Raw genomic sequence first — 240,212 nt, forward strand, 5'->3', positions numbered from 1 at the left:
GCCTTGCTTCAACTCTCGGAATTCCCTTTTCTTAAGGGCCACGACTCCGGCGGGCACATGGGTTCTTCGGAAAGCGGCGGTGAAGCGAGCCCATGTAATAGGCTGTCCCTCTGGCTGCGTAGCCTGGAAATGGTCCCACCATAGAGATGCGGGTCCCTGCAGCTGGTGGGCGGTGAAGATGACCTTCTCCTCATCGCTGCACTGCACAGTGTCTAGCTTTTTTCCCACGGCATGCAACCAATCCAACGCATCCACGGGGTTGTTGGAGCTAGAGAAGGTAGGTGGGCGGATGCGGAGAAACTCGGCGAGTTTAGAGTGTTGTGGGGGTGGTGGTGGAGCATTAAGTTGTGGCGGATTTTGGAGGTGGTGGAGGAAAGCAGTCATCATGTTGGCCTGCTGGGCGAGGATTTGGGTGAGAATGGCGTTGGTATCTGGTGGTGGGGGTGGAGGCGGAGGAGGAGGTGGAGGTGGGTTGCCCTGATGGTTGTGGTTGCTGCCTTCAGGTTGGTTGCCATCACCGGTGTTAGCATTTCTCCTGGTCATCACCATCTGAAAACCCCACACAGAACCAGCAAACAGAGAGAGCTGACAATTAAAGCTAACCACCCACGACTACCATAATTCTTAAATTTATTTCTGCTATTAAATTGGTTCATTAAAGTTCAAGTTGCTTAGGCGAATAAAATAAAGACAGGCTCCGACACAGTTATACCACACACCGGCATAACCATGCCCCACACAACCCAACAAGAAGACAAACGAGAAAGAACACACGCGCAAACCTACTAACTGCTCGTCTACCGCTGCGACGGGCCAGGACGGAAGGTGAGCAACAGCGCATCCTCCGTGCTACCAATGCCGGAGGCTTCCCCCTCCTGGGGAACCACGGGCGCAGGCTCGGCACGAGGGGTCTCGACGAAGCAGGTCCACGCCAGGGACTGACGAACAAGCTCAGGCCTGGAGGTGCTCTTGCGGGCGGTGATCTTCAGGCTGCGGCAGACGCGGCGACGCTTGGGGCGGCAGACCTCTCCCTGGGCGATCTTGAGCTGATGCAGCTGCGCCTCCACCGCGTCTAGGTCCTTCTTGAGCTGCAGGTTCTCTTGACGCAGCTCCAGGATCTTCAAGTTGTTCTCGACCATCCCACGGCGCACCATCTGATGGAAGTCGATACGAGCCGCGTCGTATGCCTCCACCATGCGCGCCAAGTGCACGATGGTAGCGTCATCCTCCGAGCTAGCATCCCGGAAGGTGGCGTGGTCGCGGGCTCCTCCGCGACGAGGGTGGTAGCGGTAGGGCGAGTGCTGCAACTCGTCCGGGTAGCGCTGGTGAAGAGTGCCGATGGCGAGGAGAGCGGCGCTCTGGCAAGCGGCGGGGAAGGAGTCTCCACCCGCGGTGACTGTTAGCGAAGTCCGCTCGGGAGAGCCAGCGAGGATCACTGCAGTGACCTCCCAAGCAGCGTGGGGCTCCGCATCGTCACCCTCCTGCTCCGGAAGCGGCCTGGCCTGGTAGTCCACTCCGTGTGGATACCCCAGGACCACGCACATGCCCCGCAGCTCCAAGACGAAACCAGTCATGTCCAAACCACGACGGGTGACGCTGCCGGCCATCTACAAACAAAACAAAAAGAAAAGCAACATTTTGAAGGTCGGATTTTGGCGATAAATGAAGCAGCAAGACAGAGAGAGACTAGAGGATTTTCACAAATACAAAGGATTTTTATTTCGAAAATATTGCTAAGGCTTGGGATCTACGGCTCGTCCTAGGGTCAAGGGGGCTCTGATACCAACTTGTCACGACCGGAAATAACCCAACGGGCGTTCCTTACGTGCGTGTATTAATCCTTGTCCCAGGAGGCAAGGTACACCAAAAGTTGATACAAATCAGAGTTTAACAAGCGGAAGCGTAAATAGTTAATTTATTACATGGGCAACGAAGGCCCAGCACACACAAAGACAAACGAGAAACAGCGGAAGACTAGGGCGACGACCACAGGCGCTTGACGGCAGGCACGAGCTAGACACCGAAGCCTTCATCTTCAAGGGGCTCCTCTTCTGGGCTTGGGAAAAATTGAGCAAGACTGAGTACAACCACCGTACTCAACAAGACACACCCACAAGTGCAGAATAAATGCAGGGGAGTACAAAGGAGTTATACTGTAAAGAGTTAGGGTTGCAGAAAACAGCATTTAAAGATATTTAGTTGCTCAGGGCTATTTTGTAAACACGATTCTAGAACTAAACAATATTATTTATCAAGGCCGTGAACCCACACGAACCTGCCTTAACCCAAGGCCTACGATGATTCAGACCGAACTGGCAACCCGACCCTGGGTCCCAGCTCATCCCAAGCCAACCCAGGCCAACCATTCCACATTTTAGTTGTTAAGCAGGTTTTAAGAATTAAAACACTAACTTGGGTACATTGCTCGGCTTGCCCATAACCGAGGGCGCGGCTATTCGAATAGATTATACTCTGATCAGAGGTGTACATCTTTACCCACAAGACACATCTTCCTCACGTGTAACCACGTGCCACATACCACCACGGTATACAGACGGAAGACGTGACATAGTTTCCAACCCATCCTAGCCATAGACAAGAGTACCGACCCAACCCCACCTACGGCCGGAACACCCGGGACGGGCAGGCAGGACTGAGCCCCTAGCAGCAGGACACCGGCCCTGTGCCATGACATCTCGACTACCGGGCCGCAGCTCGTGTAGCCTTCATTTGCCCTGGAGAATGTCCATCGACCCCCGACTTCATCCACCTCCATCCGTGTACTTTTGTTTATAACTAGACTGAGCCACAAACTAAGCCTTACCCACTAGACATGTGGAAGTACGGTAGTGCTTTGCAACAGAGGCCCGAAGACCGGTCCTTATATGGCCGAGGTGCTACTATCAAAACCATGCACCCCGAGCCCAGCCTAAAACCATTTTTGGGGATTTTGAATAGAGGGGGAGGTGTGAAGCCAATTCCACAATACTCCAACAATTCCACAGTGTCCAGGTGATATGAAAATTCCCAAAGTCTAGAGTTGTAAAACCGCCTAATGTTACCTAATTAAAAGCGAAGCATCTACCTATAATCATACTAGTGGTACCAGGAGTAGAGTGTCCACTAGTTGGGGTTTTGTTTAATCTAGGGTGAACAAAGAAATAATAACAATAACAATAATAAGGTCATAACAAAGGTAAATAGGTATGGCTAAATAAAACAGTGATAACGCGGGAATTTAAATAAAGCGATAATGCAATAATTTAAATCAACATAATTTTACAAACGGGGAATCAATATGTTCAAAGATGATGTGACTTGCCTTGCTCGCTTTCCCAAACGCCGGCTTCAACTTCCACGAAGAGCGGATCTTCCGAAGCTGCAGCGTCTACACGACCAACGGAAAAGAAAAGGCTTTTACTCTACTAAACTCCATATAACAAGCAGAAACAAAGCACAAAAATGGGTTCTTGACTTCTTAAGGAAAAATTAGAGACTTGAACGGTCCAATTCCGAGTTCAAATGGCCAAGATATGGCCATTTGAAGTTTATATGCTCTTTAAATGGATATTTGCGAATTTCGTCATTTAAATTTTAATTTAAAATCGGATTTATTGCGTCAGCCGAGGGGAGGGGCGCGCGGACCGGGTCCACGGGAGTGGGGCCCACGCGGCAGCCTCACGGTCCACGGTGGACCGGGCGCACGCGGCTGACGCCGGCCGGCGCCGTGGGTCCCACGCGTCAGCCGCACCCGAGGGCGCGGGCGGCTGACGGCCAGGCCCCACATGGCAGCCGCGGGGCGCGCCCGAAGGCGGCCTCGCCGGCACGGCCGACGGGAGGCGGCGCGCCCGAGCCCTGATGGTCGCCGGCGGCGACCTCCGGCGCGACGGAGCGGCGGCCGAGAGAGGGGAGGGAAGGGGGAAACGAAATGGCGGTCCTCGGCTCACCCCGGGTCGACGGCGACGGCGGGAACGGCGACCGAAGCGGAGAGAGGCGGCGGCGCGGCTCGGGTCGACGAGGACGGCGGTGCTCCGGCGGTCGGCGGGCGAAACGGAGGAGTGGACGAGGTCGACGAGAACGCGGCGAAGCCGAGGGAGGCGATGCCGAAGCGGGAGGAGGTCCGGGGCGACGACGGCGGCGAACCGGAGCTTGGCGGCGACGGCGGAGAGAGAGGACGACGGCGCGGGCTCGAATCCGATGGGGAGAGAGTGCGGCGAGTGGCGGAAACGGAGGAGGGAGGCACGGGGAGCGTTTAAATAGGGTTGGGAGTGAGAGAGGGCGGCCGGAGAGGAAGGAAACCGGCGCGGCGATCTCGGGCTCCATTGATGCGCCGGCGAATTTCGCGGGAGTAAATCCGAACGAATCCGAGGGAGAGAGAGAGGGAAAAGTGGGGGGAAAGAGGGAGGGAATCACGGGGAGTGATTTCCCCCTCTTTATTGCGCGCGGGGGCGGCGGGATGTGGCGGAATCCGCGGCGGCGGCGGCGCTAGGGCACGGGCGAGGCGGCGGGCGCGGCGCGAGGTAGGGGATGACGGGTGGGCCCCACCCGTCAGCGAGGGTGGCGGGCGGGCCCGCCCGTCAGCGGCGCGCGCGCGGGGAGGAGGCCGATGGGCCGCGGGGGAGAGGAGAGAGAGGGAGGGAGGTGGGCCGAGCCGGCCCAAGAGAGGAAGGGGGGGGGGAAAAGGACTTTTAGGGATTTTTCTTTTTATAAAACCCTTTTAACTTTGTTTATTTCTTCTTAATTATTATTTGTGCTCTGAAAATTCCACTAAAATTTATTTACGCATTTTAGGCTTTTAGGAAATATACAAAAATCCTCCAAGCCTTATTCGACTTTTAACTTTGCACATTTTAATTGTTGGAGGCTTTCACATGGATTTTACTTATTCTATGCACAATTTTGAGGATGTATTTTAGAGTCGTTTTGGGACGCGACACCAGCCTCCAGCGCAGGCCTCCAACTGGCGGGCGCCGGTAGATCTGGGAGATGGCTACGACGCCGTTCTCGACCGCCTGGCGGGCCTGCGATCCCAGGGGCTCACAGGGGCCATGGTGTTCGGCGACTATCTTCGTCGCCGGATCGCGCCACTCCAGCGGCGCGCCCGGGGCGCCTGGGAGTACACCGGGTCCGAGGACTGTATGAGGACCCACCAGGGGGTCAGATGGGACTGGGCTCCTGAGGACTTCAAGATAGTGGTCCAACGGGTGCTGAATCTCAGCTCCGTGGAGGCATCCCTCATCCCTCAAGGTGTCCTCCCCCTCTGCAGCGATCCAGACCGCGCCTCCATCCTGACCATCATGCAGGCGGTCGGGGCGTCGGAGGAGCGGGCTCCTCGAGGCCACGATGGCGCGGGCGGGAGCCGCAGGGGGGAACAATCTACCCCGGGAGGGGGTCGTGCTTCTGGGCCCCGCGTCGGGGGCCCGGGGAGCGGCCGCCCTACCGACGCCCGGGGGAAGAGGAAGCAGGAAGGAACCCCTCCCCCATCTCCTCCCCGAGGGGGCGGGGCGGCGCGTGCCAGCAGCAGGCGCCCGGAGGGGGCCACGCCGACGTCGCAGCCCGAGGGGGAGCGGAAGAAGAAACGGCCCCGCAAGATGGGGGGGACAGAACCATCCCGGGGAAACCTTATTTCCCCTCCAAGGTGGTCGTTTAACCGACCCCCTCGCAGGTTCGTCCCACGCCCATCATGGCCGTATTCATTCCTTCAACGCGAGTTTTCACTCATCCATCTTGCTTGTCTTCTGGTCTTTCTTCTGTTTCAGCGAGATCCCGTCGCGTCCCTCCCGCCATTCCAAGTCCGGCCAGTCTGAGGCCGAGGACCCGGCGACCACAGAGGCCCGGAGGCGGGAATCTGACCGGCGAGAAGCCGCGGATCGCCTTCGGGAAGCCGAGGAGGCCGCTCGGGAGGCCGCCCGGGCTCGCCAGACCGAGGAAACCGTTCGGGAGGAGGCCGGACTCCGCCAGGCCGAGGCGACGACATCCTCCGAGGCGACCCGTGAAACTGACCGGCAAGAGGCCGCGGATCGCCTTCGAGAAGCCGAGGAAGCTGCCCAGGTGGCCATCCGAGCTCGCCAAGCTGAAGAAGCCGCTCGGGAGGAGGCCAGACTTCGCCAGGCCGAGGCGACGACGACTTCCGAGGCAACTCGTGACGAGACCGCGGGCGCATCGCTTGGGCCCACTTCCTCGTGCGACGCTCAGGACAAACCAGGTCCGGGGGACATCCCCGAGTCCGGTACGTCCATCGGCGGGCCAAGCCGCACGGCATCCTCTTCGAGGCGGCTCTTCCCCACGCCTTCCGTTGCTCCACTGAGCGCAGAACCCCTTCTGCAGGCCTTAGCCGTCGCAAACACCACGGTGTTGGACGGGTTAAGTGCCCAGGTGGAGGCCCTGCAAGCAGAGCGGGCGGAGCTCGACGCCGCATGGGCGCGTGTCGAAGAGGGGCGACGCTCGGTGGAGGCCATGGTGGAGGTGGGCCGCAAGGCACACCGCCGGCACGTCTCAGAGCTCGAAGCCCGTCGGAAGGTGCTGGGGGAGATCGCCAAGGAGGTGGAGGAGGAGCGGGGGGCTGCCCTCATCGCCACCACCGTGATGAACGAGGCGCAGGACACCCTCCGCCTTCAATACGGGAGCTGGGAGGCGGAGCTAGGGAAAAAGCTCGACGCCGCCCGGGGGGTCCTTGACGCTGCCGCTGCCCGAGAACGGCGGGCGGCGGAGACCGAGGTGGCATCCCGGCGGCGCGAAGAAGCCCTTGAGGCCCGTGCCATGGCGCTGGAAGAGCGTGCCTGCGCCGTGGAGAGGGACCTGGCGGATCGCGAGGCCGCCGTTGCTATTCGGGAGGTCACACTGGCGGTGCACGAAGCCGCCTGTGCCGAAGAAGAGTCCGCGCTCCGCCTCCGCGAGGACGCGCTCACCGAGCGGGAGCGAGCTCTCGAGGAGGCCGAGGCCGCGGCGCAACGGCTGGCGGACAGCCTGTCCCTCCGCGAGGCTGCGCAAGAGGAAGAAGCGCGCCGTAATCTGGAAGGTGCCCGCGCCGAGAGGGCCGCGCTGAACCATCGGGCCGCTGAGCTCGAGGCGCGGGAGAAGGAGCTGGACGCGAAGGCGCGCAGCGGCGGGGCGGCCGCGGGCGAAAGCGACTTAACCGCCCGCCTCGCAGCTGCCGAACACACCATCGCCGATTTGCAGGGCGCGCTAGACTCGTCCGCCGGGGAGGTCGAGGCCCTCCGCTTGGCAGGCGAGGTAGGGCCCGGCATGCTTCGGGACGCCGTCTCCCGTCTAGACCGCGCCGGCCGGCAGGTGGGCCTCTGGGGCGGGCGGACTGCGAAGTACGCCGCCAACCAGGGGGGCCTCACCCAGCGCCTCTCGGAGATAGCCGGGACTCTCCAACGGCTCCCCGAGGAGCTTGAGAGGACGATTAAGTCATCCTCGAGGGACCTCGCCCGAGGAGCGGTGGAGCTCGTACTGGCGAGTTACCAAGCCAGGGATCCCGACTTCTCCCCATGGACGGCGCTGGACGAGTTCCCTCCCGGGACCGAGGATGGCGCGCGCGCGCAGGTCCGGGACGCCGCCGACCATATCGTCCACAGCTTCGAGGGTTCGGCCCCTCGGCTCGCGTTCGCCCTCAACTCCGACGAGGAGGACGATGACGGCGGAGTGGGCGACAGTGGCGACGAGGCTAGCGACCCGGGTGCATCGGAGTGAGCCCCCAGGCCCCCGCCAATCTTTAAATAGTTTCTTCTTTTCTTCTTCCGAGGCCTTCGGGCCCCCTTCTTGTATAGACTAATTTAATCTGCAATCAAATAAAGAGGAAATTTTTTGTGTCAATTCTATTTGTTGTGTGTATAAGACGAGGATGTCTGTGCCGCGGTCCTTTTGTGCCTTGGCTTGAACAAGGGCTCGTGCCCAGGTCCTAGTCCTCAAATGGCTCGGGTCGGGGCTAGTGCCTGGGGAGATCCACATGTCGAGACTGGCCAGGCCGGGAGCGTGGTGACCGAGGGTTATGGGTGACCCGATTGTGGGTTTTTGCCGATTCCCCCCCCCCCCGGAGTTCACCACGCCCCGGGGCACGGCTCGGTTCTGGGCCCCGTTTGGCGATTTTAGCCGACCCGAGCCCCCGAGGGCAGGATTGAACACGAGTGACCTATTTCAAGTCAAGATCCTTCAAAAGGGAAACAACAGCACAGATACAGCCTTTAGGAAATCGAAAATACTTTTATTGAAATACAGATATAAGAATATGCATATGTGGTAGCCCCCGGCCAACCCTGCACACCCGAGGGGGGTGCGGGGTTGGCCCGAGCCGAAAACCTGACATCCGATCCCCCTTTAGGGGTAGAAGCGACGAAGGTGTTCGATGTTCCACGGGTTAGGCAGCTCTGTGCCGTCGCCCGTGGCCAGCCGAACGGAGCCCGGCCGGGGGACGCCGATCACTCGATACGGACCCTCCCACATTGGTGAGAGCTTGCTCAATCCAGCACGCGTTTGGACGCGGCATAGGACGAGGTCGTCGACGCAGAGTGATCGGGCCCGGACGTGGCGCTGGTGGTAGCGCCGCAGGCTCTGCTGGTAGCGTGCGGCTCGAAGGGCCGCGCGTCGCCTTCGCTCTTCCAAGTAATCGAGGTCATCTCTGCGAAGCTGATCTTGATCAGCCTCGCAGTACATGGTGGCTCGAGGGGACTTCAGGGTGAGCTCGGATGGGAGAACCGCTTCCGCGCCGTAGACGAGGAAGAAAGGCGTTTCCCCGGTTGCTCGGCTTGGCGTGGTTCGGTTCGCCCAGAGTACCGCTGGCAACTCCTCGATCCACGAATCGCCGTGCTTCTTGAGGATGTTGAAGGTCTTGGTTTTAAGGCCTCTGAGGATTTCCGCATTGGCGCGCTCCACTTGGCCGTTGCTTCTGGGGTGGGCAGGTGAGGCGAAGCAGAGCTTGATGCCCATGTCTTCGCTGTAATCGCCGAAAAGTTCACTAGTGAATTGGGTGCCGTTATCCGTAATAATACGGTTAGGCACTCCAAACCGGGCTGTGATGCCCTTAATGAATTTAAGTGCGGAGTGCTTATCGATCTTGACGACCGGATAAGCCTTGGGCCACTTAGTGAACTTGTCGATCGCGACATACAGATACTCAAACCCGCCCGGGGCCCGCCTAAACGGTCCCAGGATATCGAGCCCCCAGACAGCAAATGGCCATGAAAGTGGTATGATCTGCAGGGCCTGGGCCGGCTGACGGATTTCCTTGGCGTGGAATTGACACGCTCTGCATCGCCGGACCAGGTCGACTGCATCATTGAGAGCTGTCGGCCAATAGAAACCTTGTCGAAAGGCTTTGCCAACCAAGGTGCGCGAGGCGGAGTGGGCTCCGCATTCGCCTTCATGGATATCGGCAAGAAGCTCGACGCCTTGTTCTCGAGGAATGCACTTCAGGAGGATTCCGTTAGCCGCGCGCCGATAGAGGGTCCCTTCTACCAGCACGTAGCGTTTGGAGATGCGCTGGACGCGTTCACTCCCTTCGCGGTCCTCGGGTAGAGTCTTATCTGTGAGGTATGCTTGGATCTCAGCGATCCAAGCAATCAATCTAAGGGAGCTGGGAGCGCTCCCCTCGGGTCCCGAGGCCTGGACTCCGACGGGCATCGGGGGCCTGTCAGGCGCGTCCGTCTCCCCTAAGGGGTCGGGTCGCGCCGACGGCTGGGCAAGCCTTTCTTCAAAGGCGCCCGGTGGGGTCTGGGCTCGCGAGGAAGCGAGCCGTGAGAGTTCGTCGGCAACCGTGTTATCCCGTCTGGGCACGTGCCGAAGCTCTATCCCGTCAAAATGGCGCTCCATACGCCATACTTGGCGCACGTAAGCGTCCATCTGCGGGTCAGAGCACCGGTACTCCTTACAGACCTGGTTAACGACCAGCTGGGAGTCGCCTAACACCAGGAGGCAGCGGATCCCCATTCCAGCTGCCACCCTGAGTCCCGCAAGGAGTCCCTCGTACTCTGCCATATTATTGGTCGCCCGAAAGTCAAGGCGAACCAAATATCTGAGGACGTCTCCGCTCGGCGAGGTCAACGTGACCCCTGCACCGGCGCCCTGAAGAGACAGGGAGCCGTCGAACTGCATCACCTAGTGGGCGGTGTGAGGCAGCTGCGAGGGGCCCGAGCTGGCCTCGGGGACTGAGACGGGCTCGGGAGCTGGGGTCCACTCTGCCACAAAATCGGCGAGGGCCTGGCTCTTGATAGCGTGGCGTGGTTCAAAGTGCAAATCAAACTCAGAAAGTTCGATTGCCCATTTCACCACCCGTCCAGTACCCTCTCGATTATGCAAGATTTGGTCGAGGGGGTAAGACGTAACCACCGTGACCCGATGCGCCTGGAAATAATGGCGCAGTTTCCTCGAAGCCATCAGAATAGCGTAAAGCATCTTCCGGGCCTGAGGGTATCGGGTCTTGGCGTCCCGGAGGGCCTCACTAACAAAGTAGACGGGCCGCTGCACTTTTCGGTGGGGCCGATCCTCTTCGCTAGGGGCCACATCCCTGGGGCGCTCTTTGTCCAAGCGGCCTCGCAGGGTGCACTCATCTTCTGTGCCGACGACCTCGGGGTCGGAGGACGACAGGGGCGGCCTTCCCACAGTGGCCTCGGGGCCGTCCTGGGGGTCGGGGGCCCCTGGCGTCGTCGGACAAGCGGGCAAAGGGCCAACTCCGGTCGTCAGGGGCCTTAGGCCACCGTTCGGCTCGGGGGCCTCTTCTCCCTGCTTTCTCCCGGGTCGAGTCGGCACAGGGTTAGCCTCGGGGTCAGAGGGCGATAGGTGCGGCCTTCCCGCAGTGGCCCTCGGGCCATCCTGGGGGTCGGGGGCACCTGGCACCGTCTGACAAGCGGGCAGAGGGTCTGCTCCGGTCGTCGGGGGCCTTGGGCCACCGTTCGGCTCGGGGGCCTCTCCTCCCTGCTCTCTCCCGGGCCAAGTCAGCACAGGGTGGGGGTGCGCGGAATGAGGATTGTCCTCATCGCGCTCCACAACCAACGCCGCACTAACCACTTGCGGGGTCGCCGCTAAGTAGAGTAGCAAGGGTTCATTTGGCTCCGGGGCGACCAGAACTGGGGGAGAGCTGAGATACGCCTTCAACTGAGTGAGGGCACGTTCAGCTTCCTCCGTCCAAGTAAACGGCCCGGAACGTTTGAGGAGCTTAAATAAGGGTAGAGCCTTCTCTCCCAGCCTCGATATGAACCGACTTAGGGCGGCCATGCAACCGGTGACGCATTGCACATCCCTAAGCTTGCTGGGGGGGCGCATCCGCTCTATAGCTCGTATCTTCTCGGGGTTGGCCTCGATGCCTCGGGCAGAGACCAAGAACCCGAGAAGCTTGCCCGCAGGTACACCGAACACGCACTTATCGGGGTTCAGTTTTATGCGGGCGGAGCGGAGACTCTCAAAAGTTTCCGCTAGATCCGAGAGTAAGGTCTCTTGGTTGCGCGTCTTTACCACCAAGTCATCAACATAAGCCTCAACATTACGTCCTATTTGGCTACCCAAAGAAATTCGAGTAGTACGTTGAAAAGTAGGACCTGCATTCTTTAACCCGAAGGGCATTGTCGTATAACAATAAGTTCCTATGGGGGTAATGAATGCAGTTTTTTCCTCATCCTCCCTAGCCATGCGAATCTGATGGTAACCAGAGTATGCATCTAGAAAACACAAAAGGTCGCACCCCGCTGTGGAGTCGACAATCTGATCTATGCGAGGCAGGGGGTAAGGGTCCTTAGGACATGCCTTGTTAAGGTCGGTGTAGTCGATGCACATCCGAAGCTTGCCGTTCGCCTTGGGAACGACCACCGGGTTCGCCAGCCACTCCGGATGGATGACCTCGCGGATGAATCCGGCCTCCAGAAGTCGCGCCACCTCCTCGCGGATGAAGGCTTGACGTTCCGGGGCCTGCCGCCGTACTTTCTGCCGGACCGGCCTTGCGCCCGACCGCACGGCGAGACGGTGCTCAATCACCTCCCTGGGGACCCCGGGCATATCCGCCGGTCTCCATGCGAAGACGTCAGCGTTTGCCCGCAGGAAAGAGACGAGCGCGTCTTCCTATTTGCCGTCCAGAAGACCACCGATCCGTGTGGTCTTGGACGGGCCGTCGCCCAGGGCAACCTCCTTGACCAGGACCTCGTCGCATGTGACTATCCGCTGCCTCGGGGCGGCGGGGGCGGATGTGCCAAGCCTCTCGTCGCCACCCTCGGGCTTGGACACGGCGGCGAGGTGGTCCGCGCGCTGCTCCATACAAGCAAGCGCGACTTTGAGGTAGCCATGGACAGAGATGGGGCCACCGGGGCCCGGCATCTTCATCTGGAGGTAGGCGTAGTGGACCGCCGCCATGAACTTCACCAACGCGGGCCTCCCCAAGACCGCGTTGTAGGGCAGACTGAGGTCCGCCACATCAAAGTTCACCCGCTCCGTGCGGAAGTTGGCGGATCCACCGAAGGTGACCGGGAGGTCGATATGACCTAGCGGCCAAGTGTGCCCCGGCGTCACACCGATAATCGGCTAGGACGGCCGGAGCACCATCCCCGGGGCCTTGATGGCGTCAAAGGCTGCGGGGGAAAGGATGTTGAGGGCTGCTCCTCCATCAATGAGGACACGCCCCAGCTTCACGTTGCAAACAGTGGGGGAAACCACCATTGCGATCTGTCCTCCCCGGGCAACGCACGGTGGGTGGTCGGTCTGGTTGAAGGTGAGGGCAACCTCCGACCACCGCGCCCGGCGCGTCGCCTCATGAGTAGGGGCCACGGCTAGAAGCTCTCGCTTCATGGCCTTGAGGCTCCGGCGAGAAACGTGAGCACACGCTCCCCCATCGACAGTGGCAATGGTGGCCCCAGGCTCTTGGAAACCTAGGTCATCATCGCCGTCACCGATGTCCTCGGCGGGGGCCTTCTGCTTGGCCTCACTTCGCCGATTGCCGGAAGGAACCGCCGGGGACTTGCCCTCTCGGCGCTCCTGCCTCCTCTCCTCCCCCCACTTCCTCGTCCACTCAGCCAAACTTTTGACTGCGCGGCAGTCCGCAAGGTCGTGAAGGGAAGTGTTGTGGACGATGCACCACTTGCCGGTTGGGCGCTCCCTGCTGGGAGCACCGACCTCCATCTTTTTGTCGCCCGCAGGCCTCCCCTTTCGGGTGGCCCGCGAAGCGCCCTCGACGGCGAGGACATGACCCTCGTCGTCGGTATGGGCTGACCTCTTCTTCCTCCTCCTGTCACGCCGCCCTGTCTGAGCAGCGGATCCGGGGGCGGCCGAAGCTGCCACACCGGAACCGGAGGGGTTCCAGGTCCATGCCTCCTCCTTACGAGCCACTCGGTCCGCGAGCTGAAAAAGCTCCGCGGTAGTCTGGGGCTCTTTGGAGGCGATCTTTTCGAGCATGCGGTTGTGCCGTACACCCCCCCTGAACGCGTAGATCACCGCGTGTGCAGGGATGCATGGTATGGTGTTGCGGACTTGACAGAACCGCTGAATGTATGAGCGAAGTGACTCATCATCCCTTCGCTGGACTGCATGCAGGTCCGCTTCTTCACCTGGGCGCGGATATGTGCCTTGAAAGTTCATGGTGAACTGTTGGCACAAATCCTCCCAGGAGTGGACCGACGCGGGTGGCAAGTTCATTAGCCAACCCCGCGCCTGTCCCTTCAGGGCCATGGGAAAGAAATTCGCCATGACCCTGTCATCACCCCCGGCGGCTTCGATCCCGGTCGTGTAGACCTGGAGAAACTCGGCGGGGTTGACGCTCCCATCATATTTTTCGGCGATGGTGGGCCGGAACCTTGGGGGCCAACGGACGTTCCGAAGGCTCGCCACAAAGGCTCTACAGCCGACACCACCAACCGGGGGCACGGAGGGCTGATCCCCGCGTCCGTGTTGAGGTGACACTCCGGACGAGGAGGCGCCCTCCGTTGCGTGGGGAGCATGCCGACCATTACGCCGGCGCTCGATATCGATGCGGGCATCTGGCCCCCCACGCTGATCTTCCTGGGTCGGAGGCGCTGACGAAGGAGTGGCGGCCGAATGGCGAGCAACAGCCGCCGCTCGCCGCGCCCTCCGCCTTGACGACACGGAGCCGGTGGTAGCAGCGCCAGAGGTCTTGGTGGCGGAGGACCGCCCACCAGCACCTAGGCGCTGCCGTGCCGTCATGACCAAGTTGGCCACGTCGTCCAGCCAACGTTGGGCTGGAGACTCCGGGTCAGGGACAATGGGCGGGTGACGTAGGAGCGCGCCCGTAGCTTGGAGCGCGCCCTGGGGCGTGCTGCCGTCGCCGTAGACGAGGAGGCGACGCTCCCCATCTCGCCGCCCTTCCCCATCACCCGTGGATGTCGAAGTCGCGGATCCTTCGACCCTCTCGAGCGCCTCCTTCCGCCTAGGACTTTGGCGTGGTGGGGGCGGTGGAGTACGAGCTCGACGGCGTGGGTTTGGCTCCCCATCGTCACCGCTAACGCTCGGAGAGAGGTTGTGCGCCTTTGCTTGTTCGGCCATTGGGCTGAACAGGAAAAGCTTGGCGCACACGAAAGAGTGCGAGAGCTCAGAAGATCACTCGCAGAGCCCCCTACCTGGCGCGCCAAATGACGGAGCGTGGGGCTCCTCACCGGGAGACCGCGCAGGCCCCCCTTTGCCGGTTCGGCCGGGGGCCCTGGGTGAGGTTCTAAGCTCCTGGTCTGTGTGTGGAAGGTTCGCGAGAATGGAAAAAGCACAAGACACGGGCGATGTATACAGGTTCGGGCCGCTGAGAAGCGTAATACCCTACTCCTGTGTTTTGGTGGATCTGTGTATGAAGAAGCTACAAAGTGCCAGCCAGCCCCTGATCGTTCTCTTCTTTTTCTTCCTAAAAATCCTCCCTCTCCTTTTCTAAGTGGGCAAGGTCCTCCTTTTATATCTCAAGGGGATACCACATGCACCATCTCTCCCTCTCTTTCTTTTGTGTGGGGACTCATCCTTTCTTCCCTCCAACTTGACTTCTCTTCATTAATGGACGGAGATCTGTATGGTTGCCGTCCGAATGACCTTCTGATGGGACGGCCCATACCTACCTCCACTTCCACCGGAAGCAGGCGCGACGTGGGAACATGGCTGTCTGCTGACGACATGACCATTGTCAGACCGGTCACAAATCGGTCATTCTTGTCCACCACGTGTCAGTTTAACAATCTGCATGTTCGCCCTTCTTCATACAATATCTTGCCTGTAATGGTTAGGATGAAGCCTGGCGTATATCTGACCGGAACCAACGTGCCATCTCCAGGAGCTAACACGCCGGCTCCGGCTAGGGACGAGTGCTTGGAGGCTCTCGTCCTGACGGGATGGGGCGAGGCGTGCGTCAGACCGCCTGTCGCCACCTAACCCACGATTTGACCGGTCTGTGACTGATCACAGACCGGATGAACGAGCGCGCTGCACTGCGTTACATGCGGCGTGACGCGCTCGTCCAAACCGCAATAAATGCGGTTAGGTGAGCGCCGCTGCGCTCACCTAACCCATACACGCGGCGCAAAATCCACAAGGGGTCGGGGCACCCCAGCCCTCGGGGCCGAAACGGGAGCGGTCCGACCCCTCGGGGAGACAAAGAGAAGGGCGGCCGTATCACCCTCGGGCCCGACCCCCCGAGGGGGTTAGGCCACGTGGGTGATCGTGTCTGCCTCAAGTCTCTAAGTCATGATACTCCCGGTCCCATGTCACCGACATGCTTAATAGAAAGATATGTTGATAGGGAATTGTTATAGTTCACCGATTCTCGTCGTCTAAGATGAGGCGATCGGTTAATTACATTTGCAGGACAAGTCTACGGAAGATTAAGCTGCTTTTGTAGTAATTGTTTTCAAAAATATTTTTCTCACTAAAGATTGAGGTTGGTGTAGTAATTGTGGAACAAATGACTTTGTTTCACTAAAATCCAATCGCAATACACTACCATCACATTGGTGTGCGGAGGGAATTTGGTAAGGGGATGACTTTTACCTTGTTGAATTACATTGATTGCATAAGGTCCTGGTAAAATGCAAACCAGTCAAAATCAAACTATTCCTGAAACTCGTTCTCGTGCAAGGATTTTTTTTCCCCAAAATATTTCTTGAAACACTTTATTAAGGCTGGCTTTTGACCAGTGATGACGAAGCGATCGATCGATCTACAATTATGTACTGTATATATATGCAACCCATGTATGTGTAGGTGTGTATTTATGTATATATAGACGTACATGACAGCACACGTTACGTACATAGTAAAGTCTTGTGCTATGAATGCATAAGAAGGTAAAGAGTACATATGTTGAGCTACTAAGGAAGTAATAATCCCTAAAGAAGCTAGAGCAAGACCTAATTGAAAATGAATCGAATTATTGATTGTGTCGTAAAGGCCCTTATGCCCACGCCCTAATCGACCCCCCGGAGGAGTATGTGCTTCTAAAAGATCTTTGATACTGTGCCCAATTCCGAAGTTAGTTCGATACATATGACCGGCAATGAGAAAAATAAATGCAATAGCTAAATGATGATGAGCAATATCGGTCAGCCACAAACTTTGTGTTTGTGGATGGAATCCCCCAAGAAGAGTTAGAATAGCAGTTCCCGCTCCTTGAGTGGTACCAAATAAATGATTACTCGAATCGGGGTTTTGGGCATAAAGATTCCACTGACCCGTCAGAAGGGGTCCCAACCCCTGTGGATAGGGTAATACATCTAAGAAATTATTCCATCGAACGTACTCTCCCCTGGATGCTGGAATAGCGACATGAACTAAATGTCCTGTCCAAGCCAAAGAACTTACCCCGAAAAGTCCTGACAAATGATGATTGAGACGAGATTCCGCGTTTTTGAACCACGAAAGGCTTGGTTTCCATTTGGGTTGTAGATGTAACCAACCCCCTATTAAGGATAGGGTAGAAAGAAATAATAGAAAAAGAGCTCCTGTATAAAGATCTTCATTGGTCCGTAATCCAATTGTATACCACCACTGATAAACCCCAGAATAGGCGATATTCACTGGACCGGCGGCGCCTCCTCGAGTAAAGGCTTCCACAGCGGGTTGACCAAAATGAGGATCCCAAATCGCATGAGCAATAGGTCTTACGTGTAAAGGATCCTGTATCCATGATTCAAAATTTCCTTGCCAAGCGACATGAAACAGATTTCCGGACGTCCATAGAAAGATTATTGCTAATTGCCCAAAGTGAGAAGCAAAAATGTTCTGATAAAGACGTTCCTCAGTAATATCATCATGACTTTCGAAATCATGTGCGGTAGCAATACCAAACCAAATACGACGAGTAGTGGGGTCCTGAGCTAAGCCTTGGCTAAACCTGGGAAATCTTAATTCCATAATGCCTTTCAAATCCTCCTAGCCACTATCCTACTGCAATAATTCTCGCTAAGAAGAATGCCCATGTTGTGGCAATTCCACCCAGAAGGTAATGGGTTACTCCTACAGCACGTCCTTGTATAATGCTCAAGGCTCTAGGCTGAGTAGCAGGAGCAACTTTTAATTTGTTATGAGCCCAAACGATAGATTCAATCAGTTCTTGCCAATAACCACGGCCGCTGAATAAAAACATTAAACTGAAGGCCCAGACAAAATGAGCACCTAAGAAAAAAAGACCATATGCGGATAATGAAGAACCATAAGACTGAATTACTTGGGATGCCTGTGCCCACAAGAAATCTCGGAGCCACCCATTAATCGTAATGGAACTCTGTGCAAAGTTTCCCCCTGTGATATGAGTTACCACCCCTTGATCACTTATAGTACCCCAAACATCCGACTGCATTTTCCAACTGAAATGGAAAATGACTACCGAAATGGAATTGTACATCCAGAATAGACCTAAGAAAACATGATCCCAGGCGGATACTTGACATGTTCCCCCTCGCCCAGGCCCATCGCAAGGGAAGCGAAAACCAAGATTTGCTTTATCGGGTATCAAACGGGAACTGCGAGCAAATAAAACACCTTTCAAAAGTATTAATACAGTCACATGGATTGTAAATGCGTGAATGTGATGGACTAAAAAATCTGCGGTTCCTAATGGAATAGGTAACAAAGCAACTTTGCCGCCTACTGCTACTAACTCGCCACCTCCCCACGTTAAGCTGGTACTTGTTGTTGCACCAGGAGCTGTTACGCTAGGCGCGCCAGCATGGAGATTTTGTACCCATTGAGCAAAGATCGGTTGTAATTGTATGGCGGTATCCGAAAACATATCTTGGGGACGACCTAAAGCACTCATGGTATCATTATGAATGTATAAACCAAAACTGTGAAAACCTAGAAATATACATACCCAGTTAAGGTGGGATATGATTGCATCACGGTGTCTAAGGACACGATCTAATAGATCGTTGTATCGAGTCGTTGGATCATAGTCTCTTACCATAAAAATGGCTGCATGTGCAGCAGCACCAACTATTAGAAATCCGCCAATCCACATGTGGTGTGTGAACAAGGAAAGTTGTGTACCATAGTCAGTAGCTAGGTATGGATAGGGGGGCATAGAGTACATATGATGAGCTACAACAATGGTTGTAGAGCCTAGCATAGCTAGGTTAAGAGATAATTGAGCATGCCATGACGTTGTTAGGATTTCATAGAGACCTTTATGGCCCTGTCCTGTAAATGGGCCTTTATGAGCCTCCAAAATATCTTTCAGGCCATGACCAATACCCCAGTTGGTCCTATACATATGACCTGCGATCAGGAAAAGAATAGCAATAGCTAAATGATGGTGCGCAATATCGCTCAACCATAGACCGCCGGTTATTGGATCTAGCCCTCCGCGAAAACTAAGAAATTCTGCGTATTTGGACCAATTCAAGGTGAAAAAAGGGGTTGCTCCTTCGGCAAAACTAGGATAAAGTTGAGCCAAAAGGTCGCGATTCAAGATAAATTCATGAGGAAGTGGTATCTCCTTAGGATCAACCCCAGCGTCAAGAAATTGGTTAATCGGTAAAGATACATGGATTTGGTGCCCCGCCCAAGAAAGAGACCCAAGTCCTAATAACCCTGCTAAGTGATGATTCAACATGGATTCTACGTCTTGGAACCAGGCTAATTTGGGAGCGGCTTTGTGATAATGGAACCACCCAGCAAAAAGCATTAACGATGCAAAAATCAATGCACCGATTGCGGTACAATAGAGTTGTAATTCACTAGTTATTCCGGATGCTCGCCAAATCTGAAAAAACCCGGAGGTTATTTGGATTCCTCGGAAACCCCCGCCTACATCACCATTCAATATTTCTTGCCCTACGATTGGCCAAACTACCTGAGCACTGGGTCCAATGTGAGTAGGATCACTTAGCCATGCTTCATAATTGGAAAAACGGGCACCATGGAAGTACATGCCACTCAACCAAAGAAAGATAATGGAGAGTTGACCGAAATGAGCACTAAAGACTTTTCGAGAGATCTCCTCCAAATCACCTGTATGACTATCGAAATCGTGAGCATCAGCATGTAGGTTCCAGATCCAAGTGGTAGTATCAGGGCCCTTAGCTATTGTTCTTGAGAAATGGCCGGGTCTGGCCCATTCCTCAAAAGATGTTTTTACAGGATCCCTATCCACAACAATTTTTACTTCTGGTTCCGGCGAACGAATCATCATTAAGTCCTCCTCTTTCCGGACAAGACATACAAAGAGACCCGCCAACTTTTTAGTGAACCTTTGAAAGATAGATATTATGATTAGTCCTTTTCTTTACTATCTACCGTCCTTCTATTTTTTTTTAGTTATTCACTGGAGCAATTATATATTGAAGTCAATCTGAGGCAAGTGTTCGGATCTATTATGACATAAGGATTGGGTGCCTAACGGACTTTTTTTATCTTGGATTTCTCCACGTAACAAAAAAACCTTTTTTTAATTTAAAAAGCTAGTCTATTTTTTTTAAGAGTATAAGTCCCTATCTATATCTACATATGCGAGCTGGCAGTTGACCTGACCATGCAGATGGCCTACGGCGTACGTGTTTGTTCATGCAATGCAACACGTACGTAATGAGCTAGTTAATAACGTCGACGTCGTCGTAGACTCGAAAGTGTGGGTGGTAATTAACAAATTAAATTAGTGTGAGCAACGTAGTAAGTAAGATTACCTGCACATGACATGATGAGACAACACGCGGTTTCTATATATCATATTCTGTTTTACTCCCAAAGCAATGCAAAAAAATAATTATAAGTGCTAATTAAGCTAGGGAAATTAAGGCGTTCAACCGATCGAGAGCAGAGCACTACACTATATACTCCTACTCCACATAGTTAGCTTAGCTATACCTGCAAGTGTACTGCATTACTAATTATAATTACTTTCACTGCCTTAGGTAGACGACCGAAAGAAAGGAAGGCGTAGTCAACTGCGTTGCTGACCCATCACGAACGCATTAATTTCATGGTCAACGCCCCCCAGCAATTTGTTCCTTATAGCTAAGCTAGCTAGCCACTTAATTAAGAAGACACAGCTGCTGCATTCGTCGTATATATATATCGATAGATCACTAGCTAGCTAATTGAGCATAACCAACCATATATAGTGTTGTTAGTATACTTGATCAAATTAATTAAGCTTTTTTCCCCTTGATTGATCGATCGAAAGAGTACCGCGAATCGATCAATAATCAGATTCAATGGCAGCGCCGCGGTGGGCGGCGTTCATGGCGGCGGCGGCGGCGGTGCTGGTGGTGTGCGCGGCGGCGTTGGCGTCCGCCGCGACTCCGCCGAAGCCGAGCAGCATGGTGGTGATCACTCCGACGAAGCAGGGAGGAGTGGGGAAGCGAAACAGCGCGTTCACGTGCGAGGACACCCGGCGGCGGCGGCCCAAGTGCATGGCGACGTGCCCCGACCGGTGCCGGACCAAGTGCCTGGTCCTCTGCCCCACCTGCAAGACCTTCTGCCTCTGCGACTTCTACCCGGGCGTCTCCTGCGGCGACCCCCGCTTCACCGGCGGCGACGGCAACAACTTCTACTTCCACGGCAAGAAGGACCGCGACTTCTGCCTCCTCTCCGACGCCGCCCTCCACGTCAACGCCCACTTCATCGGCAAGCGCAACGCCGCCATGTCCCGCGACTTCACCTGGATCCAGGCGCTCGGCGTCCTCTTCGGCGCCCGCCACCACCGCCTCGCCCTCGCCGCCGCCCGCGCCGCGCGCTGGGACCCCGCCGCCGACCACCTCGAGCTCACCTTCGACGACGACCGCGTCGACCTGCCTCGCCACGACGGCGCGCGCTGGTCGCCGCCGGGAGCCCCGGCGCTGTCCGTGACGCGCACCGCGCCGGCCAATGGCGTGGTGGTGGAGCTCCGGGGCGTGTTCCGCATCGTGGCCAGCGCGGTGCCCATCACGCGGGAGGAGTCGCGCGCCCACAACTACGGCGTCGCCGACGACGACTGCCTCGTCCACCTCGACCTCGGCTTCAAGTTCGAGGCGCTCACCGACGACGTCCATGGCGTGCTCGGCCAGACCTACCGCTCCGACTACGTCAACACCCTCAACGTCACCTCCAACATGCCCGTCATGGGCGGCGCCGCCAACTTCCTCACCACCGGGCTCTTCGCCACCGACTGCGCCGTCGCTCGCTTTGCCAAACCTGCCACGGCCGCCGCCGCCGGCGCCGGCATCTCCTTGGTCACCGACGCCAAGTACGTGTAGACACACGAGGAGACGGTCGCTCGCTCGCGACAATTAATGTATAATACGTAATTACGTATACGTACGTACGTACACAAAATTAACTGTCTTGCTGTCGCCAGTATACGAATAATTAACACATCTACTACTACTACCAAGGTATTTGTTGTATTGACAATTATATTTAATTGAAATATCGAGGAATAATAATTTTGATTTGTTTGCAAGTACTACCAGCTAGCACTACTCCCTTTCGTACGAAAACAATACAGTTTTACAGTTTGACGTTTGACAATTCGTCTTATTTAAAATTTTTTTATAATTAGTATTTTTGTTGTTATTAGATGATAAAATGTGACTATCATTTTTTATTTTTTCATAATTTTTTAACAAAACAGATGGTGTTGAATACGAATACTCACTGCTGTACTTATTGTATAATGGAGATGTATTTACGTACATGTTTAAAAAATAGCTTGTAAGAATTCCCTCTTTCTGCTAATCTGATTTCGTTAAGAATTCATTCATTCATTTTTAAAAAGCAATTTACTACTACTACCACCTCTCAGAAAAAGAAAAAGGAAAAAACAAAAAAAAAGCTGTAATAATTCGCAAGCTACCGTCATTGACCGAGGAGGCGCCGAAAGTTGACTCTGTGCGATTTCTTCTTCTTCGTGTTGTTGCATTGCAATTGCACCCCACCCCCATCTCCCCCTCTCGCCTCGCGCGAGATCAATCGAGACCCCGCCGGCGAATCCCTCGCCGGAGCGGCGCAGCGCCTCCGCCTCCGCCTCCGCGCGATTAATTCCGGCAACCGCGGAGTCCTTCGCCCGCGCTCGCCGCATTTCATGCCCTAGGAGGCTGCCGTCTCGGCCCCCCATGGCCGGAACCCTCCGCGACCCCAGCGCCGGGTCGGGCGGCGAAGCGGCGCCCACTCCTCCTCCTCCTCCCGTGGCCGCGCCCTTCGCCCAGTACCTCTCGCTGGAACCTCTTGGCTGGGTGGAGCCCAAGCACTCGCGCCACGGCGAGCTCAGGAGGGCGCTCCAGCACCAGGCGGACGACAAGCCCCAAGAGCTCAGGCGGATCCGCTCCAGCGTAGCCGACTCCTCCTCCAAGGCCAGGTACTCCAAACCCTCCTCCACATTGCAATCCCCTCTCAATTCCTCAATTTTGCCAGACACAGTGTACACAGTGTCAGTTAATTCGACTCGATTTTAATTTGTGGTGGTGTTGCATCGAGTCGAGTAGGGAGAAGGTGAGGTCAATGCAGGAGGCGGTGCAGAAGGTGGACAGGTGCAGGAACGTGCTCAATCGGAAGCGCCAGAGGAGTGAGCCTGCTGCTGCTGCTGCTGCTGGGGCTGAAAAGCCCTCTGGTTCCGGTGCACTCAGGATTGGAGCCCAGAACAGCAACTCTTCTGCGGTCATGAGCAAGCGTGTCCGCTCCTCGCTGGCGGATGGACGGGTTCGTGTGCTTTCTCCATTGCTCGCGTCGCCATCTCTGTTTAACTCTACTATACATTAATTGTGCTTGCTCCAATCAAAATCATGTATTACATTGGGGTAGTCGTAGTCACTGTGTGAGTTTGGGGGTATTCAAAACCACCGTAAGCTCATCAACTACTTGCATGTCTGGCGAGCGCGATTCCGTGACCTGAGCGTCGCATGTTAGCAGTTGGTGCAAATGGGTTGGATGGAAACCAGAACCAACAGCCCTATCTTGTATTGATTCCCCTTGGAGTTTGAAATGTGGGGTGTCAACATTGGTTTGGTTTGATAATCCTGAATGTCTTTACTCACTTATGGCCTCAACGTATTGTTTTCAATTTGCAACAATATTAGATGTAATGTATAGGTTGAGTTCACTATGGTAGTCTTTACAGTCCTGATCTTCCTTATAATGTGTAGCTTAAACATGTAGTACCTTTTGTTCTGCTAAAGTGCTGAACTGCTAGTCCCTGGCTTCGTGCCATCTGCACTGCCCTACCATTATTCTTGGTTATTTAGTGGTGGAAATCATTTAAATTCCAGTTAACTTTATTAGTTGAGATATTGAATGATGGGATGATTGCATAATAAACCACACAGTTATCCCAGAAGACCATACAGTACAAGGGTGTGCAGGCGGTGATTGTGCTTTAATTCACCACTGAATAACCTATATTTGCTATCAGACCTTGAATCTCTCTGACTAATTTAATCATTACATAATTCACACACAGTCCTCAAACTTGAACCAAACCGCAAACTTGCTAGTTTCCTAAGGGTAGGCTTGGTCTGTGAATAATGGGTTCCTGGCACTGACTGAACAAATATATCTGATATTTTTAATTACTGTGGCCCAGCACATTTCAGTGCCAGAAGACATCTAAAACCTCAAGTTCTAAAAGACACTTGTTGTCTTCTGCATTTTATACAACTTCTATAATAGATTATTTCCATGTATCCATATTCCCTGTGACACGATTTGCCATTTTTCAGAACTTATTTCATTATATGTGCATATTTCAGTTGGAAGGACGCAGTAATATTTCTACAAGGCAAAGCCCTTTAGTTAATAATGAGAAAAGCTCACTTGTGGAGAAGGAAAAAAGTTGTGGACGAACATCTGGGCTGTCCGAAGACAAATTACAGGGTTTATCTACTGGAGGTGAAGGTTGGGAGAAAAAATTGAAACGCAAGCGCTCCATTGGAACAGTGCTTAACAGAGGCAATGATGCTGATCGAGATGTTAAATCCGGGGGTCAACACAGACCAGCCAATGAAGCAAACCCACGACCTAGTGATGGTCCTTCACATAGGTAATCATGTCAGTGTGCTTACCATTATTCTTGTTCCTTCAATATGGACATAAGTTTTTTTTTTTGTGACAGACCAGCCATGTTCAACTTTCTCTCAGGCGATTAGTCTAATTGAATACCAAACTTAAGCTCAATAGTCTGGAAATTACTCACAAATAATTAGGTGAATGAGTTCTCTACTAATTGAGCGGTAGTACACTGAATTGAATAGGGAACGGGGCTGACATGCACTACATTGTTAAGTCAAACATTGGTTCTATTACTATATATATGCCCCTCATCAGAAGACTGGTTTTGAGATTTTATTTTTGACCTCTACCTTGGGCTGATCTGCTGTTTATTTTGTTTGGCCCATGTAGATTGTATTAAGCTGCAATTGAATATATGCTGTTTATGTTTCCACTTTTAATCCTCTTCCAGAACTATATGTGGTTATTTGATCTGTTCCAGCTTATTGTCTCTACTCACCCTTCTTTATCCTTACATTGCAGACATGGAGCATCTGCCGTAGAATATGCAGGTAGCAGGATGGATGGAAGTTCTCAGCAGAATAGCAACTCATCCCGTATTCTATGCAAGACAGATATGGATCATGCCACTCTGCCAAATGAAAGAAGAGAGCGGTATGTTGGAATTGAAAAGGAGCGGGGTATGGTAAAAGGAAACAGGTAAGCACAGTTCATTACTTCATTCTGGCGTATACCCATAGAATTCCTCTCCTCATAGTTTACAATTATTGTTTTTTATATATGTGTGAATGAGCAGTACAATGCTATCATTGTTCTAATGATCTGCTAACTCTACATGTATAGAGCACAAGCTTCTGAAGATATGCAAACTGGAAGCATCAGTCCTTTGCCCAAGGCTAAAGCATGCAGGGCACCGAGAACCGGTTCACACGGCATGGGTTCAGCTTCTAGTTTCCAACGTTCAACTGGAGGAAGCGACGAATGGGAAGAAATACCATACTCAAATAAAGCATCACTTTTGGGAGGCATGACAAACCGCAAACGTTCCATACATTCAAATGCTTCTTCACCTCCTATTGCTTGGGTCGGTCAACGTCCACAGAAAATGTCACGGACAAGACGAGCAAACGTTGTTTCTCCGGTCTCAAATTTTGATGAAGTCCTATCTGAAGGATCACCACTTGATACAGCTATTGCTGCTAAACCAACATCTACAGAGTCCTGCGGTGTTGTGCTTACAAAAAAGGGAACTAGTAGCAATACACAAATGGCAAACACAATGAATGATATCCCTTCTCCTGTTGGATTGTCAGAAAGTGAGGGATCAGCTGTTAAAGAACGCAAGGTCAAGGAGAAAGCTACAAACAATGGTGAGGTGGAGAACGAGGCTGCAAATCTAGTCCGTAATTCAGCAGGATCAATAGTTTCATCAAACAAAAATACGATTCCTTTGAAAGAAGAGCTTCAAGATGGTGGTGTCCGTCGTCAAGGGAGGAGTGGCAGAGGTACTATGCATGTTAAAGAGTACTCTTCCTCTTCCATATCGAAAGAAAAATTAGATGCTGCAGAGACAAGAAAGCCAAACAAAGGTGGGCGACCTGGATCTGAAAAGAATGAAAGGTACTCATGCTTCCTTTTGGTAAGGGTTGGCAACTTGCTGCATTTTACTTTCGATGTAGAACTGATTTGATTCTTTAAACGTCTGTACAGTAAGGTGGGGCGTCCCACAATGAAGAAAGGTTCTGATCAAAACAATTTGTCATGTTTCCCTCAGGCTCTTAATTGTGAGTCTAGACATCTAAAGATTTTCTGAAACGCTTATCTATGTACTTTGGCCGTTTACATTAAATTTTGGCATTAGCTTATATATCTTACTAACTAGTGGTGCAATGCAGGTGAACACACAGATGACCGAGAAGAACTTTTAGCTGCTGTAAATGCTGCTCGCGGCGCTATTGGTGTGTATACAGTCTTATCTGATTTTTGCCTGATGAACTTTGTCAGCATCTCTTTGGATTGACACTTTATACCTTTCTTATTCCCTTTTTTTTGTGCAGTTGGTGCATATTGTGGCCCATTTTGGAAGAAAATGGAACCCATGCTAACTTTCATAAGCTCTGAAAATTTGTCTTTCTTAAAAAAACAGGTTGGTACCCAGTATGCTTCTGATGTGTCATGATGATTGACTACTTATTTCCTTGTTGGATTGGGATGGATTCTCACTTATTGAGAGTTTGTGGACAGATTGACATTGTTGAAGAGCTTGATTTGGGCATGTCTTGCGTGCCTGATGGTGAATATGTTTTAGCACCCACCAATTACAGCAGGCAGCAAACGACGGTATGTTACTTTTTGTGCCATTAGCTATTTGAAGAGAGGGAAATCTTTCCCTCCTTTCATGCAATTCATCTCTCATGGAGTGTGTATCCTTACATCGCATGTCCCAAAAATCTGCAGGAGTTTTCATGTCAGGAGCTAGTTCCATCTAATTCGTCTATCTTACCTGAGCAAAGCGAAACCAATGGAGTTGGATTAAAAGGAACTATTGACTGTTTTTCTCCTAGTGAGGAAAACCAACACCATGTACCACAAAAGATAGAAGCTGACAAATGGTTTCATGAGATGGTCCCAATGGAACACAGACTCCTTTCAGCTATAGTTATGGAAGAGGACATCTCGGAACCCAATGTTGTACAAAGGGATATACTTTTTGAATTTTCTAATAGCCATGTTCCTTGCGCTGCAAGCAGATTCTTAGGAAATGAACTTCAGGCTAGTGCCATATCATCTAATTTTGGATTGAGTGTTGATTTCATGAACTCAAACAATTCTTCGGTTGTACATCAAAGCCTGAGCAATGGGTTCACATCTTCCAGCAGTTTCATCAGTTCAAGTAGTCAAAGTTCAGTCCATAATGATAATTTGTCTGATGAAGTCAATTTCGTATACCCTGAAAATGGCCCTTTTGATAACTTGATACCGCAGACTTCTTCACTACGTCAAAAGCCAGGAAAAAACTTCTCTTCATCTCCACATGAATACCAATATGGACAGATGTCTGTGAATGATAAGATTTTCATCGAGCTTCAAAGTATTGGCATTTTCCCGGAGGCAGTGGTATGGTTACTTAAAACTCTGCATTTCTGGGGAAAGTATCTGCATCGCAATACTTCAGTTCTGCTTTCTGCAGTTCTTTTAAGTCTGTATGCCAAAATTTCAGGAAACTTGTTAAAATTTAAAAGTAGCAACTTTGTAATTGACAAAATTTTAGCAACTTTGATGGTGATTATAGTTTTTCTCTTTCTTTAATGTTGCATCTATTTACCCTGCCATCCTTCCTTATGTGGTTTATGCATAGAATTATTTTTTGTCGGACAGTGTGAATCTCATCATGAGCAAGATAAAGGTTAAAGTGGGAAGCTGTGCTATATGGTTGTTATTTGTCATAGTTTAAGGAATCTTGTAAAGTAGCCATCAACACTGATGATTTCTGAATGATATTCAGTTCTTTATCAGTTAAGCCTAAACATTGGTAGTCACAGTATGCAGTCACTATACTCTGTTAGTTATCCATGAAAAAGAATCTATAGGATTGTATTTAGTGCACAAGTGTTATTTATTTCTGGTGACTAATGTCATTTTCTGTTGCATTCTTTGTAAAATCTTTTCACAGGATGTTGAAGTTTATGTAATTACCTAGTAAATTCCTATTGTGATTCTTGTCTTATCTTGCAAATACTACCCTTTTCAGCCAAAGCTAGATGATGGAGAGGACAATAACATCAATAAAATGATTTCAGAGTTGAGGAAAAGGCTGCATGATCAGGTTACATCAACAACCACTCCTAGTATTATGTCCTCAACTCTAATTATATCTGGATGCTTACCTTATTACTCTTATACTCATCTATTATTTTACAATGATTGCGTTAGATCCTTGTAAAATGTAAACCATCAAAATATTTGTCATATTACTGAAACTTGTTTTGTTCTAAGGACTTCTTTTCCAAAATATTTCTTGAAACACGTGGACAATTTGTGAAGTTGGCTTGCCCATCTTGTATCAACATGTGCTAGAAGTATAGGAGCCATGAAAATTATGCATTAAGTGACATCAATTGGCATGGGAAAATATAGATTGAGAATGTGCCATCGATTATTTTCTGGGATAACTATCAGATGTTATTTGAATGCCATCGTACTTTGATTAATTCCTGCTTGTAATGCTGGTAGCGTCACAGCCGCTTGACCAGATTGGAATAGTATATATCAAGGTGACAAGGTAGGCTGCCAGATCACTATAAGATGAAAGGGTATATATGCAAAGTGGAATAATTCAAATAAGTCATTTAAAAAATTCCAATGACTGGCTCTAAGCCAGTAAACCTTCTAGATTTAAGCCAGTAAACCTTCTAGATTCAACCTACTGGCTAAGGCCGATGATCCTTGTTATCCTGTTTTGAGATCAGTTCATGTATTACTATATTCTGGAAGATTAAAATACTTTTATGATTTTCACTTTACCTCTTATTTATGTATATCAAAATGGTACCATTGCAGGTGAAGCAAAAGAAATGTAAATTAAGTAAGTTAGAGAAAGCAATTCAAGATACAAAAAGTATCGAGGAGAGGTATGGATTTTATGTTCTTGGATTAGATCTTAGAGGCTTAGTGCATTGAGTTGCTTCACTGGCTAACATTAAGATTTTCTGTCAGGAGCTTGGAGCAACATGCAATGAATAAATTGGTTGAAAGGGCATACCGAAAACTTAAGGTAGTATAAACTTATCTCTACATGATTGGTTTTTCAATGTTATGTTGGACTACTTGTTCTTCTAAAATCCAAGTTCCCTTAATAGTTATGCAAAGTTAATCAGTTGAGTCATAGATATTTTTTTATTTCTTTATTAATCCTTGTGAGGTCAACCCATGTTGATGATGCCTTCTAATTGCAATATTTTTGTTCCAGCAAAAAGAAAGGGTAATGCAGATGAAAACTGTTTGACTTGGACACTGACTGTATCTTTATGAATTGTAGGGTGGGCGAACTGGTTCTAGTCACAAGGCTGGTGCTAGTAAGTCTGCCAGCAAGGCTGCAAAACAGCTTGCTTTGGATTTTGCCAAGCGTACTCTCTTGCGGTGCCAAAAATTTGAGGAAACAAAGAAAAGCTGCTTCAGTGAGCCTTCCCTTTGGAGTGTTCTATCTGCGCCCTTGCCAAGCAGCGGCACAAAATCTACAGAAGGTAATACATGTGCAACTTTGATAAGAGAGATTAGTATGCATTTTTTTCTGCCCAATCAAATATAATTTCATGCCTTCTTTCGTTCTGGTATTAAGGCGTAGAGAGACTGAAGCATCAAAAGCAAGACAGAAGTACTTTAAATCATGGTAATTCTTACGCTCCTTGTTAGGGCCCTAGGGGAATCATGAGGGAAAATTTACAAGGTGCTATTTGCAGTACTAGAAGTCCACTCGTGCTTCATAAACTAATCAATTTGTCCTTTATCCGTTTTTAGGTGGCACAAAATGGAACAAGTGTGATAGGGAAAGGGAACACAGCAGAGATGCATCTGCCAAGGGTTCTGGTACGAAGTCAGGGCGTCATTCATCAGGCAGTGGGAGGAGTGGTGAACGTAAAAACAAGACAAAGCCGAAGCAAAAGATAGTACAGCTATTATCGACTTCTGGAAATGTTCTTGATAGAGCTGTGGAGTCGGTTCCAACACCGGCAATGCAGGAGCCCCCTCGACCGTCAGTTCCTCTGGGTGCAAAAATTACCCAGCAACCAAGGAACCATCCTGAGAATGCTGCTTCACGATTGCCGGAGGCTCCCCTGACCAATTTGCCTGGATTATTTGATATATTTGCTGGAACAGAAGGGCTTGGCGAACAGGGCAACGATATCAGTTCTTGGCTTACTGATGATCTTGATGTACCACAAGACTTTGATCTTTCAGGCGCCTTAGAAATCCCACTGGACGACATTGCTGAGCTGGGTTTTATGTAAGTAAGGAAACGAACCAATTGTTCTTTATCCTGCGCCGTGAATATGTGGGGAGTTTGGACATGATGTTAGTAGGTTTACCCTACCTAATGGGTATAAGTAGAGTTAACCGATTGTTTTCTCTGCCTCAATCTGGCAAGAGCTTTAAGTGTTTAACTAGGTTGGTCGGTCGTTTTTTATCTCATTGAACTGTTGATAGCCGCTAGGTAAACTTATTGGCAGAAGAAGACGAGGTATTCTATTGATTCCTCGTGATTGTGCTGAGTTTATCAACTTGTGAATATGAATGAGCTTGGTTCGTTGCCAATTGGAAAGAAGAATCGTTCTTGTAATCAATGTGACTTATGTGCATAACAATTTTCCTTCTATCTAAGTTGTCTCGGTAGCACGCAAGTTTGGTAGGAAAATAAAAATAAGCTGCGTACACACGTAAAGGTACCGCAAAGTTATTTGCAATTAAAGCAACAACGCCTTCCTTTTCTTTTGTCATTAGCTTTGCTGGACACGCAAATAGTTCTAAGCACCACACCATTATCTAATCTAATTTATAAAATAAAAAAAGTGAACTGGGTCCATAGCTCAGTAGCACTATACAGTATAAATAAAATACAATCAGTACTAACAGCAATTGGGTCCATAGCTCAGTGGTAGAGCAATTGACTGCAGATCAATAGGTCTCCGGTTCGAACCCGGATGGGCCCTTATATAGTTGTCTTTTTTAAAATTTTCCAAATTCAACATTGATGTTTAGATATATCAATTTTTTAGTTATCTAATTATTTGGTTTTAAGTAAACTTCAAACATTCCTCTTTTTTGAACTTCAAACACTTCTAACATTCAATTTTTGGTCCAAAATAACACCCAAAATTTGTACCAGAATATGACAACTTCTTTAATTACCTTTATTTTTGCTTTTTTGAACTTCAAACATCTAATTATTTTTTAGCTAAATAGGAAACTCCATTTACCTTAAAATACAACTTACAGCATATAGAATTTGTCTAGCAACTTCTCCACGGACTTTCTCATCTAATCATCTTGAAAATCACAAAAATCTCACATTTAATTTATTCTTTTACTTTATCATCACAACCATAAATTTTAGTTCTCTTTTAATCTCCATCAAAAACTTCAAAAATGCTTACATTGTAGGGCAGATGGAGTAGGAAACAAACAACATGTAAAATTAATTTAGAAATACACAAATATATGCGCTCACAATATACGCATATTCACCCCTATGAATACACACCTTACTCCTACGGGCACTTTCAAAAGACTAGACCAACATATGTCAAGATTAACGAAGTCACTAAAGATACCTCACTGTTTGTGGGTATATCACCTAACACTAAAAGAAACAGCAATAAATACAAGCATTCTTTTCAAGGACTTAAATCCCGGTGGACAGGTTCCATTATAAGTAAGCTAATCAGTTGAATTATACTCACTTCGTATGAAAACTCAATTAGAACTTCAAATTCAAAGGCTGCACAATACGAGTAGGAGTATGGCTATAAAACACTCAAGTTTCTAACGTGTTTTAACAGTAAAAATCATCTTTTGTTGTTCTTCTGTCATGCAGAAACTTTAGTCAATCCAGTTTTTTATAAACCATTTAAAATAATTCTTATATGCAGTAAGCCAGCAAAGACAGTTTGGCCGAGTGGTCTAAGGCGCCAGATTTAGGCTCTGGTCCGAAAGGGCGTGGGTTCAAATCCCACAGCTGTCATTTTTTTTCCTTTTTTGCTATTATTCTTGCTTTAATTTTCTTTTTCACAAATGTTATGAATCTCCCAGAACAGTAATTCCTCCTTTCGCAACTATTCTTGCTTTTATTTTATTTTTCACAAATGTTATGAATCTCCCATAACAATAATCAATTACAAACATTTTTCAAAAATATTACGGATCTCCAAGAGCAATAATTTATTACACAGGCATTCATGAGGAACCAGCATTGTAAAGACAAACAAACCCAAAGCTTGAAGAATCGATAACGCAGTTGCAAGAAGGGGACAAGAAGCAGCAGTCTGATACTCTGATACAACTTCAAACCCAATATTCAAGAATCACTAGGCATTTACATGCAATATTTTCATACATTATATGCCATAACTTGATGGCAGCAAGAAGGAAGCCACATTATTACTTATCGAATTAATATTAACAATGCCGGAAGATCTGTACTGTACTATCACCTTATCATTTATTATCTACTTAAAAACAAATACCACATCTCTCTATGCTCATCCCTGCAACTCCCATCACCTACCTCCGTATGAACTAAACTACAAATGCCATGTTCTACGCCAAATTGTCGACAAGGTCTTTTTTTTTTCTTTCTTCAAAGACAATGAGACTGAAAACCTGTACTTTTCACTCACAACAGCTGCTTTGCAATTGTACACACTTCTAGACAGCCTGACATCAACAAGCAGCAGCAGGCCAGCAGCTGGGACTGGGAAGCCGAATGCCGAGAAATGCGAACCGGTCAGACAAATCATTGGTGGATCTCGCATAGCTCCCAGTTTCCTTCTCCGTCGATGAGTTTCAGCTCCAAGGAATGGAAGGGGATCAAAGCTGGCCTCTGCAAACAACAGGGTAAGGATTCAGCAACACTAAAAGCTAAGGTGTCTGGTAGCTAGCATAGATTCAGCCATTCATTCAGGATGGACAAGCTTCAGTGCTACAGTGGACTAATGTTTGCTACCAACAATCATGATGATCACAGCAGGTCATTATCACAAGAATCATGTCAATACTTACTTGCGAGGAAGTAATCACAGTGATGCCCATGCTAGTTGCTAGCTTGTACAAATGCTCTTCAACATCAACGCTTGTAGCACTGCAATGAAGTATCTTTTAGGAACCGCACTAATTTATCAGCAAATAAAGAGAAGAAATGTCAATCAAAGTCATGGCTCAGCACATACTTCGTGCATTCGTCAAGAATACCAAATTTAGGATGGTGGAAAAACAAACGGGCCTGCAAGAAAACAGCAGCTCCAACTTCAATAAAAAGGGATTTAAGCGGCAACTGGTCATCGCAATTAACAGACTGAAACAGAGTTTACACTGACCATCCCAAGCCTCTGCTGTTCTCCCAACGATAAAACATCTTCCCAGTTTGAAGTTGAGTCCCATCCTTCTCTTTCTAGAAGATAGACCAACCGAACATTCACTAGAATTGTCTTCAGGTGATCATCCAGCAGATTAGAAGCACTAGACCCGTTACCTGGATTGCCGTTGAGTTTCCGTATCATTGTAAATAGAACAATACAAGGTTGAAATATACAGTTGTTATTTATTCAACACCAGATATTCCAATAGGTAAGTGACACCTACCATCATTGTATAACGAACAAATCTTCATCTCTGCTTCCTCCCTTGAGAGAGGGTATATGATCTGATCTCTCAGAGTACCCAAGCTGGTATATGGACGCTGAGGAACATGAAACATCCCATCTGAAGGTTTGGTAACTCTCCCAGAACACACTGGCCATAAATCTCTCAGAACTCTGAAAATAGAGCTCTTTCCACTACCGTTGGGGCCTGCAGGAACCAAGGTAAAAAGAAAAAAAAATGTCAGCATACCGTTACTACTCAATTAAAGGTATTCAAAGGTTGCCAGAAGAAAGGCCACATACCAGTCAGAAGAAGGCTTTTCCCTTGTACCACATTGCACGACAGCTTGCTAGCCAACAGTTTCTGCGATGGTGTTACAATATCCACTTCGTGAAATGAAATGGTTTCTTCTGCACTAGTGGCATCGGAAGGCACAAAAGTATCTAGGGAAACAACAGTTCGAAAGTCAATACTTAGCTACCATGAATAGATATAATGAAAGCTCAAAAAGTGAGCATATCATCAGTTGATTGATAACGTTATGAACATGAAATTGTCATTCAACCGAATCAGACAGGTTGTTTCACAGCACTTATAGACTCCTCAAGAAAAGCCATGTCATAGGATAATGTAATAGATCTTTAAGGAAAACAGGGGCATACCATAGAATAGCCTCACTAGAAGATTATCTATTGCCCTGTAAGGTTGTAATGCTACTATTGAAATGCATGATCACTGTACCCTACTATGTATGAAGTACTGGAAAAGAATGCTTTCACCAAGAAATTAAAGAAAAAATTAATGAAGTCATAGCCATCTGAAATATACCCCTTTGAGATACACGAAGAAGCTCCTCAAGCTCAAAAATCCGGTTAATCCCACCAGAAAGTTCAAGGAACTTTTTGTGTAAGTCAAGAATGTCACCAAAGGCTATGAAACTTTGTGACACAACAGATGCCAAGAACCGCAGAGCATGTGCCAACTCTCCTGTTGTACAAAATAAAAGTAGAATATTTAGTGTAGTTCAAGATGAAATAATGTGGTTGTGCCAACTCCCCTCGAGTTTTGATGATTATTAACCTTGAGTTGAAGTCAAAGCTCTGTCACCCTTGTGCTCTAGAGCATATAACAAACTAAGACCCCATGTTACATTGTGAGGGAGTTGCTTTGTTACAAAATCATCAACAATACCATAAAGCCACTGCTTTCTCAACAGAATCTTTGAGTGGTCAAGCAATTTCATGAATTTAGCCTCAACAATCTGATATATGAGAATAAATCATTAGCAGAAAAACTATAGTTCATCATATCTAACAAAATAGTGCAGAAAACACTATTGAAAAGAAAAATAAAAAACCAAAAAGTCTAGCTAAGTAAAAACTTGAAAGAACAAAAGGTAACGTACACCATTGTATCATATTATGGAGTCAGCAAGTCAATTGATACTTTATGGAACACAGCATGTAAAATAACAAAGCATAAAGCATACAAACAACAAAGGATGCCTTATGAATGTTCTTGTCTTAGGGTGCAATAGCTATGTGTTAGCTTCTCCTAAAAGCTAACTTCTGAAGATTTGTTTTGATAAAAAGGATTCAATAAATGCAAGAACAATGGGTCATAACAGGGAAGCTGCATTAAAAAACAGAAACAGGAATCATAGTTTATTTCATTACCTAGAATATAAACAAGTCAAACAGAACAGCACAAACTTAATAACTGGATATATCTAAAGAAGCCAACTATTAAAATATAAACAAGACATCATGGTTAATATATATCGTTGTTAAGTATGAAATACGGAACTGGCATTGAATTACCCATTGTTATTCATGATTCACAATAAAATAATATAACCAGAAGACAGATAACAAATACAATGGCAAGCAGGCATAAACAAATTTTAAGTATTATGTATCTAGTGTGAAGGAACTCACAGCTTTCTCTCTTGATCCACCACCAAAGAAAGCAATTGATTCAGCATGCGTTCGCAGTCTCGAGTGCATGAACCTTGTAACATAGTTCACCAGGTTAAAACTAGGAAACTAGAAAAATCAGCAAAGCAGTCAGGTCTGCAAAGACGAAAGAAAGTATGCAGTATTAACCTGAAAGTTCCTTCAAGCTCTTGTTCTTGCCCAGCAAGATGACCAAAGTCTGGGGATACAGCTCTCAGGAAGCCCAAACCTAGCAGCATGTAAGCATACAAGATAGCAACTCCTCTTCGCCCAGACAAAAGCTTCATTCTCCATGTAAACCTAGTAAATTTGTTTTGATTTTTATATTACAGTGAGTTTTTAGATATGATAGATATGTACCAAGTGAAACAAAGTATAGATATGAATGCTTGATACCAAAGATAACTCACCAAAGAATGTCGACAAGTGGTTTTACCATTCCAGTAACTAAGCCAGCAAGGTCGGTGGTCAATTTATCCACATCAAGTGTTAATCTTTGGTCTGCATCAATACTTTTACCTGACATGTTGAATACCTAAAAGCATATAATAGAATAACTTAGCCTGAGTCAAAAATCCCTTAGTATTACATCTGTTGCAATATGCATTTTCATTCTTAAACTCTAAAACCCAGGTCCACTGCACACCAAACTAAAACAAGGTGCGAACATAGCAAGTGTTGAGACATCAAGTGACAAACGCACTGTCTAAACCTCATAAAAGGGGCCAAGTCCGGCGGACAACCCTTCCTAATGTTTAAAGACCGTCCCTTCTGAGTGTCACTGAGCATCAACTAAAAAGAAGACTATTACTATGCAGTCCGCTAGAGGATGTACCTTGTAGAATGCATTTCTTTTCAAATAATATTGAAGCAAATGATTGGTCAGGCGAATCCGCCATCCAAGGGCAAGTCTTCCAGTAAGGGTTCTGTGAAAATACAGATTATTAAAACCATGAATTCAGTTGTATGGAGAAATAGTCATAAATCTACCAGCATCTAAACATTCACCCAAAGAGCATTTCAATTTTACAACAGGTCAATAGCTCTCAACTAGAGAAGATGATAATATTTTAGACAAAGAGTTGACCAGAAAGCATCAGGTGCTTTATTCATACTGGAACATAAAGTGATTATTCAAGATACCATGATAAAAGTGCAAAATAATTTCTGAAATGAAGGTACTCCCAGATTACCTCAAAGATGGGGCCACAAAAGAATTTGCAGAACTTTGCAGGACACTGATACCAATCAGACGAATAAATGCAGCTTTGTCCTGCTCCAAGACAAACTTAACAGTTGTCCCTGACAAAATGAGATGTATCAGACAAGAAATTCATTTGCAGCTCTTCTGAGTTCTGACATTAGTAAGATATTGAACAAAGCCAACCATTCAGTGAAGCAATTCGGTCTGAGATCCAAGTTCGAGAGAAAACAAGTAGTGCAACAGCAAGCAACTGCCCTCCTTGTTTGTCAAGTAGCTTAGGAACCTGGAGAGCAAGGAAATCAGAACAGCATTAGAATTAAGTAATATATTAACATCTGAGACAAGCTTCCATGAGATAAATCCATATGCTTGGTTAGATATATGTCCAGGTTTACCCAGATAAATTCCTTATTTGCCCCTGAAAGTTTACCCATTCCCTTATTTGCCCCTTGTTCTTTCAATGACATGTGGGTCCAGGGACAGATATCAGTGAGACATCAGGGGCACATAAGAGATTGCATGGAAATTCCAGTGGCAAATAAGGATTAAGGAATTGTCAAGTTCCATAAGTATATACTTACATTAGTATACTAAGAAACAAAAATTTCTAGCATCTGCAGATATACATTAACTTGCAGACAGGAGCAACCAAGTATTACCTAGCAATAATATCTGCAGTAACTAGGGTACCGTATTATCTGAATATTGACTTGTTGAGGAATAACAACGAGAGAAAACTAGCGAAGTACCAAACAGAACATAGCATACCAATATTTTGACCATTGCAGCTACTCTGGCAGGCAGAGGCCTTGGGAAGCACCGTAAATGCGGGACTCTATGTGTTTGTATTGTTTGTTCTATTTCCAACTTGGGAGAAGTTGCTATAACCTTTGTAGTGTAGCAATGTTCTTTGGACCTTGATGAAGCATTGCTCTAGTATGGAAAAAAACACATAAAACAGCGGCACAGACAATATTAGTTATTAACAAAAGAATATGAAGTAAGAAATGTTCAGAAATCATATACCTTTGCCCTGCCCATAAATGCCCTTTGAACAGTAAGCGCATCAGATTTACGATCAGTTTCCAATAATGTATAGTCAGACTCTTCAGTAGAAAAGGATGAGTCATCCCTGCAAAATCATGAGCAAAATTAAATTTCTACCGAATTAACTTTAGAGTGTAAACATTCAGTGAGTTATTTCAGGGTTACAACCTTCTGTGCTGGACATCCCACCCTCCTTCACCATCCAAAGACAAAACAATGTCATGAAACGCAACTAAAGCTGGGCGATGAGATATCGTTATGCATGATGTTCCCATTGCTCGAACCTTTTTGCAAAAGCGTTCTTCCATATCAATTGTCACAGCGCTAGTACACTCATCAAGGATGGCGAACTTTGGTTTATGGTAGAATAACCTTGCCATTCCTAATCTTTGTTGCTCACCAAGGGACAATTCATCACCCCAGTTAACTTCCTTATCAAGAGGATAGCGTTCTAGCAAGTATTCCAAGTCAACCTGCATAAGGAGCAAGGTTACAATCCAGCAGGTCCCTGTACTCAGTAGTAGATCAATAAAGCATAATATAAATGGCAATTGAGTATCAATATGAATCCTATTACTTACATTCTTTAGAAGGTCCACCATGCCATCGTAGCTAAGGGGTTCAATCTCCTGATCTGCTGTAAGAGGATAAATTAGCTGTTCACGAAGTGTACCAACAGCTGTGTATGGTCTTTGCGGGACATAGAAAATTTCCTTATTAAGATCAGAGCCAACACCCGGTTTGACAATATGACCAGAAACTAATGGCCATAAGCCTCCAAGGACCCGAAAAAGAGAACTTTTTCCGCTACCATTCGGACCTGAAATAAGAGAAGTCAATGGACGATTAAGTTTGTTATCATATCATGCAAAGATGTATCAAACTTGAAATATCTGTAACACAACATGCAAAATAAGATAATCCAACAATTTTAAGCGGTAAATTTGGAGCATGCCATTCAAAAGCAGTAATGGTTTCAACTTGGTAGTAGCACCTCTGGTAACTAATATGACTAGCAAATGAGTGCCTTTCGAGACAGCAGCAATTTTTTGTTAATGTAATCACAGAACTTGCAATATGATGCTGTAGTTAACCTTGGGCCAGTATTTTTTTATTGGTTTTCTTTTAGAAAATTTCTGACATCAACAAGACTTTTCAATTACTACTGTAGAACCTACGATTTTGAAACTATTGTTTATGCCCTAAGAGCACAGATAGTGAATTGAAAATAGAATAGATAAATACAAAGTAAGAATGGAAATAATAACAGAATCACTTTACATATTTGATGTGTTGGGAGGGAAGGCACAGGCAATCATGGGAACAGTTCACAATTGCATAGTGGTATCAACAGAGGCTAGAGTAGACGTGGATATAGCAACTACCATCTCATGACACATACTATTTCATAACCACGTAATCAAATAACAGCAGATGATTTAGGATGATATACAAAATATAAAGGAAATATACATGCACAGATGCACTGGTACATATATTCCCAATCTTCTCCTGTTTAGAAGGTCAAATTTCAATCAATTTAATGTTAAGTGCAGCTTACATCACAAAAGTTAAAAGTTGCTAAACCAAATTCATTTGATAGGGGAGGATTACCAGTGATCAAAAGATTAGAACCCCTTTCTACTCGGAGAGTTAAATCATCAACCAAGACATTGCTAGCAGGCGTCACCACCTGCAAGGACCTGATATGAGAACTTTGGAAGTAGATAGCGACTATGACCCTCCTTCAGTTTATGCAGTTATTACCTTAACACCCGAGAATTCGATATGGTTTGCTTCACTGATATAATTTCCAGCAGAGGAATTATGATTTAACGATTTATCACGAACCCCAGACAGTTCACGTGAAACATCCAGTAACTCACGAATGCGGTCTGCATAGCCACTGAAAAAAAATAGTGGAAGTTCATTTGCGTCACAATCATGTTGGAAGAAAATGAGTAATTCAAAGATAGCAAATGCAACCCATGGTGGTAAAGGTCACCATTAAGTTTGCCCCATGAACAGCATACAATGTCATAAATTGTGTGATTTCAACAGAACAATGAAATATTAAAAAGGGCAAAGATATGTAAAATATATTAGGAACAGGAAACATGTATACTTATATTCCACCGAAACAATACACACAGACAAATATATGAGTTATACTTGGAATAGCAACCAAGAAGTGAAATGCTCTTCATGAGAAATGGCGACTGGTTTATGATCTTTATGGTTTGTGACAAAATCTCTCCTGCCTAAAGAACCTAGTCATGGTGGTGACTCTGTCATCCCACCACCACCTCTTTAGTTGGTAGAATCTTCACTGGACAACTAGTTCATTTGTGCATGCAGCTTGTAATAAGATTGGGCTTGTTCACTTTATGTCTATATCGCCACTTTCAACCCTACAAAATTTTGGTGTTACCAAATTTTGGTAGGGGAACAAACTAAACATGCGCTTACCAATGTCATCCTACCAAAATTTGGTAGTTCCGAAAGCTTCCTCTCACAAAAACACCATCCAAATTTGAAAAGGCATCAAACCAAACACATCCAATGCTAAAATTTGGCATTACCAGATTTTGGTAATGTTGATTTTGGCAACAAAGTGAACAAGCCCATTATTTCTGCATTGATGTGCAGTTGCAAATTATCAAGTTTGGAACTAACATGTTTATCTGAAATCATTGCAACAAATAGGTATTTAGTTAGCAGCATAAGACTTGCCAATTGATAAAATGCATTTACAGAAAACATTAAAACAGATTCAGATAATTAGATTGGTAGGCCGCACACAGCACCCACTAATTTCTGCATGCAAAATGCCGCCTGCAATGACAAAACTGGACCTATATGTTATCAGTAGTGTGCAGAAGATATGGCTTTACCTTAGAATATTTAAACGTCTTGTGCTTATAGATAGGATCCCAAGAGACTGAAACAGTGATATGATTACGCTTGTGTGGTATCGAAGATTACTTAACATTTCAGCCCTTCCAAGTGTGGATGAATCAGGTCTGAGGTGGCCAGAGAAGAAAGGTTCAATAATGAGGACAACTGCTACAGTTGCACCAAAATACTTCAGAAAGAAATCTTGAATCATGCCGAACCACCAGTTTTCATGGAGTACACAATTCAGGTGCCCAATAAGAGCCTGGAAACGCTGCATGATATAATATGCTTCTCTGTTCTCACCACCATAAAATGCCACACTCTCAGCATGAGTTCTTAATCGTGAATGAAGCTGACGATAATCTCCTTCGAGTTGCTGTTCTGTGGATTTCAGCTTTCCGAAAGCAGGGGAGAAATTTCTAATTGCTCCACCCGCAACTAGTATATATCCCTGAAAAGCATTTATTTTTAATAATATCTAATATTCTAATAAGATAACAAGGTGAGAAAGCAGTGGCCATCTACATTACAGAATCAGTGAAAAGAAGAGGAATGTAGCATAATTTGATCACTAATCCTAATTGTTAAAGGGTATCATTACTAGATGAAATGGCAATCAAGCTTTTCAATTAGAAAATTACCACAATCCAGAGCATGTATTTTGGACTTGCATAAGAACAGAGACGCCAGGTGTATATTAATCCTTCTGCAACTGCAGCTAGATCATCCTGTACAAGTTCACTTAGTTCAGAACAGAACTTTGGAATATCACTAGCAATCCTTTGCTCTGGGTTTGATATTCGATGATCCACATGTGAAATTTTGTAGTAAACCATATTCTGCAATTGTCCATACAGCAAAAAAGAAGCAGTGATATACCTTATTAAGGTTGTATATCATAATGGAAGGCGTTAAGTAAATTATCAAAAGATGGGCTAATTTCTATCCTAAAAGATGCACACACAAGTTAGTCTACTGTAATTCCACAATAATTAACAAAAAAAATAAATTAATCTGATCTGGAACTACATAAATATAAAAATGAAGAAACCTCGCAATCTTAATTATGACAAGACAATGTAATTAGTAACATATCTATAATTTGTTGCAAAATCCAATAGCATAGGAAAATCACTGACAAATGAGAAATATGATAATTCAATACCGAAACCAGCTAGAACAAATAGAAAGTTATTTCTTAACCAATCCAGGGAAGATAACCTCAGGCAGAAACTGGTAAAATCAATTTTCTCGATGGGGTATGAGAAACATATGAATCAACAATTTCAGTTTCAGGAGTCAGTACTTTAAAATATGAAGTCAAATTCAACAGGATCATTTAAAAGTTTTCCGGTTCTTTGGATTTCTCAGTGAGGAAAAGACATCTCTTTTTGACATATCAGGAAGTTGTGAGCATCATGTTTGTACATTATTTCCATACCAAGATTAGCACGGTTGATGATATCCGCCGAGTATTAATAATACACCCTTGGCTATCAACTACGGAATGATTGAAATTGTTGAATGAAATTACACATTCTTATAAATAAGGGTTGGCACATAAATATAGCATGGTGAACCCCCAGTTCACTACACTTTTAGGATATTTTTTAAATTTATGTTCTATAGCAAAGCTATGCTTTGCATGAAAAACTCTAGTTTTATCAGCTATTATCTTGGCTGCAGTGGTCACTAGTTTAGTTCTTCAACCATTATAACAATGTACGACACAGTCCTCCCAGGCATACCAGCTGGAATAATTCCATTGATAGACAGAAGCTAGGAAGGTACTCTTAGGATATTACAGGGGATGAATGCAAGTGAGGTATGTGTGCAATGGGAAGTAACAAATAATTCAACCAATAAAAAATCAACATTGATCCAAAATGTACCTGAAAATAATCAGCATGGACAAGATCTGTCAAAATTTTCTTGAAGCGCAGACTCAAAGACCCTGTTAAGTATTTTGAGGTCTGGTATACGGCGGATTGAAGAAAGCATAAGATTAGGTTTTCGATGATTAGGCGTGTAAAGGTTGGAACACGCCGAAGAAATGCTGCCCTAAACAAATAGCCTTGGACTCTTGCTAATCTATGTCCCACAGCAGTACGTAACACCTGCAAAAGAAATTGTTATAATGCTGACAATAATATTTTATATTATTGTTTAGTTAATAAGGTTATGTATAGCTTTTGAAAATCCAGTGTTAGGTACTATTACATATCATAGAATGTTTTCTCTATGCACTACAAATTGTTCGATGCTTGAAATTATTTCGTGGGAACTACTGATAAGAACTTATCATGATCTTCTTTTTTTCTATAAAAAAAAGAATGTACATAGAGAAATGAGTGCAGCAGCAGCAGCATAGAATGGCAGAAATTACCGCAGTTAACGTCAAGCCAAGAAGGTAGCGGGTGCCATTTGGTCCAATCTTCTTCAGTAGGATGGCAGCAAGGAAATGAAGAGATCTGAGGCCACCTTTTCTTCGCTTTGTTCCGGCCAATCTACCATCCACACCATTTTGGCCCATCCTGTCCCCATTCCTGGCCAATGCAGTGGTGGCATCGTCACCCTCTGAACGCCTTCTCCGTTGGCCTTGGCTTGAGCGTGCATACGCCAAAGCTCCTCCGGCAAGCAGCGCGCCAGAAACAACCGCAAGAGTTTTCCTGTTCCCACACAAACAAGAATGTGTTTCTTTTCCTTGTTCTTCTTATAAAATTCCAGGTTGGAGCAAAAGGATGATGAAGAAGAAGAAGAAAGTATTTTGGGCGAAGCACTTTTGTTACCTCCTTGAGGCCAAGAGTCCCCGGCCACGCTCCGTCAACTGCAGCAGCTGCAGGGATGGCATCTCGCTCACTGAAGATCTTATCTATAAAAACAGTAGATTGTCGAGCGCGGAATCAAGGCGCCGCCGCAAAGCATCATCGCCGCTGCATCCACCGAATTGGAATTGGAATTGGAAAGATTAAACGGAGGGAGTTTGCCCCAACCAGGCCGCCACCTCCACGAAACGCCGGCGAATTTGGGCGAGTTGAGAGGGGTGCGAGGAGATCGAGAGAAAAAAAAACGAATCTTTATAGCCGGGAAAGGGAAGAGGAGGGTTCAAGTAAGTACCTGGATGTCGATCTCGGCGGAGGCAGGGCGGCGAGATAGATCGCCGGCGACGAGGAGGAGCATGCAGCAGCAGAAGCAGTAGATGCCGCGAAATTGGCACTGTCGCGCTAGTAAATAAATATACTCCGAAAGTAACAAATTTTGGGGGGGTTGATGAGATTTAAGGGAGGGAGATGTATGATAGCGACTGATTTGGAAGCCTCCTCGCCACAAACTCTTCCTCCTCCTCCTCCTTCTTCTCTCTCTGCATTTTGCAAACCCATCCAAAACTTTTCTTCCTTTTTCTCAAATCTGCAGATTGTTGTACTAGCAACTTCTCTCTCAAAAAAAAAAGAATCTTATTTTCATTCTTAATTTTCTTTGTTAAGTTCCTATTGGCTCCTGCAGTCGTTCGAGACCATTTCTGCAAATGGTATATTCTACAGAGAACTAATCAACCTTATTATAATAAATCTACAACTATCCTCTAATTGTCAGAATTACAATACAACTCCTGAAAATGATGCAGTACTCTCTCCGTTTCAAAATGTTTGACACCATTGACTTTTTAGCACGTGTTTGACCATTCGTCCTATTCAAAAAATTTAAGTAATTATTTATTCTTTTTATATCATTTGATCCATTGTTAAATATACTTTCATGTACACATACAGTTTTACATATTTCACAAAATTTTTTAATAAGATGAACGGTCAAACATGTCCTAAAAAGTCAACGGTGTCAAACATTTTGAAATGGAGGGAGTACAAGAATCTTGAGAGGGTCTGGATGGAAGTAGTCCATTGTTGGTTTTGGTTGGTTGCAATGTCATTTTTAATGGATGGATTTCCCTTTCTTTGCTGTTGCTGGCTCCAAGCATTATTAAAGCTTCTGCTGCTGCTGCTGCATCATCATCGTCAAGTCTGAAGAACTTAAACGGCAAGTCTACTGAACTGAACCCAGGAAGAAAGGCCCCCCAACCCTTTTCTCCCCGCGACAAACTCTTTGCATTTCTAGAAGATAAGGCGGTTATTTGCGAAATTACCAGGAAACAAATTGATTAACCCATCTGTAGCTGTCGAATGGTAAGTTGTTTTATTTTCCTGTCTCGACTATAACGCATTGGACATTGTAAGAAATCGAGGCATATGGTACTATATTTTCGATGAAAGCTCATCTCTTGAGTTGAGTGTTTGACAAATTTGATAGAGTCATAAGTTCTGTTTTGAGATATAAGCTGACATCACAAGGTTTATTTTTTAAATAGTTGAATTTAACCTAAAATTTGTACTGCAACCCTTTCCCACACTCCAGGGAGGACCCATCATCTGAAAAACAAGGGATTAGATTTCCCCATCCTATACTGTAGTCTGACAATGCCCATCCGTTTTCTGAAGAAGAAATAAAACAAGTTCTCGATAGCTGCTACTAGCTGTTTTCTCATTTCTTAAAAATTAAAACAATAGAAGTTCGAAATTACCACTAAATAAGTAATTAACCGATTTGTAACTGCCGAATTGGATTTTTTTTCCATCAAAAGTGAAAGCTTCCTATCTCGACTATAACGCTTTGGATTTGTTAAAAAAAACTTGAATCGTGGGATACGCTATTTTTAAATGAGAACTGGAACATCTGAGTTGAATGCTTGACAAATTGAGTTGTAAGTTTTCTTGAGTTATAAGATGACATCTAAAGGTTTAGTTTTTTTTTCTTTTAATTTGAATTTCCTCGCTAAAAATAAGGTTGAATTTAATCTCAAATTTTAGCTGAACATTGCACCGCTACCCATTCATTGTATCAAATTAGACTGCTACATACAGCTACTGTAGTGTGACAATGCCCATCTGTTTTCTGAAGAAGAAACAAAAGAATGCTTAGCTGTCTGTCGTTTCTTAATCACCCTCTTCGTTTATCCAGCTTTATCTTTCTCCAAATTCTCATCACCTGATAAAATCCGTATGTTGGATTTCATGCATGAGCCTGCAAATTACAGGCGTATGTTTTCCTTGAAAACACTCAATTCCTTTCTGATTAGAATTTCACAGAATTCTATAAAACCCTGCAGAATTCATATTAAATCGATGGCTTAAACTGCTGACCGCTAATTAATGCTTCATAATTGGAAGTGCTTATTGTATGACAAAAATGACAATAGCGATGGCTGGTACTGGAGCTTCCAACTACAATCCTTGAACATGGTTAGTTGCCTAATACCTCCCCTGATGTGCCTCTGCGATCTAATTGCTTGCCTGCAGTGACCATCTAATTATTCAAGTGTATATACACCTTGTCGGTCGGCTATATCTCTATTTAGTTTATATTTTGCAACCTTAATTACACGTAACACATATACGAACACGCAACCATATCATCAAGCACAGGGCGGCACGCATCTACAGCCTGCAGTTCATGCTGTGTTGTTTAAGAAGGAAAATGATTTTTTTTTAAAAAAAAAGAAGAGGAAGAAGATATGATTATCTATCTACTGTAGTGAAAGTGTCAACATGACGACGTGCAGCGGAATAGTACATCAAACATAAAGTAGTACACCTAATTATATTGGTACCAAAAGATAACCCGTAGCAGTAACAAGTTGTTAATTGTTGATTCTAAATTTTGAGGACATATGCCGTGAAAACGAGTTAAGTATTGAAAACTCGTGAAAAATCATGAAAAAAATTACATTCTCACCGAATCTTATGTTCAAACTTAGCTTTATTCGAGAGTAAAAATAAATATTTTTTAGGTGAATAGTAACTATTTTCAGGTGAATGGTAAAAAAGACAAATAAACTCAACTTTATTTGGGAATGAAAATCCACTTGAAATTTGTCATTTTTATTACTCTCAAATGAAGCTGAGTTTGGACTTGACATTTGGTGAGAATGTACTTCAAATCTACACATATCTCTAGCAAATGTTTCATGAATTTACTAAACTTTTAGGTATGATTTCACGAGTTTTCAACACTTAGCTCGTTTTCACAGAGTATTTCCCTAGTCGTCGCTATGCCCGCGTATACTTCGTCCCCCCTGGATGTCAAGGTCTCCATGGATGTGCACAGATGATAAACTGTAGTGTGCTTAGCATATCGCGAGACTATCGGGTAATGGACAACTCATATTTAATTGTGCTAGAGAAAAAAAAAAGATAAATTGCAGTTTGTACTATATATTCTTGAAAGTGTTCATATTATATCATCGTTTAACCATTTTTTTCATATACACAACATCTAACTTTACATTTCATTTTGGACTACCCCATTCTATCCATCTTCAAGGCCGGTGACTCTACAACCATTCCACGCACTAACTCTTTCTGCCTTTTCCTTTTTCCTTTTGAAAGCTAGGGAATCGTCAGATCCAGCAAGGAGGAGTCCGATCTAGCTTCCCTGCTCTTTGTCGGGCCAGCTCCTGCCACTCCAAGTCCCTGCAAACCCGACAGCCCCTAACCTCAACGGTGACCATAACAATAGTGTGCATGATGACGGGGGAGGGGAAAAGACATCTCGATGACTAGAGGGTGTGGCTATGCATGTAAAGGCGGAGAGGAGGAACAATGGTGGTAGCTAATGGAAAAAAGAGCGGTGGTGGCGGTGTGTGTGGAGCGGCAACTAGTGGTTATTGGTGGTCTAAGGAGTTTGCCGTTGATACAATCCCCAACCTTGTTTGTTGCATTTTTTTTCTCTGAGTACTATCAATATATTTGTCCATCAATAATCATAAAGAAATAGCTAGTTTTAAAGTAGTAAAAAAATTGAGATAAAGGTGGAGTACTCGAGTAGGGATGAAAACGCTTTGGAAAAAGACGAAAAACTCTTTTATCGTTTCCATTTCCATATTTTGTTCGAAATCGAAAACCACGGATACAAAAATGGAATCAAATATTATCGAATACGAAAATGGAGCGAATACGGTAACAGATATTTATCGGAATATAAAAGCCCCTTAAGCTGAACTTCTAAAATCCATGAAGAGATATAGCTCAATATCTCTCTGAAACAATAAATCGATATTTATAATTTTTATCAATTAATAATAATATAACTAGGTGTATAATTTATTTTCTTGGAGAAAAAGAGCTATATTTATCTATAATTGCAATTATAAATACTAAATATTTCCGATTCCGAGAAAAAGAAAATCTGAATTCGTTTCCTGAAATTTTCCAAAATTGGTTTTGGGCGGATAGCAGCATTTCCAAGAGTGGCAAATATTCCCTGTAAAATAACTCGAGTAATGGTTCTCTTTGGCGTAAAATAAAGAGAAATCTGGCGTCTCGTCGTCTCCTCCGCTCCTCCTCTCCTTGCGCCAACAAGCCGACTCGCGATCTCCATCGGGCAAGAAGAGCAGAGCAGAGCAGGGGAGGGGATCCTGCAGGTGACCATCCTCTTTCTTTCTTTCTTTCTTTCTCTGAATTCATCTCTCTCTCTCCCACCGGGACTCTCTACTTTTGTCTGGAATTTGCTCGCGTTCGTTCGTTAACCCTAGCTTCTCTTCTCTTCTCTTCTAGATCTGGAAGAAGCTCTTAATTTCAGAGCCTTAACCTCTCTTAATACTACAAGTAACAACAGTTTTGTTGTTTGTTCCCCCCACCCCAAAAAGTTTAGGCGCACGCATCGCCCATGGCCACCTTCGAGCTCTACCGGAGGTCCACCATTGGCATGTGCCTCACTGAGACGCTCGACGAGATGGTCTCCAGCGGCACCCTCAGCCCGGAGCTCGCCATTCAAGTTCTTGTCCAGTTTGATAAGGTATCTACTTTACCATATCTCCTTCCACCTATTACTATCTATACTATTGAAAAATTCGACTCCTCATTTTGTTTGTTATCATCTATGTGATTAGTCTATGACGGAAGCCTTGGAGAACCAAGTCAAGAGCAAGGTTTCTATCAAGGTATCTGCTCTTATCACGGAGTTGCCATGTTGCTGTTCCTACCCCCCCAAAAAAAACCAAGCCTTACTTGTGCTGTGCATAACTTTAATCTCTATCTGTTTCGAGCCTACTCATTATTTATGCTTGAGAACTCATATGCGCTTGTGATGTAATTTCTCCAGTGCTAGAATTGATACACTTGGTTGTGGATTCAGCGTTGCCATTCGATTTTCTTTTCCGTACACACCTTGCTAAAGGAATCAAGTCTAAAATTTGTTTCTTGCATATATTATATTATTATTATTATTCATAAAGGAATCCATTCACGTTCGACACGTACCTGTCCTGTGTACGCTGCTCTGAGTTCTGAGGGATATTGCACAAACTTTATAGTAATGAGTAAGCGAGTAACAGAATTAAGACCTATCAGCAACATAATACACGGGCATAACCAGACAAATCTTGCACTTATCACATATATGCTTTTATTTTTTCGGCTGTACAAGCATATTTCCACTTATCTTATTTTGCAACACATCAAGTACTCCTTGAGTTGCTCAGATTCCAAGCTGCTCATCTGTGTTTGGCCCCAAAAAAAAAGAAAAGAAAGAAAAACCTTTTATTGGATAAACAAGCCTGAGAAATGTCAAGATCTTTTCTTGCCAGCATAATCCTCACCAAAATGAAATTATGAATAAAGATTAGTGTCATTCTTTCTGATACCCATGTAGTTTGTTATTCTATGGCATGATAGAGATTCTTTTTTGTTTGTGAATTGGGGGTAATCACAGAAATGGACTGATATTTTTGCCCAACAATGGGTGACTTGTTTACGTATCTTACTGTAATCCGCTTTACTCCTGGCCCCTTGCCCCTTTTTTATAAATGGAAGTCAAAAGTATGCAAAATATAGGCAACTCGCACATTACAATAGCCTCAGACCCTAACTACCACATCGCAACCATGTGCGAGTTAGGAATGCCACACCCGGATGTGTGTCCTCTATGCGATCAGGAGGAGACTATACAGCATATTTTGGTGACTTGTGTTTTTTCCTGGCAAGTATGGTTTTTAATCTTCCAAATGGTTGGATGGGCGCTGCAGCACTGCAACCATCAATGAATCGCTTGTCTAGCTGGTGGTTCAAAACAGTTAAGGATACTCCTAAAGAGGTAAAGAAAGGGCTGAACTCTTTGATTATCCTAGTGGCATGGGAAATATGGAAGCATCGCAATGATTGTGTCTTCAATGGTGCCTCCCCGAGAATCTCGGCTGTTTTGCATGCAGTGGCTAGAGAGAGTTCTCTTTGGTGTACTGCTGGAGCAAAGGCACTCCTCGAAATTCTGTGTGGGTTGCTCCCCCTGGACGGCTAGTTTCTCCTAGGGGGTGTTTCGGTTGCACGTCGCGTTCCGTGATGTTTTTTTGTGTTTCTGTAGGGGTCCTTTGGGTCACTCGGTTGTACAATTTCTCTTCTTAATGAAATGAATCGCAGTCCTCCTGTGGTTTCGAGAAAAAAAAACTCACACATTGCAATATTGCCCATATTAAAACACTGATTTTTCCCCATAAACCAAAACAAGAAATAAAGTAACTAAGTGACCCTGGTGTGTACATGTTTATTAGAACTTCTTTATCTGCAATATTGTGCAAGAGAAACAAGCCGCAAACAGCGTTGGAGCTCAATAACAAACCAGTAATGATGCTAGAAACCGTACCAAACATAAGACGGTACTCTGCTAGAAACCTTTTTTTTTTGTGCCAAGAAGCGACTTGACCACTCAACATCTCAATTTCCCTTCTGATCACAAGCAATCTAGGGCTCATCGCTGGGTTCGTACGATAATCACACTTCCCTGTTCTCCATTCTTGTCATAGTTCAGTGCTCTGCTCCTCTAACTGTGCTTGTAGTATCAATCAGTCCTCTGGGCCATTCGTAGACGCAACAGGCAGCTCACCAAGTTCGGGTGAATCGTTTTGTCGTGTTTATTCTTGTCCCATTAGTCACTAGATAGTTCAGCACTGTTCTTGTTATTCTATTGATGCATTTGTATATGACTCATTTTCACGAAAGGTGCATCAAGAGCATTATATTACTGTAGCTATGTAGTTGTTATCGGTGAGCTTTGCTCCATGCTAAAAGAGTTGGGCTAAATCTATAGCATTTAAGAATTAGTTATAGCTGGAAAGATCATGTTTGTCTTGTAGATTCGACTACCTGATAGCAGCTATCCACCTGGATGATGAACAGATCTGTCCATGACAACCTGCTGGGCTATGGTGCATGCATGCACCCATGTGATAAGTATGTAAAACGCTATCCTAGATATAGTTTTGCAAGAATTGATCTCTATTGCTACCGGAGACTAGAAAGGTGTTATGGATTGGCTAGGGCAAGGGTCCGAAGACCGGGGGATATAGCACTCGCCCTCTAATAGCAGAGGCAGGGCTTCTCCCTGCTGAGCTAAAAGAGGCTATGAGGCTTAGGGCTAACTTTAGAGATTCATTGATTGATTGATAAGAGTACATGGGGTCACTTTATATATAGGGAGGACAGGCTTGACATCCAAGGAACTAATCTCTAGTACTACAGAAACCAGTCCAATCTCTATCTCTAACTTTCTAATAAACCTCATCTCTTTCCTAATTAGATAATCTCCTACCTATATATGAGTAATTCGTAATTTATGATGCCTAAACTGCTGCATGGGCCTGGTCCATGCCCATAACACTACACCCCTCGCGGACAGATAGTCTTCGAGCACTAGCAGATATCTTCTTGGAAAGAACTTCAATGGTAGCAGTCGGCAAATCATCAAAGCGAAGTTTGATATTTTTCTTGAGTTCTGGCCAAGTTTGAATTCCGTAGGCTCGCTCAATCAACTCATACCACATTGCGGCAAACCTGGTCCGGTGGCTTGATGCAATCCACCACTTCTCTTCCTCCATAAATTCGCTGCTCAACAAAGAACTGCTCAATACTCTCCAACCAAATTTGCGGATCATCCTCACCATTGAACGTTGGGAGAGGTTCAAGGTGGCGAAATCTCCACATCCAATTGAAATCCCCGCTGCACGCCATCGAGGGTGGAGCATCAGTTGGCTCTGATACCAAATGTTATGGATTGGCTAGGGTAAGGGTGCAAAGACTGGGGGATAGGGCACTCGCCCTCTAATAGCAGAGGCAGGGCTTCTTCCTGCTGAGCTAAGAGGCTCTGAGGCCTAGGGCTAGCTTTAGAGATTCATTGATTGATTGATTGATAATGCAGTACGTGGGACCCCTTTATATATAGGGAGGACAGGCTTGATATCCAAGGAACTAATATCTAGTACCATAGAAACCAGTGCAATCTCTATCTCTAACTTTCTAATAGACCTCATCTCTTTCCTAACTAGATAATCTCCTACCTTTATATGAGTAATTCCTAATTTATAATGCCTAAACTGCTGCATGGGCCTGGTCCATGCCCATAACAAAAGGAGGTAAACGCTATCTTATAGCTTCTAAATACGGCACACCTTTATCATCCATTTCTAGTTTTGGCTTATGGAAAAATCTTCAGTTAAAGCATTTATGATATTACAAAATTGCAGATGACGTTTTGTCGGCATCTGAACTCTCGTGAATCTGCTGCTTGCCCCTTCTTAGTTGTTCCTTAAGTTGTTTCGGCCTTTCCAATTTAGCAGTACACTTAATCCTCATGATCCAACCATGGCCATCAATTTTCAATTTTCAACTCTGAGCACTCTCGACCAATCTCCCATCAGCTGGGACCTATTCAGCTGTCTAAGACATACATTCACAAAGGAGATTGCATGTTCTGATTTTCATTTTTACTTGTAAAATGTAATGTTTGCATAGCCATTTTGTATGTTTAGCCTGAAAATGGTTGAAGCATAGTTACCAGTTCATTTGTTTTGGTGTTTTACCTGATAATGTCCAGTGTATGAAGACATGCGATAATTGATAAATTCATATATCCGGCCACTCTTTTACAACTGTCACTGTGTGGGTTTAAGAAATCCCTCTTTTGACAAACCGCAGTTCTCTTTTTCTTTTCCAAAGAATTGTTAATCCCACACTGAATTGCTGTATTAGGAAGGGATCACCTCTACAATATGTCATTTATGATATGTGGTGTTGAGATGTTACGTGTTCTGTTTTATTTTTGACGAAAATGCAGGAGAACTGGCATTCCATTAACCATTAGCTAAGAAATGTACATGGTTTTATCAGTCATAAACTGGACTTACTATTTTAGAATCATGAACTAGAGTTTTGCTAATGGAAATTTTACCATTTTAAAAATCATGAACTGGAGTTTGAATTAATCTCTGTTTTATTTATTTTTGAGTAAATTTCATAAAACTACATATACTTTGCATGATCTATCACAAAACTATAGATTTAAGAACTTATTTCACAAAACTACAAATTTAATGTCTTCGTTTATCACAAAACTACAGGTATTTTACACAATATATCACAAAACTACAGATTTAAGAACTTGTTTCACAAAACTACAGATTTAATATCTTCATTTATCATAAAACTACAGGTTTAGTGTCTTCATTATCACAAAACTACAGGTTTTAGCATTGTCAAAACCTGTAGTTTTGTGATAATGGAGACACTAAATTTGTAGTTTTGTGATAAATGAAGACACTAAATGTGTAGTCCTATGATAAACGAATACACTAATTCTATAGTTTTGTGAAACAAGTTCTTAAATCTGTAGTTTTGTGATAGATTGTACAAAGTACCTGTAGTTTTGTGATAAACGGGCATACTAAATCTGTAGTTTTGTGAAACAAGCTCTTAAATCTGTAGTTTTGTGATAAATTGTGCAAAATACATGTAGTTTTGTGAAATTTACTCTTTATTTTTCTAACTTGCTATCCTGCTCCAGAAATTTTCCATTCTAGTTACATGAGTTTAAGCCTCTTGTCATTTTGGACGCAATGTCGAACAGACCTGTATTTGATGGATTTTTTTTGTTTATTTAAGAATAAGTTCTCTGGTACAGCTTAGATACGATGGATGATTGACTAACTTTTTGAGCCTGTATTTCAGATATTTTGTAGCTGGGCTGTTTACTGATGCATGTTCTTTTCTCAGGGCCACCTGCACACTTACAGGTTCTGTGACAATGTATGGACATTCATCTTGACTGAAGCATCATTCAAGAACGAGGAGACTACAGAACAAGTTGGCAAGGTGAAGATTGTGGCCTGTGATTCCAAACTACTCAGCCAATAAATTGATAACTGCGAGGTCAGGGTTTGCCTGGTATTTGTTAGTCTCTTCTGCTAGACCTGGCTCCGCCTGAAGTGTACTGTACCACCACATTGTTTGTTTCATAATCAATGTGTGTCAATACAATCGTATGTGCTACCAGAGTATATCACAGCAGCAACTGTTTTAATTTGTATGCTTATGTAATTGTTATGCTACTGCTGTGTTGATAATGTGATATAAATGACTAAACGATGAGTAGTAGAAATTGTGCGGAGTCACCCTCCCCCTTCCTCATTTCTGAACCCTTTGGTTCTGTGTGACTCTTTGTATGTAACATGAACAAATACCTCCTTTCCCGTCTTTTTTTTGGATCCTATGTTAATGGTACCTTTACATTATGATGTGCTCTTTGGGCATGTTTCATTTCTTGCCAAAATCAACCCTAGCAACATTTGGCATTACCGAAATGCCAAAAAAATTGCTATGGTTGGAAGTGGTAACAAATCAAACGTGCTGGATCTTCAGAAATGTTTGGTGCTTTGTGTTTACCTGCTTTTTTAATATCAAGATTCAGAGTATTGTTTGGATTATAACTTGATTAATGTTCTAAATGATACTGTCCTGCTACCCAGTTGAGGTGTTCTCATAATCTTGCAGAACTTGGATGGATTTTTGTTCCCCAGTTGCATTATTAGAGATGAAATGAGTCAGACCTTGGTCATAAGCATGCATGTGTGGCAGAATTCTCTAAGGACAAAAGTTTAATCCTTGTCAGTACAAAGTAAGTACTATAATTATCTGCGACAGTTTGATGGCCAATTGCAAGGTGATCATCAGGACGCAGATTAATTAAGGGTGTAGAACTAGAAGAGCCACCGGTCGAAACGTGTCTGAGAAAGTTGGAAATATCTTGCCAACTCTTTGCTAGTACAACTAGTACCAAGGTACTCTTCCTACCAGTAACAACAATCCTAGAGGGCATGAGCATGACAGGCCAGCACTGCAGGGAATCAATCAGCTCAGCACAGCACTGCACAGCTGAGGCTGATCAGCATTCAGCAATGGCATGCACAAGCCAACATGGAAAAAGACAAGCAAGCAGATGGATCTGCCTTCAAGAAAGGACGATGAGAGAAAAAAAACATGATTTTTTACTCTAGTTGTTTTCCTTAATCTCTTTTTCCCCTAAACCCCAGGACAGAGAGAAAAAGGTGGCCTCTAACTCCAAGTTAAGCTCCAGTCGAAAGGTCTTCACATAGTAATGTTTTTTCTTAATTAAACGCAGATTTTACATTAGTTTCCGTTAGCATGTCTTTAAGCTACTAAACAATATGTTTCATAAAAAACTTTCTATATAGAAGTCGCTATAAAATACAGATATAATAATTAAAACTTAACTAATCATGTGTATTAATAGCTTTCTTGTTTACGTAATTTCCGTCTTTATTTCTCTTTAGATAATGGAAACTTCCATCTTCATATTTGGTGCTAGAAACAAACACCACCATAATATTGCGGTGCAACACAACACTGCAAGACTCTACTACTCCAACACACAAAGCTGGGCACACGCACATCACAACCTCACTGCCATTGAGGGAGTGACTGCTGAGTGGACACACACACACACATATTCACAGAGAGAGAGAGAGAGAGAGAGTGAGTGAGAGAATCAGAGAACCCTGACAATGGCTGTCTCTATCTGTCTGCTTTTTGAGGATGTAAGGTGTGTGGCAAGAGAGGCCAGAGAGAGAGAGAGAGAGAGGAATGGCGATGGCAATGGCAATGGTGAGATGGCTTCCACAACTCCACAAGACGCCTTTCAGCTTTCATTGCTGCTGCAGTCCTGCCCCAGGCTAGCTGCTGCCGTGCTGTGCTGTGCTGTGCTGACCACCAAAGATACTGTCACACACTTCACGGAGAACGGGGTGGTGGTGGTGGTGTTCAGTGCACTCCCTCCGTCAAAAATAAACCAAACTCGTACGATGAATCTGATATGAACTGAGGTGTTACATCTCATATGAAATTGGTTTATTTTGATACAGAAAGAAAGAGTAACTGCGAGTCTGCAACTTCTTTTTCCGGCCTTCCGGGTTCACCGGAAACCGTCTCGAGCGACGAGTGTTGCAATGGGAAACAATCCTCCTATACTGAAGTTCTCAACATTCCAGGATTTTGTGATTGTTTATTACATTAATTAACAGAAAATTCATCCCCCTATAAAGGAGTATTTACTTACAAATGCAGAGCTCTGTGTGACAATTGGCATATACTACCTCTCTGTTTCCAAATGTATGGCATTTTTTTCAATAATAAAATGTATGACATTGATTAATTCAACATCAAACAAAAAAGAGATGAAGGGAGTAGAAGAAAAATGTATGTGTAAATTAGTGAAAGGGACATACATAAAAGTGTTCTGTTTTAGCTTTCCTCCTGCTGATGCTTTTCCATTAGACTTGGCTTCCAAGTTTCCAAAAAGGTTTATCTAAACGCGATAAAAGGCAACCATAAAAGGAGAAAAATGAAACATTTAAAGTAAGACACGAGCAAGACTGGTCACAAAGAACACTAGGCTAATCAGCAACGACCCTCTGCTAGCTTGACTGTTCCTTTTTTCCTTTCACTAATTAGCAGCACAAGTTGCAATGTTAGTTTATCTACATGCCACATGCCCCCAATGATCTCTACACCATTTTTTCTTGTTTTCTGATGGAGTTCCGTACAATGCAGTGTGTTTTGTTAGTGATAGCTGACAAAAGATGAAAGTGCCTTGATCAGGCTTCAGCATGTTTGTGTAATCCAAAGTACTAACTCCGTCCAGAAACACCGTAGTTTTGCACCGTTTATGTCTAACATTTAGTCATCCGTCTTATTTGAAAGATTTCTATGATTAGTATTTTTTTTATTTAGATGATAAAACATGAATAATGCTTTATGTGTGACTTTTTTTTTAAAAAAATTAAATAAGGCTGACGGTGAATATTGAACACGGAAATCCATAACTGCATTTAAAATAAGACGGAAGTAAATTAAGCCTCTATATTGACCCCACATGTTTGTGTAATCTAAAGTTGGACACTCTGGATAAGAGCAAGATGCATGAGAGTAACCTATCTTAATACGTAGTACTAATTTCTAGCTGACTCTTCAAATTGCTGGCAAATGCAGATGATTACTGCATTACACTATTATATTACTTTCATTAACACATGGAGATATTTCTCTACATATATTTAAGACAGCTTCCATGTGATGTTGGCTCATGAGAATGTGCAGTGGTGTCTGGTGTGTCTTGTTTAATAATTTCTGAGGAAAAGTAGAAAGTAATATCTCATTATTTTGCCTTTTTACCAGCCTTTTATTTCCACTTTGCCTTTTGAGATGCACACTGAAATATTCCTGCAGCTAAAAGGGCTAGGCTTCTTGAAGTCCTGACAGCCACATATAAATACACAGGAAGAGCCAGGAGCAACAAAGGCTTTTCCAACTCCTCTCTTTGCATGTGTTGTTGTTGTGGAGGTAAACAAGAGGAGGATAGTGAAGACTGAAGAGAGGAGTAGTACTAGTGAATAGTGAGTGGTGAGAGGGGAGAGAGATGGAAGTGGAGGCTCACCATGGCTTCCTACCACCAGCAGCAGGGAGGCAGCACCTTTATGGCCATCCCCACTATCAACTTTCAGGTATCTACATGTTGGTCACTTTGATCTCTTCTTGGTTGGTTGTTGAATGTTCTTTGGCCTGCCTGTATGTCTTGTTAGGTGATCTTTGTTTTGTGCTGTGCCAAGGAAATTTTGGTTCTTGGTGGATCCTTTGAGCTCCTCGAGTGGTTCTTATGGTTGGGTATTCAGTTCAGTTCAGTTCTCGGAGTGTTTTCTCTTGTCTGTGTTTCCTCTTTTTTTTTCCATGTTTACTGATTTCTTGACAATGGCCTCCTGTCTTGCATATGTTTGATCTCTTATCATCAAAAGAATCAGCAATTTTTGGGAGGTTTTTGTGGCGAGAATTTCTCCTGGTGTTTGACATCTGTTCCATTGGAACTAATTCAGGATTCCTTTCAGAGAAAAGGAGAATTAATTCAGGATCATTATATGCATTTTCATGTGGTGTTTACCGGTTTAATCTCTTTTGTGAATGTAAATCGAAAGGTTCGCAGTGCGGATCACATGAGAGTGTGTGTGAGAGAGGTATTGTTGGTGTTTAGTGTGAACTTACTACCATTGTCAAATAACCAACACAATGTCACACAAAAAGTTCAGAAAAGGAACCTTCACTGTTGCTTGGAATTTATATGCATTGTGAGCTTCATTTTTTTTTCCTAAAAAAACATATTGCCCCCCTTTTCTTTTGTTTGTTTCAGATGTACTCTGAAATTGCAGGTGTGGGAGAAAGAACTGCAATTGTGAATTTACCGGTTAAAAGTTTTCTCCTTTTTTTTTTCAGGAGATGATGAGTGGTGGGAGTACATCCCTTGCCCCTTCTGCTACATTGAGGTGGAGGTTCATTTCCTTTGTGACCATCTCCAGGAGGAGCATTGCTTTGACATGAAAAATGCTGTAAGAAGAACGCACCGCACCTGCTATCTATTCCTTTTCTTCTCTTCTTGCTGCAAATGCATTCTCATGTGCCTGTCGATGCATCTCTGAATTTTGATGAATCAAGCTTCAGTGTTAACTTCAGTAAAAATTCACAAGGAAAAACTTTAACCTTGTGCCAGTCTGTACCATAATCCATTGATGAGACTGCACAGTGTAGTAGGAGTAGTAAACTACACACAAGTTGTTCACTGTAGTTGTGAACTTGTAAATAGTCCTCACCTCTGTTCAGTCTAATGGTGATTGGTGAACAGTTCACTAAGCAAAATATTCTCCAAAGATTTACTGTAGATTGTGATTCTTCTCAGATTGGTGATACTGTTGGGATCAGTTCCTCTATGATGATGATCTGATCGAATGACTTTCCTCCAGGTGTGTCCAATCTGCGCCGACAACCTTGACAAGGACACTGATGAACATTTCAGGGTTCAGCACTCACATCTACTCAAGGTAGAGTACTCAATTTCTCATTGCTTTCACAGTGATTTCACTGCTACTAGTGCCATGATCAGGCATTGCAATTTGCAAACCACATTGGAGCTCCTGTAGATTAAATCTACTACTGGTAGTAGCTCATTGCCATTTGGTATTTTGATCATGATCCACAGAGGAGGAAGTCTTCTTCTTTTTCTTGCAAGCCAAGCTCAGCAGCAGCTGACAAGGGATCATATGAAGAGGACTCCTACTTTGAAGCACCCTCACACTGCATGGGCAGGCCGGCTCCTGATTCCTCTCCTGACCCTCTTCTCTCCCAGTTCATCTGCTGCAGCCTCGCTCCTCCGGTCGATTCGCCGCGCCGCAGCGAAGCCGATGCCGAGGGCCATGGTTCATCTTCCTCAGATGATCAAAAAAGGTAAGAATTGTGCAGTTGGTGCTGTTGGAGCAGCCTGAAATTTGGTAACAATTGTGCTGAATCTGAACAATGCTGACTGATCCAAATGCAATCTTTGATGCTTGCAGGAGAGAGCAGGGTGTGATGGATGATGCATCAAAGGAGGAGCTTGAGGAGAGGTTGCAGAGAATCGAGTTCGTGAAGCAGATGCTGATGACAACAATTGCTTATTAGAAGACTGTTTCTCTAGGGTTCATTTCGGCAGTTTGGGTAGGCTTTTCAGGATTTGGGACAAGTGCAGAATGATGTGCCATTTAATTTATGCTGACCTTCGGCACATGTATACCTACAATGTTTGGATATCTATATAATCATCAATCGTAATCCTATCAATTTAACCTTAGTTATTATGATGAGAGACAACCAAGTTATACCTTTGTTGGACATCACCTTTACCAGTAATAAACATTTTGGCGCATAAAAAATATACACGACGCTGGAACTGGCTCGACAAAGAAGAGATGCTACTACTACATTCTATTTCATCATAAATTCATAATCAAGTATAACCACATTCTATTTCATCGTAATGTTGACAATGTTCCACATCAAAATTTAGGATGCATGCTACATCAGGTATGCATCATTGCAATATATAAAGCTGCTACATCCGTAGTGTCCAGGGACACCAGAATGAATTCCTTTCCCCCAAGGTCTGAAACGTCAGATTAAGTGCTGATCTCTGGGTTGAGCGTTACTGTTGGTTAATAGCTTCTCAGTACTCAACGACCAATTGCCTACCAGGGAAGATTGGAAGAAAGCAATTGTTCGCTAAGCGCTGAAACTCAAACTGAACCCAACGATGGCTGCAATTTTGCCAAATGGCATGGTGAGTAATCATAAATATCCCTTTGTGATTTGTTCCTCCAGCTCAGCAAAACTCCAAGCATCATTGACTGAAAAGTCGCCTGCGAAGTAAAACTAAAATATGATGGCTGATCTGGACCAAAGGAACTTATGTCCCTTAAAAATATGTATGAATAATTTTGATATACAATTCACTGTTGAGGAACGAGACGTTCAAATTACAGTAAAATTAATTGATCATCATGCATAACCAGTCAAAATTCACAAGACGAAAACTTACCAATTGAGTCTCTCCGCAAGGCAGTTAAATGAGCACAGCTGCAGGCAAACATGGATATCTGATTTAGTCACCACGATGTAAAGGAGATGTAAAGTTGGAAACGTCCAACAACAGCAACTCAAATGGAAAGAAAGGACAAGTCTCGGACGTCAACTGAAAGATAAGTGGATCTTTAACTACATGCCCTAAAAATAAGAAAAGAAGGCGGCATTTGGTTATTAGATCATGATGGAACCAACACCAGAAACTAGCCGACCACAATGCAATAGATAAATTCAAAATATCTTCCCCTGGTTCAATGTCATGCAAATACTTGTAGCAAATGAAATTCTATTATCTTCAGAGTGGATAAAGTGATTTTCTAGCCTAATATGATGATATCACAATCTTAGAAACCTAAAAAGGAGATGGGTTATTCTGCACTTTTAAACAATTGAACTACTATGCATAGATCAACTCATTCAATGCAGAACCGCCTGAAGCAGAAAGACCAAAAAAAAAAAAACAATGAAAACAAAGGCTGTGTACACGAATATCCGAATAATAAGCAGACCTTCCGAGCGCTTTCCCCAAATCTGCACAGAGGGATCGAATATATGTTCCTTTTGAGCAAATAACTCGAAATATCAGATTTTGTCTGGAAATACACAAACAAAAATCATGTCAGGTGGAGTCTCGAACAGTATGAACCAAGCGTATGTAGATCTGTGCTCAAGGAAGTCAAAGGTAAAAAAGGGGGAAACTAGGAAGAATACCTGTCTTCTAAACTGCGCTCAATATCAAACTGGTGTATTGATATTCGCCTTGGTGAAAGCTCTACTGTTTCACCCCTCCTTGCTTTGTCATACATTTTTTCACCACCAACCTGATATCTATTTAGTTAATTGCAGTTCTGTGGTTGATCAACACAAGTTGGAGGATTTTTTTTTCCTCCCAATAGATTGATAACGATTAAAGACACTATGTATTCTTTAAGCTACACAGTTAACTACCATTCTACCAACTACTACGCAGCATCTTCTTGTGAGACCTAAAGTATAACTATTAACAAATTCTGCATTTTGCATAAGATAATAACTAATGTACAAATGGCCAACCAGGGACAGTCAAACCTGACTGCACCTATGCCATTAACAAGTTGAATAACAACAGCAATCACAAATTCACAGTACAGCAACAGATGTTGAGAACTTGAGATAGTGCAACCGGCATATAATTCAAATGGTTTGTAGTCTGTGTTATCAAGCATAACTGTATAGGAGATACTGCGAGGTTAGCAAATCCCACAGAAGAATTCTAGCAACAACTTCTCTTTATCTACAAGGAAACAATAACAGGTTTAGTGTAATATAGGAGATAGTGTACCTTAATGGCAGAAAACATTGGAGGAACTTGCCATATCTCGCCCCTGAATGATGCTGCTACCTTTCTAATATCTTCATCTTTAATGTGTTCCCATGGTTCTCTCTGGATAACCTGATGATACATAGATGGTTAGGCATAACCATCATGTAAACAGAAAAAAAGCATAATTTGAACCAAAGTCAATATAGATGTAGAAAGTTTAACAAGGATTAAATGTAGCAAAAAAACCAGATTTAACTTAATTGTTCCCCAATAAAAATCTTCCACACTTCAAGTTCTATTAATCAAGATTGGCCAAACCAACACAATTGTATTAATTGTGTACTTAATAAGTTGTCTTACTGTATTAATTTCTCACGTGTCATACAAGTTAAAAGTAAACCCGATTTGAAGTTCCTAATAGAAATATATGCAGTAGGTCATTTTATCAGAATACAAGATACATACTGGTGAATCTGCATCCCAGGTTGATGTAGCTTCTCCAAGTCGAAAAACACCACTATAGCCTTTAACCATTCCTTGATATCTTTAAAAGCATATGGACATTCACTCAGGAAAGTTTTCAAGAATGCTAGAACAGGAGGTTTACTGCAGGTCAAATTCTAACATAGCAGCGCTTGAAATCCTCACAAATAAGAACTTGAAATAAGATAAGCCACAGGAAATTGTCCCAGGCAATCTGACAAAATAGCTTTCACTGAGAATATTAGAGTACCTATCAACAACTTTGGTTGCTTTACCCACACAAACAATCAACAGTCCAGTTGCCATTGGATCCAGAGTACCAGCATGCCCGACCTGACATCATATATTCAATAAACATGTCTGTAGAGCAAAGATCTAAAACCACAGTATTCTACCATAAAAATCCCAAAATTACCTTTTGCACATTCACTAATCGCCGCAGCTTTCCACAAACAGTAAATGAAGTCCAGCCTGGTTTACAAGAAAGGCATATGTTGAGCTCCATAAACTGGAGTGGAAGACAAGAAGGTTATAAGTTTCTAGCAATATCCCCAAGTCTCTTTTAGACATTTACTAATCACCTTTGTTGTGCACAAATTAACAAAAACGGCTGCTAGTAGGAACTAATCTAAAAGTCCACATATGTACTGCTCATACTCAGATAAATGAATTGTCAGCTCAAAAATGTCCACCCTAACATACATAAAATCAACAACTCTAGTTCTCAAGGTAAGATTCTCATCATGAAACCATGACATAAACTATATTTGTAAACATACAGCAAATTCAAATGTACGAATGTATTATATCCATCCAGTCACCATTTTAAACAAAGGCTGTCGGCAAGCATTAGTGTTGGCACACGATGTACTATATCTACCTATTTGCTAATAATTTGGCACGAATAACTGCAATGTTGCACACAAGCTCGCAATTGTGTAAATAGTGGTAACATTCTAATTTCTTACACCAGAACCAAATTCTGATGCAATCTCTTGAAACGTGCATTAGACCGTTCATCAAGAGAGGATAAAGAGGCATCACCTTTGGGCTTGTCGATGAGCACGACTGTCCCGGTCGGGCCGTTCCACCTCGGCGGCAGCTCCGTTCTCCTGCTCGCGAGATGCGGCTGCGGCCATTCATCCGCCTCGTGCCTCACCTGCGGAGGCTCCTTCTTCTTCGCCTTCATCACGTTAGCCTCGCCATGGCCAGGGCCTTTCTTCAATGACCTGAAGAAATCCTCCACCTTCCTCTCCAACACCTCCCCTCGATCCTCGCCATCCTTCTTCTTCTTCACCTCCGCCTCCTTGTTGTTATCGTCGTCGTCGAAGAAGACGAGGCCCTTGTCGGCGGCGTCGGAGGAAGGCGGCGAGGCGTCGGCGGGGACGAAGGCGTTGTCGAGGGATTGGTCCGGGAAGTACTTCTTCTCGAGGCGGTAGAGCATGCGGTAGTGCTTGTCCTTCTCCCAGGGTAGCGCGAACGCGTCGTGGAAGTAGAGCGCCTCCTCCCGCGCGTGCAGCCGCGGGAAGTCCACCACCTCCGGCTTCAGCTCCACGAACTCCGACGAGGAGGAGGAGGAGGGCTTGGCGGTGGTGGCGTCGGGGTCGGGGAGGAGGCGGCTGCGGCGCTTCCGGAGGTACCGGCGCTTGGCGCGGTCGAGGTGGTCGTCGGTGGGCCGGGTGTGGCGGTCATCGGCGGCGGAGGATTTGGGCGGATTGGGGTAGGAGGGGCGGTAGAGGAGGAGGTCGTAGTAGAGCGGGTAGGGGGTGGCCGTCAGCGAGAGGAAGCGTCGGGGGAGGCGGAGCGGCGGCGGCGAGGAGGAGGAGGAGAGCAGCTGCGCCGCCGCCGTGGCTCGCGCTCCGCCGCCGGTGCGAAGCATTGGTTCCTTATCCGGCAGCGAGTGACGGCGAGGAGGGGAGATCCAACGGCGATCAGGGTGGACACGCACACGCACGCGGCCAATCTATTTTGCAGGATAGCCCCTGATTAAGATCCGAAATTGTTTGCAGAATAGTCCCTGTTTCGGATCAAATAGCATTTGAAATTTCCCAACACTGATATTAGGGCCTCATTTTTTTACGCTTATGTTTATACTTATCGGACAAAATTTCAATTTCCACCCTTAAAGTTAAATTTGATTTTTTAGGGTTTTTTCACCGAAGTTTATTTTTTAGCATTTGTTTTTAGATCGCTAAGAACACACACACACATATATATATATATATATATATATATATATATATATATATAAGTTTCATTCACAAATTATTATTCGTTTGCAAATATGTACGATAGGGCCGTCGAATTTGAATGACATAATGGGCCTATTTGGTTTGGTTCCAATTTATTACCCTACCAAAATTTTGGTAACTTTAATAGTAGCAAATGTACGTTTAGTTTGCTACCAAATTCTACCCACAATAGTTCAAATTGAATACTACTCAATTTGATAGTGTCAAAATTTACCAATGTTTTGGCACTACCAAGATTTTGGTAGGGCAAAAATTGGCTCCAAACCAAACAAGCCCGATACCACCTCATTTGGAATGGATATCACAAATTCCAGGTAATTTACACCATTTTATGTTTGTTTCTCAGAGTTCTTATGCTCCAGATATCATATTGCACTCTCTCTAAAGCGTGCATGCATTCCTTTCATTCCTCAGTAACAATCAGAACTCAAAAACAATATTACCACCACAAAAACACAAAATAATCGATTTTATAGATGGTATGTATAACACCCTCCTCATGATCGATGGCCCTCCCTCCCTCATGTGTAAATGTATGCTCTACAATCATCACCATCCAATCCACACTCTATCTGACCACCTACCTACACACTCATCAGTTCATCAGAACTGTCTGTACAGCAGGTAAAACACATCAGAATCCTCGTCATTCAGACAGAGGCAGAGATGGGAGTGAAGATGAAGATGAAGAATCAGCCTAGCTTAGATCTACACCAGTGTGGAGTTCGGAGGGGTGATGCCCATCATCTTGTAGTACGCCTTCTCCGCCTCCGCCATTCTCGTCTGAAACATCCCCCATTCCTTCCTGCACCGCGCCCTCACCTGAACGAACAAACATTATGGTTACAAACAAGGGGACTCGCAGTTCTAGTGTGTTCATGTCTGCGGAAAATTTCAAAGACTCTTACCCCTTCCCATGCTGGTCTTCCATTCTCTGACTTGCCCTGTTAATCGTTTGGATGCAAAAACGTATCAAATGAGCATACTTTAGTTATGCAAACACTTGGTTGGAAAAATAAATAAAAAGGAAGATGTCTCATTTACCTGGTTCCCGAGAGATGGAACCACTTGGTGAACAATCCACTGTGAATCAACAACCCCAATCTTTTCGTGAGCAGGCTGAAATGCACAAAGCATTTGGTGAGCATATTCATAATGAAGTTCTACCAGGCCGGTGAAATTTAACAGCCAAAAGGTAACCTATACCTCCACGCATTTCCTGAGAGCAAAATCAAGGCCCCATCCATGAACCAAGTCATTCTGCAGAGGAAATTAACACAATCAAATAAATGAAGAAAAAAAATGAATGGCCCGAAGATACTAATTGAGCTTACTATGAAATACAAACCTGAATCATATGCCATACACATCTCCATGCATCTCTAGAGAAGACTGGAGCCATTATTTCAACAAAGCTGAACAACAGCAATATAGATTAGTTAGCCTAACTCAAGTGGATAGCACTTTCACGCCATACATATTGGGATGTACTGTAGACAAAACTCAGGACAGAGAAATAATCACATACGCAGCACAAGGCGGAAGATGAGGGTCAGAACACCAGCCCGGCCTCTCCTCTGTAACCCTATGACAAGAAAAGATTGCATCTTGAGTTGCTAGGTTCCAAAAAGGTAGTAGTATTAACAGAATAGCGGGTTTCTGCTAACTGAAAAATGTCTATTGCAGAGCAGAACATGTTTACTCACTTGTGGACCTCGCGGTCACCTCTTCTTTTTGTCATCTGCCATGTCAATCCCCGATCAGGCTCTAAACCAGGTTGAGAGATCTCCAGATGGTATTTCTTGACAAGTTTGATGTATCTATCATATACATCGACAGACATATGTTAGTGCGGCATGATGGCATATCAACAAGTGGTCAACTGAAACATCAAGAGCAAAAGCGTACTCCTCCGCATTGAAATGCTCCACCCCAAGGTCCTCATCCCAGATGAATATGTACTCATAAGCTGCCACAATATCAGGATGCAGGAATCTTTTGGCATACCACCTACATGTATGTGCATAAATAAATCTTTAGAAGATATCCTTCAAAATTGAGCACCTGAGAGAATGACAATAGCATCAGAGCAAAGTAGCAGACCACTTAGTTTGTTTCCTGGCACTTATATGGATGGCTCGTTTCGACCACTCAAACTCGTCCCACTCACTCACCCGACCATCATAATGGAACAACAGAATAGCAAAATTGTCAGAGAACTGCAGAACGGAACAACAAAATGATCAGACCCTGTGAGTTTAATGAAATGGGATATAGACTGAAAAGCAAATTAAACAAACTGGGGATGGCAGCATTTTAGTTGTTAAGCAAACTAAAGTTACAACAACGTTACCTTCTTCACTGCTCTGTTGATATTTTCTTTCTGTGCATATCCAACAGTGAAAGTAACAAGGTACTTTGGTTTGAAGGGCAGGTCCTACATATGCAAAATCATAATATCAGCATGCCAACCAACACAGTCTTGGAAAGCTACAGAGTTTAGGTCTTCTATTTTGAACTACTTGAAAACCAGGACATATAAGGTTAACGTTTCTTAGTTTTTACTTAATCAGAACATGATGAACAAGAAGAGACACATGGTAATAATATATAACAACAATTTCTCAATAGCAGGACATATTAGGCACAGTAAAATAAAACCTTTGAAAAAGGATTAAGGAGTATATGCTTGATAAAAGTAAGAACAAATAACAAACAAAGATAAGATTCCAGAATTCCAAATATTTTTGGCAATAAAATGATACGAGTATGTTGAGCAAGAAAATATACCTCACTTGGTTCTCCCCATAACCTGCGCAAATGGAAGTCAGTTTCTGGCACAACAATAGCTGGTGCTAGTCTCTCTGCACCCTTGGGGTTCGTTGGGACATAAATCTGTGAAAGCAAAATCTTTGTTACAATGGACCTTATACTTTTGGGATGAACAGCGGCAAGGAATACAAGCTATTACTTGCAAACCATCATTTACTCAAGCAGAGGATTTTGTGACAACTATCAAATGAATATACATAATTCTAATGGTTCATGGTACTCTACAGCTAAACTAATAGTGCAGAAAAGTAATATAAAGTACCTTCAAAGTAGTGTTTGAACTTGGTTCAGAACTGTTTTCCCTTGCATTTCGGGCGGAAGTCCAGGCGTGATTAAGCAAAGCTTGTGTTGTGAGCCCAGAGTTTCTGTCTTCTATGTATGATACAAAGCTAGAAGGAAAGTGAAGCTGGCATAATTCAAACAGAGATAATTAAGTTATTCTCTTACGGTCAATTGACATGATGCAGTTCTGTTGACAAAACCATTGTTATACTTACCTTTGTTATGCTGACTGATGGGAATGAAATTCCAATGAAGAAGCCCAAGAGCACTCCAATAATTGTTACCATAACAATCCTCATGCTTTCATTTGTTAATCTAAGTACACTGCAAATATCAACATGTCAGTTGAACAAGGAGATGATATTAGTTCTGGTGCTGAGGGTGTAGGGGGTCAAAATAAAAAGAGAAGTATACAAACCTGCGAACAACAGCTGCAAGTTTTCCCATGCTGTCGTGTACGAATGTAACCGCAGGAGATGGAAATCAGCAATGTGCAATTGCTACTCATTGTCCAGCGAGTTCATAATGAGGGCAGCTTTAGCAGGAGTGGTGGTGTGGCATTAGCATCAAATGGCTCCGAAAAATTGAAATCCTAGAGTGCATGCATTCAGAGGGTCAGAAGTCTTTGAAGAAGTTGTCTTATGTGCATAACTTGTGCATGACATGATGATAAAGTAAAGATCAAACAGAACCCTTTTCAACTGCTTCTAAAAACAGTGACGTCTAATTTAATACTACTAGCAAAACAAGAGACAAGGCGTTTTCCTCAATTTGCAAGTGAAACTCAAGTGCTCTAAGAAATGGCATCCTGTAGAATGAAGAGAGAACAGCTGGATGAAAACTCTAAATTTCTTTGATGTTAAGTGAAGACACCTGCCTGCATCTATTTATGGGAATAAATTACTTACTATTACTCCTCCTAAGAGATGCCAGGTAATACAATGATGTAAGAGTGCAAACAAGTTGAACACTAATTATGCTTACGGCTGCAGAAGGTAGGCAGCTCCAGATTCAATTCCCAACATTAAAAAAATACAATCTATTATTATAGAAAAATAATATTGAACATAAAGAGCAAAGGGCCCATATGAAATTCCAATTCCAAATCCAAACAAACCATCTACCTACTACTACTACCCACAGGGTGAGCTTAAGTTAATTTTATTTTTGCCTCCAGAAAAGAAAAGGGAGAAAGGAAAGATCTTTTCTTTTGCGGGCGGGGCGCAGAAGAAGGAAAGAAGAGCATAAAGAATGAAGATTGATGATTTAATCTCACCTCCGGCGACAGCTCCTGGCCTCTGGGCCCCCCCGGGATGGTAAGAGGGGGGCGGCAGCGCCGGAAACCGGGCGGAAAGGAATGGGAATTCCGCTCGATCGCCGGCTGTGCGGCGGCGGCGGCGGGCAGGAGGGGGCAATAGAACGTGATGCGCCCGCCGCCTACCTAAATACGGAGGTGGGGGAGAGAGAGAGATCTCAGGAGGGTGGGAGGGGCGGAATTCGTGGGATGGGAGGCGGCAATTCAAGGACGGCGACGATGAGATGAGCCAACTCAACTCATCAACACAATGGAATGGAAGAAGAAGGAACCAAAGTGGACAAGGGAAAGTTGGCGAGGCGAGAAGAAACGGCAGGCAGCCAAACCAACCACAGGATTCCAACCAACCAACGCCGACGTGGACCCGCCCGCCGGTTACAGGCCACCACGCACCCGATGCACTGCACGGCCCAGATCATCCACTCCCTCCACCATGGAAATCGTGTATGCAACGAACAACGTGCATGTGCATCCTTGTAGACTTGTAGCTCATGCTCAGCAGCAGGAGCTTCTCCAAAAATTATGTTTCTTTGCTTGTTTCTTTGTTTTTCTAGCTGGAAGTAGCCAACCACCTAACAATATAACATGTTCTTGTCTAATTTGGGGACCTACTGCCACCGCTTCTTCTTCTTCTTCTTTGGATAATTTTGAAGTAATACCATGTAAAACTTAATGTGGATAATTTTCATTAAATTTAAATTTGTGCTATCTTATTGCCGGTCAATTAGACAAGCCCATCGTCAGGAAACAGTAGCCGTTTGCAGTTCGGCTTTGCGGCTGGAAAAATGAAATGAATCAATAACGCACAGCAGCTCATCCAAATTTAATCCTCTAGATGCCTATATGGATGGCCATCCAAAAAAAATTTCTCCTTTATATCCCTTCCCACTCCAATGGATCATCCATATTACATTCTCCATATCACACATTCCTATATTTTAGTAATATTTTTTAACTACCATACATTTATATTATATTTGAAGCACTATTTTTCAGCCTTTTCTCCATTCTTCTCTACCCTTCTCAAACCTTCTTTTTTCTCTCTTCTTCTCTGTCCGTCAACGCGGGCGACGACTGACGTAGCGCAGTCAGTCGTGATGGCTGGCGGGCGCGGTTAGGCGCCGGGCGATGGAGTGGCGACACGGCGGCGAGGTGGCGAGCAGAGGAGCGGCGCGGGCGGAGGAGCGGCGGCACGGCGGCGGGGTTGCTGACAGTCGCCGGGCGGAGGAGCGGCGGCGCGGGTTGCGGGAGGCGGCGGTGCTTCTTCTCCAATAACCTCCCCAGCCCAGATCTGGTTGGTGCCACCTCTCTACCTCCCTTCTTCCTTCTCCGATAGCCAATCTAGCCGGAGATGCCCCTGATCCTCCCTGTTTCTCATCCTCTGCTGCCGCTGTGAATTCCAGATGGGGGCGGGAGCTCGACCCAGATGCAGAGGTTGTGATTTGGCGTGAGGAGAGAGAATCGCCAAATTTGGCATTCCTCTCTCCGGAATGGCGGATGCGCGAAAATTAGAGGATGTGATGGCGTGTTTGCTGGAGCCCGTTTTTCTTCCCTCATCCGCTATTTTCGGGATGGCGTACGTGATAGAGTAGCTGCTGGGGATGCTCTTAAGTAGATGAAACCTTGTGTGTTGTTGCAGGAATTCTATATGATAAATAGTATAGATAACATATAAAGTGTAAAATAGTTAGATGACATAATTATATATATACTTTACTAGCAAAAGTACCAGTGCATTGCGATGGGTGAAAAATAATTTTGATTATATATACATAGCAAGATGCGGTGTTTCATTTCTTCTGTGGCATGGGAGCTCGAGATGCGGTCAATGTGAGAGGTGGGAGGTTAGGACTGATTCATTAAGCAGTCCCATCCAATGGCATCCCATGGTCTAGTATCCCTCAAAAGCATTCTAAAGTACTGGATATAGCGAATAAGAGAAGCGGCAACCGACATCAGCGATAGCGAGAAGAAGAGGATGAAGATGTCAAGATGATGGCGGAGGCAATGACGAAGTCTCGAGCCGGTTATCGTCCTATAGCCTTGCTCGGCCTCTTCCTCCCTCCCTATTCTCTCTAGAATCTGTAGAGCCCAGGCTTGTGGTCGCTACTACTGTTAGTAGGGGTGGAAACGAGCTGAGCCGAGCCAGGCTCACAACAAACTAGGCTTGGCTTGGCTCGGCTCAATTAGGGAAACAAGCTAAAACTTGAGCTCGGCTCGGCTCGAGCCAGCTCGAGCTGGCTTGCAAGCCTTCCTGTTGAAACACCTCTTCATATATATTTTATAATTATTAAAAAAAGCAAGAACAAATCATCAACTTGTAAAATTTAAATAAGTTTTGTCGACAGGGGGATACCCGTAGACCGGATATAGGGGGTATTGGGGTCCGTTGGTACGAGGATCTACGTAGTACGACATCAAGCAAACAAAAGACAAGGATTATACTGGTTCAGGTCCCTTGGTAGGTAATAGTCCTAATCCAGTTGGTATGAGATTATATGATGGAAACCACAGATTACAAAGGGAATAGCAGAACTTGATGATACCAACGAGACCGTAGTCGAGTTGATCTGACTAGATCTCCCGGCGACTTGGCTCTTGCGCGCTCCGGTTCCATAGGCTGTGGTGGGTGTGTTGGCGGTGAGATTCAATGCCTTAGGTCCTGCCCAGGGGGTCCCTTTTATACCACGGGTCAGTTGATCTCCAAGTAGGACTCGGAGATATCGGACCCCTCACAATATGGTAAAGACCCAGTCTTGTCCGAGTAGAACTCCTTCCATCCGTAAATACCATCCCTATCACATGATAGATTTCCTTAATGTATACGGAAACTATCCGCATACGCGCGGGTATACCGTATCAGTATACAACGTACATCTAAGGATAGAGGGTATACCTTATCCGTAACCCTGACAAGTTTATATATTCAATTCTTCAAAATCTTAATGAAAAATTTCAAGTTGACAAATAATAACTCCATAAAAAATAAATAATCGATATAAACATATGATGGCCTAGGCTCCAGCTCGGGCTCGTCTCGTTTCACCAACGAGCTGAAAAGGAGGCTTGGGCTTGGCTCGTTTGGCTTACGAGCTGAGCCAAGCCAACCAAGCTCGAGCCAAGCCTGAGCTGAGCTCACGAGCCCGAGCTTTTTTTCCACCCCTAGCTGTTAGTCACCGCGTGCATTGCATGCATGTGCTCAATTTCGACGCACTTGCAACTGGTCAGTTTGTCGGTTTCTTTTTCTATTTTTTTTATCCCAATCTACAAATCAGTTCGTTTATGTTCATATTTTACAACTTCGTTTCTTCTTCTCATCTTTCCGATAGAGAGTTCTTTGGAAGTCCATGGATCTCCTTTTCTTTTTATTTGTACTGGAGTATCATTTGGACCAAATCATCTTGCAGTTTATTTGAGAAATATTGATGATTGATATGGTAGGAGTAAATTTCATAAAACTCCAGGCATTTCGCACAATTTATCACAAAACTACATTTTAAGAGCTTGTTTAGCAAAACTACAGATTTAGTATGTCCGTTTATCACAAAACTACCGGTACTTTGCACGATCTATCACAAAATTACAGATTTAAGAAAGTTTTGTGAAACAAGTTCTTAAATCTGTAGTTTTGTGATAGATCATGCAAAGTATATGTAGTTTTATAAAATTTACTCATATGGTATATAAACTTCTAAAATATGAGCAGATAGGTGGTTATGGGCAAATATTAAGCCTTAATCCAAACTAACACATATATTATTCACTTTGCCAATAAAATGGCAGGGCATGTTTTGGTATGAAATAAATGGACCTATATTTTGGACAGAGGGAGTTGTTCCCATAAAGTTCCCTTGATTTGTGGTGGAGATGATCTCATATCTGTTTTCTAGTCGGAGTCAGGGCATATGCCACATACATGAGTAACTTGCTTCCAACGAGTCATCGGCTCCCTCCAAATCTCTGCCGCGATCACAAAATAAATCCCACCCTGAGACATCATGGCGTCGTATAGAGATTGAGAGATGAAGGCCAAAGCAGTGGCGGCGACGTCATGGAGGATGAACAGCAGTGATTCGACGTATAGAGATAGAGAGATGAAGGCCCAAAGCAGTTACGGCAGCGTTATAGAGGATGAGCAGCAGTAATTCGACAACACCAGGCTACATTTGGGAATCCTTACCTTGATGTTAAGTTCACTGATTTCGAGTTGGAGAAATTGCTTTCTTGGATTTAACAAAATGTGGACATGCAAATCTCCTCCGTCACTTACCATCATCAAATTCCCAGTTGGTAATTTTTTTTCAATTTTTTTATTTATTTATGGATTAAAGCTCGAATCCGTCTATCCATGATCCAGTTGAGGGTTTTTTCTTTCTTTATTTAATTTATTTATGTTAATTGCGTTGGAGAATATGTGAGGATGGGACAGGCTCATTCCTTTTGAGCACTATGCGGATTCATTTGATGACATGCCCTTGTATCAGACCTATCTTGATTAGTTTTTTCATGTCAATGCCAATGAAATTGTTACTGCTGCTTATCATCTTTATTTTAATAATGTTGCCTTGCATGTATCTATACCTCCCTCTCTCAATCTGTCTAAAAATTTTCTTCTTCTTACACTAAACTCTGTACTTCAAATAAGGATAAATCTTCTCGCTGGCAACAAACAGTTTCTCCCATAGTGATGTTCTATGCCTCCCTCTCTCAATCTGTCTAAAAATTTTCTTCTTCTTACACTAAACACTGTATTGCAAATAAGGATAAATCGTCTCGCTGGCAACAACAAACAGTTTCTCCTATAGTGATGGGATAGTCAAATTATATATCTAATAACTTATCTTAAGAGTTTAACTGGTGGCCAATACAAAATCGTGCTGCATTGCATTCTTATAAGTATGCAAAGGCTAATAAATTCAAGTTTAAAGATTAGGTAGTACTATTATATATCAAATAAGATATTGTTACATTTGTATTTATTTTTATTTCAAAAGTCTTTCCATCCTTATTTTAAACAATTTACATATTTAATCATTTATTGTTTCTTTCTCGTGTTTAAGGAATAAGAAAACCTTAATCTCCGAGTGAACAAAGATGGTTAAATGGGTTAAAGTCATTTCTTTTTTACGTTTAGATAGCAGCGGCATCCAATAATGCATGATACACTCCAGGATAACACATCACCAAGACGTCCCTTTGTCACCTATGCTATTGCAGTATGCTATTCCAATAATGCTATTGCAGTATGGATAGATCGTGTTCTTTTATGCATGTGTTTTATCTCTAACAATTAGAATAAATAAGTAATGTATCCAATCACTTTCACTATTTCAACTTTATAAATCATTGTCATTTATGCTTGTGTTTTAGTAGATGATTGAGTGGTTAAGGCAACAGAAGCGTATTCCCATCCATATATACGAAACTAATTTGAAAATTTGGAACTTGTCCTTACATCTTGCAATATTACCGTAATTCTTGTTGTATGTGTATTTCTTTTGAAGAGATCTTTGGTTTATACATGACTTTACTTGATGATAATTTTAGTTTTTTTATCAACTGCAAATTAAACTAATTATCTCAAGGATATAACAATAAAGGTTGTGTTGTTGCTGCAGAATACGTAAATATTCCAATAAAACATGTGTGTCATAAATTTTCTACTACGTAAAGTGGGTGAAATTAGATGGAATGAAATACATACCTAGGTTAGCGATGAAATGGTTTCTGAGATTGATAATATGCTATTGATCAAGTAAACCGACCTACAAGGTATATATGTAACAATTATGCTTCTTTTATTTTTCTACAACATACATATATTTTTATGTGATAAGTGAGATTTATGTATGGTTATTTTAATAAGATGCATATTATTATTATTATCATTATTATTATTACTACTACTACCACTATTATTATTATTATTATTATTATTATTATTATTATTATTATTATTATTATTATTTACTTACTTATGTTGGGATAGCACCGAGAATTGTGGCTTCAGAAAAAAAAAAGGTGTAGAAAGTTTTTGTAGACACAAAGAGGAATATGAGGTAGAATATTGAAAGGAAAATGTCTTGTAGGAGACCTGATTTCTTTAGGTGAAATTATTAGGGTTTGAGTCCCGATTTTTTACCGTTATCTGTTGGGTGGGTATCGGCTCACCGTTACTATGTCTGAACCTAAACAATAGAATCTTGCTTTGTGTCATTTTGTTGGTTAAAATACACTGTAATATACTAATATTATTAGGCCAAATCTAATTTTAGAGTATGTGTGAATAGTTATAATATATGATGAGTCTAGCATGGGTTTCCTGTTTCACAAGTGTTCGCGTGGACACTTTATCGATACTTATCCCTTTCCATCAGCATTTACTTATCCTTTCCATCATAACCACATCTACTCTTGCACAATTCTGAATCTAAATTTTTTTGGAGATAGGGATTATTAGCTCTATAAATCCACGGATTTAGATCCACGATTACATTGATAACATTTGGATAAATTATTTTGTCTCTATTTTAGATAAAACTTAAAACTTTAATAAACACTATAATTTAACATATTGTTGTCGATTGACAAATACGTTGTTGAAAGGAAAACTACACTCTATTATGTGGAAATGTAAAGTGGAATATATATCGATTTCTTAAAAAATTTAATGTCCTATTACGTATCTCTTGGAGTCTATTTATAGTTTTACAACCCTTGGTTTGCAACCCTAGGGTTTGTTTACTCGGGAATTTACTTAACCATCCTTATAACAAGGATATTTACAAGGGTAACAATAGTCTTTTTGCCCAACTAGCGGGCCCATGGGCTTTAAAGATCCCGTCCTAAGTTTCTTGTTGGGCCTTCTTGAGTGGTAGGCTTGTTTCAAGCCAAATTTTTTTATTTTTTATTTTTTTATTAAAATATTTACAAAACTAATTTTGTGTTTCAAAAATTTACAAAACTAGTTGCCCGCCGCCTTTTGGGAGGGTGATTTTCGTGACGTGGCAGACGGTCGTTGGCTCATGCCTAACGGCTGGCTATAGGGGCCTGCATTTTGTAGGCGGCCCCTTGCCGCCCTTAGGGATGGCGGTTTAACACTGTTCAGGGGGCTGCCTGCAAAAGAGTGGCGAGGGCTCCTGGAATTTTGCGGGCGGCCCCCTTGCCGCCCTCGGCAAGGGTGATTTTCAACTGTGCGGGGGCCGTCTGCAAAAGGGCGGCGAGGGCCCCTAGAATTTTGCAGGCGGCCCCCTTGCCGCCCTTAGGGAGGGTGATTTTGTACTGTGCTGGGGGCCGCCAACTTTAAGGGCAGCCCCTGGCGATTAGCTCCGTTCATTTAGAAAATGTAGTAAATTGTCACTTTAAAAATTGTGAAAACAAGAAAAATATTATTAGAATTGAATGGTACCTTGTTTAGGCTGTTTGGAGCCCAACGAAGGGTGTTTTTACATCGAAATATTTAATTGTTACTTTAAAAACTACGTAAATCATCGTTTCGAAATCGAAGGAGGAATGGTTCCAAATTATTCAGTACATAAACCTAACTATTTTGCACTTAAAATTTTACGAAATAGGTATTTTACATAAACCTGATTTTTTAGCACTTAAAATTAGGTAAAATATCGTTTTGAAACGAACAAAGTACGTACATTTTTATAAAATTTGAATAATCTAATTTTTCAAATAGATTGGAGGGTGATGAGGGGGTTTGTTACCTATAAATTGTCAGTTATGTATAATTCTCACGTATGTTGAATCATGTACACATTTGAAGGTAGAAGTTATAAAAATATAAGCATGTACTTATAAATTATAAGGATACAACGTATCGTGGCGTCAAAGAAACTTTGGAAATTGGAACGATACAATCACATTAATTTATAATTCGTGACGCATACAACAACACACCATAATAATGAAACATTATAATGACAAGATAGTTAAGAAGTGCCATGGATAAAAGATACAAATTTGTCGGTCCTGTCAAATCGAGCCTGAGTTTATCTACCGACCCCTTCTGCGTCGTTCAACATGTATTGCATTTTGATGGTCCTTCTCTCGCTGGTACTCTACCTATGTTTCAGACTCAGCTATCTTTTGGCCATCATATGTTGGATTGACATCGTCGATCCATAAAGTGAATCCGCACCTCCTTGGATTGCCCTAAGAAACATAGTTAGTCATATAGAATAGTAATAATAAGCAGATGCTAGTTAAATTTGGAATTTGTTAGACGTACAACGAAATTGTCGTCTACATTGGGGCAGGCAAAATATCTCCTGCCAATTGTTTGTTCTGCAAATGAGGTAGCCACTTGGCAGCGATCTCTACAACCGCACTTTGGACGCTCCGACCATTTAGGTAAACCTAATGGATTGTTCCTCCAGTCTAAGCTTGCAATTTGTACCTGATGTTCGTACTCCATCCATGCCTAAATGAATTGCGTGGTCGTCTCAGGTTGCGTTATCGTTTGACCAATGGAAGTAACTCTGACCGTATTGATCCATTGTACGAATTGACATTTCCTAACCTCCTCCTATTTGAAAAATTGCGTAAGGAGAGGTAAGTGCATGAAAGTAGTGATTAGTGGTACCCAAAAAAAAGATACTTACGACGAAATCGTCGTCGTCAATGTTAGGACACACGAAGCATCTTTGTCCTCGAGTTCGTTATCTTACGGACCTTATCACCTGACAACGGTCACCACAACGACACTCTGGACGTTCCCGCCATGTGGGGAGTCCTAGGGGGTTTACCTGCCATTCTAGAGCTTGTTCTTGAATTGCTTATAGAAATTAGCACCCATGTGACGCATGCACCACCGACTCCGAAGGTCGGGCCACTTAGCTGGAATTCCCTTCTCATCCTAACCGTTCTGCAAGTAGTCAATAGCCCGCAACATGCCCGCATGATGATCATGTATAAGGCAGACATTGGGCCTCATATGCACGACTTCCCTTCGCACTCTATCCAAGAACCAGTACCAGCTTTCAGTGTTCTCACTCTCTACAAATGCAAAAGCCATTGGTAACACCTGATTGTTCCCATCAACTCCAATCGCTGTCAATATCTGACCTTTGTGTTTAACGGTCAAAAAAGTTCCATCTATGCATAATACTGGCCGGCAGTGCACAAATGCGTTGATGCAAGCACCCAATGAGAAAAATGCTCTTTGCAGCACACTCTTGGTAGGATCAACAGTAAAATGGAAATGTATGCACATCATAGTATGTATTGCTATTCCTCTAGGCAATGGTGGCTAACAGACGCTGCAAATTATCATATGATGCTTCAAAAGTGCCATACCTCATCTCTAAAACCTTATGTTTTGCTCTCCAAGCCTTGGCATAGGTTATGGTGTACTTGAATTTGTCTTCAATGTGGCTAATAATTGCTCTTGGTTCAAAGCCAGAGTTACCGACAACACTGTTGTACATCTCACTTGCAACAAAAGCTGATGTGATGTTGCGGTGATACTTCTCCACCCCTTGTAAGTGGCACTGGTGCTCGGTCACAATGCTAACTTTCCAATAATCTTTCCATTTACCCTTATATGCATGAACCCGCCACGGACAATCTTCTTTCACGCAACTTACTTCATACACATAATTGGTTGACTTGACCACCCTAAACTCTCTCATCAATGAGACTGCCCAATGCTTCACTGCTGTCGACGTTTGATGTCGCGATTCCGGTATTTATATAGTATGGGGATCATTGGTACTAGGATATATGCGAGATTGTAGTAAAAAAGATGGAGATGAGGATTTTTATACAGGTTCGGGCCCTTGAATTGTCAGGTAATAACCCTACTCCTGTTGGCCGAAGCCGGTCATTGCTCTTATTTACCATAATCACACCAGTACAATATTTGGGGTAGCCTATCTATCTGTTGTCGACATGGCGGTCTGAAGTGCTGACACGTAGTCGACAACAGGGTAGCCTTCCTCCTCTAATCCTTGTCCGGTGAGATCAGAGACAACGCTATGTCTCTCCTATCAGTATCCGTAGACACCATAGGGGACTAGCCATGCTTACCTCTGAAGTCCATATCCGACATCTTGTCTTAGCGCATGTTGGCTTGTATGTTGATCTTGTATCTTGATCTATTGTTCCATGTCCCCTCTCCTCCTAGGGGGCCTTGTATTTATACCCATAGGTGTCCCCCTGTCCAAATAGAACTAGGGAAACCAATATGGATACAATCCGAGTAGTCCTTGTTGTTTCCATGTAGAACTCTAGTTGTCTTTCCTTATCCGGAACTCCTCCTATATCCGAAGGTTGTTTCCGTATAAGACATGGTATGTGGTGGGTCCTGCCGAGATTTAGTCAACTATTATTAGGTATGTGGTATCCATAACCTTGACAACTGCCTTCTTCATATCCTCCTTATGAGCATATGTAGCACCCTGAATTACCTCGTTGTCCTTGTATTCCCAGGGTACATGATGCCCCTCTGAGATAACAAGTCCTGAGAAGTCCTCGTTTGTCTAATCAGTGGGCATTACATCACCTTTCTCGTCGGATGATGCATCGCTCTTCGCTTGCTCGTTATCCGAATCTTCCCTCTCCATTTCATCAACGATTGTACTGATTCTCTCCTCCTCATCCACTACACCCATGGCCTGCATCACCCCGTGTCATTTCCCTCATTTTCCCCCGATGGTTCAATATAATCCCCAACATGGCTTGGACCCTCGACATCTTTGGTTTCCATTGCAAGATTTCTATCATTTTCATGCACTGACACAAAAATAACCAAGGGCCATGACCTTTCAAAAGCCATCTCCAGATACCGTTTCCAAGCAACAGTGATATGCATCGGCATGAGTTCCCAAAAATAACCTTCCGTTGCACGACTCACTACAAACAGATACTGACATTGTGTGGACTTTTAAGTCTATTCTAAATCCTCGCTTCAACCAATTATAAATTGACTTAAATGATCTCTCAATAGGCCTATCGATGCCCTTTAATGTCATTACAAAATCTGACAGATCAACACATACATGACCAAATCTAAGGTTGCCTTCACCGTGAACTATCTGAAACATGACCTTACTTGACATTGTGCCTGATGAAAAACTAACTAGGTTAACTAAGTTCATATCATACTAACCAGATCTAACGCCGCATTCATCAATACATACTACGCCCTATCTCTTCAAAAAACATACTACGCCTTAAGTTAAAGACCCTACACATAAGTTGTTTGCCCTATGTCTCAAATTCTAAAAATAGGGTGTGTGTGCTCCAGATCTACTAAAGTATATGGTAATAAAACTAAAATGCAAAAAAAACCTGGAAACACATTTCGAAGGAATATATTACCTGTGATAGAGTCAACAAACCAGCAGGGCTTCGCTGCTCCCCTTCTCCTCCCCCCTCACCCCTCCCTCTTTCTCTTTTTTCGGATTTTGAGCGAATAGAATGAAAAATCAGAGAGGGGGAAGGGGTTTTATACTTGGAGGGGCTAAAATCGCCCTCCCTAAGGGCGGCAAGGGGGCCGCTTGCAAAATGCCAGGCTGCCTCGCCGCCCTTTTGCAAGGGCCTCCGCACAGTGTTAAACCGCCCTCCCTAAGGGTGGCAAGGGGGCCGCCTGTAAAAAAAGCCAGGCCGCCCTCGCCACCCTTTTGCAGGCGGCCTCCGCACAGTGTTAAACCGCCCTCCCTAAGGGCGCAAGGGGGCCGCCTGCAAAATGGCAGGCCCTTTTGCTGTCCGTTACTTATGAGGCAACAGCCATCTGCCATGTCATTAAAATCGCCCTCCCAAAGGGCGCTGGGCGACTAGTTTTGTAAATTTTTGAAACACAAAATTAGTTTTGTAAATATTTTAATAAAAAATTAAAAATAAAAAAAATTGTTTCAAGTCTAACTGGCTTCGCCACATGCTGGTGAAGGGACTTTGCTTCGCCGCTTGGTAGATGCTTCGCCGCCTGGTATTCACCTTCACCACTGGCAGGTGCTTCGCCCTTTGGTACTTTGCCTCACAACTTATTGATTGTTTTGGAAGGTTCGGTTGAAGGCACTTGTGATATGCCTATAACACATATAAAGTTTAAATCTACCATGGATTTGAGATGTGGAGTTGTGCCAAATAGTACCACATACACTTTTCCCGTTGTCTCTTCCTCTCACGCTGCAATGCGCTCACGACACAGCACCCCTACCTAGTACCTTTCTCAAATGTCAGCGAGTCTCTCCCTAACACAATATGATACGGAGTCAACAATCTTTAACCATACCGTTATTACCTCTAGTCAACAGTATATGATTCAAACAAGCCACAAGGAGAAACAATATCGTAAGACAATGTGAGTTTTTAAACTAAGAATTTGAGAAATTATTGATGGTAGAAATTTCAAAAGTATAGTTAAATCTAGTCCTAAACGTCAAATATTTTAGAAGCATACATACTGTTGCCTAATGTGACATGAAGTTACGCATTAACATATGACATGAAGTTAAGCATTAACATACTGTTGCCTAATGTGACATGAAGTTACGCATTAACATATGAAGGTGATATCGTATATCATAAATTGCTACAATGATATAGTTATCGCCTACAAACTTGCTATGTAAAAACTCATTTCTTTAATACTATCAATAAGAATCTCTTGATTTTTCAAAAGAGAAAATTTATCTCATCTCTGACATTTGGCGAAGAGTGTCTCATCATTTTGTTAGTTGGCTTAGGAAGAGGATCCTCTAACTTACTTCCCTCTGACTTTGAGTCACTGAGGGAAGTAAGTTAGAGGATCTCAATCCGTTGGGTTATCAACCATGCACAACCATGATCTAAATTTTAAAAACTTAATTCAAGTTTATTTTCTGTTTTTTTTCACCATAATTTTTTCCATCATTTAATTTTAAGTCCCTAAAAATATAGTTATAAAAGTTTACTCATAATTAATACTTTTTTATTGACTCATTTATTATTTTCATGGTTTATCATTCGTAGAGTAAACGACCGAAAGTGAGAAGCATACGACACACAAGATTTATCCATGTAACAAAAGAGTTTATCATTTATTTGATCGATGATTCTATGCCCTTGTTTAGTCCTCAACTTTTTTTTTCAAACTTCCAACTTTTCCATCACATCAAAACTTTTGTTTAGTTCCCAACTTTTTTTTCAAACTTCCAACTTTTCCATCACATCAAAACTTTTCTACACATATAAACTTCTAACTTTTCCGTTATATCGTTCCAATTTCAATCAAACTTTCAATTTTAATGTGAAGTAAACACACCCTATATATCAATGTGTTGGATTAAAGCTGGACGAAGGATTGAATTGTGAAATATACAAAACAAACAACTTAGCTGCAGTCAAGAGTGTGGGGGTAAAATCGAGAGAAGCCAAATTTGGAAGAGGAGGAATCATCAAAGGAGTGTCCATCTCCTTTGCAAGAAGCAGTGATGTGATGATGGTGAAATGGAAGAAGTTGGCGTTTGGGAAAAAAGGTCGCTTTCGAGGTCGAGCAGAGAAAAAAGGGAGGCCTTTGCGAGGCGAGGAGAGCGAGACCCCTGTGATCCCAATTAACCACCCGCCACCGCCACGCCGCCGGCGACCCCCTCCTCGGCGAGATCGAGATCGAGATGCCGCCCACGCCGCCGCCTGAGCTGGACCTCCTCGACACCGAGCCGGAGTTCGCCGAGGTTGACCCCACCGCCCGCTACGGAAGGGTAATAATGCCTTCTTCTTCTTCTTCTTCTTCTTCTTCTTCTTCTTCTTCCTCGATTCGCTTCTCCTCCCATCCTTTCGACTCATTCGGTGATGCATGCCGCCTCTTGCAGTACACGGAGGTCCTCGGCAAGGGCGCCTTCAAGACGGTGTATCCTTCTTCCCACGCTCGATTTCTGGGCTTTGACGTGCGATTCCGTATGGTTCCCGGGCCGTTGTGCTGCGTCTAAGATTCGATTTTGGTGCAGCTCATGGTGTTTGTTTCGGTTCTGGATGCATTTTTTTCTTGGGGAGGATAAATAATCTTCAGAGCTTTTTGATGCGCTGAATTCACATTCCTTCGACTTTTTTTACCTCTCCTCTTTTGGGATTTGAATACTAGTATTTTGTTTTGTTGATTTCAATGTGTGTTTGGCATTGCCTGCTATGATTACTTGAATCAACATTGCCAATTTGTCATGTCAAGCTCCCATTACCTCTTTCTAGACTGAATGGATCTCTTTCATTTCTCTCTTCTTATCGGGTGCATTTGATTGGTTGGCTAGTGTTCCAATCAATTTACATCCTCCTATGATCTATCTCACATTTGTTCTAATTCAACAACTGATTTGAGAAATGCACAGGGAAGCTGCTGTGAATCTTTGGTTGGTTGTTTTGTCATAGTGTGTTTTAGTATGTCACTCAGAACTGTCCACGTCCATTAAGGCATTAACTACCGTCAGGATTCCAACTGCTCTTATATGTAAAACTAAACTATGTTGCTACTTTACACTATATATGCAGAAGGGTAATCTTCATGATGACTACCAGCTTGATAGAATAATTTCATATTATCATCATGTATTTGTAGTGTTATCAAGGTTATGTACTTATGTCGTTTTCATGTGCACAGTTCATTTACTTATGAATGTCAAACCTGATACGATAGCAAAACAAACTTCTTCCTAGGTGTTTGCAGTATTAGTTCTTTTTTTTTTAAAAGATGTTTGCAGTATGCTCAAAACAAAGCATGTATCTTTGTGAACTTCTCCTGTTATTTTCTCCAATTTCGACATGGACTTGAGATCCTTAATTCAAATTTTACTGGCATAGCTATAAGGCTTTTGATCAACTGGAAGGTCTGGAAGTTGCTTGGAACCAGATCAAAGTGGGTGATATACTTCGGAATAATGATGACTTGGAGAGACTTAGATCAGAAGTCCGGTTGCTGAAGACCCTCAAGCATAAGAATATAATCAAGTTCTACAATTCTTGGCTCGACAAGAAAAACAACAACATAAATTTCATCACAGAAGTCTTCACATCAGGGACACTGCGCCAGTTTGTTCTCTTGCTCCCATCTGATTATAACTATGCTCTTTGAATAATATGAACAAACTGCACTCTGTCGCTGACACGTCTTATTTAACATTAGTTAGCTGTGTATGTCAGTATTAAGTCAAAGAAAATGATACATTATCAATGAAAGTTTGTACTGGTTCTCAAGTTCACTCTTCGGGTCCTAGCATGGCTTCAATAACCAAAACAGGCAAATTTTGTAGAGCCAACCGGCATGCTAGACACATGCAGGTCTATAGGATGCCCAAATTTTCTCACTGAGAATTTTCCTATTTCTCTGTCATTGTTTAGGTACCGTATTAAGCACAAGAAGGTAGATGTTAGAGCATTAAAGAAATGGTCAAGGCAAATCTTGAGTGGCCTTGTCTACCTCCACAGTCATGATCCACCAGTAATTCATAGAGATCTTAAATGTGACAACATATTTGTGAACGGAAACCAGGGTGAAGTAAAGATTGGAGACCTTGGATTAGCAACCATCCTAGATAATGCACGCTCAGCTCACAGTATCATTGGTATGCATTTTATTTTCTTTTTATTTTACTAGGAATTGAATTTATTTTTCATATAACCTCTGTTTTCTTGTAGGCACACCGGAATTTATGGCTCCAGAACTCTATGATGAAGAATACAATGAGCTTGTAGACATCTATGCATTTGGGATGTGTTTATTGGAGCTTGTTACATTTGAGTACCCATATTGTGAATGTTCCAATGCAGCGCAGATATACAAGAAAGTATCTGATGTTAGTCTACTTATCCTCTCCATTGCTTTTACCATTTCTTTTCTGAAAATTGGATTTGATTAGGTAATGATCCTGTAGGCTTATATTGAAGGTGTATTTTATATATATTTCTTTTATCAAAAAGGTTTATTCATTGCTTACCCTATACCATCCTGGTGTAGGCAGAAGATGAATTTCCATTTTGAGAATTAAAAGCATGGTTTAAAGACAGTATCTAGGATTCTTTTTCTCAACGAGGATTGTGTTGAAATCATGGTTTATTGCCATACAAATTGCAGAAGTAGCTTCAGGGTTTTTCAGGTTTTTATTGTGTACCAGAAGTTGACTTAACTGTAGGTTTTAATTGTATTACTTTGGGCTGTCATAGTGGGTCCATTGATAAATTACACCATCATATGGGTGGTGTTTGAATAGTTTTTCTTTGTGACAGTTACTACCTTGGTCACAGTCTCACAGATACAAATTAACTATAACTTTCAGTAGCTATTCCTTGGAACACCATTGTACTAAATCCATTGGCAACTTAAAGTTTTTGATGAAATTACTTTGTTTTGTATGTGTCGCATATGCCCAAGGCAATTGATTTCCTATTTGATCAATCATCATTGTAGAAAATCATGTTACATTCTTTTTTTAAAACTTGAATCATGTTACACCCTATTACTGTCTCAATCTCTTGATGCTGGTACAACAGGGTGAAAAGCCTAGTTCTCTGGCTAAGATTGAAGATCCTGAGGTTAGATTTTTTATCGAGAAGTGCATCGCTAAAGCTTCACAAAGACTATCAGCACAAGAGCTATTGATGGACCCATTTCTCCGAGATGATGGTGAAAAAATATTCTATCCATTGCAGTCAAATACGAAGGCATCAGGTAATGACTGAATTGGCAACACTATAAAATTGTTCCCTTCCCCATCTGACCTTAGATAAACATGGCAGATGGTGCTGGCAGTTCAAACTCAAGCATGGGTTACAAATATGACAGAGATGCATCATCTATGGCAATTCGGGAGCACACAGGTAGAAGTTCAATGACGTGACAGTGATGTGAACACTATTGCATTGTTCTGAAGCTTCTCTCCTTTTTACATATCAATCTTATGATGAAATGCAGGTAGTTTTGCAGAAGAACACCCAAGTGATAGGTACATACACAGCACCATGGATCCACAAGCAGCCGCTGGTCGAATAATTACAGTCGAGAGTCAGATGAAAGATCTGAATACGATATTTTTGAAACTGAGAATTGCTGATTCAACAGGTTTTTTTTATTGTGGATTCCCATTTTACTTCTCATTATGTTGTTCGGTGTTTGTCCTCTATTACACTTTTTTGAAATGCAATATGCAGGTCATGCTCAAAACATCCATTTCCCATTTGACATTGAAGCAGACACTTCCATTAGTGTTGCAACTGAGATGGTCGTGCAGCTAGATCTCACTGACCAGGATGTTACAGCGATTGCAGAAATGATAGATGCAGAAATACGGGCTCATATTCCTGATTGGGCATTAGAAGAATCGGTTGAAAACCAAGGAGATGAAAGAGCTCATTCTGAGACCGACAGTTCAGAAGCAGATGATGAAACTTCTGAGTTGCGTAATGAGCCTAATGCTACACATAATGGTTTTGTCCAAGAACACCTTCCCTCCGGACATAAGTATTGGTCGGACTCGCCCAGAAGAAACATTGAAATGTCTCACTCCGCAGTCGAACCACATATTGGTGGTAATATGCCTAATGGGATATTGAAGAAGAATGACACTGATGACACAGTCAGCAATCTTGGCACTTCTGTGGACTTGCCAAACCCATCTATGATTGACAGGAAATCTGGAGTAGCTTCTGTCAGCACCAGTCCTCAGTCTTTTGATGATGAGCATATTGAAGCAGATGTTAGCGAGAGGTTAGTGAATTTGCTAGCTCAGCAGCAAGAGGAGCTCAACGTGCTGCGAAGGAAGCACAAGGCTGACATAGAAGTCATCTTGAAAGGTGTGCCTGAAGAGCATCGCGAAGAAACCTTAACTAGGTGCCGGCTGAAGGCAGATGAGAGAAACAGATCAGACAAACCTTAGCTGCAACACATTATCTTCACCGTGTGATTTTTTTGTACCGGTGCCATGGAGCTGTTTAGAACTATTGTTGTGCAAAAGGTGGTCTCAGCTGTTCACTGTTCTTTTTTTTTTCATGGAATGGAGGAGCTGCAAGTGTTTGTGGAATCTGTGACCAAGCGGTGCAATACATATACGATACTGATGTAGCTGTCTGGATTTTTGTTTTTGTTTTTTGTTTCTTGAAGGCAAGACAAAAGGTTTCTGCTCACCAAACAAAATCTGCAGATACCATTGTGTTACTGTATTCCTGAATTGTTCATGAGAAGTGCACCTCCTTGTTTTTCTCCCTCTCTTTTTTTCCTTGTAATTTGATGATTTTTGGAACTAAGAATTAATGTTAATGATGTAATACATCAGTGTTTGAGCTGTTTCATACTACTACTTGCAATGAAAAAACATAAGTTCCAATTACTTCCATTATGTTTGTGCCACATGCTTGCCCAAGTCCATAGAGCTGTACTATGCACTGATATCTATGATTGTTTGTACACATACCTGCATTTCTTATTGCAAGTGTGCCATGCATGGAGGATGGATGGAGCTGTGGAAGTCTCCACTCCATCTCCAGCTTCATCCACTGATGAGCAGCAGATCTGAAGTGGCCAATGGCATAAACAACAAACAATATATATGTGCAACACATGCTCCAGTAGCATCTCTCACATGCCCCAGATTTGTGTGTCCCCTTGCATCACATTTGCTGCTGCTCTTTTGTGTGCATCTATCTATATCTATCCCATTTTGTGTGCATCTGAATCTGTGTACCTGAAAACCTGAGGCTCCCCAACCCAGGGAAGGTTTGGGGATCCTAGCTGCTGCACACAGAATTTGGATCTGTGTTGATGTACAAAAAGTGGCATGAGCCATCCCTCCGATGCAATATTTTGGGATCTATTGTATATCAATGAATGATGATCAGTTCCTCCATACAAGGCAGGGAGATGTGGAAACTTGTGGACCATGAAAGCTGTTCATATATATTTTTTGCTCATCTGTCTCTCTCCATGATATTTGGACATGTAGTGTGTACATCACATATACTATTGATCCTGTTACATGTTGGTGTCAAAGGGCTATAGCTACATCAATTCATGGTAGCCTGGCTTTCAAATATGCATAATTGGCTAATTGCATTTATATTTAGGCATCATCTGATCAACGTAATGTTATCCATTTCAGGATCATGTGTATGGCAATTAGAATTAGTTCAGTCCATGATAGCATATGGATCCAGTGCATCAAACTGAGAAACATGTCCAAGTGCAGTTGAAAGCAAAATGACAACACCCCAATCCATGCACGTCGCTCTTAATCAGTAGTCTACTGTTTCATTTTTCACACAGATAGAAACCCAAACCAATTAAGGAGTAAAAGGCACATCATCAAGAACCCAATAAGGCAATAACCAAAACCACATCTTTGTGCAGAAAGACCAGGTTTTTACCCAAATACACATGCAACTTGGGTTCTATATATAAAAACTATACTCCATGAATGAATGAATCCATTCATGGTACTACTACAGTTGCTAACAAGGAAAATACTAGCTAGTATAGTACCCAAGTTGCAACTTGCAAGCAAGTCCAGGCCAAGCCATGAACAAATACTCTATCTATTTTTTAATATACGACGTTATTGATTTTTGACGTGACGTTTAACCATCCATTTTTTTTAATTATATAAATGCCATTTATTTAATTGTGACTTGTTTTATCATCAAAGTAATTATAATACTAACTTATACTTTTACATATTTTATACTAACATTTTTAATAAAAACAATTAGTCAAAACTTATGAAAAAAATCAACAACATCATACATCAAAAGACGCAAGTAGTACAAGCTAGCATGTCAATTTGAGTGAATGAAGAGATAAGCAATACTAATAATTATATTTATATGCATAATCTCTCTGTCTCGGTCATTGCTAGCTCAAGTCGATTGTTCTTGACAAGTTGAGAGCTCATCTCATCACCCACCCTATCATTGTTTCCCATCAACCTCTGCAATATAATGCAACCACCTCTCTCTCTCTCTCTCTCTTCTCCGTGCATTGGAGTATATATCCCCCTCTCCTCTCCCCGCCGCCCCCCCCCCTCTCTCTCTCCTCTCTCTTCTTCGCCTCCGATCATCTAAGCTCATCGTCGTCACCAGCTAGCGCATGACGTCATCCTCGTCGTCGTCGTCGTTGCTCCTTTTGTAGTACGTAGCCATCGATCGATCACAGCTAGCTAGCCATGCAGGACCACGTCGTCGTGCAGCAGAGGAGCGGCGACCAGCCGGCGCCGTCGTGCGACATCGCCGCCGACGAGATCCCGGTCAACGGCCACAAGCCGGGGAGGGCCGTCACGGCGTCGGTCTACCGCGCCAAGATCGCCGGCCACTCGCGCGTCCTCACCGTGTCGTGGTCGCGGGACATGCTGTCGCACTCCTTCGCCGTGTCCGTCACCGGCGTCGACGGCGCCTCCGCGGAGTGCAGGGTGGACCTCCGCCCCTGGCAGTTCTGGCGGCGCGCGGGTTCACGCCGCGTCGAGCTCGCCGGCACGGCGCCGGCCACGGTGCGCGTCATGTGGGACCTCCGCCGCGCGCGGTTCGGCGCGGGGCTCCCCGAGCCGAGGTCGGGCTACTACGTCGCCGTGGAGGCCGCGGGCGAGGTGGTGCTGGTGGTCGGCGACATGCGGAAGGACGCGCTCCGGCGCGCGTCGCCGCGCGCGGCGCCCGCGGCGTGCGACGCCGTCCCCGTGGCGCGGCGGGAGCACGTGTTCGGGAAGCGGCGGTTCGCGGCCAAGGCGCGGTTCCACGACCAGGGCACCGTGCACGACATCGCGATCGAGTGCGGCGGCGGCGGCGAGGGCGGCGACGCGGACATGGAGATGACGATCGCGATCGACGGCGAGGAGGCGGTGCAGGTGAAGCACCTGCAATGGAAGTTCAGAGGCAACCAGTCCGTCACCTTCAGCCGAGCAAAGGTGGAGATCTACTGGGACGTCCATGACTGGCTCTTCAGCGCCGGCATGCGCCCCGCCCTCTTCATCTTCCGCCCCATCGTCCTCTCCAGCGCCTCGGCGCCCGCCGCCGCCATGCTCCTCGACGGCTCGCCGCCGCCGCCGCCGGCCACCGGCTTCTGTCTCTACCTCTACGCCTGGAAGCTCGACTGATCCATTATTGAGCTAGCTAGCTTCTTTCATTGGCGGCTGGCTCTGATACCATGTTGATTAGATCGGGGATTCTTGATCGAAACGAAAATGCGAAGTTGTGAGCCAAAGGGGAGGAGGAGTAAGAATTTTTTTCGATTTTGTATAATTTTTTTGAGGAAGGAAGGAAACATATATAATTGGATATAATTAATTAATTCTTCTAATTAAGAGCCCTTGCATATACATACATTATTGCTCCATTCTCTTGATCAGCTCAATGACAATAACAAGAGACATGATAAAATAGTAATGCCATTGCCAAGAGGAGAGCAACCTAGTGATCTCCTGTTGATTCATTTGAGATCTCTTGTAGTAGATCACAGTACTGGGCTACTGTCTAGTCAAAACTCTGTTTCACCTCTCTCTGATCAGTTAGTTCCTGCCAGACAAGAAGTTGATGTTTTAGTTATGAGATAACCACACCACATATTCAGTGATCAGTAATGTACATGCTAGCTGTGCGTATAACACTTTATAACTAAGCTGTCTTACAGTTAATTGCATATGCAAGAGAGAGAGAGAAATCAAGGTTTGCATTGCAAATGTGCAATGTGTTTGTTGGGTGGGCAGCACATGGGATGATGAGGGAGAGTGGGTTCCAGTGATGAGCAGCAGCAGCTGTGGACTGACTCATCAGACTGATGACTACTGATCCAAGAAAAAATATATATATTGGCCACCGCAAAAGGTGACAGATTGGATCCACCATCCTAATCTTCTTCTTCTTGGCCCCTCCCAATTGATTAATTCTTCCCTATAATCTGCCAAATATTCACATTATTAATCCAGGGTATCCTAAGTGATCGATTGATGCCTCTCACCTCTTAGTTCCTGATGATGATCACCTTCTGAATGTGGAGATCTCTATGCATATTATCCTTAATTAAACACAGTTTATGCATAATTTGTTTACGAATGGTAAAGGAGTTTCATAGAAAAAAAAAGAGATTTTTATTGGATTCTAATATTAAAATTCCTGTTTGCTCACCTGACATGTGGGCTCTACCGAAAATACCTACTGTACTGTAGTTTAGTTGCGCAAAATGAAAAGTTTGAATATATAATAATTCCACATGAGATTGTACCTAGACAGTTTGTCATGAGAAATTGATTTGCAAGGTTGTATCCTATTTATTATCTTACATATGAGACGTGTGTGTGTTGGTGAGATGCCAAAAGGCTGTAAAGATTCCATCAAGGGAAAACAATGGAGGAAAATGGGGATAAACAAACTACATCCAATTTGTTCCCTTGCTAGCAGCTTGCATCTGTTGGAAGATATAGCTGGTGCCAATCAACACTTTGATTGATAGAATTAACAAGATTATATTCTGATTGCTGCCATTTGTCTCCAAGGCATTTGTTCAATCCCCATTAGTTAATATACAACAAAAGGATATCATTAGTCCACTGGTTTAATGTAGACAAGAGGAAATGTTAATCTTTATCCTTCCATTTCTGTTTCCAGAGCAGTGACTGTTTGACTGACCTAGAGGGTGAGTTCAATTTGTATTTTTAATTTGCAGATCAACATCCAACTAAATCTATGTCTTGTTCAGGAATGTGACTTGATAGGAGGGTACAAATTGTATCTAAACTCCTAAATGTACATTTATAAAATGAAAATATTCACAATAGCTACATGTAACAAATCAAATGGAAACAGCACCTAATCTGAACCATCCCCTTTGTTTTGAACCTGCAAAACAGTTTTCTGACACTCCACTGGACTCCTGCATTTGTTTGATCCCTTTTCCTCTGCACAAGCTAGTTTGGTCAAACCAGAGCTGGTTGCCTGTTTAGTAAGGTTCGGCCTCTGTAATCACAATTGACTTGTACAAAAAAAGCTACTAAGATAATTAAATAATTACTTACTGTTACTATTGTCTTTCTCAAGAAAGTATTCTATGGAGAAACTACTGACTTGTAGCAGAATGGGATCGAGCAAAATCAACACACATTGCAGCCGAATGTATTAGAAGAAAAAAAAGAGAAGAAGCTAATTAAGAATCAAAGACAAATGTAGTAGTAGCTAAGAAAGCTATGCTTGTGATCCAAGATATTATTGTAGCTAGCTGCAAGATCTTAAATTTGGTGTATGTTTGTGGACTAAGTAAGCAGCTAGTACTACTAAAATGGTGGGTAGCTAAGCTAGCTATAGCTTGGAATTGTGTGAAACTGATTTATGGGCTAGCATGCAGCTGGAGTACTAATTTAGTTTAGAGTCCATGCGTCTGTGTTTTGTTGTGTGCCCGGGATCAGCGGACAGGGGTCTTGCATTTGAGGTGGCCTGAAGAACTGAAATGTTTTTAATCCAACAACCCATTTGCACATGCATTTGCTAGCTGGTTTGCAATTGCTACATGTTCATCATATCAATTGAATTTGATAACAAGCTCACAGGTATGACTGAATGCATTGTAGTGATGTAGCAGCCATGTATGACAACAAGCTCACAGGTATGACTGAATGATTCAACATGAAATTAATTATTGAATTTAAAGAAACCTTTTCTTTCGTTACAATACATTCTCTGAATGACTATGCATACATATGGCCATGCATGTATATCGATAGATCTTGCGTAGGCACATTAGCAATTTGACATGTGTGGTTTCAACTATCTCCAGCTCCAAATGCTCAAGTTTACGCAACCAACGATAACTGAATAAATACAGCTTGTGTAGCTTGTAGCTTATGCAATCTAGCATGCTTGTTGCCATTCAAATGGAATTAGGTCGTCGATGAAATGCAGCCAGACTTCAGTTTTAATCTTTCCCCTTGTTCTAGTACTTTAAATATTAATTCATATGTGGCTGATACAGTGATATGGAGGAGGTATTAATTTGATGATAAAAAAAAGAAAAGAAAAGAAAGATGTGGAAGTGAAGAACTGAAGTAACTGAAGAAGGGAGAACTGAGGTAGCTCTACATGTGCTTTTTTCTTGGGATGCCTTTGTATAAACAAAGCAAAATGAAATGATCCAGTTATTGGTTATGGGGTGGACCATGAGTGACACGTCGCCCTGCCTCCCCTTTTGCAAGCTTTCAGCAGAAAGTGTCCATTTTTTGTTGGCCATCACCCATCTTTCTTTAATTCTTTTTTACTTGCCATTGTCAATCCACAGCAGGCAGGTAGGCACCACCATATGCATTTTTTTTGTTATTTTTTTCTTCTCAAAAAAATAAATGAATTTGAGATTGGGTAGCATTGAGTTATGTCGTTCGAGAAAGATACTACTGGTCATTTCGTGTGCCAAATTTTTTTTTAAAATACACGGACACACATTTAAAGTATTAAACGTAGACTAATAACAAAACAAATTACATATTCTGTCTGTAAACTGCGAGACGAATTTATTAAGCTAATTAATCCGTCATTAGCAAATGTTTACTGTAGCATCACATTGTCAAATCATGGCGTAATTAGGCTCAAAAGATCCGTCTCGCATTTACATGCAAACTGTGCAAATGGGGAATCGCTAGATCCGGATCCAGCAAGAAGGAGTCTGGATCTAGCGTCTCCACTCTTCATCAGGTCGACTCCTGCCTCCGTGAGTCCCTACAATACTGTGCATGGCGAGAGGGAGAGGAAAAAAAAGGTGGCTCATGGAGTGTAACTAGAGGGTGCGGTTGCGCGTGCAAAGACGGAGAGGAGGAACGATGGTGGCTCGTGAAGAAAGAGCGGTGGTGACGGTGCGTGGAGTAACAGTTGGTGGTTGTTGGCAGTATGAGGAGTTTGTTGTCGACACAAATCGCTAACCAAATTTGTTACTCCCTCCATTCCAAATTGATCTATATATTTCATAGGTACACCAAGACCAATAAATACTAATAACTCTCTCATACTATATTTACTCTAGCAACAAACTCAATGCATGCATAATCCCCACTATTTCCTAGCCAATAGTAAATCAAGATATTACATGTAGGTTATAAATACTTGTCTGCATAGATGCATGCATCAATGTCCATTTACTCCAATACATAAATAACGAATAGACTTAATAAATGAACACAAATATATAGATCATTTAGGAATAACCTCAAAAAAACTATAGGTAGATCAATTTGAAATGGAGGGAGTAATATTTAGAATGTGGGCCACTAGTCATTATAAAGCAACAGCTAGTCTTAAAGTAGTAAAATATTGAGATAAAGGTGAGAGTACTTGTATAGGGCTTTTAACTTTTTGCTATTTTTAAAATATGGTAATTAAAAATTTACTACTCACAGTCCATGATACGTGAGTCCTCATGTGTATATGACATGTGGGACCTAATAGCAAATTCTTAATTCCCAACCATAATGTCTTCCCCTTCCCTTTGTGTGGCGTAAAAGAAAGAAGAAAATCTCCCGTCTCTTTGTCTCCTCCGCTCCTTGCGCCGCCGCCAAGACACAGGGGAGGGGCGGCGATCTCCATTTGGCGAGGAGAGCAGAGCAGGGGAGGGGAGGGGAGGGGATCCTGGTGAGCCTCTTTCTTTCTTTCTGATTCATCTCTCTCTCCCCCATCGGGACTGGAATTTGCTTGCGTTCGTTCGTTCGTTAACCCTAGCTTCTCTTCCCTTAATTTCAGAGCCTTAACCTTAATACAAGTAATAGTTTGTTTGTTCCCCGAAAAGTCCCAAGTTGGATCCGCCCCTGATTACTCCAGTGATCTGGCACACATTCTATTTGCCCAAAAGATTTATAACTTCCCTAGCTACCAATAAGAAACCCTGTTCAGTTTGTGTTACAAGGAGCAAACTTGTGAGTGTTTGTTTGGCTCATTGTTCTTGCCAAACTCCCTTTTCCCGCTTTTTAGTAACCCCATCACATTATTACGATTTTTACAATACAACTGTGCTAGTTGGGTACATTGCCAGTTTTGTTGCTACTCCACTGATATGGTTTTTCTGTGTGCCAACCAGGTCATATTTTACTGCCCAGAGCACAGAAAATAAAAGATGGTTAATGCAATCAAGGGATTGTTCATCTCCTGGTAATTAAGCTCCTAACACAGGTTAATTCGATCGATTTTTGTTTCCTTTGCATAAGCAGCTTGCAATCCCTTCTGCAGTGATGTGCCAATGGCACAGTTCATCGAATGCTTCAATGCCCGCATCAGACAAGTTCATCTTGCACATGCTTGATCCAACGCACATGTTCGTCCAGCCTCACGTGGCGGATATGATCAGAAGTAAGATATCAGAGTTCAGGGACCAGAACAGCTACGAGAAACCATCATGAACTATCAAGGATCATCCTGTCCTCAGACTCCCATATAAACATACCACCGTTTGTTGTTAAGCCTGTAATGTGGAGTAGTGATAAGTTCTGAGCATCACATCTCACTCATGATAATCAAGAATGATTGACATTCGGTATCAGAATGCCACTTTTAGAGTGATAGATAATGCAACTGTGAGATTGTAATGGAATAACTGTATTTTAATATCAGAAACAAGTCGAGTTGTGATGGTGGAATTCGGCCGAATAAATCTTCCTGACTGACTGTCTGTCTGTCCATCCAGTTCTTGTGGAATTTTCAGCTGATATTAAATCTTGATGTCCTTTTCTCTTCTCTCTCGACATTATATTATATCATCTGAACTCCGAAGGATGGGATTTTGAGCATAATTGGAGAAGAGAGTCTGATGGCAATGCTGGTCTGTTGGCAGCTGAGAAATGCCCAGGGGTCTTCCGGCTAGCTCCACAAGGTGGTGGGCTAGACGACCTGGGTTCAAAGCCTCACCCCTCCTAATTATTTGATATTAGGTCCTTCCCTAATATTCTAGTTTTTTTGGTCTGTTGGCAGCTGAATGCCTGAATTTCTTCAATTCGCCGGAGCAGATTGGGGGGGAAGGCGACGGTTATTGGGCCGGGATCAAAGGCGGCCCATATTACGTGGAGCTGAACGGGGATTGCGGCCCATATTAATTAGTTGGGCCAAAAGGGGGATATAGATTCCTCGCGGCCCAACAATGGGATGGGGGGTCACGTGCGGCCCATATTAGTTGCATTAAGTTCTGCGTACAATTAACATACTATTTCCCCAGTTTCAAAAAAAAAAAAACTATTTCCCCTCTTCTCCTGCCTACTATTTCCATTGTCTGTCGGAATATTTTTATTAGTGACGAATGGTAAAAGATAGGAGTATATGGCATTTCACGCTCAGTTAGCATTCACATTGTTGATGTACAGTTGTACACTAGTAATTTCAAGTGAAAATTCAGAAGAAAGAAAAGGACTCTCTGTTTTTTACTAGTAAATTGTATATCAACCTTAACAGTGAGCATACAGGTCGTGAACAAGCTCAAAACAAGAACATATTTGCATTGCTCCAATTCTTCAGCCAGCGAGTTTATATTGACTTTTGCATCTTGTGCAGAAGAAAAATAGTATGTCAGAGAATGATGTATGCACGCAGATGACATGGTATGATGAACTTGATGCCCCTGTTTTACTCCAAGTAGAAACCATGGTCCAACAGACAACATCCTCTTTACGAAAGAGATGGCATTAACTTAACAATGGCACAGAGATAGAAATCGGTCCTCACTGTCTACTATCTTCAGCAGATGCAGGAACCACTATCTTGAAAAGCACTTACTGATGCAGATCGTTCATCCATCAGGTTGCAGTTGGTTCCATGTACAATCTTTCTTTAGTTGAGACTTCGCATGCTTGCATCCATTCTCGATTGCTTTCTTTCAGCCATGTTGATGCGCACTCAGATAGATCTATCTATCTATCTTCTCTCAAGTTGCAGCTATGTAACCAAGAAAAGAAAAGAAAAGAAAGCCATCTTTTCTGCAGCTCGATCTGCACCCAGCATTCATGCTTGAAAGCAAAGTCTCGGCCTGACATTCAGAGCAAAGCTTAAAGCCTTGGCATGATTCGGCAAACACTCAAACTGTTCTCACTTTCGGAGCCTTTGCTTCCAAGCAAATTAAATTGCCCGGATCAATGGCTACAAATACCCCATGCATTGCATGCATCCTCTCTTCAATTCAGAAACAGTTTCTTTCGTCTTCAGTTAAAAAAAGAAGAAGGAGAAGAGGAAAAATTCAGACAGAGATCGACATGGAGACGAAGGTGACCGTGGGCGTCGTCCTCCTGCTGCTGTGCCTGTGCGGCGGCGCCGCGTGCGCCGCCGGCCGCAGCGGCGGCGAGTTCTCCATTGTCGGGTACTCGGAGGAGGACCTGGCGTCGCACGACCGGCTGATCGAGCTGTTCGAGAAGTGGGTGGCAAAGTACCGGAAGGCGTACGCGAGCTTCGAGGAGAAGGTGAGGAGGTTCGAGGTGTTCAAGGACAACCTCAACCACATCGACGACATCAACAAGAAGGTCACCAGCTACTGGCTGGGGCTCAACGAGTTCGCCGACCTCACCCACGACGAGTTCAAGGCGACCTACCTCGGCCTCACGCCGCCGCCGACGAGGTCGAACAGCAAGCACTACTCGTCGGAGGAGTTCAGGTACGGGAAGATGAGCAACGGCGAGGTGCCGAAGGAGATGGACTGGAGGAAGAAGAACGCGGTGACGGAGGTGAAGAACCAGGGGCAGTGCGGCAGCTGCTGGGCGTTCTCGACGGTGGCGGCGGTGGAGGGGATCAACGCGATCGTGACGGGGAACCTGACGTCGCTGTCGGAGCAGGAGCTGATCGACTGCAGCACGGACGGGAACAACGGGTGCAATGGCGGCCTCATGGACTACGCCTTCTCCTACATCGCCTCCACCGGCGGGCTGCGCACGGAGGAGGCGTACCCGTACGCCATGGAGGAGGGCGACTGCGACGAGGGGAAGGGCGCGGCGGTGGTGACCATCTCCGGGTACGAGGACGTGCCGGCCAACGACGAGCAGGCGCTGGTGAAGGCGTTGGCGCATCAGCCTGTCAGCGTCGCCATTGAAGCATCCGGTCGCCACTTCCAGTTCTACAGCGGGGTCAGTATTAGTCCTGGCTTAGTTCTCCAACACTTTTTTCCAAAAACATCTCATCGAATCTTTATACACATACATAGAACATTAAATATAGATTAAAAAACTAATTGCACAGTTAAGGGAAAATCGTGAGATGAATCTTTTGAGCCTAATTAATCCGTCATAGGCTCAAAAGATTCGTCTCGCGGTTTTCAGGCGAGTTATGAAATTAGTTTTTTCATTTGTATCCAAAAACCCTTTCCGACATCCGGTCAAATATCCGATGCGACACCAAAAATTTTCTTTTTGCAAACTAAACATGCCCTTAGTATATATTATTCCTATCTTACTCTCTCTCTCTCTCTGTAATAAATATATTTAAAACGTTTAACATAAGTAAATATTCTGTCAAAAATTTAAAATTCTAACTATCAATTTTATATTAAAGTAAATTCCCATTTAACAATGCCTAAAATATGTTATGAACATAGAAAAGAAAACATACCAAGCCGCACGAGGAACATGACGAACAAACAATCACATGAGCTGTCTAAATCCGCTTCGTTCGCTATGGGCATCTTGAATTTTGCATTTACAAAATACAATAAGTTTATAATATTATGGTAGTACATTTGAACACAAATGTGCGTTTACCGTTTGTTTTGTCTATCACACTAAGCATTTGGAAAACTGTTAATGACCAGAATTTTAAACTCAGACTAAATTTTGTTATAAACGTCAAATAATTATGTTTAGGCGGACTTCTTTTTTACTATTTATCATATAAAAAAATATTTATAGCATCTTTAGAACCACATATTTGTATACCATTGTATGAGCCAAATGGATGATGAGCAAGTGATATTTATTAGTAGAATTATATGATGATCATGGATGGTGATATATAAATGCAGGGTGTGTTTGATGGTCCATGCGGTGAGCAACTGGATCACGGTGTGACGGCCGTTGGATATGGTACAAGCAAGGGCCAAGATTACATCATCGTGAAGAACTCATGGGGCCCACATTGGGGCGAGAAGGGGTACATCCGCATGAAGAGGGGCACTGGCAAGGGTGAAGGTCTATGTGGCATCAACAAGATGGCCTCTTACCCCACCAAGGACAACTAAACTCCTACTACTAAATAACTCAATTGAATCAACACATGAGGATCATACATATGATGGTCCTTCAAAGTTTCTCTCTTCTCCTCTTGTTTTATTAGCCTTTAATTCCACTGTTTTTTCTTCTTTCCAAAGATTTGGAGGAGAGAGAGAGAGAGAGAGAGAGAGAGAGAGAGAGAGAAGCACAAGCTGTTTGTTTGTATTCGATTTTCTTTTGCGCGCTTTGAAATCATCGATGAAATAATAAATGTCAGAAGCTTCTTTTTAAGATACTGTCTGTTCCAAAGTCATTCATAAGGGTGCTTGTTTGGTCAAGTTTTGTGTGCATTTGATTTTTGCTCCTGATGGTTTGGTTTTGTATGCAATAACGACTGAAATGTGTAGGACTTAGTCCAAGTCACTTAGAGGTACATAAGTACGAAAACTGAAAACACATGGGAGACAATATAGGATCACGCGGGAGAAAAATGTCATGAAATCGACATTTTGTACAAAGATGCGTGTAAATCTTTTACGTATTTCTAAACAATGAAATCGACATTTTGTAATTTGCTGCATACAAGCTATACTCTTACTCCATTCGTTAAAAAAAAAAAGTTCAATTATGTGTTCAGATTCATGTCTAAAATTAAATCTTATTTTGACGGAGGAAGTAGAGTCAGCATCTTGTTTTGAAGACTTGGTGTCAGCATCTGAGCCCATCATGGTCAATAATCCATGAAAAAAAATGCAAGAATTATTGGAGGACAAGTGCCCATGAATGCAAGTAGAGACACTGTAGCACACTGCACGCACTCAACTTATCAATTAGTAGTACTGTTTCAACATTTTTCATGTTTAGGCCAAGTGTGAATCATTTTAACTTGTTCATATTAAGGGTAAAGGTGATACCGTGAACCGACGCCCACGGTCGTCCACGCGCGGGCGACCAGGGGCGAACCCTACTCCTCGGCCGCCGCCACCCTCCCCTCCTCTCCCCCACCTCACCGCCGCCGGAGCGCGCCGCTGGAAACTGCGCGGCTCGCCGGGATGGCGGCGGCGGGGCTAAAACCCGGCGGTGGCCCGTCTCCAACGCGAGGAGATGGCGCGGCGTGCCGGGAAACCGCGCGGTGGCGCCGCGCGTGGCTGGGAGCCGGTGCCGCCGCCGCCGGTCCCGACTCCACGCGGCTGGATCCGGCCCACCGCCGCTGGATCTGGCGGCCGACGAGGATGGCGGCGCGGGCGTTGGCAGTGGCCGGCCGTCGGGAGACGTGAGGAGGCGGCACGGCGTGCAGGGCGACGCGGAATGTCGGCGGCTGGTCGGCGCGGGCACGCGCTTGCGGATGCCGGGGAGCCGGCGGTGGCGGCAACTTCCCCGACCAGATCCGGGCTGGCTCCGGCCGGATCTGGCGGGGCGCCCGGAGACCGGCGACAGGCAGGGGCGGCGTCGCGGTGGGCGGGCGTCGGTTTCGCGGCTGGCAACGGCGGCTCGCTCGCGCCGAGCTCGCGTTGTCGGCGTCGGCGTCCGTCCGCGGCGGCGCGTGACGACGGATGTTGCGGCGGCGCGGACGTCACCGGCTTGCGAGGGGCAGTGTCGCGGTGCGGGTGATGGAGCCAGGGCAGCCGGTTGCGCGGGGTGGCTGCGTGTGGTGGCGTTGCACGGCTCGGGTGGGCTCCGGTGAGCTCGGCGGCTGCGCGACGTCGCCTACGTGAGCTCCGGCGGGGTTGCTTGCTGGCGGTGAGCCTCCTGCTCGGTAGGGGGTTTCTTCTGCCGGTGGCGAGTCTCGTGCTCATGTGCGGCGATGTGCGGATGTGGAGTTGGTATGGCTGCTTGTGAGACGTCTTGGACTAATCTATGGTCATCGATGTGGGGGTGCTTGTGTGGGTGATGTGAAGATGCTAGTGAAAGCCTTGCCGTGCCTTTGGCCAGTTCGACGACCACGGCGCCCGCGGGCGCCGTTTCCCTTTTTGGAGGCGTTGTCATGGCGTTCTTTCATATCCCCGCAATCTCCAGGTGTAAACCTAGTTCCGAATTCGGACAAGCGGCGGCGGCACTACGCGTCGTGTCCTCCTTGGGGGCGTCGCTTCGGAGAAGTTCCAACGCATCGACGACTATTGATAGTCTTTTTCGGTTCAAAAGCTTTCATACCTTAGTTCGGCGAGGCCTTCGCCTTCTTGGGTCCGTTTCTTTCTTGTGGTCGGTGACAAGCTCTTCGGTTGTTTTTGCTGATGAAGTCGAAGCTGCTCGCTGATAGGGTGCGGCGATGCTTGGCAACGATGACATGTTGCAGTATCTTCCAAGGAGTTCTGGTGTTGGCTGTGTGAAGGAAGTGGCTCCTCGGTGGCTTCGCTGATGTCCATTGTTGGAGGTCGGAGCTGCTTTTCGCTTTGGCAACCTTCGTGCCTTCAATGTCGCTGCGGTTGTGAAGTCGGCGCTGCTGGGTCGCTTGGGCGGCTAGCTCGGCAACGATAACACGTCTTCTACGATTTGGGAGCTGTTGTGTCGCTTTTGTGTTTAGCCTAGCAGCGACGTCTTGCGTTTGGGCTCCGCTGTCGTTGTTAGATCTGTAGCGGTGGGTTTTAGCCGGTTTTCCTTTAATTAACCGTGCAATTGTACGGTTTTTGGGTCCGGTTTTTCTTATAAACTGGGTCAATTCTCTTCTTCTAATTAGAAACGTGGAACAAAGTTCCGTCCTAGGTTTCAAAAAAAAATATTAAGGGTAAAAGCCATGTGAAATGTTAGAAATATTAGCTGAAAACGTCGACCATATACTCCTAATTGACTGAGGCAGTAGAGGCTAGACATAAACAATTTGCAGAGGTTGGTTTGCCTTTGACCACAGCACTCAAATCCGGGGGCGCCACCGGGAAAATAAAATTCAGCCACAAATTTCTTCTAATTTTTATTTTGAAATTGTTTCAGTTATCCTCTCCCTGTCAAGATTGTCCAGCTAACCTTCCAAATTATGATCTACTCACTCCAGAAGCTTCTGTTGTCCTGTTAACTGATAGCATCTTCTCTTCTAATGTTCTGTGGACTGTGTTTAATTTAGCACTAGCATTTAATTTGGGGCCTACTTGAATATCATTATATTATATTGCTAAAATTTGATGGTTTGCCATTTAATTTGTTTGTAAGTTCACTGAATCATGTGTAATCTAGATAGTACTAAGTTAGTGGTAGGTGTGTTAGCTCCCTCCAACTGAAGAAGATGAGACATGCAAAGCACCCTGCGTCATGTACAACCCACAAAGTTCTAATTAACGTTCTTAACTATATATAAAATATCATAACAATAACTCCTTAATGTGAAAGGTAAATAGCCTCTTTGAGTAATCCACATGAAGATGTGGATCTGAAAGACAAATGAGGATGTAGATCTGAAAACAATTGTAAATAAATTCATAGGATAAGAAAAAGACAATGCTTGATTTGATACTGCTATGGTCACTAGTCATAAGAGAAAATGACTTCAAAGTTGGAATATGTTTTGGATTGTCAATAGGTGCTTCAATTGGACTCTCAGCTGAGCCACCAACCTTACAACTTTTGAGCGGCTAACATAATATTCCTTTCTCCAAATAAGCAAGAATAAAAACCAGAGTTCAAATACAATTAGAAAAGATTAACATTTACTTGCTCGGTTTTACGATTCCAAAAAGAAAAAAAATTCTACTATGTTTTCTCGCATGGTTATTACGACAACGTCTACCACATCATGCATGCTTTTTTTTCATTAACGGTTTGGGTGGGACAAATATACTCCTTCCGTCCTCAAATATAAGAGATTTTGATATTTTCCTTGTACTGTTTCACCATTCGTCTTATTTAAAATTTTTTAAAATTATTATTTATTTTATTTGTGACTTACTTTATTATCCAAAATACTTAAACCACAACTTTTCGTTTTATATTTGTACAATTTTTTTAGAATAAGATGAGTGGTCAAACGTTATAAGAAAATAGTGAATATTCCTTATATTAGGGGACGGAGCTAGTAGCATATATTCGATTAAGGATTTTAAGCAGTGACAGTGATTATAGACCAATCCCTTTGGAATTATGATAATAGAAATTGAATTGAAAAGGGAAAAGGTGAAGGAAAAGAGGTGTGGGTTTAGCCGTTTATTGAAAGGTGAGATGGGGGTAGGTAAGCTAATATAAGCTCTCCACTCCTACACCAACACAACACAAACTCCGATCTTGTTTCTCTCTCTCTCTCTCCCTTGTTTCAGTGGCTCAGAAATTTTCCTCTTTTCTTATTATTGCTTTCCTTTATTTAAGGAAGGAGTTGGGCTCTCTCTCTTTCTCTGAGTCTGAATCCCCACGAGACGAGAAACCTAGCAAAAATCTCGTCTTTCGCCGCGCTCTCCCTCCTCTGATTCCTGCTGTTCTTGATCTTGGATCTCAATTCCCAACCAAGAACACACAGACAGAGAAAGGAAGGAGAAGAAGATGTCGAACGACAACAAGAAGGTGTATACCCTGGAGGAGGTCGCCAAGCACAACTCCAAGGACGACTGCTGGCTCATCATCGGCGGAAAGGTCTCATCTTTTGTTTTTCTTTTCTTTTCACGCTTTTACTTACTTGTACTATTCGATTTCATGTTTCGATTCGTTTCGTTGGTTCTTGGTTCCCTATCCTCCAACAACGTCCTGAGACCTCGATCTGGTCGGAGTCCACGACCAGATCTTGGCCGCGGCGCAGATCTGGCCCTCCAGCCGCCGGCGTGGGGACCTTGCCAGATCTGGTCTTCTCCGACGGTGGCCAACTTCTCTTGTCCCTTGGTTGCAGCCACCAAACCTCTTCCTCCCCTCCTCGATCCAACCTTGGTCTTGTTCATCGACTGGCCACTAAACCCCAAATAAGCGAGATAGAATTTGGATTCGTTTCGTTGGTTATTGTTTCTCTGATGCTGTGATGGTGGCTAGATCATGGCAGATCTGCCCAGTAAAGTCGAATTTTGTTTGATTCCACCGCACCTCCTGAGGAATCGGTCCAATCCTGTGAATTCTTCTCTTCTTTCCTGCTGATTGGATTGTCTACATGGGCTTTACCTGGAAACAGGGGTGAGTGCTAGCAGATTCAAACATCATGGACTGACTGCTCCTAAACAAGTTCCATATGAAAACCTGTTCTACATGCTTTTTTTCTTTTACTCTTCACTCGTTGTCAGTCAAACACTGCAAAATTTGTCCCTGCGCCTATTCTGCAAGAGCTTCTTGTTAGTACAACTGAAGAATCAATCCTCTGTTCCAACTTGGCATCTGGACAGAATAATGAATGTTTCATAGGAAAGGCTCAGCTCAACTAAGTAAATCATGTTGATTGGCCTTAAAACACACTTCATTAAGAGTCTGTTTTTTTTATATTGGACATGATAAGAATAATATGGCTGTTTTTTATTATTAATGTTTTTTCTTGGTAACAGTGCTTCTATTGATGAACCTACCCTGTTTACCTGATCTCACCAGTGTTCTGCAATACTATCCAGGTATACAATGTGTCGAAATTCCTTGAGGACCATCCAGGAGGTGATGATGTCTTGCTATCTTCAACTGGTACGCCTTCTCAATTCTCATGTTCTGGCCTTCTGAGTAGTGACCACTACTGATGAATTAACTGAGTTTGCAATGGATGGTTTAGCTTACACTTTGAAATATACATGGACCTTCTGCAGGCAAGGACGCGACTGACGATTTTGAGGATGTCGGGCACAGCACGACTGCTCGTGCGATGATGGATGAGTATTACGTTGGCGACATCGACACATCCACAATACCCGCGAGGACGAAGTACGTTCCCCCAAAGCAACCACACTACAACCAGGACAAGACCCCGGAGTTCATCATCAAGATCCTCCAGTTCTTGGTTCCCCTCGCCATATTGGGCCTGGCTGTTGCAATTAGGATCTACACCAAGTCGGAGTCCGCTTAGTGCTGTTCTCTTAGTGTTATAAGAGTGGAAGGTACCGAATAAGTTAGCAAGAGTTTTGTGTGATTCATACCAGTGTAACATGTCATGAATTCGTCGAATGTTCTGAAGATGCTGTGGGTTTTGTGGTCCTGGGATGTCCACTTCGGTAAAGATCGATAAGATTCAAAGTACTCGTTAATCGTTATACATTCTGATGATGGATCTGCTCATTGTTATTAATTGTTAGAAACCTATACATACACAAGGTGGTGATTTTATTGGCGGGTGTTTCTATTGAATTTCTGTTTGTTAGGAATGCAGATTTAACAGGTGTTGCATTTGCTTGTTTTTTGTGTCGCTAGCTTTTCTATAACTGATCGATAATGTGGCTTGTGTAGTGGATGTTTACTCCCTCCGTCCCATAAAAAACCAATCGATGTTGGCTAGGCTAGTTTGTTTGGGACGATTCATTGTACTAGAATGTTGGCTAGACTGGTTTGTTTGGGACGGATGGAGTACGTAATGGCTAGACTATCCATCCGTAATACTGGCTAGACTAGATAATATAGTGGAGTTTCACCAGATGAAGAGGGGAAACCTAACCAAGTCAAGACTCAAGACTGGCTGAGTTGTTAACCATATAGTCACGCCACATGAATTGATTTTGCCACAACAGAGATTACATGTCCAGCTTTATACGTAACCATTTCCATTATCTATAAAAAAATATCCAGCTTTATCAGACCAAGTAACCTTCACAAGCATATTTGGAGTAATAAAACAATGGTTTCCGTAACACAGCCAGTTGGAACTACATATCATCCTGATTAACAACGGTCAACAGAAGTTTCTCCTTACATTGGACAGCCATGACACGTCGAGATAACTGGACATCACCATTGTCATCCATCACACAGCATGTTATTGTGCTATCAAGAAGAACTACTCCATCTTGGATGTTGGTGGTGCAGGCTGCGATTTCTCCACTGAAACATCCCTCGACAGCCTTGATTTCAACAGTAGCCTCCACTGCCTCTTTAACCACTGCATATCTCAACTCCACGGTGCCTAAATCCAACTTACTCTTGTCAAAATATATCCCATAACAGGAGATGTTATGCTAATCATATTAGAGACAATTTCAGTCTCTCGAACTTTGCTATCCAGTATGTGAGTTGAATAAAGAGTTCATGATTTTTTTTTTAAAAAAAAACCTAAACCCTAAACTTAAAAAAAAAAAACCTCCACAGTGCCCAGCTTACCAACAAAAGTGTTGTTTTTTCACCTTAATTTCGACAATTTATATTACTCTGAATGCCATCAATCATAAGCAATCCTTTGCTGTGCCCTTTTCTCTTCCCTCTTAATCGGTCATCCTTAATACTGAGATCAACCTCAAAATACACAGCGTCTTGTACCAAGAGTCCTCGAGTTGGTCCAGTCATGAATCGTCCTGTGAATCAAGTAACATGCATGATAATGTTGTGTTACTTTGAATGCAACTGTAATAATAAATATAACAACAATTTCAAGTAGAAACGTCATATAAATTATAAAAGCTATCACCGAAGATGATACAAGCATGCGTGTGTTCGCATATGCTGATTCCCAACCCGGCGGAACAGTAACACGGAAAACGGAACAGTCCATTAGCACGTGATTAATTAAGTATTTGCTATTTTTTTTACAAAAATGGATTAATATGATTTTTTAAGCAACTTTTGTGTAGAAACTTTTTTTTTTAAAAAATACACCGTTTAATAGTTTAAAAAGCGTGCACGCGAAAAACGAAGGAGATGGGTTGGGAAAAAGAGGTGCCGAACTCACCCCTAGGTCTACATCTACATCTTACTAATGCCACGACATGGTCAACGGCTGACATGTAGAACTCTAACTTGTTTACCATATAACTTTTCGACACCGACCTCAACATCCTCTCCAACCTCCCTTGCCGGCCGCCGGCTGCGCCCAACGGCCCCAGCTCCTCCCCCACCGCCGCCACCCAGTTCTTCCCTATCGCCCGCCGGCCGCACCAAGCTCCTCCCCCGCCGGCCGAGCCCGCTACATCGTGCCCAGCCTCTCCATCACGCCCATCGCCCGTGGAAAGGGGAGGGGAAAGGGGAGGAGAGAGAAGTAGAAAGAACATGCTGATATGTGGGACCCACATAGGTCCCATGCTAAGTCAGCTGCCACGTAGGATAAAACCGGATGCAATACTGCCCTAGGAGCTATTGTGACCGGTTTTGATTAGTTAAGAGACGTCGGATATCTGGTTTTACGGTTTGAGAACATTTTTATAACTCGATGACGAGTTCAGGACCTGCGGTGTACTTTTTCCGACTTTAGAAGGGAACAAGAAAAACAATTTGGGTTACGTGATGGGAGATAAAGAGAAATGAGGTTAAAATATTTAGTGTAAATTTCACAAAATCTACTACAGATTTTAAGATATTATATCACAGAACTATAAATGTAGCGCTAATTTTATAAAAAAAAACTATGGATTTTAGACCAAGTATCATACAACTACAAATTTAATATTTAGGTTATCATAAACCTATGTATTTTAGAGTTTAAATCTCTAACACTACCGTTATATTGAAGCTATGAACATTATACTTTTATGATTAAATTAGCACTAAACATGTTGTGATAAATTTATTAGTTAATCTGTAGTTTTGTGAAACTCCATCTTAAATAGTAGTTCCACGATAAATTTGATGCTGAATTTGTAATTTTGTGATTCAACATTTTAAATCTGCTGTTTGTTTTAGTTTGAACAAAATATTTTTAGTTCTGTGAAATTTACTCAAATATTTATTATTTACACCAACCAAATATTTTACAGATCATTTAATTAACTATTATACTACCAGTACTTATTATTCTAAGGTTGACCAAACAACTTTCACACGCATCTTGCAAAGACCACAGCTAATCTCCTCCTCATCAGAGCCTCTAGTGAATGGACTCAACTCCAAACTGCAACCCGAGAAGACATTGTCATTCTGAGCATGAATATTCAGTATCAACATTTCATTCACTGATACTACCACGACACGTCGCAGTAGTTGAATAACTCTGTCGTCACCAACTGTGGTTGAACAACCAACAACATCGCTGTCATACAACAATACAGCATGATTTGGGACATTTGTTGTGCAAGCAGTAATTTTCCCATGAAAAACTTGAGCATCTGACAGGATCTTGATCTCAACTGTACCTTCCAGTGCTTTCTTAACACAGTTAAATACAAGTTCCACCTCACTGAGCCTACTCTCCAAGGTTTCACTCACAATCTTAGGCTGAGACTCAATAAAATAGATCTTCATATCAACAAGTCCTTTACTAAATTCCCTGTCTATGCACTCTTCATCTTCCCTGATCTTCAGATTTATCTCAAAAAATATTTCACCCCAAAAAACAATTCCTCTACTTGGGCCCGTCAGAATTAGATCTTCATTCTACAAGGGGATTACACAACGTCAGCAATGTCACGCTAATTTTACGTACAAAAGCAGATGCCAGTTATTCATAGAATATAATCCTGTTACTATATTGACCACCTTAACATCTAGACTCAGATCAGGAACTTTCTTCAGATTAAATTGAATTGCTATGGCTGAGCTCATCAAATGCAGTAATTTGGCTGCAACAATTATAATATAATGACAAGACTAATGAAATTATGATACCAAAACATGACTTATAATGATGATATCCACAAAAATGTAGTAGTCACACAAGACATGAATATAGACAACTTAAATATGATAACGTCATAATCATATCTAGCTTTAGAGTGCTTTCAACCATACAGGACTGTAAAGAAATAAGTTCGATCATCAAATAAAATAGGGAGAAATTTGTAGTGCTAAGACATATTCTATGAAATACCTCTGACCGAATAACTTGGCAATTGTCCCTATTGCGCGGGAAGATGGTGATGCAATTAAAATCTAATATGTCTCTGACTATCACAGTCCCATACAAATTGATAGGATAGCCAACATCTGAGGACAATATCTTCACAGAGAGTACATTTAAGGAGCTAGTGAATTGATGGTCCTCTTTGATGATGGAATCTGCAAAGCGCATTGGACCATGTTGTGCTGAGAGAAATGAAAATATAGTAAGTATGCGCAAGGGGAAGAATAGTACGTTAACGGAAGCAAGTACTGAAATTTACTGATAATGCACAAAAATGAGAGAAGTTTGCAAAGGCTCCAAGTGTGGGTTCGGTCAAAACAGTAGGTTTCTATATACTCCTTTAAAAGACCTCAATGGGGGTGGTGGAGAATCTGCCACCATCACCTATCCACTGATGTAGGTTCATGCTGTCAGTGTAACCACGGTTGTGCTTGAAATTCACATGAGTGAATCCATCATCTACCACTCTACATCAAAAGGTGAGCCATATGAACCAGCATCATCCATTCACATCGAATTCCAAAGAAAATATGTTTTTTTTCAATTAACATTGGAAAAAGTAATGACATAATTTATTTTTAATTTCGTTGCAATGCAGGGCATTTAGCTAGTAGTATTTAATTTTGTTAAGCCTTTGTAAAATTTAATCACAAGATGCAGAAAACTGATGAAACAATCATCACAAAACAAAGGAAAACAGAATAATAATAAGAGTAAATTTCACTTTGGGCCAGTTTTAATAGCCAAAGTTTCACTATGGACCAGGCCTAGGCCCATATTTTTACATAACACCAGGTAATATGACCTTCCATTGCACTTTGGACCAGGCTGCATTGATTTGGGCCGCCACGTCGTCTTCAGCCCAATCCACGTGAGCAGCAGCTGGTGGACTCAGTTCACGGAAGAATCATACGGAGCAGCCGAGACACGACGCGTATAAAACTAGCGCCAGCCTCATCCGCTCGAGAGAAAACTAGCGCAGCAGAAAGGCTGGGCGCCCCACCGCCGCCGCAGCTGCCACCGCCACGAGCCCCGCCGCCGTCGTCGCCGCGGCCGTCGCGTCCGCCACCATCGCCATCGCCGCCGTCGTCGTCGCGTCCGCCACCATCGCCGTCTTTGCCGCGGCCGCCACCGTCTCCATCACCACCGCCGAGGGGACTACACAAGCTCGCACGATGGGAGCACTACTCAGCAGCCACCAGGTGATCCAATTTACCACCCTTGATCCATCTCTAATGTCAACTTTAGTGATTCCCGGTGAATTGACACCTCAAGCAGGTTACAGTAGCAGTGGAATCGAGCAACTCGAATTGGTCGAATCGAGGGGTGAATGTTGAATCGCCGATAATCTCGTGTGCATCAAGCATGTCCTTGTCTGTTTCGTGTACAGACAATGTGCCAATCGATTCTATGATTAGGAAGATGCAGGATACAAGGGTAAGTTAGGGTTAGGGATTTAATTGGGGGTTGTTTAATTAGGATAAACTTGAGTACGTTTTGGTTGAAATAGATTGATTTGTGTGTATTTGGACGGCTAAGCAATGGAATTTTGTCCATATTGAGTGCAGGAGTATGAAGTCGACCAGTTGCCAAAGTACAAACATGACCCCAATTATCATGGCAAAGAACATGATACAGATTTAAGATGCTTGTGTCAAAGAAGGCCAGCCCGTCGAGTTGCGAGTTCAAGAGTTAACACAGAGAGACGATTTCTAGGCTGCCCCCAAAAGGTAGTACTGTGCCATTCGAAGCATGTGCCTTTATTTTCCATAGCTTGTCATATTGACGCAAAAGTCAATTAATGCATATCATAGAGGAAGCTTTCAGTAATGTCCTTCATTTATCTATTATTTGAACAAAACAGGTGAAATAATCTTTACTTATGCCAAAATGTTGATCCATTTGTACTTTATTTAAGTCATCTACCTAGATATCTAAATATTGTGTGCAAAACTGATTTTATCAGCATGTGTTTTATGCAGTGGGTTAAGTGCCATTTTGTTAAATGGGTGGATCCTGAATAGGATGAGCTGGCCGCAAAAACAATTTTATCACTTAGTGAGAGAAACATTGTGCTTGAGAAGTCGCTCGATGATGTGAACAAAAGCTGGATGTCTTTGTACGCGAGGAAGCTGTGCGAGGATGACATCTGGAGACGCAAGTTAGCCGATGCAAGGATCAATCATGTCGATGACCTAGATAAGATCAAGTCAATTGGTGATGACCTAGTCAAGATCAAGTTAATTGGTCTTGTTGTGATGGTGACCCTTTTTGTAAGTGCTGTTGCTAAGTTGTTTGTGACTCTGTAGTCTGAAGGACATCACGTAGAGTAGTTGTTTGTGATATGGTCCTTTGGTAATGTGGTTCTTTTATAGTACGATCAGTATGCTGGTGAACTTTTAGTTTGTAAGTATGAAGGGATGGTGACCTTGTAGTTTGTAAGTATCAAGGACATCCCATGGCCAGTTGTGATCTGATCGTTTTGGTAATGTGTTCTTTTGTAGCCCAGCCTTGATAGATAGGAGCTGCTTGGAAATGTAATGATAATACTATGGTCAGGATATTATTATCTCTTGAATATAATGTGAACAGTATGAAGTTGACTGTGTTGTCCTCAGACTAAACCATCTTTTTTTTTAGAACTTAACAACTTTATTAAGCTAGAAGCAAAGTACATGGTTTAGGTAACATCTCCAAAGGGATTGGAGAATAACATCTCCATTGTAGGACAAGACGTTGAAATTTTCTGAAGATTATGATCTACATGAGTTACTGACAGAAGGTGAGACAAAATGTCTTGAATAGCTGAAAAGGAACTGATTGATCCATAGTCAAAATTAAGATCTGAAAGAAACCAGGTTAGTTTGGCAAATTGACATTGAAAGAACAGATGGATATCATTCTCTGGTAGACTACAATTGGAGCATTTATTCTCAATCCCTGTAATACGAAAGTTAAGAGCAGCTGCAGTTACTGAACCGTGAAGGAAAAAAAATCAACCACTGAGAACCTTTAATATATGAGCAACTTAACATGTACACAATAGTAGCATCCAAATTTGTAGGTGCAAGGGTGTGCCTCTAATGGTTTAGATGACACAGGGAGTACTCAAATTGACATCAAGGATTCATGACTAAAGCTATATAACTACAAGTCCACAAAAGTGTACTGCATTACAGATGTTGAGCAAAATAGAAGGAGCAAACCCGCATGAAGCACTCCATCCTATTTTAACAGTTTAAGGTTGACAATACAATATAGCAGAGTACTATTACAATATATTAGAAGTCTATAGTTATATAACTACTAGGATTTTAGTTTATCATTGTAACTATAAACCAAAAGGCCTATACAAGTACTACAGCCTGCACTATCTTATGTACTCCAAAACAAAGGCCACTTTCTTTGCTCCTAGACTTCTGTTGAGACAAAATAAATTGCGACATCACTGTGTTGAGAACCAGGTGTTCAATCTGCCTCTGCCCCTCCCTCTTGCACTTGGTCGGCCCCTTGCACTACCCCTACCACCAATCATGCCAAGAGAAGGAGCCTCGTTTGAGTTTTCATGGGACGAAGATGCAACCCCACGTTTTCTTGCCTATACAACAGAAAAGATTAGTTGTTTATATAAAAATTGGCCGTAAAATTGATAAAGTCAAACTAACCTTAATGTTTGAGCATGTGTGTCCATCCCTTCTACAGTTTGAGCATGTACTTGTAGTCTTCCTCGCTGGTCCTTGCACCCTAGGACCCTCATCTGGTCCTCTACGTCGACTTTTCTTTGGCCTTCCAACATGTTTGTCAAACTTTGGTGGATCAATATAAGGTGAATCTGTTTTTGTCCATCTATGCTCATCAGGGACTGGATAGATAACTGCAGTATATGTTCTCATATAAGCATCCTTCCTAAAATAATCAGCGACATAATCTTCAGGTGTATGCCCTGCCTTGTATAAAGCACAAACATCATGTTTGCAAGGAATTCCTGTTAGTTGCCATTTGTGACATGCACATGTCCTTGCACTTATGTCCACTGCGAAAGATCTATCTAAGCAATGAACTTCCCAAGTAGTTAAGTTAGACTGATAACACCAGCAATATCTTGCATGATTCTTCTCCATCTCTAGTTTTCCTGCCACAATTGGTGTAATCTCCCACTGTGCAGCATCCCCTCCTTGCCTCTTTAAAGATAACCTTACCATTACTTTTCTCCTTATGTGTTCGACCATAGTGACAATGGGTTTGTCCCTTGCATCTAGAATATATTTATTGAACACCTCACTCAAATTATTGACAACTAGGTCTGACTTTGCTTTAGGTGAGAAAGCATGCCTACTGAAGTGTTCCTTGCCAATTGCAATAAGCCATTCCCAAGCTTTCAAGTTCAATTTTTTTAAGTCTTCCATAGCTTTATCATAGTCCCACACGGTTGTGGCATAAATTGCAGCATCAACAAAACCCTTGTATTTCTCACCTCTCCAACCTTTGTTGCCCATATTTTGCAACAAATGCATTTTACAATATCTATGCTCGCTGTCAGGAAAAACAATTGGGATTGCATTCATAAGACCCTACAAAGTAATAAGATCATTTTTATTGAAAGAATATCATTACTTAACGAGAAATGATTTTAATCTAGACATGTAATGTACCTTCTGCCTATCTGACATGAAGGTCCAACCACCATGTTCTTCTCCAGATCCAATTGCACACTTCAACATTTCTAAGAACCATGTCCAGTTGTCTGTGTCCTCTTTTCCGACAACTGCAAATGCAATTGGGAACATGTTGTTATTCTCATCCCTTGCTGAAGCTGCCAACACCTGTGCACCATTTGTTAGCTTCACAAAACAACCATCAATACCTGAAATTTACAGTCATATATATATTAGTACAGAAAGACATCATACAAAGGTAGGTCATCAATTACTTACAAATACTATTAACTCACTTATGAAAGGCCTGCAACCATTTATAAAGCCTTCTTTCTGAGCACTGAAACATATGAATAGTCCACTAAATCTTGGTGCTAATCCTAAAACATCTCTATTGATGGTTGTCACCACTGCTGTAGTGCCTGGGTTGGTATCAATTAATGTTTGCAAATAGTCTCTAATCCTCTTGTATTGCTTTTCTTTATTGCCCAGGACCTTCTCTGTAGCCTTTCTCCTTGCTCTATAAGCCTTACTTTTTGATATGTATGTGCCTGTTTCCCTCAGACATCTGGCCATAAAAGCTTCAACCTTCCAATTTGGATCACTCCAAAAGTCATCCTCATATCTTTCGCTTAGCCATGTGCTGTCAACTCGGGTGCAGTTTCTATGACTTGGACATGTGTGGGGAGCAATCATCTCTCTAACCATGAAGGTTTTCTCGCTCCCAACTTGTGATGCTCTAATGAAGAAATCACACTTAACCTTATCTTGACTACACTTCACTTTTATCCTATCAGCTTTATTCCTGGTGTACTTATAATCCCTCCCTTTTACAATGTGGTACGACTTCAAAGCCTTTCTAAATTGTCCTGCGTCGGTGAAACACATGCCCTTGCACAATTGGCTTGTGTCCATCATATTGCTCTCGTCAAAATAAATCCTCTGAACTTGAATTCCTTTTCCTCTCCTCCTTTTCCCTGGTGGTGGTTTGTTCTCTTCGTCTGTCTCACATTCAAGTGTGCTCAATCCACCATCCTCACTAGGTGGATCAGACAGCTCACATGACATATCGTCTATGTCTGCAACACCCAAATCTACATCAGCGTCCTCAGGGGTATACAAATCATCAATATCAGTGTCACCTTCACAATGGGTCATTGGATCTTCCCTCTGCCTCTTCATCTCATTTAGTTTCTCAACATAATCGACCTTTTCTTGTTCATGATCCGTGTCACCACTTGAAATGCTATGTTGGTCGTCTGCCACGCCTATCAGTTCAGGGTTGTAATCAATGTTATCTTCCTGCTGAGATGACCCTGCAATGACCTCAACATTATCAATTTTTAGAGGAGAAAAGGGTGTTCTCTGTATTGCCTTGAACAAGTGTAAATCAGCCATCTTGCTCTTGTCATTCTCCATGATCATGTCCTTCACATGTGTTTCACCTTCAATCTTGGTCAAAGTGCCACAATAGTATGTATCGCTACTTGTGAAAAATAACTCATCACTTGCTTCATAACCCTCTGTTTCCAATAGCCTGATCAAGTTGGAGTAGCATATATTATTTCTCTCTATCTTTTTCTCCAAAATATCAGTGTTTGGTCCACGATCATGTTTGAAAACCCTGAGTGTCCAATACTCACCAGCCATCCTATATCAGCAACATATGTATATATATAAATGTTATTTGCAATAATTGTTTAAATAAATCATAGGAGAAGCTAACATATATAATACAACTTCATTTAAACCAATATAACATCGGAAACTATGTTATAGGAAAAAATGTTTAAATGATTAGTTATTTTAATTTATAAGTAGTTTACTAGCCAATTAAGATACCAGTCACTTAAGTTGTTTTATTTTGTAGGTAAGTACCACTAAAGACAAGAAGTCAATGCAAGGGGAAATTGTCCCAAGTACAATCTTTGCTATGTTGTGGCAATAATTCAGTGTACAAGGCCTCATCTCATCTCTCCATCAGGTATATGCACATATACCTTCCCTCCTTTGTTTGTTTTCAGTGGCAAAACTGACAGCTACATCTTACTACATAGTTGGTTGCAACCTTACTTGTGCAAATGCACACACATTCAGAAACTAAACTAATTCATTCAGTACACAATTGCAGAACCTCTGTTATTAGTGCATCTATATAGTGTGTGCAATTTATGTAATAATCCTAATTAGTATTGCATCGCATACAAAGTGCACTGATTGAACTTTGAAAGATGCTCCTTCTGGGACCAACACACAGGAGAGAAGAAGATTAAAGTAGATTACCTTTACAATCCGTGCAAGAATCAAGAATGATGGAGCCACTGCTGCTTGATGGCTACAACAGATGACCAAATCCTGATTAGAGGAGAGCAGCCGAGCGGCCACAGCACACTGAGCAGCGCTGGCGAAATCCTGATTAGGCCGACCAAATCCAAATCAGGGCAGTACTGCAGCCTGGGGGAGGGAGGGCTGCCGTATGCTGAGTGGGTGGCGACGCTGCCGGCGGTGCGGCGCTGGAACCCTCGCTGCGTCGGTGGCGCGGCGCTGGAACCCTCGCGGCTTCAGCTTCGCGCCCTACCGCGTGACTTCCCGCGCGGTTCCTTTCGCCATAACCAGAGTTTTTCAGGCCATCTGTTTTACAGAGTTTTCCACGCATCGTGTCTCGGCGGCTCCGCATAATTCTTCCGTGAATCGAGTCCACCACCCGCTGCTCATGTGGATTGGGTTGAAGACGACGTGGCGGCCCAAATCAGTGTAACCCGGTCCAAAGTGCAATGGAAGGTAATATTACCCGGTGTTATGTGAAAACATGGGCCTAGGCCTGGTCCATATTGAAACTTTGGCTATTAAACCTGGCCCAAAGTGAAATTTACTCTAATAATAATAATACTTCAGATGTCACGCACATTTACTGTATATCGCTATGGGTGAAATATTGGATATAGTTAAGTTCAGTTCATAACTATGCTTTTTTTTGTGTGTGCTTATTTTCTAGGTGACGTATATTTTGCCCCTATCAACTATAGCCAAGTCGAAATCAACCCTTCACTATGAAATCAGATATTCTACAACCCTCAGCTAACTGCAATCCCACCTGTTTAATGGTGATTTTCATGATTTCGACAAATAAGTGCTAATCCGATGTACCTTGTACCTCATGCTAATCTGGTCGAGCAAACTCACTCTCTTTGTCGAGGTCGAAGGTGGTGAGGTCGAGGAACCATGCGCGGGTGTAGAAGCTGGTTCCTGTCTTGGGATCATACTCGAACAACTTGGACGACAATTCTTTTCTCCTCGCCCACCTCTCCTTCGCCTCCGTCGACGTCATTTGCCTCTCCCGCTGGGGCTTTAGGCTTTCCTCCCGCCGCTTCTGCTTCGCCGCTTCCACCTCCGCCTCCTCCTCCTCCATGAAAAACGGAAGATCAAAGCCTTCCTCCTCCACCTGCTGCTGCTCAGGCTTCGCCATGGAGATTCCTTCGCGGACACCCTAATCCATAAATAAAATTAAAATTGAAACCCTAATCCATAAAATTGAAACAGATCGGACTGAACCAGGTTGGAAGCTAGAAAGGGCAAAATCCTCCTACCTCCTCTTCTCCGCCGCCGCCGCCGCACTCGCCCTCGTGGAGAAGAGGGAGGTTGGATTGGGCTTTTAGTTTTAGGATTGGGAGGTAGAGGTAAAATGGCCTTTACGAACCAGGCCCAATTTATCGTTTCCGTAAGGAATAAGTTCACTTTGGCTCCCTTAAAAAGTCTAATATGTGAACCTGAACCGCAACCCTATCTTGACCCCTACTCTGTTAAAACCAGTGGTTTTGGAGAGCAGTTTCACTGACGTGCGTCTACGTGAAAGTGTTGACCTGATCTGCCATTGACGTGGCGCATAGGTGGCATTTGAATTGAAAACATACACGTGGGACCCATTCGTCATTCACACGAAAGAAAATATATATATGGGGCCCACTGACATGTGGGGCCAACATGTCAATCTATCCCGTCTTTCTCCTCCCTCTCTCTTCCTTATCTCACTCCCCCTTCGGTGAGCAGGGGCCAGTGATGGCGGCGCGGGGGCCGGAGTGGCGGCGGCGGAGACATGGGACCTACGCGTTGGCCCGCCTAACGAGTGCGAGGCCAGCACCTTCGCCTCCTCCGACCAAATCCACCGACGAGCCCACCTGTTACGTATGTCGCCGCCTTATCCTCCTCCTTCGGTTGGCTCATCCCCTCCTGTGAGCCGCGGCAACGGAGACAGCAGTGCGGTGCTGGCCTGGATGTGAGCCGCCAGCCCGCCAATGCCGCTATTATCGATTGGGGTGGGGACAAGATTGGGAATCAGCGGGAAGAGATGGAGGGGTGGTGAGAGAGAGAGGCGGTGGCGGGACGGAGCTCGGTGCCGGAGCTCGAGGGTGGTGGGGACGATGGTGACGGGAGCAAATAATCTCACGGACACGGATATGGGTAGGCACTACCCGTGCCCGTCGCGCCCGATTGCCATCCCTAGGGACAGCGGTGACGGGAGCAGGCTGGGGCACCTACTGCTCACCAAGGCGGCGTCGGCGTCAACCTCTCCGCGACATCGCTGTCTCAGGCTCCTCTCTCATCGACCGAAGTGGGGCGGAGCGGCGAACAAGGAGGATGCCGCCTCCTGCTCCGGGCTCTCCTTCCTCCTCCCAACTCACCAGCCACGAAGCTTGCCGCCCGCGGCCTCCTCAACGCCGCTCCCCCATCATCATCCCGCTGGTGCCACAGCAGGATGGCGCAACTCCGCGCTCGTGTAATATGTTTATCAAGGAAATAAAAATTCCTAGATTTCTCAAATATAGATATCAGAAATACCATCGCCAATTACCGTCACTTGATTCATTTTTATTCCAACTCGTAGATACTTAAAAAGTACTCCCTCGGTCCCATAATTTAAGGGATTTTGAGTTTTTGCTTGCACTGTTTGACCACTCGTCTTATTCAAAAAAATTTGGAATTATTATTTATTTTTTTGTGACTTACTTTATTATTCAAAGTACTTTAAGCACAACTTTTCATTTTTTTTTAATATTTGCACAAATTTTTTAAATAAGACGAGTGGTCAAACAATACAAACAAAAACTCAAAATCCCTTATATTATGGGACATATAATATTTATGAGGGCTGCTATATACCGGTATACCGTTCGGACAGTATAGGCCTACAAGCAGTTTAGCCGGACGATTCCTTCCGTTCAATTAGTATGTCATGTGTATTGTCATCGTGTCTCAAAAGGTGTGTCGTGTCACCCCATCAACCCATCATTTGTCATTTTGTCCACGCGCATACGCAAAAAAATTTTTCATGTGATAGCTAAGCTAGTTCGGTATAGCAAGTAGTAGCCTACCTAGCTACCAGGTGTCAAATCTGATACTAGGTAGGTATCACATCTGATACCGTCGGATGAGCATCAAGTCTATTATCAGGTATCATGTCTGGTACCGAGTGGGTGCCATGCCTCATAACAGGCATCGTGTGTGATACCGGTTGGTATCAAGTACCAGATAACCGGATGGCCAGGTATCATATTTGATACATGGTGGGTATCGGTCTTGATAAACGATACCTGCTGGTTATCAATCCCAGTATCATAGCTGCTATATACCGGAATTCCATTCAAAAACGATATGATACCGGTTAGTATCATGCGTTTTTGCCACATATCAGGTGATACTTACGAGGTATCAGATGATGCCTATCAGGTATCAAGCGATTCTTACCACGTGGTGAGTGATGCTTGCGATGTATCAGGTCCTGATACCTAGCCGGTATCGGGTGATAGCTATCAGGTATCATGCGATTCTACCACGTATCAGGTGATACTTGTGACGTATCAGATGATACCTATCAGGTATCATGCGATTCTTACCACATGGTGGGTGATGCTTGCGATGTATCAGGTCCTGATACCTATCAGGTATCATGCGATTCTACCACGTATCAGGTGATACTTGCGAAGTATTAGATGATACCTCATGCGATTCTTACCACGTGGTGGGTGATGCTTGCGATGTATCAGGTCCTGATACCTAACCGGTATCGAGTGATACCTATCAGGTATCGAGATGATACTTATCAGGTATCATACGATTCTTACAACATAGAAGAGGTATCATGCAATTCTTACAACGTAGAAGATAATTCTACCACACTCCATAGCCAACCATGACCAGGTCAACAAGCTCTTTGCACCCCGTCTTGTCTCTTTGCTCCCCTGAAGCAGCAGATAGATAGGATGAAGGCCCGGACTCGCAGCGGGATCGACGGCCGGCGACGAAGGCGGCGACTGGAGAGGGCTCGCGACGGAGTTGGGGCGCTGGCGGAGGGTGCATCGGCCGGCCACGCAGATGGAGCTGGAGGTGAGTGTTAACAGCGGCGCCGTGGATGGTGGGCGGCGGTGCTGGAGCTGCAGGCAGCAATCCGACGACCACGTCACTGTCGGCCGCATCCTCCGCCGTCGCTCCCCACGCCGGGCTCGTCGCCGCGGCCACGTCCTCCGCCGTCCGTGCCTAACGCCATGCTGAAGCTCGTCACCGGAGTCCGCGATGCCGGGGGCTCATGGGGGCGGCCGCGTCGGAGCTCATCGCCAGCGACCGCGTCCTCCGTCATGCACACCCATGCCACGCGGCTCGTCGCCGCGGCCACGTCCTCCGCCGCCCGTGCCTCACACCACGCTGAAGCTCGTTGCCGGTGTCCGTGATGCCGGGGGCTCGTCGGGGGCGGTCGCGTCGGAGCTCATCGCTGGCGACCGCGTCCTCCGTCATCCACACCCATGCCACGCCGGAGCTCATCGTTGACTTAGTTGCAGCAGCACGCGTGAGAGAGATGTTGTAGAAAGAATAGCTAGGTAGAAGAAGAGTGGATTGGTTGGTGTATATGCTATCCCGTCGGGACGGTATACCGGTATTTAGCATTTCCGAATATTTATATATACATTCTGAATAAATAAATTATAATATCACGCCAACCATTTTCTAGTTGGGGGGATCCAAAGTGAACTTATTCCTTCTCCTGTGCTAGAATTGGGTCTACTTCGTGAAGGGCTCAACCCATCTACAGCCCATACATCCAGCCTCTCCCTCTCGTTTCCTCTCTGGATCGGTCGATCTCCACGGTGGAGATGGTGAGGGCTTCGGCGGCGGCGGAGGAGGAGAGGAGGTGGGAGGCTCTTGCTATTTGCCACCATGGCGGACGTGTTTGATCTTCCATTGTTCGTGGAGGACGACGACGAGGATGCGGCAGCGGCGGCGAAGCAGAGGCGGCGGGAGGAGAGCCAGAAGCCCCGGCGGCCGCGGCCTCGGGAGCCGTGGTTTCTGGACACGCCGGAGATGAGGGAGAAGTCGGCGAGGCATAGTGCTTTGGCGGCCAAGTATTGGGAGCACGACCCCAAGATGGGAATCAGCTACTACACCCGCGCCGTTTTCTGCAACCTCACCACCTTCGACCTTGACAAGGAGAGTATGTACTCTACACCTCAACTAGTATGTTGTTATTATCATCGCATCACACTGCAAGATTACTGGGATGATGTTGTTCCTATAATTATTCGAATTGTATCTATCTATCTATTATATTATTAAAACAGTTTTGAAAGGAGACACCACGTTCGCTCTGTGGAGGCTAGAAATTCCCACATTAATCGTAGAAAAAGAAAAATATTTAAACCGTTAGATCATAGTAGATCTAGATTACAACGGTTGAGATTGATTGTATATATATGTAAGTCCTATTCAGATTTTAGAAAGATATAGCACGAACAATATAAATCATGTTTGGACTCCTGTTCATAGTCGGATTCCCAGCCGGACAAAGCAGAAAGGTTCTTTTGAGCTGATTACAACAAGCTCTTAATGACTAGCACATGCTAATTTTAAAAATATACTTGCAAGTTATATGGGTTCTCTTTTGCTTTCAAGTTTCTAATCTTAAATTCTACCAAGCACCTTTTAGATATTCAAACAAATAAGAACTAAGATGTACACGACAAATTAAATTTCTACAGACAAATCATCCCTGCATTTTTATATGAGCATCATTAAAAAAATACTCCCTTCGTTTCATATGATAAATCATTTTGACTTTGGTCAAAATCAAACTGCTTAAAGTTTGACCAAGTTTGTAGAAATAATAATAACATTTTCAACCAAAGACAAATATATTATGAAAATATACTCAATTATCAATTTAATGAAACTAATTTGGTGTTTTAAATATTATTATATTTGTCTACAAACATAGTAAAACTTAAATTAGTTTGACTTTGACCAAAGTCACAACAACCTATAAGCTGAAACGGAGGAAGTACATTATTAAGATAAGTTTAAAATTAGACATCACGTTCGCCCTATAGGTCTATAAATTATTTTCACGAAAATAAGAGAGAAATACAAAGTCTACATCATTAGATTATAATAGATCTAGACTGTAAGAGTTGAGATTTAATCGAAATATGTGTAAAGGCTTGACTATGTATTTATGAAAGAGCGTGGAAATAGAATTTGACGTGTGCTCTACGCAATACCCTTTGAAATCAAAATCAGATTAGCAAACTTAATTTACTGACACGAGACAATCACGTCCTGTACGCATAAATAAATTAGAAATTGTATATACGCACAATTGACACGTCATGTACAAAATCATGTGCATGGAAGGCAAACCAGCTGGACAGCCAAACTCCTTCAACCATATTCAAGTTTTGCACTATCCCGTGATCTCTAGAGAGTAGAGACATTATGTTTTCTTCTTTAAATTTTCTTAGTAACGAGCTTCCCTAATAGTTTTCTCTATATTTAGGATCCATATGGCAAAGTTCTTACTCTGAGGATGGGGCAGAGCTGAAAAGCGGTAAAAATTACCATATTAATAGTAAAAGAGTGAAATATTTACAGGATCTAGATTTTAATATGATGCATATTGATCGATATAGTTTTATACAGATAAATTATATCTATCTATTATATTATTAAAACAGTTTTAAAAGAAGACATCACGTTCGCTGTAGGGCTAGAAATTTCCACATTAATCAAAAAAAAGAAAAATAGAGTCCATGTAGAAATACAATTCAGAAATATCTAAAATTCGGAATTAAAAATAATCAACATTGATATAATAACCAAATACAAGATTAATTAAAATTTGAAATAAAAAATAAAATAAAATCCAAAATTAAAAAAAAGAAAATAAGATTTCAAGTGGAAATACAACTTAAAAATAACTTCGGAATTAAAATAAGAAATATTAAAAGAATAGTCCATAGAGAACACAATACGAGATTAATTAAAATTTAGAATAAAAAAATAAAATAAAATCCGAAATTAGAAAAATAAAAATAAGAGTTCAACTAGGAATACAATTTATAAATAACTTAAATTCGTAATAAAAAAATAAAGACTATTGAAAGAGGAGACAATGTAGAACACATGAAGAGATTAATTAAAATTCCGAATAAAAATAAAAGAAATTCCGAAAATAGAAAAATAATTATAAGATTTCACGTAGGAATATGATTTATAAAAAAATATTGGAATGAAAAGTATGAAATTTTCAAACAAAAATTTCATCTAGAACACGGATGACAAATGACAATAAATATTAGAGAAGCAACATATCTGTAAATGAGTAGAGTTGTGATGGTTGATGGGACATCCAAAAACTATTAACAAAACCCCAAATACAATCCCAATAATGATTAAAAGGAGAGATGACAGATATGTCGTTAAGCAATACAGTCACAGTGGTTGGCAAGACTTCTAAAAAGTAAAAAGTAAACCTCAATAATAATTATGTTTGATTAAATCTCAATGACATTAAAGATGGGAGGTAGCGAGCGAGCCGTAGATGTGTCCAGTAGCAAAACCGTTGATGGTTTGGTGGGACTTCTAGAAAGTAAAAAATGAACCCAAATGATAATTATGTTTGATTTTTAAAATATCAGTGAGGAAGCAGCCGAGCCGTACATGACTATAGTGGCGCGTTTGACGAGACTTCTAAAAATTATAAAAATGAAACCCAACGAGGCAATAAACTCTAAAAACTATAAGGTCCAATTTTTAAAGGTTCGGGACTTCTAAAAAGTAATAAAAATAAACCCCAACGATAATCATGTTCGATTTTAAAATCTGAATGACAATAAAGAGGGGAGGCAGCGGGTGAGCTGTAGAAGAGTACAGGCAGTGGGCGAGCCGTAGAAGAGTACAGTGGCAAAGCCGTTAACGGTTTGGCGAGACTTTTAGAAAATAAAAAATGAACCCTAACAATAATTATGTTCAATTTTTAAAATCGCAATGACAATAAAGAGAGGAGGCAGCAGGTGGGCTATAGAGGAGTATAGTGGCAGCATTTGACGAGACTTCTAAAAATTATAAAAATAAAACCCATCGAGACAATAAACTATAAAAACTATAAGGTCCATTTTAAAAGGTTTGATACTTCTAAAAATTAAAAATAAATAAACCCCAATGTTAATCATGTTCGATTTTAAAATCTCATTGATAATAAAGAGAGGAGGTAGCGGGTGAGCCGCAGAAGAGTACAATGGCAAGCCACTCTGTTTGGCGGGACTTCTAGAAAGTAAAAAATGATCCCAAATAATAATTATGTTTGATTATTAAAATCCCAATGACAAAAAAGAGATGGGACAACGGACGGATCGTAGAGGAGTATAGTGGCAGCGTTTGATGGGACTTCTAAAAATTATAAAATCGAAACCCAATAAGACAATAAACTCTAGAAATCATAAGATCCAATTTTCAAAGGTTCCAAGCAGAATGAATAGAAACAATGGTAGATTGAGCCAACAAAAAAATAATGGATGACTTTTAAAAACTATAAAATTTAAAACACGGGGATGATAAGGTTTGGTCCTTCAAAATCTTAATATAACGAGATGACTATTTAATAAATTTTAAGTAAAATCATATTAAAAGTAGATAAATTTATATAGATGCTAGCCGCGCAATTGCGCGGGCCACCCAGCTAGTTGTAATAATAATAAAGGTAGTATGTGGCCGTCTACTAATCTCTAGCCATATATATTCCATAAAGCAATGCCTACTACGCAGGATCAAATTGTTGACACCTCTCAACCAGGAAATCCGATTGAACTCACACACAGCGAATGGCAGGTCAATAATTTTCAACTACATATGGACAGGAAACAACGCAATAAGCACCAGAAAAAAATTAATACAGTTCATTAAATGATAAACATTTTGTTCACATTCTATCAAAAATAGATTAGACAAATATATTCTTACCATTCCAACCCTACCATGGTCCATGTATCTGCTTGGGAGCTGTTGTTAGTGAAGAAAACTGTTTCCTTAAGATTCACTATCTAGGTGGGATCCTCACTAACTGGGGAAAATTGATTATTCCTTTCTTCACATGATCATTCCCCCCTCCTTATGTTGCAATTGATCACTTGAAGGCAGTTGACTATTTGCCACTTCTGGTATGAAATGGTCGTCTGTCCCAATTCCTTCCTCACCTCCCATGCAGCATCAAACTGCGATGGTGACTGAGAAGAAGGAATTTGGTTCGGTGGCACAATTTCACCATCTTGCCCTTGATAGTCAGTGTTAGGACCACCAGCTGCCATGGGCCAATCCACATGCTCATTGCTAGGGGCCTTGTTTCTGCAGTGATTGTGAATTAGCGGTGAGTTGTATTTCTTCTTGGAGACCTTGCACTGGAGGGCCTAGACGCTGGCCATGAGCTCTAGATGCGGGTGTAGAGGCATAAAATGTTTGACTGCTTAATCCAGGGTGGAGGGTGAGGAGGGAAATCACGGTGCTGTTGTCTGCCCACGCATGCTACGTCTAGGAACGCTATGTCAGGGATGAAGTGGAATACCAGGCGGAGATGTTCTAGTTTGCCTCAGGTCAAAGTCAAACACAGATAAGCTGTTATATATATGATGAATTAGACAGCTCATACTGGCTTTGCTAAGATAAGCAGGGATTGGCAATCCAATCATACCCCTTGGTGGTAAAATACCAGAATTTAACTTGCATGCAGTATGCTATTGAAGCTCATAGATCTATTTGAGCAAACGGACAGGTGCATGGTAGGAACTTTCTCAACCATGGTAGATTAAAAATGGCTGAAATACTGTCCCAACTGCAATAATTTGATTCCTGAAACAGCTAAAATAATTTTAACAACAGCTCAAAACAAAGGATAAACTCTATTTACCCTATGCAGACCTATGTCCTCTAGAGACTTTTGTACTCCAGAGACATTATCTCGTGTATACTTCAGTTAAATTCTTCCCTGTTGCAAACTAACTACATTTTCATTTTTCTCAGCGCAATATGGTCCAATGCGCTTTACAGATTCAATTATCAGAGAAGACCACAGGTTGACTGGCTCGTTAAATGTACTTTCGCTGAAGGTGAAATCGTCAGATGTTGGTTACCCTATCAATCTATATGGGACTGTGATAGTCAGAGATGGATTAGATTTTAACTGCAACTTCATCTTCCGGCGCAATAGGAACAATTGCCAAGTTATCCAGTCAGAGGTGTTTCAAAGAATATCTCTTAACACTTCCAATTTTCCCTATTTCACATGATACATTGAACTAATTTCTTTACAGTTCTGTACAGTTAAGGCATACTGAAGCTAGCTACTTTTATGCTGTCTATATGCATCCACCGTACCCCTAGTTTCATATGAAATACCAATACTTATTTCTTTTTCGTGGATTTGAATATTAAGTAACATTATTGTATTATACTTTCGTTAGTCATGTCATTTAAATAATAACAATATTATATTCTATGGATAATTCTATAATTTATTTTTATATAAAGCATTAGTATGACATATTGCTAATGTCTTATGTAATTTTTCTTGCAGAATGAAAATATAATTCTCACGGGCCCAACTAGAGGAATTGTTTTCCATGATATCTTTTTTGAGATAAATTTGAAGATTAAGGAATATGAAGAGTGCAATGACAAGGAATTTAGTAAAGGGTTGCTTGAGATGAAGTTTCACACTCGTAAGTCTAAGATTGTGAGTGAAACCTTTGAGAGTAGGCTCAGTGAGGTGGAACTAGTATCTGCTTGTGTTAAGGAAGCCCTGGAGGGCACTGTTGAGATCACGATTCTGTCAGGACCTAAAGTTTTTCATGGAAAAATTAGTGCTTGCACAACAGATGTTTCGAATTATATTGTACTGTATGATAGCAATGTTTGTGGTGCAACCTCAGTTGGGGATGACAGAGTTATGCAACTGCTGCGACGTGTTGTAGCAGTATCAGCAAATGAGATATTGATACTGAATATTCATGCCCATAATATTCATCAGAATGATAACGTATCCAGTCGCACTTTGAGGTTCACTCCACTTGCTAGAGGGGCAGATGAGGAGGTGATCAATTGCGATCTTTACAAGATGCAGGTGAAAGTTGTTTGGTCAGTCTTCAAGGGTTAGAATAGAATATACTCCCTTCATCCAAAAGTCTAAGACCTATTTTATTTTTTTGTTTTTAAGTCTAAGTCATATTTATAGTTACTATGTGCTATATTAAAATAATTAAATGCTAGTCGAGGTGGAAGGTGGTGAGGTCGCACAAGCTATCTACTCCCTCCATCTCATAATATAAGCGATTATTTTAAGGATGGAAAAAAACTGCAATACCCATATTAAATGTGATTTTGGTTGTGGTGAGTGGGTAGTTGGGGGTTAAAATAGGTTTTGAATTGGAGTTGATGAATATGACACAATCTTTTATACTGTAGAAGTAGAAGGGATAATGGGTGTGTTTGGTTGCAAGTCACATTTTGCCACAGTTTGCCACGCCTAAGGTTAGGCAATTTTGACAGGTGTTTGGTTGTAGCCACAGTTGTGGCAAGATTCCCCTCCAACAAATTGGGTCCCACGTGTCAATGGCTCAAAAAAGTGTGGCAAGATTCCCTTAGGCTTAGTAAGTTGTGGCTAACAATTTGATCACCTCACCTTAGGCAAGGTGTGGCAACTTTTGTTGGCAAGTAATGGTAAAGTGTGGCTGGAAACCAAACAGCCCCAATATCTCTTATATTACTAGACAAAGGGGTAGGGGTAGACGTCTTGGGATGTGTTGTTGCTGCTTCCTCCTCGTCTTGCTGCTCCGGCTCCATATGCTTTCTCTGATGCCGGGTGGTTCTGTCATGGTGGGCAGGATATGGGCCTTCAGGTGGCAGGCCCAATCCTCCTTTTTTTTTTGTGACACCTATAACTCACGTAATCTGCACAGAAAACAGTAATGCATGTTCAAGCACAAAATAAAAAACAAAAGTACATATATAACACTTTCCATCATCAGATCAGAGACAAGTAAAAGAAAGAAACTTACTTGCACCGAATTAACAGTGCATCAACATCATCCTGGATTACATTACATTACACCATAGTACAGTACACATGACTGGATTAACAACACACAATGACACGGCAGACACAACAAATTAACAAACAGTTCAGCAAAGCTGATACTAATAACTTCAGCTTAAACTGTAAAAACTAAAAACAAGGCTTAGGGCTTAGGCTAGTTTTGTGCCCTGAGTAGTACTCTAGTTATGTTACAGCATCAACAACAACCCATCACTCACTCATATTGACAGCTAACAGCTTCCTCTCTCTTTTCTTTTCATCTCTCTAGTGCTAAATAAAATTTGTACAGCAGAGTACGTATACTCATCTTCTTCTTCCTCCTCATCTTTACAACTTCTTCCTTCCATATTGGATTAGCACTTGCACACATCACTCACTCAATCCATCATCCATCCCTGCTGCCTGCGGCGTGCTCCTCAACTACATAATATACACTCTCCAGTGCAAGCGATTTTAAGATGCGTATTTTTATTATTTCTCAAATAGGCCATACTGGCCTACGTTTTTAGTTGCAAAAAACGAAAACGTGAGTGCAAACCAAACCTAGCCACTGTTAGCTGTACAGCATTGCTTGCCCTTCAGGCGGCACTGGTGCATGCTGGTTGAAGCCCTAGTCGCTTCTCTGCATTTGCGTCGCAACAACGAATATTAAACATTGTTAGTCCCTATGGCAGCAAGAAACAATGGCTGAATGACAATAAGACAGTACAATCATACCTCCAGCAGCAACAAGCTTCTCTACGCGTGCTACTATGTGCTTCCCATAGGTATACTTCTTCAGCGTGTTCAGATGTGCTTTTATCCTTGTAAGGATCGCCTCCCTCTGCTGATCATCACAAGTCTCTAGCACCTTCTGCACCACATAGTTTGCAAACTGATCTTTCATCATTACCTGCAACAGGTGCAGCGCAGTTAACTTCCATCAGGTCTCTAAAATCAGCTTTCCATCTTACAAGATTTAGCAAACTTGTAGCTGGACAAATCTTAAGCCAAATTTGGTTTGTATAAGTTTTAAGAATGCAAACCTCAAGGTGTTCACTCTCATTAGTGGATCCAAGCATTTCACTGATCAAAATCTGTCGTTCTACAGGATTCCCAAAGGCTAAGCACTTCTCAATGACATTTGAGGCAAACTTTTGCTGGCTCATTTGAACTATTTGTCCAATTAACTTCTCGATAATAGCAGATCTCTCATGTGGTTTTCCGTGCTCCAGTACATGCTGTAAAGTAGTGTGTTCAATGTTAAAACAAAAAAAGAGTGAAAATAAAATACCTTCAAACTAACATAGGATGCCAAGATTCTAAGAACTAAGACTGAAAAGTGAAGCAGAATTCAACATTAGCACACTTTTTTTTTAGATAATGGAATGCATTCTGGTCTTTACTTCAGAGAAGCTACAACCAATTCTTACAGAGTTTACAGGGTGAATAACCGTGGATTACAAAATTATGGCTTAATTAAAAACTAGAAAAACTACTAGGAATATCATAATTGTTGTTTCAACAACAGCAGATAGTTAGCAGTAACCATCCATTCATTTACATATTACTGTGACAGGACGGGTACGATACTGGAAGATCAGGAAAAAAACAACCTAAAGATGCTACTGCAAAATCAGAAAATGGTCTACCTCACTTCACTGCAAGTCACCATTAAGAAAGCATAAGACTAGAAATATCTAAATCTTAAGAAAGCATCAAACAACTAGAACACACATAGTAATTGCGAAGCAGTAAAATCATTTTGAAGTAATTACGTTACACTATGTAAATGGTAAAACAATCTAGAAGTTTGGTTAGGTTCAAAAGGTATATGATACAAATCATACAATTTGCAACAATGTCATGGGGCAGACCTGAACAACGTAGTTGCCGTATTGATCTTGAGCCAGCAAGCAAACGGACTGGAGAATCTCATCCATCATTATTTGCTGTGTTGTAGGATCATCACAATGCTCCAGCACCCTCTGGGAGTTTCACATGAAGGATGACAAGTGAGTTTGCATATTAACATCTGTAAACCTCAACATAAACTGATTACACGCATATTATATGCATACCTGTATAACCCGACAACCATATGGATGAGTGGATAACATCACAACTTGACCATAGAATGTTGAGACAATGAACTGGATAGCATGTTGAGGGATGCATTCTATGCATTTCTGTATTACATGGTTCCCATTTTGATCACGTACACAGCGCATGACGTGTCCATCCAGCTCAGCAACCATTTTAGTCTGCTGATCTAAACCAACAACCTCTATAGCCTGCATATATATCATCCATGACATCAGATTTTGCCTTCCTTGATATCCTTCAATCATTTATGCATTCATACACTTAACAAAGGGTCTGTACTTTGTATAGATAAGAGCAAGTCATGACTACATCAATGCCTATAAAAATATTTCCTGAAAGTGTTCCATAGTTTGGTACTGTTGTTATTGGATGACAGAGAATACATCTGAGGTGTCTTACATCAGAAGTGAGGAATTGTACCATTCACTGATAAAAATACACACAACCTCAATCAGTCACGACAATTTTGTTTTGCTCTGCTCTTCCAATGGTTGGTTCTGACCATTTATGTATTTGTATAAGTAAGCAAAAGGAGTTGTTTATGGTCCTTGGGAAGTATTGAGAGGTAGAACAAGTTTTCAGTGCATTAAATAGTAAATGCAACTAGGACCCATTCAAAAGGGCAATAACACAGATTAATCAGATAAAAAATTCCAAAAAAGCAAGAACTCTTAATAACTTCCAAGGTTAAAGAAAAGATCCAGTAATAACCACCTTCTGTATAACCCGGCATCCATACATCTGAAGACTGAGAGCAAGAACACGTCCAATAAGCTGGTCGGCCAATTCCTTTATCTGGGTAGGGCTTCCGTGCTCAAAGAACTAGTCAAATGACAAACTATAAGAATATTTATCACAAAGTAACACTTGAAGAGATTATGTTTTTCCCCTTAACCCCTTTACCTTCTGAACAACATAATTTCCAAATACATCGGTCATCAACGTGAGAGCTTGAGGCATGATTTCTGAAAAGACCATGTCCTTCTCTTCAGTACTGGCCGTTTCTAGCTTTTGCTGTATGAATCGGCTTCCATATTGATCAGCACTATAAGTTTGTCAATTATTAGTAGATAAACCATGTAACATCAATAAGGACAAAAGCGTTGTCACAATCATAGTTAACAAGAGACAGATCAGATGGAAACAGTCACATGTCTTGATGTCTTGTACTAATGTTTTTACATACTGTAGCACATGTCAAAGCATATCTCTAACATTTTCTTCCCCGGAAATAGATAGAAACATGTTGTAAGAAATAAATGGAGAACAAACTAGATTAAACCAAATCATAAATCTAACCATATTATTATTCATGTCAAGCCTTTTTTGGTTGATCATTAAAAAAAAACTAGTCAAAAGCATTAGTAGCCGCGCTGTACTTGAGTACTGCAATTCAGCAGGCTATAGAAGCTACAAGGTTATGAAATTGACAAGTGTACCTGAACTCAACAACATGACCAGCAATTTCTGAGAGCTCATAAGATTTGCTTTTGTTGCTCTTGAATTCCTCCAGGAGTGAAGGCATCATATTGATGTTCATCTTTCCACCTAGGTCAGGATTCCATGAACCAAAGGAACCACCAAAGTTTCTTATACCTGATTGCATGCGCATGCTGCGTTCACCATGCCTAAGTGGACTACCAGGTGCAGCAGGGGAAGAGGGAAGAACAGGACTCATCAAAGGACTTCCAGAATAACCAAGGCCAAATCCAAGGTTTCCATAGTAGCCACAGTTCTTCTGTGACTGAAGCAATGGACTAGCATAAGCTTTCTGAGGACCAAGTAAATCCATATAAGAACTTCCCAGATGGCCACTGGCCATGAGAGGATCATCACAGCTAGCTGCGAGTTGGGCAGCAATCTCAGCTGCCTGAAGGTACTGAATATATGACGGATCAATGGCTGTTTGAAGAGAAGTTGCTGCATTTGGACTTCCAATTCCATTGTAATTCAGAAAGTTAGATCCACCAACCAAATTCTGCCTTGAAGATAAAGTCCCACCTGGGGACCTAGAACCGATCCTAGGAGAAGCAAAGCCTGATCCAGCAGACAGATTGTCAAACGATGTGAAACTAGCAGCATTAATTTGATTTCTTATCATAGAAGAATTAGGCGAGTTTGCAGAGTAACCATCAGGTGCCTTAAAATGTCCTTGTTCGGGATGTTTCATATAGGAGTGTTGCTGGTTGCCATTTGATTGATCACCCTGACGATCAAATAGAAACTTACGGACATTATCAACATCCTGGTAGAGCTCAGACTGGGTCACAGTTTGCTGTCCACTAGCTGCTCCAGATGATGATAAATTCATCCCAGATAAAGCAGCTATCAGATTATCAGATTCACCAATAGCAGACGAACTTCGACGGAAGGAAGATGAACCACCATTGTTCTTCTTATCATCAGCACTGACTTTCACACCAATTGGAGGGAGGCAAGGACTGGGGACCCTCCTAACAAGCTCAGGATCTGGAGATGCGCTTCTAGAAAGAGATGATCCTAAAAGAGAGGCATATGTATGTGCTGATGAATCATTGTTCTGAACTTCAGCCAAGCTTTGTATATTGCTGTCACTCTGCAGACCACCCATAGCTCTACTAGTCTCACGATGCAGAGCATACTGTGGCCGAGAAGAATCCAGAAAGTCACTAATGTTGCGGTCGGCGCCCTGCTTACCCATGTCCAGCTGATACGAGCTCTCCTGCATAGTATGCAACAAGTTGTACAGCTCTGATCAATTACCTTGGATTGGATAAGATGAAACTGAATAATAGGAAACCAACAGTTCACAAAGGCGTACTAAAATGCTTATGATCAGCAAACCAAGCCAAAAAAAACATAGAAGTTGTGACCATCAATAAGAACAATTAAGCTTATTAAGTGGTTGAACCATATTGGGTAAGGTGGACTAGTGAGACAGCGAGGGGAAATGGTAGTTGAACACAAAAACATTACTACATGTAGCAATAAAGTCAACAAATGCACACAGCTGCAAGGTCAAGAATATCATCTCCCATAGCATACAGTACTGAATCAAGATGGACATATACTACTGAAAAAGTAAGTAAAAAAAGAAGAAGAAGATGATGAGATCTTTAATTCATCAAAAGGGCGAGCAAACAACCTGGAAGATACTGGAGAAGCTCCCCTGCCGATCGAGGTCGATCCCGGGCAACCCCACGAGCCCATCCCCCTGCGCCGCCGCGGCCGGCTGCCTCCTGCCGTCGCCGATCCCGCCGAGGGCGGAGGAGCGGAGGCGGTGCTGCGCCGAGCGCCAGTCCTCCTTGGAGAGCAGCGGCGGCGGGAGGCGCGGGTTGAGGTGCGCATTGGAGTAGTAGTAGCTCTGGTACACCGGGTCGGCCCGGAGCTCATCGTCCAGGAACACGTCGCCGGCGGCCGCGGCGGCGCTGGCCATCGCGCCCTCCACCGTCGGCGGCGCGGACCCGCTCCGGAAGAGCTCCATGTCCCGGTCCGCCGCCGCCGCCGCCGCCGCCTCCCCGCGCGTCGCCATCTCCGTCACCATCCGAAAAACCCAAATCAAAAAAGACGACGAGATCTACAGTGTCTCACCAAGCTAAAACCCCCGCCATTACAGTCGCAAGAAAGATGGCCAAGATTTCCACCCCCAAGAAACCAAAAACAAAAACAGAACAAAAAATGGGCAGCAGAAACGGATCCCGGTTGCTCAGAGCGGGCGAATCGGAGAAGAAAGGTCCATGTGCGGGTCGAGCAGGTGTACGGATTGCGCGTAATGGTGCGGATTTGGGAGGGATTCAAGCTCCCATTTTAGTTTATTTATTCTTCTTTTTTTTAGCTAAGCTAAGCTAGTGAGAGAGTGTGGGGGAAGAGAAGAGAAGAGAAGAGGCGAGAAGAAGAAGAAGAGAGGAGGAAGCTGGGCTGCGGCTCAGTTAAGTACAACGGCCGGAGTGATTTGGGCCGTCGGATTTCTGGCTGGATGTTCCAGATCTTCTGGAGGGTTTGGGCCCTAGGGTTTTGAGGTTGCCACCCTTGCCATTGCTGAGAGAGAAAGAGAGAATGTGTGTGCACGAATGGTGGTAGCAAGCTAGGTCAAGGCTTGGTTGATTTAGAAAATGGAGATTTGGTTGAGCAGCGCTCATGCTCTTCAACGACATGCTTCCAAGAAAATGCTACAACTTCTTTACTCCGATTCAAGTACAACTCGTGTACTGTGTAAATTTACGAGTAAATTTTTCATAAAATAATAATATAGTGGACAAATAAGTAGATTTTTTTCTAACTTATTCAATGTTTTCTTTCCAAATTTTATAAATCAATTAAAAAATAAACTTTTATATACGGCAAAAAAGATTACCCACTTATATTCTTTTCGTTGTTTGAATACTAGAATTAAAACTTCCCATGATATATTGAACATACATATTCTATGCAAAAGTTTATTTGGCTGAGTGAAAAGATATAGGTTATAACCACTAACCCAATTTAAAACTTGCTTTTTTTAATGATAATGTGAAAATCGGAATAAATTGTTTTTTATGAAAAGAAGAGGGTTGACTGGGAGACAAAAGAAATCGCGGACAAGGGAAGAGGAAAAAAAAGGAAAACGGTAGCACTTACTTCTTCTAGTACTCTATTAGTAGTGCCTGTTTATTTTGATGTCATTTTCAACTATACCATTTTTTCTTGATAAAGTTGTCAAAATTTTAGCTATATTTAGTTTGTTGCTAAATTTTAATAAGTACATATGAAATCTTGGCAAAATTTTGACAACCTTACTAAATTTTGGCAATGCCAAAACTTGGTAAGGTTCCAAATGGTAACAAAGTGAACAAGCCCGTAGAGTAGAGGCGATATATAGCCATTATATTCGTAAAATAAACATTTACTAGTTATTATATTTTAAGATGAAGATATTGGTATATATAATACTATAGTTAGAGCAGGTACAATAGCAAGCTATAAATCAGCTATAACCACGTATCGAGAAGAAAAGAGAAGAGAGAGAAGAAAGTGGGCTGCAGATTTGTAGCCAGCTGCAACACGGACTCCAAGATGTTATGTGTGTATGAGAGGTGGGACAGAGTATTAATGGTGTAGTATATTTTTATAGTTAACTATTGTATGAATTGACTATTAGATTAGCTATAGATAATTTGGATCAATAGTTGGCTATACTATTAAACTTGCTCTTATTATACTCCCTCCGTTTCGAAATGTTTGATACCATTGACTTTTTTAGCACATGTTTAACCGTTCGTCTTATTCAAATTTTTTTATGAGATATGTAAAATTATATGCCTACATAAAAATATATTTAACAATGAATCAAATGATAGGAAAAGAACTAATAATTATTTAAATTTTTTTAATAAGACGAATGGTTAAATATGTGATAAAAAGTCAACGGCGTCAAACATTTCGAAACGGATGGAGTAGTTATTTAGTTATTGGTGGTGTTCTTGTTGCACGAGTCAGCCTAAGTGGCCGTGGCATCCCAAACGGATGGGATGGCACGTGACTCCATCATCTCCTCCAGAGACTTCTTTCCTTTGTGTACCTCTTTGCTCAAGTGCTCATCTCTCTCTCTCTCTCTCTCTCTCTCTTTCTCTTACTACCATCCATTCCAGGCCTTGGGCTATCATCTGCATCTACTGCACATCCTGTCCGGCCCGGCCCACTAGATAAATTGACAGCTGGGCCTTATTACACTGCAGTAAAGCTGTTGCCGTCACCTTGTTATTTTTTTTCCTTGTAATAATGGTGTGGCCAAATGTTGTTTGTCGCAAAACATGCTAGGGAGGATGAGTGTAGAGGAACAAAAATACCATTGAGGATTAATTTACCGAGGCAAATGTAGGGAAGAGGAAAATAAAGATAATCATCAAAATATACTACCTCCTCCTGCAAATAGTTTAGCTCAATTTTGAGCTATACAATGTCAAATCAACACAAATGGAGGGAGTAAATCATTACTTTTAGGTAGTATTATTTTGTCCCAGTGGGAGGGTTTGTGATACTGTCGATATATTTGTCAAATGGCCTATATAAGGATTTCACATGTAACAAGTCGTTTCTCCTATTTTTGTGTTACAAATCACAAGGTATTTAACTTTTTGTCACTTTTAAGATGTGGCAATTAAATATTTACCACTCACAACCTATGACATATGAACCCTTATGTACCTATAATATGTAGGTCCAATGTTAAATTCTTAATTGTCACTCATAAGAGTGGCAAATAGTTAAATATCTCTAAATCACAATGGTAGATCACTTATTCATGTATTCACCCAAGGCATTAGATAAATTGGTCATATTTGTTATTAGATAAATTGGTCATGTTTGTACTGTCATCTAATATTCTAATATATGTGTATGCTAATAGTTATTGTCATTCTAATATATGTGTATGCTAATAGTTATTGTTGACAATTAAGTCTACTAATGAAAAGAAAAATATATACATGCCACCATAAAGTCTACACTTTAGAGATATATCACTCTTAATATTAAGAAAGATATATTGTTGACATTCGTTGTCACAATTCTTAAGAAGATAATGGTGTGACTTCTCACTTAGCGCTTTGGTGATGGAGGTGGTGTTCTCTATTTGCTTCCAAAGCAAGAGGTGCAAAGGCTGATCTTGGAAACAGATTGTAACACTGGTGGTGGAGAAACTGTCTTTACTCCCGGTTTGTAACCCCCTATAGTCCCGGTTTCCTAACCGGGACTACGAATCCGGGACTAAAGATCGCTATCTTTAGTCCCGGGCGAAATAACCGGGAGTAAAGATCTATCTTTAGTCCCGGTTGGTAACTAAAGAGATGGATCGTTACCAACCGGGACTAAAGAGGGGATAGGGACAATCCCGGATGGTCCCTTTCTTTTTTGTTACTTTTTTATTTTCTCCCGAATCGGATGGCATGCACATCCCAAATCAAACCCCAAATCCCCAAATAAAGTAACATCTCAAATCCACATCACAAATCCCAAATCCAAATCACAAATCTTAAAGTTACTTATACACACAAATCTAAAACATCACAAATCCTAAAAAAATTACACACAAATCAAATACATCACAGATTATACATCTCAAATCCATACAATGAATCACAAAATTACGTCTCAGTGAATCACAAAATATCAAAAAAAAAAAAGAGACGGCCGTCTGCGCCGCACGCCTGTGCGTCCGTCCATCCACCGCGTCCGCGCGGCCTCATCCGTCTCTAGGGGAGGGAGGAGGAAGGGAAGGGGAAGGAAGGAGGAGCGGCCTCATCCGTCTCCAGGGGAGGGAGGAGGACGCGTGGCGTAGCCTCATCCATCTCTAGGGGAGGGAGGAGGAAGGGAAGGGGAAGGAAGGAGGAGAGGCCTCATCCGTCTCCAGGGGAGGGAGGAGGAAGGGAAGGGAGAAGGAAGGAGGAAGGGGAGGATGGAGAGGGGAGGGGGGAGAAGAGAGGAGGATCGATCTGTGGGTGAGGAAGTGGTTGTGATTGTGGAGAAGAGGATAAGGACTAGGGATTATATACTACGTTGAATTTTAGTCCTGGTTGGTATTATCAACCGGGACTAAAGATCTAAATGATCTTTACTCCCGGTTGGAAGTACCAACCGGAACTAAAGTGGTAATCTTTAGTCCCGGTTGGTAGTATCAACCGGGACTAATGATTCTCGCCCCCCTAACATGCCTCTGACAGGGGATGAACCGGGACTAAAAATCATATTTAGTCCCGGTTGGAAAGATCAATTTTTTTTAACTAGGACTAAAAATCATTTTTAATCCCGATTTTTAATGAAACCGGGACTATTGTAGAATTTGGTCGACCGACCAAAAATGGTTTCTCCACCACTGTAAGATGCTGGTTGATTAATGAGCCAACTTAGGAAGTGTCTACTATCTTGAAACAAAGAGAGGAGCTAAGTTGGAATTTTATAGAGGTTCAGTTTATTTTCTCTCATATCGATCTTATAATAGAGTTGCACATGAATGAGCTAAACTAGTTGTGTGTACTCGGACAGGGGAGAGTGGGATGTTGACCCACCTAATTAACCCATTACGGCAATGCTTAGAATATGATTGTAATCCTGCCGCTGGGTAAGAAATGAAAGTTCTTCGGTCTTCAAAAAGAAAGAAAAAACCCGATGGTGCTAATCGGAGACCTCTAGTCGGATATGTTCTTCCCTCAAGGCTCTCAACGTCACCTAACTTTGTTTATGCGCGCATACTTACCAAATTGTTAAACCATACATTTTTTTAAAAAAAGTTTCTATACAAAAGTTGTTGTAAAAAAATCATACTAATATTTTTTTAATTTTTAGAGCTAATACTTAATTAATTAATTATATGTTAATTTGTCGCTCAGTTTTGCATGTAAGGAGAGGATTCTTAACTGCTCCAAAAGTACACAGTCTAACCCAAGGTCACAAGGTTGCTAGGTTGGTATCCAGTGTATCCACACAAATGACATGTTCTTTTCTCCAACAAAAATTGGATAAACTTTTTGATAAAAGTGGCACGCTTTTCAAACTGCTAAACAGTGCGTTTCGTGCAAAAACTTTCTATATGAAAGTTGTTCTAAAATATAAGGTTAATCTATTTTTCAAGTTTGTAATAATTAAAACTTAATTAATCACACGTTATTACCGTCTCATTTTGTGTGAAATACTTAAGCTGGGTTCAGGAGTGAGGGTTGGGAACCCTCACTCCCCGGCACAGAAAATGAAGTAGCGATTAGCACGTGATTAATTAAGTATTTGCTATTTTTTTTAAAAATAGATTAATATGATTTTTTTAAGCAACTTTTGTATAGAAACTTTTTAAAAAAAGCACACCGTTTAGCAGTTTGAAAAGCGTGCGCAAGGAAAACGAGGAGGATGAGTTGGGAACATCTTCTGCCGAACGCAGCCTTAATCTTTATCTTCATCTGTATCTTCAGTAGATTCAAACACCAAAAAAAAAGTCCATGAATTGCATTGAAATTTTAGAGAGCATGGTGTTAGCCTCGGGGATGTAGGTGCACTTTGGTTTTATGCGGAACCATGCAGAGTTTTTAATAAATTTTCTACATATAAAAAATGCAGCTTGCGAAAACCACATAAGCAATGGTAACAGTCATCATGTTGTACTCCAAATAAATACACCAAATACTACCTCCATATTTTAATGTATGATGCCGTTGACTTTTTATCTAACGTTTGACCATTCGTCTTATTAAAAAAATTATGTAATTATCATTTATTTTATTGTGACTTGATTAATCATCAAATGTTCTTTAAGCATAACGTAAATATTTTCATATTTGCATAAAAAATTTGAATAAAACGAATGATCAAACGTTAGTTAAAAAGTGAACGGCGTCATACATAAATACGGAGGGAGTACGTGTTATATATGAATAATAATAACACAAAAATGGAAACACAGGCAGGAGTAGTAAGATGGATCACTGCATGCTCCATCCCGCCAGTAGACATAATCATGCATTACGGTTGTATTAATTTGTAAGCAAATACACAGATACATAACATGGAAAATGGAACACGTACACTGAGGCAACCGCGATAGTACATATATATGGCCATGGATCCAAGCTGGCTTACTGCATATTCTATGCTGATCCATCCCAGTAGACACATAAGTACGCATTACGATTACTTAATTTATTCTTAATTAAGAACAATGCAAGCAGTAAATTAAATTGTTAAGCTAATAAGTAAGCAGGCAAGGGACACATGCAGTAAATTAGTCTAGCCAACTCTGGGGGTTTCAGCGACGGTGGCGCTGCCAAAGATGCGGACGCGGTTGGGGCGCAGATCCCGGGTCATCGGCGCCCCCACCGGCAGCACCACGATGTCGGCGTCGGGCTTGTCCTTGAGAATCGCCGCCTTCGCCTCCTCCATCGTCATCCCCACCACCTCCGGCCACGACCTCTTCGCCGCCGCCGAACGCACACCACCGCCCATTCTCGCCGGCTAACTAGTATACGTAGCTGGCTTAATTAGCTTGATGATCTCTCTGTCTGTAATTAATCTTAATCTATCTCTGCACGGCTTGAAAGGATTCATCTGGTTGATGTGTATTTATAGAGCAAGCATATATATGAACACGTGACACACGACGATCGAGCTGATGATATGTATATATGTTCATCGAGAACTTTGCGTATATTAATCGTAGTAACTATATATCCAACTTGCTCAACAACTTGTGTGTCCATCGATCCAGTAGTTGATAGAAATTAAATTAAGAAGCTTGCTAGCACCTAATCCACATGTTCACGTGAAACACACCAACATCTAACTAGTTAGTTATATATACGCAGAGTATGTATTGGCCGAATAGGAATTTTGCATGAAACAAATTTGCATGGAGCAAATTCATCTGAATAAATTATACCATAAATATCAGTGTATTCCCTTTGTGCTAAAATGTTACTCCATCCGACCCATAATATAAAATATTTTGGAGGGATGTACACGAAAGTAATTAATATTGCAATATAGTACCACCTATTTATACTATCTCTGTCTTAAAATAAAATATATAAAAAGATTATGGCTACCAGTATGGACATGTTAATTTGGGACAGAGTTAGCTTGCTAAGCTGCCGTAGAAAGTGAAGCTCTGGTAATATTCAATTAAAAGGAAACATAGATGGCCAGCTCATATATTGCTACTTGAAGTTCAGGAAATACTGCAATTAATCAGAACATATTCGTTTGTAATAAGCCGTCGTCTCTCAACTTTACGTCGAATTTGTACAGCATTCCCAGGGCGGGGGAGCCGCCACCACCTCCGCCCGCCTTAGCTACCTTTGCCTCCGCCCACCGCCGCGCTTGCCCGCTGCTGCGGTGAAGGGAGCAACGCCTGTGAGCGGCCGGTTGTTAGCCTCGACGGGTTCCTTGGCCTCACCAACGCCTCCACCTGTCACACCGCCTCCGCCTTGTGATGTGGTGAAGGGAGGTGAGCCTCCGGGTGGCTGTGAAGAGAGCAGCGCCCACGAGCCGCCAGTTGATAGCCACAATGGATTCCTTGGGCTCACCAACACCTCCACCGACGGCAACGCCACCAACAGGTTCATGGCTGTGGAGCTGGACGCAGTGAAGCAACGGGTATGCGTCACGGCGTGCTACTCACCGCCGTCGTTGTTGCCATTGTCGGACCCTGGGGCCAATGACCCGCCCTCGAGGAACGCCACGAAGTCGCTCAGCGACCGACGGTGCGCGCCCACCGCGACGCTTCGAATTCATCGGCCGCCCAAGCTACGTCCCCGGCGCTAGCCTTCGACATCAACGGCGTCCGATCCACTGCCGTTGTCGCCACTGTGGAAGCTCTGCCTCGTTGTCGGGTGCGGCGGCGGTGGCGGCAACGGAGCCTCTCAAGGTGGCCGCCTCTCCCCCATTTGCCGCCGGCAACCTCCGGAGAAGAGAAGAAAGAAAAGAAAGAAGAGATGTTGGTTTCACTTTTTTTTCTCTCATTTACATGTGGGTCCCACATACTTTTTTTTTACTATATAATGCCACGTCAGCGAAACCAGACATCTATACTGCTATGGGACCTAAATTATATAGTTTAATTAGGGGTGAAGGTTTCTAGTATTGAGGATAAAGGATGTCAAACAAACTCGGTGTAAAGTTGAGGGGAGAGAGGTGAACTTGTTCATATTCGTTTTGTTGTTGGGCCCATTATCTACTATCCAGGGTAGTGCGCATATGGCCCAGCCCATTAATCACATCCAAGCACTTTACAATTAATTTTTGGGCCTTATTCCAACTAAAAGCCGCTTCATCACGAATTTTTTTCTTTTTAAAATTTATTTTTTTAATATTTACAGAAATATTATGTCGGTGGAAAGATTTACAAAAATAGACCCTGCTGCCCTTCATTTGGGCGGCAAGCTGACGTGGCACGCGGCACTAGTTCTTTTTGCATCTGAGCCCCTTGCTTCCCTTGCGAATTTTGCACGTGGCCCCGATTCACAGCCCCAAAACGACCGTCATGTGTCCATGTGCCACGTCAACTTGCCGCCCAAATGGAGGGCGGCAGGGTCTATTTTTGTAAATCTTTTCGCCGATATAATATTTCTATAAATATTAAAAAAATTAAAAATAAAAAAAATCCTTCATCACCCTGTACTATATAGTACTAATATTCCCTCTGAAATATATGGTGATCGACTTGTTGCCTATGGTAAAAGTACTTCTAATTTTCGCTGAATATATATTAACATGCATGTCTGCTTCCATAACACTAGTGGAGAAACCATCTTTACTCCCGGTTGGGAACCCCCTTTAGTCCCGGTTTTCCAACCGGGAGTAAGGATCCGGGACTAAAGATGTACATCCTTAGTCTCGGTTGGTACCACCAACCGGGACTAAAGAGAGAGGATCTTTAGTCCCGGTTGATGTTACCAACCGGGACTAAAGAGACAATAGCGGCAGTACCAGATGTTCCCCTTTTCTTTTTCTTTTTCCCTTTTTATTTTCTCCCGAATCAAGTAGGCAAATCCCCAAATCAAAATAACATCCCAAATTCACATCACCAAACCCACATCACAAATCATAAAGTTACTTATACACACAAATCAAATACATCACAATATCCTAAGAAATTACTCAAATACATCACAGATCCAAACAATGAATCACAAATTTGTAACTTCTCAGTCAAATACATCTCAGTGAATCATCACAAATTTTTTTTAAAAAAACCAATGCCGCTGCTGCCGCCGCTCGCCACGACCGCCGAGCGCGGCCCCGCCGGCCGCCGGCCGCCGGGCGCGGACCCGCCGGTCGCGGCCCCTCCGCCCGCCGGCCGCCGGGCGCGGACCCGCCGGCTGCGGCCCCTCCGCCCGCCGCCGCCCGCCGTCGGCCGCGGCCCTGCCGGCCTCCGCCGGGCGCCGCCCCGCCGCCCGCCACGCCGGCCGGATGGGAAGGGGAGGAGGGGGGAGGAGGAAGGGGAGAAGGGGAGGAGGGGAGGAGAGGAGGAAGGGGAGGAGTTGGAGGAGAGGGGATGAGGAAGAGAGTTAGATCTGAGGAGAGGGGATAAGTGTGGAGGAGAGAATAAGGGATATGGATTATATACTACGTGTTTAATTTTAGTCCCGGTTGATAGTACCAACCGTGACTAAAGTGGTGATCTTTAGTCCCGGTTATTGACACCAACCGGGACTAAAGATCCTCGGCCCCCTGACATACATCTGACAAGGGATAAACTGGGACTAAAGATCATCTTTAGTCCCGGTTGGTAGCACCAACTGGGACTAAAGATTAAAATTTTTATAACCGGAACTAAAAACAATCTTTAGTCCCGGTTCTTTTTGGATCCGGGACTATTGTGGATTTTGCCGGACCGATGAAAGATGGTTTTTCCACCAGTGTAAGATGGGTGAGTACGTTATTAGATCAGTTCAACTCAACCAATTAAAGCAGCACAAATATAGCTGTTGAGTACCAATTTTATCAAATGCCTAAAATGCGATATATATTAATGTGCCTTAGCTCGATCGATCGGCTTTTTCTTAAAAAAAATGAGAGAGAAATGCCAGAGAGCTGCCGATTCAATTAAGAACAAAAGTAATCGCCTTTTCAGTTTTTTGACAGAGTCCAGGAAACCACGTACGCATATATGCAAGGGGAGAGTTGAAAGGTTGGGCAAGAAATTAATTAAAAAACCACATTCCCTTTCCTCTCGTCTAAAATACTAGTATCTTCACAAAAATTAGCCTTGCAAATTAATTAATCACTAATTAAAATTAATTAATGTGATTGGCATGCATCTCTAGACTAATGCAAAACCGCGTGTGACATGTTTCATAAAGTTTGGTAGAGGTGTTTGTGTTGGTACCATCGATCGATCAGAATTGAATACCATCACAATTCACAAGTACTATACGTTCTTCATCATCTTGTCATGCATGTATGACTCACTTTAGAGTTAGGATTTGGCCAACCAAAATCTTAAGTACTCGTAATATTTAAGTCACACTAAATAATTAATTATTAGTTGGCAGCAGCACCAAATTAAGCTAGCTTCAGATCAGAGTGATCGATATGAGGCGTACGTGTGAGATGAGTTGCCATGTTTGACTAATCAAATTAAACCCTCAATTAAGTCCATGTCACTAGCTATTACGTGCGTGTTTATCTCTTCACCTCCAATGCAAGCTAATTAAGCTAGCTATCTGCTGGTCGTTGCTAATCCCTTCTTTCTATAAAGTTAAGGCTAAAAGCTTAAACCTCGTGCTTCCACGTCATCATCAAATTATAAACCATTGGATGAATGTATTAGATTGCTTCTCAGACGTTGGATAGAATACAGCCTAGAGCCTAACCCATCAGTCACCGGGTGAGTCTCTTCGTCTCCTCAGTGCCAAATGTAGCCCACATAAACATATTGGCCATCTCCACACACATCTACATGTATCCAGCCGTCAATCCGTATAAAAAAGCTTTATGGCTGAACGCTCATTCAATTGACATGTGCTACCTAAATTATCTACAAATTTTGATAAAGCTGCTAAAAAGAATTTCTCCAAGAAAGCTATTTGTTTCTTCTGTTTCTTCTTGAGATTATACCTTTTATCTAATAAATTGATGTTAACCAAGTCCCGCAGCAACACGCGGGTCATCTTCTAGTATATATAAGTAGTTAACCCATAAGCTGCATATACCATCATTTTTAGTGAAAAAATATGTATATAACCATTTAGTTAACCAGTGACGGAGCCAACGACACCGTCAAGCCCGAATGACGACTGAACGGTGATTCATAGTATGATCGACCAATTTTGATGAATGTTAATGATGGTCGATCGATAGTGGAGGTGGTAGTGGCGGAGCCTAGGCAGCCATCTCAGTTGCTCAGAAGCTGCCTCCACCACTGTATATAATATTGAAATGTTTTCATGGAAAAAATTGATATAACATATCCATTAAATAGCTCAAATTAATTAATTGTGTACATATGCACACAATATCAATAAATAATTGTGTACATATACACACAATATCAATAAACAAGGCAATTATAATTGAGATGGATCGTTGACCAGCTATCATATAGATAGCTAACCCTTGCCCTAGTACGTACATGTAGCATAGATGATTAATTAGTAGATGATATGTCATGCATGTGTGTCCCCTGCTAAGATAAGTTAAGCTTGCTTAGCTAGCAACTTGGGCTAGCTCCCCAACTACTTATTATGCTGATGACGATCGATATATGTATATATCTCTTTTAGGGACCTATCACGGCCTGAATATGCCAACTAATTAACATTTGCAAACAAAATCCACCTAAGGTCATATTAGTTAGTTAATTAACAAATTAATAGCCGGCCGGAGAATATTTTTAAAATAGGCTGCACAGATACATAAAAAAAGAATTAAAGAAAGGCACCGGAGACACAGGTAGCTAAAGTATACTTGTAACATGCATGATCGATGTCATAGAATATCACGAGTGGATCTAGAGAAATCATCTATCACCAAACTAAACCACATAGAAACAATCTGCCTTCACATTGTTTACCCAATAACACCTAAATAGAACCTATAATTGTAGAAATATAAATGATGTAGTTTTATAAGAGAAAATAGATAATAGTAGTAGTAGTAGTAATCCAAATGCTAAAGAATAATATAAGGTGAACCTCTGACACTGGAAATATAGATGATGTAGTTTCATAAGAGAAAACTAATAAAAGATCAGATCCAAATGCTAAAAATAATTTGAGGTGATTGTGGCAAAAAAAAACTATATGATATGTATGTGCGCGACTTCATAAGAGAAGAAAGGCAATTCACACTATAGATAAATGACTAAAATGTTAAAAACAATTAAGATGATGTAAGGTAATAGTAACTACATTAAGCAATGTGGATTAACTTTATAATTATATAGCTTAACTAACAAGAGTTGATCCATTCACATCCATCGTACCCCTCCGTTTCATATTACAAGTTGTTTTAACCTTTTTCTAGTATAATACCTTTAAGTTTGACTAATTTTATAAAATAATTAGCAACATCTACAATACCAAATTAGTTTTATTAAATATAATAACATTGAGTATATTTTGATAATATGTTTGTTTTATGTTAAAAGCACTACTATATTTTTCTATACACTTGATCAAACTTTAAAAAGGTTTGATTAGAAAACAAAGCAAAACGTTTTATAATATAAAACATAGTGACAAGTTAAGAATTCAGTCAAAGGGTATATTACAAGCTGAAAGTAGAAATCATATCAATCGGTAGAATCATCGAAATTAATAACCATATATATTAAACTATCCGCGGAAAAAAGTCTTTGAAGAAAAAAAAATCATCCATGAACTAGAGCTGCCAATAATTGTATGGTACTCATATCCATGTTCATCGATGAACCCTGAGCTAAGTATAATATTAAGCCAACCAGGTCAGTCCACATGCGAGCTTAAATGGTGGCTAATTAAGCATGCATAAATATATCCTTGTACTATATGATATGCACATGCATGTATGTTGCTAGCTAGCTAGTTTTCCTCCAATCAAGGAGTTGGCCAGGAAGCTAATTTAGCTTTGATCGAGTAATACTATTAATTGAGTTGCTAGCTTCATCTAGAGCGCCAAAACATATTTGTCTTGTATCACAGTTAATTACTCTTCATTAAATAAGCTGTCCTACCTTAACCTCGATCCTCTTGTACTAGTTGTACTCCAGCTAGTTATGTATCTGAATCAAACAAGACACGTAGGCAAAATTAAGAAAGAAAAAGGTTAATTAATCCTATAATCGTTAGAGCACTATAGGTGAATGGAAGAGTAGGTTAATTTTGAGCCGTGTCAACGCGCGTTAAGTTTGGCCGCGCCGATCATAAGCATGAATATACAACAATCAATCATCGACCAGAACAACGAACTCTTAACCAGTAATTAATTAATTAATTCGCAGATTAATTAAGTGGGTTATTTTCGGTCTTCGGTTAGTTTGACCTGCCTAGCTGCTAGCTAGCTCCACGAGTATATGTTTTTTTTCCTTCAAGAAAATTTAGTGGATACAAATTCATTGGTAACTACCATTTATCGCCAAGTTTTTAAACATTGTAAAAGAAAGGAGAGCTGCTATACGTACGATTATTTGCGTACGATACTTGTACAATGTAACATCTGCCAGTCAAATCCCATGGTATTTTCTGGCCGTTTCTAACGAAGCAACACATGACATTTAACGTATGTTAGCAATCGTACGATGATCGTACATATAAAATCGTATTCATAGTATTTTCGAAAAAAAAACACGGTCACAAATAAAATACTATCAGTAAAAATCTAAAATAAAAGGACGTGCGAGGAGACGCGACAACATGTCTATAAAAGGGCACTAAGAAATAGCCCAGCTGTTCTTAAAAAAAAAGTTCTAAAAAAAAGAAGAAATATCCCAGCCTTAATATTGGTGGTGCCACCTGTCCAAGAGATTTGGTGGAAATGGGCATAGGATTCCTACTACCGCAATACTCCGGTTTCAATTATAAACCAAATTTTCGGTGGAACATCTGTCTAATAAATAATTAATCTCCTTTATTCCTTCCTGTCCCCTAAAAAAACCACGAGACACTTCTCCCTTTTAATTGCAACCGTTCCATTCACACTACTTGTACTACTCCTGCTTTCTCTTTTGCTGCCCAACCCGTTGACCGTTTATGAAATCACCAAACTACTCCAAGCTAAAAGAAAATAGTGTACAGAAACCAAATAAAAAAGGTCAGGAAAAGCTAAAAGAGCAATTTAAATTGTACAATTACCTAAAAAAGAAAATGCTAATAATAATCTTACTGTAGTAGTATGAATGCAAAATAAATGTGGGTGTGTAATAAAGCAGTTATTATCAGCAGTTAATAGTTTCACGGGGTACGGCCGTACTCCTCCTCCTCCTACCATACGTTGAGCCAGTCAGTGAGTGATTGGTGGTGGCCCCGCGATGGCAGTGGGCCAGCTACCAATGGTTGGAGGGTATTATGGTAAATCCGCGCGTGGAGACAGCGATGGACGGACATGGCTGGTCGTCGGCGATCCAACGGCGCATGATGGCGGTGCGGTGGTGGGCTCCGCCGGCGACGACGGCGTCGTAGCGATGGGTTGTCCGCGTGGCGGTGGGTTTGGTTGACGACGACTTGTCCTCACTGATGACTTGACCAAACAACAAGCTTAGCTAAAAGCTGTTTAGCTCTAGCTGTGTCCAGCTTACTGCTTGCGCTGATGTCCATTTCTCATGGTTAATGCTTTTGCGTTTTCTTCTCCTTTGGAAACAGTCACCCCAGTCAAACGTTTTCCGTCGAGATGTGCACGTGCATTCATTCCGAACATACCACGAAATTTCATACTTTTACTACAAACAGACCATAATTACTACTCCTAGGTTAATTCATTTTTTCTTTTTCTAAAAAAGAATTGAACTTTGGTTGCAGGACTAATTTTATGGATTTTGCTTATCATTCTATTTACCATAATAAGATACTCATATGTTCCAAAATTCAAGCATTCATGATTATGTATGTAGCTAGCCAGAGCGATTTGGAACGGAGGTAGTAAGTAAAAGTTATTCAAAACTACTTTTTATTATTATTATTTTTAAAAAGGTTAAATCTTTAAATCAGATGCTATGCTAATCAGGCAATCTCGTGTTTGAAATTTGCAAAAGAAAAAAGAACAAAAAAAAAAAAGAGAGAGGGAGGGAGGAAATGAGGAAATGCGCGTGGTTTGGGAGGATAACGGCGTGAGGAAGCAAAGCAAGTTGCCAACTTGGAACACAAGAAGGACACAAAGCTCTCTCTACTCCTTTTTCCACTCCTCTTCCTCCTCGCGACGCGTTTCCTCTCCTCCCCTCTTCTTCTCCTCTCCTCCGCCCAATCTCCCACCACCACGCCGTTCCTCTCCTCCTCCTCCTGCTGCTGCTGCGGCCGCGCCGCCGAGCCTCGGCAACCAACCCCCTCCACCACCACCACCGCCGGTAGAGGAGGCGAGGTCAACAGCAACAACCCAAACACAATATCCATCCCTTCTTGCGCGCGGTGGTTTCCGGGCAGATCTGAGACACACCAAACAAAAGAAGGTCTCGATCGATGGCTTCTTCCTCCCCTTCCTCCTCCTCCTCCCCCCCTTCCGCCGCCGGTGCCTCCTCCTACTGGTGCTACAGCTGCGACCGCTTCGTGCGCGCCCCCGCCCCCCACGACGACTCCGCCGTCGCCTGCCCGGACTGCGGCGGCGGCTTCCTCGAGGAGATGAGCGCGCCCCCGCCGCGCGCCGCCTACCTCCGCCGCCCGCGCGCGCACCACGCCAACGACCTGCGCCTGCGCCGCACGCGCCGCGCCGCGGCGGCGGCGGCGGCCGGCGACCGCTCGCCGTTCAACCCCGTCATCGTGCTTCGCCGCTCCCCCGCCGCCGCCGGCGACGACGACTCCCTCGCCGCCGCCACCAGCTTCGAGCTCTTCTACGACGACGGCGCGGGCTCCGGCCTCCGCCCGCTCCCGGAGACCATGTCGGACTTCCTCATGGGCTCCGGCTTCGAGCGCCTCCTCGACCAGCTCACCCAGATCGAGGCCGGCGGCCTCGCCCGCGCCAGGGAGAACCCACCGGCCTCCAAGGCCTCCGTCGAGTCCATGCCCACCGTCACCATCGCCGCCTCCCACGTCGGCGCAGACTCCCACTGCGCCGTCTGCAAGGAGCCCTTCGAGCTCGGCGACGAGGCCAGGGAGATGCCCTGCAGCCACATCTACCACCAGGACTGCATCCTCCCATGGCTCGCGCTCCGCAACTCCTGCCCGGTCTGCCGCCACGAGATGCCCACCGACGCCGCCCGCCCGCGGCCCAGCAATGCCGGCACAGAGGAGGAGACGGTCGGCCTCACCATCTGGAGGCTGCCCGGAGGCGGCTTCGCCGTCGGTAGGTTCGCCGGAGGGAGGAGGCCCGAGGAGAGGGAGCTTCCAGTTGTGTACACCGAGATGGATGGAGGGTTCAACAACGGCGGCGCGCCGAGGAGGATCTCCTGGGGTTCGAGGCAGAGCCGATCGACGGAGAGGAGTGCCATTAGGCGCATCTTCCGCAATGTGTTCTCGTGCTTTGGTCGCAGCCATTCATCGAATTCTCAGGCCTCGTCTTCGCATTCGAGGCCGGAGTTGAACGATGCGTCTGACCGGAGCGCCGTGTTCAGCCATGGCTCAAGAAGCCGGAGCACGAGCTGGAGGCTCGAAGATGGCCATGCCGACGCCATGGTGCAAAGATAGGCCTCAACTGAAGTAAGGAAGGTCGTCGATTGTTTCCATTTCGCGCATATGTATTTAGAGGAAAAGAAATTTGTAGTAGAACAGAATTGAGAATTGGTGTTGTACATAGGAGCAGCATCACATCTACTAGTAGATGATAACTTGCAGGGAAGAAGATGCCCACGATGGTGATTCTGAAATGAGCATTTGTTGTTTAGAGTGATGAATTTGCTCTTGCTGGTAGCAAATGTCGCTTGGAATTCTATGATTCATTCAAATTCATTGTGGCGATGATTCTTTGCATCTGTGAGAACGGAATGAATGAAACCATTTTGATGTTTGCAGTCTTGCAGGATTCAATAAAAATCTTGTTCCAGAAAATCTCTTGGCCTCTTGAATTTCGACCTATTCATCAGCTTTCTGTTGAAATGCAGACGTCTCATGGCTTGATAGTTTCTGGAGGATTGCTATCATGCTACGTTATCACCTTTATAATTGGTTTGATGATCATATTTCCTGGATCCAGTTTTTGTCACGTCTTTGCTTCATTTGTCTGAACCAAAGAACTTCAGTTTCACGAAATCCACCACTGTAATTTGTCTGTAGCCTTTCTCATGTAGCAGATATTTTAGTAGTACTTCCTTTTTCCTTGACTTATCTGAGACAAGATTTTTACACATCATTGTCCTGATGTCAACATAGAAAGTTGCAGGCACATGGAATTACTCTCCTGTACTGCATTTGAGTTCCTTTCCTGCATCTGAGCACATATCTCATAAGTGTTGTGCAGTAAAAGCTTGGCTTGTACATTCTCCCCATGGTTGACTACCTTCTGCAGTAAAATTTGCCTTCCTTTGAAACCTTACCTTGTAGTAGTCCTTGAATAGTACTGACAGCGTTGTACAACTATTTCATTTGGTAAACCAACCAAGAAATGCTCCTTTCATGCATGGCCCATATACAGGCATAATGCAGCTACTAAACTGAAACGATTCCTTCTTCCTTTTTTTTTTTGTTTGTACAACATTGCAGTGTATGTATGCATGTACTGGTACGTAGGTTAGGTCCAATGATTAAGCCCTGCCCTTAATCCTGCCACTGATGTCTGTTTTGGTAGTTGAGCTGCAACTGCATGCGAGCAGGGTTGGTCCAAGTTGAGGTACGATTGCTAATTTTCTGTTCAGTTCTGTCTGCAGAATATACAGGCAAGTATTGGCACAGTATCTTTGATGCCATCATCTTGTCCCTGAACAGTTTCTGGCTTTGTTTTGTACGACTGTGATGTTGAAACGGAAGAAAAAGGGTCTCTGCTTTGCTCTTTTTACTCGAGTGGAAGTCATTGTCCTGTGATGAGAAGAAATCAAGCAAGTGGTGGTAGGCATCTGAATTTACCACGTTTCAGATTCTTTCCTGGGGTGACATGGACATGCTTGTTTGCAGTTGTTACAAAACCACACTGGTGACTCGGTGGATGTCCATTGAGTTGAACAAAGGGCAAAGTTTGGTTCCATTCACTGAGCAAGCAAAATTGTTGTGATGACATGTGGAAAATACTGCAATATTACTGTGGTCTTGTGTAGATCTTTAGCTCAGGAATTCAGGAAACCTGAAAACGACCCACCTTTGGAGCATTTTCAGAAACTTGTTCCGGATTGTTGAGAGAGCTTGGTCTGTTGGGCATGCTTGGAATCAATCTAGATATGTTGCTTTCACGCATGACACATGCATTGATGCATAGTCCTAGCCTTGATCGATTGCTCTGGTTTTTATTCTCTTTCTTTACCTCCCATTTCCTTAATTGCAGTTTAGTGCAGCTCCAAGCCTCCAAATGATAAGTCTCTGCTCGACTCGGTAACTCCAACTCCTGAAAGTCTGTAGTAATATACATGGATTTTCTCCCTGATTCCTTTTACTTAGGTGGCTGAGTTATAACCGCAAGCAACACGGAGAAAGTCAATTTTCTTTCCTTGCGTGTGTTGACATCTCCTGCGCATTGTCAGATGTAGTAAACATCCTACTACACCTTTTTTTTTTACCTCCATGTAAAGCTTGAAGATTGGAGCTCGGATGCAATCACACTCTTCACCTCTGTTATGTCTATGAAGAAAACCATATGTGTTCGATCAGCTCCGATGAATTACAGGCTTTGCAACTTCTATTCCTAGCTTAGGTCCAGAAAATTCTTGATATGTGATGAACCAGACAGGCAGACGGACAGTATATATATACTGCTTTGATGTTGGGTGAGAAATGTTAGAGAGTAAAAGAAGTGGGTGAAACAGACACGATCAGTTTGCAGATGGTCACAACAACTTGCCATCTCCCTCCTTGCACGATTCACTTGGTACGGACGCATTGCTCTTGCTTCAGCCTTGTTACCTTGTACTGCATCTGTACTATCTCAATGTGAATCATGTGAGATTGATTTCCCAATTCCCATGCGGATGACAGATCACACACATCTTCAAGACCCACACGGCCGGCCATGCATGTTGAGCCGATCGACCACGTTGATTCTTCTTCACCGTGCTGCCATTCCATCGAACAGGCTGTGGGTGGGGGTCGGAGTTTTATTCTCCGAACCCCCCTCGGGCCGTGTTGGATTGGGAAAATGAGAAGCCGACGGCGGAGGCGGCGGTGGCGTGCTACAGCGGCAGGGGAGGAAGCGGCGGAGGCCATGGCCGGAGATGAAGGTGGGCTTGGACTTACGTGCGGCCCATATATTAACTAATTGGGCCAAAAACTAAACCCTTAAGTTTAGGGGTGTCAGTGCTGACTGTGACTGGACTGTGGGACCCGGTCATCTTATCCGCATCGCATGGAGGAGAGGAATCGCCTCCCTTATCCTCTCGCCATGCATTTCCTGCCTTGAGTGTGAGGATCATATTCATATTGCAGCTAGCGTACTGCACTGATCGATTTGCTCTAGCTAGCTCGTCGTTAGCCACCCATGGCTGCTTCTCCTGCTTCCACTGCCGCCGCCGTCGTGAATGCGCCGGCGGCCACCGGCGGGCTGCTGCTGCCGCGGGGGAGGAGTAGTTGGAGTTGGAGTTGCTGCAACAATAACAATTCTTCGATGGGGAGGAGGTGGCGGGCGGCGGCGGTGGGGGAGGTGGCGGCGGAGGGGAACACGTACCTGATCGCGGGGGCGGTGGCGGTGGCGCTGGTGGGGACGGCGTTCCCGATACTGTTCTCGCGGAAGGACACGTGCCCGGAGTGCGACGGCGCCGGGTTCGTGCGCAAGGGCGGCGCCACGCTGCGCGCCAACGCCGCCCGGAAGGACCTCCCCCAGATCGTCTGCCCCAACTGCAACGGCCTCGGCAAGCTCGGCCAGATCGACAAGTAATCATCCATCTCTACCTACCTGCTTCATCGACGATCCATCCATCCATCCATCATCATCCAGCTGCCAGCTTCTGATCATCTGATCACTATATACATGTGTGTATCTCACCATCTGTGTGCGTCGTCTATATAACTATATACTATAATCGTTAGTTTGGAACGCTGGAATAATTCCATATATATGGTCTAATTCCAGTGTTCCAAGCCGGCTATATATCAATCGCTACTTAAATTCAATGTACTTGTGTTGCTGAGCTACTTTGTCTCTGATATACATATTCATTGTCTCTCGCTGCTCTTCCGTTTAATGGAACAATATTAACATGTTCTTACTACTCACCACTTTTGTTTATATTTCTTCTTTTTTGGATGGACTGGAACGCGTCGTTGGCACATGTACGCTTATCGCTTTATTAAATTGAGACGGTTAGTATAAGCGAATGATTTTGATATATATAGCTCCGAGTTAAATACTGTCCTTTTTGGAGTATAGAGAGAGCTAGCTGGCTCTCAGGCTTTTCCTAAGTTTTGCATTGTGAATATAAAATGGACCTATATATCAGAGAGTAAGTTCGATATGGAATTACGGAGTATATTGCAATTATCTTTTCCCTCTCTTTGTTTGGTATGAAACTAATTAGCACACTTGAATAGCTGTGTCATCTTCAACTTATAAACTGTACAATAACACAAGGCAAGCACCAACTAAGTAATTAATTATTAATCTTCCTGCGGATGATGCACGATAATCGGCAAATTGAAGGCCAAGCCTGAATAGAGGGCTTGGTCACTTTAATGACATTTTCAATCTTACCAAAGTTGACAAAAAAGTGGCAACATTTAGTTTCCTGCCAAATTTTGGTAACTATATAAGAAATCCTACCAAAATTTGGTAAGGTTTTTTTTTGGCATCAAAGTAAACAGGCCTAGAGATAGCATCACTACAATAAAGTTTTTTTGATGAAATCCAGCGCGTTGCTGCGAGAGTTTTATGTGATATTAGTAAAAATAACATGTAAGATAGTATATTTTGTATAATTTTCATCTCTGGTTGACTATTGAAACAAAAATCTATAAACAATTTAGATTAATCTCTGGCTCAATGAGAGAAGGAAAAGAAAGAAGGTAATATATATATAAATTAATCATCCAAATGTAAAACTAAAGTGCTATGACATTGCAAGAGAAGAAAAGGACGAAGATAATTTAACAATGCATCATAAGTGCCTTATGATGAATTCTCTGCATTTTATAAAATGTATCTATGTCTTGTGGCAGTTTCATATAGACATTTTTTTATGTCTATAAGAGAGTAGAAGCATTTTCTAGAGATTAAATTGTACCACAACCATATCCAACCAATGCAAAAGAAAAGGAGAAAAAAAATGCTTTCCCTTGTTATTGACAATCCTTGAGATCATGACTTGGGTAAATCAATTTCATCTTCCATGCACTAATCAACTTAATATAATGTCATACCTGTATATTTGTGCCTTGTGTTATTTATATGTAGTTCCTAAGTATGAATTAACATTGAAAGGTGTGCCTCTATATAGCTTAAAATGTCTTTTACATAACATGCAATTTTTACAGTACATGAAGAATTTCTCTACAAGATAAAATAGAATCAAACATACTAAAAATGTCTCTAAAGTGTCTCTCTATAGTAAAAGTTTTCTATGCAATTTTCAAAGTGCCTCTAAAAAGTCTCTACCCTATAAAACTCCTAATTTTAGAGCCAATTAAAAAAGTGTCTCTACCAAAAGTGCCTCTATATGGGGTTTTTTTTGTTGTAGTGATGGTACTCATGTCAAGCCGTTGTCCACCTTACTAATTATATCCCTCACCTCCGCAAACATATATACTTCCTCCATTCAAAAATGTAAGTTGTATTTTGTTTTCTTAGAACAAGACTTGGACTAACAATTGCTAGATATATCATTTATGTGACACAAAAGCTAGCACAATCATAAGGAAGTACTTTTGAATATGAATCTCATAACATCAATTTTGCGTCATAAAAAACATATTATAATAAAGTAACTGCTAGTCAAAGGCTTGTCCAAAAAAATATGCCATATATTTTCAAATGGAGGGAGTACCATATATATGCAGGTTTAATCTAGCTCTAGTGTCATCACTGTCCACTATGTATGCTCCCGCCATCGCCTTAACTCGAAGTCTACTTGTTAATTTTGTGGTCCACTATGGCACTATCCATAACAATAAATAAACCATAATACCAGGGTGTCCTAGACATGGCTCTAGCTGACGTGCGTATATATAGTAAGCTCCAAAACATTGCTCTGACCAACCGTTCTTTTTATCGCTAACTATGACTTCTAGTTGAAACTAAAATCCACTTGTCTGAGAGGAAAAAACAAACCACGATCGCATCCACCAGATATATGTGAGAGTTTGATCTATCACTAGCGCGTCATCGCTATTTCTAGTACATATGCTTCTGTCATCACCTTAATTGTAGTCTATCTAATCTTCCTCCTTTTCCACTTGCCAACCCTAAACGAAATCGAATTCACTCGTTGATCTTGTGGTCGACTATGCATAGTAAAATTGTATGTAGTACATAGTAAGCTACAACACCTTGGTATAGAGTAAGTGGTTTTTTCCCATCACTAGACAACATTTGGCTTCAAAAGCCACAACCATATCCAACCAATGTAAAAAAAAGAGATAAAAAGTATGTCCCCTTGCTATTGACAATCCTCATCCATCAGATATACGTGAGTGTTTGATCTACCACTAGCGCATCATCGCTATCTCAGCTACAAAACCTTGGTATAGAGTAAGTGGTTTTCTCCCATCACCGGACAACATTTGGCTTCAAAAGCCACGACCATATCCAACCAATGTAAAAAAAAGGAGATAAAAAGTATTTTCCCTTGCTATTTACAATCCTTGAGCTCATAACCTGTTGGGTAAATCAAATTTATCTTCAATGCACTAACCAACACAATCTCATGTCATACTTGTACATTTGTGCCTTATAGTATTTATATCTAGTTCGTTAGTATATTAACATTATAGAGCTTAAAATTCCTCAAAAAATGCCTTTACATAACACGCATATTTTTAAGTACCAAAAGAATGCATCTACAAGAGAAAATTAAATAAAATATACTAAAAATGTCTCTAAAGTGCCTCTAAAAGTGTCTCTACACTATAAAACTCCTTGTTTTAGAGATAATTCAAAAAGTGTCTCTACAAAAGTGCCTCTACATGTTTTTTTTTGTTCTAGTGATGGTACTCATGTCAAGCCATTGTCCACCTTACTAATTATATCCCTGGCCTCTGCAAACATATATACTCCCTCCATTTAAAAATGTAAGGCACATTTTGTTATGTTAGAACAAGAATTGACTAATAATTTTGCGTCACAAAAATCATACTAGTCAAAGCCTTATTCTAACAAAACACAATACAGCTTATATTATATTTTGAAATGGAGGGATTACCCTATATATGTGGGTCACTATCCACTATGTATGCTTCCGCCATCGTCTTAACTTAAAGTCTATGTGAACTCCCTCCCTTTTTACTCGCCACCCTAAACGAATGTTGATTTTGTAACCCACTATCCATAACAATAAAACCATGCTACCAGGCATGTTGTCCTAGGCGCGGCTCTAACTAACGTGCATTTGTATAGTAAGCTCCAAACCATTGCTCTGACCAACCTTTTTTTTTTCACTAACTATGAACCCGGGTTGAAACTAAAAGTCACTTGTCCGAGAGCGAAAAAAATGCACCGTCGCATCCACCATATATATATGAGTTTGATCTATCACTAGTGCGTCGTTGCTATCTCTAGTTTAGATGCTTCTGTCATCACCTTACTTATGGTTTATCTAAACTTCCTTCTTTTCCACTTCCACCCTAAACGAAATTGAGCTTTCTCATTGATCTTGTGGTCCACCACGCATAGTAAAATTGTATGTATAGTACATAGTAAGCTACAAAAACTTGGTGTAGAGTAAGTGCTTTTTTCCCTTCACTAGACGGCATTTGGCTTCGAAAGCCACAAGAGTATAGATTAACATTATGAGAAGTGCCTCTTTAGAGCTTAAAATGCCTCAAGAAAATGTCTTTACATAACACGCAGCTTTTAAAGTACCAAAAGAATGCATCTACAAGATAAAATTAAGTAAAAATATACTAAAAGTGTCTCTAAAGTGTCCATAGAGTAAAAGTTTTCTAGGCAACTTTTAGAGTGCCACTAAAAGTGTCTCCACTCTATAAAACTCCTGATTTTAGAGGCAACTCGAAAAGTGTCTCTATACCAAAAGTGCATGTATATAGGGTTTTTGTTGCAGTGGTGGTACTCATGTCAAGCCATTCTCCACCTTACTAATTATATCCCTCACCTCTACAAACATATATACTTCCTCCATTTAAAAATGCAAGGCGTATTTTGTTTTTTTAAACAAGAGTTTGACTAACAATTGCTATATATATCATTTATGTGACACAAAAGTACGATCATAAGAAAGTACTTTCGAATACGAATCTCATAACATCAATTTTGCGTCACAAAAGCCATATTGTAAAAGAGTGATTAATAGTCAAAACCTTATTATAGTAGAGTAATACACCTTATATTATATTTTGAAATGGTGGGAGTACCCTATATATGCGGGTTTAATCTAGCTCTAGTATCGTCACTATCCACTATGTATGTTTTCGCCATCATGTTAACTTGAAGTCTATGTGAACTCCCTCCCTTTTTGATCACCACCCCCAAACACATGTTGATTTTGTGGCCCACTATCCATAACAATAAAACCATGCTACCAGGTAAGTTGTCCTAGGTGCGGCTCTAATTGACATGCGTATGCATAGTAAGCTCCAAAGTATCGCTCTGACCAACCTTTTTTTTTGTCACTAACTATGACCCCGGGTTGAAACCAAAAGTCACTTGTCTGGGTTTAAACTAATGCGTCATCGCTATCTCTAGTTTAGATGCTTCTGTCATCACCTTGATTGTAGTCTATCTAAACTTCCTCCTTTTTCACTTGCCATCTCCAAACGAAATCGAACTCGGTCGTTGATCTTGTGGTCTCCACTATCCATATGGTAAAGCTGGTACATAGTAAGTTACAAAACACTGGTATAGGGTAAGTGAATTTTCCCCTTCATTAGATGGCATTTGGCTTCGAAAGTCACTCTTTCGTTCGAAAGCGCAAAAACTAAGGTAAAGATAAACCATACCAAAGCATATATAGTATCAAACACGCGTCAAATATTTACCGTGCGCACGTGTGTTCTACATGTACGCGAATTATTCGGACCAATCAATCAATAAATTCCTAAAAACCAAGCTATTGATCCTAAAAAATGTCTATGGTAATCCTTTTCCTAGTGAATTTACCCATCCATGTATACCCATGCCCCTAGCTAGATCAAAAGCAATGCATAGATCTCAAACCAACTACCATAAGTCTGAGATCGAAGAGAGAACACTGTAATTAATACTCAAGCAAGTTACCAAAAAGAAATTAAGAAAGATGTAAGGAGAACACCATGAGAAGGGAAATTAAAGATGTATGAGGAGCGATCTAAAGGGCTTATTAATCATACTCCATGTATCGGCCGGCCGGGAATAAACTGAGTAGAGGTGATACATTGATGAGAAATTAAAGGAAATCGATTAAGAAAGGCGACTAATCAATAAAGAGAAACCTCCAATATAATCCGACGCAGGCAAAGGATCGTCGTCGACGATGATCATGGATGGGGTGGCGAGCTAGCTAGTACTCGTCGCGCCAGCAGATGAGCATTTGGATGCAGCGGCGTATGATGTAGAAGCGCGCCCGGTGCTCCTTCACCGTCTTGGTCAGCCGATGCTTTATGTTCTCCGCGGAGTAGCTCCGGCACGGCATCTTCACTTGCTCCGGCGACGACGATGGCGGCGGCGGCGACTTCTTCAGGCCCTTCGTCGTCTTCATCACCTGCTCCTTCCGCACGGCGACGTTGCCGCCTGCAGCATCCTCCTTCGTCTTCAGGTTCTTGCAGGTCTTCTTCATCACATGCACTTCCCTTGCGCCGCCTGCTGCAGCCTCCATAGTCGTGGTGGTGGTGATGGTCGTGGTCTTCGATGGAGAAAGAGATTTGAGGATCGCGACGACGGTGATGAGGTAAGCTATAGCTATAGCTAGAGAGAGCGGTCACTCACACCTGGCTGGGTGTGCCGCGCCTGGGGTCTAAACCACGCGCAGCCACTGCTGACGTGTGGGGCCCACATCGGCCGTCCGAGGATGACGTCCGGCCGAGCCGACCACACGCACGCACGAGCCCGGTGCGGGTCGTAGCTTGCTTGCTGCTTCAGTTACTCTCTCATCTCTCATCTCTTGCTCGCGGCCACGGCCACAGCCACTGCCAGCATATGATCATGTCATGCTGTGCGTGCCTAGCTTTCCAGTTGATTCCAAGAGAGAGAAAGAGAGGAGAAAAATTATTTTTACAAGCAGTATATGTAATGTAAAGTATATATAACGGATGGATGGAAATTGCAATATAATATATATGGCAAATAATATTGTTGCTAGCTCCATCTTTTCCAGCTAGCACACTTTTATTTCTTTCTGCCACAATGAACCTTGTGCACCACAGGATATTAGCTATGGAGAAAAAAACGAAACGATTTATAGTTTTACACTACTTGCTGTCTTTATTACGACGCTCTGATTAATCATTCTTACCTGATCAATGTCGTATGTACACAAACTCAAACGTGCATAAATATATTCGCTTCTGGCCCTGGTTTTGATTTTTGAAATGTTGATGTATCGGATCATATCGGAGATCAAAACAGAAAATGGAATAATGGTCGATGCAAACTAACTTCTATATATTCCACTCAATCGCCAATAGCCAAGACTTAATTAATTACTTAACCAACACTACCAGAAACTGAAATACCCCTGACGGCCGCAATTTTTACTGACGTGTGTGCATACATGTCAGGAAATTGAACCCTGACGGACATATGTCAGGCAAATTTATTTTTCCCCGACAAGCTAGTTCTGACGGTGACATGTCCGGAACTATTTTCCTGACGGGATTTTCTTTATTTCTGACGGGATTTAGCCGTCAGAAGTAATACAATTTCTGGTAAGATACTCAAATTCCCACGTAGATACGCATATATATGCTTGCACAGTAAACAAAGATGAGTATTTATTTAATTTTACATCTCTTTCAACCGTATATATATATATACTCCATCTTGTATAGTTCACTGTCAGAACATACGCATGGTTACACTATAGTTACATTACATTTGAAAGTTAATTTCTTTTTAGAAAAAAAACTTATATTACGGTAGCTTTTTAGATAATTTCAAATTAACCTAGCACCGGCAGTTCCCGTGCAAAACAGGGGGCTAGCTAGCTTGCATGCTAGCCATGCATATATAGCTTTGATTTTTGTTTTCTTGTGCTTTTCAGGGCTTCCAGAAGATGCAGATGATTGTGGAGTAGAATACTCTATATCCTAGCTTGCTGCTTTTGTTCGTTTGTTATAAGCTTTGTATGGATGAAAAAAAAGTTGTTTTTAATTAATTACAGAATGTTAAGAATCTCTCAAGACTCTCAGTAGTGGTATACCCAATATAATAGTGCACCTGACATGCATGTGAAAGTTAACGGATGGATGATATGGATGGATGGATATGATGCTCATGATTCCTTACTATTTGGAGAATTATCTTTCATAATATTCATATATAATTTACATGTTGTTAAATTATACGATTTTTAAAAAAAAGAATTGATGGTAAAAGATTAAAAAATATTTGACTTATAACAAAGCTATAATGGCATCTAATTTAAAACAGAGAGAATATCGGGAATGCGTGGGCCTTTTTTAGGGAGATAAATGCATAGACTTATAGAAATAGATGACTTCATTCATCAAGATTTAAATTTTAGTGTTCACGTATATTACGCATTGGTGTGCACTTTCAATACGATTTTTGGCGAGGTCGAGAGATACCCATGTCGTCCATCTATTTAACCATGTGTTATATATGGACACACACATATGTATGTGGGTATGGGTGTGATGTGTGTGCACGTATTCGGTGTTATGAAAGAAAGAATGCATATAAGTTTTACTTGTCAGTTTCAAGTTTCTAAGTAATTAACTTTGCGTCAACATTATTTGTTGTTGCGATTTTTTTAAAAAAAGAAGCACTATATGAATTTGTATAGAAATAGAGAACAAAATGAAAGGAAAGAAGTAGCGTGAGCTTATAGTGTTTCTTCTTGTAGAACCTGTTGACTCGGGATTTAAGTTACGACTACTTATTTGTTACTAGGGGTGAAAAGAAAGCTCGGGTTCGTGAGCTTAGCTCGGCCTTGGCTCGAGCTTGGTTGGCTTGGCTCGGCTCGTAAGCCAAACAAGCCAAGCCCAAGCCTCCTTTTTAGCTCGTTGCTGAAATGAGCCGAGCCGAGCTAGCTCGCGAGCCGCTTGTTTTGGCTCGCGAGCCTAGGCCATCGTGTGTTTATATTGATTATTTTACTTTATATAGTGTTATTATTTGTCAACTTGAAATTTATCACTAAGATTTTGAAGAATTGAATATAAAAACTTATTTAAATTTTACATGTTGATGATTTGTTTTTACTTTTTTTCAATAATTACAAAATATATATGAATAGGTGTTTCAACAGGAAAGCTTGCAAGCCAGCTCGAGCTGGCTCGAGCCAGGAAACGAGCCGAGCCGAGCTTAAGTTTTAGCTTGTTTCCCTAACCAAGCTGAGCCAAGCCAATCCTAGTTTTTTGCGAGCCACTGCAAGCCGAGCCGAGCCAGGCTTGGCTCGGCTCGTTTCCACCCCTATTTGTTACTGATAGTCTTTCTTCGGAGGTTCAGGTGCTTACAGAAGATGTGTGTGCGTATGTCTGGTTTCATAGCATCGTGCTTCGTAGAAAAATAGAGTAAATTTCATAAAACCCCATCTATTATGATCCAAGTTGTATAAAAACCAAAATAATTTTGGCACGTGATATATAACCTTGGGTATTATGATTCTATAGTTTTACAAAATCACACCTTTAACCATTTTGATTTACTTTTATATAAAAATTTTTAAAAAACGGATGTAACATTTATATGATGGGATAAAATCCTTATAATTTGAGATATGATTGTAAAACTCAAAAATGGTATTGCGAAACTTAAGAACCATAATACCTGAGGTTATATAACACATGCCAAAATACTTGTAGTTTTGTGTAACTTAGACTATAATATTATCGGCGGAGTTTTATGAAATTTAGTGAAATGAAAGGATGGTAAAATGGAACGCAGGGAGGTCCGGCCCACAGGGACATGCGGCCCAGTAATAGAAGAAGTCGATTAGGAGCAGCGGGAAAGCGATAAGGAAAGCGACAGCCATAGCCACTCGCTGCGCCTCCTCCTCATCGCCTCGCCGTCGCCGGAGAAGACAACCATGACCACCATCGCCGCGCGGATGCCGTTTGCGGGCCCACGCCTCAGGCCTCCCTGCAACCTCACCGCCTCGAGGCCGGGTCCCAGGAGGGCCGGGCTGGCCGTCGTCTCCGCCGCCGCCGGTGGCCCGCTTCCCACCGTGCTCGTCACCGGCGCAGGCGGCCGAACAGGTGCAATGTACTCCTTGCGGAAACCCCTCTCATGCCCCTCCTCGCCATCTTGCCCATTTGGTTCCTCGTGTTCATCGAATCGAATCGAATTTTCTTTTTTAGATAATGGAATCGATTTTCCTTGCAAGAAGAAAGAAATCTAGTTTCGTGCACATCTACTCTTGCAAGAATTTGACTCGGTTTTCCCTTTTGCACGCTGCAATTGGCCTCTCTGTGATGATGATGATCTTTCAGGCCAGATTGTGTACAAGAAGCTCAAGGAGAGGGCAGACCAATTTGTGGGGAGAGGGCTAGTCAGGACTGAAGAGAGCAAAGCCAAGATTGGGGGCGCTGCCGACGTGTTCGTCGGGGACATAAGAGATCCCGCGAGCATTGCTCCTGCCATTGACGGCATCGACGCGCTTATCATCCTCACCAGTGCGGTTCCGAAAATGAAGCCTGGGTTTGATCCCAGCAAGGGGGGACGCCCAGAGTTCTACTTTGAGGATGGCTCTTATCCTGAGCAGGTGATTAAATGTATTTTGTGTCACTCACATTTTCTGTATCAACTTGTGCCTTCATTTGAAATTGATGTTTTCTGCTATTTGCTACTCTTTGAAGGTGGATTGGATTGGCCAGAGGAATCAAATAGATGCTGGTAAAACATCTTTGTCTTGCAGATGGATTCTTTGAACTTGTTTCTTTTCAGCTATGCTGTTCTTTAAACCAGTATTATCAATGACTTGTTGGTCTAGCTAGCATAGCTCCTTTTTTTTTCAGTTAATTCATTCCTTGTTCATGATTCGTTTATGTTTTTTCGTCATCTTCATGTAGCCAAGAGCATTGGTGTAAAACAGGTGGTTTTGGTTGGATCCATGGGCGGCACAGATGTCAATCACCCACTAAATAAGTTAGGAAATGCAAATATACTGGTATATAACATGTGCAAAGTCTTTCTTTCTTCTAATTTATTCATCTTTATGTGTGCGTGTTCATATGTATGCATGCATGAGCACATCATATGCACTGTTTACAAGCTCAGAATACTTTAATGTTCTTTGAATTCGCAGGTTTGGAAGAGGAAGGCGGAGCAGTACCTAGCAGACTCAGGTCTACCATATACAATTATAAGGTTGTAAAGCAAGACATCTCTTGAAAATATAGTTGTGATTTGTGAAATGCACGTTGTCTTGCAGTCTACATAATTTTACTAGCACATTAGCTTTCTAGAACATGGTTTCACCTTTCTTCCCTATAGCTATAGGTGCCTGCAGCCTGATCATAAACTCAAACCTTATGTATGTCTGTCAGGAATAAAGAACAAACCCTCAGTGCAGTTGAAATCTGGAAGAATTATTGTAACTTGAATCAGGAGATTGCATCGACATACTCTTTTCATTTTGTTTTTAATGCAGGGCTGGAGGATTACAGGATAAAGATGGTGGTGTGCGGGAGTTGCTTGTTGGGAAGGATGATGAGATCTTGAAGACAGAAACAAAAACTATTACCAGAGCAGATGTTGCAGAAGTTTGTTTACAGGTACCTTCACAACTGTGGATGACATGTTACTGTTCATAATCTCTGCTCGGTGAATTTTGCATCTACCATGTCTGATGTCTCCGAGAACAATGTTAATCTACCAAAACGTTATCTATCTGAAAATGTTAATTTACCAAACATAAAGGTTGCAACATTCTCTGCTTGCACATGCCATGTATTTTTATATCAAGTGCTGATTCTGTTGCCTAATCCATCTGTGCCTGTTCCTTTCCTTTGCAGGCCTTGCTATTTGAGGAGGCAAGGTTTAAGGCATTTGATCTGGCATCAAAACCTGAAGGTGAAGGAGTACCTACAACTGATTTCAGGGCTCTTTTTTCGCAAGTTAATAGTCGCTTCTAAGAAGTATAATCTGTCAACGAGGCACAATATTTGTGATGGAATAATATGAAGTGTGTATTGAGTGAGGTTAGTTTCCTAGCATATATGCATTTTTTTTGTTCATCCTTGTATTAGTAGGCAGTTGATTCTGCATATATTTTTAATTATCTGTGATCTTTTTGTTACCTGGTACTGTTTTGAGAAAAAAAAAGTTCGCTAATTGCATACCAATATAACAAAGGCAGTTACTTATTACTCAATCATTCAATATCTTCAAATCATTTAAGAGAAATACAGATGATTGCTATAGTAATGCATTCACAGTAAGAGTATGTTAAGAGCAAATTTAGTTACCCACCCCTACCGAGAACTCCTTGTTCGTATTAATTGGAAAAATACAGAGAGCAAACATAAGTCGGAAAACCAAGCCATCTTCCAAGATCATCTCCAATATCCATCAACACAAGAAATAAATTGCAATACTTAGAACCCTTATGCTGATGATTGCATAACTAGCTTTTGAGAATATTGGAGACTGATTGAGATCTGCTTTGGTCTTTCTGATTACCACATGATCACCTAGGTTTCCACTTTCCATGTTGACAGTGCCTGTATTATCCTCCCCTTCCATCCCTGCAGCAGCCAGCCACTATCTTCATCAATTACAAAGTCTTCATGATAAAATTCCTTGTAATGTACTGATCTATTCAGAATGGCTTGATTAACAGGACGTTGCTTGAACCCAGCCCTGAGGATCCTCATTTGCCACTGTTTGTAGCTTTCTGGCCTCTCAATCCTTTCTGCACCTTCGCATGCTACAGCATTAAGTGCATCATTCCCAAAGAGATCCTTCTCTACCAATATCCTTGCTTCATGGTTCCTAGGAACATTGTTGTCGAGCATATCAAAAAGTGATGAGTAATGGAATAAAACCTCTCTGAATCTAGTCAGAAAGAATGGGGAGCTGTACAATCCATTCACAACACCAAGAATGAAAACCTGCGGGTTCATCCTCTTCATCATGTGTAGTACCCTATCCCTTGCACTATCAATGTTTTCTGTCTCATCACCTAGCTTTCTCATTCGTGACATGCAGTTGATTATGAGTACCTCATCCTTGTCAATACTGAGATCCTCGATGCAGATAGTTTCCCATCTTGAAGCAATGCCATGATACTGGAAAGGTACGTTGAACATATTTGCATACTCTGCCAACCGCTTTCCAGTCTCCTCAATCCTTTCATGAGGGCGAAAACCAGGCTGGGGTACATCTACACCTGTGATACGAAGCTTAGGGGGGCCACCTTCTCGCTTTGCAAGTCGCTGAATTAGACATGGCCACTGAAAGCCGAAGAGGATGCCAAAATCAACGATATGCAATGTTGTTTTCCCCTCCAATGCATCAATGATGGTTTTGTTGGAGAAGTAGTATGTTACCATCTCAAAAGGGCATGCTACAAAATATAGATGATAGGCCTTTAGCATGTCTCTGGTGCTCGTTTGTTTCGCCATCAGTTTTTCGTACATTTGACTCCCAGTCCCAGCCAAGCGAGCCTCGAGGCCATCTGCAAAGCAGTTTGCTAGCCTCTGAGAACCATCTCCATCTGGCAAAGCGTGATGCCTTATTTTCCTCAGTAGCTCACTAGCAAAGGGATGGTTGTTAGATGCTATCGCTTGTGCACATTGGATGAGAAGAACACTGAGATCTATTGCCTCTTTCTGTTTCTTCTTACTACTGTGTGGCTTCCTTTGCCCTTTTCCATATCCTTTGCTTTGAAATTTCTTTGGGTTGTCGCTTGCTTCTTTTGCCATCATTCCTCTAAGGTTAGCAACTTCACCAGGGAGCTGCCTATTGCAGAGCAGAATACTATCAAACATTTCATCCCGTATTGTTTCACTAGTGGAGATGGCCATATGCTTACTGTTCCTTGCTTCCATCAACTCTATGTGCTCAACATGAGGATCATGAGGATGATTCCTTATTTTGTTCTCATGCTTGCCCTTCTGTTCTGTTGTCTCTGTTGTTTGTTTGCAAGCATAAAGACCATTCTTCTCTGGATCATCCACCAACTTTTCAATATTTGGAATGAACCTCTTTGCTTCCTCAACACCTCTCCTGAATTGCAAAGCCAAACGGTCAAATTCAGAAGACCAGTCGGTGGTTATCGAATGCGCATCCTGTGACCCAAGGAGATCACTAACAAAGCTACCACTACATGCCTGTTCATGATAACTGCTGCTACCATTATCAGGGTAATCTGCTTGACTGTCACCGTTAATTGCTGTCTCCTTAGATGAAGATGGGTATGCCTTCCCAAGAATATCATAGAAGGGCTTCTCTGTCGCCTGAAGTGCATCCTGTCCTTTTTTTATGCTGATCTTTTCATCAATATCCTCCTCCATCAATATTCTGTTTATATAATCAAGAGTTATGTTTGAGTTGGTCTGACAATACTCAGGGCTGTCCATTATGCTAGACCTGCATTGCTTTAAGCTTCTGAAGCAGAAATTTGTGATCTACAAAAGAGCAAGTCAACCTTTTAGAAGGGTTTCTTTACCAGCCAATGTCTTTTTTTTTTGCCTCTCAAAACTTGCTAAAATATCAAAATAAGTCATAGATAGGATAATAGGATAAGTTCAAGAGTTCTTTTATGGTCCTGAGAGGTGCCACGCTAATTAACAACAGGAGTTGCCAATATGAATGAAAACATTAAAATTCGGAGGTACTGGTACCTCCCAGGACTGTAATCAGCAAAACATAGTTTTTTGCCTAGATAAACTGACATGTAAAACCATCTCTGGCACCCAATTTTGAAGATTGTATGCACTACTTACCTGCTATGTAAATCATACTTTTGACATGGATAACCTCCAAACTCTGGAAGACACCTTTTGTTGAGAAAAAATGTTGGTGTATCAAAATGTAGGAGTTGGTAACTTGGTATACCAACTACACTGTAGAATATATCCCAAATATACTTTTTATGATGTATACTACTATTACTGCTGTTACCAATTGTTAACAGCAGCAAGAGAGATTACATCAGTATTTACCTAGCTTAATGATGTATCTGGCCTATGGTGAGGAAGGAGGGAGGTGAAAAACTGGGGACTTTATTTTGAGCCATTGAGAGTAGTGGCATTGTCCAGTCCTTATGAGAGGGGCTGAGGCTCCTTAGTTGTGCTGATGGGTGAGCTTTTCTTGTTGATGTGAAAATTGTTTAATGTTCCTCTTGGTCTTTATTTCTTGTTACTTTCTTGTTGACATCTGGCTGATTAATATTAGGGTTATTTCTTGTAACCTTCTTCTTGACACTTTTCTGATTTATAAAACATATAACTGTGACATGAAGGTAACAGATCATATTCCAAATGGCTTTCTTGTGATCATTTCTGTTACAAACTAGGCACCATTGTCATTCATCCAGGCTGGGCCTTTTGGTTCAGTTTGGACACATAGATGCCCCCAATTATAACCAAAGAGAAGGATGTGACAACTGATAAAAGGACATCATGTGCCCAGGAAAATGATAAGTAAACTGGAAATTCTAAAGTTATTGTCTAACTATTTAACGTATTGTGCTATTTACTCTAATCCCACGTTAAACAGTAACCGGCCATTGGAAATTTAGAATACAATCAGTAATCTAACTTAGGAGTAAAAAAAATATGAGAATATGAGAACTAAAAGTTATGAATATAATCTAGAAATTGTACTTCCAAGAATAATTTACTGGTATACAATGAAGTAGTTGTTTCCAGCCAAATAGTTTGCTAATAGATGGAAAGAACAATTGCATGTCACTGGAGCACAAACAGTCTCTTGTTTAAGCTGTATGATTCCAGCTATTCATTGCTTGCAGCTTTTTTTGTCTCCTTCTCAGGTATTTAAAATTATTATTTTTGCTTCCCCATTCACATGCACTTAGATGTTGCACTATTACAACCTATTATGCATGAAAGAACAAGGGATAGACACATTGGTTTTAGAAAACAACAGTTTCACTACTAGAGTAGTTTTCTATTACACATTTACACTTTGTTCTGAAATAAAACAAGAAGACTTTTAGTATGGTCCTTAGGGAGGAACCTTGAACTTTCAAATAGTACATATTGTTGAGATGGAAGGACTGGTACCTCCTTCAAAGGTATAAAAAAAGTATGTTATACACTTCGTTTAGTTTAGTTTCTATATATGCTCATGTACAATCAAATCAATACATATAAAGGATACATATATGTTCATTTATTGTGTTTACGACTGTTCAAGTAGATACAGAGATTGGCAGTTGCCTATACACCTTTGAGCACCATAGCATATGTACATGAAAAACTGTTTGAATCTTACTGATCCAAATATGATTCATTTGGCTTCCATGTGGATATGGCATAAATTACTCTCCCTTTCCATCCTTGTAGTAGCCAGGCACCATCTTCATCAGCTACAAAGTCCTCATGGTAAATCCCTTTCTTCATATTTATTATCTCTTTCAAGGTGGCTGGATCGACAGGGAGCTGCTTGAACCCAGCCTTGAGGCACCGTGCTTGCCACTGCTTGTAACTTTCTGGCCTCTCAGTCCTTTCTGCACCCTCGCATGCTATGATGTTAAGTGCTTCCTGCCCAAAGAGTCCCCCCTCTATCATCTTCCTCGCCTCGTTATCCCGTGGAACATTTGCATCAATCATGTCAAACAATGAAGAGTAATGGAACAGAACCTCTTTGAAACGTGTGATGAAGAAGGGAGAGCTGTATGATCCATTGACAATACCGAGAATAAAAACCCTTGGGTTCATCATCCTCATTATTTTCAGCACCCTATCCCTTGCGCTATTCATAGATACCATCTCATCACCAAGATTCTTCATCCTGAACATACAGTTGACTATGAGCACTTCATCCTTGTCAATGTTCAGGTCCTCAATTTGTACGGTTTCCCACCGTGAAGCAATGCCCTGATATTGAAAAGGCACCTTGAACAAGTTTGCATAATCAGCCAACCGCTTCCCTGTCTCCTCAATTATTTCACAGGGGTGGAAACCTGGCTGGGGCATATCTATACCTGTGATCCTAAGCTTGGGTGGACCCCCTTCTTCATTTGCAAGCCGCTGAATCAATGATGGCCACTGAAAGCCAGTGCAAATGCCGAAATGAACAATGTGCACCTTTCTTGGTTGCTGCCCCTTTGATGCATCAAGAATAGTTTGGTTTGCATAGGCGAATGACGCCCTTTCGAAAGGGCAAGCTGAAAGGTAGAGGCTGTAAGCCTTCAACAAACTCTCAGCACTGGTTCGGCTTGCCATGAGCTTGCGATACACCTGGCTCCCGATCCCAGCCAAGCGCGCCTCCAGACCATCCACCAAGTAAAATGCCAACCTCTGGTTACTATCTCCATCTGGTGAAGAATGCTGTCTTATCTTCTTCACTAGTTCACTGGCCGAAATGCGGTCGTCAGCTGCTACTGCTTGTGCACAGTGGATGAGGAGATTCCTGAGATCAACTACATCCTTCTTGAGTTGTTTCATACCCCGTAATTTCCGTTGTGCAGATCCTCTGGTTTGTCCATTCAGTGAATTCTTGCGTGCTTGCTTCGTCATTATTTTTCGAAGATTTGATGCTTCGGCGAAATTCTCCACACCATAGCAGAGCAGAACCCTGTCAAACATATCATTCCGGATTATTTCACAGTAAGTGATGGCATAGCGTTTGCTGTTCCTCCCTTCCAAGATATCCAAGTCTGTGGTGTAAGGGCTGTGCCTTTGATCTGTCAACTCAAAGATTGCATATCTTTTCTTGTCTCCTACTTTTGCCTTCGTGGTCATTTTTGAAATGGAGAGCCCCCGGTCAGTGTCCAAATCGATCACCAACTTATCAATAATTGGAACAAATCTCTTTGCCTCCTCGGCACCTCTTCTAATTTGGAAGCCAGGGATGCCAAAGGTAGAAGTCCAGGCAGTGCTTACCAAGTGTTGGTTTGGAAGAAAAAGACTCCTGCCATAGCTATATGGACTCAATGGGGTTGGCAAGGGCTGTAACATGTTGAAACTGGAATGGCTACTATGGTACCTATTATGATAATTGTTTCTGCTACTGCTCTCATCAGGCGTATCTGGTTCATTTGCGCTATGGAGTGCTAGCCGGTTTAGCGATGGTGGATATACCTGGCCAAGAATATCATAGAAGGGTTTCTCTGCAGCCTGAAGAGCAGCCTCCCCTTGGTGCAGGTCAACCCTCTCATCGACGTCCTCCATCAGCACCCGACTTATGTAGCAAAGGGCATCGCTTGATCTGATCCTCTGGTACCCTAGACTAAGCGCTGCATCAATCTGAAATTGTTGTTGTCCAAGATTACTTTTGTCATTGCAAATCCCAGGGATGGTGACTGCACCTGACAAATACGTTCTTGATCCTGTGGTTGGCTGGGAAAACAGCTGCGGATCGCTGGGGCTGTAGTTGTACAAGCTGAGTTGCTGCTGGGAAGAACAGGAAGACCCATCATGTGGCTGTTCTGTTTCTGTGGTGGTGTATTGATTGTCAAAGGGAAGCTCAATCACCATTTGTTTTTTTTTTTTTTGCCACCTGAAAACTGAATGACAGATATATCCTGTCCCACAGCAAATGAATTCAGTTTGTTGTCTGTAAAAGGGAAAGTGAAGCAAGTTTTGCATGAGACAGATTCTGAATTCTTCTTCATGATCACGGATACTCAAAATTATGTTCAGCCTACTCATTTGGTAGAATTCAGAACATTTGCATCCCCAAACCATAGAAGGTTGTTTATAAGAGGGAACCGCAACCAGTTAGCGCATTATTTCCTCACCCTTTTTTTCTTTGGAAATTCAGCTTATAATTGATTCGGTGTGAACTTCTATGAAAACAAGCAAAACTATGGTCTCCAGTAACAAATTGAATTGTGTTGCATAAATTACACAACAGTACACCTGAAGTACTCGTTTCTAACATTCTGAATGTTGAACTGCAGGAGGCTCCTGATGGAAGAGCTCAAGAACATTGTTGTCTGCTAATTATGGAAAACAGGCAAGTAGTTAAAGTAGACAAACACGCACCTTACTTATCAGCAGTTCCAATTCAGCAACAACATCATATATAGGTTCCTTGAGACACAGAAGTGAAGGAAGAGGGGCATGGGCCATGTTCATTTCAGATTATATAGAGATCATGTTGTCCCCATGAAATGAAGGTGGTTTTCCAATTTCGGTAGCTAATGTTTGGTAGTGAGACCAGTGTCGATGTAAACTAAAATCTTTGTATGTATCTTTCTTTCAGGGTTCAGATTGCTCCACCGTTTTTTGGGGGGATATTCTTGATGCAATATAAAAAAAGGCGAATATTAGGGATGGCTTGATGATCTAAGGCTCCCGTACATGTTTTTTGCGAGAAAGTAGCTAGCGAGCCCAGCTAGAAACAATCCTTCTTCTTAAGATAATGAGCTAGGAACATCCTTTTATTTGTCCATCTGTAGTTAACTACAATGCCTTGGCATCAAGAATCTCCAATCAAGAACACGTTCACACTATAATGTGTCTAGCAGCAGCTAGCATCATTATCCTAAAAAAATTTAGCTACATACATAAACATTTAAAAGAGTAAAGTGTATTGCTGGCACTTAAATTTGTTCGTCTTATCTAGGTCCTTGATATTGTTAAAGTGTATTATTTTGTTCTCAAATTACCATGACATCTTTGAGATCCTATATGGCACTCACGTGTCAAATTACCACGACACCTTTGAGATCCTATATGGCACTCACGTGTCATGTCACACGGGTGTTAACTCATTTTCTTTATATTTTTCTCTTTCCTTTTCTTCTCTTCTTCGTTCCTACTCGTGTGGGAAAAAAATGAGAAAAAGAAAAAGAAAATTTAGGACCGGAATATCCGTGTGGCATGTCACTTTAGTGTCCATGTGGCATACCTTGTAGGATCCCGAAGAGGTCTTGGCTAGTTAGGACCGGAATAACACACTTAACAAGCTTGGGGATTTAAAAATACATTTTAAGAGTTTGGAGATCTGGGATGTCATTGATAAACAAGTTTAGAGATCGACAATGCACGTTCGTCTTGTTTAAACAAGACAATTCTATTTTTAAGATAATAGAAGCTTAATTGAGCTCATCCAATTACATCAAAGTGATATAACTGTATTGAGAACACTCTCGGACTTTGCATAACTAAGTTATGCATAACCAAAATACACACAATGTGGTTTTAAAGTGAAAGCAAATACAAAACACGGGGAGAATTAAGGGCCATCAATCTTAAAACTAATAAATCGCTACCCACGTTTCTGGGTAAAAAAAAAATTCCATGCTCCAATCTCTAACATGCCGCAGTAGTAAAATCAATCTCGGTTTACCATATGCTAGCGACAGAGAAAGCATGGTTAGTGTAGCTGTCTACCCATTTTACACTTAGCTTCACTCAATTGGACAGTCTACTGGTGACATCGATGAACTTACATCCAACAACATACTCCATCCGTCCTTAAAAAACAAATCTAGAATTAGATGTGACATATCGTAGTACTATGAACCTATATATATCTAGGTTTATAGTACTATGATGTATCCTAACCGGTACTAGGTTGATCTTTTATAGGACGGAGGGAGTATATACTATTTCGCAGAGCACACACTGGGAAAAAAAAAACTAAAACATTAAATTTTGGACCGAAAGACTAAAGCATTTACGGCCCAAATAAGCAGACGTGTGTATCCGGCCCACTTAAAGGTTGGTTGGTCTCTTCTTCTTCCTCCTCCATCCCCTTTGCCCTCCTGCTGCGCCGCCCCAACTCCGGCGCCGCAACAAAGCCATGGCCAAGAAGCTCGGCAAGTCGCCGGTGGCGAAGGAGGAGGACAAGGAGGGGCTCTTCGCGTCATGCTCCTTCACCGACCTCGGCCTCCACCCCACCCTCTGCGCTCACCTCCAAGGTAGTTTTTCCCCTTCGACAAGCCATGGCTGGTTGGTTCTTGGATCGAATTTAGAGCAGACCATTACCGAGTTGATGTCAAAATTTTACTATTCTCCGACGCCTCTGACTGATTTTATTTTGTTATCTCGTCCAACTTCCGTGACAAGTTTCACAGCATGCTAGCATAGGGTTTATGAACGGAAATGAAGATATATATATTCTTTTTATTATAGCTTGGTAATCAAACACTTTGGTCGTCTCTTTGATTTAGATAAGATGGGCTTCCAAGCGCCAACAAGAATCCAAGCTCAGGCAATTCCAGTCGCCATGTCTGGACAACACATGTATATGCTCCTTTTTCACAATACCATAACTCCTTTGATTCAGAGACTTCTTTTTTTTATTTACATTTTGTTTTTTGGACTGTCAATTGCAGGCTAGTGAAGGCAGCAACTGGTACTGGCAAGACTCTTGCGTACCTTGCACCAATTGTTCACCTTCTCCAGATGAGGGAGCCTCGTGTTGAGAGAACTGATGGAACTTTTGGTAACAATAACTTCTTGTGATCTGCTTATGTTTCTTTTCATGCATTCTTTCATTACCTATGTTTTTCGTATATCCACCATCCATTTGTAAAACTTTTTCTAGCTGTGGAGACTAACCCTTTGCTAACTCTTTTGATAGCTCTGGTACTTGTACCAACACGGGAGCTATGCCTACAAGTTTATGGGATTGCACAGCAGTTGGTGCATCGTTTCCACTGGCTTGTCCCTGGTTACATAATGGGTGGTGAGAACAGAGCAAAAGAAAAGGCAAGATTGCGAAAAGGTATATCTTGTTCAAGGACATATTTTGTATCTCATTAAATATACTTTTATATAGCATCATATATTGAGGACATGTTTATTGCAGGAATATCAATTCTAATTGCTACTCCTGGGCGTCTTCTGGACCACTTACAACATACGTCATCATTTGTCTACCCAAATATGCGTTGGATAGTTTTTGATGAAGCTGACAGGTCTGATAGCCATACATTCATTACTCGGTTTACCCTATTTCTTAGAAGGTTTTTAAGTGAACATAACTCTTTATGTTATTGGTGCTCATATTCTTGCAGCATTCTTGAACTTGGTTTTGGGAAAGCACTAGAGGATATACTAGAGCACTTGGGTTCAAGGAATGATACTTCTAACCAAAATAAAAACAAAATGGAACCTATGAAAAGGCAAAACCTTCTGTTATCTGCAACTCTCAATGAAAAGGTGAATCGGTTAGCCAAGATTAGTTTGAAGAACCCTGTGATGATTGGTCTTGACGAACAGAACTCCAGTGCCCATGGGAAGAACCACACTTCTCTATTATCTGATGATGAAGAGGAAATACTGGAAAAGCACAACGTTACAGTGGAACAAGCAGTTGACGATTTCAAGCTTCCTGCACAGCTTGTTCAAAGATATGTTAAAGGTAGCAGAAAATTGCCTCCTTATATCATTTTAAGTCATGTTTTCCCTTTGCTCACTTAGTTTTTATATTTCATTCAGTTTCATGTGGTTCAAGGCTCGCGATTCTTCTTACCATTCTTAAATCTCTGTTTGAAAGACAACTGTCTCATAAGGTAAATTCTCTATATCCAGACCAGAAGCTGCTTCGGTTTCACTATGTTGTAACTTTTCCACTTCAAGTTTTGCTTGCCACCAATAAATACTAAAAGTCATGTGAGTTAAACTATTCTGCGTTTGTTTGTGTCTTCTTTTTGCAGGTTGTTGTTTTCCTGTCAACATGTGACTCTGTAGATTTCCACCATACAGTACTCAGCCAGCTTGAGTGGAGCCCTGGCCTGCAACTGGATACGGATAAGAAGCAAAAGTTTATTAGCTGCAAAGTGTTCCGTTTACATGGGAATATGGACCAGGATGATCGCAAGAAATCATTTCTGGGATTCAGTTCTGAGAAATCTGCAATTCTTGTATCTACTGATGTTGCTGCTAGGGGCTTGGACTTTCCAAAAGTTAAATGTATCATACAGTATGATTCACCTGGGGAGGCTTCTGAATATGTTCACAGGTACCTGAAGCATCTCCCTGTCTAAAACATTTATTTGTAGGTTTCTGATTTATTGTTTCCAACATAGTTATAATTGTATTATTTGATTGTATACGAACAGACAAAATGTATTGTTGCAGACTAAAGCACTTTACTCTTTACCTGGTTCCTTTTTATGTGGTAGTATTGTTCATTGATTTCCTGTTACATGAGACTGTTTTTGTCAAAACTCTGCAAAGTTTTTAGTCTTTTGAGTGCTATTCTGTCATGTAATTTCTTGTGAAGATGTTAAGGCATTTGATGTAAGCTAAGCTATAGAGACACTTTCTCTTGTGCTTCCCTTTTGCTATTTATGTTCTTTTTTTTGTTTATTTCAAGTATCAGCAACTTTATTCGTTTATTTTAGGGTTGGAAGAACTGCAAGGATTGGTGAAAAGGGGGAGGCTCTCCTGTTTCTCCAACCTATTGAAACCGACTACTTGAGAGATCTAGAGCTACATGGTGCATCACTTACAGAATACCCCCTCCAAAAGGTTTTAGACAGTTTTCCTGTAAATGGACAGAGGCTTCACAAAAGGAAGCAAATATCTTTAGATATGCATCCATGGATAATGTCTTTACAGAGAGCATTGGAAAGTTTTGTCACATCCGAGGTAATGTATAGAACACATTTTCGTTCTGTTTCTTGGTATCATATTTGGCTACTCATGCACAATGAGATAAATAGTGCACAAATATGATTCCGTTGATCGTCTATTGTGAATACCATGAGCTTTTGACCTTTTGCTGATCTTAGCAAATGCATTGTCATGTGTCCTCTTATCCAGGACACGACGAAGAAGCTTGCAAGAGATGCCTTCTGTTCTTGGGTGCGCGCCTACACTGCCCACCGAGGTGAACTGAAGAAGATTTTTATGGTCAAGAAGCTCCATTTGGGGCATGTAGCTAGAAGCTTTGGGTTGAAGGAGCAACCCTCCTTGTTGGGAAGGTCACACCAGGTGCAACTCAAGAAGAGGAAGAAAGAACAGAAGCGCGAAAGGCCTGCAAAAAGGAGGAAAATCCCGGCCAAGAGATGAATCTCCATAGCAGAAATGCTTGTAACTCGAAAACTAATGGTGGATCATGATCCACTCCAATTTTGTGGAACTAACAGCCGCAGCTTGAAGGTGAAAACATTGACCCCATGAAGCTTTCATGTTTTGGCCAGAAGCCTAGAGAAGAGCTAGTGTACTGCCTGTAATCTGAAATGTATCAAAAGACACAGAATGTTTTGCTCAGTTTGGGATTATCTACTGCTCTGCTAGTTACCCATTTTAATCAGAAATATAATCCATGTGTTTCTTCCTTACGATATTGTTTGCTCAAAATATTATCCATGTAAAAACTGGATTTGTTAGAAAGGCTTATTGGCTGGATGCAATTGAATGATACAGTACAAATGTTCTAACTCGGTAAGCACGTTTTTCAGACAAGCAATGTTCTACCTCATTGAGTTAAAACCATACTATCAAAATTACATTGGGACTCTGAAAGGAAACAACATTACTGCCTTTAACGGTTTTCATAATACAAAGTTTGCTCTAAATGGCCCCCTTAATCTACACTGTTCTGGTGATTCCTTCCTGACCAAACATGGTGCACAAACTTCCATCCATGGGCAACATGTCATCAGAGGAGCTTCTCAAAAGTGAACCAAACTGTATATGAGTGTCCATGAAAGCTGCAGCAAAAAGAAGCAAATTCAGTTTCGAACCAAAACAAACGGAAACAGGGTAGTTACAGAAATTGGTTATGTTTTTCTTTTTACCAGGAAAAGAGTGAAAGAGGCAAACATTCCCTCCTGAAGTAGTGCTCCATGGCCTCCAAAGTCTTCCTCATCAATCTTCAACAGGTATGCATAGTACCAGTAAACGAGCCCAGTAGAAATAGTCACAAACCTGTGTACAATATATGTCATATGTTAAGAGGAACATATCAAAAGCTCAGATGCTGGTATTAATTAACGATCTTTACAGAGTTCACTGTGCCATACAGAAGAAAGAAAACAGTAATTACTGAAAGTATAATAATGAAACAATAATTACAGTAATTCTGTGCAAGGTATTGCTTACTAGTGTCATATAAACAGAAATAATTACTGATAATTCTGCATAAATTTTCAGGGTACTCAGCTACCGACAGGTTCGATAATCATGCTTGCAATGTACTCCAGGCCAAATTAAATTGTATTGCCAAAAGCTCATCTTAAGTGATACAGCACATGAATCTAAAGAACCTAGTAGCATTCACAGTTTCACACACTAATTATACTAAATTCAAGATGGATGTTTGCGCATGCTTGCTTATAGCTTCAGGGTCTTCTAATTATCAGCAATTAAAGGTTCAACGCACAGTTAATCTTCACCGAAGATAACCTAAATGCATCTAGGGCAGCAGATGTGCACGTATCATCGAGCTAAGATCTTGCAGTTACAGGTGTCAAAACAACCAAAATCCACACCAAAGCAAAAGGTGGATTTTGTAGACAATGACCTCCTGTAGCGCAGATCCCAATTCCCAACTAAAAAGCAGAAAAGTTATTAACATATGATAAATCTGATCCCCTATCTGCACTACAATTGAACTCCTCAATGTGAGGAAGAGACTCAACAAGACACATCTGACTACAAATCCACGAATCCAGCATAGGGCGAGATGGGATTGGAGGCGTGAGCAACTCACAGTGCGATCCAGATGGCGCCGACGAGGGGGACGGCTCCCCAGAGCAGGCCGCAGGCGAGGCCGAGCACCTGCCGGATCCAGTGCACGGCGTCCAGCAGTTGATCCTTTTGCAAAGGAGAGCCCAGCCAAGCAAGCATCCATCAGGCAAGGAGAATCCGGAGGCCGCCATTAATGGCGGCAAGAAGGAGGAGGAGGAAGTATACCTTGTCCCAGGAGGCCTCCGGGTCGAAGTACCTGGCGAGCTTGGAGTGTCCGGCGCCGCCGTTCTGCTGCGCCTGCGCGCGCGACTGCTTCGACGGCTTCGTCTTCCTCATCTCGCTCGGCGGCGGCGGCGGCGGCGGCGGAGATGGGATCGCGAGGGAGCAGTCAACAAGTCTATGGATGGAGCTGGTTTGGTTGGTGGCGATTTTGCAGATGCCTCCTTGGAAAGTTTGGATATTGCATTTACGTCCCTACTAGTGATGGTCGGCTAATGATTGGTCCATCATTAACATGTCATCTCATTACGTGCAAACATAGAAAAATAAGAGTAAATTTTATAAAGCTGTAACTTTAGTGACAAAACTATCAGTTTGCTGCAACAATAGCGTCGGAAATTATCACAAAGCTGTAACTTTTACGTTATATTGTCACCTATATGTACTATAGCAGCATATAACGTAAAAGTTACAGTTTTGTGATAATTTCCCACGCTATTGTTGCAGCTAATTGAAGCATGTCACTAATGTTGTAGCAAACTGATACGGAGTAGTTTTGTTACTAAAGTTATAGTTTTCTGAAATTTACTCTAGAAATAAAAATAAAAAGCTCTTTATCAAAGCCTAATTTCGAGCATGAGAATTATTCCAGATTACAAAATTACAGAGTTTCAATGAATTTTCTACTATGGATCATTGGAGAGCAAGCCGAGAGGACACATCTTTCACAAAATCAGTGGGCGAAATTACAGCAGTTCACCTCTTAAAAAAAAGAGAGAGAAAATCCCATAATAACACTATAACAGTTCAGTACATTGGATAGAAGTACACCATGAGATCACTGCTCGCTAAACAAGCGATTCATTTGATAAGGGAAGTACTAACACACAACGCCATCAAGTACAAGATCTGACAAGATAATTTGAATCATACATACAACCGGCAATGAGTTCCCTGACAGTTGATGAATTATTTGAAGATATTACTTTAGTTACTTTCTTGGATCTACAATGCTTGATCAGTTAAAGAGCCAGTCTGCTCAGGTGACAACAAATTGCCTCAGCTGACAACTCACCTGATTCCCTGCAGGAACAATGTGAAAATTGTCAAGATTCATTATCCGCCTTTCACTGTGATTAGTAGTATCACTTATCATTCATGCATAGAATGCAAAAAAATAAATAAATAAATAAATAAATAAATAAAATCACATATCCATGTTGTTGTCTGCCTTGAAATATGATACATCATGCACATAAATTTGGAATGCTCGAAATGTTATGGATAGGATAATGGCCCGAAAAGAACTTCCAATAAGCATGGTGCAAAATTCAGTGACAGTTGTTCATCTAAGGAATTCATATGTAAGATTGCAGATTGCAATTCTTCCTGACAGGGTACTAACCCAGTAGTAAAAACCATCCTTGACTAGCCTAAAAGGTGTAAACCTCAATGATCATTCGTACCAAGTTTTGAATCGCCTGAATGCAAAGTTCACAAGAGCCTAGGAAGGAACCAGCAAAGCCCTATTAGGCTATTACTACTAAAAACTCAACTTGTGCAAAAGAGCAAATGTGCATCAAAGCAAAAGGGCATATTGCCTCCATGAATATGCATAATCAAAATGGTTCTCCCACTCAGCTATAACATCTGTGGGAAGTGAGTAGAACATTCTAAACTGACACTTGAGCCTCACTGCTATTTTGGCTCCTCAAAATATAATCAGAAACTGGAAACAAATTTTAGGAGAAGAGATGGTTACCACAAAATGTGGGGAGCGCCGCACAATAGATACCGCAGAACCAGGAGATGCTGCTGATAGGGCAGCAGCTCCTCTTTTAGAAGGTAGATTCCGCCCCTTGTTCTTACTCTGAGAAAGACTCTTATCAAGAACATTTTCAGTTCTAGAGTCAAGTGGCATTAACATTGGAGGTGAAACTGGTATAGAGGAAGCATCTGGACAAACAACTGAACTCATGAGAAGACCTCCTGCGGAAATCAGTTGCACGAGTTAGATTACAACCAAAAAAAAGGAAGCCTGTGTGCATAAATATGGGAGCAAACAAAGGATCGGTACTATGAGAAAAGGGAGGATGAGAAGTCATGAAGGGAGAGAAAACTAGTCATGTCTACAGTGCACATTATGGCCAGTTGCACGGCAATGCAGCTGGAGCTGAGTACACAGCGGCTTGGAGGAGAGTCGTAATTTTCCGTGAGATGGCTGTTAAGTGTTAACAGGGAAGCTTATGGGTAATGCTTAGGAGTAGATCAATTACATAGCATATTTATGTGGTTCCAGTACTTGATGGCAATCATGGCATATCTGTAGTTTGGTAATTAGATCAATCTGCTAAGGATATGGCATATTTAAAAAGGCTATTGTGCCACTTGGGTTGAGGACACCTCAGTTAGGACTAAAGGCCCTATCCCCTAATCCCTACCATGTTCATTGCAACGACAATTCATACTGACAGTTAATGTTCAGTACCATTCACAGTAGCAGCCTCAGCCTGGAACCTTTCTCTGACGATTCTTACAAACTTGAACAGATCGTTAGTGAGGTTCAAATCCTTCATCAACTCTTCAGAATCTTTTATACTTGGATCACATTGAAGTACTGTTGTTAGGAAAAAAAAAGATAATGTCAAGTACAGCTCAAAAAATCAAGCATTCAAGACACTTGGCCAAGTTTCATGAGGAACTTCAACTCACAGTTATATCGATCTTTGGCAAGCTTTAAGGTAACCGAGTACTCCTTATCAGGGCTTTGCAAGTCTATTTTGTTGAAGATGAACTTTACACCTTGAGGAAGAACAGGGCAAATGCCATGAAAGATGGAATTGGCATAATTTAGGGGCGATTCCTTATATTCCTCAGTAAAGTTCACTTCATCCCCTATGTGCCACTGTTGTCCCAATGACATGTGGGCTTTAAACCCACGAGTCAGTGAGCTGATAAGTGGCATATAAAGGATAAGATGAAATTTAAAAGGCATAAGGAATTTATCCCATAATTTACTTGAACATTGAGCTGATTCATCACTCACCTTCTCCTCCAACAACCTGGAAACCAAGGAACTTGCTGTACCAGATTACAGCTTCTTCTATTTTCTTCATCCGTGTTTCATCCTCAATAAACTTTGCTTCAAGAGCTTCAACAGCTGCCACAGTACATGAAGTATATCACTATCGTATGAACACTATATGTGCACAGTTCAAGAAAGACATTTTCTAAGACTAGCAATATAATGTTTTGAAAAACCTTAAATAAGCCACAGCAACAAAAAAAAAAAACCCAAAACATAGCCCTAAAATGATAGGTAAGTTACCCTCGAGGTGATTCGATATGACTGCAGCATGGTGATCTCTCTTGTTCCGCTGATCTGTAACCATGCCCTCAAGCTTCTCATTTATAGCCGCAGTGCTTGAAATCGTCTCTTTGGTAAGTTGGTACTTTGACTCCTTGCCGGCCTTAACTGTAAATACAGTTTACACCAAGATTTCAGGCATACCATGAACCATTTGGCAGCGAAGTGCAGTTTAATTTACCAGACAATGCTTCTGCAAGACCATCTTCCAAATTCCGCAACTGAAGGTTGAGTCCACTCAGTTCCTCTGCACCATCCAAAATGTTATGAAAATAAATGCACAACAGAAACACAAATTTTATCGTCGAACACCCTTACAGGAAAAAGACCATGGACACCGACTGGCAATGATCAATGATCACTATTGAGGTGCTAAAAACGCAGGGGATAACAAGGCGGACAACCCCTTCCCATATGGCTTACAAGGGATATATAAAGGAGAAATGTAGGAGCCCTAACAGATAAAAGATTAGAAGTCCTACTAGGAAACTATAAGAGAAAACGATAATCCTGTAATACAAAGTCCTATTAGGAAACTCATCGGAATGTATTGCTAGCTGAAATTCAGCAATATTTAACACAAAAATTTCAGCACTCATCGGAGGGGAAACCGGGTAGAGTTACTTCAATTCACTCAAATTCAATTCACATTCAGTACCAAGTACCAACCACATTTTCCAAATAAAATAAAATCGAAGATACATCAGACACGCGTCCAAAGTTCATTTCGCACAAAAAAAAATGGGGGGTGTTTATTGAAACGAGAGAGATTGAGGGGGTGGGGGGAGGGATTAGGGGAGGGCGTTGCCTTGGCGGGAGATGGTTTGACGGGCGATGGAGCGGGAGGAGAGAAGCGCGGCGCGGTAGTTGGCGGAGGTGGAAGCTTGGCGCTCCCTTTCGACGGCCATCCCGCGCTGGTACGCCGCCAGCTGCGCCGCCATCTGCCGGCACAGCTCCGCCCCTCCTCCTCCTCCTCGTGTGCCGGCGGCGGTGCCTCCGGCTTCCATGCTACCAACTCCCTGGGCACTGGCGGCGTCCGGCGTCGGCGGCGGAGGGATCGGCGGCAGCCGACGGTGGCCGGAGTGCGGGTTGAAGTGAGGAGTTCGAACCCAAAATTTGTGAGAAGAAATTTCTCCTTTTTGGTCTGAGAAAGAAGAAGAAGACAAAGCGGGATCCATTCCATTGTGTGGGCCTTTTTGTGAAGCGTATTGGGCCTCATATTGGGCTTAGGCCCAGATCATCTTGAAGAAGAGCTGTGCTTTTACCCATTTTGAAGGCTAAATTTGACCATATTTTCTCCACTTTACTCATTTGACTCTACATTTCAAAAATGAAGTTATTGTCTTATCCTATTCTCTGAAGCAAGTTAACGGTGTTGAGACTAGAGCTCAAGGTCAAAATGTCATTTATGCCCTTGCTTATTTGACACTACTTTCTCACAGGTTCTGTTCATTTGGTTCAATTTTGTGCCCTTACTGTGTAGTATAAAATTTGTAATGAAATGACATATCTCTGGCAGTTTAACTGAATTTGACATATCCGTGACAAAGTTGACTTAGATGTCACAAAATCTGTGAAATCTAAGTGAAACAAAACCTATTATATTGTTAAACGAATAGAAAAAAGAGCCTCCACGTTCGCTCTCATGGCCTAGAAATTCTCACATTAATCGGAGAAAAAGAAAAAGCAGAGTCCATATAGAAATACAATTTAGAAATAGTTGAAATTCAGAATTAAAAAATAAGAAATATTAGAATAGGAGACTAGAGTCCATATAGAAATACAATGTTGAAATAGTTGAAATTCGGAATTAAAAAATAAGGAATATTAGAAGAGGAGAATAGAGTCCATATAGAAATACAATTAGGAAATAACTGAAATTCGAAATTAAAAATAAGAAATATTAGAAGTAGAGTATAGAGTCCATATAGAAACACAATTAGGAAATAATAGAAATTTAGAATTAAAAATAAGGAATATTAGAAATAGAGTATAGGTCCATATAGAAATACAATTAAGAAAAAAAAAGAAATTCGGAATTAAAAAATAAGGAATATTAGAAGTATAGTATAGAGTCCATATAGGAATTTAAAACTAACTAAAATTTAGAATAAACATAATAAAATTAAAAGTAGAGTTTAGAGTCCGTATAAAAATACAATTTACAAATAACTAAAATTCGAAATTAAGAAAAACATGGGAAGATAAGTTTAAAGTCAATATAGGAATACAATTTAGAAGTAACTGAAATTCAAAATTAAAAATTAAATAATATTGAAAGATGAGTTTAGAGTCCACATAGAAATACAATTAGAAATAATAAAAATTAAGAATATTGGAAGAAGAGGATAGAGTCTATATAGAAATACAATTTACAAAAAATTCGGAATTAAAAAAAAGAAATATTAAAAGACGAGTATAGAGTCCCTATAGGAATATATATAATTTACAAATAACTAAAATTTGATATTAAAAATAATTAATAACTAACACATATATAAAATACAATATGAATATTACACATTAGTAATTTTGTAAAGTTATTGCAAAATTTAAAATTATGTTGTCATTTTAATATATTTGAATAATATAATGACAAAACATATATGTTATTATATGAGAGAAAATATAATGATGCAAGCCGCGCAAAATTGCGCGGGCCACCATGCTAGTTAAAAAGAAAAACAAAACCTTTGAGAAATTAGCAGTTCCAAAAAAAAAATCCAACTGAAGCTGGATGTATGACATAGGATCGCCCAATACCGGAAAGATGGAAAGGCACAAAATTAACAAATTCTGCTAAAGAATACCAACAAAACAACCACAAGTCGTAGAGCGAAGCGATGCGAGGGATGATTTCCAGTCGGCCACAAGATCGATCAAAACCTGTGATGACTGACGAGACAAAAATGAAAGAAACACAGCCAATTCATCATCATCGAAGAAGAAGAAAATGGATAAGATCGTGTGGTGCAGAGTGCGCGGGAGATACAAGTGCGGAAGCAATCGCAGCCACAGCCATTTTTTGTGTACACGTAGACGTCTCCTCCTCTTTCTTCTCCATCTCCACGTTTTTTGTTTTATTTATACTACTCCCTGTTTTTTAGTTTTATTTATATTACTCCCTGTATTTTAGTATTTTAATGTATAACGCCGTTGACTTTTTAATCAACGTTTGACCATTCATTTTATTTAAAAATGTTATGTAAATATAAAAATATTTATGTTATGCTTAAAGAATATTTGATGATGAATCAAATCACAATAAAATAAATGGTAATAATATAAATTTTTTAAATAAGATGAATAGTCAAACGATGGATAAAAAATCAACGGCGACGTCGTGCATTAAAATATGATATGAAGGTAGTATTTAATTTGCTTTTGTTTCCTCCAAGCAACCACCACCTCCACTGCGCCGGCGTCACTACCGACCGCCGTTGAGTCGTCGTCGTAAATATCCCACCTCTCCTCTCCGGGGCAGCCACACGCCCCTACCTCCAAGCTTGGAGAGACTGGAGCCATGGCTACTGCCGCCCCGCCGGCGGCTTCCGGTGCCCGACGCCTCGGCCGGCCGCGGGCGGGGCTGCGCGTCGGGGCAGTGGCGGCGGCGGAGGGCCCGTCGTGCCTGTACGTGGGGCCCATCGAGACGGCCAGCCAGGAGATGCTCGAGGCGCTCTACCATCAGGTTCCTTCACTTGCTTGCTGCTTATCCTCTTATTTCCTGCTCAATCATTTTCTTATACTGCCAATAAATTCACCCCCTATACGTGTTATCTTGCTTGATGTTGTAACAGTCCCCAAATGCTTATCCCTTAATGCATAGAAATGTTGGAATATAAAGTGAATTGTCCGTCTTTCCTCATCAGCAACACAATAAGAAGTAATCACCATCTTGTTGTTTTTTCTCTATTGCTGTTTTGATAGGCCAGGGATTCCTACTACAGCGGCCAGCCTTTGATTGTCGATGACATGTTCGACAAAGTTGAGGTATAATTCTTCTAATCTTTTCTCTATCTATATATTCAGCATATATGTACTCACTACTCAGCTCAGCTAATATGATTCAACATGTAAGGCTTTAAGATGTGTAACAAATTGTATATCCATGCCCAGTTGAAGCTCCGGGTTTATGGATCCCCATCCGTAGTGAAGTATCCCCGTTGCAGCCTCAAGAGGCAATCGACGTACGCAGACGCTGAGGTTACCTTTTGGGAGGGAAACAAATTCAGTATCTCTACATTTGATCTCACGACTCTGGCAATACTTTCGACTTACAGTCCGATGTTTCGATTGGCTTTTGGGTGTAGGGCAGGAGGACAAATCAATGTTCATGGCACTCTCAAGCATCTGGATGCTGCTGCTCTTGTTTGGCACATCGGCATTTCTCGTTCCCTCTCTCTGTATTCTAAGCCTCACTTTTGGGGATGCATTCGGAGCAAGGTATCTCTTGTATGGTGCAAAATCGTTTGATGTGATAACTAGGGTAAATGACATGGTTTTAATCGGATTGGGCTATCTGATTGGTTATCCGATTTCATCTGCATCTGGTAAGGGAACTTCTTTGTAAATATTCCGCGGTACAAGGATTTCGTGTTCCCTGATATGCCATGTTGGCCACATGGTACAATTTTTATGCGTTGATTAATCATCTTCTTATTTTTGTTCTTTCAGTTGGTGCACTGCAAGGCTTGCTGACAAACAATTTGGTTGCACTAAAAGGTTCTTGCCCAAATTGCGGTGAGCAGGTCAGCTTCCTTCTACAAGTAGCCAATTTGAATGTTTATCCATATTTCATGAAGTTCATCTTTTCGGTCATCTAAAGTGTAACCTGTTCCTGCCAGGTCTTTGCATTTGTCAAGACGGATAATTCCATCAAAGCTCCCCATAGAGCAGAATGTCATGTCTGCAGCTGCCCACTGGAGTACCGCACTAAAGTTGAGGTATGCCAAAAACAACAATGAAGAACAAATAGCTGAATGAAAATGTCTATGACAGTAAATGGCTTGGTTTCAGAGTGCCATATGGTATAGGAGAGGGTGATCATTTTAGATTTTGGTGCATGCTGTATGTGTAGTTTGTGACTCTAAAGAAACAAAACGGATAATGTCTACTTTCTTGACATTGTTATCCAGAAATCCTTGTCGGGAACTAGAAGAACATGGGTTTATGGCAGAGTTTATCTTGTGAAGCAAGGGCATCCAAGGAAGCGGAAATGGTTGAAAGACTAAATTGCCAGTGCTAGATGCTGAAGAAAGTTTAGAGGATGATTTTAAGTTATGTGGCTATTCTGAACTTCTGATTGACTGAAACATATTTAGAGATGTTGCTCTTACTGCTCCAATGTGCTTATTTGTTTCTCTGTTCAACCAATGTATCTTGTAAAGTGGTAAATTCCTTGGAAAGATTGCCAAACATGAACAAATGTTAAATTGATGATGCAGTATTATGAATAATGGCGTGCCTTCTCATATATTTGTTCATTAGAAATTTATCTTCATACATGAAGTATGAATGGCAAACAGTGGTCTGTTAAGAGCAAGTTCAGTAGGATCGAATTTGTTCACTAGATGTTGGACACTAATAGAAAATCATTTATCCTGTTCGTTCAGCAAAGTTGCAGATAAAAAATGTCAGACAGAATCATATTCTTATTGCTTTAAATCGCACTAAGCATACTATATGTAACCAAATCATTTCTTTTTTCTATTCGAAGAGAACATTCATCCAAAACTGGTTTCAGAGGGGAAGATCTAGAACTCAAAAATATGATCTGGGGCAGCTTGTAGATTTAAAAATCAGGAAAAACTGGATCTGGGCACATCTGTTGCCTCGAACAAAAATTTCGCAGCATTAGAACTAGATATAAACTGTACAATCCACAATGCACTGAACTGAATGCATGCAGATATAGGCGACCACATACTTTTTACTTCAGACAAGACTCTGACTAGAAGCTGCAAAAACAACTAAAACAGGCAAGCACCAAGGATTCACAACTCTCCTCTTCTTTACAGGTCCCTCTAAGAGCCTACACTACTCATCTCAACAGATCTATATCTGATCATATGATATATGATTGTTCACTTAAACCAGCCTCGCATTTGCGGGCTTCCCCTTCGATGACGGTTTCGATCCATTGCTGCCTGCGTTCTTGCTGCTGGACTTCTTCTGCAGCTGAGGATTTGCCCCTGTCTCCTTGGAATCCTGGAGCTGTTCTAATACAGCAACAACCTGCTCCATGTTAGGCCTGTTCTTGGCCTCCACAGAGATGCATTGAAGTGCCAGTGTTGCAGCCTTCTGGGCCTTGGCAAGGGAGTACTGCCCGCCCAACCGGGCGTCCAGGATGCGGAAGATGCGCCGCTTGCTCATCAGGTATGGCCTAGCCCACTCCACCAGATTGTGCTCCCCGGTTGGGCGGTTCTTGTCCAGTGCTCGTCGTCCTGATAGCATCTCTAGCAGCACAACTCCAAAGCTATAGACGTCGCTCTTGGTGGTCAGATGGCCTTCACAACATACAGAGAAATGTGTCAGTTAATTCAATAATAGCCAAATCACTCTATGTTTGGCACCCAGATGCCAGCAAGGGAACCATAGATTGACAGTAAACACGATGTGTAATGAAGCTCAAATCTTTGTCGTGCATGTTCATTCATTGTGATGAAATGATTACATTCTAGGATTCAGAACATGGAAGTAATATGCTACCTGTTGCAAGGTATTCTGGTGCAGCATATCCATAAGTCCCCATCACCCTTGTGGAGACATGGCTCTTGTCACCAGTCGGTCCATCCTTTGCCAGCCCAAAATCAGAGAGCTTTGCATCATAGTTCTGAAAATACAGTCTGTCTATCAGATCACCAGTTAAGCTATCTTGTGAACACAAAGGATAATAGTTCTGAGGACTCCGTACCGCATCCAAAAGGACATTAGAGGTCTTGAAATCACGGTAGATGACTTTAACCTTGTCACTGTGGAGAAATGCGAGCCCTTTTGCTGCTCCAAGGGCAATTTTCATCCGAAGGTTCCAGGAGAGCGGCTGAAAATGCGTACTCCCTGCATTTTACAACACATTTTAGCATGTTGTATTCCAAATTGTAAATCAGAAGCTAGCAACTAGGAAAGTACAAAAAAAAACTACTTACTCCTGAAAAGATGATTTTCCAAGCTACCACGTGGCATGAACTCATAAACAAGAAGACGCTGCTCATCTTCGACGCAGTACCCAACGAGCCTTACAAGATATGGGTGTGACAACTGTCCAAGATAATTCACTTCAGCCTGCACAAATTGAAAGGAAGATAATGTCATACACAGTGCAAACTTGACAGGAAAGAATCAGCCAGTGGGTACTAACCAGCCATTCCCTGTGACCCTGGTGGCCTTCCTGATTCAACTTCTTTACAGCAATGACCATCCCTGTGCCTGGCTTAGTTGGTGCGAGCGTCTTCTCATCGATCCACCCTTTGAAGACTGATCCAAAGCCTCCCTCACCAAGCACACTGTCTGGCCGGAAGTTTCTGGTGGCAGTCCTCAGCTCATTGAAGGCAAAGGCCTTGACATTTGCTGCCTCCAGGATCTCATCCTCGCTCCGTGGTGTTGGCGGCACCGAGGCTGCAGACACACTGGAGTTGCTAGCATACTTGGATGTCCCCCCTAAACAACAGAAGACAGTACAAATTTTCAGGCCGTGGTCCATTAGATTTTAGCCTGATCAAGTTGTTGTTTCTTTGCTTGGTTTGGGTATTAAAAGGCAAAAACTTCACAGATAAGTTAAGAGGTTGCACCAAAAGTATTGAACTTTCTGCATAATACAGTCAATAACATTGAAAAAAAAGCACGCAGATTTTGGTAGAAAGTAGCACCAAAATTAGAATTTTCCACTTAGCCTGATTTGAGCTTCTGCACTTGGAACGAACAAATACTAGCAACAAAGGAAAAGTCAGATAAAGTTATATGTGCGTTTCCATTGGAAGCTTCCTTTCCTACTCCTAGTCTGGAGAAGGAGAAGAATTGAGCTTTACGCATGAAACAAATCCAAGAAGAGCTCAAACTAGAACTTATACGCACGCACTACCAGTGCTAGGAGACAAGGCATGTGATTGGTGACCCTAAACAGCCTGTAGGAAGCCATTAAAAAGGGGATTAAATTAACATAACCTATAGTCCTATACTAGTAACACACAAGTCAGACACAATTACACAAATCACAAAATTCCCAACACAGAGATATGACTGATTGATTGGATACTTCAGAAATTTTTTTTAAAAAAAAAACTAAAGGAAAAAAAAAGGAATAAACATAGCATACATGTCTAGATTCTAATCACCATAGTAAGAAATGCTATATGGAGGAAGGAAGAAGAGAGGAGAAAGGTGAGACGCACCAGAAGGGGAGGAGGCGCTGCGGCAAGGGCTCTCCGAGCTGATCTTGGCGCCCCAGCAATTCCCCATGGCGAAAATCCACCACCACCAACAACAACACCTTCACCTCGGAGGTAGTAGAGCCCAAGAAGCACCACACCTAACTCACAAAAAGACGCCTCCTTTTCGCGGGAATCGAATCGACAAAGGCTCAAGAACGAGAGGCCAGCACGGCACAGAAGCCACAAGAAGCGATCAGAACAGCTGAAATCGAATCACGAACCAGGACACCTGCTCTCCTCTCCGGCTCCTCAAAACTAAATCAACTACCTACTACTCCTCCCAATCCTCTCTCTGTTCTTCTTCAAGGAGATACGAGATAGAGAGATAGAAATAGATACAGATAGGAGATGAGAGGGAGGGGAGCAAGAGATTTGTACTATGGAAGAAGTTGGGATGAATGGATCAAAGGATTGGTGGGAGAGGAGATTAAAGGGGATATGTATCTGTGACTCTCGTGCTTGCCTGCCTTAGCTGAGGGACTCAACTCTGTTGACCTTTTGAGCATGAGAGCGACGCACAGCATGCAACCATCAGCTGCTGCCTTTCGATTTCTTTCTCCTTCTTCTAGAATTCTACTCGAAAGAAAGAGGAAGGAGGAGAGGAAGATGAAGAGGAGGAGGAAGCCATTAATGGTGGTTGGGGAAGAAGGAAAAAGCCTTTGCAGGCTTGTAGCCGCCATCCTCAACCTCAACCTCTTGTGGCGTCCCTACCCACGCTCTATGACATGTGGGGCCCACTGCGAAGATGCCGATGGATCTGAGCCGTCGGATGGGCATCCAACGGATGGATTCGTGTTCTTTTTTTTTTCTGTTTTGCTTGGCTGCAGGGAGACTGGAGGGACAGGTCATGTATCTAGGCAACATATCCTATGCACACAGGCCCTCACGTGTACACACGTACACACTAACTAAAAAATGTCACCAAAAAATCTAGAAAAAATCATACACATACTTTCAATTGTATTACACCTAGAGTTAAAATATTAACGTCAAATTTATTATATTTTAGCCGTAACAAAAAAACAAAAAATCTGACAGTTTTAAGGTTGTAATTTTATCAGAATTTTATATTTTTTGTTATTCTCTATGTAGAATGAATTTGAAGATGCGACTTTGCACGTAGATATAATACTATTGAAAGTACATGTATGAATTTTCCTAAAATTTTTTTTGATAATTTTTAGTTGGTGTACACGGTGTGTACACACGAGGGCCTGTGTGCATAGGATACGCTCCACGAGGGCCTGTGTGTATAGGATACGCTCCCATGTATCTAACCTGAGTTGAGTCAGCATTGATATGATCATGTGTACACACATGAAAGGTTTGTTTCAACATATTTTTGTATTCTAATAAATGTGATTCAATTCTATCGGGGTAGCAACAAGTAAATCGGAACAAAACTTGGCATTTCGGCACATCTACCATATCACGCGGAAAGGGACGATGGATGAGCTACCTGTATATCGACTAGAAAACTAACAAGTGTCCATAGAAGTCACGTGCACCATTCTATTTTTAAAACGTGATTATTTTTCTTATTGAAAATTAGTTTATTATAAGCATATGTGGTATATCAAAAATGTAAAGAAATTTTTTTATGACAACATTTTTGTATTCTAATAAATGTTATTCAATTCTATGAGGCTAGCAACAAATAAATCGGAATAAAACTTAGCATTTCGGCACATCTACCATATCACATGGAAAGGGACGATTGATGGGCTACTTTTATTCGACTAAATCAACAAACTGTACATAGACGTCACATATATAGTCATATACCATTCAATTCTTAAATTTGATTTTCCTTATTGAAATTTAGTTAATTATAAGCAAGCAGTATATCAAAATTGTAAAAAAAAAAGTTTATGAAAACATTTTCGTGTTCTAATAAATGTGGTTCTTTGTAACGTGGTAACAAACAAATCGAAATAAATAGCATTTTGTCATGTGTCCTTTGAGAGGTGTGATTCATGCACCAACAAATACAGGTGTTTATACGTTGTACGAGTTTTAAAAGTATATATATTTCCTATATGCATGTATATATAAGGCACATGTCACTCATGTATATAGTATGGAGTAGGTGCTAAGTGCAAGTTCACACCTATGGGAGGGATGATGTAACGAATATATGGGATAGAATTTATTCTTGCATTATAAGTATCTGTCGCACATAATTTTAAGTTTCTTCTTGTAAAGTACTCCCTCCATTGATTTTAAGGGGCACATTTTGATTTCAATAGACCAAAGTATGTTGATTTTGATTAAATATTAGTAAAATTATAAGTATATTTAGTATATAAAATTTGCAATTGATTCATATTTAAAAGTGGTTTTACGTATATATTTAGGTTTTACAGCTTACTAATGATATAGTATACTACAACAAAATAGTTACAAATTTTAATCTCCACACAACTTTTAAATTAAAATATGCCTTATAAAAATCAACACAATAGCAGCCACTACTACTCTTTACAAACGTTGTACTATCTTTGTGTGGGTTGTTTTAAAAAAAACTGCTAGAAAAACGTAATAATGAAAAAACCTCTCAAAATCAGTTCTAAAATCAAAATTTTAGATTTTAAATTTAGCTATGACTGATAAGTCAATAAGGAGTTACAATTGTTTACAAATATTTAGTCATCCAATGAGAATAGCACGAATTAATAAGTTAATTAATTAATCAGGTAGAGGTTTGGTACGTAGATCTCGGTGCAGAGATGTACGCGGATGTGTGGACGGGCGTGTTGATTCATTCACAAGTTGCCTTGCCACCAGGGGACACAACTATCATATTTCTAATTTCTAATTAACCTAGTTGACCTGTATTACCTGCAATATAATTAATGTTAATTGCACATACATATATATATATATATACATATATACATATATATATATATATATACATATATATATATATATATATATATATATATATATATATACATATATACATATATATATATATATACCTGCTGCTTGCTTGCTACTACCTCCATATTTTAATGTATGACGCCGTTGACTTTTTATCCAATGTTTGACCATTCGTTTTATTCAAAAAATCTATGCAATTATCATTTATTTTATTGTGACTTGATTTATCATCAAATATCTTTTAAGCATGACATAAATATTTTCATAAAAATTAAATAAAACGAATGGTCAAACATTGATAAAAAGTCAACGGTACCATATATTAAAAATACGGAGGGAGTACTTGCTAGTGTGCAACTTGGAAATGAACACGTCGGCCAGCTCGTGAATTTTAACCTCTGATCTCATCATTTTCATGTGTACTCCTGATCTTTCTTTCTCAACTGTTTGTTGATTTTTTTTGCTCGTGTGTTGTCATTATTTTCTTTGTTTTTTTTACATGTCGTTTTAAATATCTGACACTGGCTAGCGTCTGCTAATACGTACGCATGTGTTTTTAATAAGACGTACGTACTCTTGCCTGGACATAAAGAAAGACTATCATGCGTGAATATGTAACCAAATTGTTGAAACATTTCTAAAAAGAATATGTAACCATCAGTACAGCTATAAAAAAAATAGACATCATGCGTGAATCGTGATCGAAACATTAGTTCTTGGTAAGAATTCGTCTACTCCGGCTGATATAATTAATTGGTAAATATATTTTTCCCAACTGTACGAGATCATGAGGTCAATCTTTCCGGTAAAAGTGGACTCTTTTTTACTTTACCATGGCATTAGCTAGCAGGTAGTACAATATATATGTACGATCGCAACAATAACTATAATTGTATCAACATTAGTACGGATGAAGACCTTTGGCGAGCTAAAAACCAATATAATTAAGCAGATGCGATTCATTGATCATGACTCATCAGGTCCTAATTAGCCAACGAATTAACCAATTACCTGCCACGAGTTGACCAGAAACCATGCGTGCATGTTGCACAAATTAAATCAAAATAAAAAACCATACGGTCCAGCATATCCTTCGATAGATCATAATATGGCTCCGTTAGAATCTGATTATATGATGAATATCAAGTGCGCACGTAAAACGAGATAAGTCATTAGCATATAATTAATTAAGTTTTAATTATTAAAAAAAATAAAAATGGATTTACTTGGTTTTTATAGCAAAATACACTGTTTATTAATTTGAAAAGCGTGCTAACAAAAACTGAGGAAAAATCCAGATGTTGTGGATGTTGTTGGAGTTTAGAACAGGACCTATGTCATAATATGATCAAAACTGGTTAAAATACTGGTTAGGTCATATCATATTTATAGTTAAAAAAGATTTTAGTACCAGACAACATAGCCATCGATAATTAATGAAACACCAATATTTAAGATATACATGTAGCTCTAGTCATTTGAAGATTCTTATAAAAATACGATAATATATTTATAAAAATAAGTGTACATGTGTGTGAACGAACGTGTCTTCGTACTGTATTTTGGGAGAAAAATATATAGCTAGCTAGAAGTATATTTACCGGCTCGATATGAGATGGCCTAATTAATTAAGCTGATGGCGACACCCAAAAATGAGCACTAGCTAACTAGAGAGGAGGTTGGCTATGTCGGCACGGTAGGGTTAAAAGGTTATCTTCTTTTGTTTTATTTTTCTTTTTTATTTTTTAGATAGATGCATTTTGTGTTCCGGTTGATCCATGTATCACGCTTCAAAGTGATCAAACCCGACAGTGACTGCCTGTCCTGGTACGGCAGCTTATATTGACGAGAGCACCCCATGGATCGGATTTTACAATCATCAACCAAGTTTGGCTAGACACCCTCACACATTATATTGATATAAAAATGCTAGATACTAACTCGATCCGTTCTAAAATATAGATATTTTTAGAGTTGAACATGTGTATTACAAAAAGATAGAATTAAATGAAGGTTAGTTGTGATTGGTTGAGAAGTAGAGGTATGTGAGAGAATTGAATGATGAAACACTGGTGGAGAAACCATCTTTGGTCGGTCGGCTAAATTCCACAATAGTCCCGGTTCTAATAAAAATCGGGACTAAAAAGCATTTTTAGTCCCGGTTTAAAAGTTGAGGGGTAAAAATTTCTAAAAAGCATTTTTAGTCCCGGTTTAAAAGTTGAGGGATACTTTTTGATCTTTAGTCCCGGTTCAAGATCATTTTTAGTCCTGGTTCAATAAGTTGTCGGGTTCAAGACATTGTCGGGTTCAAGACAGACCCCAATTATTTTTATTCCCGGTTGGTATAAACAACCGGGACTAAAAGTAGATCTTTAGTCCCGGTTGTTTATACCAATCGGGAGCAAAAAGTACCCCGAGCCGCGCGCCATCGATACTTATCCGCGCGCAATTCCTCTCGATCTCCTCCCCTCTCATTAACTCCTTCTCCATCCCTTCCTCTCCCCTTCCCCTCCCGTTCCTCCCCTTCCCTTCTCTGTAGCGGCGGCCAGGCGGGAGCGGCGGCGGCCGAGCTGGCGCGGCAGAGGCCGAGAGGACGGGGGTCGGGAGGCCGGCGGCACCCTCCCCTCGATCTGCTGCCGGATTTTTTTTTTCAACTTATGGTTCATTGGATTTGATTTGTGATGTATGTGATATTGGATCTGATCTGTGATGTATTTGAGTTGTGATGTATTTCTTTTAGGATTTGTGATGTATTTTTTGTTTGAGATTCTGTGATGGGATGTATTTGTGATCTGTGGTGTATTTCTTTCCAAACTGTGATGCATTTCTTCCCAGATCTGTGATGCTATTGGGGATATCTAGGGAGCGGATCAATTTTAGCAAAAAAAAAATCAAATCAACCGGGACTGCTCCCACCATCTTTAGTCCTGGTTACTAAAGATGGATTTTTAGTCCCGATTAGTCATCTTTAGTCCCAGATTCGTAGTCCCGGTTGTATAACCGGGACTATAGGGGGATCCCAACCGGGAGTAAAGCCCCTTTCTCCACCAGTGAAAGATCGTGGTTGGTTGAGAAGAAAATGTTAGTGGAGAGGTTATATTTTGGAAGAATCTTGAACGCTACATGTTGTTATATTTTAGAACGGATGTAGCAGGCTAGTAGCTTATTTTTTATTGCCTAGGAATGTACTCCCTTCGTACCATAAAAAAATCAATACGAGATGTAACGTTTCCTACTATAATAAATCTGGACATGGGTATGTACGGATTCACTGTACTAGCAGGAAACATCACATCATATTCTAGGTTAATTAAATTTTTATGGGATGGAGAGTATTGTACACACTCTCCTCTTAAAAAATAACTGAATTATGTCACCCCTATCAATAATTAAATGTAATTTCTTACAGTTTCACTTATTATAGGGTGTTATGCGTGCATGTAAGTAAGTATCTCCGTTTATTTAATTTAGTCATTGCATCATTGTTTTTTCACTCCAGTAAATTTGTGAGGGCGTTTTACTAAAGATTTTTACGTATTTATAAGCGTAATAGTTGATGCTACCGTGTCAATATTGTATACTCTTAGCAATAGTTGTATATATATGATGCCGTCCTAAAATTTAGAAGTCGGAGTGACACATCACTAAACAATATGCTGACGTATATCAGTATATCACAATCACATATAGTCAATATGTTATTGCCAATTACTACCTCCTTCCCTAAATATTTGACACCGTTGACTTTTTTAAACATGTTTAACCGTTCGTTTTATTCAAAAACTTTTGTGATATGTGTAAAACTATATGTATACATAAAAGTATATTTAACAATAAATTAAATGATAGAAAAAGAATTAACAATTACTTAAATTTTTTGAATAAGATAAACGGTCAAACATTTTTAAAAAAGTCAACGGCGTCAAATAATATTTTGGGATGGAGGTAGTATATATATTAAGGTCCTTTGTCGTAGCCTAGCTAAGCCATCTAAATTCTACCGACGTAATCGTGCTAGGAAGCGTCATTAATTACTCCCTATGTATTTTAATTTAATGTACGACGTCGTTTAACAATTCTTCTGGTTAAAAAAAATTATATAATTATCATTTATTTTATTATAATTTAATTTATTATAAAATATTCTTTAAGCATTACATAAATATTTTTATATTTGTATAAAAATTTTAAATAAGACGAATGATCAAACGCTAGTAAAAAAGTCAACGGCGTAATACATTAAAATACGGAGCGAGCATATGAATTAGTCTTGTAATATATATAGTGTGTGTAGGAGTGCACGCGTCTACACTGTATTCTTTTTTTTAAAAAAAATGATAGTAGATGTGGCCATAGTGAATTGTTGGGGTGAACAATTGGTGAGGCCGGAATCAATCTGTGGATGAAAAGGACAGAAAAGAAAAGGAAAGAAAGTGGCTGGGCACATGTACCATGCATATCCATGGATAGATGATCAAGACATCGATCAAGTAGAAATGAAGGAAAGGAAAAGAGCTAGCTAGGCGCCACCACCACTTGATGCCGACGTATACGTGATATATATATATATATATATATATATATATATATATATATATATATATATATATATATATATATATATATATATATATATATATATATATATAGTAAATTTGTTTGGTGCTCCATGGTGCCCGGGCACCATTGTTGAAATTGAGTATATACCCAATTCAAATGAGCATGAAACTTTTTTAATTATTTAGGTATTAATATTAACTACTTTACTAACTAGTTGAAAGCAAGTTTGAACTGAATTTGAACTTGTTTTTGTTAGATTTTGATTCTAGGTATATAGCATCCATACATATAATTAGTTAGGTATGTAATCATGGATTGTGAAATAAAGTTAAATTTAAGTTGTTTTGTTGATAGGTATAGGTATGAATCAAATTCTTATAACTAGGTATATACTCACAATTTGAAAATTTTGAAAAATTTGAGTGATTTTGTGCATTTGAAACCATGGTGCCCCATATGAGTGTCCTATATATATATATATATATATATATATATATATATATATATATATATACATACATACTTCATACGTTTCACGATGAAAGTCACTCAATCATTTCCTATATTTATATTGATGTTAATAAATTTAAACACTGTGAAACGGAGGGAGTATACGTGTCCTTTGCTCATGTATGACAATGGACTAATTATTCTAATCATCATCTGCTGATATAAATAAAAATATATGTAATTAATATAAATACTAGTATTTAATTTGGGTCTGATTGGTTAGAACAATTTCATTTTTGGTGGCTCACGTTAATTGGCTAGCGGCGTGTTAAGTAAGACACTCATCGATCTATCGATTCATTAATATATGCACGAGATGGCTTGAAAAATTCACAGCAATTTTAGATTTTCAGGGTCGAGAGAGAGCGATCGATTGATGGAGATGTATGCATTGTACCGGCCTACTATATTTACTGCTCTCTTGCATTGCAAAAAGTATCAGTTTGTCGGCTAGCTCTAGCCAGCTCATACTGCCCCTGTTCTTTTTATTTAATTTCAATATATTGAGACAATAAATACACATGTTTTTATTATTAGTAGTGTTCTTAATTTCTACCTATATATTTGTAAGTTGTAGTATATAACGATTACAATAATTGGATATAGTTTCTTTAAAAGCAAAAGCAGGAATGAATTCTATTATTAAAAAAGATATATTTGTAGTAATTAAAAATTATATGAAAAATATTCATCATGAAAAATCTGTGAATATCATTTTTTGCATGTTAACCCTTAAATTTATATGCTAATAATTTAATGTCATCATATTTGACCGTATGTATTTTAGGGTAAAATGTTAATTAGAGCGGAGGTAGTAACAACTTGCAAGGGAGCATGCATGCATGTATGAAGCAATCAGCTCTGACCAGGAGTTGTTGTAGTTGTCGTTGTAGTTGGACCTTTGGTTTGATTTTGCGACGAACTTTTGGGCTGTCCGTTTCACACGTACTCATACACGCTACATTAATATTTCTTCAGATTCAGGGGTACATACAGCTAACCTACCTAGCTCATCAATTAATACGTACTTCATCCGTATTTTAATGTATGATGCCGTTAACTTTTCGATCAACGTTTGACCATTCGTTTTATTCAGAAATTTTGTGCAAATATAAAAATATTTATGTTCAACTTAAAGAACATTTGATGACGAATCAAGTCACAATAAAATAAATGATAGTTACATAAATTTTTTGAACAAGACGAATGGTCAAATATTAGACAAAAAATTAACGACGTCATACATTAAAATATGGAGGTAGTACGATATTTATATGAAGCTTATCTCTCTCTGTATGTATGCCGCACGGTTAGCTTGGAGTACAGTGATGTGCATGCATGCTTGCTTGCTTTTGGAAGAAAATTAAAAAGAGGGATTATTCTCATGACTGACCTGACCTATGCATGCGTTCATGTATGTATCACAAAAAAGATTGGAACAACACGTACGTCAATACATATATGTGCCAATCCTATCCACCTCATCATGCTCGTGATTCAACCACTGCCTGGCTGCATCTGCGCAAGCAAACACACGAAACATCTCGTAAAATTTGATTATCACACACACACATATATATATATGTCATTGGTACGTATATGGTATATTGTTTAGAAACACAATATAAGCACTTGTGCTCGTAATTAACACGCACACACTAGTAAGTATCATCTATCACTGAAAGAATAATCACCCATAAATATGAGCATCTGCATCAAGTTTAGTACTTCAATCCGGATGGATATATTTCACCACAAGAATTCAAGAAACATACTCCCACAGTTAGAGAAATCAAATCTAATACGGGATGTAACATATCATAGTACTAAAATATGTCACATCTCGTATTAGGTTTGTTTTTCATAGGACGGAGGGAGTAACTAGTTGAGCTTTACCCTATATCTAGAGAAAGAAATAAACAGTGAGAGAGAAAAAAAAAGACACATGAATCTCTGTAGATCATCTAGTTGGTCGCCGCTCGCCATGTGATTGGCATTCAGGAAGGCGCTTGTGGGTTCCATTCCGGCCCATCTAGTATAGCCAGCTTGTTAATATCCTCCCTGGGCCGGCCCAAGTAACCCACCCACTGGCATGGTCTGCTCCGGCCCAACTAACCCACGACTGCTTGGCTATTTCCGTCATTTTCACGCTGAAAACCCCCCTCCTCCCCTCCACCACAATCGTCCCGCCAAACTCGAACGCAACCGCCTCCCAATCCCCATCTCCGCCGCACGATCCGCCTCGAGATTCGCGGAATTTCCCTTCCCTCCCTCTTCTCTCGTACGCCACCCACTGATTGCGCCACGTCATCTATATTACTACACCTCTCACTCTCACTCTCAGTCCATAACTGACCAAGAATCTATCGCTACCCATCGATCCAGGAGGAAGGAGGCCAGTGAGAAGCTTCCAGAAGGTTCGATCGGGAGCGCGGAGTGGTGATGGCGGCGGCGGCGGAGCTGTCTCGCGGGGCGGTGGCGGCGATGTCGCGGATGGAGCAGGGGCTGCGGCCGGTGCTGCAGGTCACCGACGTGCGGCCTGCCGCCGGTCGATACCTCGTGGCGCTCTTCGACGGAACCAAGTCGGGGCAGGGGGTGCTCGTGGCGTCCATGGCGCACCTCGTCAGGGCATGCGCCATCCGCGCCGGCACCATCATCCGCGTCCTCGACTATCTCTGCATCGACACAAGGTGACCGTACAAATCCTTCTTCTGCTCTAATTTTCACTCTTATGTACTTCCTCCGTTTCACAATGTAAGTCCGAATGTGGAAAATACTAGAAGGATTTACATTGTGAAACGGAGGGAGTATTTCATATACCAGATGCTTGCCTGCTGTCTGGTCGATCTTTGCGATCCAAATTAATCGGGGAGCCGCTCTTTGATCATTTGATGCGATGTGTCGTGTACTCGTGTGTGTGTTGAAAGGGGGAGATTTTGGTGAAGTTTTTGTTTTTTTTCTTTCTGTCTGACTGCTAAGGTTAACTTTTGTTCTGAAGTTGTTATGCCGAAATTAGTTTTTTGGGAGTTCTAAACTAAACGGCGCTAGGGAGGGACTGATGAATAACAGAGCCAGCTCTTTATTACTGAACCAGGACAGAAATTATATCTGAAAAAATAACTAAAGTCCAGTCTACTTTTGTATAGAACTTGCTTCTTTTCCAATTTATTTACATCATGTAGCATCCTAATACAAAGTTATGACATAAAATGGACGATCTACTTGTTACTATGGATAAATTAAATAATATTACTATGTATTATATAAATCTAAACAAATATCTCGGAACAAGTGGTCCAAATGATGCAGTATAAGAAATCTTTTCACAAGTCGTGTTTTTAGAAGCATCGAGCAAATAATCCGATGGACGCTATTTCATTTTGTTATTTGAACTTAAGCTTCCAAATACTCCAACATATGTCAACTGTTACTGAAAATTGTATCAACAACTAACTTTTCGTATCATGTCTTGCTGGTTTCTTAATTCAGGGTTATTATCGTTGAGCAACTTGAAATACTGCAAATTAACTGCGCACTGATCGGAACTAGCAATACTCATGGGCGCCTTACTTAGCCTAACACCCATTGCTGCACTGAGCCCATACAAGTGTAAATGGACAATCAAGGCCAGGGTGACTGCAAAATCTGGTCTCCAGCACTTGAGCAATGACAGAGGTGAAGCAAAGTTCTTCGACTTTGATCTGCTTGATGAGCAGGGCGGTGAAATGCTCGCAAAATGCTTCAGTTCGGCTGCTGAAAAGTTCTATGGCCTAATTGAAGTTGATAAGGTCTACTTGATATCCAGAGGATTAGTGAAACCTGCACAGGAGCCTTTCAACAGTGATTATGAATTAGCTCTGGATGCCTCAGCATCAGTAGAGGTCTGTTCCAGTGATGTTATATAATGGATCATCTCGTTCAGTTGGCAATAATGCAGGGCTCGTCTCCAGTCCATGCTGCTTCAGGTGCAAATCAAAGGTTGTCCAGGGCTATGTCTGCTCACTAATAATAATGCTCTTAGTGATACAGTAGGCAGGGTACTGCTAATTAAAGGGCACTTAGCGAGATGCATCCAGCTACTTTGTTAAATGTTGAATGCTAGTTATGTAAGAACTCTGTCATTACCATTATATTTCTGTTGATGTGTTGAATATCCCATCGTTCGAGTTATGTCTGATAAGTCATGGAAAAATGAACGAAGCAACGAAAGATAATGTGTGCAAAATTTTGTATCTATGTTATTAGCGACTAAAAACCAACACTGAAAAAGAGACCGATAAGAAATAAAATTCTAAAATCAACTCTAAAACTAAAATCTGAAATTCAAAAATTAGATGCATTTGCTAAGATAATCTAACAACCAGACGATGATGGTGCAATAGGATAGCAGGGAAATGTGCATGATCTTCTGTTTGGTCCTTCGGTTTTGCCTCAAGTGTGGACTACTAAATAATGCAGGAAATGCTGCTCTTGTTGCTGTATCAGACATTTGATTTTGCGGTATGTTTAGCAAGTTTCTTTGTCACGCAAACGAATATAATCTAAAGAAAATTTGAACAATACCATTGGAGAAATACGTGAGTTGTAAAATACCATTGTAGTGAGAATGACATGAGAGATCTAGATCCACATGTCAATGACACTACTTATTTTGCTGACATGTTAATTGAAACACGACGCTGTCAACCTAAAATGCTTGCTTCTTGATACAAAATCACGTTTTGGTAACGCTGCCATACAAAATCACGTTGCTGCGTTCGTTTTGGGGAGTTCCCAAATCTCCACCCTCGTTTTTCGCACACACGCTTTTCAAACCGCTAAAAGGTCCGTTGTTTATAAAAAGTTTCTATACGAAAGTTACTTAGAAAAATCATTTTGATCCAATTTTTTAGCTAAATATTTAAATAATCATGCACTAATGGATCGTTTCGTTTTTCGTGCGCAGCAGATGTATTGGGACAGTGATCACGGAAAAACTGCCTAGGGTGACAGAGCGGTGCACCCTGTTCCCAACCAAAATAGTGATAATGGAAAACGGAACGGTCCATTAACGCATAATTAATTAAGTATTAGCTATTTTTTTTTAAAAAATGGATCAATATAGATTTTCTAAGCAACTTTTATAATTTTTTTTTAAAACACACCTTTAAAAAACGAGAAAGCGGAAAATGAGAGAGATGGATTGGTAACTAGCGTGTGCGCCTGGTGTCATGTTCATTTCACTTCCTACTAGTAACGCTTATTTCTTGGACGAGAAAGGAAAGCTCTGAATTACCCTTGGGCTTATCAATCGTACAGGCCCATCTCAATTCCCAAAAGGCCAATTCAGCCCAATTCTATTCCACCCACCAAGGGCACTACCGTCATTTCGCAACGAAAATTTCTCTCTCCGTCCGTTTCCCTCCACTCCTCCAGAGAGCGCGCGTCCCAAAAACTTCCTCCACTCCACCCACCCGCATAGACCTGGTCCATACACCGAACCCACATCCCCACCCTCCAAACCGCCTCGAGATTCGCGCAACCGCCCTAGCCTTCCCCACTATAGTACTCTCCGCCTCCTCCCTAGGGTTCCCAAAAACCCTCCCCCGAATTCGAAATCGAATCGCCTCCCACATCTCTCTCTCTCGCGGAAGCTTCTGGAAGGTTCGGAGGCGGCGGCGGCGGAGGCGGCGGGGACGACGATGGAGCCGCAGCTGACGCCGGGGGCGGTGCAGGCGATAGCGGAGCACCCGGACGGGACGGGGACGATCCAGCCGGTGCTGCAGGTGGTGGACGTGCGGCCCGTCACCACCAAGAACGCGCCGCCCACGCCCAAGCCCGCCGAGCGCTTCCGGATGATGCTCTCCGACGGCGTCAACACGCAGCAGTCCATGCTCGCCACCGCCCTCAACCCCCTCGTCAAGGACGCCACGCTCCGCCCCGGCACCGTCGTCCAGCTCACCGACTTCATGTGCAACACCATCCAGGGTAAAAGGTCAGCAAACCACCACAACACGCGCCCCCCTTCCTCTCTTCCCCTCTGATGAGACTCTTGCAGTCTTTTTGGTTTGGATGTTTCCGCGAGAAAGATTGGATCTTGATGTGTTAGTTCATCTGGTTACTGTTTTGAGAAAAAAGATTTGGTCTTGCGGCGATGCGCGGGTTGGGAGAGGAGGGCTCTGTGTTTAGGTTTCTTTGGATTGCGATGTTTGCAATCCAGATTGGATAGTTCAAGAAATGACGGGTTATAATTGGTGCATGCCTTCAGGTGTTTGTTCTAGATGGCCTGTGTCAGTTTCCACTTAACTGTAATGCCTTCTCAGATAAGGAGAATAGTTGCTTCTTTTCCCCTTTGGGGTGTTCGTTATGTAAAGATGCCAATGCAACGAAATATTTGTCTGTTACTACATTGTTGGGATTCTGTGATTTACATCTAGATCTAATTCGCACAGTAGTCTTTATGTCAACATGGGGGACAGTGAGAAGGTCACATTGCTTTTTCAAGCATTAATTTTTTTCTTCTACTCAGTATACCTTGTTCGTTCTGGTCTGTCTGGCATGCGATTACGGAGTTCTCAACTTTTCATTAAGTTACAGTTGAACAGGCTGTCCTTATTTTGAATCATCATGGTAAAATTGGGGGCTATTGTGTTGATTCATTGTATTGAACTCTCAAATGAATGTTTTGTTTAAGTATGTACGGTGGCTTGCATGTGATCTCATCTTATCTGTAGGTTCTAAGGAAGGTTTGCTTTTCCATCTCTACATTGATTTCAGATGCGCTTTTATCTTTGTCATGTTTCATCCAACGAGATTTTATCACTTTGGGGTTCTATTGTTAGCAGTTGTCCAATGTCGACAAATATTCAACCTGCAAATATGTTTCAACTTGCAACTAATTTGCTGGCTAGGTTGGTTAGTAAAAGTGTACTGTATTTTGAGTAATTTCTCAGAGTATTGTCTTTCATTTAGGTTTCCATTAAACCATTGAACAAGTCACAACGGCATGTTGCAATGGGCTGAACTGTAGAACTATCATTCATAACTAAGTGTGCAAACCTTGCTTTTTCTGTAGGGGTGTGTTTATCTTTTCACTGTTTCATCACCCTCAATTGAGAAATCTTACCTATTTATGGTTTATGTGCTCATTTCTGTGTATCAGTTTGGTTGATGTGATTTAGAACTGGCCTAATGCCTTCTAAAAGGAACATCCTATTTGGAACTTCAGATTATTTTTTCTTCATTTTTATGAATCACTATGACCACTATAGTTGACAATTCTTCAATTCTTTTTTTCAGGATTATTATTGTTGTGAAACTTGATGTTCTGCAAAATGACTGCATTGTAATTGGGAACCCTAAACACTATGAACCAAAGAGTCTAACTAAGGAGCAAGACCCTAACTTACAGGCCAGTGTGGCTCAAACCAATAATGGAACCTATTCTGGTGGCGCAAGCATGCTGGGCCCCTCCGTTGCGCCAAGGGCAGAGCAGGCTGCTAGCAACAGTTCATATGGTGGACCTTATAATAGTGCTCAAGGAATGTTGGGTTCTTCTATTGGCAGGACAGTTGAACCTGGTCCTGCAAATGTTTCTGCTGTTGGCTCTTACGGTGCAATATCAGCACAGAACACAACGAATGCCAACATGATGCAGCCTACATCTCAGCTGAACATAATGAATGCCAACACGATGCAGCCTACATCTCAGCTGAACACAATGAATGCCAACACGATGCAGCCTACATCTCAGCTGTCCTCGTTGAACCCTAATCAAAACCAAAGGTTTGCAGCTCCTGCTTCGGGTGGAGTCTTTGGCCCTCCTGGCAATGCTTATGGGCAGCCTTCACGTCCTTCATATCAGCAGCCACCTCCAGTGTATATGAATAGAGGGCCTGCCTCTAGGAATGACTCTGCAACTCGTATCATCCCAATTACCGCGTTGAATCCATACCAGCCTAAGTGGACAATCAAGGCAAGGGTGACAGCAAAGTCTGATATCAGGCATTGGAGCAATGCCAGGAGTTCAGGAACAGTTTTCTCGTTTGATCTTCTTGATGCACAAGGTGGAGAAATTCGTGCACAATGCTGGAAAGAATCGGCTGATAAGTTTTTTGGCCAAATTGAGGTTGGTAGGGTGTATTTGATATCTAGAGGATCACTGAAGCCCGCCCAGAAGAAGTATAACACTTTGAACCATGATTATGAAATAACTCTGGATATCGGGTTATCAACTGTCGAGGTTTGCTCTGATGATGATAACAGCATCCCCAGGCTGCAGTACAATTTCCGGCAGATCAGCGAACTAGAGAATATGGCTAACGAGACCATTGTTGATTTACTTGGTGTTGTTACATCAGTTAGCCCTTCTGCAACAATAATGAGGAAGATCGGCACTGAAACCCGGAAAAGGTCTATTCAACTGAAGGACTTGTCTGGCCGGAGCATTGAAGTAACATTATGGGGAAACTTCTGTGATGCTGAGGGTCAGCAGTTGCAGTTGCAGTGTGATTCTGGTTCGAACCCTATAATTGCTTTTAAAGGTGCCCGTGTGGGTGATTTTAATGGCAAATCAGTGAGCACAATTGGTTCAACCCAGTTAATTATAAATCCAGACTTTCCTGAGGTGGAAAGGCTGAGGCAGTGGTACATGACAGAAGGAAAAACTGCTCCTTGCATTTCTTTATCTCGAGAAATGCTTAATATGGGCCGGACTGATGCCCGCAAAACAATTGCACAGATCAAGGATGAAAATTTGGGACGATTAGAGAAGCCAGACTGGATCACTGTTAAGGCTGCAATCTCCCATGTGACTACTGAGAGTTTTTGTTATCCAGCTTGCCCAAAGCTCTTGCCCGTCGGGAGGCAGTGTAATAAAAAGGCAATAAATAATGGTGATGGGATGTGGCATTGTGACCGATGTGATGAGAGTTTTCAAAATCCTGAATATAGGTACATGCTTAGGTTCCAGATCCAAGACCACACTGGTAGTACCTATGCTAGTGCGTTCGATGAGGCAGGTGAGCAGATTTTTGGTCGCAAGGCAGGAGAACTTTTCTCGATAAGAAATGTCGACCAAGATGATGCACAATTTGCAGAGATCATAGAAGGGGTCCGGTGGCATCTATATCTATTCAAACTGAAGGTCAAGGAAGAAACCTACAATGATGAGCAAAGCTTGAAATGCACCGCTGTCAAGGTTGAAAAACTGGACCCATCAAAAGAGAGCAACGTCCTACTTGGAGCGATTGACAACCTTTTACTGGACCCAAAGGGGCAAAGTGATCTTGCCCCTAATGCTGGTTTCACCGATCCGGTAGGCGGTCACGGTGCGCCTACATCTAGCAATGCCTATGCCATGAATACTGGTGGCGTGAATCAGTTTGGGCAGCAAGCGAGTATAAGCGCCGGGATGTCTACTCCACTAGCAGCAACACGAAACTTGCAGACATGCAGCATTTGTGGAGCAAATGGGCACAGCGCCCAGATCTGCCATGTGGGTGCAGATATGGATATGCAGGAAACATCAGCCGGTGGAAGCTCCATGGGTAACTACAACTCCATCGCTGGCAACGGCAGCTCGGAGTGTTACAAATGTAAACAGCCCGGGCACTATGCTAGAGACTGTCCAGGGCAGTCCACTGGTGGCTTGGAGTGTTTCAAATGTAAACAGCCTGGGCACTTTTCTAGAGACTGTCCAGTGCAGTCTACTGGTGGCTCGGAGTGTTTCAAATGTAAACAGCCTGGGCACTTCGCTAGAGATTGTCCAGGGCAGTCTACTGGCGCCCAGCACCAGACATATGGGAATAATGTTGCAGCATCAAGGGGTTACAATAGGCAATCCTTTGTTGGTGGCTACTGAAGTATTTTGCAAGGGAAGAAGCAGCAGCAGCAGCAGCATCTTGATTTTGTTCATCTTGGATGGCATCGGTGTATCGTGTATAGTTGTTAAACCTGCCTTATGTTTATGCCTTTATTACCTCCAATGTCCACTGGGCAGGGAACCTTGTGATCTGGACTTTGTATCGCTACCTTAAAAAGTATATTGTCCTTGTCTGCAATCTTGTAAATTTCAATGCCTGCTTACTGCTTGATCGGCAACTATTTATAGTTCGCCTAAAGTGCTCGCTCTGTAATAATATTTGGGCTTTGCTAGTGTGCTTTCCCCCCCTTTTGGCTGGGAATCTAGATAATCAGATAATGGCAATTGATCTGCTTGGTTCATGCATTTCCCAAGTACTGGATTGTATCATATGGGACTGAAAATTTTCATGACCTGGAGATATTTTCATTATAAATTTTAGAGGAAAAAAAAACATAGCCTTGTGTAACAGCAAGGTTTTCTTCTGTAGTACTACCTCTTTCCAAATGTTTATTTTGAGCTAACCAACGCAAGTGCTTTTGCGGTCAGTGGCATTGCATTGTCAAATGTGGAAGTCATGTTTATCCTCTCTGCAGAGTGTTGCTTGTCTGATGATTCTATAATTTTGTTTTAGCGCCTGGACCTTCTATATCTGGCACTGGCATGATTTACGGGTATGGCTGCATAATCTGGAGAGAGATTTGCATTATAAAGATGAGAGGAAGAAATGCGTACACTTGTGTTACAGCATGGTTTGTGTTTTTACGGCCAGTTGCATTGCATTGTCAAATGTTAGTAGTAGTATGATGCTTTTATATGTTTTTCTTTGGCAATCTAATTTCGCCTATGCCTTGGTTCCGGGTTCTGAGTTCTGACAAGTGACAATTCTCGAACTCATTAAGCACAAGCCTATTTCACCCTTACAACAATTCGGAAGAATATAGATGGGTTTTAAACATTTGATAATATTTGCTCCCCACTCAGATTTGGTTACTCGAAATTGTACAAGACCTGACATTCGTCATCTGGACACTCTAGTAGATAAACGTGCTGGCTGATGCTAGATAAACAGATGTAAAGATGACCACTTCACCATCAACCGTAAAACCGGACGAAGATCACCAAAAATTGATACTTTGGAGCAACGATAGGCAGCTTCGATTCAGATAGCACAATACTTAAAAGACCACATACTAGCATCGAATTGATACATCTCCCCTCCAAATGAGGCTCCAAAAACTATCCATTGTTTGATACAGCAAGCAATAGGATGTGAGAAACTGAGATTGGCATTTGTATTTCACTACTCTCATCTGATGAGACATGACTAGGCTGTAACTGAAGCTGAATCTAAAGAGGAAGATTAGTGTGGGATTGCAGACAAAACTGCTACTACTTCCTTCCTGCACTGCAAGAAGAAGAAATCTGTATCCAGTCTGTGTTGAACCCCATTAAAGCACACACAGCAGCTTCGATTCAGACAGCAAAAGAAACATTCTGATAGATAGCATCAAATTGATACTAGTATTTCGTTTGTGTCAAAAAAACTCTCGATATGTCGTAATCAAAGCTCGAAAATCCCATTTGTTTGATACAGCAGCAACAGCAAGAAAGGAACCCCTACTCCGATCCAGCCACTGAAACAGTACTAATGAATCCGGATTCGCGCATTCATCCTATCTGATGTGATGAAAAGAAGCTAGAGTATAAGAATCTAATCTGGGAGAAGGTTGAGGTCAGTCGTCGAAGGCGGATGAGGGGTCGGCGAGGTGGGCGAAGCGGGCGGCGGAGGCGGAGGAGAGGAGGAGGAACTTGCGGACGCAGGACCTGACGCAGTCCTCCTCCTTCTTGCCGAGGGTTCGCCGGTAGAAGGTGGTGACGCAGTCGGAGAAGCACCGGTGCGACACCCAGTTGTACAGCCGTATCCTGCGTGCACAAAAATCCATCCATCGCTACTCCACTCTCTCTGCGAGGAGGAAGGGAAGGAAAGTAAGAGATTAAACGTACGCGTCTCGGGTCTGGAGCTTGTCGGCGACGGCCTCCATGCGCGCCTTGTCCTCCTCCTCCTCCCCGCCGCCGGCGGCCATGGCGGCGGCGGCGTCCATGCTCTTCTTCAGTAGCAGCACAAGAAGAAGAAGAAGAAGGAGAAGGAGAAGGAGAAGCGTAGCCCAAGCCCTAAGGCCCTTTAGTATAGTTGAAGTGGTGAGATGGGCCGTGGTGGGCCTTCGGTAATTGAGCCCATGGGCTCAACCCCGAAAATGCCAGTGGGCTAGGTGAGGTAAACCGTGCACGTGACGCTTTCAGTTTCTTTTCTTTTCTTTCCTTATTATATCATCAAAAAAAGAAAAGAAAAAGAGAAAAAAAGGTATGGAAGATACTGTATAGTATACGCTAGCAGCATAAGCTCCGTCCGTATAATTATTTCTTGTACGCATATGATGTACAGTATGTATTTTACGAGCTGTATACTACCATTGCGTTGGATTTATGCTGGAGCTATTTGCCTATGTAGTGGAGTATTCTAGAAGGATGCTTGTGCGCCGTCCATTGCCTGCAGAAACGGACGGCGCGGGTGGGTGGGCCCCACAGGGCGGTGACTGACGCGTGGGCCACCACATTGGGATTTGGCTTTGCTTTGCTTTCGTGCCTTGTCAGCCGCTGCCCCCGGCCCCTTCTTCTCCTTCTTCTTCTTCTTCTTCTTCTTCTCCCTCACCATCACCAACAAGAGAGAGGAGGAGTGGATTCATCGATCGAGAAGTCGAGGTAGTACATACGTTGGATTGGATTGGAGGAGGAGAATGCCTCGCGGTGGGTTCTCGGGGTCGATAAGCTCGCCCAGGATCGACGTCGCCATCGACATGGGGAACCCCTTCCTCAACCGCACCGTCGACGGCTTCCTCAAGATCGGCGCCGTAAGTAACCATCTTAATCTATCCCATTCCCCCTCTCTCCTCTTAATCACAAACTCCTAATCCTCCTAAATGCATTTCTTGTTTTGTTTTGCAGGTCGGGGCGTGCAAGGTCGCCGCCGAGGACACATTCGACTGCCTCCACAGAGGTGAGATATCGTCAGTCTTTCTACCCTTTCACCTCCTCTCCTTTCTTCCCCAACTCCGCCCTATCTTGCACAGTTGCATTATACTTCACTATACAAAGTTTCTTTCTTTTTTTTTCACCTTTGGGGCTAGGGCTGCCTGAGCCTCACACCACCAAAATAAATTAAATTGCACGCATCCCAAAGTGGAGTACTCTGGTGGAGTGGAGATTGGGAAATTGAAAGTGGCTTCCAATCTTTGGGTCAAAGGATTATATAATCGAATGAAGGCAACACATCTATGGCCAACAAGTCATGGCTTGTCGATTTATCCTCACCACCAGAGTACAATCTGTATCCATTCATTCACTTCACTGTCGGCTGAAAGGCATATTCCTTTTTTTTTTTTCTTTTTTGGGTTGATGGAGCTTGGCTCACTTGATATTGACAAATCAAATTCAGTTTGTCGATAACAAACAATTTAATAATTCTATTTTATCCAAGGCTCACTTGATGGAGCAAGGCTTTTCTTATGTATCGGCATGGTACCTGCCTGGCACTATATAGTATATACTGCAAAAATATAGCACTAGCATGATGAATACATGACAATAAAATGGGAGTATTTCCATATATACAATAAAATGTGACCGTGTCCTGTTTCTATATACATGTACACAGTGTAACATAAATTCATTCTGTTTCCTTTCCAGGGGATGTTTCAAAGCACAAGCTTGAGCATATGGTCAGTATTTCCATGGACTTCCTTATCTATAAAATTTTCATGGAGTCTGTTCAACATGGTTTTAAGACCTGAACCCATGTTTTCAATTGATGAGTATTTTATACATGCAGCACACACATCTTTGCACCTATCTGAAAGTGAATCCAGTACAAATCCAAAATTAGTGCACCACAATTTCCTGAATATTTTGAATAAATTGATATAGGGATGCCCTTGAATTACCCCACAAAATGGATAAAAGGCGCTATGCAAATCAGGATTTCTATCTTAGTATCAATCCAACATGTTGACATGTTTTCATCTTAAGAAATTCGATATGCAAAACCATCACCCTGCACCTCCATAGCGTAGTTGCACTGTAACTGTGGAATTCTTCTTAAAATGTAGTTGTTTCTTTAGTATTAAGGTTCCATCTATGGTTCACTAATATCCTATGATGAATGCTTTTGCAGCTGAAGAAAATGTGCAAGGAGGGTGCCTATTGGGGTACATTTTTGTTGACTTGCAAATGGATGAATGAATTGGCATATATGCATTTATTCATTTTTTTTCTTATGTCACCTTTTTGCCGGGTCGTTTTCTTATGTTACCTGAGAAACCATTTTTCTCTGACAATATGCAGGTACTGTTGCTGGGGTGTATGTGGGCATGGAGTACGGAGTGGAGAGGATTCGTGGTCGCCATGACTGGGTACTCCCTCCATTTCTTTTTATTTTTTACCATTGGTTATTTTTTAAACTCTAATGAATTCTGAAAACTATGCAACATTATCATAGTATGTTGTGTCATAATATAACTATACAACTTTCACTCACCATAACTAATTGATGTAAAAGTTATTAATGGTCAAAGTTTGAATAGTACCAGCCAACATAACAAGTATTTTGAAATGAAGGTAGTATAGTAAATATCTATAATGGATCTCTCTCATTTTCTGTATTTGATTGAATCTTTAGTTATGTTGAAGGGAAAAATAAATATGCCTTACCTTGAAAAATATTGTCAACCCACTTCAAATTTGACCGGTCCTGTCACATATAAGTACTACTATTATTTTTTGACATTGACAATGCCTAGGCTAAATATCACTTCGACCACCAATTTATATATTAATATATACCAAAAGCTCATAAGTTGTAGTAATAATCTATTCTTTTAGATGAATCCAGCCACATCATTTTCATGTGCCAAATATTCGTAAAGGTACTGCTAAACGAAGTTGCAATAGCTTAACTGCATAAATGAAACTCTTACTGGAGGAGAAAGCCTTATTAAGTTTCTTTTTGGGGGAGAATAGTACTAAACTTGGAGGAGTAAGCCTTAAACTGATTTTCCATGGATAGTTTGTTTTAGTCAATATTTAGATTTATGAACTCCAGTGTTTATTACTCTGTACTGTATAATTTATGCTTGGTGCTATTATTTGATCTTGATTCATTATTTTCCGTTTCCTCCTGGGATTTTTGCAGAAGAATGCTATGATTGGAGGTGCTTTAAGTGGTGCTCTGATCTCTGCTGCCAGCAACAACCACAAAGACAAGATCATCAAGGACGCCATCACCGGAGGCGCTGTTGCAACAGCTGTCGAGTTCATCAACTACCTCACTTAGTCATGTAACTGCGTTTTTGCAGTGGCTTTTGTTGGACAGCAAGAATAAGAGCTTCTTCACTGAAGCCATGTTCAGTTTAATAAAATGTTACCTTGTTCATCCCTGCTTCGTTCCCTGCACTTGTGATCTCAGTACTTATTCTGAGTAATTATTCTCCTGATATTCGTGGCTTGCAGTCGTCAGTATGACCTTGTGATGATTTGTTTTAAGTTGAGAAAAGCCATATTTGCAAGTTGCAGCAACTGAGATTGAAGCTTGTATGCAATAATTACTTGATGATATTGGCGACTCATGACAGGAAAGTTGTCTAAATTTCCCCCCAAGTGGTGCCCTCACTAGAAAGAAGATGGTAATGATCAGGTGTCTTGGCTTGTTCTGGTGATTGGTGGTTGCATAATCTTGATTTTCATATCTCTATTTCTCCCTTATTTTCAAGATTTTTTCACCATAACCTTGATTTGCTAGTTGAGCTTGGAAGCTTCCAGTTTCAGATGAAAATCACTTGTTTTTTTCCAAGGCCATTAATCCCCTTTTTTTCAGTTTCAGTTTCAGAGTAATAATCTTATACTAGAGAGAAACTGAACCGACAAGAGATATTATTCGTCCTCGTCGGTTTACTGCAGTCCAGTACTGTTGGAAATAACTTTACCTTTTCACGTGATGCTCCAGTGCCAATAATTGATGTGCTACAGTAGTCAAATGTTTTTTTTTTCCTTGTAGTTCCAATGATATTCTCATTTTTTTCCCCTTGTTTCAGGTAACAAGAAGAAGTCGATTGTTCGTCCGTGAGCTGTCGTTTTCGTTATCTTTATTCACGAATTTGCTGCACCGATCAAACCTGATGGTATTTTGATTCGAGAGGTAACCGGCCAAATGGCAGCGATTTGTGAACAGGAAGCAATATCTCCATCGATTGATCGGTCATGTCCCTCCTCATATACCGCACAAGATACTCCCAATTAAGAAAAGAGATGCTAATCAAGTCTCTCTGATGCTAAGAACACACAGCTAATCAATCACCATTAGATTCCAGACCAACAACAGTTTGTCAGCTGGTTATAACTCGACACAACCATATAATCCCTCTGCTAAGAATAACATTTTGTTGCATCAGAAATACTGCAATTAGCAGGATTTGAACAAACCAGCAGACAACATGTTTGTCAGCCGCGACGTTTCGTCAGTAAACTGTACTGTTGGACCTGACCTGACTGCAGGCTATTACTCTGAAATTGTTCTTCACTCAGGCCAGCACTATCATTGCCATTGGGAATCAACTCTGCACAGTTAATCTGTTTCTTCTCCCTCCTTAAGAGTAGTAGTTTTATTGATCCTTTTGCGAGGAGAGAAAAAGGTCACTGCTTTCATGATTAAGCTGATTGTGGAGATGTCTCTTTTTTCAACCATGGTGGTTAGTGTTATGCTTCGTTAAAGAGAAGGCTAGTAGTAGTTGTACGCTGCCGCCCACTGTCAGCTAGAGTCCAACACGGTCGAAAAGATCATCGAGCCACTGATGATTATACTTGCTATTTCTTTAAACTTCAGTATCTTTTCTGATCAAGAGTAATTTCAGTTAGCTTTATCATGATCATTATTGTCGTAACGTTTTTAGCTCTGCAGCTAAAAGCATGCTAGTCGGTTTGGTTGAGGCTTTTTCTTTCTTAATGAAAAGCCGTGGGGCGGTAATTCCCTAGTGCGTCGAGTTCTTGTTTTTATTTCGGCCAACACTTTTATGCCGTGCGGAGGATTATCCCCTCGTTTATTCAAAAATCATCTGTATAGTTATGAAAAAAAAATCGAAAACAAAATGGACAACATTCATACAACATACATATACAAGTCCACAAAATTTTACTAAACTCAACTCACACATCAAGAAATAAAAAGAAAAAAAAAATCCAACGTATGAACAATGCTGGTGATATTCACACTTAAAATTTGTCTTTCTTTCCCCTCTCAATTTGTAGGTCAGGTTTGAATTTATTTTTTTAGTAGATGCTTACCATACTCTAGACTATTAAAAAGATTTAGAATTCTTTTAAAACCATTTGTACTGAATTTAAGAGAAAAATGTATCACGAGGGAATATCCTGGAGGGATTATAATTCATCTCCTTATTATTTAGCACTTTTTTTTATCTACAGAGTTGAAAGGACATGGCATCACAATTACTTTCATCTTTCATGCTCAGCCTCAGACGTCTAATTGGCTAGTATACTAGCTTGTTAGGTGCAAAGTCAAGCAAGAGAATTTCAACTGTGGCGGTGTTTAATTCTCTTTAAACTTCTAAAAATTCCGTCACATCAAATGTTTAAATGTGGACAAAAAAAAAATAATTGCACAGTTTGTATGTAAATTGCGAAACGAATCTTGTGAGTCTAATTACGCCATGATTTGACAATGTTGTGCTACAGTAAACATGTGCTAATGATGTATTAATTAGATTTAATAGATTCATCTCGCAGTTTATATGTGGAATCTATATATTTTGTTATTAATCTATATTTAATACTTAATACTTTTGTCCGTGTATGTAAAAAAATTTTGACCAAACAACTGAACACGGCCTGTATATGTAACCAAAGAAAGATCAAAGGAGAGGAGGTAGCTACTCCTACAAAGAAAGAAGAAACGATGAGATTTGATTGCCTACTACTCCAGCTAGCTAGTATACAGTACTCATACGTGTCTATCCATATTCCTGCTCCCAATGCAAAAATGCAATGGCGAGATTGCAAGGTTGTGTGGGTGGTGGACCCTGGATCGATCACCTCCATTCTTTCTCCGCATCTCGCCACAGTACGCTTCGCTGCTCTCCCGCCTATATATACCACCTCCTCCTCGATCATCAGTTCATCAGCAACCAAAGCAAGAAGCAATTCTTGAGCTCAATCAGCAACAACATCTATCTCCTTCTTGCTTAGTTAAGTCCTTCGCCCTCCCAAGAAGAAGAAGATGTCTTGCTGCGGCGGCAACTGCGGCTGCGGCAGCGGCTGCCAGTGCGGCGGCGGCTGCGGCGGGTAATTAACTAACTAACTAACCAACTGCTAATTAATTCACTCAAGAAACCATTGTGACACGCACAGATCGATAACTGATCAATATTAACATTAATATGCATGGATGCAGATGCAAGATGTTCCCTGATGTGGAGGCCACAGCCACCACCAAGACCTTCGTCCTCGCTGCTCCATCCAACAAGGCGTAAGTTTCATCATTAATGCTAATTAATTGATCTGTCATTCCTGTGTGTGTTCATCATTAGTGTTAATTAATTGATTGATCTGCCATTCCGAAACAAAATTGTGCTGGATTACAGGAGCTCTGGAGGAATGGAGATGGCGGTGGAGAGCGGCGAGAACGGCGGCTGCGGCTGCAACACCTGCAAGTGTGGCACCAGCTGCAGCGGCTGCTCCTGCTGCTCCTGCAACTGAATCTATCGTCGTCGTCGCCCGGCTGCATGAGGATTTATCGTATGGATGCTGCTACTGTCGATCAGAGCTTTGATCGAGGCCTTAATTTGCTTGCATTAGTACCCAGCTTATATGTAGGCAGGCCTTGCCTTTTGCTCTGACGCCTAAATAAAACCGTCGTCGTCGTTGTCAGTGTGTGCGTGTGTCGATCAATGTTGGATGGATCCCTAGCTAGCTTGGATGGATCATCTATCATCATGGTGATCTCATCATGTACTCCTGCTCCATCTCCTCATGCGTGCCAGGCTTCTTAATATAATCTACCTCTGCTTTCATCCCATTTCTCTTACTGCTTACTGCCCTTGTTTAATTTCCCTTTGGTTCTAATTACCACGAGGAAATTGTTGTTTTTTCACTAATGAAAACTCTGCAAAGTTAAACTGACCACAAACTAGTTAACACAGAGACTGCATCAGCTGAAAGACCTGAAAATTCAGGAACGGTAAGTCGGTAACTCTTATAACTAATGTCCAAACTGACAAGAAAACGGTCATGTTTTTTCACTGTTGAAAACTCTGCAGAGTAAACTGTCCAGAAACTAAAACAGAGTACCGCATGCATCAGCTGAAAGAAATACCTGAAAAATTAAAGCAGAAAACGTCACCATGTTAACTACTCCAAACTGATCATGTGTCTGATCATCGTGTGCAAAGAAATCTAATACTAGCTCCTTGGCTGTGTAATGTCTGAAATCTTTTCAGCACCAGGATGCAGGGACACTGAAATCAAAGCAGAGAAACTATCTAAAAATCATAACAATGGCTGCATGCCTGCATCAGCTGAAAGAACAGAAAAAAAACAGGAACAGTAGCTGAAAAGAAATTAATCATGTCTGCTAGGCTGTGCAGTGTCTGAAATCTTTCCACTACCAGGATTTCAGCAACACTGAAATCAAAGCAGAGAAAATTACAAAATACTGATACTGTATCACTGTAATAACAAAGCAAGGGCCATGACTACAACAATAGTAGTGTGATTGTGAGTACAGTGTGGTCACTGGTCAGGCAGGCTACACAGACAAAGGACTCAAGGACATGGGCCCGGCCTGCACTACTACTCTAGCTGAATGAGACGTCTCCATCTCACAGAACCGGCCCAGCCCATCACATGCATGCTATAGTGCTATACTGCACACTCAATGATTAGAAAAGATCTTGCTACTTTGTACTATGCCTCTAATATTTACATATGAAATAAAGCTGGTAAAGTAGAATAATTTTCACAGAAGATACTGCGGACTTGCTCCACCCCTTCTGGTTTGGGTGATCAAAGAATCTTGTTTTGTTATTTGTAACATCATATTAATATATTATCACTGATATATACTAGAGAGTAGAGATTAGGTTGAATTTGTGCCATTCAAACTGTTAAAAAGAAGGTGAATATGTTCTATAAGTTTTAAGGAGGCAGAAAACAAAATTGTAGTTGTTAATTCTGTCACGGTTAACATGTTAAAAATTTTGAGCAATTGTCATTTGAGACAAGACGATCTTTGAATTGGAGATGTGCCTGCAGGAAGAACAGACAAAAGGGAAAAAAAAGTTAAGGAAGAGACAGGTGATGCTCATCCAGTCTAATCATGTCTACTAAGAATCATGTCCAGGGAACAGATGAGCTAGCATCAAGTTCTCCCAAGCACCTCTCTTCCACCCAAGAGGCCAAGACAATTATGCAGATTAACTTACACACTTCATCTCTCATCTCAGAAAACAAATTTAATCAGACGCTTGAACCTAGTGAAACAAAAGATATTGCCTAGTTGCAAGGAAACATGAAGTCCCACATCTTTTCACTTATGATTATACTTATTAGCCAAAATTTGAATTTTCGACCATAAATTTAGAGTTGATTTTGGGGTTTTTTCATCAAAGTTTATTTTTCAGCCTTTGCTTTTAGATCGCTAAGAATACGTATATAAAAGTTTTATTCACAAACTACTTTTCATTTGCAAATATGCCATTTCAGTTATTCCCCCGAATAAGTGAAACGATAGGTCCGGAAAATTTCTGAAAACAAAACAAAGTCCAAGGAAAATCCTGCTACTCATCATATAATCTTTTAGATAATGGATTAAACCGGTCTCTACATCCAAACGAATGTACACAGCCAAGCTACTCATCATATACAATCCATTGATCCTCTCTTCCAGACAGAAGTTTTATTTTATTATTTTTTTTAACAAATATAAAACTAATGCATTATAAGTCCCACTGGCCAAAAGCGTAACATTACGAGGTTAAGTGTTAGACTTGGTCATACACATACAACTCGACCCAGTTAGAGCCTAGAGATGATTTCATGAATATTAACAATTATACACTTGCGTGTAATATCAAATTATGTAAAACTAATGTATGGCTCATGGATCAAGATCAAAGAAGAACATCAGGAAATTCAGCTACTAAGATTCACATATGCCTGAAAAAATACACCAACACCAAATCGGGTATGACTTGCAAGAAACAACCAGTAACTTTGTAGTATGCATCCTCCACAAGATGAATAAAATAACCACACATAAAAATTAAATCCTATTTATGAAAGTATTAAGATCGATCTACGAGTCTTTAGTCCAACTTGATGAATAGGAAATTAACAATATTGCAACTAGCGATATAATTTAATCTATTGAGCAACTGAAAAAAAAAATTAAGGGGGCTATGAGTTTGGAGTGTTATACTGTTATGTTCTGAATTGGACATTGCACGTTGTACTCTTTTCTATTTCCATGTGGTTTGTTTTGTTCAGTTTTACATATGGATATGTCATAGGGTGGAACTTCACCCCCCCTAATTTTTTAGCGGTTCTTTTCAAAAATTGTGGGGAGAGGACTGGATCTAAGAATAATTAATAGAGTGAATAAATGTATGCTTCTTGCTGTTCTATGCTGGCAATGATGGCTAAACTGAGAAATGGCATGGTTTCCAGAGATGATATAAATTGCTTTTGACCCCCATTAACTATGATGTTTTGGATAACATTTGTTATGCTATAGTGGAAAATACTACCAAAACCCGAACCCGCTGAAGCTAGGCTATCTATCTATTAAATTATTAAAGTGATAGAAAAATGAGCCTCCACGTTCACTCTCATAGCTTAGAAATTCTCATATTAATCAGAGAAAAAAACAGAGCCCACATATAAATACAATTTAGAAATAGCTAAAATTCGGAATTAAAAAATAAGGGATATTGGAATAGGAGACTAGAGTCCATGCCGGTATACAATTTAGAACTACTGGAGTTTGGAATTAAAAAAAGAATATTGAAGAAGAGTATAGAGTCCATATAGAAATACAATTTATAAATAACTGAAATTCAGAATTTAAAAATAAAGAATATTAGAAGAAGAGTATAGAGTCCATATATAGAAATAAAATTAAGAAATAATAGAAGTTCATAATTAAAAAAATAAATATTAGAAGAAGAGTATAAAGACAATATAGGAATTTAGAATTAACTAAAATTCGGAATTAAAACAATAGAATTAAAAGTAGAGTTTAGAGTCCATATAGAAATACAATTTACAAATAACTAAAATTGGAAATAAAAAAAATATGGGAATAAGAGTCCAGAATCCTTATAGGGATACAGTTTAGAACTAACTGAATTCAAAATTAGAAAATAAAGAATATTGAAAAATGAGTTTAGAGTCCACATAGAAATACATTAGAAATAAGAAAATTTCAGAATTAAAATAAATAATATTGGAAGAAGAACCTAGAGTCTATATAGAAATACAATTTACAAATAATGAAAATTCAAAATTAAAAAAATAAGGAATATTTGCGAGTCAAGAGTCCATATAGGAACAATTTAAAAATAACTAAAATTTAATATTAAAATAATTAATAATTATCACGTATATACAATACAATATGAATATTATACATTAGTAGTTTGGTAAAGTTAGTACAAAATTTAAAATTATATTGTCATTTTAATAATAAATTGAATATATATATATATATATATATATATATATATATATATATATATATATATATATATATATATATATATATATATATATATATATATATATATATATATATATATATATATATATATATATATATATATATATATATATATATATATATATATATATATATATATATATATATATATAGGACACTCATATGGGGCACCATGGTGCCCGGGCACCATGGTATGAAATACACAAATTCGCCCAAATTTTTCAAAATTTTCAAATTGTGAGTATATACCTACTTATAAGTATTCGATTCATACCTATACCTAGCAACAAAACAACTCAAATTTAACTTTATTTTATAATTCATTATTACATACCTAACTAATTATATGTTTGGATGCTATATACCTAGAATCAAAATCTAACAAAAGCAAGTTTGAATTCAGTTCAAACTTGCTTTGAACTAGTTAGTAAAGTAGTTAACGTTAATACCTAAATATTTGAAAAAGTTTCATACTCATTTGAATTAGGTATATAGTAAATTTCAATCATGGTGCCCGGGCACCATGGAGCACCAAACAAATTTACTATATATATATATATATATATATATATATATATATATATATATATATATATATATATATATATATATATATATATATATATATATATATATGCTATTATATGAGAGAAAATATAATAATGTTAGCCATGCAATCTGTGCAGACTACCATGCTAGTTAGAGATGATGGTGGCATCCCTGCATGAAGCCATGGACAAGCTTAGACCCTCATGTACATGGGCTGGATGATTGATCTCCTTTTGACACGTGGCCCGGGGAGTTTGGCCCATGTTCTGGTAGGGGAGGTAATGAGGATTATTCTTTAGAACAATTCAGATTATATTAACTGTTAGGTGCTTTACTTATGTTATTTTGTTATGTTAAGCTGGTAATCCCAACAGAAAATCATGGGTACCTATGTCGCTTTTCTATAAAAGCTGGGTCATTCGGCCTTTGGTCTAGGAGAAAAAAGAAGAGTGGGTTGTTATACACATACAACTCCACCCTAGCTAGAAATGATTTCATGAATAATTAACAATTATGTACTTGTGTGCAATATTAAATTAAAGAAAACTAATGAATGTGTCATAGATGATGGATCAAGATCAATAACGTACGTACCTTGGCTATTAAGATTCACCGATGCCTACCAAAGAAAAAAAATCACCAAATATATGCCAAATCGGGTATGACTTGCAAGAAACAACCAGTAACAATGTGATATACATCCTCCCACTTGATGTATAAAATATATAAAATAACCACACGCAGAAACTAAATCCTATTTATGAAAGCACTAGGATATACGATTCTCCAATCCAACTCAACATCATAGGAAAGTATATTACAACTAGCAATTTATATAGATGATGCATGTTACAGACTAAGATCCATAGGATATTCGTCGTCTTCTCACCCATGATGCTTTCAACTCATAGTACATATATTTCATTCATTGTACACAGCTGCACATATAAATATAAAACTAAATGCACATTGTATAAGGAAAAACCACTTGCTATGTAGTATTTTATGTGTGCAAGTAGCAACCAATATACAACTCCAACCTGGGGGTTGCATTGACTTGGATCCATCTCCCATCCAATTGATCACCCCAGGCTGCTTAATTAATTTGTTTAGTGTGTTCACTGTTACTACTGGTCAATATATTGATTAATCTGTGTAAGTTAAGCCTTCTCTTACTTTGCAGGTTGTCTTTGATTGGCTATACTCTAATCTTAGTCTTGAACCTTCCATTAATTGATTATAAAGTCAGATGTGTTTACTCTAGATGATGATGATGCATGCATGCCTTGCAAATGTCGGCATGGCGTAGCAGCAAGGCAATCTTAAATAAAGTGTGTATATACATTACATTCTTGTAACCTTTCTATCATATCCTATCTTACTATAAAATTAATCCCAACTAATTTTTGAAACTTAACACGTAAGTATATCACATTATCACCCACCAACAATTATTATCAAGAGTATTTTAAATCACATAAAAGTGTGCCACATCAAATACTACGTACATACATCAATACTTAATTATCTTTTACTTAGTATATGCATGTTTGATCGTGAAGTGTTGGAATTTACCTTTCATTGTCTACAAACGCATCAATCGCTCCAGGGCGATGCGGGCGGCGAAACCTCACCGTCGCCTCCTCACTCTCCTCCTCTCCCCCACCTCGCTGCCGCCTGAGCAGCCGCCGGCAAAGCCGGGCGGCTGCGAAGACGGCGGTGGCGGGCCGGGGCTCCCTTCTCCCTCACTCCCGGTCAGCCGATTGGGACGCCGACGACACCAGAGAGCGAGAGCGCGGCCCCGGCGACGACGGCCAAATCCGGCGCCGTTGGGTTTGGATCCGGCCCCTTGGCCGGATCTTGGCTGGGACGCGCGGGTCGGCGACGGCGTGGCGCGTGGGCCGCGCGGAGGCGGCGGAGGGCACGGAGGCGGCGGCCGCGGCAGCGGCGTGGGAGGCGCCCGTGCGAAGGTGGTGGGGCAGAGGTCCGCGGCTCCGGCGACGGGCAGGCGCCAGATCCGGTCGCCCCGCTTGGCCGGGGTGACCGGCGATGGGCTCGGTCGATGCCGGCGCCGCTCCACGGACCTGGCAGGGGGGTGGCTGGTGGCGGCGATGGTGGCGGATGTGGCGGCGACGAAGTTGGCGACGAAGGCGGCGGACTGCGGCGCGTGCCGCGACGCCAGCCCTCGTCAAGAACCTCGCCGCCACGAGGGAGGCGCGTCTCCCGTCAATTGTATGCCGTGCCCGTGACGCCTTCCTCCATGGCGCCGGCGACCCGCACTGCGCGCTGCACCTTCAGGTCTGCGCCACCCGGCCGGTCTGGACGGCTGGCAGCTGGCGACGATGGCGGCTGGACGGGGGTGGTGGTGGCGGTGGCGATGGCGATGGTGGCTGGCGGTGGCGGCTGGCGACGGTGGTGGCTGTGGCGCTGGCGGTGGCGGCTGTCGACGGTGGTGCAAGGCCATCATCCGGGGCTGACGGTGCGTTGTCGTCGGCAGCGGCATGTGGAGGCGGGGAAGGAGGAGTTCGGGTGCGGGCGCGCTGTCGAGAACTGTGGGCGGTGGCCTTGGCCGAATTTCTGAAGGGACAATGTTGTTGACCGACAAAGATCCTTCTTGTGTGGATTGGTGGTGTGGTTTTGGACAGGGAATCGCGGGCGAAAGCCTTGTCGAGCCGTTTGGCCGGCTAACGACGGCGACGCCGTTTGGCGTCGTTCCCCTCCTTGGAGGCGTCGTTTTAGATTACCCCTCTCCTTTCCTAACCATATTTTCCGGGTGAAAACCTTGCTTCGTTCCGAACGAGCGGTGGCGGCGATCCACATCTCATCCTCCTTGGGGGCACCGCTTTGGAGAAACCTCTTCGTGCAAGGATTGTCTAAGGGTCTATGTATTGGCTTCGAACTTCAGTCTTAGGCTTTGACGAGGCATTCTAGCTCCACATTTTGTTTTGCTTTTCTTAGTTTGGGTCCTCTCTTTTCCTGTTTAGTGTGTTCAACTTGTCTTGAACTACACTCTCTTCTGGAGTGGAACTTTGTAATAATTGGCTGTAGCTCTTTTTGAGCAAAGACCGAGATATTATATTCCATTATCTAGAAAACAAACGCATCAATACTTCTCTTTTACTTGGTATATGTTTGATCTTGAAGTGTTGGAATTTACCTTTCATTGTCTACAAACGCCGTAAAATCTATCTATTATATACTAAAAGTCCATTAAACTCCCTACAAACGCTCTTAAGCTGCCACGTGTCTCCCTCAAAACACTCTCAACTTGCCACGTGGCGTAACGAGAGGAATTCAGCACCTCGTAGGGCCCGCACATTATTTCCATAAATATATGTACGTGTACACAAGGCAAGATTTGAAATCTATCTAAAAGCAAAACATGTACTTGTCGTGAACGAACATAGATTAGTTACATATTTGTGTGTGAGAGGCAATATTCCAAATCTCTCAAAGCAAAACATTCCAAATCTCAAAAAGCAAAATTTAGATCACTAGGAAAGATTATTAATTGCAACAAGGATTAGTTCCATATACATGAGACAATATTCGTAAGGCTTGCATGCATATATATACACCCCGCCAGCATGCGACATTAGTCGATTCCGGAAGAAGTCGATTCCGACGACGGAGCAGAAGAAGTCGATTCCGGCGGACGGAGCAGAAGAAGTCTGCGGCACCTTGCGAATCATCTTTGGCATAAGAAGGTATATCACGCACCCACAAAAGAACACAATCATGACATCATCTAATCATGATCTTGCAGCTAGGAAATAACATATGCATCTATACAGTTTTGTCATCATATTTTCAGCAGAAGAAACTAACATTGCACCTACAAAAGAACACAATTACGATATCCTGTATTAGTTAGAGGTACATTATGTTGCATCTATGTATACAATTTTGTCAATTTTTTTTCCAGCACAAAAAAGTAACCTTGCACCTATCAAAGAACACAATTATGAGAGTTTGTATTAATTAGTTCTATAAAATAACATAAACATGTATACGACTCTCTGTCAAATTTGTTTAGTAACTATATGCAGTACTACTCATTTGCAGATAACATGGCACCTAGCAATTTGATTACTGCATTAACACCAAAGAACGATAGGTGGAGAATCAAAGTAAAAGTTATTAGGCTATGGGATGCGGTTAATCCTACAATGGTTGATGAGTTCTATGGTATACAGATGATTGTACTAGATGCAGAGGTATGATTGTTGTAAACATGTGATTTAATATATTGTTCTATTATGTAAATACTATTTTTTTGGTGCAGGGCAACTCAATACATGTCTCTATCTCAAAGCAATTGGCGAACCACTTCAGGCCAAAAATTAAGATTAACTCAATATATACTTTTAAAAATTTCAAAGTTATGGAACATGATAAATACCGTGTCCTAAAAAACAATCTGAAAATCCTTTTTTATCATGATACCATAGTAAAAGAGGTAAAATCAAAAAGACAATGTTTCTTGGACTATTACTTCGAGTTTACAGACAGGAAAACATTAAGGAGTAGGTTGAATAAAGATCAACAGTTATCAGGTATGTGCATAATCTTACTTCTTTTAAACATTGTTATTTGTACTAAAGACCTGTTTGTATTTAGATGTGATTGGCTTACTTAGCGGGATGAAGCCGATCGAGCAAAGAATGCTAGGAAAAAACACAAGCAGGGAGAGGGTTTGCAACATGCGTGAAATTGAACTCCTTTTATTAGAGTAAGATTGTTGTCTGCAAATTTAAACCAGCACTAATACTTTCTATGTGGTATATTTTACATGACTTTATTGCATTTGTAGGGGAGAAAAAGTTAAAATTACTCTATGGGGAGATATTTTAGCAAATATGGTTGACGACGATTTGCTTGGGAAGCAAACTGTGTTCATCGCCACTGGACTTCTGGTTAAAGAATATGAAAGTGAGGATGTTATTTTTTTCTAATTTAACGTACTTATAGTTTTAGTAAACTAACGACATTGATCATTTAGAATTATTATCATTTGGAGTAACAAGTTCAACAGAAGTTTTTTTGGATATGGAAATTCCTGCAAGCATGGAAATATTGAGCAGGTGTGCAGTAGTAGCATTTAAATTCATATATATTTGTTGATTTGTCTAAAATTATCTGATGGATTATATTGCATTTTATTTATAGGCATAATGCTGAAAAGGTTTTGCCCACAATGATTGAAGTGGACGCAAGCACTCAAGGAACCATTGAAGAGCAAATGTTCTACAATAGAAAGACATTGAAAGAAATAACAGAATTGCGATATAGTAATATACAACAGAAGGTACATATCCATTCCTATGTTACGTTTATTTTTCATTTGTGTATTTAATGTTGGGAAAAATCTACTTGATGGCTGATGTAATGAGCATTACCTAAATTAAGTGGTACGTTTAGTCGTGAAGTCATCTTTAGTCACTCTTTCAAGCTGATTAGTTAACCAACATTAATTTGTTTTTTATTTAGGAATTTATATGCACAGTCAAAGCTAAAATTGAGGAGATTAAATCAAGAAATTGGTGGTATATGTCTTGCGATAAGTGCTTTTGTGGAACAAGAAAGGAATCAAATGTATACATTTGCAATTCATGCGGAAAGGAAGCAGTGAACCCAAAACCACGGTAAGCATGCTCTTCAAATTTTATTTGACATATTGTAGCAGGTATATTTACCATTAACGGCACATTGTACCAGGTATGTAATAAACCTTGAGATAAGTGACCACACTACTAGGACGACATGTACAATATTTAATGAGGAAGCAGAAAGAATATTTGGTCATAAGTCTGTGTCCACCATGCTGGAGGAACAGAATGGACAAATTGATATGATTCCTGATACAATACGTCAGATATGTGGAAGAATATTGATATTCAGATTGAAGTTGACTAAAAGGAATTTAGAAGAGTGTAAGGAAGACTACAAAGTGAACTACACTTTTACACCTAATGAAAAGCTTGAGATGAATTATGTAAATGACAAGGCAGAAGAGGTATGACTATTTGCATTATTCTTTTTTATACATGTTATAGATCTTATATTACAATATAAATATTAATTTGCAGTCAATGTTGAAGTACAACGATGATTATGGCTTCACTGATTTGAAAAAAATATTTTTGTAATGCATATGATATATATATAATTATTTATTGGATGTTCTGTAGTTTGGGCAGCACAATTTTCAGGTAAAAGAAGAGCCAAAAAATGAAAGTAGTGATGATTATGAAATGAACAATCATCGCAAAACAAAGAAAGAGAGATCAAACATGAGATCTACAAAAAGATCAAACAAGGTATGTATAATTGCTTTCTTACATAACAATTCGTAAAGTTGTTTATAGTAGTACACTAATAATGATGTTTTATAGGAACCATACATTACCGATTCTGATGGGAAAACAAATGAAAAGGCAATCACAATCGATGATGATTCCGAAGAATCACTTGATGATTATTTTGATGAAGAATACAATAAAAAGGTTACCCAGGAGAGTACAAAGACAAATCCTTCTAAAAGAAGAGTTACAAGACGCTTTAAAATAGCTAACAAGGTACTTCATTTATTTACTTTCCAAATTCACTCAATTTAGTTTTCACATAAATTATTTACCATTTCAATATGGCACTATGATATAGGCTAAGAAAGATCTTATATTACAATATAAATATTAATTTGCAGTCAATGTTGAAGTGCAATGATGATTATGGCTTCACTGATTTGCAAAAATCAGAAGATGAGGTAATATATAACAAATAAAAAATATTTTTACAATATATATTATATATATAATTATTTATTGGATGTTCTGTAGTTTGGGCAGCACAATTTTCAGATAAAAGAAGAGCCAAAAAATGAAAGTAGTGATGATTATGAAATGAACAATCATCGCAAAACAAAGAAAGAGAGATCAAACATGAGATGTACAAAAAGATCAAACAAGGTATGTATAATTGCTTTCTTATATAACAATTCGTAAAGTTATTTATAGTACTACACTAATAATGATGTTTTATAGGAACCATACATTACCGATTTTGATGGGAAAACAAATGAAAAGGCAATTACAATCGATGATGATTGTGAAGAATCACTTGATGATTATTTTGATGAAGAATACAATGAAAAGGTTACACAGGAGAGTACAAAGACGAATCCTTCTAAAAGAAGAGTTACAAGATGTTTTAAAACATCTAACAAGGTACTTCATTTATTTTACTTTCCAAATTCACTCAATTTAGTTTTCACATAAATTATTTACCATTTCAATATGGCACTATGATATAGGCTAAGAAAGGAAAATGTTCTGAAATGAAAACTCAGAGAAATAAGGTACAATTCTTACTTTTCTTTCATATACAAAACGATTTGTCAAACTATTACTGACATGTTATATACAATTGATGGGTATTAATAGGAACCATATACTACTGATTGTGAGAAGATAGCAAATGACAAACCAATTTCGCTTGATGATGATTTTGATGAAGAATATAATAAAAATATGGTCATGGCGGACACCAGTACTTCTAAAAGAAAAGTCAGACACTACATAGGACAAACTAACATTGTACTTCATTGAGTTTTACTTTCTATTTAATGTTACCTTTCATGTTTGTCCATTAATGTCAATATGCTATTGTGCAGGTAAGGGGAAAAGGTTGTGGAAAGAAGAGTACAAATATGGGAACTTGCACAAAAAGTGCAATTGAAAATACAATTCAAGATGATGAAGTATTTGATATATTTGTTAAATAAATCATGTATTTTAACATAAAACTTTTTTAATTAACTAACTAAGAACACAAAATTTAGGTGCATGACGGAAAAATTGCTTCAGGAACTGCTAAAAGACCATCAAGGAAATTTATAATTTCAGATAGTGAGGTACTGCATGAGACAATTTATCAAGTTATTAATTAATATATTTTTTTTTGTAACAACTAATTTTTTTCCCATAGGATGAGCACAGCAGTAATACAAAGGTGACTGGGGACAGCACCAGCTGTAATAGTAGTAAGGAAGATATAAACAAAGGTCGATGCAATTATAATATTGAGAACATTAAAGTTCACATGAATGAGCAGTCCAGTCGATGCAGATCAACAAGGATTAGAAGACCACCCACCCGATACTCATATTAGGTACAACATATTACTTATGGGAAAATGTTGGTTGCTTTAGATTTGGTTTGATTAGTAAATTATAATAATATGGTCTTTCGTCTGCAGGTAATTTATCGTCAAGAAGGCCCAAAAGAACCAATTAAAAGGAGGGTTCAGCCAATACTTTTTATTGAAGAATAGTATTATATATGTTCCTATTAATTTTTATGTTCATTAGATATTGTCAGATGTAACGTACAACTTGCACTTGCCAAAGGAATCCTTGGATTACTTTGTTTATTTCTAAGATAGAGAGTTAATAACATTCAATATAAATGCATGCATGTACCTTCAGTACATGTATATGAGTCGATCCCTGCTTGCTTCCTCTACCGTTGATATCCTAAAAGCATATAAAACAAGATCAGTTGATTTAATATTTCTTAATTAATACAAATCCCCAAGCAAGAAACTTAATGATTAAAAAAACTTGATTATGTAAAATGGAAATCAATCAAGAAAGATGAGCTCTCGGGGCTACCTTCGCTCTCAGCCATGCTTGATGTTGCTGCACCTGCTATCCGCACTGCCCCAACACCTGCCATCCCCACTGCCCCATTTCCTACAAATACCACCTCCCATACCAGAGCCAACTAACCGATGGCTAACACTACTCCTGATCTAGACATCCTGCGGTGGATCTACCAAGGCACTGACTTGGATGCCCTATGGTGGATCTAGCCAACCAGTCTTTCAGCCGTCGCTACCACAAGGCATTCCCTCTCAAATCGGCTCCGATGGATGAGTAGTGGAGGAGAAGGTAGTGATGAGTGAGCTAGATAGATTGGAGAAGAATATATGTTCAGATTCTCCGCCGCCTGGCCTTCGCCCTCATGTGGCCATTCGGGACAGGAAGACAAACGCGACCGCAGCGCAGATATGTGGCCAGGAAGGGCTTGGGAGGAGATAACGATGTGCCTGCAATTTTACACTTTGGTCCTGCAGTGGATTTTAATTTATAAATGAGCCCTCAGTCTATTATCAGTACTTCAGTAATGAAACGTGTTTAGTATTTACCAAAATATAATGAATCTCCTTAGGATGATTGTAAACCTTTGGATGTTCTAAATAAAACCGCATCAAAGGAACTTTCCAAATGTGTAATATTTAAATGGATTTTACAATAATTTAATTAACTTCTGTAAAAATCAGGCAAAAAATATCTAATTAGAAATTTGACAATATATATATGCAATCTATTTTCAAGTACAATAAAAAAAATATACCATCTATTCAGCTTATCATCCGTACCAATAATTTCAATTTTAAAACTGCCAAAAAAAGCCACATTGTTTTTTATATAACCGTACTAAAAGTATTGCAAAATAGAGTTGACCGTACACAGTATTAAGGAATTACATCTTATACATAGAATGGAAACGATACCATTAAAAAGAATGGAAGACAATTGTTCAAGTATAGTAATAATATGGATGGAGTACTAATCCACGACACATAGGTTCATGGAAACTCCACGGACTCTATATTCCTATATAAATTAATCTTACAACAATGCTGCAATAAATAATCTACTCTTCCTTTCTTCCGGAGACACCAGTCAGGTCCCTATCAGTTCTCTCCATCATCTTCCATCATAGTGCAACTTATAGATTTATATTGACAAACACTCACATATGCAGTTGATACTTTATATTTTTTGACATTTGATTCGCAGTTGATACTTGCACAACAAAAATATAGGAAAACACGATGCAGAGTGGAAATCACCCTACGGATGATGGCAGTCCAACACAGGACAGGTAAGAATCACCCTAAATACCTTAATCGTTTGTGATTGACTCCTGCAAACTGCGACAATTATGAACTGATTTTCATATCCAATTTTAACAGTTCAAACTTGACTGCTCGAGCCAATTCAAAGGAATTATCGCGGTTAGCAAGATCGAAAAGGAAAAGAAAACTAGACCTGAGAAGGAGCGGATCTCCATCGACCAAAAATTACTCCAGTGCGGATGAAACAAATGCTCTTCAAAGGTAAACACTCAAGTTATCATCACAATTACTAAAAAGGAAATGCGTCATATTTAACAAGGATATGCCAACATTTACCAGGAAAAGAAAACTTGATGAAAAAAGGACTGGGTTTCAAATGAGCAACAATGAGTCAAGCGCAGACACAGGAAATCCCCTGCAAAGGTAAAATTATAGGCGAAGAATACAATTACCTATGAAGGTCCTGTATTTAATAACAATTTATTTCAACCGCAACAATTATGAACTGATTTTCAGATCCAAGTTTAACAGTTCAAGCGTATGTATTTAATAACAATTAATTTCCGAATAGGTACAATACATCAGAATCAGTCAAAAAAAGTAGTTATCTCCCTGTTTTGACATCCAATTTTCACAGCTCAAACTTCACTGCTGAAGTAAACTCAACGGAACTCGCACGCTTATCAAGACTGAACAGGAAAAGGAAACTTGACCTTAGAAGAAGCGGATCTACATTGAATAACAGTTCGACCTGTTCAAATCCAGCAAATCACACTGAAAGGTAAACATACAGAAAATCAACACCATTGTTAGAAAGGAAATTTTTCCTTATTCAACAATAAACACTGACTGTGATATGAATAAAATCAGGTCTAGAAAAGAAAAATATCAGATCCCATCAACCAACATGGAAACGAATAGGTATGTTAACCACATTATAAAAATGATATCATCATTCAGTTTATTTTTAAATCACTTTTTTCTTTTATGAAAAAAATATTTGTCTTCCAGTCTCAAGATGAATGATCGAGTAAGTAAGGAAGGAAACATTACAAGGAATAAGGTTGCTGTACCACCAAGGAAGAAGAAAAAATCAAGCGTGAAAGAATGGAATTTTGGCAAGCCTACATGCACATGTCAACACTGTGGTGCACTTTTCTGGTACGAAGAAAGAACTCGTGGCAAAGGAAAAGGGCCACCTTCTTTTAGCTTATGCTGCAAACAGGGCAAGGTTGACTTACCTACACTAAAGAAACCACCTACTTACCTTTCAAATCTGATGTGCAAAGAAAAAGGAAAGAGATCGAGGAACTACATGGACAATATCAGAGTATATAACTCCATGTTTGCATTTACCTCCATGGGAGGAAAAGTTGACAGAGAGATAAACAATGGGTCTGGACCATATGTTTTCCGCATGAATGGCCAGAACTACCACCGAATAGGTACTCTACTGCCTGAAGAAGGCGATAAACCTCGCTGGGCGCAACTTTACATCTATGACACTGAGAACGAAGTCAAAAACAGAATTGACGCATCAACATCATCCCATAATAGAGAATCAATAGATTCACACATTGTCTTAGGCCTAAAGAACATGCTGGACAGAGAAAACGTACTAGCACAAACATTCAGAATGGCAAGAGATAGATTCAAAGAAGGTGACTATCATAATGTAAGCCTACGACTTATAAGGAAGCGTGGTGGAGATGGCAGGCAGCATAACATGCCATCGGCATCGGAAGTGGCAGCACTGATTGTTAATGACACGAGTGAGAACCAAAAAGGACGTGACATAATTGTTCATTATAAAGACACAGGGCCCAGAAGAATATCAGAAAACCATCCAAAATTCATGGCAATGCAGTACCCGTTGCTATTTCCCTATGGAGAAGATGGCTTCACAAACAAAATATTGTACAGAGATAACCATGGATCCAAATGCAAGAGAAAACATTTGACCATGCTGGAGTACTATGCTTATCGCATACAACAGCGCAAAAATCAATGTATGCACTTGCTAATGTGTGAAAAATTGACGTTGCAGTTCATTGTTGATGCACTAGCGTGCATAATCCAATATAGGCTGGACTGGATAAGAAAACATCAAGGGAATCTTAGAACTGAACTGTATGCTGGCTTGCAGGATGCAATTGAAAGGGGTGACACAAGAGCTGAACAGGTTGGAAAAAGGATACTACTTCCTTCATCTTTCACAGGCAGCCCAAGATACAAGGCACAAAACTACCAAGATGCTATGGCAATATGTCGTTGGGCAGGATACCCAGACCTGTTTGTCACTTTCACGTGCAACGCTGCTTGGCCAGAGATACAAAATATGCTAGATGAAATAGGAGTTCAGAAACCATCAGATAGACCTGACATTGTTGACCGAGTATTCCATATAAAATTGAGGGAATTGATGACAGACATAAAGGACAAGCAATACTTTGGAAAGACTCTTGCAAGTAAAAATCCTAAACCCGCATATTCATTAGTTCGAATTTATTTAATTTTAAAAAGGAACTAACAATTGTCCATCTTAATGCAGTTATATACACAATTGAGTTCCAAAAGAGGGGACTTCCACATGCCCATATACTAATCTTCCTTGACAAGAAAGACAAATGCCCAGACGCTTCAGAGATCGATAGAATAATAAGTGCAGAGATCCCAGACAAGGAAGAAGACCGCGAAGGATTTGAAGCTGTGGAAAATTTCATGATGCACGGTCCATGTGGAGAGGCAAAGTCAAATTCACCATGCATGATAGAGAACAAATGCATCAGAAATTTCCCCAAGAAATTCCACAGTGAAACAACCGTGGATGAGGATGGATTCCCAACATACAGAAGAAGAGACAATGGCAGGTACATAGAGAAAGGAAACGTTAAGCTAGACAACAGATATGTAGTCCCTTACAATAGAGACTTGCTGGTAAAGTACCAAGCACACATAAATGTCGAGCGGTGCAATCGATCTAAGTCAATCAAATACCTTTTCAAGTACATGCATAAAGGCGACGACCAAGCAACAGCCCTAATCGAATCTGATCATGATGAGATCAAGAAGTACCTGGAATGCACGTACATATCAGGACATGACGCATGTTGGCGAATATTCCAATTTGAGATGCACTATCGATATCCATCTGTTGAGAGGCTACCATTCCACCTGGAGAACGAACAGCAAGTTATTTTCCCAGACTCGGCAGACTTAAGGAAGATTGTAAGAAAAGAAAGAATAGGAGTCACTAAATTTACACAGTGGATGGAAACAAACAAGATCAATGATGAAGCAAGGGACTTCACTTATGCTGAATTGCAGGCACATCGTTATAAATGCACGGTCCATGTGGAGAGGCAAAGTCAAATTCACCATGCATGATAGAGAACAAATGCATCAGAAATTTCCCCAAGAAATTCCACAGTGAAACAACCGTGGATGAGGATGGATTCCCAACATACAGAAGAAGAGACAATGGCAGGTACATAGAGAAAGGAAACGTTAAGCTAGACAACAGATATGTAGTCCCTTACAATAGAGACTTGTTGGTAAAGTACCAAGCACACATAAATGTCGAGCGGTGCAATCGATCTAAGTCAATCAAATACCTTTTCAAGTACATGCATAAAGGCAACGACCAAGCAACAGCCCTAATCGAATCTGATCATGATGAGATCAAGAAGTACCTGGAATGCACGTACATATCAGGACATGACGCATGTTGGCGAATATTCCAATTTGAGATGCACTATCGATATCCATCTGTTGAGAGGCTACCATTCCACCTGGAGAACGAACAGCAAGTTATTTTCCCAGACTCGGCAGACTTAAGGAAGATTGTAAGAAAAGAAAGAATAGGAGTCACTAAATTTACACAGTGGATGGAAACAAACAAGATCAATGATGAAGCAAGGGACTTCACTTATGCTGAATTCCCATCAAAATGGGTATGGAAGAACAAACTAAAACAGTGGAACAAGCGGAAAAAAGGAAAAATGATTGGTAGGATCTACTATGCACATCCAGCAAGCGGAGATAAATACTACCTAAGGATGCTACTGAACACAGTGAAAGGACCCAGAACATTCGAAGAAATCAGAACTGTAGATGGAGTTGTACACCCATCATTCAAATCAGCTTGCGAAGCATTAGGATTTCTTGACGATGACAGGGAGTGGGTTGAATGCATCCGAGAGGCATCCAACTACGCATCAGGGAACCAACTACGACATCTTTTCACAACAATTTTATGTCACTGTGAGGTAACTGATCCGAAGAGAATATGGGAAAGCTGTTGGGAGGATCTAGGTGAAGACATAGAATACAAACAGAGAAAAAATCTCAACTATCCTACGCTTCGCCTAACAGAGCAACAAAAAAAGGGACATGCTCTGATAGAAATAGAAAAGCTGATGAGACAAGCTGGAAAAACACTTGAGGAATACCCTGATATAGAGCTACCAAAATGTGCTGAACTACGGGAACTTGGAAACAGACTTCTGAATGAAGAAATGAGCTATGACAAAGACAAGCAGAAAGAGGAACATGATAGCATATTTGGTAAACTTAATGCAGAACAAAAGGTAGCATTTGATTCAATAATAGAGTCAACCAACAAGGGGTTGGGAAAACTAATGTTTGTCGATGGCTACGGTGGAACAGGAAAGACTTACCTGTGGAGAGCTATCACAACCAAACTACGTTCAGAAGGAAAGATAGTACTCACGGTTGCATCATGTGGTATAGCAGCCTTACTTCTTCATGGGGGGAGAACAGCTCACTCAAGATTCCACATCCCACTAATTGTTACAGAAGAGTCAACATGTGACATCAAACAAGGATCGCACCTGGCGGAACTACTTAAAAAAACATCACTCATACTGTGGGACGAGGCTCCAATGGCAAACAGAATTTGCTTCGAGGCGCTAGACAGAAGTCTAAGGGACATACTAAGGTCCAAGGGTGAAGATAACAGCACAAAGCCATTCGGCGGTATGACTGTGGTTCTAGGAGGAGACTTTCGCCAGATTCTTCCTGTTGTGCGAAAGGGAAGACGCACGCAAATAGTAAATGCATCAATAAAACGGTCCTACCTATGGCAGCACTTCCACATCTTCAAACTTACAAGGAACATGCGCCTGAGCTGCATCTCAAGAGATGAAGACGAGCAAAAAAGGACTGCAGATTTCGCACAATGGATTTTGAACATTGGTGATGGCAAAACAACATCAGCGGATGGAGAGGAATGGATAGAAATACCTGATGACCTGATACTGAAGAAAGGAGGTGATCCAAAGGAAGAAATTGTGAAGAGCATATATCCAAACTTGGTACAGAATTATAAGAAACGAGATTTCTTAGAACAGCGAGCAATTCTATGCCCAAGAAATGAGACAGCGAGGAAAATTAATGAATTTATAATGAACATGATAGAAGGAGAGGAGATAACATATCTGAGCTGCGACACTGTATGCAAAGCAACAACTAATGACAGTGAAACCGATGTCCTATATCCAACAGAATTTCTAAATAGTCTAAACTTCCCTGGAATGCCAAACCATGTGCTGAAACTGAAACTAGGCCTTCCAGTGATGCTACTGCGAAACATTAACCAAAGTTCAGGGTTATGTAATGGTACACGAATGACCATTACTCAGCTCGGGAAAAGATTCATTGAAGCACAAATCATAACAGGAACACATGTAGGAGAAAAGGTATATATCCCTAGAATAATAATGACGCCAACAGAGTCAGGATGGCCCTTCTTGCTAAAAAGAAGACAATATCCACTCAGTGTGTGCTTCGCTATGACCATCAATAAAAGCCAAGGACAGTCTCTAAACATGGTAGGACTATATCTGCCTAAGCAAGTATTCACGCATGGGCAGCTCTACGTAGCGTTCTCCAGAGTTACAAGACGAGATGGGCTACGGATAATGCTAGATGACAATGAAAGCCCAGGTGAACATATGGTCAGGAACATAGTGTACAAAGAGATTTTCTAGAAGGTATTATATCATTCTCATTCATCTATATTGATCATACAAACTATGTTGCAAACTACTCATGGGTACCTTATCATTGTAAATATTCATTGCAGCTGCTCTATTCCTGCTTCTCTCCAGTACAACATTGATTGTGCTACAACATACTCTAGCGAAAGGCTGCAATTCAAAATTACCATTTACAGTGAGTATTTTTACCAGCTGAAATAGGATGATATTTCAAACATTATATCTTCCTTTCACAAACAATATATTTCATCTTTGTACTATATTCAATAATTACTACCTCTGTTTTCAAATGAATGACGTTGATTAGTGCAATTTTGAACTAACCGGCGTCAAACAAAAAGAAATGGAGAGATATAAAGTTATAGGATAATTACATTTTCCTTCTATTATAACATTTTTCCCCAGAAAGTAAACATCCATGAACCATTTATTTTTTTAGACAATGGATTAAACAGGCTTAAACATCCAAAATACATGTACACAGCCAATGAGCCATTTAATCACATCATAATTCCGCAATCTTTCGTATTATGCACATACCGTCTTTCCATAGAGCTGTGAACAACAACTCCATCGCTGCCAATTGTCCCCTGGCGAACACCCCAGCAGCTGATGCCAAATCCACTAATCAAGGAAAATAGAGAGGACATAACCAATACAGACGAAGGAAGATAGAGAGGTCGACACACCGCAGCCGCCAACCCACCCACTGAGCTAGGAGATAATTCAAGGAGGATGTTGAGGTGAGGACGGAACATGGGAGGTGGATATGGACATGGCGCTGCAAGCCTGCAACAGCCACTGGAGGGAGGGAGACGGGAAACTACAGGAGACCCACGCCGTCCCCGCCACCCGCTGCTCTCCGCCCGCGGACCACGCCATCCCCGCCTCCTACCATATGAAGTTTTGTGAAGGTCTGGTATGGTAATTATATATAAAATTATCAAATTGAAAGCATTTTTTACTTTGAAGTTACAAGCTTTTTTTACTACAATTAGTTAACTACGAAAGCTCAATTATACAGAGCCATACAGACACCCTTTATGATGGGCCAAAAAATCTCAAATATGCAGTACAAGAGGGATAACTTGAACGTAAAGCAGAGACAAATCGATACAGAGCAAAGACATGGGAACAGAGCAACAGGACATTAGTGCAGTACACATTGACGATGCAGGGATGCACGATGCAATACCTGAGGACAGCGCCTGTTGTACAGCCCAATCGCGAGTGAAGCGGTTGGCGATGCAGTAGCTCGGCGGCGCAACCAGCTCGGCCTCGCACTCCACAACCTTGCGGGAGCGCACGTCAGATCGAGACCTCCGTCCCCGCCACCCGCGTCGCCGTCCCCCCGTCCACAGCGCCTGCAGCTCTCCGCTACCGCTCTCTGCCCGCAACCCACGCCATCCCCGCCACCCGCCGCCGTCCCCGCCATCTACGCCAGCAACCCACGCCATCCCCGCCGTCTGACGCCGTCCCCGCCGCCTACGCCGCCAACCCACGCCATCCCTGCCGCCTGCGCCGCCGTCCCCCCTGCCCAAAGCTCTCCGCTCGCACCTCCGGCCCGCGCCATCCGCCATCCGCCATCCGCCCTCCTCGTCCGCCCTTCCCCTCAGACCTCATCCTTTCCATTTTCCCCTCTTCTGTCACTCTCTCCTTGCTATCCATACGTATACTCGTATAGCGGAATAGAAAAGAAGAGCAAAAAAAAATAGCTTAGACAGAGTTACAGAGTATTAGTTGCCTACTACTAATTAGTATTTTAGTCAAAGCAAAGTGATGCAAAATTTGTTTGGTTAAGTGCAGTTTTTTTTTCACAAATGCATAATTATTTCATCTACATAGATTAACAAAATTTAACAATCATCTGTTTTTCCTGTACTTGCGAGACGAAACTTTTAAAACTAATTGCGCCATGATCTGACAATGCCGTGCTACAGTAAACATTTGCTAATGACCGATTATTTACGCTTAATAAATTTGTCTCACAGTTTATATGCGGATTATGTAATTTGTTTTGTTAATAATCTATGTGTTAATAATTCAGATAACCACTTTTCTCTATCCTCTATTTTACACATGCTTCTAAAAAATCCTACGCTATCACATGATTT

General features: G+C 41.9%; 28 protein-coding genes, 3 long non-coding RNA genes, 2 other non-coding genes and 2 pseudogenes across 42 annotated transcripts; 22 read left to right on the forward strand and 13 right to left on the reverse strand.

Annotated features, from left to right (window-relative positions):
• Positions 1–20,499: 20,499 nt before the first annotated feature.
• On the forward strand, positions 20,500–21,841 carry LOC107280893 (uncharacterized). Its single transcript, XM_015782990.3, has one exon. The coding sequence runs from the start codon at positions 20,613–20,615 to the stop codon at positions 21,630–21,632; it is 1,020 nt and encodes a 339-aa protein (XP_015638476.1). The 5' UTR covers positions 20,500–20,612; the 3' UTR covers positions 21,633–21,841.
• A 470-nt stretch (positions 21,842–22,311) lies between these two features.
• On the forward strand, positions 22,312–30,700 carry LOC4337571 (uncharacterized). 2 transcript variants are annotated; one of them, XM_015784688.3, is made up of 16 exons: positions 22,312–22,732; positions 22,860–23,073; positions 24,120–24,409; positions 24,901–25,077; positions 25,222–25,998; positions 26,089–26,162; positions 26,274–26,336; positions 26,436–26,524; positions 26,623–26,718; positions 26,836–27,495; positions 28,130–28,204; positions 28,939–29,009; positions 29,095–29,152; positions 29,417–29,621; positions 29,717–29,767; positions 29,896–30,700. In XM_015784688.3, the coding sequence occupies exons 1-16, from the start codon at positions 22,491–22,493 to the stop codon at positions 30,384–30,386; spliced, it is 3,633 nt and encodes a 1,210-aa protein (XP_015640174.1). In that variant the 5' UTR covers positions 22,312–22,490; the 3' UTR covers positions 30,387–30,700. The 2 variants fall into 2 exon arrangements, with proteins under 2 accessions (XP_015640174.1, XP_025881353.1); XM_026025568.2 differs by lacking the exon at positions 29,717–29,767.
• A 313-nt stretch (positions 30,701–31,013) lies between these two features.
• TRNAC-GCA (transfer RNA cysteine (anticodon GCA)) lies at positions 31,014–31,085 on the forward strand. Its single transcript has one exon. It is a non-coding gene; the product is annotated as a tRNA-Cys (tRNA).
• A 951-nt stretch (positions 31,086–32,036) lies between these two features.
• TRNAL-UAG (transfer RNA leucine (anticodon UAG)) lies at positions 32,037–32,116 on the forward strand. Its single transcript has one exon. It is a non-coding gene; the product is annotated as a tRNA-Leu (tRNA).
• A 284-nt stretch (positions 32,117–32,400) lies between these two features.
• Positions 32,401–44,086, reverse strand: LOC4337574 (ABC transporter D family member 1). Its single transcript, XM_015784553.3, has 26 exons — positions 43,954–44,086; positions 43,626–43,769; positions 43,223–43,505; positions 42,729–42,953; positions 41,478–41,675; positions 40,833–41,287; positions 39,706–39,844; positions 39,553–39,631; positions 38,520–38,758; positions 38,107–38,411; positions 37,918–38,023; positions 37,660–37,824; positions 37,075–37,174; positions 36,881–36,989; positions 36,523–36,613; positions 36,098–36,222; positions 35,838–35,987; positions 35,670–35,742; positions 34,813–34,993; positions 34,561–34,719; positions 34,035–34,175; positions 33,733–33,939; positions 33,468–33,622; positions 33,321–33,373; positions 33,154–33,232; positions 32,401–32,974 (listed from the first exon to the last, which is right to left on the reverse strand). Exons 2-26 carry the CDS (start codon positions 43,685–43,687, stop codon positions 32,888–32,890), a joined length of 3,966 nt encoding a protein of 1,321 aa, XP_015640039.1. The 5' UTR covers positions 43,688–43,769; positions 43,954–44,086; the 3' UTR covers positions 32,401–32,887.
• Positions 44,087–48,184: 4,098 nt separating this feature from the next.
• On the forward strand, positions 48,185–54,442 carry LOC4337575 (transcription initiation factor IIA subunit 2-like). 3 transcript variants are annotated; one of them, NM_001402467.1, is made up of 4 exons: positions 48,185–48,310; positions 48,444–48,684; positions 48,779–48,829; positions 53,925–54,442. In NM_001402467.1, the coding sequence occupies exons 2-4, from the start codon at positions 48,556–48,558 to the stop codon at positions 54,063–54,065; spliced, it is 321 nt and encodes a 106-aa protein (NP_001389396.1). In that variant the 5' UTR covers positions 48,185–48,310; positions 48,444–48,555; the 3' UTR covers positions 54,066–54,442. The 3 variants fall into 3 exon arrangements, with proteins under 3 accessions (NP_001389396.1, NP_001389398.1, NP_001389397.1); NM_001402469.1 differs by having other exon boundaries at positions 48,536–48,684; NM_001402468.1 differs by having other exon boundaries at positions 48,221–48,310; positions 48,541–48,684.
• A 3,078-nt stretch (positions 54,443–57,520) lies between these two features.
• Positions 57,521–59,956, forward strand: LOC4337576 (protein DEHYDRATION-INDUCED 19 homolog 6-like). The gene is made up of 5 exons (NM_001420030.1): positions 57,521–57,727; positions 58,488–58,600; positions 59,012–59,089; positions 59,248–59,492; positions 59,600–59,956. Exons 1-5 carry the CDS (start codon positions 57,643–57,645, stop codon positions 59,703–59,705), a joined length of 627 nt encoding a protein of 208 aa, NP_001406959.1. The 5' UTR covers positions 57,521–57,642; the 3' UTR covers positions 59,706–59,956.
• On the reverse strand, positions 59,941–64,381 carry LOC4337577 (uncharacterized). The gene is made up of 9 exons (NM_001420029.1): positions 63,493–64,381; positions 62,864–62,919; positions 62,699–62,781; positions 62,431–62,509; positions 61,984–62,094; positions 61,374–61,483; positions 61,172–61,255; positions 60,619–60,656; positions 59,941–60,439 (listed from the first exon to the last, which is right to left on the reverse strand). Exons 1-9 carry the CDS (start codon positions 64,325–64,327, stop codon positions 60,369–60,371), a joined length of 1,467 nt encoding a protein of 488 aa, NP_001406958.1. The 5' UTR covers positions 64,328–64,381; the 3' UTR covers positions 59,941–60,368.
• Positions 64,382–65,139: 758 nt separating this feature from the next.
• LOC4337578 (uncharacterized) lies at positions 65,140–69,407 on the reverse strand. Its single transcript, XM_015784284.3, has 15 exons — positions 69,091–69,407; positions 68,233–68,406; positions 68,030–68,138; positions 67,795–67,938; positions 67,491–67,595; positions 67,054–67,137; positions 66,804–66,919; positions 66,609–66,710; positions 66,407–66,520; positions 66,229–66,285; positions 66,049–66,115; positions 65,907–65,960; positions 65,745–65,819; positions 65,609–65,644; positions 65,140–65,522 (listed from the first exon to the last, which is right to left on the reverse strand). The coding sequence occupies exons 2-15, from the start codon at positions 68,259–68,261 to the stop codon at positions 65,409–65,411; spliced, it is 1,206 nt and encodes a 401-aa protein (XP_015639770.1). The 5' UTR covers positions 68,262–68,406; positions 69,091–69,407; the 3' UTR covers positions 65,140–65,408.
• A 739-nt stretch (positions 69,408–70,146) lies between these two features.
• Positions 70,147–70,922, forward strand: LOC136356483 (uncharacterized). Its single transcript, XR_010741330.1, has 2 exons — positions 70,147–70,423; positions 70,533–70,922. It is a non-coding gene; the product is annotated as an uncharacterized lncRNA (long non-coding RNA).
• Positions 70,923–82,549: 11,627 nt separating this feature from the next.
• LOC4337579 (probable serine/threonine-protein kinase WNK2) lies at positions 82,550–87,432 on the forward strand. The gene is made up of 9 exons (NM_001420031.1): positions 82,550–82,820; positions 82,932–82,969; positions 83,911–84,138; positions 84,448–84,671; positions 84,745–84,902; positions 85,597–85,774; positions 85,843–85,923; positions 86,018–86,164; positions 86,254–87,432. The coding sequence occupies exons 1-9, from the start codon at positions 82,734–82,736 to the stop codon at positions 86,976–86,978; spliced, it is 1,866 nt and encodes a 621-aa protein (NP_001406960.1). The 5' UTR covers positions 82,550–82,733; the 3' UTR covers positions 86,979–87,432.
• A 1,678-nt stretch (positions 87,433–89,110) lies between these two features.
• Positions 89,111–90,383, forward strand: LOC4337580 (uncharacterized). The gene has a single exon (XM_015782997.3). The coding sequence runs from the start codon at positions 89,256–89,258 to the stop codon at positions 90,174–90,176; it is 921 nt and encodes a 306-aa protein (XP_015638483.1). The 5' UTR covers positions 89,111–89,255; the 3' UTR covers positions 90,177–90,383.
• A 4,126-nt stretch (positions 90,384–94,509) lies between these two features.
• On the forward strand, positions 94,510–95,723 carry LOC4337581 (general transcription and DNA repair factor IIH subunit TFB5-like; annotated as a pseudogene).
• Positions 95,724–97,191: 1,468 nt separating this feature from the next.
• LOC4337582 (cysteine protease XCP2) lies at positions 97,192–99,509 on the forward strand. The gene is made up of 2 exons (XM_015784719.3): positions 97,192–98,141; positions 99,032–99,509. Exons 1-2 carry the CDS (start codon positions 97,281–97,283, stop codon positions 99,245–99,247), a joined length of 1,077 nt encoding a protein of 358 aa, XP_015640205.1. The 5' UTR covers positions 97,192–97,280; the 3' UTR covers positions 99,248–99,509.
• Positions 99,510–99,757: 248 nt separating this feature from the next.
• On the reverse strand, positions 99,758–100,215 carry LOC136356484 (uncharacterized). Its single transcript, XR_010741331.1, has 2 exons — positions 100,133–100,215; positions 99,758–99,933 (listed from the first exon to the last, which is right to left on the reverse strand). It is a non-coding gene; the product is annotated as an uncharacterized lncRNA (long non-coding RNA).
• A 3,193-nt stretch (positions 100,216–103,408) lies between these two features.
• Positions 103,409–105,482, forward strand: LOC4337583 (cytochrome b5-like). Its single transcript, NM_001402473.1, has 3 exons — positions 103,409–103,766; positions 104,717–104,783; positions 104,903–105,482. The coding sequence occupies exons 1-3, from the start codon at positions 103,677–103,679 to the stop codon at positions 105,157–105,159; spliced, it is 414 nt and encodes a 137-aa protein (NP_001389402.1). The 5' UTR covers positions 103,409–103,676; the 3' UTR covers positions 105,160–105,482.
• An 8,110-nt stretch (positions 105,483–113,592) lies between these two features.
• Positions 113,593–117,189, reverse strand: LOC136356516 (uncharacterized). Its single transcript, XM_066310528.1, has 4 exons — positions 116,907–117,189; positions 114,020–115,039; positions 113,721–113,932; positions 113,593–113,601 (listed from the first exon to the last, which is right to left on the reverse strand). The coding sequence occupies exons 1-4, from the start codon at positions 117,187–117,189 to the stop codon at positions 113,593–113,595; spliced, it is 1,524 nt and encodes a 507-aa protein (XP_066166625.1).
• A 3,651-nt stretch (positions 117,190–120,840) lies between these two features.
• LOC107276499 (uncharacterized) lies at positions 120,841–127,473 on the forward strand. Its single transcript, XM_015784856.3, has 3 exons — positions 120,841–121,203; positions 126,057–126,271; positions 126,610–127,473. Exons 1-3 carry the CDS (start codon positions 120,930–120,932, stop codon positions 127,186–127,188), a joined length of 1,068 nt encoding a protein of 355 aa, XP_015640342.1. The 5' UTR covers positions 120,841–120,929; the 3' UTR covers positions 127,189–127,473.
• Positions 127,474–128,071: 598 nt separating this feature from the next.
• On the reverse strand, positions 128,072–134,051 carry LOC4337585 (pumilio homolog 1). The gene is made up of 9 exons (XM_015784855.2): positions 133,337–134,051; positions 131,652–132,913; positions 131,116–131,257; positions 130,927–131,034; positions 130,188–130,400; positions 129,984–130,094; positions 129,153–129,347; positions 128,845–129,019; positions 128,072–128,749 (listed from the first exon to the last, which is right to left on the reverse strand). Exons 1-9 carry the CDS (start codon positions 133,733–133,735, stop codon positions 128,706–128,708), a joined length of 2,649 nt encoding a protein of 882 aa, XP_015640341.1. The 5' UTR covers positions 133,736–134,051; the 3' UTR covers positions 128,072–128,705.
• A 14,923-nt stretch (positions 134,052–148,974) lies between these two features.
• Positions 148,975–150,818, forward strand: LOC4337586 (E3 ubiquitin-protein ligase RDUF2). Its single transcript, XM_015781992.3, has one exon. The coding sequence runs from the start codon at positions 149,298–149,300 to the stop codon at positions 150,456–150,458; it is 1,161 nt and encodes a 386-aa protein (XP_015637478.1). The 5' UTR covers positions 148,975–149,297; the 3' UTR covers positions 150,459–150,818.
• Positions 150,819–153,307: 2,489 nt separating this feature from the next.
• Positions 153,308–154,072, forward strand: LOC4337587 (uncharacterized). The gene has a single exon (XM_015782257.3). The coding sequence runs from the start codon at positions 153,388–153,390 to the stop codon at positions 153,781–153,783; it is 396 nt and encodes a 131-aa protein (XP_015637743.1). The 5' UTR covers positions 153,308–153,387; the 3' UTR covers positions 153,784–154,072.
• A 9,120-nt stretch (positions 154,073–163,192) lies between these two features.
• On the forward strand, positions 163,193–172,911 carry LOC4337588 (uncharacterized protein At5g02240). Of its 7 annotated transcripts, XR_003242313.2 has the most exons (10): positions 163,193–163,424; positions 163,659–163,930; positions 164,025–164,061; positions 164,238–164,335; positions 164,474–164,535; positions 164,819–164,942; positions 165,183–165,368; positions 172,262–172,317; positions 172,391–172,480; positions 172,567–172,911. XR_003242313.2 is itself a non-coding variant. In XM_015781875.3 (7 exons), the coding sequence occupies exons 1-7, from the start codon at positions 163,256–163,258 to the stop codon at positions 165,300–165,302; spliced, it is 882 nt and encodes a 293-aa protein (XP_015637361.1). In that variant the 5' UTR covers positions 163,193–163,255; the 3' UTR covers positions 165,303–165,372. The 7 variants fall into 7 exon arrangements, 1 of the variants encoding a protein (XP_015637361.1); XR_003242312.2 differs by having other exon boundaries at positions 172,262–172,480; XR_010741334.1 differs by lacking the exon at positions 172,391–172,480.
• LOC107280897 (scarecrow-like protein 9) lies at positions 165,855–166,766 on the reverse strand. Its single transcript, XM_026025556.2, has one exon. The coding sequence runs from the start codon at positions 166,764–166,766 to the stop codon at positions 165,861–165,863; it is 906 nt and encodes a 301-aa protein (XP_025881341.2). The 3' UTR covers positions 165,855–165,860.
• Positions 169,503–172,146, reverse strand: LOC9271968 (scarecrow-like protein 9; annotated as a pseudogene).
• Positions 172,912–174,025: 1,114 nt separating the features above from the next.
• Positions 174,026–177,604, forward strand: LOC4337589 (DEAD-box ATP-dependent RNA helicase 17-like). Its single transcript, NM_001420034.1, has 10 exons — positions 174,026–174,229; positions 174,482–174,554; positions 174,647–174,756; positions 174,895–175,038; positions 175,123–175,231; positions 175,331–175,677; positions 175,755–175,828; positions 175,973–176,277; positions 176,663–176,909; positions 177,084–177,604. Exons 1-10 carry the CDS (start codon positions 174,112–174,114, stop codon positions 177,330–177,332), a joined length of 1,776 nt encoding a protein of 591 aa, NP_001406963.1. The 5' UTR covers positions 174,026–174,111; the 3' UTR covers positions 177,333–177,604.
• Positions 177,605–177,645: 41 nt separating this feature from the next.
• On the reverse strand, positions 177,646–179,393 carry LOC4337590 (uncharacterized protein RAB5IF homolog). Its single transcript, NM_001420033.1, has 4 exons — positions 179,181–179,393; positions 178,978–179,081; positions 178,064–178,193; positions 177,646–177,976 (listed from the first exon to the last, which is right to left on the reverse strand). Exons 1-4 carry the CDS (start codon positions 179,289–179,291, stop codon positions 177,938–177,940), a joined length of 384 nt encoding a protein of 127 aa, NP_001406962.1. The 5' UTR covers positions 179,292–179,393; the 3' UTR covers positions 177,646–177,937.
• Positions 179,394–179,870: 477 nt separating this feature from the next.
• LOC4337591 (kinetochore protein SPC25 homolog) lies at positions 179,871–183,652 on the reverse strand. Its single transcript, NM_001420032.1, has 8 exons — positions 183,350–183,652; positions 182,723–182,788; positions 182,503–182,649; positions 182,221–182,334; positions 181,887–181,976; positions 181,663–181,791; positions 180,937–181,163; positions 179,871–180,257 (listed from the first exon to the last, which is right to left on the reverse strand). Exons 1-8 carry the CDS (start codon positions 183,546–183,548, stop codon positions 180,246–180,248), a joined length of 984 nt encoding a protein of 327 aa, NP_001406961.1. The 5' UTR covers positions 183,549–183,652; the 3' UTR covers positions 179,871–180,245.
• Positions 183,653–185,921: 2,269 nt separating this feature from the next.
• Positions 185,922–187,997, forward strand: LOC4337592 (PGR5-like protein 1A, chloroplastic). Its single transcript, XM_015783235.2, has 7 exons — positions 185,922–186,229; positions 186,469–186,531; positions 186,658–186,744; positions 186,857–187,091; positions 187,216–187,289; positions 187,386–187,484; positions 187,677–187,997. The coding sequence occupies exons 1-7, from the start codon at positions 186,065–186,067 to the stop codon at positions 187,770–187,772; spliced, it is 819 nt and encodes a 272-aa protein (XP_015638721.1). The 5' UTR covers positions 185,922–186,064; the 3' UTR covers positions 187,773–187,997.
• A 371-nt stretch (positions 187,998–188,368) lies between these two features.
• On the reverse strand, positions 188,369–191,596 carry LOC4337593 (receptor-like cytoplasmic kinase 176). Its single transcript, XM_015783233.3, has 6 exons — positions 190,929–191,596; positions 189,899–190,197; positions 189,687–189,822; positions 189,455–189,597; positions 189,250–189,373; positions 188,369–189,047 (listed from the first exon to the last, which is right to left on the reverse strand). Exons 1-6 carry the CDS (start codon positions 190,993–190,995, stop codon positions 188,629–188,631), a joined length of 1,188 nt encoding a protein of 395 aa, XP_015638719.1. The 5' UTR covers positions 190,996–191,596; the 3' UTR covers positions 188,369–188,628.
• Positions 191,597–201,238: 9,642 nt separating this feature from the next.
• LOC107277443 (replication protein A 70 kDa DNA-binding subunit C-like) lies at positions 201,239–203,079 on the forward strand. The gene is made up of 2 exons (XM_015783237.3): positions 201,239–201,613; positions 202,413–203,079. Exons 1-2 carry the CDS (start codon positions 201,366–201,368, stop codon positions 202,495–202,497), a joined length of 333 nt encoding a protein of 110 aa, XP_015638723.1. The 5' UTR covers positions 201,239–201,365; the 3' UTR covers positions 202,498–203,079.
• A 1,417-nt stretch (positions 203,080–204,496) lies between these two features.
• LOC4337594 (replication protein A 70 kDa DNA-binding subunit C-like) lies at positions 204,497–209,209 on the forward strand. Its single transcript, NM_001420037.1, has 2 exons — positions 204,497–204,897; positions 206,202–209,209. The coding sequence occupies exons 1-2, from the start codon at positions 204,605–204,607 to the stop codon at positions 208,762–208,764; spliced, it is 2,856 nt and encodes a 951-aa protein (NP_001406966.1). The 5' UTR covers positions 204,497–204,604; the 3' UTR covers positions 208,765–209,209.
• A 736-nt stretch (positions 209,210–209,945) lies between these two features.
• On the reverse strand, positions 209,946–210,916 carry LOC9271541 (mitochondrial import inner membrane translocase subunit Tim9-like). The gene is made up of 2 exons (NM_001420035.1): positions 210,772–210,916; positions 209,946–210,690 (listed from the first exon to the last, which is right to left on the reverse strand). Exons 1-2 carry the CDS (start codon positions 210,867–210,869, stop codon positions 210,501–210,503), a joined length of 288 nt encoding a protein of 95 aa, NP_001406964.1. The 5' UTR covers positions 210,870–210,916; the 3' UTR covers positions 209,946–210,500.
• A 526-nt stretch (positions 210,917–211,442) lies between these two features.
• Positions 211,443–214,327, forward strand: LOC4337595 (outer envelope pore protein 16, chloroplastic). Its single transcript, NM_001420036.1, has 6 exons — positions 211,443–211,676; positions 211,771–211,822; positions 212,512–212,543; positions 212,996–213,029; positions 213,166–213,233; positions 214,013–214,327. The coding sequence occupies exons 1-6, from the start codon at positions 211,563–211,565 to the stop codon at positions 214,151–214,153; spliced, it is 441 nt and encodes a 146-aa protein (NP_001406965.1). The 5' UTR covers positions 211,443–211,562; the 3' UTR covers positions 214,154–214,327.
• A 2,611-nt stretch (positions 214,328–216,938) lies between these two features.
• LOC4337596 (metallothionein-like protein 2C) lies at positions 216,939–217,906 on the forward strand. Its single transcript, NM_001402474.1, has 3 exons — positions 216,939–217,173; positions 217,283–217,357; positions 217,473–217,906. The coding sequence occupies exons 1-3, from the start codon at positions 217,109–217,111 to the stop codon at positions 217,585–217,587; spliced, it is 255 nt and encodes an 84-aa protein (NP_001389403.1). The 5' UTR covers positions 216,939–217,108; the 3' UTR covers positions 217,588–217,906.
• A 7,733-nt stretch (positions 217,907–225,639) lies between these two features.
• LOC107281023 (uncharacterized) lies at positions 225,640–231,234 on the reverse strand. The gene is made up of 3 exons (XR_001545903.3): positions 230,826–231,234; positions 230,634–230,687; positions 225,640–225,989 (listed from the first exon to the last, which is right to left on the reverse strand). It is a non-coding gene; the product is annotated as an uncharacterized lncRNA (long non-coding RNA).
• Positions 231,235–240,212: the final 8,978 nt, after the last annotated feature.

This window comes from Oryza sativa, chromosome 5 (assembly GCF_034140825.1).
Source record: "Oryza sativa Japonica Group chromosome 5, ASM3414082v1".
Taxonomy (NCBI): Eukaryota; Viridiplantae; Streptophyta; class Magnoliopsida; order Poales; family Poaceae; genus Oryza; species Oryza sativa.

Bases quoted from the DNA above. Each gene is read 5' to 3' on its own strand.
- LOC107277443 (XM_015783237.3), top strand. From the start codon at position 201,366: ATGGCGGCGGCGGCGGAGCTGTCTCGCGGGGCGGTGGCGGCGATGTCG. The intron at 201,614-202,412 runs GTGACCGTACAA...TTCTTAATTCAG, and splicing joins TATCTCTGCATCGACACAAG to GGTTATTATCGTTGAGCAAC.
- LOC107280897 (XM_026025556.2), bottom strand. From the start codon at position 166,766: ATGCTAAAGGCCTATCATCTATATTTTGTAGCATGCCCTTTTGAGATG.
- LOC4337587 (XM_015782257.3), top strand. From the start codon at position 153,388: ATGGCTGCTTCTCCTGCTTCCACTGCCGCCGCCGTCGTGAATGCGCCG.
- LOC4337575 (NM_001402467.1), top strand. From the start codon at position 48,556: ATGGCCACCTTCGAGCTCTACCGGAGGTCCACCATTGGCATGTGCCTC. The intron at 48,685-48,778 runs GTATCTACTTTA...CTATGTGATTAG, and splicing joins TTCTTGTCCAGTTTGATAAG to TCTATGACGGAAGCCTTGGA. The intron at 48,830-53,924 runs GTATCTGCTCTT...TTCTTTTCTCAG, and splicing joins AGAGCAAGGTTTCTATCAAG to GGCCACCTGCACACTTACAG.
- LOC9271541 (NM_001420035.1), bottom strand. From the start codon at position 210,869: ATGGACGCCGCCGCCGCCATGGCCGCCGGCGGCGGGGAGGAGGAGGAG. The intron at 210,691-210,771 runs GTACGTTTAATC...TTGTGCACGCAG, and splicing joins AAGCTCCAGACCCGAGACGC to GATACGGCTGTACAACTGGG.
- LOC4337577 (NM_001420029.1), bottom strand. From the start codon at position 64,327: ATGCTTCGCACCGGCGGCGGAGCGCGAGCCACGGCGGCGGCGCAGCTG. The intron at 62,510-62,698 runs GTACTCTAATAT...ATGCTTTTAAAG, and splicing joins GCAACCAAAGTTGTTGATAG to ATATCAAGGAATGGTTAAAG. The intron at 61,484-61,983 runs GTACACTATCTC...AATAGATATCAG, and splicing joins CAATGTTTTCTGCCATTAAG to GTTGGTGGTGAAAAAATGTA.
- LOC4337576 (NM_001420030.1), top strand. From the start codon at position 57,643: ATGGAAGTGGAGGCTCACCATGGCTTCCTACCACCAGCAGCAGGGAGG. The intron at 58,601-59,011 runs GTAAGAAGAACG...ACTTTCCTCCAG, and splicing joins GCTTTGACATGAAAAATGCT to GTGTGTCCAATCTGCGCCGA. The intron at 59,090-59,247 runs GTAGAGTACTCA...CATGATCCACAG, and splicing joins AGCACTCACATCTACTCAAG to AGGAGGAAGTCTTCTTCTTT.
- LOC4337593 (XM_015783233.3), bottom strand. From the start codon at position 190,995: ATGGGGAATTGCTGGGGCGCCAAGATCAGCTCGGAGAGCCCTTGCCGC. The intron at 190,198-190,928 runs GTGCGTCTCACC...TCTGTTGTTTAG, and splicing joins CAGCGCCTCCTCCCCTTCTG to GGGGGACATCCAAGTATGCT. The intron at 189,374-189,454 runs GTACGGAGTCCT...CTGTATTTTCAG, and splicing joins CTAATGTCCTTTTGGATGCG to AACTATGATGCAAAGCTCTC.
- LOC4337578 (XM_015784284.3), bottom strand. From the start codon at position 68,261: ATGGGAAAACTTGCAGCTGTTGTTCGCAG. The intron at 67,138-67,490 runs GTATATTTTCTT...TTGCATATGTAG, and splicing joins TATGGGGAGAACCAAGTGAG to GACCTGCCCTTCAAACCAAA. The intron at 66,920-67,053 runs GTAACGTTGTTG...TCCGTTCTGCAG, and splicing joins TCAACAGAGCAGTGAAGAAG to TTCTCTGACAATTTTGCTAT.
- LOC4337586 (XM_015781992.3), top strand. From the start codon at position 149,298: ATGGCTTCTTCCTCCCCTTCCTCCTCCTCCTCCCCCCCTTCCGCCGCC.
- LOC4337571 (XM_015784688.3), top strand. From the start codon at position 22,491: ATGGCCGGAACCCTCCGCGACCCCAGCGCCGGGTCGGGCGGCGAAGCG. The intron at 29,010-29,094 runs GTATGGATTTTA...ATTTTCTGTCAG, and splicing joins ACAAAAAGTATCGAGGAGAG to GAGCTTGGAGCAACATGCAA. The intron at 29,768-29,895 runs GTAATTCTTACG...ATCCGTTTTTAG, and splicing joins CAGAAGTACTTTAAATCATG to GTGGCACAAAATGGAACAAG.
- LOC136356516 (XM_066310528.1), bottom strand. From the start codon at position 117,189: ATGGCGAAGCCTGAGCAGCAGCAGGTGGAGGAGGAAGGCTTTGATCTT. The intron at 115,040-116,906 runs GTGAGTTTGCTC...AGGTCATTGCAG, and splicing joins CTTCGACCTCGACAAAGAGA to GGTCATCTCAGCAGGAAGAT. The intron at 113,933-114,019 runs GTGAGTTAATAG...TGTAAATTTCAG, and splicing joins TGGTTGCAGGCCTTTCATAA to GTATTGATGGTTGTTTTGTG.
- LOC4337585 (XM_015784855.2), bottom strand. From the start codon at position 133,735: ATGGTGACGGAGATGGCGACGCGCGGGGAGGCGGCGGCGGCGGCGGCG. The intron at 130,401-130,926 runs GTGGTTATTACT...ATATATATGCAG, and splicing joins GATGCCGGGTTATACAGAAG to GCTATAGAGGTTGTTGGTTT. The intron at 130,095-130,187 runs GTATGCATATAA...TGAAACTCCCAG, and splicing joins ATGGTTGTCGGGTTATACAG to AGGGTGCTGGAGCATTGTGA.
- LOC4337580 (XM_015782997.3), top strand. From the start codon at position 89,256: ATGCAGGACCACGTCGTCGTGCAGCAGAGGAGCGGCGACCAGCCGGCG.
- LOC107276499 (XM_015784856.3), top strand. From the start codon at position 120,930: ATGGCGGACGTGTTTGATCTTCCATTGTTCGTGGAGGACGACGACGAG. The intron at 121,204-126,056 runs GTATGTACTCTA...CATTTTTCTCAG, and splicing joins CTTCGACCTTGACAAGGAGA to CGCAATATGGTCCAATGCGC. The intron at 126,272-126,609 runs GTGTTTCAAAGA...TTTTTCTTGCAG, and splicing joins GCCAAGTTATCCAGTCAGAG to AATGAAAATATAATTCTCAC.
- LOC107280893 (XM_015782990.3), top strand. From the start codon at position 20,613: ATGGCAGCGCCGCGGTGGGCGGCGTTCATGGCGGCGGCGGCGGCGGTG.
- LOC4337579 (NM_001420031.1), top strand. From the start codon at position 82,734: ATGCCGCCCACGCCGCCGCCTGAGCTGGACCTCCTCGACACCGAGCCG. The intron at 82,970-83,910 runs GTATCCTTCTTC...TTACTGGCATAG, and splicing joins AAGGGCGCCTTCAAGACGGT to CTATAAGGCTTTTGATCAAC. The intron at 85,924-86,017 runs GTAGAAGTTCAA...GATGAAATGCAG, and splicing joins GGCAATTCGGGAGCACACAG to GTAGTTTTGCAGAAGAACAC.
- LOC4337591 (NM_001420032.1), bottom strand. From the start codon at position 183,548: ATGGAAGCCGGAGGCACCGCCGCCGGCACACGAGGAGGAGGAGGAGGG. The intron at 182,789-183,349 runs GCAACGCCCTCC...TGGATGGTGCAG, and splicing joins TCAAACCATCTCCCGCCAAG to AGGAACTGAGTGGACTCAAC. The intron at 181,977-182,220 runs GTGAGTGATGAA...TTCTTCCTCAAG, and splicing joins CCAGGTTGTTGGAGGAGAAG to GTGTAAAGTTCATCTTCAAC.
- LOC4337596 (NM_001402474.1), top strand. From the start codon at position 217,109: ATGTCTTGCTGCGGCGGCAACTGCGGCTGCGGCAGCGGCTGCCAGTGC. The intron at 217,174-217,282 runs GTAATTAACTAA...GCATGGATGCAG, and splicing joins TGCGGCGGCGGCTGCGGCGG to ATGCAAGATGTTCCCTGATG. The intron at 217,358-217,472 runs GTAAGTTTCATC...GCTGGATTACAG, and splicing joins GCTGCTCCATCCAACAAGGC to GAGCTCTGGAGGAATGGAGA.
- LOC4337588 (XM_015781875.3), top strand. From the start codon at position 163,256: ATGACCACCATCGCCGCGCGGATGCCGTTTGCGGGCCCACGCCTCAGG. The intron at 163,931-164,024 runs GTGATTAAATGT...TACTCTTTGAAG, and splicing joins ATGGCTCTTATCCTGAGCAG to GTGGATTGGATTGGCCAGAG. The intron at 164,536-164,818 runs GTTGTAAAGCAA...TTTTTAATGCAG, and splicing joins CTACCATATACAATTATAAG to GGCTGGAGGATTACAGGATA.
- LOC4337592 (XM_015783235.2), top strand. From the start codon at position 186,065: ATGGCTACTGCCGCCCCGCCGGCGGCTTCCGGTGCCCGACGCCTCGGC. The intron at 186,532-186,657 runs GTATAATTCTTC...ATCCATGCCCAG, and splicing joins ACATGTTCGACAAAGTTGAG to TTGAAGCTCCGGGTTTATGG. The intron at 187,485-187,676 runs GTATGCCAAAAA...ATTGTTATCCAG, and splicing joins AGTACCGCACTAAAGTTGAG to AAATCCTTGTCGGGAACTAG.
- LOC4337583 (NM_001402473.1), top strand. From the start codon at position 103,677: ATGTCGAACGACAACAAGAAGGTGTATACCCTGGAGGAGGTCGCCAAG. The intron at 103,767-104,716 runs GTCTCATCTTTT...AATACTATCCAG, and splicing joins GGCTCATCATCGGCGGAAAG to GTATACAATGTGTCGAAATT. The intron at 104,784-104,902 runs GTACGCCTTCTC...GACCTTCTGCAG, and splicing joins TGTCTTGCTATCTTCAACTG to GCAAGGACGCGACTGACGAT.
- LOC4337589 (NM_001420034.1), top strand. From the start codon at position 174,112: ATGGCCAAGAAGCTCGGCAAGTCGCCGGTGGCGAAGGAGGAGGACAAG. The intron at 174,230-174,481 runs GTAGTTTTTCCC...TCTTTGATTTAG, and splicing joins CCTCTGCGCTCACCTCCAAG to ATAAGATGGGCTTCCAAGCG. The intron at 175,678-175,754 runs GTAGCAGAAAAT...TATTTCATTCAG, and splicing joins TGTTCAAAGATATGTTAAAG to TTTCATGTGGTTCAAGGCTC.
- LOC4337582 (XM_015784719.3), top strand. From the start codon at position 97,281: ATGGAGACGAAGGTGACCGTGGGCGTCGTCCTCCTGCTGCTGTGCCTG. The intron at 98,142-99,031 runs GTCAGTATTAGT...ATATAAATGCAG, and splicing joins ACTTCCAGTTCTACAGCGGG to GGTGTGTTTGATGGTCCATG.
- LOC4337574 (XM_015784553.3), bottom strand. From the start codon at position 43,687: ATGCCATCCCTGCAGCTGCTGCAGTTGACGGAGCGTGGCCGGGGACTC. The intron at 37,825-37,917 runs GTATATGATTTC...TTTCCATACTAG, and splicing joins CATTTATGGGCAGGGCAAAG to AGCAATGCTTCATCAAGGTC. The intron at 33,374-33,467 runs GTCAGTGTAAAC...GTTTTCTTGCAG, and splicing joins AACAGCAGAGGCTTGGGATG to GCCCGTTTGTTTTTCCACCA.
- LOC4337595 (NM_001420036.1), top strand. From the start codon at position 211,563: ATGCCTCGCGGTGGGTTCTCGGGGTCGATAAGCTCGCCCAGGATCGAC. The intron at 211,823-212,511 runs GTGAGATATCGT...TTTCCTTTCCAG, and splicing joins ATTCGACTGCCTCCACAGAG to GGGATGTTTCAAAGCACAAG. The intron at 213,234-214,012 runs GTACTCCCTCCA...GGATTTTTGCAG, and splicing joins TTCGTGGTCGCCATGACTGG to AAGAATGCTATGATTGGAGG.
- LOC4337594 (NM_001420037.1), top strand. From the start codon at position 204,605: ATGGAGCCGCAGCTGACGCCGGGGGCGGTGCAGGCGATAGCGGAGCAC. The intron at 204,898-206,201 runs GTCAGCAAACCA...TCTTTTTTTCAG, and splicing joins AACACCATCCAGGGTAAAAG to GATTATTATTGTTGTGAAAC.
- LOC4337590 (NM_001420033.1), bottom strand. From the start codon at position 179,291: ATGAGGAAGACGAAGCCGTCGAAGCAGTCGCGCGCGCAGGCGCAGCAG. The intron at 179,082-179,180 runs GTATACTTCCTC...CCTTTGCAAAAG, and splicing joins CGGAGGCCTCCTGGGACAAG to GATCAACTGCTGGACGCCGT. The intron at 178,194-178,977 runs GTGAGTTGCTCA...TATTGTACACAG, and splicing joins GGCGCCATCTGGATCGCACT to GTTTGTGACTATTTCTACTG.